A 268,187-nucleotide genomic window follows, 5' to 3' on the forward strand; every position below is an offset into this window, starting at 1 on the left:
CTGTCCTTGCCTCTGAACCCCCCTGCCCTCTTCTCCACTGACCCCCTGCCTGCAACCCCTTTCCCGTCCTACTCGCCTGTCTCCAAGATTCCTGTGACCATCCTGTGGGTAGATCTTTGAGTATGACCAGCATCAGTGACCTTTCCCAGTGGTACTTAGGGCAATGGATAGTGGCCAGAGCCTGATTCGCCATCAGCTCTCCAGGGCGGGATTTCCATCTTCCTGGGACCTTGTACCTGTGAGGGGTCCAACGCTGGCTAGGTTAGTGCCTCTGTGCACTTAAATCACGTCAGAGCTCTCCACCAGAAACAATGTGAGGCACTCATCGATTCTCCAAGGAAGGCTGGTGGATCCCCTATCGCAGCATCTAAAACCCAGCCATTCTTTCATTAAGAAGCACATCAGCATCTTTGTTTCTTATTGCAAATTTATTTCCAAACTTTCTCTTAATGAGAACATTCACAAGCAAATAACAAAACAAATAATAGATATGCCTTGGAGTTCTCGACTCCATGGTGATATTTTCCAGTCTCCCAGAAGCCTGCTTGCTTCCCGCTGGCAGGAGGTGGAACATTGTTTGCTGTTGACAGGATTATCCAGTCCTGCTGCTGTTAATGGGAATTCCCATTGATGTCACCCCCAGCAGAATCTCACCAGTGTGAACGCCTGGAGAATTCCGTCCCATCTTGACAGGAAGTTGGAATGAAATGAAAAGAGCTGGATAATAAAGAAACTGATAGGGATTTAGCTGCACTGAGGAATTGTGAGATGAGATTAGCCTAGCAATAGATACTTCATCGAGTAATATTGAGATTTGCAGTCTGGGGACCTAGATCATAATGTGGAGATGCCGGCGTTGGACTGGGGTAAACACAGTAAAAAGACTCACAACACCAGGTTAAAGTCCAACCAGTTTATTTGATAGTTCCAGAACCTTCTACATACCTGACGAAGGAACAGTGTTTCCGAAAGCTTGTGGGTTTGCTATCAAATAAACTGGTTGGACTTTAACCTTGTGTTGTGAGACTTTTGACCTAGACCATAGCCATGTCGAGTTGCAAAGCAGAATTCTCTCACAGAATCAAGCTGTTGCGCAAAAGTCTGGCTGTGTCAAACCCCATGAATTCTACTCTAAACTAGAAGAAAACTATAGGGCCTGTGTGTAATTAATTGCTGCATTTGGTGTTAAAACCTATGGGATGCTTATTATTTAAATGGTAAAAAATTGCAGCATGCTTCTGTGCAGAGGGACCTGGATGTCCTTGTGTATCAATCACAAAGAGTTGGTTCGCAGATGCAGCAGGCAATTAAGTTGGCAAATGGAATTTTGCCCTTCATGGCTAGAGGGATGGAATTTAAAAAGTGAGGTTGCATTGCAGCTGTACCGGGTGCTGGCAAGGCCACACTTGGAATACTGTGTACAGTTTTGATCTCCTTACTTGAGAAAGGATATACTGGCACTGGAGGGGGTGCAGAGGAGATTCACGAGGTTGATTCCAGAATTGAGAGGGTTGGCTTATGAGGAGAGATTGAATAGACTGGGGCTATACTCATTGGAATTCAGAAGAATGACGGGAGATCTTATAGAAACATTTAAGATTATGAAGGGATTAGATAAGATAGAAGCAAGGAAGTTATTTCCACTGTGGGTGAAATTAGAACTCGGGGTATGGCTTCAAAATAAGGGGGAGCAGATTTAGGACTGAGTTGAGGAGGAACTTCTTCACTCAAAGGGTTGTGAAACTGTGGAATTCCCTGCCCAGTGAAGCAGTTGAGGCTACCTCATTGAATGTTTTTAGCAAGGATAGATAAATTTTTGAATAGTAAAGGAATTAAGAGTTATGGTGAGCGGACGGGTGAGTAGAGCTGAGACCACAAAAAGATCATCCATGATCTTATTGAATGGCGGAGAAGGCTCGAGGGGTCTACTCCCGCTTCTACTTCTTAGTTCTTAGTTCTTATGTTGTTTTGGGGAAGGTGTATTCTCCATGTTTAGGAAAGTAGGTAGATTTGGATTGGGAGTAATTTAAATATACTGTCTGGGTAACCATCATCGCATGTTGTTCTTTACAGCTGCCTTTCTTGTTGTCTGTTTTAAAGTTTAATAAATGCTTTGTTATTTGGATAATTCACAAGATTGGCCTCTTTCTTTACCAGGTTTCACCCCTATTCTCACATCTCTTTCAAATTGGAAAAAGAACCGGCATTCCAGGTTTCCCTTCTGGGATTAGGGATGCCCTTGCATTGAACGTTAGTGGGGTTCATAACAAAACTTGGGGCTCTTTGGCTTTTATTAAAAGCTTAATTCTTTGGTCATAATGGATATTGTAACTTTAAAAGTAGCAATATTTAGGAGTGCGTTGAGCTAGGTAGGTTATTGTCAGATGAACTGTAACATGGCTCTGGCACTGGCTAAGCCTTATTTGGGAATAGATGATATAACCATGGCAGGTTTAAAAAGTGTAACTAAAGCTAAATTAAGGGAATTGGTAGATATGTTACAATTAGGATTATCTGTAGGGATTAAGAAGGCTGTTAGAATTGATAGTATAGTAGCAAAGGGATACTTAAGCAACCAAGTACTCCAAAAATTAAGCAATTGAATTGGCAAAAATTCAGTTGTAAACAAAGCAGTTAGAAATAGAAAAATGGAAATGAAAAACTTGAATTGAAGGCAAAGGAGAAAGAGAACACATTTGAAATGGAAAGAGAGAGAAAGAAGACAGGGACGGGAAGCAGAAATGGAAAAGTTATTAAAGAAATAAAAAGGAGACAGAGAATTTCAGCTTAAAATGCTGCAGTTAAAAAAGAGACACTGGAAGAAAGTGAGGAAGGACGTATTTCTAGACAAGAACCTAGTAAGAAAATGTTTAGATTTGTACATGCTCTTCTGAAATTTGATGAGAAAGGATATGGAGGCATTTTTCAATTCATTTGAATAAATGGCTAAACTTATAAAATGGCCATAGGGGATTTTGATGTTGCTTTTACAGTGTAAATTAGTAGGTGGGTCTGGTGAGGTGTATGCATTATTGTCAGAGGAGATGTCTGAGGAGTATGATACAGTGAAGAAAGCTTATGTAGGTACTTCTAAGTTCACACCGGAGGCTTATCAACAAAAGTTTTGAAATGCAAGAAAACAGTCTGGACAGACTTATATCAAACTTGAAAGGGTTAAACAGAGTAATTTTGACAGGTATTTATGAGAATTAAAAATAGAAGGAACTTATAAGGCTCTCAGAGAAGTAATTGCTTTGAAAGAAATCAACAATTCATTAGCTTCAGTGATAAAGACTCATGAGGAGGAACAAAGAGCTAAAACTGTCAGGTAGGCTATACAAACTTGCAGATCATAGAATCCTACAGTGCATTCATAAGAACATAAGAACATAAGAAATAGGAGCAGGAGTAGGCCATCTAGCCCTTCGAGCCTGCCCCGCCATTCAATAAGATCATGGCTGATCTGTCGTGGCTCAGTTCCACTTTCCCGCCCTCTCCCCATAACCCTTAATCCCTTCTCTTATCAAAAACCCATCAACCCGCTTCTTAAAAATATTTAGCGAGGCAGCCTCCACCACTTCAACGGGCAGAGAATTCCAGAGAATCACCACCCTTTGAGTGAAGAAGTTCCTCCTCAACTCCGTTCTAAACCGCCTCCCCTTTATCTTGAGGCTGTGCCCCCTAGTCCTACTGTCTTTTTTGAGCGGGAAGAGTCTCTCCACCTCTATCCTATCCATCCCATTCATCATCTTATACGTCTCAATGAGATCTCCCCTCATTCTTCTAAACTCTAACGAGTACAAGCCTAGTTTATTCAGCCTCTCCTCATAGCTCAATCCCCTCAACTCCGGTATCAGCCTAGTAAACCTCCTCTGCACTCCCTCCAGGGCCAAAATATCCTTGCGCAGGTGCGGCGCCCAAAACTGCACACAGTACTCCAGCTGCGGCCTCACCAATGCCCTATACAGCTGCAGCAAGACCTCCCTACTTTTATATTCAATCCCCCTCGCTATGAAGGCCAGCATCCCATTCGCCTTCCTGACCACCTGCTGCACCTGCAAGCATTCGGCCCATCGATTCTGCACTGACCACAATCCCACCCAGGCCGTATCCCCAAACCCCATGCTTTTACCCAAGCTAGACCCTCTGACACTAAGGAGCAATTTTAGCATGGCCAATCCACCTAACGTGCACATCTTTGGACTGTGGGAGGAAACCCATGCAGACAGGGGAAGAATGCACAAACTCCACACAGACAGTGATCCAGGTCCCTTACACTGTGAGGCAGCAGTGCTCACCACTGTGCCACCATGCCACCTATGATGACTATAAATTAATTCATAGATCAAAGCCTTTTTTCAACACCCTTTTAGGTCTGAAAGGCATAGATAATAGGTAAATGAAGAAAAAGGAAGTCAGGTGATAGTCAAAAGCTACAAAGAGATTCCACCTCAGAATAACAAAGCATGTGCTAGCAGTACAAGAGATTTGATGAAGGTTAGATGCTGTCCTTGTAATAAAGAGGGCCATACAAAGTCAGTGTGCCGGGAATTAGTGCACAAACCAGTTGGAATTGTGGGGCTTAAGAAAGGGAATATTAAGTTGGAGACTGTGGAACAAGAAAAACTAATAGGAGTTAATAATAGTAGGAGGGATTATTATTTAAAAGGCGAAAAGCTGCAGCATGCTATGGTGCAGAGGGGCCTGGGGGTCCTTGTGCACGAGTCGTAAAAACCCAGTCTGCAGATGCAGCAGGTGATCAAGAAGGCGAATGAAATGCTAGCCTTTATAGCAAGGGGGATAGAATATAAAAGCAGGGAGGTCTTGCTGCAACTTACAGGGCACTGGTGAGGCCGCAGCTGGAGTACTGTGTGCAGTTTTGGTCGCCGCACTTGCGCAAGGATATATTAGCCTCGGAGGGAGTACAGAGGAGGTTCACTAGGCTGATACCGGAGATGAGGGGGTTGGACTATGAAGAGAGACTAAATAGACTGGGTCTGTACTCGTTGAAGTTTAGAAGGATGAGGGGGGATCTTATAGAGACATATAAGATAATGAAGGGGATGGATAGGGTAGAGGTAGAGAGATTCTTCCCACTTAGAAAGGATAGCAGGACTAGAGGGCACAGCCTCAAGATAAAGGGGAGGGCAGTTTAGATCGGAGTTGAGGAGGAACTTCTTCACTCAAAGGGTGGTGAATCTCTGGAATTCTCTGCCCGTTGAAGTGGTGGAGGCTACCTCACTAAATATATTTAAGTCACGGGTAGATAGGTTTTTGATAGACAAGGGAATTAAGGGCTATGGGGAGAGAGCGGGAAAGTGGAACTGATCCACTTCAGATCAGCCATGATCTTACTGAATGGCAGGGCAGGCTTGAAGGGCTAGATGGCCTACTCCTGCTCCTATTTCTTATGTTCTTATGTTCTTATGTAGTAAGAGTTATACACAGAGTGGAAGAGATATCATGACTGGATAGAGGTGTAAAAACATGTGCACAGCTTGTTCAGGACCAGACTGAGCAGCAGGTGCCTGATGTTATTAAGGATTTTGTGCGTGAAGGAAAATATTTCCATATTTACAGACTGGGTAAAGGTACTAAAATTTTAAGAGATACTAGAGCAAGTCAATCTGTAATGTTGTGGGATAAAAATATTTACTGTCCGAAAGGGAATTTGAAGGACAGAGTTCTATTAAGTAGTATTTAAGGGGAAATTAAAAATAATTCCTCTGGCTAAAGTAAATTTGAGGAATAAGACAGGAGAAGTGGTTGTAGGTGTTATACAAACATTGTCTATTGCAGGGGTTCAACTTATCTTTGGTAATGATATATCGGGGTCATAGATGGTAGTGATTCCTAATGTAGTTTAACAGACTGTAGAAAGTCTAGCTACAGAAGGGTTGCAACTAGACCACAGTTTGAGAAAAGGTCACCTGGACTTGAAATATCAGCTCTTTTCTTTCCTGACAGATGCTGCCAGACCTGCTGAGATTTTCTAGCATTTTCTCTTTTGGTTGCAACAAGACCATCCTGGACTATTTCCTGATCGTATGGTAGTGAGATTACAGGCACATAGGCGAAGCAGGAGGAAGAGGGGAAGTCTGGAACAAAGGATGAGGGCAGCGAGATACAAATAGCTCGTTTTAGGGATATGGATGAAGATCAAAGGGAAAAAGATAAGGAAACTGATGTGTTTACTTCAAAGAAATTGACAGAGTTTTAAGTTTTAACTTTATTTATTAGTGTCACAAGTAGGCTAACATTAACACTGCAGTGAAGTTACTGTGAAAATCTCCTCATCGCCACATCCCAGTGGTGCCTGTTGCAGCGAGAACGTGAAAAGATATTTTTAAATTGTCAAACGGCATATTCAGAATTGATAGCCCAATGTATGTCTTATAGTAGAATAAATACTTTGTTATTTGGATAATTTACCACAAGACTGATCCCTTTTCACAGGGTTCCACTCCTTTTCTCACTTCTTTTTTCCAGAATTATGAACCAACATTTTAAGTTTCCCTTCTGGGATTTGGAATTCCCTTGGATTGAAAATCAGTGGAGTTCATGACTGAAAACATATATATAATTTACATATACACCTGTGAGGAAGGTGATGGCCTCGTGGTATCATCGCCAGACTATCAATCCAGAAACTCAACTAATGTTCTGGGGACACAGGTTCCAATCCCACATTGGCAGATAATGGAATTAAAATTCAATAAAAAACATCTGGAATTAAGAATCCACGGATGACCATGAAATCATTGTAAATTGTGCAAAAAACTCATCTGGTTCACTAATGTCCTTTGGGAAGGAAATCTGCTGTCCTTACCTGCTGTAGCCCACATGTGACTCCAGAGCCATAGCAACGTGATTGACTTCAACTGCCCTTGAAATGGCTGAACAAGCTATTCAAGGACAACTTGGGATGGGCAATAAATGCTGGCTAGCCAATGACGCCCATCTCCCACAAATGAATTTAAAAAAGTAGAATGCTTTTTTTTAACCTTGGTGCATATCTCTGATGCCTCTTAGTTGTACCCAGATAAGGTGCCCCAATTTCAACATAGAATCATTACAATGCAGAAGGAGGTCATTCAGCCCACTGCATCTGCACTAACTCACCCAAGCCCACCCCCTTATCTTTTGTAACCCCACATATTTACCCCACTAAATCCCCCTAACATATTGGGACACTAGGGGACAATTTTGCATGGCCAATCCACCTAACCTGGACTGCAGGAGAAAACTGGAGCACCTGAAGGAAACCCATGCAGACAAGGAGAGAATGTGCAAACTCTGCACAGACACTGTCCCAAAGCTAGAATTGAACCTGGGGCCGTGATTCTCTGAAAAATACTGAATTGGCGGGAAAAGTGCTCTAAATCTCGACTGTTCTGTCAGTTCAACTGCTCACCTGAATCTCCGCACTCTGTGCACTGCAGAGGTCCCAGTTGTGAATATCATTAAAAACCTAGAGGGGCAGTGCCAACTTGCACCAGGGTTTGACAGTTCTGGAACTGTATATGCATAGGGTCCCCAATCTGTAAGTGTTCCCATTTGCTGGCTGGCTTTGGACCACTGCAGTGCTGCCCCAAGATCGTGGCCCCCACAGCAATCCCCGGGCCAGCCCTCCCCCTCCTCCCCCCAATCCCGGAGCGCCCTGATGCGCAATTTACCCCCCAACTTCCCCCACAGCAGTGGCGATCCCTCCACCACCCTCATTCCAACAGCCCCCTCCCCCCCTGCTGACCGTCCCCTGGGCCAGACCCCCCCCCCCCCCGAGCGAGGCAGCACCCCCTCCTCCCGGTCCGCCCCAATCGCTGCCCTCCCTCCATCCCAGATTGATCGTCATGCAGAGTGCCAGAGGACACCCCATCCCCACCAATGGCTCCTAGCTCTGCCCACAATAGGCCCCCACCCTCTTGGCACTGCCCGATGCCCAATGGGCATGGGCACTTTGCCCTTTGGGCAGTGCCAAGGGGGCACAGGCTGGCACTGCCAGAGTGCCCATGCCTCGGGGGCACCATCCCCTTGCCACCCAAATCGCTGGGGGGGCCCTGATTGCCCACCCCTTCAGTACAGTGGGGCCTCCCACTATTCCCCGAATGTGGGGAACTAAGCTGAACCCTGCCAGAATGAAGTACTTCTGGCGGGGTGGGAGATTCGATCGGGACCCAAAAGTTCCCGATAATGACCTGCTAAACATCATTAAAATACATTCGAAAAACATTCAAATTACTTACCTGCCTTCCTGTCGGTTCCTAGCGTGGTCTGCTCGGCGACTGTTTGCCGGCTCTGGGAGATGCACATGCGTTCCCTGTGCATGTGCAAATTCCGGTACAAGGCCGGAGACGTGTATCTCTCACCACTTCCTGCCAGAAAAGTTACAGGTCGCAATGGGAGGATCATGGCCTGGGTTTCTTGCACTGTGACGCAGCAGTGCTGACCACTGTGTCACCATGTCACCCATGATTCCAGAGCAAATTATGATACCAGAACAGGTTCCTTTGTTATTCTCCTAACTGAGTGGGGACGAACTGGCTCCCTTTCTATATTCAACCCCCCTGACTGGTCGCAACAAGGTTCATGCAAAAAGGATCCCTTTCCTCTTGGATACTTCTTCCTAGTCCAAGTTAATGTTTGCTTTAAAAGGAGACAATTTAACCAGGATTTCTTGAGTTAAGGAAAGAGCAAGTTTATTAGTAACTAAAAAGCAATAAAAAATAAAATACAACGTAGACACAGATTAGAAATGTGAAGCAAGTCCAAAATTAAAAGTTAAAAAGATCTACAAATCAGCCGTTATCTTATCCATGAGGAATAGGTGGTGAAATGCTGCTTAAGCTGGGTGATTCCAGTCATGCTGACTTCAGCAGTTGAGTAGTTGGTTTGTAGATTTGTGGTTCTGCAGGTTAGCTGACAGGAGTTGTCCTATTTCCTTTACAACAATGGCTTTGCTGGCTTATGATTGCTTCCAGCAATTGGAGACACTTCTTTACCTGCAAGCATCAGATGTTTCCTTCACACCATACACTGGCACAATAGAACTAGAACACCATACTAGCATACAAAGACCAAGGTGCAGTTGGTTTTTTTACCTCTTTTCCTGAAGGGGAAAAACAAGCATTTTTCTCACCCAGAAACTGCTTTCTTTCAACTAATATCATGTCCACAGTCTGGGATATAACTCATAGGAAATGGCTTCTGTTGAGATGGTAATTAGTCCCCATTATCTCAGCAGCCATAGGAGATTACAGTTCAATTTTTGTGTTGCGCCTCTTCTTTAGAAGTGCCTGTGACTGAATAAGAGTGTGATATTCCACAGTGGCCAATGGTTAGCATTGCTGCCTCAGAGTGCCAGGGACCTGAGTTTGATTCCTGGCTTGGGTCACTGCATGGATAGAGTCTGCACATTCACCTCATGTCTGCATGGGTTTCCTCCAGGTTCTTTGGTTTACCCCCACAGTCCGAAAGACATGCTGGCTTGATGCATTGGTTGTGCTAAATTCTCAGTGTACCCAAACAGATACCAAAGTGTGGTGACTAGGGAATTTCATAGTAACTTCATTGCAGTGTTAATGTAAGCCTACTTGTGACACTAATATATAAACTTTAAAAAACTTTTTCTTACTGGTTAGTCAAGTATCATCCATACCAGAATTTTCCAACAACTGGCTCCTTTACAGTCTCCAACAGTTTTTGTTTGTACGTCCCTTTTAAAAACACACATTTTACTTAAAATTTCAATATATCCATCCGTTATTCTGCCATGATTTGTTGTCATGATGTCATGTTCTTCAGCTTATCCTGGCAATGTGCCAAGATGATACCTAAGGGATATGTCAGTGGTGCTTGGTTATTCAGTGGTGTCATGAAGGCCTTGAAACCAAATTAGTCTTCATCACAGGAACGTTGAACGATCTTCAGTAAAGTGTGTTGCCAATGCAGGTAGGTAGCGGAAACTTGTTCTTGACACATACATGAGCAGCCATTTGAGAGAAGTTGCTAGAAAAGGCAAGGAGAAAGCATAGTATCATGACGATGAACTCCATCTCTGCTATTAGTCCTGGAGTGGAGTACTTCCTGATTGACAGTCACTGAGAGATAGAGGGCAGATTTTTATTGGCATGTCTGCCCAAGTTTCGTACGATCCTGCCTGAGGCCAACAGAGAATGCCATTCTTCGAGCCTCACCCGCCTCCAAATCGGGGCGGGCGTGCCAGTAAAATTCCGGCCAGCAACTCAAATCGCTGATATGGCTTTTGCAATTTTGCTTTCTAAACAGTCTCATTGGACCAATGGTCAAAGCTTTAGATACACTGTCTCTTCCTGAGGTCCCTCTGTTAACGGGGCATTCTGACAATGTTCCCATTGCTATGAATAATATGAAGCATTGCCTTGTGTGAAATTATTCTGTGGCATCTTGGCACTATAAAAAGGATGTAAGCACATTGGAGAGTGCAGAAGAGTTGACAACAATGGTTCCAGGGATAAGAAATTTCAGTTTTGAGGATAGATTGGAGAAGTTGGGACTATTCTCCTTGGAGACAGAAGGCTGAGAGATTTGATAGAGATGTTCAAAATCGTGAGGGGGCTGGGCAGATTAGATAGGGAAAAATTGTTTCTGCTTGTAAAAAGATCAAGAATGAGAGGGCACAGATTTGAAGTGATTTGCAAAAGAAACTAATATGGTGTGAGAAAAAACCTTCACACAAAGCATGGTTCGGATCTGGAACGCACAGCCTGGGAATGTTGTGGAGGCAGATTCAATTGAGGCATTAGATTCAAGACAGATTAGATTCAAGGCAGACATTCAAGGCAACTTCAAGATGGCATTAGATGATTACTTGAATAGGGACAATATGCAGGGGTATGGAGAAACGGCAGGAGAATGGCATTAATCCATAATGTTTATTTGGAGAGCCGGAGCAGCCACGATGGACCAAATGGTCTCCTTCTTCTCCACAACAATCCTGTGATTGTGTGAGATTGGACTCCACTCTGACTCCTGTATTGGCTCTGATTCTCTGAGATGGTCCTCAGTGAGTTTGGTTTTCATTCAGCGTCTCTCTTTTTGGAGCAACCCCAGTGTCTGAGTCTGAGTGAGCAAGAGCTAAGACCTCGATTAAGAGTTAATTAAACAGCAATAGAAATGCCCATCTGAATACATCCAGTCAAATGGATAGTCCCAGCAGCTTTCATTTTTTTGTTGTAATCCTATAATTTTGAGTTAAAATTTCTCTGCATTTGCATGGGTGTTGATACATTATTTTGGCAATTTCTTAACATTCTCTCGGCTTTGGATACACTTCACCAAGGCAACCTGCCATTACAGAATGCTGTTACATTGTAAGAAGGTTAATTAGTGTTCACAACTGAATTCATTAATGTTTTGCTATTTGTTTTAATGTTTTAATATTTTTTGAGTGAAAACACATAATTTACTCTTTTCTTCTGACAATCCTGTTAAAATTAATTCACCGTCAACAATCTTACAAATGAAAATTTCAGCGCAACCTGGCTGCCAAGTTTATTGGTATTCGTACTGAGCAGTTGGTGTTATTTTTGAGACACATTATTACAGTCATACATTTTCACAGAGTTCCATTATTACCTGCTCTGCTGTGACTGTTACTTGCACATTCAAGTCAGTGCTTCGTAACAATTTGACATGCTGATTTAGCCACTCTCTTCTTTGGTGGGCTGAAGCCCTTCATTGAGCATACAAGCTGGTATTTTGCAGGTCATTCCAGGGGGGCGGGAGGAGGAAGGGTCAAATAATTAATTAATCTATTTCACAGAATATAAACTGCTAACTATAGATACCATTGCAAAAGTCTTTGTGCGGTTGGAAATAAGCCCACTTTCCCAGAGTATCTGTCCCGCTGGGAAACCTATTTTCTTGCTAATAAAGTGAGCATTGAAGTGTGATAATCTTGAGGGGAGCATAAAGAACTATCAAGAAAACAGTGTTAAACAACCTCATGTTGAAAGTCATTCTCGTTAAAAAATTAATTCCACTTGAATTTCATACTGTATTCTTGTTTAGGAATAATGTGCAAGGAAACGTAAATGATTAGTTTAATGAGCGTCAGTCAATGTAAAACGTAACCATTACGGTTTAAAAAGCTTGCAATAATCATTGCTTTAAAAAGAAAACCTTCTTTAACAAAAAAGCTTATACTTAAAATTGGTCCATTTATAGTTGTATAATGATGACAACGCCAGGTTCAATGGGTTCAAGCACATACTGGCAGTTTGTTTGTCTTTAGAAAGGCACACTCAGAGCTGCAGCGAGAAAGTGCTACTGCGTGTGTGGTACAAACTACTGTCAACATCTAGGCCAAACCTGGCTCATCCGACCAGATGAGAAGGCACAGAGTTCTCCACAGCTGGATCCAGAAACGAATACAAAGGTAATTGATTGCTGTAAAATTGATTTTAGCTGTCGTGCAACCACTTTTAAAATATGTTCTAAACTGTCGCACTTTATTCCAGTAGTCTTAAGAGACAAATACACTTCCAGATTTTAAAAACCAATTGATATGGTGCATCATGGAAGAGTCTTCAATGAAATGATGTGTTTTAAAGAGACATGGATAGAAAATTGGTTTAAAAGGCAACAAAACAAAAATTAATGCTGAATGGATAATTTTCAAACTGGAGCAATGTAATCTTCAGGAATCAGTGGTGCAACTGTTGATATTATTTTTATGTATGTATATATACTAAAATAAACTGATATCCTTTTGGTACACTAGGCACAATGCCAACATTTTCAGTGGATACAAAACAACAGAGAATTTTTAACTGAAATGTATTGTAAGTTACTTCAAGTAACAACTGGATTATGTCGGCTGTGGTTCAGTTGGTAACATTCTTACCTTCAAATCATAGATTCCCTACAGTGCAGAAGAGGCCATTCAGCCATCAGGTCTTCACCAATCTCTGACAGAGTATCTTACTTAGGCCCTCTCCCTGAAACCCCACACATTTCCCTTGGCTAATCCATTTAACCTAGACATCTTTGGATACAAAGGGCCAATCAGCATGGCCAATCCACCTAACCTGCGCATCTTTGCACCATGGGAGAAAACCGGAGAACAGAAGAAACCCACGCAGACATGGGGAGAAACATGCAAACTCCACACAGACATATACACAAAGCCGAACTGAACCTGGGTCTCTGGAGCTGTGAGACAGCAGTGCTAACCACTGTGCCACCCTACCCCCAAGGTTCGAAGTTCCAGCCAGGACTTTAACATAAAAATCAGGCCTGACACTCTATCCTGAGAGGGTGTCACAATATCGAGCTGTCATCGGTTGCATGAGACATTAAATCAAGGCCCCATTTGCCTTCTCAAAGAGATTTATGAGATCCCACTTTGAAGAAAAGCAGGGAGTTTTCTCCAGTGTCCTGGCCAATGTATAACTCTGAATCAAGATCAGAAAACAGATTATCTAGTCATTATCACATTGTTGATTGTGGGAGCTTGCTGTGTACAAATTGGCTGCTGCGTTTCCTACAATAGTGACTATGGGGGGAATTTTCCCATCCCGCCTACCACGGAAATCGTAGTGGGCGGAAGGCAGACCATGTAAAGGTCTATTGACCTCGGGTGGGATTTTCCGGTTTTGGGGCGAGCACAGCTGGAAATTCTCACACTGTAATTTAAAAAAATCATTGGTTTTGAAGTGCTTTGAGATAGCTAGTGATCAAGAAAAGGGCTCTCTGAATGCAGGTTTCTCTTTTCTTAATAGAGTGGGCAGATAGTTAGTAGTTTTAATTTATGTAGAGAAATATAAAGAAATACGGTTTAGGAAATAGATGAAAGAGAGAATATATGCGCCAAATGGTGAAATGTTAAAAGGGGAAAGGAAACAGAGAGCGAGGTGTTTTGATGCATAAATCTTTAAAGCATTTAAAAATAAACATCTGGGATCTAAGCTTTTAGGAAGAGATACCCCAATAGATTGCAGTAACTTTGATAGGAGAATGATGGAAATCCTAGTGGAACTGCAAACACGGTTTTCCTAGAATTTGTTAATGTGATGGTAGCAGATCAAGAGAACCCTCATGAAAATTCACAAGTTTGAGTAGAAAAAGTAAAAATGATAAAAGATAAAAAAAATTACTTTGTGCTATAAATAGAATATTGACTTAATTTGATTTGATTTGATTTATATTTGTTACATGTATCAGCATACAGTGAAAAATATTGTTTCTTGTCCGCTATACAGACAAAGCATACTGTTTATAGAGAAGGAAAGGAGAGACTGCAGAATGTGGTGTTATAGTCATAGCTAGGATGTAGAGACAAATCAACTTAATGCAAGGTAGGAACATTCAAAAGTCTGACAGCGGCAGAGAAGAAGCTGTTCTTGAGTCAGTTGGTATGTGACCTGACTTTTGTATCTTTTTCTCGATGGAAGGAGGTGGAAGAGAGAACGTGCAGGGTGCGTGAGGTCCTTAATTATGCTCGCTACTTCGCTGAGGCAGTGGGAAGTGTAGACAGAGTCAATGGGAAGCTGGTTTGCATGATGGATTGGGATACATTGTAGCTCTTTGCATTCTTGGGCAGAACAGGAGCCATACCAAGCTGTGATACAACCACAAAGAATGCTTTCTCTGGTGCATCTGTAAAAGTTGGTGGGAGTTGTAGCTGATATGCTATATTTCCTTAGTATTCTGAGAAAATAGAGGCGTTGGTGGCTTTCTTAACTATAGCGTTGGCATGGGGAATCCAGGACAGGTTGTTGGTGATCTGGAATCCTAAAAACTTGAAGCTCTCTACCCTTTCTACTTCATCCCCATTGATGTAGACAGGGACATGTTCTCCTCTATGTTTCCTGAAGTTGATGATAATCTCCTTCATTTTGTTGATATTGAGGGAGAGATTATTGTCACCACAGCAAACCACCAGATCCTCTAACTCATTCCTGACTCTGTCTTGTCGCTGTTTGAGATCCGACCCACTACAGTTTGAGGAAATTTGGCCAGACAGTCATAGGTGCATAAGGAGTGTAGTAGGGGGCTGAGGACACAGCCTTGTGGGGCACTGGTGTTGGGGATGGTCGTGGAGGAGGTGTTGTTGCCTACCCTTACTGATTGTGATCTGTGGGTTAGGAAGTTCAGGATCCAGTCGCAGAGGGAGGAGTCAAGGCCCAAGCCACGGAATTTGGAGATGAGTTTTGTAGGAATAATGATGTTGAAAGCTGAGCTGTAGTAAATAAATAACACACTTGATGATGGAGCAGTGTTCCGAAAGCTCTTGCTACCAAATAAATCTATTGGACATTAACCTAGTGTTGTGAGACTACTTACCGTAACTAAAGGAGTCTGACAAACGTGTCTTTGTTATCTAGGTGTTCCAGGTTTGGGTGCAGCGCCAGGAAGATGGAACTGTTGTGGCGGTAGGTGGACCGTAGGGGATTCAGGCAGTCCGGGAGGCTGGAATTGATTTGTGCCATGACTAACCTTTTGAAGCACTTCATAATGATGGATTTCAGAGCTAGCAAACGATAGTCATTAAGGCATGCTGCTTGGCTTTTCTTTGGTGCTAGAATGATGGTCATCTTCTTGAAGCAGATAGGGACCTCAGATTGTTGTAAAAGAGGTTGAAGGTGTCTGCAAATACCCCCAGCTGGTCTGCACAGGATCTGAGTGCTCGGATTGTGATTGTGCCCAGATTGGAAGTCCTAATTTTAGGAAGGGAGTCAAGACCCTGTAAAAACTCTCTGGATGATTTCAGTTAGCAACAGCTTTGGTTCGGAGGCAGTACAAGAAACATTTCATTCATTGGAACAAAGACAGGCAAGTGGGTGCCTGGTAAAGATTTTTTTCTGTTTTCGGAATAGTGAGAAATGTTGATTTGTTAAATTGGGGGAAAATGATTTCCATTGGTCACTAATTAGCCAGCACCTTCATTAAATCATTGAAGGGCAAAGTTAGAAGCAGTGCAGAAAACCAGGAACAATGGGACCCACAACAGTGCTTAAAAGAGAAAGGGACAAACATTTTATAAAATAAAAATTAAATGACCTTTTGGAAATGATGGAAACTTGAGAAGCTGCTTTATAGAGGCAGCATGGGTATAATGGGCCCAGTGGCCTCCCTTTGTAATATATAATTTTATAGGTATAGAAAGCAGCTTTACCAAAATTAAACTTGATATACAAAATGACCACTAAACATAACAATAACAATTAAGAGATTTATAAGGTAATTTCTGTGCAATAGGTCTTGTTAAACATAATAGAATCACAAAATAGAAATGGATCAGAAAGGCAATTCAGACCATCATATTTCAATCTGGATAAAAATTTGCATTTATATAGCATCTCTCATAGCCACCAGATCTTCCAGAGTGCTTTAGAGCCAGTGCTTTTTACAGTGTAGTCACTGTCGTAATGTACGAAATGTGGCAGTCAATTGCATTTAATAAGCTCCCCTATGGCAAAGTGATAATCACCACACAATCTGCTTTTGTTTTATTAATATTGGGTAAATATTAGTTGGTGCACTGGAGATATCTCTGCTAGTGTTCATGCCATGGGATCTTTCATGCCCACCTGGAAAGGCAGGCAGATAGACTTAATGTCTGATCTGAAAGCTGGCAGTGCCATCTGTGCAGCACTCCCTCAGCACTTCACTGGAGTGTCAGCCTAGATTGTTGTGCTGAGGTCCTGGGGCAGGACTTGAACCTATGGTCTTCTGACATCGAAGCAAGAGCGCTACCAACTGAGCCACAGCTGAAAGAACCCACATGTGTCTTCAATGGTTCCATGTTAGTTATTTCCATTACAAGTTTAACATTCTGGGCGGGATTTTCCTACCGCACTCACCCCAATTCCAAAAAATCCTGTTTGAGGTCAATGGACCTTTGCATGGTACACCCCCTGCCCCCCCCCCCCCCCCCCCCCCCCACAATGACTGCCATGGTGGGTGGAACAGCGAAATTCTGCCCTCTGTATCAAAAAGGATTCTGACATCAAGCCTAAATTTAACTAGCTTGAGCCAATTACTATATGTGCTGCTATTGTAAAAGCAACTTTACAACCAATCATTTTGTATGGTTTAACAGAAGCTTAAACCAGTTTATTTTAAATGAGTGAATTTCATTGAAAAAGGGTGAACAAAACAATCTCGTAAATAATTAAGTAATTGTAGTTCCTTATAACTGCGCTCTACAATACCATGGATCAGCCTTGTGACTCTTCTCTGCACTGTCTCCAAGGCTTGAATAGCTCCTTTGTGTCTTGGTGATCAGAACTGGACAAAAATTACTCATTAGAAATCTATTCTTTCCCTCCATGCTTTCACTGCATCAGTCATTTTAAACCAAAAATGCTAAACAAAAAATTCTCAGCTGTCTCTGGGTAAACCAAAAGCGTTAAAATAATGGTACAAAAAAAATCAATTATTTATGGTATTGCCAGTTGATTAATAAGGGGATTGGGGGTTATGGGGCAAAGGCAGGAGAATGGGAATGAGAAAAACATTAGCAATGATTGAATGGTGGCTCAGACTCAATGGGCCGAGTGACCTAATTCTGCTCCTACATCTTATGTGCATAAAATCATAGAAACCCGATAGTGCAGAAAGAGGCCATTTGACCCATTGAGTCTGGACTGACCACAGTCCCACCCCCATATCCCTACATATTTTACTCACTAATCCCTCTAACCTACACATCTCAGGATACTAAGGGGCAATTTTATCATGGCCAATCAACCTAACCTGCACATCTTTGGATTGTGGGAGGAAACCAGAACACCTGGAGGAAACCCACGCAGACACAAGGTGAATGTGCAAACTCCACACAGACAGCGACCCAAGCCAGGAATCGAACCCAGGTCCCTGGAGCTGTGAAGCAGCAGTGCTAACCACTGTGCTACTATGCTGCCCCTTTGTTGGAGCACCTGGATTTGAACCAGCAACCTCTTAATCTACAGTCAAATGCTCTATCACTGAGCCATACCCCTTCCCTTCTTGTGGCAAGTGTATTTTTTAATTGTGGGAGACATCAACAAAGCTGCATTTATTGCCCATTCTATTTGTCCTGAATTACATCTGGAGACTGATTTCAACTAGGTCAGATCACATTGGTTCCTTTTTCGGAAGGGCAGTCCTCTTGTTCCTCTGAGGTCTCTTAAGAATTTATTGATTGGTTCAATATAATATTAAATGTCATTTCTGGCCCTTGAATGGACTACCTAAATGCAGAATTCAAACTTTTTTGATTGGTGAGGAATGAAATTGCATCAGGTTCTCTACATTGATTCCAGAGATGAGGGGTTTGTTGTATGAAGTGAGGTTGAACAGTTTAGGCCTTTAGTCTCTGGAATTTAGAAGAATGAGGGGCAATCAAATTGAGGTATACGAGATGAGAAAAGGTACGGATAAAGTAGACATGGAGTGGATGTTTTGTCCTGTGGGGCATTTTAGGAAGAGAGGTCATAGTCTTAGGATAATGGGTAGCAAATTTAAAACAGAGCTGAGGAGAAACTACTTCTCACAAAGGGTTGTGAATCCATGGAATTCGCTACTTCAAAGTGTGGTGGAGGCTGGGACAGTGATGATATCTAAGGAGGAGTTGGACAGATTTTTAATTGATAATTGGTCGAAGGATTAATGGGGAGAAGACAGAAAAATGGGGATGAGGAGTATATCAGCCATGGTCAAATGGAAGAGTGAACACGATGAGCTGAATGGCCTAACTCTGCTCCTATAGCCTATGAACTTGTGAGGTGACACTGCTCCTTTTATCAAGGCTGACAAAAGCATTTGCAGTCATAGAATACTTTTGTAATGTAAGTGCAGTAGCAAATACACAAGTTCCCACAATGAATCAACAGAAAATCTGTGTTGTTGGTTAATGGAAGAATGTTTGGCGAGACACTTGGAGAGCTTACTGTTCACCTGCAAACGGTGCCTCAAGATAGTCATAGCAGCATAGAAAATAGAAGCACGAGTAGGCCATTTGACCCTTCCAGTCTGCTCCATCATTCATTTTGATCATGACTGATAATCAAATTCAATAACCTAATCCCCCCCTCCCCCCCCCCCATATTCCTTGATCCCTTTAGCCCCCAAGCATGGAAACACAGAAACCAGAATGTGCAGGCATGTGACCTCAACTTAATGTCTTAACTGGAAAGAGGTGCCTCTGAAAGTACATCTCGTCAACGTTATACTGAAGTGCCAGCCTAGATTGTGTACTCAACTCTCAGAGTTCATCTTGAACCCACCCCTTACTCCAGAGTGGGAGTGTGAACACTCAAATAAGTGGACATTAGGTGGGTTAATGCTGCTAAATAAGAAACAACATTCCTGCCCCCTTCTTCATGGCTATCTTTCAGTTCCACGGTTTTCTATTCAAAATATACTTACTAATTTTCCTTGTTTTTTTAAAAAAATCTCTGAAACACACACCAAACTCTCTGTAACAATTCTATGTTTCAGCAGCTGTCTTTCCTCTTGGTAATTTTATTTCCGTTTTCTTCTCGTCCACTGGCGAAATCGAAAGTACCTGTCCACAGTCTGTCCTCTTCCTCGCAACAGCTGGCAGTCTGACTGCCAGTTAATCTGCAGACTTCTGCAAGGCGAGTCTGGTTTTCTGAATGCTCTGATTTTGAGCTCTCTTCCTTCCTATCGGATCCTGTTATCCAATTTCACCCTGGCCCAGCTTGGTGTCAACCAAAGTTTTTAGTGTCACCAAGATTTAACAGGGATGCAATTTTTTGAATTAGTAACATTTTAAGTGGGTCTGAGGGGTGTCAGGTAACAAACGGTTCCTTCACCCCTCGCCCCACCATGCAGAATGTCCTCTTGTCTCCACCCACTGAAATGTGTTCGGGTAACCAGTTGCAATGTTTAAATAGATCCGCAAAAGGACATTCAGGATGCCTTACTGCTATACCACCATCAAGTTTGAAGGAGAGTGTTTTTTTTCTCTCCCTGTGGCATGGAATCTTTTACACGCACTAGAATATTCAGGCAGAGCTTTAGCATAATGACATCTTAAGATGCAGCCTCTCTACAATATTGCACTGAAGTGTTGGATCAGAATATGTGCTCAGATCTCACTATACATCTTGAACACACATCATCTGACCCAGGGCCAAGTGTTATATACCACTCAACCAAACTGACACTTCATTTGAGGTTAATATTAACAAAGAGGGAACAATTCCCCTGTCCGTTTATTCATTGTGATCTTTCAACTCCACCACTATCTACCCATCATCATTTCCCCTGGTCGCAGGGACAGTAGCACAGTGGTTAACGCTGCTAGCTCACAGCGCCAGGGACCTGTGTTCAATTCCTGGCTTGGGTCACTGTCTATTCAGTGCAGGTTCTTCCTGTGTCTGTGTGAGTTTCTCATGGATGTGCCTGTTTCCTCCCACAGTCTGAAAAACTGCTCATTGGGCACATTGGCCATGCTAAATTCTCCCTCAGTGTACCTGAACAGGTGCCAAAGTGTGGCTGATTTCACAGTAACTTCATTGATTTGATTTATTATTGTCACATGTGTTAGCATATAGTGAAAAGTATTGATTCTTGCATGTAAAGTATTGTTTCTTGCAATACAGACAAAGCGTACTATTCATAGAGAAGGAAGGGAGAGAGTACAGAATGTAGTGTTACTGTCATAGCTAGGGTGTAGCGAAAGATCAACTTAGCGCAAGGTAAGTCCGTTCAAAAGTCTGATGGCAGCAGGGAAGAAGTTGTTCTTGAGTTGGTTGGTATGTGATCTCAGACTTTTGTATCTTTTTCCCAATGGAAGAAGGTGGAAGAGAGATTGTCTGGGGTGTTGTGGGGTCCTTAATTTTGCTGGCTGTTTTGTCGAGACAGCAGGAAGTTTAGACAGAGTCAATGGATGGGAGCTGGTTTGCATGATGGACTGGCTTACATTCAAGACTTTTTGTAGCTTCTTGTGGCCTTGGATAGAGCAGGAGACATACCAAGCGGTGATACAACCAGAAAGAATGCTTTTATGGCGCATCTGTAAAAGTGGGTGAGAGTTGTCGCAGACATGCCAAAGATTAACATTGCAGTGTTAATGTAAGCCAACTTGTGACACTAATAAATAATTTTAAAACATGCATATTAAACTATTTACTGCATTTCTATATCCCTCTCTCAAAGCTGAAGATTAATCTTGTTTTTTTGCTTGGATGCAGTTTTTGAACATGTGGTGTGAAGCCAGTTGGTAATGATTCTCAGGGTCCTATTTTCAGATTTCCAGACATAAAGACACTGCTCTGAACCTTTAAACTATGAAACAACTGCATACTGTTTTTGGCCCCTCTGCATTTTGTTACACTATTGGAATTTTAAGCTACCCAATCATTGTGGGGGTGCTGGTGGTATTTGCAGCTGAGTGATTAATCCCTTGAAATGAAGCCTCTGGCTTCTCAAAGTAATTGCACATCAAGGCTGACAGCAGAGATGATTTCTAAAACTGCACCTTGGTCGTATAGTTTGCAAGTGCAGAACGGAATTACTGAAGAAGACAGCAACCAGATGCACTAAACTCATTCAGGCCCAAACTCAATACCTGTGGTTAGGAAAAAAAAAGCCCAGATAGGAAAGTCAAGGTGGTATGAGCCACATAGCAAGTTCAAAGTCAAACTCCATTCAGGAGAAAACAGCATTCAGTCACCTAGCTGGAAAAATCTTGGGCCTTGGAAATTCTTTCTGTTCTTTGGTTAGTTCAGGGTCATAGGGCAAATAAGCCCAATAAGGCCAATAAGCCCAAAGATGCACAGGTTGGGTGGCATGGCCATGCTAAATTGTCCCTTCGTGTCCAAAGAAGTGTAGGTTAGGGGGATTAGTGAGATAAGTAAATGTGGTTTTGGGAATAGGACCTGGGTAAGGTATTCTGCCAGAGAGTTGGTGCAGACTTGAAGGGCTGAATGGCCTCTTTCTGCACTGTAGGATTCTATGCGCCCTTACATTAGCTATGTTTGTCAGTAAAGGTTTTGGGAACGATTCTGCTGATCTTTGCAGAGCGGCACAGTAGCACAGTGGTCAGCACTGCTGATTCACAGCTCCAGGGACCTGTGTTGGATTCCTGGCTTGGATCATTGATTGTGTATGGAATTTGCACATTCTCCTCATGTCTGTGTGGGTTTCCTCCGGGTGCTCCGGTTTCCTCCCCGTCCAAACTTGTGCGGGTTAGGCTGATTGGCCATGCTAAAAATTGCCCTTAGTTTCCTGAGATGCGTAGGTCAGAAGGATTAGTGGGTAAATGTGTAGGGATATGAGGGTAAGGCCTGGGTGGGATTGTAGTCGGTGCAGACTCGAATAGCCTCTTTCTGTACTGTCGGGATTCTATGACCTGCCTGGGCTGAATGGCCAATCTTGCATCCTTCATTGATGCACATATTTTTCTCATTTGCATTTGTTGACAATATATGCCAACTGGCCAGAATATTGGAAAGTGGGAAGAAATTGAGAGAAGGCAAGAATGCACATCTTCTCGAATATTTTTCTGCACCCACACCCATGTTATATTTAATCAAAAAATTAACAGGGAAAAGCTGAACAACCTAAGCCAATGCAATTCATGTGAAGAATCACCCTTACTTAACTTCCTGATGGCATACTCTTCCTTGTGAGTCCTGCTCCAGCTGCAGTTATGAGCTATTTAGTTATCACGCCCATAGAGAGCCATAACTTTAAAAAGGGATGCGAGTTCCCCCAGTGACCAGCGCAAAGGAATTGCACAATATTTTATGTTTTACTGTAAGAACCAAACTAAAATCAGCTTCTACTAAACATAACTAAGTAGGCAAATAATACACCAAACTATGTATTTCTTATTAATTTTTTAACACAACCAAAAGCCCCAGCCATATGTTGCACTATGCACCTGCAGAAATATGATCTTGTGTTTCCTGTCTCCAAGCTCCTCCCGGCTTTAAATGGATCTCTTCTCCCTGTTCCACCAGGGTGAATCTTCAATTGTCCTTTAAGCAACGTCCTCTGCACTCAATGTTCTGAGCACAGTCAAATGAACTTCCAGTACCAAGGCACTCACTGATGACTCATTGGTCTTTAACTCTCCACAGCTTTGTTTCTTCAACCAGGAGATCAGTCCTCATCAGCATTCTGCTTGGAGGTTAACCGTTGCATTTTTCATAACGTTGGACCAGCTTCTCCATGCCCCAATATCGACAGATTTCAGGGCAGTCATGAACCATGACTCAGGAACTATTTGAAAATTGGGCGACACGGTAGCACAGTGGTTAGCACTGCTGCTTCACAGCTCCAGGGTCCTGGGTTTGATTCCGGCTTGGGTCACTATGTGGAGTTTGCACATTTTCCTTGTGTCTGCATGGGTTTCCTCCGGGTGCTCCAGTTTCCTCCCACAGTCCAAAGGTGTGTGGATTAAGTTGATTGGCCATGCTAAAAAAATTGCCCCTTCGTATGTTGGGATGCGTAGATTAGAGGGATTAGTGGGTAAAACGTGTAGGGATATGGGGGTAGGGTCTGGGTGGGATTGTGGTCGATGCAGACTCAATGGGCCAGGTGGCCTCTTTCTGCACTGTAGCGTTTCTATGATTCTATGAAAAGCAAGTTAAAAAAGTCTTATCCATGTCCTTATGCCCATCCATGCCAACTCATGCCCCCACCGACCTCCAATGACACCTGATACTCTCCATGCTCATTCATCCAGTATGTACTAGGTATAGAACGAATGAACTGATGGTAACAAAATAACGTGCGAACCTGCTTAAAAAAATGTCCATTCATAATTGTTTGAAAAGAAACTTGTGTTCTTATAACCCTACGAAATTGTCAATCAAGTACACTATTCAAGTATCAATAACAGTTTAAATCATTTCATACATCTTGTTCTTGTGCAAATAAGCACTGAGACGTTGACAAAACTGATCATATAGAAAAAACTTATTATAGTCATATAAAGATGTCAATCAAGCAAAAATCAACAGTTCTCTCCAGCTGTGTAAACAACCTCCCACTGACATAATCCCTTTATGAGTCTGGGCTCTCAGTTAAGCATGTATGCGGCTTGGAGTTCTGTTTGACATGTAAAGAGATCACAGGGTTGGTGGCAGATGCCACTTTAAGTTAAAGAGGTCATGGGAGAGTTTTAAAAATTGTAGGCTGGGGAGACTGTGGCCACTTGATTCAAGTGTTTGCTGGTTGGGAGGATCGGTCGGGGTTGAAGAAATCATGGGTCGGGGATAGCATGCTAAAATAATTTGACCAAGAGCAATCTGTTGGCATACCTCTGTCCTCCATGCTGCACCTCCCTCCCCCCACCTTTCCCCACCCCCCACCCCCAACCCATCTCACACCAATTAAGAACAAAAGTGAGAGGTTCGTCACCTGCCCATCTTTGAGGGTTAAAATTCCCCCTGCCTCTTTTGGAACCAGCTAAGAAATCGATTCTGCTCTGAAAGCTAACATGCAAACTGAAAGGTTTTGTGTGGTAATTCAATGTACAGGGTCAGATGTTGACGTTTACAGCTTGATGTGTTCACAGTGTTGCATCATTGCACCTTTGCGTTAAAAAAAGAATATTCCTTGTGCTCTCTACAAACAGTTGCACCATTCCATTTAGATGTTTGAAGTTTGAGCGGACTTTTAATCAGTTTTAATGACTAACTGAACCAGACTCTGGCAATCTTTAAATCTCTCTGTTGAAATACGATGGTATACAATGACCCATTCAAGGCTGCATCTGCTGGTCAAAAGAACTTGAAGATTTTCTGCTTATGGCGGTCTGTCTGACTGACTCCACAAATCACAATGAAAGCAAAACTATGGTGATGAAAATTCGCAGCCTGTGACCCTTGCAGTTAGACTGGGAAAGTTCCTGCTGGTGCTCTGCACACTGGCCCTATCAGAGTTCACAGGGTAAGTGCGAGGGCGCCACTCTTCAACTCTTGACTATCAGCTCCCCGGAGTATGGGCCTTTGCTCATTTTGGAAAGATGTAGTAGCTTTGACCAAGGGTCACCTGGACTCGAAACAACAGTTCTTTTCTCTCCTTATAGTTGCTGCCAGACCTGCTGAGATTTTACAGCATGTTCTCTTTTGGTTTATATTCAGTTCTTTTTGTTTAACAATGCTGTCCATTTATTTGAACAGTTTGCAAGGATGTTTGGAAGTGAGTTTGTTACAACAACTCCTGGGCCACAGATATTGCAGGAAAACCTGAGTGTGATAGGCTTGCGAGGCTCTGCTCAGGGCAGCCTAATTTCAACAAAGAGTCCTGAAACTGCATTAGGTCCCTCATTGACCTAATGCAGCGTTAGGCAGCCACCTCAGATGCCTGAAAATCATCCAATGTCAACCTGGAATTTGACATATTTTTGGCATCTTTGGGCTGCAGGGCATAATTGGTCTTTTTGCTTTTATTGGTGCAACCATCACCAATTTCTTCATTAACTTATTTCAGTGTTTTTATAGCTTAGTGCACTGTCAACGAGTTATGGAGGGGAGTTCTCTGGCCTCCCAGCCGTGTGTTTGAGATGACGCATTGTTCAATGGCAGCAGGATTCTCCAGTTCCGCTGCTGTCAATGAGATTTCCCACTGGCATCATCCCACGCCTCTGCAAAACCCACGGGAGGGAGTGTGCTGCCAGCAGGACTGGAGAATCCCACCAGCGTGACTGGCTGGAGAATCCCCCTCATCCCGGTGTTAGGCACTCAGGCTGACTGAGGCTGCAAAAACAATGACCTGAGTTTGACCTGGTCTGTATACTGTGTGGTAAATCGTCTGATCTCACCCCGCTGTGGGAATTGTCGCAGGCAGGACGAACAATTTGACTGACCGTTCATAGGACCGTTGACCTCAAGTGGGAATTTCTGGTCTTGGGCCAGGTGTGACTGGAAAATTCCACTCTGTAACTGCTCCAGTCAGGAAACCTATTGTTCAGAAATATCAGCTGCCCAGAGTTTCTTTGAGCAACTTGCGGACTTATTATTCAACTATCCAGCGTCGTTTTGATGCAGTGCTTTGAGAGTGAAAATAGTTTAGTTTTGAGTCTGCTTATTAGTGTCACAAGTAGGCTTACATTAACACTGCAATGAAGTTATTGTGAAAATCCCCCTAGTCGCCACACTCTGGTGCCTGTTCAGGTACACTGTGGGAGAATTTAGCACGGCCAATGCACCTAACCAATCTTTCGGACTGTGGGGGGAAACCAGAGCACCCAGAGGAAACCCACGCAGCCACAGGGAGAACATTCAGACTCCACACAGACAGTGACCCAAGCCAGGAATTGAACCCAGGTCCCTGATATCGTGAGGTAGCAGTGCTAACCATTGTGCCACTGTACCATCTCTGTGGAAGGTATAGTATTTGGATAAGAAAAATAATTCTCAAAATCTGCATGTAGCAGTTAAATTATTGCACTGAGAAAAGTCCTTGTTTATGCCCAATGTCTAAAAGCAGTCCCACTGAAAATAAGTGACTAGCTGCTAACAATGGATTGAATTCAACAATCGCTGTAAGCCTGCCTGTAAGCAAACATTTTCCATGGCAGTATATTATTAATCACACCTTTGAATCTCATTCCATTCAAATGGCCCCTGTCAACCATATTTTGCCCCCTATTTCCAAAGTGCCAATAAGAAACTCTGAGAAAATAGGCTCGTAATGCTGCATATTTCCTGCCCTTCTCTGTTGCATAATAAGTATCAGAGCTTCGGAATCTCCCCCTAAATTGCTACTGAACCTCTGATGAGCTTTATCTTCTTGTCTGTATTGATAGCATTGTTGTCCCCTCTACCATGTTCAGCTCAGATCCTACTGGTCGCCTCGCCTTTCAGTCTCATCACAACTTCTCTTTCATACATAGCAAGTTAACTCCTGCCTGATCCCTCTCAGCAGAATTTAAGGCAAAATAGGTTTTAGTTTCGTTTCTTCTGTACCATTCATTTTCCATAGAATGCAGAAGGAGACCGTTCAGCCCATTGAACATGCACCAGCAACAATCCCATTCAGGCCCTATCTCCATAACCCCACATATTTACCCTGCTAATCCCCCTGACACTGTGGTGCAGCTTTGCGTGGTCAATACACCTAATCAACACATCTTTGGAGCGTGGGAGGAAACTGGAACACCCGGAGGAAATCCACCCGGATATGGGGAGAATGTGCAAATTTCAGACAGGCAGTGATCTGAGGACAGAACTGAATCTAGATCTCTGGTGCTGTGAGGCAGCTGTGCTAACCACCATGCCACTGTGCAGTCCCTTCTTTTCTTTCTCAATCTTTATTGTTCTCCTATTATTCCAATTCCTTGCTTTTAATTAATTACTTATGTAAAGCATAAAATATATCCATCCATATCAAAGGCTCTTCCACACTCTTATTCTGCATGCCATTGAATTCTCTATGAGGTGGCCGCAAACTTCTAAGTTTCAGAAACTTGTACTATTAAGGATTATTCTCCACGGAACCATCAACCGAGTCAAATGAAACTGGCAGGTAGCGGAGGGAAGGGGAATGATTTGAGACAATGATAATTTTTTTTTAGTCTCAATCCTTATTCAACACACAAGGCTTGGCAGCACATGTCAGTTCTTAGAAGTTCTCGGGCAGTCCCTTCTGATGAAGCATGGACCTCTCTACAGAATCAAGAAAGAGTCAAAGAACCCCACAGTGCAGAAAGAGGCCCTTTGGCCCATCGAGCCTGCACTGAACACAATCCCACCCAGGCCTTACCCCCATATCCCGACATATTTTACCCACTAATCCCTCTAACCTATGCATCCCAGGACACTAAGGGGCAATTTTTTTCAGCATGGCCAATCAACCTAACCCGCATATCTTTGGACTGTAGGAGGAAACCGGAGTACCTGGAGGAAACCCAAGCAGACATGAGGAGAATGTGCAAACTCCACACAGACAGTGACCCAAGCTAGGAATTGAACCCAGGTCCCTGGAGCTGTGAAGCAGCAGTGCTAACCTCTATGCTACCGCGCCGCCCTAATTACAGCTAATGATCTACCAAGCTGCAGTCATCCCATTTGGCAGAGGATAAAACAGGAAGAAAGATTGGTTCAAGACTCATCTTGCAGAGATGACTCCTGTCACTGAAGCAAAAGGTACAGCACACCTGGCTTACAATCCATCTCCTAATCCTAAAGCATCCAACAATCTCACATTAACCAAGGTAATCGTGCAAAAGTCAGCAAGGTATTGTGTCAATAAGCATGCAAAGAAATACAAATTGCTAGCAACAATGGTATCTTCATGCTATGGATGACAGTATCAAAAGAGCCCACCATCAGCAAAGCTGTTGCCATCAAGATCCACAGATGAGGAAGTACTCACTGACAGGAACAAGCAAATGGCTTGCTGGATACAACACTGGTCTGAGTGCTCAAGATAGATATCTTTCTTTCTCCATTTGACGATCATCTGCAGATGCTTGTCATATATGAGCTTGATGCAAAACCCTCATTATTTGGAAGATCATTGGCATCCTACAAGATAGGAAAACACTTGGAAAGGATAGAATTCCAGCTGAATTACTCAAGTAAGGAAAGCCCCAGTTGCTGCAATGTGCCTATAACCTCTTTCCCCTCTGCTGGAGGACAGACTCTGGCCCACAGGATATGATGCAAACACCATCATGTTGTACAAGAACACAAGCAATCAAGGGGATTGCAACTACTCAGCAATCTCACTCACTTCTCATGTGTCATTGGGAAGGCCTTTGCCAGAGTCATTTAAATGAGACTCATCAACTAACTGACAGGATGTACCCAAAGGCACAATGTGGCTTCAGAACAGACAGACCCATGGTACACAAGACATTCTCCCTTCATCAGTTCCAAGAGTAGTGCAGATTGGAGCAAATATCATTCTTCCTTGCTTTTGTCAATCTCATAAAGGCATTTTCACCTTGAGCAGATGGGATTTCTATAGGATTCTAGGGAAAATCAGTTGTCCACCCAAGTCTGTTACAGTTCTTCCAGGATAACACACTTGACGTAATTCAGTTTGACGGCTCCACCTTTGATAGTTTTGAGATCAAGGATGGGGGTGACTAGGACTGTGTCTTAGCCTTGACATGGAAGGAGTGTACCTCCACAAATAATCAGGCGGGAAACTCCCCAACTGATTAAGACTGAAAGCCAAGTCAAATATGTAGCATACCCTGATCAGAAGATTTCTATGTGCTGATGATGCGGTATGGTGACACAGTGGTTAACATTGCTAGCTCACAATGTCAGGGACTCGGGTTCAAATCTCTATAGGGTCAGTGTCTGTGTAAAGTTTGCATGTTCTTCCCGTGTCTGCATGGGTTTTCTCCAGGTGCTTAGGTTTCCTCCCACAGTCTGAGAGACGTGCTGGTTAGGTGCATTGGCCACGTTAAATTCTCCCTTGGTGTACCTGAAGAGGTGCCGGAGTGTGGTGACGAAGGAACTTTCACAGTAACTTCATTGCAGTGTTAATGTAAGCCTACTCGCGACACTAATAAATAAACTTTAAAACTTAGTTACTCAGACAGAAGACCAGGCCTAACGGCTCATGGATCATCCATCCTATAATTGTGTCATGTCGTCCCTCATCATCAGTGTTCTGAAAACTGTAATGATGGAGCAAGTGCCAGTGATCAGACTCAACAACGGGAAGTAATCAGTAAATACTGCCACCCTGTATCTACGGTGAGAGACGACCTTCTTCTTGGCGAAGAGCTCAGCTCACACATTGGAATTGGCAGCCACCAACTTCGGCTGACAACAGGAAAACAAAAGACTAATCCACAGAACTAAGATGCTCATCTATAAGGCCTGTATTCTCAGCACATTGCTGTATGGCAACATGCAGCAACCTATCAAGGAAAATATCTCAATAACCTTCATCTCTGGTGTCTATGACACCGCCTTGATATCAAATCATGAACAAAGCAGTCCTTTCTAGGGCAAACGTGCTGACTAAGCTAGCGTTAATCAAGCAAAGAAAACTTTGTTGGCATGGGCATCTGCACACCATGAAAGATAGCCGCATCTCCAAAGATATGCTATATGGAAATGTGGCCCATGCCAAGAGACAAGCCAGATGCTCAAAGCTCCAATTCAAAAATACTGTCAAAAAAGACATGAAAACTCTCAAAAGTGGGAAACTCTGGCTGACGATTGCCACAAACAACAACACCAGCTATGGGGAGGAGTTTGTAGAGCAGGCCTCAGCTGAGATCATCCTGCATCACTGGCAAGAGACAAGTTCATGTGTGGCACTTGTGGCTGACTTTGCCTTTCCAGAATTGGCTTGTTCAGCCATCAAAAGCAGTGCAGCGTATAATCTCATCAGACCTTGCCAAAGTTCAGAGGCTGTATTCTCATCATCTCTCGCAGTTGGAAGATTGCTGATCAGTCTCAGTTATAACAAAAACAGCAAATGCTGGAGAAGCTCAGCAGGTCTGTCAGCATTAGAATAGCGCCAACATTTAATGGTCATCCAGACCCGAAGCGTTGGCTCTATTCTCCATAGATGCTGTCAGACCTGCTGAGTTTCTCCAGCATTTTCAGTTTTTGTTTCAGATTTTGCCTCTATCTCAATAAAAAGCCTGGAAACCGGTGAGCCAGAAAATCAGTGCTCATGACATCTCAGCATTTCTACCTACTGGTGGATTGTGGCAATGGCCCTGGCAAAGGATGTTGGCGCAGAGAGATGACCTCATTTTAATATGTCAGTCGGGTATTAGCAGCCAACAGGTGTACACCTTGAGTGTTCAGTAATCATTATTGATCACTACACTGTTTAAATTGGATATTTCATAGTACTCAATTTCATTAACAAAGATTCAAAGTTCATGTTCATTTATTTGTTAGTGTCACAAGTAGGCTTACGTTAACACTGCAATGAAGTTACCGTGAAAATCCCCTAGTTGCCACACTGTGGGCCCCGTTTGGGTACACTGAGGGAGAATTGAGTGCAGCCAATACATCTAACCAGCACATCTTTTGGACTGTGGGAAGAAACTGGAGTCATCACGTGTACCCAGTTACAGAATGCCATTCATTTATAGGAGTCATATTTATTCATTGGTAAGTCAATTATTTCCCTATTTAAAATGGTTAATTTAATAGGATAATGATAATCAAACCTATCTGTCTGTGCATAATATTCACTTTCTGCACCCTCTATTTATGTATGGAAGTTTCAGACAGCATGGAGAGTGCTGATTTTTCCAGCAGATGGATCATCTGCCTACTGATAAATCTGGAAGATAGCCAACAAATTCCAACAAGATATTGTTTCTTCATATCAGATTGCTACTAAACCCCCATTGAGCCTTACACCATCAGAAGGCCAAATCAATCACCTGGCCTCAACAATGAGTATCATTTTTAGTATTTCTCTTGGAAATGTTGTCTTAAGCATTCTGGTTAATGAGAAACTTAGATCATTACATTTCTTTCAAAATCACATTTACTTATTTTAGCTCAGCATGGTAGACTTCTTGGTAACTGTCCCCCCCCCATCCTTCCAGTAACTTACAGGAAACACTTAATTCAGAAGGCCTCCGAAATGTAATATTCAATTGGTGATACAGAACTTAAAGAGGCATATTGTCAAAGCTTTTCAACTTACACCAATCAGGACAAATGTCAAATTTCAAATGATCACAATATTTACACAACAGAAGAGAAGGATGCTAATTGGTTGGCAAGTTGATGCTGATTGGCTGAATCATTACCATGGAGACAGCAATAGGGAACTGTAAACTCCTCCAGTATATATTACGACCAATCTTGTAACACAGCTTATTTATGCTTGCTCGAAACCACATACATTCAAGGGCAGGAACCCATTTTCTGTCATCAAAAGGAAGATAGAGTCACAGAGATTTACAGCATGGAAACAGGCCCTTCGGCCCAACTTGTCTATGCCACCCTTTTTTTAATCCTAAGTTCATCCCAATTGCCCGCATTCAGCCTATATCCCTCTATAGCCATCTTATCCATGTAATTGTCTTAATCCTTTTTAAAAAATTGTCTCTCACCTCTACTACTATCTCTGGCAGCTTGTTCCAGACACTCACCACCCTCTGTGTGAAAAAATTGCCCATCTGGACACTTTTGTAACTCTCCCCTCTCATCTTAAACCTATGCCCTTGAGTTTTAGACTCCCCTACCTTTGGGAAAAAATATTGACTACCTAGCTGATCTATTCCCCTCATTAGTTTATAATTATCCATAAGATCATCCCTCAGCCTTCTACGCTCCAGAAAAAAAAGCCCCAATCTATCCAGCCCCTCCTCATAACTCAAACCATCAAGTCCCGGTAGCATCCTGATAAATATTTTCTGCACTCCTTCTAGTTTAATAATATTCTTTCTATAATAGAGTGACCAGAACTGTATACAGTATTCCAAGTGTGGCCTTACCAATGTCTTGTACAACTTCAACAAGGCATCACAACTCCTGTGTTCAGTGTTCTGACCAATGAAACCAAACATGCTGAATGCCTTCTTCACCACTCTGTCCACCTATGTCTCCACTTCCAAGAGGCTATGAACCTGTATTCCTAGATCTCTTTGCTTTATAACAACGCCCTACCATTAATTGAGTGAGTCCTGCCTTGGTTCAATCTACCAAAATACATCAGCTCACATTTATCTATACTAAACTCCATCTGCTATTTGTCAGCCCACTGGCCTAATTGATCAAGATCCTGTTGCAATTCTAGATAACCTTCTTCACTATCCAATATGCCACCACTCTTGGTGTCATCTGTAAACTTACTAACCATGCCTCCTAAATTCTCATCCAAATCATTAATATAAATGACAAATAACAGTGGAACCAGCACCGATCCCTGAGGCGCACCGCTGGCCACAGCCTCCAGTTTGAAAAACAACCCTCTACAATTACCCTCTGGCTTCTGTCACCAAGCCAATTTTGTATCCATTTAGCTACCTCACCCTGCATCCCGTGAGATTTAACCTTGTGCAACGTCCTACCATGTGGCACCTTGTCAAAGGCCTTACTAAAGTCTATATAGACAACATCAACTGCACTGCCCTCATCTACCTTCTTGGTTACCCCTTCAAAAGACTCAATCAAATTTGTGAGACATGAATATGTTCAAGCTCTGTCCCTTCTTTGACTTATCCAAGAGCTTAGGGAGCTTATAGTTCCCTGATGCTTTCTCCACGACGATACCTTGGCCAATCAGAGTCAACTTTTTGACCGATCGGTACCCTTTCTCCAGTAGTATAAATTGCTCTAGTGGTTTGAAACTTGGCATTCTTGAATGTGTCCTGATGAGTGCAAGACAAAAAGCTTTGGCAACATGTCTCTATTTTTTCAACAAAATCCAATATTCTTCTCAAATCACAAAGGGGTTTCCATACAGAACGGTCAATATGGAAATGTCATTAAATTTCCTTTTTGTACACGCCCAATTCCTTACTGTTTATATAGGAACAGACTCTTCCAAATGTTGGGTGTCCTATTCAGGTTTCCATCTTCAATGACCTCATATTTGGATTATATTTTGAGAAGGGAAAATCAACAGGGTTGCAACTATACAGGGCCTTGGTGAGACCACACCTAGAGCATTATATGCAGTTTTGGTCTCCTTTTTTGAGGAAGGCTGTTCTTCGTCTCGAGGGAGTGCAGCAACAATTTACCAGGCTGATTCTGGGGATGGTGGGACTGATGTATGAGGAAAGATTTACTAGGTTAGGATTGTTTTTGCTGGAGTTCAGATGAATAAGGGGGGATCTCACAGAGACTTATAAAATTCTAACAGGACTAGACAGGGTGGATGCAGGGAGGATGTTCCTGATGGTGGGGGAGTCCAGAACGGAGGATTCAGGGTGGATCATCTAGGACAGAGGTGAGGAGACATTCTTTCATCCAAAGAGTAGTGAGTCTGTGGAATTCATTACTACAGAAACTAGTTGATGCCAAAACATTGGATGTATTCAAGAGGCGGCTGGATGTAGCACTTGGGGCAAATGGGATCAAAGGATAAGGGGGGAAGGCGGAATCAGGCTACTGAGTTGGATGATCAGCCATGATCATAATGAATGATAGAGCAGGCTCGAAGGGCCAAATGGCTTCCTGCTGCTTCTGTCATCTATGTTTCTAAGCAACAACAGTGATGTTGCTTAGAGGGGGAAAATGGAGATTTTTGTTTTGTATTTCTCAGAACAATTAGACTTTCTGTGAAGTCTTTATGCCTGCGTGGTCCTATGTTTCTTTGAACTAGGTTTGGGAAAGTGTAGCACACATCCTGATGGGCGGCATAGAGACAGGAATCAATGGCTGATTAGGAAAATAAAAGATTTGAAATTCTGATCACCCAAAGAACAGCATCCAGTTTTACCATCAAACATCAGGAGAGTTTCTCACTGTGAATTCTATGCAACAGAATCATAAACCTCTTCTTTAGAAATAGATTCACAATTTTGTGACATACGAAGTGGAGTGAAACTCACTCATTATTTGCAGCACTTTGAACAGGAATTTTATTTCAATGGTCGGATTGTGTACTGACATTAGGTGGACGTATCAGAGTGGATGATAAGCATCCTGGACAGTTATTATATCCTTACAATAGGGCAAAATTGTCTTGACACTTATACCCTATTGAAAAGATGCTTTCCTACCTCGTCATGAAGGGTGTCACAGAATGAATTTTGATTTGATTTGATCTATTATTCTCGCGTGTATTAGTATACAGTGAAAAGCTTTGTTTCTTATGTGCTATATGGGCAAAGTGTACTGTTCATAGAGTGCATAGGGGAGGAGGAAAGAAGGGGTGCAGAATGTAGTGTTGCAGTCATAGCTAGGTTGTGGAGAATGATCAATCTAGGATAAGCTATGTCCATTCAGAAGTCTGATGGCAGTAAGGAAGAAGCTGTTCTTGAGGTCTTTGAAATAGAGCGTTGTTGGGGAGTTTATAAGAGCTAGAATACAGTTTTAAAAGCATAGAATGGGAGTCAAAGATAGAACTAGAGGGTATGCTGGAGACAGCTCGCAAGAAGTCGCCAAGCTCCAGCGCCATCTTGAATCAGGAGTGAGCTACAGACTGGAATCTGGAAATCTCTGCTAAATTTTAAATTTCTACTGGAAGAAAATAACTCGATATTATTTCAGAATCTCGGGATGTCTGAATGCATTCTACAACCAATGAAATATATTTTGAAGTGCAGCCACGTATAATGAACATGGAAGCCAATTTAGTCACTGCAGGCTCTCACCGACAGTGAAGTGATAATGATCAGATTAGCTCTTTTTTTTACTGATTCTGGTTGAGGGATACATATTGCTCAGGATACCATGGAGATCTCTTATGCTTTTCGAGTGCTGTGTTCTTACCCAAGAGGGCAGACAGGGCCTTGAGGTTTAATGCATAATAAGAATAGAAAATAATATCTTCTTTATGCTATAAAATTGATTAAGTATTAACAGTATAAGTGTGAAAAGAAGCGATTCCAGCATTTCAAAGAATCCTACAGTGCAGAAGGAGGCCATCCAGCCCATCGAGTCTGAACCAACCACAATCTCACCCAGGCCCTATCCCCATGCATTTACCCTAGCTAGTCCCCCTGACACTAAGGGGCAATTTAGCATGGCTAATGCACCTAACCCACACATTTTTGGAATGTGGGAGGAAACCGGAGCACCTGGGAAAACCCACAGAGACATGGGGAGAATGTACAAACTCCACACAAGTCAGTGACCCAAGCTGGGAATCAAACCTGGGTTCCTGGCGCTGTGAGGCAGCAGTGCTAACCATTGTGCCACTGTGTCACCCACAACTTTGTAAGGATAGATTATGTGGTTATAAAGATTTCCTTTGATTCACATTATAGTAAAATAGTAAACACAGGCTTATAATTTCACTCAAAACAGCAAACAGAAGAGATCTTCACCCAAACAGTTACAATATTGCTACGCATTCGAACGAGAGGAACTCTTGTCAACCTGTGCTGGAGTTAGTGAACATCATTAAACTCAAGGAAAGGGCTATAAAAAAATTGCTATTAGGAACAAGGGAGAATTACATGGAATCAGATAAAAAGGAAAAAACAATGTAACAACAGATACCTTATCATGAGGAATGTGGCAACCTGAAAGTTTGTTCTAAAATCTAATCTCCAGCTCACTGGAGCGAATAATGAGGAGAAAAAAAACTTCTTCAAAGAAATCATATTCATACAAAACTCACAGCTTGCTACAAGTTTTTCTGTGATTTGCAAGAGCTAATTCAATGAGCTACTGATTTGAAGATACCTAACAAGAATGACATTAGACAATTATTTAGGCTGATTTGATGAACAATTTGAAATGCAGATTGTACTTTTATACTCACCCAGTATAGATGCCTGATGAAATTTTTAGAAAATATCTTCAGCAGGAATAAAAGATGCTTCCCTTCTGGAATTCAGTCCCTTATGTTCTCTTTCTAGGAGACTGATTGTTGACTCAAAGTTCTTTGTTGATGCCCCTATTGCAGCAAACCCCTTAATATTTAACTTTTGGATATATTTATCCAGTATTCCCACATGGTAAATATTAAGTTGCTGATTATTGGAATGACTTCTGCTGCTATTACAATCATGTTTTTAGAAGAAAATTCCCCTCAACTGCTGCTCACGCAATGATTTGTGATTAAAGCAATAAGGATGCCATTTGCACATAGCCCTGAATAGCAAGCCTGAAATCAGGAGCTATTCTGTTCTAAATTGCAGCAGTTTAAACTCATTCCAATAATCAAAAGTTGAACATGGTATATTTGTTTTAACAGGGTTTTGATTAACAACAGGCTATGGGACAACACGGTGGCATAGTGGTTAGCACTGCTACCTCACAGCATCAAGAGGACCCAGGTTCGATTCCCGGCTTGGGTCGTTGTCTGTGCCTGCATGGGTTTCCTCCGGTTTCCTCTCACAGTGCAAAGACGTGCAGGTTAGGTGAATTAGCTATGTTAAGTTCTCCCTCAGTGTAGCCAAACAGGCACCAGAGTGTGGTGACTAGGGAATTTTCACAGTAACTTCATTACAGTGTTAATATAAGCCTACTTGTGACTCATAAATAAACATTAAACTTTTTGTTTTATTCTGTCATTGCAATCTCAATAGATCACAAGGATTCTATACTGTCCCCTCAGCCCAGAAAGGGGATAAAGGTGTACACTTTCAGGCCGTTGATGTAGAACCATCCCCTTTCTATCCACCAACCTGTTGGCCTAAACTATTATGAGGTTCTGCCCCTTTAATTTGGAAAGAAAACATGGTTTTGCAACTTTTGACTGACTGGAAATTTTGCAATTTGAACTCAGGCAGAGAAAACTGCTTTAAAATGCAGGGCCATATTCCAAGTTGAAGGTGAGAAATGGACAAATCACCTTCAAGAGTGTGAAGAGAAAGACATTTTCTATAATCCAGTTACCCACCAAAACCCCTAACAGTCTAAGAAAGAGGCATTGAAAGTGCAATATACTGGATATTGAAAGAATTGTTGCCACAGACAGATCCAGCCACAACCACTTGGATCTATACAATGGGTGAAGTATTTCAAGACAAGGTTGCCAGCATTGAGAGAGAGATTGCAAATGACACAGATGGTGTTATAGCATTCCTGCAGTGCAGAAAGAGGTCATTTGAACCATTGAGTCTGCACCAACTCTCCAAAGGAGCATCCCACCCAGGCCTTTCCCTTGCCGTATCATCATAACCATTTACCATAGCTAATCCACACAACCTATATCTTTAGACATGAAGAAATGGTCAAGAAAGTCTTCAGCAGAGGAACAAGCTGAGGGCTGCTCTCTCCCCTTCTCTCCCTTTTGGAATTTGCTCACCTGATGAAGGAGCAGTGCTCTGAAAGCTTGTGCTACCAAATAACCCTTTTGGACTTTAATCTGGTGTTTAAGTCAAGGGACCCTTGTTTGATTGGTTCCTTATTGCTCACAGCTTAAATAGATAAATAGCTTCCAGGCAAATAAGGACATAAGAAATAAGAAATAGGAGCAAGAGTAGGCCATCTAGCCCTTCGAGCCTGCCCCGCCATTCAATAAGATCATGGCTGATCTGTCGTGGCTCAGTTCCACATTCCCGCCCTCTCCCCATAACCCTTCATCCCCTCTCTTATCAAAAACCCATCAACCCGCGTCTTAAAAATATTTAGCAAGGTAGCCTCCACCACTTCAATGGGCAGAGAATTCCAGAGATTCACCACCCTTTGAGTGAAGAAGTTCCTCCTCAACTCCGTTCTAAACCGCCCCCCCTTTATCTTGAGGCTGTGCCCCCTAGTCCTACTATTCTTTCTGAGCGGGAAGAGTCTCTCCACCTCTATCCTATCCATCCCATTCATCATCTTATACGTCTCAATGAGATCTCCCCTCATTCTTCTAAACTCTAACGAGTACAAGCCTAGTTTATTCAGCCTCTCCTCATAGCTCAACCCCTTCAACTCCGGCATCAGCCTAGTAAACCTCCTCTGCACTCCCTCCAAGGCCAAAATATCCTTGCGTAAGTACGGCGCCCAAAACTGCACACAGTACTCCAGCTGCAGCCTCACCAATGCCCTATACAGCCGCAGCAAGACCTCCCTACTTTTATATTCAATCCCCCTCGTTATGAAGGCCAGCATCCCATTCGCCTTCCTGACCACCTGCTGCACCTGCAGGCTGGGTTTTTGCGACTCATGCACAAGGACCCCGAGGTCCCTCTGCACCATCGCCTGCTGCAGTTTTTCGCCATGTAAGTAATAATCCTGCGAGGTGCTGCATTCTGGAGGATCAAATTTAGTTATGAATTATACTGTAAATGGCCTTAGGAACATTAACATGTGGAACATAAGAACATGAGAACATAAGAAATAGGAGCAGGAGTAGGCCATCTAGCCCTTCGAGCCTGCCCCGCCATTCAATAAGATCATGGCTGATCTGTCGTGGCTCAGTTCCACATTCCCGCCCTCTCCCCATAACCCTTCATCCCCTCTCTTATCAAAAACCCATCAACCCGCGTCTTAAAAATATTTAGTGAGGCAGCCTCCACCACTTCAACGGGCAGAGAATTCCAGAGATTCACCACCCTTTGAGTGAAGAAGTTCCTCCTCAGCTCCGTTCTAAACCGCCCCCCCCTTTATCTTGAGGCTGTGCCCCCTAGTCCTACTGTCTTTTTTGAGCGGGAAGAGTCTCTCCACCTCTATCCTTTCCATCCCATTCATCATCTTATACATCTCAATGAGATCTCCCCTCATTCTTCTAAACTCTAACGAGTACAAGCCTAGTTTATTCAGCCTCTCCTCATAGCTCAACCCCCTCAACTCTGGTATCTAGGCATCTAGGCATGCAGGTCCACAGTTCCTTAATATAGATGGCCAAGGTGATTAAGAAGGCATATCACATGCTTGCCTTCATCAGCTGGGGCATTGAATACAGGAGTTGGGAAATCTAAAGCTGTATAAAACCTTGTTTAAGTCACACTACCAGAAGGGCATGGAAACTATGGAGAGAGTACCAAAAAGGTTCACCAGGATGTTGTCTGGTCTTGAGGGTGTTGGCTATGAGGAGAGGTCGAATAAACTAGGATTATTTTTACTGGAAAGCTGCAGGCTGTGGGGTGTCCTGATAAAAGTCTACAAAATTATGAGAGGCATAGACAGGGTGGATGGTCAAAGACTTTTTACAAGGGTGGAAGTGTCAAATACAAGTGGGCACAGGTTCAAGGTGAGACGGGGAAAGTTTAAGGGATAAAAGCAAATTACTGCATATGCTGGAATCTGAAACCAGAAGAGAAAATGCTGGAAAATCTCAGCAGGTCTGGCAGCATCTGTAAGGAGAAAAAGGGGCTGACGTTTTAAGTCCAGATGACTCTTTGTCAAAGCTTTGTCAAGGCAAATGAAACATCAGCTCTTTTCTCTCAAAGTTTAAGGGAGATGTGTGCGGGGCAAATTTTTCATGCAGAGAGTGGTGGGTGCCCCGATTGCACTGCTGGAGAAGGTGGTGGAAGCAGGCACATTAGCACCATTTAAGTGGCATTTGGATGGATACACGAATAAGGTGAATATAGAGAGGTATAGATCGAGTAATGGCAGAAGGTTTTTCTTTAGTTTAGTTAGGGTATTATTTTTAGCACAGGTTTGGAGGGCCAAAAGGCCTGTTTCTGTGCTGTACTCTTCTTTGTTCTTTATTCTAAAATACATTCTGATTAGAAAAAGGCATTTCATTATAAAAAAGAAAGTTAGCAACTGAGGAGCTGAATAGAGCCAGTTCACTCTTTCTCACTTAGTCAGAACAAAATTGGACTCTATACCAACCTTCAACTCTTGGTGTTTGTATATAGTGTTATGCTACTTTTTTCCTTAACCTATTGAACACCATTTTATTTTAAATGTTTTCCAAGTTGAGCTTCTCTTGAGTCTAAATCTCACCTATTATAATGGTTTATGAGATTTATTTAGTTCACTTTACCTTGATATTTTCTGGCCATTGGTACCCAGGCCATATTCCACAGAAATTGATCTCTCCATCAATTTCAGTGGGGGAAATGGATATGGGAGAGTGGTGCATCTCCATTAGAAAACGTTAATGAAACAATTGCCTGTATTTAGCACCACTCTGGGAGGATTCTTGCCTCTTCAAGAATGGCTCCATGAACAATTCCGGGTAACAACATAATTGTCAGCCAATGACCATTTACAGCAAGACAGAATTTAACTATTGCTCCTTGACATCAAACAACATTAACATTGTTGGATTTCCCCTTTCCCACCTCCTAAAACTCCACCATCCACATCCTGGAGGTTAGTTACCATTGACCAGAAACTGGAATGGACCAGTCATATAAACATTGTGGCTACAAAAGTAGGTCAAATGCTAGGAATCTTGTGGTGAGTAACTTGCCTCCTCACTCCCCAAAGTTTGCTCACCATCTACAAAGCACAAGTCAAGAGTGTGACAGAATACTCTCCACTTGTCTGGATGGGTGCAATTCCAACAACACTCAAGAAGCTCAGTGCCATTCAGGACAAAGCATCTGGCTTGATTGTTACCCCTTCAACAAACATTCAATCCCTCCACCACTGAAAAACAGTAACAGCCATGTGTACCATCTCCAAGATGCACTGCAGGAACTCACCAAGTTTCCTTAGGCAGCACTTTCCAAACCCACAACAACTACCATCTAAAAGAACACAAGCAGTGGGTACCTGGGGACAGGTACCCTTCAAGGTTCCCCTCCAAGTCACTCACCATCCTGACTTAGAAATGTATCACTATTCCTTTACTGTCACTTCATCAAAATCCTGGAATTTCTTCCTTAACAGCAGAGACTATACCACTGGGACTGAAGTGATTCTTTGAAGGCAGCTTCCAAATAAAAGCAAATTACCGTTATTGCTGGAATCTGAAACAAAAACAGAAAATACTGGAAGATCTCTGCTGATCTGACAACACCTGCGGAGAGAGAACGGAGCTAAAGTTTGAAGTCTAGATGACCCTGAAAGCTGTTCTCTGCTTTGCATCAGAACACAAAACTGAATTGATCACACACCCTAATGGCATCATCATCAAATCATGTGCTCAGCTCTTAAAGCCATCTTGCACCCTTTTAAAATATATAACATCCCTCCCCCTTCCTTGGGGCAACAAGTTACTACAGGCTTATACATAGGATCAATAATACCCTCGACACAGTTTGGTTTGGTTTGGTTTGTTATTGTCACATGTATTAACATACAGTGAAAAATATTATTTCTTGCACACTATACAGACAAAACATACCGTTCATAGAGAAGGAAATGAGAAAGTGCAGAATGTAGTGTTACAGTAATAGCTAGGGTGTAGAGAAAGATCAACTTAATGCAAGGTAGGTCCTTTCAAAAGTATGACAGCAGCAGGGAAAAAGCTGTTCATGAGTTTGTTGGCACGTGACCTGAGGGTTCTGTATCTTTTTTCCAACAGAAGAAGATGGAAGAGAGAATGCCTGGGTGTCTGGGGTCCTTAATTATGCTGGTTGCTTTGCTGAGGCAGCAGGAAGTATAGACAGAATCAATGGATGGGAGGCTGGTTTGTGTGATGGATTAGGCTACATTCATGACCTTGTAAAGTTCCTTGCAGTCTTGGGTAGAGCAGGAGCTATACAACCACAAAGAATGTTTTCTATGGTGCATCTGTAAAAGTTGGTGAGAGTCGTAGCTGACATGCTAAATTTCCTTGGTCTTTTGAGAAAGCTGAGGAATTAGTGGGTTTTCTTAACTATAGTGCCAGCATGGGGGGACCAGGACAGATTGTTGGTGATCTGGACACCTAAAAACTTGAAGCTTTCAACCTTTTCTACTTCATCCCCACTGATATAGATAGAGGCATGTTTTCCTTTATGCATCCTGAAATCGATGACAATCTCCTTCATTTTGTTGACAGTGAGGGAGAGATTATTGTTGCTGCATCAGTTCACCAGATTCTCTATCTCATTCCTATATTCTGTCTCATCATTGTTTGAGATCTGACCCACTACAGTGTGTCGCCAGCAAACTTGAAAATCGAATTGGAGGGGAATTTGGCCTCACAGTCATCGTTGTATGTGGAGCATAGCCGGGGACTGAGAACACAGCCTTGTGGGGCACCAGTGTTGAGGATGATTGCAGAGGAGGTATTGTTGCCTATCCTTACTGATTGTGGTCTATTCGTGATTAGTCATTATATACAGTCAGTAAGAAAATCAATCGATGCCTCTTTGGTTGTATACAATGTTCTGGAAGTTGGCTGTCCTTGACCCTAGAAGTACGATTTGGAACTTCAGGAGGCTCTTCTTCTCTTGGAACTAATTCTGTATCATTCTCACTCGTATATTGGAGTCAAAAAATCATCAGGCAAATCTTTTGTATTCACAACACGAGGGACTAAAGAAATTGGTACTTTTGGAGATGATTCAGAGAAATCATTTCAAGATGACAACACTTGTTCAGCATGGTGTTATTAAACTAGTTCATCTTTGGTTTGAACCATGTAAGAAATTGGACCTGTTTTTGGTAAAACTGTAGCTGATACCCCTTTCTCACTTGTTGCATAATTAGCATTAACACTCGATCTCCCTGTTGAAATGAGCATTGTTTTGCCTTCACTTCTCATCTAGCAGCTTGAGATTGTTGTTGATATTCTACGATCTCTGAAGTTTTTGGAGGTAATAATAAATTAAACATAGTTCTAACTTTCTCCTTAAGAGTAGTAATGCAGGTGGACTTTGGGTAGTCATGGAATCATAGAATCATAGAATCCTTTAGTTCAGAAGGAGGCCATTTTGCCCATTGAGTCTGCACTGACTACAATCATACCCAGACCCCATCCCCATAACCCCATGAATTCACTCTAGCTAGTTCCCCTGACACTGAGGGACAATTTAGCCTGACCAATCCACCTAACCCATACATCTTTAGACTGTGGGAGGAAACTGGAGCACACAGAGGAAACCCACACAGACATGGAGAGAATGTGCAGACTCCACACAGACAGTGAACCAAGCTAGGAACGGAACCCATGTCCCTGGTGCTGTAAGGCAGCAGTGCTAACCACTGTGCCACTCGCATGAGTAATATTTCAATAAAATATTAAAAAGCTATTCACATGATGTGATAACAAACATTGTTGTTTTGAAGTTTTAAAGAATATTCAAGGATTGTACAAACCTTCAACGAATCCATTGGTTGATTGACAATAAGGTGTGGATTTTATAAGTGGCATATCATTTACTTGGAGATAATCCTCAAACTCTTGTGAAGTAAACTAGGTGAACCATTATTGCTAATAATCTATTCTGGTTTATAAAATTGTGCAAACATTTTGTCAAGTTTTTCAATGGTTTCTTCAGGTGCAGTAGATCCCATGATAACAACTTCTGGCACTTTGATTGTGCATCAGTTATGATTAAGATCAGACCAGTAAAATCTACATGCAAACATTGCCATGGCACTTTAGGAAACTCCCAAGGCTGTAAAGAAGATAATGGTGATGCATTTCTTATTCATCCGCAGAATTGACACCGTCCCAGCTTTTCTTCAATCCACACTCAGCCACCAAAACTAACTACATGTTAATTCTTTCATTCAGACTATACTAGGATGTCCTGCATGTAGTTTTTCAAGAACTCTTCCACGTAGACTAAAAGAAATGATCACTCAGATTTCCCACAATAAACACTTATTTTGGGCGGTCAACTCAAGTTTTCTTGACACATAAGGTTTCAAATCAGGATGTGGGCAATGTGTTCCAGTTATCATTCCTTTCAATATGATACCCATCACCTTCCCCCATCATGGGATCATTTCTGGTACATCCAGCTGTAACAAGAAAATAATCTACAAGCAAAAAATAAAGAATATCAGCAAAACTATTTGCTGATATCTGCTCAATAGGTAAAGGTAAGCATGATAATGCATCAGCATCTGTATAACACCTTAATTGATGATACTTTATATCAAATGTGTGTGCAGATAGGATCAGTGACTATCTTTGCAATCAACTAGCAGCTAACAACGGTATACCTTTAAACAGCCCAAAATGGTAGTTAAGGGTTGATGATCGGTCAATGTGAAAGGACAATCATACAAATAATGATGACATTTTTGTATGCCAAAAATTATACTCAATTCTTCTTTTTGTAGCTGAACATAATCAGATTCAGCACAAGTATGTGAAGCAAAATGTATTATTTGCTCCTCTCCTGAAGGCATAATATGTGAATCAACTGCCCCTACTCCACAAGGTGAAGTGTCACAAGCAAGCAAAAATGGTAGTTTCGGATTAAGCTGAACAAATACTTCAGACTTCTACAAAGCATCTTTGCTATCCTTGTAGGCTTTCTCAGATTCTGTTGGCCAATGCAATGACTGCTTTACACATGGTAAATTATACAACGGCTTCTGAAACTAAGTTAGGAACAAATTTCCCATAAAAATTTACCTATCCTAGAAAGGACTTCAATTGCATCACATTCATTGGACATGGTGCTTCTAAAATAGCTTCCACCTTCTTAAGTGTTTTATGTAGCCTTTACTATCAATAACATGCCCCAAACATAGGACTGACACCTGGAGAAAGTCATACTTTTCTTTCCTCATATGCAAGCCATGTGCTTATAGATGCTCTAATGTTGTTTCTAAATTATCCAAGTGCTCTTATTCACTGGATGTGGTCATTAGAATTTCATCCAGGTAGCATTATACACCAGAGAGAGCAATTAAAATCTGATCCATCAACCTTTGAAATAGGGCTGGTGCGGATGTTATTCCAAAAGGCAATCTTTTATAATAAAAAGACCTTTATGAGTAATGATGGTAAGCAAGGGTTGAGATTCAGTGGCTACATGCATCAGTAAATCTGCGAGTGAAAGATCAATCTTGCTGAATTCTGTCCATCTAATAATCCAGCAAATAAGTCTTCAATTCAAGGAAGTGGATATTGATCAGCACATAACACTGAATTTATGATTGTCTTAAGATCACCACAAATATGAACTGAGCCATCTGGTCCCATGACAGGTACGATGGGAATAGTCCAGTCACTCAATATACTTGGTTCTAACATAGCAATGTGAACAAGTCATACTAATTCTTCTTTGACCTTGAGATCAACTGCATATGGCACCAGTCTTACTTCGAGATTTTTTGGTTGACTGTTGGGCTTTATTTTGAGTTTCACTTGAACTCCCTTCACTGAGCTAAGTGTCTCTTGAAAAACATTCTTGTACTTATTGAGAAGGTGCTGTGCATCTGTTTTGGCATTGACCAACTGACAGCACTTGAGCTAAACATAATCTTCTCCAACTATGATCTGCCAAATAGAGCTGGAAAATTACCACGGACCATACAGAAAGCCCACTGTTTGTCTACTCAACTCTACGTTGGCCATGATGTAATCTTTCAACAGCACAATCGTTTCTGTATATGTCCTTAAAATCACATAGGCTGTTTTTAAATAAAGATGCTTCAGCTTTTGTTGATTATGTAATCTCAGGAATCAAACCTCCAGTGGCGCCAGTCTCAACCTCCAGCTTAATCCACTTAATTTCAGAATCACCCAGAGCCTATGTGATCCACCCTGCATGGATAAAGACATTCAGTTGGACCTCTTCATCGTATTTCCACACATTCTCTTCTTCATTGTCATCATCCTTTCCTTCCATGTTGTAAATTCTTATTGTCGAATGCGACTTGTTGTTCTTTCTCTTGAAGGTACCTAGATTCTTGTACTGAATATTTTCCTCAAGGGAATCTGGTCTAGCCCAACAAGCTTTTACAATGTGACCCACTTTGCACAAGTGTTGCACTGACTATTCTTGCTCCAGCATTCACTCACTGAATAGCCCATTTTGGCACATCTGAGCAATGCTTGTTTTGCCTTCTTAATGGCAGTTGCCAATTTGTGAATCTTCATTCTTCTCCAAATAGTGCAGCTTCTTCAGCAGCCCGTTCCATCCACACTAAGATTTCTGCTGCTTCTTTAACGTCAAAGTTTGTTCAGTAAGTTATCTTCTTTGGATAGCCTCATTTTGGAGATCACAAACTAGGCAACAGTGAAGAGAATCTTCTACCAATTCACCACACTTACAATGTTGTGCCAACCTTTTTAAGTTTGCCACCATCTGAGCAATATTTTTACCTTCCACTTGATACCTTTGGTGGAACTGGAACCATTCTGTGATGATCAATGGCTTTGGAGAGGAATGTTCTTCAAGAACCTTTGTCAAGTCATCAAGTTTTAATTCCTGGCTTTGTTGGCTGAATCAAGTTCCGGAGCAAATTGAAGGTTTTACTTCTGATTGTACTGAGAAAAACTGGTACAAACAATTTGTTTGCAATGTTAGTTGTACAAAGTACTGAAAACATAGGAACTCCATCATTCACTTTCTAGAAGATATTGGCAGGGAATCTAAAGGTCTTCCATAAGTATATAAATAGTAGATGGGTGATAAGAGGAGGGATGGGCTGATTAGGAAATAAAAAGGAGAACTGCACATGGAGGCTAACAGCAGACTGAGGTAGTAAATGGGCACTTTGCATCCCTCTTGACTAAGGAAAAAAATGCTACTGAGGTCATTGTGAAAGTAAAGGTAGTTGAGATACTGTATAGACTAAAAAATTATAAAAAGAAAAGCTAGCTGTACTTAAAGTTGATAAGGCACAAGGGCTATGAGATGCATCCAAAGATACTGAGGGAAATTGCAGAGGCACAGGCTATAATCTTGCAATCTTGAGTATGGGGATAGTAGCAGAGGACTGCAGAATTGCAGATGTCACACCCTCTGAAAAAAAGGGTGTATGGATAAATACAACAATTATAGTTATTTTACCCTGGCAATGGGAAAAACTTTATAATCTGGACAAAATTAATAGTCATTTGGACAAACATGGATGAATTATGTAAAGCTCGCATGGATTTTCTTTAAAGGCAAATCATGTATAACTAACTTGATTTAGTTTGATAAAGTAACAAAGAGCATTGATGAGATTAACGTTGTTGATGTAGTATATCTGGACTTCCAAAGGATGTTTGATTCAGTGCCACGTAATAGGCTTGCCAGCAAAGTTAAAGTTAAATAGGAATGCAGCAGTATAGATATGAAGTTGGCTGAGGGACAGGAAACTGAGCAGCAGTTGTTTTACAGTGGGATTTCCCAGTGGTCAATAATAGGGCGATTACTTTTATTGATCTATATTAGTGACTCAGACCTGGGTATACAATGTGCAAGTTCAAAATTTACAGATATATACAATTGTGAACTGTGAGAAGAATAGTGATAGACATCAAGAGGACAAGAAGCTGGTAGAATGGATAGACATTGTAAGAAGTTTCACAATATCAGGTTAAAATCCACCAGGTCAATTTGGTAGCAAAAGCCACTAGCTTTCAGAGTGCTTGCTGTCCCTTTGTCAGGTGAATGGGAGTTCTATTCACAAACAGGGCATATAAAGACACAAATTCAATTTACAAAATAGTGATTGGAATGTGAGTCTTTACTGGTGTTGTGAGACTTCTTACAGTGTTTACCCCAGTCCAACGCTGGCATCTCCACAGAATGGATAGAGACAATTTAATGCAGACAAGCCTAAAGTGATACATTCTGGTAGAAAGAACAGCAGGAGCAATGTAAAGAGTATACTTCTTAAGAGGATGCAGAAATAGAGTTGCCTTGATAGTACACATACACAAACTGCCGTGGTTGGCAGGATAGGTTAAAAAGTGGTTAAAAAGGAAGAGAGAATCCTGTTATCTAAATATAGGGCTGGAGGACAAAAGCATGGAAGCTACGATAAAGCCTTGTGAAACATTAGTCTCAATCTTGTGATCTCCAGATGGTTGAAGACTGGACTTAACCCGCAAGATGTATTCCAGGACCTCTTGGACATCTGAATGGAATGACTTCATGGTGAATGCTGGGAAGCTTGAACTTCTGATGGGCAATTGCCCTGCTCCCCAGCGTCCTCTGAAAAAGTCTTCAGCTTACAGTCAGAGATTTCAAACAGTTCTGATTTAGTTACCTGAATAGTTTCCCAAGAAATACTAGATAGAGAGATCCTAGTCCAACTTCTGGGCAGCTATGCAACTGAACTCCCCAACTCTTGTCCTCAGCCCTTCTCCCCTGATTTCCCCCGACCTCCAAATTCCCCCAGACCCAACTTGAGCATTTCTCACCATTTGATTCTTTTCCACAATGCCCAGACTCCCCAGATCCAACATCACTACCCTACTGAGTTGCCACCCTATCTTTTACCCCCATTTACATCTTACCCCCATACCTGCTTATTTCACTCAGCCTACCCTCTTACCATACCTACCATAACCCCTCATCCACTCTACCACTTACTGTTCATTACCTTACCCAGCCTACCCACTTATTATAATCACCATAACCCCTTAACCACCTTATAACTCACCCATCCTACCATTTACCTTGTTACTTTACCCACCCTACTCACTTACCTCACCCACCTTAACGTCTCACTACCTTATCTAACCCAATCTAAACCTTCACCTGCCCTATCACTTACCCAGTTACCTTACCCACATCTCACACACTCTAACTCTTACTCACCTTAGCCTCTTAAGCTCATGCACCCTACTCTCATTCATACTTACCTTCTCACTGTAGCTAATCAAAGTAGTTTTGCAACATTCAAAACTGTTCAATTAATAGAATGCAGCAGCTGCTGCCATAGAAAGAAGTTTGGTGTGTCGGTGAAGAAGTTGCAATTTGGACATTCTGCATTCCTGGAGAAGTCGGGATAGGGAATGTGGAGTTCTGGTGTGGCACAGAAAAGTAGCAGCAGAGTGGTAATGCAAAGGTGAGTGCCACTCCAAGGAAGATACATGTCATTGTTTGTTCTTCGCTGGGATATTGTGTGCAATTCTGAGGACTGCACTTGAAGAAAGATGTGAAGGCCTCAGAGAAGTTATAGAAAAGAAATGGTTAGGGGAGCTGTTTTCTCAGAGAGTTGGCACAGACACAATAAACCAAAGAGTTTCCTTCTGTGCTAAAACTTTCATTGAATCCCTACAGTAGAGGAGGTCATTTGACCCATCGAGTCTGCACCAACAACTACGCCCAGGCCCTATCCTTGTAACTCTGTGTAATCTCCCGATACTAAGGGAAATCCCATCTGGACCTGTTCCTCATAACCCCAAGTATTTAGCCCACGAATCCCCCTAATCTACACACCTTGGGACATTGACATGGCCAATGCACCTAACCTGCACATCTTTGGAGTGTGGGAGGAAACCGGAGCACCCAGAGGAAACCCACACAGCCATGGGGAGAATGTGCAAACTCCACATAGACAGTGACCCGAGGCCGGAATTGAACCCGGGTCCCTGGCGCTGTGAGGCAGCAGCACTAACCACTGTGCTACCATGTCGCCCCAATTTTCTATAATTTTCTTCCCACCCCAGAGTGTAAGCAAGAAATGACATACCAGGACCTATTGGAGGAATTCTGTATACGGCAACTACACTTAACCAGAGAAGCATTTGGACACCTCTGTGAAGGACTACAAGTGATCCTGAAGCCACAGTTTACTTCCTGGAGAGCCTAATGAGGCAAATGAAGCCCTTAGTTTCTATGGCTCTAGTTCATTCCAGACATGCACTGAAAATACTTTGCTATGTCAGCCATGGATCCCAATCACTTTTGGTTGAACAAACTACATTGAGACCATTCTGATATCCTATCACTGTTGCTACTGTTGCCCAAACCTGTGTGTTTTAACCTCTGCAGCGAATAAAGGTACAAAGTCGACTTTAAATACTTAAACACTATTTCCTTTATTCTGTAGCTATTTAAACAGCAGTAAATACATGCAATGCATAAACCAAATACTCACTATCTGTTGCTTTACTTAAGGTTGATGTCCACTTGCAATTAAAACCTGGCCAGGATTTTATTGTCACATGGAATCAGTTCTTTGTTCTCTTCTCCTTCTAGACGTTGTCTCTTTTTGTGAGCATGGTCCCCAGGTTCTTCACACAGCCTTTCTGAACAAGCTCTTTGTGTTAGCAGAGTTGATTACCTTGATAATTAGCCAATGAATTAATCAGGATCCCAACTGCAATGTTCGACTTGGCCAATCGAATCCATGATGTGGATGTGCCGGCGTTGGACGGGGTAAACACAGTAAAAAGTCTGACAACACCAGGTTTTAGTCCAACCGATCTATTTGATAGTAAACTCACAAGCTTTCGAGGGGACTCCCTCATCATCAGGTGACCTGACGAAGAGGGGGTCCCCTCGAAAGCTTGTGAGTTTACTATCAAATAAATCGGTTGGACTAAAACCTGGTGTTGTCAGACTTTTTACAATCAAATCCAACCATAGTATCATTGGTCACTTCGGGCCTCATCATCTAAGTGGCATATAGTTTACGTTCCAATGCCCAGCTAAGGAATCCTGGCTCCACTGTTCACAACTCATCCCTGCCAAGGACAACCTGCTGAATCTGACACCTTCTGTCCTTTGACAAATTCTAGGCCACTGGTCACAAGGGAAATCCAGCATGGTGAAAAAAATAACTTTAACCAAAAAAATCAGGTTTGCTTGATTGAAGATCTTTCAGCATATTAAAAGTTAAAACTCCATTCAGTCACACTATCATATCCAGGCAATTTAAGAAGATTCTCGTGCTGTACTTACACAAAACATCAGGAAGTCTGGATGGTCTGGAGTTCCGATTACATGACTTTGGTTACAGGGGAGATTTTTCCTCAGGAGGACAAAGAGTTGCATTTGAGAAACATTTTCCTGCACAGGGCATTAGATTTCATTAAAAATGTCATATCTCCCAAGCACAGAGAGACAAGATCATTTAGCTCCATGAGCTTGTTGGACTTCCTGAGGGTGGAGGTGACTGCCTCCCCTCCCTTTCCATGTGGCACGGATGTCTCCACTTAAGGACCCAGTCACACTTAACCACAGGAAGTGGTGCTAATTGCTACATATGAAAATTGTCTCTGATGCCCGAAGAAGGATGCTAACTCCTTAGCATTGGTGAAGCCGCCACACCATTTTGTCCTTCGCCATCTGTGACCTACTCAGCAAGGAGGGAGGGACACAAAGCCAGCTAGATCCTGTCGGTGTCCTACAGCCATGGCTGATGACACCAAAAAATGCAGCACGGCAAATGTAGAACTGTGCACGTACAGTGACCCAACATGAGGTGGGGAGAACCATTAGGGTTTTGACAGCTCAATTCAGGAGTCTAAGCAGGTTGGGGTGGAGGTGGGGTGGTTGGTGGGGGGTGCGTGGTTTCTCCTTTCATCTCCAGTAAAGTAGCTAAGATTGTACTGGTGTACTATGCATTCGACAATGTTACTGTATAGCCTGGACTTTGTGTCTAAGAAGCTCATGCAATTGAAGAATCCAGTCATGTGTGGCCCAGACCCAGGGTGCTGGGCATTTGGAGTTAGCTCACAGTGGCCAGAGAGCAACTGGTGGAACAGTTGTTCAGTCAGTGATAGCCATCACATCTGTAATCTCCACCCTCTCCGTATCATTGCTGTCATAGGAATGACTAAAACAGATAGCAATGGGGCAATTAAGGAGCAGTTAATGCATACAAGCTGTCCCAGTACAGCTACAACATTGCAATCAACTTGTCATTGCACAAAATTGCCCAGCCAACTCCCATCTACAAAACACAACAAATTCAAATGTGGCCAATTACTGCCCTATCAGTCTACATTTGATCAGCAGGCAAGTGAGAGAACGTATCCTTGACAGTAATATCATATAGGACTTATACACATGATCTGCTCAGCGATGCTCAGTTTGGGTTCTGCCAAGACCACTTGGTTCCTGACTGGTCTAAAATGAACGAAAGAGCTGAATTCAAAAGATGAGGTGAGAGTAACAGCTCTTGACAACAAATTGTATTTAAAAGGCTTATGATCACCAGGGAGGCTGTACCTGAGGTGTTCCTCGTAACATATGTGCAAATGAAGTTAACCATCAGCAATGTACTGGTTATAACAGTAATGCTTTTGACTTTTATGCCGTAGCAGTCTTTTCAGCAACCATAGTAGGTATCTCATGTCTGCATGTTGGTTGTGAGTGCAGCTTATTGCCTTCTTAATTGAAAAAGAAGTGTGTTGCTGACTGCATAGTCAACTGGAGAGTTGCAAGATGTGTGGAACAGATGTCCTGCAACCAAAATTTAGGGAGTTAGATAGAAAATTAGCAAGCAGGACCTCAAATATAGTCACCTCTGGATTATACCCACATGCAAGTGTGAGTAATCCAGAGATGGTTATATTTGAGGTCCATTTGTGCAAGAAACAGGAGGATAATGCAGATGAATGCACGGTTGGAAAGATGGTGTGGGGGAAGGGCTTTAGATTCCTGGCACTCTGGGGCTGGCTCTGGGGGAGACAACATCTACACAAGCCAGATGGGTTGTACCTGAAACAGAGCTGGGACTGTGTTTTGCTTGTTTGTGATTTATTTTTAAAGTCATTTATGAGATGTGGATGTTGCTGTTGAGGCCAGCATTTATTGTCCTTCCTGACTTGCTCTGGAAAAGGTGCTGGTAAGCTTCCTTCTTGAATGGCTGCAGCCTCTGAGGTGTAGGTATATCCATAATGCTGTTAGGGAGGGTATTTCAGGATTCTGACCCAGTGACAGTGAAGGAACGCCGATGTTTTTCCTATTCAGGATGGTGAGTGACTGCAGGGGAAACTCCAGTTAATGGTGTTGGGAGGGCTTTAAACTAACTTGGCAGGGGAGTGGGAACCAAGAGGAAATATTAGCAAGGCATAGCAAGATGCACAAAGTACTGGGAGTGGCAGTATAGAGAACAGTAAGTTAATAAGTGAAGTTGGAGTAAGGGAGAAATCATGCCGTTGAAATCAGGGTTACTGTATATATGTGAATGCACCAAGTGTAATAAATAAGATTGGAGAGTTAAACTGGTGCAGTTTGTGTTGTGGAAATATGCTGTTGTAAAGAATGGTCAGAGAGCTGACTGAAGGAAAGGCAGGACTGGGTGGTAAATATTCCTGGGTACAAGGTGTTCAGAAAAGATAGGAAGGAAGGAAAGGAGGAGAGGCAGCTGTACTGGTTGAGAAGAACATTGTAAATGCTGGAGATAGTGGATGTTCCAGCAGATTCAAGGACAATATCAATTTGGCTAGGGCTAAGGAACAAAAATGATTGGTGTAGTTTATAGACTCATAACTAATGAGAAGAGCAGATCTGCAGGGAAATTACAGAGAGATACAAACATTATTGGGGGACTTTAATTACCAAAACATGGCCTAGGACAGTGACAGTGTAAAGGAAGAAAAAAGTTCTTAGATTGTGTTCAGGAACATTTTCCACAGCAGTGTGTCCATCCAACAAGAAAGGATGCCCTGTTGGCCCTGGTCCTTGGAAACGAGATGGGCCACGTAGATCAAGTGTCGGTGGGGGAACATTTAGGAAACAGTAATCATAGTATCGTAAGCTTAACATGATGGCAGGAAAGGAAAATAGACAATCAGAGGAAAACTAATTAACCAGGGAGAGCTAATTTCAATGGGACAAGAACAGAACTGGGCCGGTTAGACAGGAACAAAAGATTGGTGGGAAAAACTGTGAGTGAGCAATGGGCTCCTTCAAAACAGAAATGGTCCAGACATAGTCAAGATATATTCCCTGAAAAGGAAAAGGTGGGATAAACAAATCCAGAGCTCTCTGGATGAATAAAGGAGATAGGATTTAAGATACGAAAGAAAAAGTGTGCTTATACAGATATCAGGTAGAAAGTACAGTTGAGAACCAAAGGAATACAAAGGGTTGAGGGCAGAGGTGAAAAAGCACATCAGAGAAACAAAGAGGGATTATGAGAAAAAACTGGTAGCCAACATAAAGGAGAATCCCAAAGTTTTCTATAGGTATATAAATAGTTAAAGGGTGGTAAAAGGAGGATTAGAGCCAATTAGGGACCTAAAAGGGAATTTACACATGGAGGGAGGAGGTTTGGACAAGGTACTAAATGAAAACTTTGCATCCATCTTTAGCAAGAAGGTAGATGCCCAAGCTTTGGGTCTGACCCAGGTCATGGCGACGGATAAGGAAATTCTGTTCCTAGAAAGGTTTAAATTTGATAAGGAGGAAGAATTGAATAGACTATTGGTATTTAAAGTTGACAAGGTTCAGATGAGGTGCATCCGAGGATATTGAAGGAAGTGAAAATGGAACTTGCAGGAGCACTGGCCATAATCTTCCAGTCTTCTCTACACTCAGGGGATGTGCCAAAGGACTGGAGAGTTACAAATGTTACACCCTTATTCAAAAATAGTTGTAAGGATAGCCCCAGCAATTACAGACCAGACCCATTTATTCCTATTTTTTGTTTCCTTTCTGCCAATCAGTTTTCTATCCATCTCAATATACTACACCCAATCCATAATGTGATGTGATCGGCGCAACTCGTGGGCCGAAGGGCCTGTTTGTGCTGTAGTGTTCTATGTTCTATAACACTTTAATTTCACATATTAACCTCTTATGTGCGATTTTGTCGAAAGCCTTCTGTAAGTCCAAATAAACCATATTCACTGGCTCCCCCTCACCAGCTCTACTAGCTATATCCTCAAATAATTCCAATAGATTTGTCAAGCATTATTTCCCTCTCATATATTCATGTCAACTCTGTCTGATCCTACCTCCGTTTTTCAAGTGCTCTGCTATTAAATCTTTTGCAATGAACTCCAGCATTTTCCTCAATACCAACATCAGGATAACTGATCGATAATTCAGTGTTTTCTCTCTATCTCCCTTTTTAAATAGGGTTACATTAGCTACCCTCCAATCTGTAGGAATTATTCCAGAGTCCATTGGATCTTGGAAGATGACCACTAATGCATCCATTATTACTAGTGCCACTTCCTTAAGGACACTGAGATGTAAACTATCAGATCCTGCGGATTCATCGGTCTTCAATCCCATCAATTTTACCAACAATACTGATTTTCTTCAGTTTCTCCCTCTCACTAAACCCTGTGTTCTCCAACATTTCTGGTATGTAATTTGTGTCTTCCTTTGTGAAGACAGAACCAAAGAATGTATTTAGTTGGTCAGCTATTTCCTTTCTCCCCATTATAAATTCCCCTGTAAGGGACCAACATTTACCTTCACCAATTGTTTCCTCTTCACATGCCTGTAGATGTTTTTACCGTAAGTTTTTATGTTCCCAGCAATGTTACTCTTGTACTCTATTTTCCCTTTTTTAATAAACTCCTTGGTCCTCCTTTGTTGAATTCTAAACTGCTATTAATCCTCAAATCTGTTTTTTTTTCCCTAGTCAATTTTTATGGCTCTTCCTTGAGTCTAATACTGGTTGGTTTTGCCAACTTTCCAGTTTTGTTTTTTATACCAGACAGGAATTAACAATTGTTGCAGTTCACCCATGGGAACTTTGAATGTTTGCCATTCTCTACTACCATCCTCTCTTAAGTAACATTTCTAATCTATCATAGCCAATTCATGCCTCATACCATTGTAGTTTCCTTTGTTTAGATTCAGGAACCTAGTCCAGAATCATCTAATTCACTCTTCATTTTGATGAAGAATTTTATCATATTATGTTTGCTCTTTCCCAAGGGGTCTTTCACAACTAGATTGCTAATTATTTCTTTCTCATTATACAGTACCCAGTCTAGGATAGCACGTTCTCCAGTTGGTTCTTCAATATTTATCCAGAATGATGCAGGTATAAATGATCCAGAAAACCTCCTGGCTTTCCAAATACAGCAGCAGGAGCAGTTTTGAGCTCTCCTGACAAGATTTCCCTTTTAAATTAAACATTTTGGAAGACAATTGAAATCAAATAATATCAATTACTCTAGTACCCTCTTCCCTGGTCCTCGTTATACAGAATATAGCCCTTACAAACTATAGACCACAAAATAAAGACCTTACAAACTATAAGCAATAGAAGCAGTAAATAATTATCTGAACATATCACTCAATCAGCTACTTCCTTTTGCCTCACATCACTTTGGAATCCTGACGACACCTCACGAATGCCAAACTTGCACACAGATTTCTCACTGCTCTCTCACGGGTGTTCCTGTGATGTCACTCTGTTTTTTTCTACAAGAACTGACAGCAAGATAGTCTTCCGAGACTGCTTCACTCTGATGCTGACTGCAAGGGCACTCTTCCACAGAGTGGGATGCAAACAAAGTGAAGGCATTGATCATGGTCTTCTAAAATTCCCTAGATTTGGGAATGTTCCCAATGAATTGGAAGGTAGCAAATGTAAGAGTTTTACATAAGGATTCAACTTTCTTTTCATTAATGGCAGAACACTTTCACTGGAAACGCCACAGAGATCAATACAATGTGGTATATTATAGCTGCAATTTACAGCTCCGATTAGTTATTGCCTGCTTGGTCTCTTGGTAGAATAGCTTGTAATACCCTGGCAATCTCCATTCCTTTGGCTAGTCAAATCTTAGGCCCTAGCCAGCATTTCCATCCACCTACACAAGTCTGATGAACAAGTCTTCTTTTCTGCTTCTGCAACAGATAATTGGCAAACCTTTTAAGACCCAAAAGTGGCAGACTTCCCCAATCATTTGACTCCAAACATCTAATTATCTTCACCATGATTAGCTTAAATGTATCTGATTTCTTATGTCCAGTCATCTTTGTTCATATTTGGGAGAGGGTCCCCTCTTTAATATGGAAGAGTATTTTCTTATTTTTATATTTTTTAGTCATCATATCAATTCTTCACAGGCAATGGTTACCATTGATGTTGCTTATAAACTTCGCCTATTCAATAATCTCAAACACTGACCTGTTTGAATAGAGGCTTATTCAAATACATGGTTTGCATTACAAGATCACTTAAACGATTGCTTTGCGAACATCAGAATTTTCCCCAGAACAGAAAACATGGAACTCAATGATTAAAAATAAACCCATTGCACATGGGCCAATTTATAACAGCTTACACAAATTTAACATTATTTCAGAGAAGAGAGAGAAAATGGAACTGCCTAACATAAGTTGTAGTGTAGAATTACAAAAATGGAAGCACGGCCATCAGAAAATCACAATCTGATTTAAGGAGGGTTAACATGTCTTTATGAAAGGGAAACTCTTTTTGCCGAATCGCAGAGTTATCTGATGATGCAACTGGTAGGATGAATAAAGGAGAATTAATTAGTGCAGTTTATTTGGAATTTCAAAAGGCATTTAATAAGATGACGCAGCACAGGCTGTTACACAAGATAAGAGCTCATGGGGTTGAGAGTAAAATATTAGCATAGATGGGGTGCTGGTTAAAGACTGAAAATGGAGAATTGGAATAAACAGGTCATTTCCAGGTCAGCAGTCTGTAACTCATAGGATCAGTATTGGGGTGGCACGGTGATACAGTTGTTAGCAGTGCTGTCTCACAGGGTTCGATTCCTAGCTTGGGTCACTGTCTGCGTTAAGTTTGCATATTCTCCTCGTGTCTGTTCCAGGTGCTCCATTTTCCTCCCACACACCAAAGATGTGTGGGTTAGGTGGATTGGCCATGCTAAATTGCCACTTAGTGTCAGGAAGACTAGCTAGGGTAAGTGCATGGGATTTTGGAGATAGAGCCTGGGTGAGATGGTGGTCGGTGCAGACTCAATGGGCTGAATGGCCTCCTTCTGCTCTGCAGGATTCTATGATTCTATACTTACAATCTATATTAATTACTTACAAATACAAATCATCAATGTTTGCTAATATACAAAGCCGGTGAAAAGGTTAGCCATGATAAAGACACGAGGCGTCTGCAGGTTAAGTGAGTGCGCAAGAAGGTGGCAGACGGAATGTAATGTGGGCAAATGTGAAGTAGGATGAATCAAAAAATGGAATAGAATCACAGGAAGAGTTCATTCAGCCCATCATGTCATTGCCAGCTTGCAGCAAGAGCCAATCTAGCTAATCCCAGTCCTCGCCTTATGCTTTAAGCACCATTTTCTGTTACCTTCCAGAGCAATTTGTTTTTGAATCTACCTTTACCAGTCTTTTGAGCAGTGCATTCTGGAACTCACTGCATTGAAAAAAATCTCTCACGTCATCTTTGTTCAATTTGCTATTAACTATTTGCTATGTCCATTGGCGTTCAACCAATCTGCCACTGGAAAGAAAAATAAGACCATAAGACAATGAGATATAGGAGCAGAATTAGGCCATTTGGCCCATCAAGGCTGCTCCACCATTTGATCATGGCTGATAAGTTTCTCGATCCCATTCTCCTGCCTTTTCCCTGTAACCTTTGATCTCCTTACCAATCAAGAACCTATCTATCTCTGTCCTAAGTTCACTCAATGAGCCCGCCTCCGCAGCCTTCTGTGGCAATGAATTCCAGAGATTTACCATCTGCTGGCTGAAGAAGTTCTTCTTCATCTCAGCTCTAAAGGGTTGTCCCTTTATTCTGAGGCTGTGCCCTCGGGTCCTAGTCTCTCCTACTAATGGAAACATCTTCCTCATATCCACTCTCTCCAAGCCTTTCAGTATTTAGTAAGTTTCAACGAGATCCCCCTCATCCTTCTAAACTCCATCGAGTACAGTCCTCAAACACTCCTCATACATCAAGCTTTTCATTCCCAGGATCATTCTCGTAAACCTCCTCTGGACCCTGTCCAAGGCCAGCACATCCTTCTCTAGATACGGGGCCCAAAATTGCTCACAATATTCCAAATGTGGTCTGGCTAGAGTCTTATAAAGCCTTATAAATACCAATATAAAACACTGGTTTGGCCTCAACTGGCGTATGATGTCTATTTCTTATAAATACCAATATAAAACAGTGGTTTGGCCTGAATTGATGTGTGATGTCCAATTCTGGGCAAGACACTTCAAAGGATTGTGAATCTTTGGAATTGTCTGCCTGTGGTGGGAAAGTGGAGTTGAAGTTGAGGATCAGTCACAATTGTCTCCAAGGACGGAGCGTGGCTCCTGTTTCTCATTATGGTCCTTTGCTATCTGACTCTTGGGGTTGCAGTGAGAGATGTAGATGGTGAGAGCAGTGGCTCTCTCTATGGTGTCAGGTTATATATTAGTTTACTTTAGATTTGGGAAAAAATATTTTCTGGGACAGAAAGGCCTCCTTGCTCCCCATTTACCTGTTCAGAAGTTAATCAGAAACCCTCTTATTTGGAAACTAGAACTAAAGATAGACTATGTAACATTAGAGAAGAAATATGATAGCCGTTCCTTAAATGCAATAACAAATGCCGGTTGCCGTTCCTTAAGCGCAATAACAAACGAAGTCCAGCGGATTCAGACCAAAGGATTTTTACAGGTTACAAAATGATATTTTCGTTTCCATTCGAAACACCACGATCAAAAGATTAGGATCGCAGTGTTCACTATGGGCAACTGTCTTGCGGGAACTGAACGCTGGCAGTTCCAGCACTTATATCAATATTCGCGTTTGGCCACACACGGAGGGAAGCTCTTGGTGTGTGGGTGCCGTCAAACTGGGACGAACCTGTAACTTTGAAAGTCAAATCAATCATCCTATCTGTCTTGATCCGGTAGTCGAATCTTCCTTCCTTCTCTCTGACAGAGCAGCCACCCCTCCTGGCCTTCCTTATCAGTAGGGACTGTGTAACCATTAATCACCTAGAAACAGCATTTCTAACGGGACTCCCCCCCCACATTGCTCCATGTGTGTTGCCTTTGATACTACCCAGCTACATTGTTTAACAGTGACAATTGCCTCTTTCAGTTTCTCCCCTGGGGGACGACAGGGGAGGGGAGGGGTCGCTAAGTTTAACCAGACAAAAGGATGTCAAGCTGGGGAAGTGGGGTTGAATGCTTGTCGATTTTATTTTACCGCCCCCCCGCCCCGCCACATCTCCCTTCTCCAGCCTGCAACTGGGTATTACGCCATTAAATTGATACATTTCCGTACGGCGAGCGGGAGGGTTCAGCTCACACGTGGCTCGGATCCAGCAAGAACCGCAGCAGCATCTGAGAAGAGAGTGCGTTTGTTTTCTCCAAGTCAGTCTGCGAAAAGCAGGAGGCATCACCGGAGTACCAAGTGCATCTGAACTGATCCACACACACACACACACACACACAAAGCGGCTGCGGAATTTCCTCGGGAAGCACATTTAGGATTTCAGGAGAAAGAGAGCTGCATTGTTTCCCCAGGAGGCAAAGTAAACCCCCTTATCGGGTGAGCATTTGATCATCAGCTTGTCAGTTACAGCATTCATTTGCATCGTAAAGAGATGGGGCATTAATTAATTCGTCAGTGAAGACCCTCACTCCAAAGGACGGACCCCCTTCATTTCCTAATTTGATTTTGATTTAATTTAACACCGTGCGTTTTGTAGCCCGGGACAATTGAGTTGGAACATCTTCATTGACCCGCGGGGAGCAGAGGCGAGGGGGAGAGGGGGCGGGGGGGAATCAGATGTACAAAAGTGATTGGCAAATGTAGTGATCGACGAGATAAACTTTTCTTTCTGTGTTTTTTTCTCCCCCCCAGGCCCCTTCCTAAACGACATGACAGCGGAGAAAGCAATCCCTGCCATCAATGGGAAGCCGGATGATGCCATGGACATCGAAGCTTCCAATGTCAATTTAGTCCGCACCAACGACAAGAAAGTGGTAGACCGGGGCCACTGGAATAACAAGATCGAATTTGTCTTGTCCGTGGCCGGGGAGATCATTGGACTCGGGAACGTGTGGCGATTCCCTTACCTCTGTTACAAGAACGGAGGCGGTACAGTTACAAATAGGATTTCATTTCTAAATAAAGACTTAAAATCTTAACATGGGAATTTTTAACCGGGCATCTTCGTGGAGAGTGATTTCTGCTTGAAATGCACAGTATTGAGGAGAGAGTGGTGGGGCAGAGCGTGTAAATAGAAGCTGTGCTGTCAAAAAGTGAATTAAACCGGGGAGTGCTTTGAGCGGTAGCTTGGTAGTCCTAACTTAGGGTCGCTGGAAGTGGTATTAATTCTGACCCGGCTTGGAGTTTAAGCTTGTTCCTCTCGTTCCCTTCCAGGGGCCTTCCTTATCCCATACGTGATCTTTTTTATCGGTTGCGGGATCCCGGTGTTTTTCCTGGAGACTGCTCTGGGCCAGTATACCAGCGAGGGAGGGATTACGTGTTGGAGGAAAGTTTGTCCTCTTTTTGAAGGTAACTTTTTTTTAAGTGCTGTGGCGCGGATGGTACACACTTGTGGACAGCTAAGCAGAGATCAGTAAGCTTTGCCATTCATTTTGCAGGTATCGGATATGCTACCCAGGTGATAGAGGCGCATTTAAACGTCTTTTACATCATTGTCTTGGCGTGGGCCATATTTTACCTGTTCAATTGCTTCACAACTGAACTCCCCTGGGCTACCTGCGGGCATGACTGGAACACAGGTAAGGTGTGAGGACTGCCGCACCTTGCTTAGCAATAACATTGAAAAGTGCCACGAATGCGCTTCACTCATCAACAACTGCTGTCTAGTAACGGATTATTTCTTTATTTTCTTCTTGAAGAACACTGTGTAGAGTTTCAGAAGCTCAACTCCACCAATTGCAGTCGCACCGCTGGGCCAAATGCAACCTCGCCTGTCATTGAGTTCTGGGAGTAAGTATAGGAGAACCTGATTAAAGAATTAAAATGATTTTGTAATGAAAATAAATAAATAGCCTCATGTAAAATAAACAACGAGTAAACGTTTGCATGTTTATTGAAAGAAGGTATTAAACATTTCAATCAAATTTACCTTAATTTTTTTTCGATTTAATTAGAGCGCACATTCTTCTTAGAATCATAAGAGGGTTTCAGTGTAGAAAGACGCCCAATGGGCCTTTGCCAGCTCTTAGCTGGAACTACTTGTTCTTTTTTAATGGCCTTTCCATGTAGGTGCAAAGAATTTTCAAAACTCAAGTTTTGTCAGCGTCCTGTTTTCAAGTGACAATGAGTCTGGTTTTTCAATGCAGAGCTACATAAAAAAACAAAGTGCTTGGCGCAAAGTTAATTGTGGCCATTCTAAATGCTCTTCTTAAGATTTCATGTCTAATCAGGAGAAATTAGGGCATGATTACCTTTTTACATTGAGCTAATCTTTAGAAGAAGCATATTTCCGCCATCCTTGTACAGTTATTGTGCTGTGTGCGTGCTTTTTTCCTGCAAAATGTTAGTCCTTGAGATAAATAGCTAAAAACTTAGGGGAAGGAATTAGAAATGTGAAAAGTTACTATTGGAAACCCTAACGCAATAAGGGATGTTATTTGCATGTGTAAGTCATCCTTTGCCCACTTTTTATCTAGTTTCTTAGTTACAAGATACTTTCTGTAAGTGAAAAATTGCTGTTCCTGCACATTGGAATAACCTGTTAATTATCATTTTCTGGTGAAGTGGGTAAGATACTAGGGACATTTTGGTGGCATGGACATATTCTGCTCACAGAAGTCAGTGCTTTTTTAAAAACAAAAGTCTCAGAATGTATCTGCAGAGATAGTGCAGATTGTGTTCTGTTCCTTTCCAAATCAGTTAAGAAATGATACGTTCCTCTGATCTACAAAATAATTCTAAGTGAAAACAACGTAACATTTGACACTGTCCAGGATGACCTGATTAATTTGCTATTGCTGAACATAAAACAACCAGGCTTTCAGTTTATTTGCAGGAATTCACAGGGATCAAATTGTGCTTCTGAATGTATCTAAAAAAAATCACAGGGACTAGTAGTAACTTAAAGTTCCAAAACTATTATACTCTGCTCTTGTTATTCTGCTGACAATACAGCTATATTTAAATATGTTTTCATTGAATGTTTTCTGAATATTGATCTTGTTAATTGGGGCAAGTATTATCCAAAGACAGACATTGTTTTGTTACTTGAAGTTGGCAATATGGTCGTAAAAGGTCATCACAACGCAGGGTGTAAAAGTGACGAATTGTCCATCAGCCACCATTCTGGACCATTAGAGTTGAACCCAATTTTAAAATTCTGTCTTGATTAACATTTGCACTCGAGCACAGTTCATTAGGATACGCAAGATTGCATCCCTGAGAGGAATAGAAAGTTAGTGAGAATGGATTCTTTTTCATAATGTTAAAATACATCCTTTGGTGTATTAACGACCAAGTAACATTAAAGCATCCCCATCAACATGGCTGGTCTAGAATAACTAACTAATGAAGAAAATGTGGATGTTAATGGTGGGAAACTGGGAGAAGGGAAGCAAAAGCAGAAGTGCTGAAGCATTATGAGAATCCTTTAACAAGCTTGAAAAATCAAGCTCTGAATAGGACAAGAGCAAGTGAGTTATTATAGCTCTTTACACAAGTGAGCCAGCGTAAGCCGCAATTGATTGTATGGTACCTAATTTATAGTGTGAGTTTAAAAAGGATACAGAACAAGTTGCAGTGTGTAGCTCCTTACACTATTAATTAACCATAACATTTTAATGGTTGTATTTAACCACTATTTTCTCAGAAGGTAAAACTAACAATTTACTTGATATTTTTCAAAAGTTAATTATCATGTAACCTGCTTGTGGAATGATCACTTTGAAGGTAAATTAAGATACTGATGTTAGCATACATATTGATATGTATCATTTTGTAAGGGCTATATTATGGTGACGGGGGGTAGTTTAGGACCATAAGACCATAAAACATAGGAGCAGAATTAGGCCACTTGGCCCACTGAGTCTGTTCCAGTATTCAATCATGGCTGATATTTTTCTTATCCCCATTCTCCTGCCTTTTCTCCAATAACCCCTGATCCCGTTATTAATCAAGAATCTATCTATCTCTGTCTTAAAGACACTCAATGACCCTCTTATAAAGCCAAGACAGGATTTTAACTACATGAACTTAATGTTTTCCTGATAGAGACCAAATCAATTTATTTTCACTTTAGTTGGTACGAAGTTGTTGATGTGGTACACAGTGCGACTTGATCACAACTTATTCCGCATTATATTTTCTAGAGCTAATGAAAATTGAGAATTTCGCACAATTTTCCAGTTGACTCACTACTGACATTGAACACAGCCCTAGCGACATGTTAACACATCCCAGTTACATGCAGTAACCTATAGCAATAGAGATGCCCTCCTGACCACAGAATTTTAAAATTCAGTTTATGTTTATGCATTATATTTCACAGTAGACATATTCAGCATCAGCGGGAGTTCAAAGATATCACTCTTGTTTTGAGTCAGAAGGTGGTGGGGTTGAAACACCACTCCAGTGACGTGAGCATAAAATATAGGATGACACGTTGATAAAAGCAAATTACTGTGGATGCAGGAATCTGAAACAAAAACAGAAAATGCTGGAAAATCCAAGTAGGTCTGGCAGCATCTGTGGTGAGAGAATAGAGCTAATGGCCGAAATGACCCTTCGTCTGACAAGAATTTCCAGCATTTTCTGTTTTTGCTCTGTGTGTGTGTGTGTGTGTGTGTGTGTGTGTGTGTGTGTGTGTGTGTGTGTGTGTGTGCGGGTGTGTGTGCATGTGTGTATGTGTGTGTGTGTGTGCATGTGTCTGTGTGTATGTGTGTATGTCTATGTGTGTATGTGTGTGTGTGTGAGTGTGTGTGTGCATGTGTATGTGTGTGTGTGTGTGGAATGACACTCTGGTTAGAGGTTGCTGCATTGTCAGAGCTGCTGTATTCCAGATGAAACTTTAAACTGAGGCCCTGCCTTCCCCGTCGGGTGGATGTACAGGATTCCGTGGGATTATTTTAAAGAAGAGGCGATTGGACTTCTCCCTGATGTTGTGGACAATGTTTAACCCTCAACATTACTGAAACAAGTGACACAATCATTACTGTTTGTCGATCTGTGCAGCGTGCAAACAGTCTGCTCTTTGTCCCGTATTACAGCAATGATTAAACTTCAAAGATACTTAATTCGCTCTACAGCCCCTTTGGGATGTCTTGAGGTCATGAAAGGCGATGGGAAAATGCAAGTTGATTTATTTATATGATAGCATAAGGGGTGAATTTTCTTGTCAATTTTGATGCTTGGGACAAATGTGGGTGAAAGCTGTCCTCCCTACTTGTGCACTTTTAGATCACCTCTCTTGAATTGATGTTCACATTCTGATTCTTTCCATGATCCCACCACCCACAGTTTCACCAGGATGAGGGCCGATGTAGTGGCAGCTCAGTGTTTCCGCAGCATGCTTTCGAAACATAGACATAGAAACTAGAAGCAGGAGTAGACTCTGCGCCCATCGAGCTTCCTCCACCATTCATTATGATCGTGACTGATCATCCAACTCAATAGCCTGACCCTGCCTTCCCCCATATCCTTTGATCCCTTCGCCCAAGATCTAACTCCTTCTTGAAAACATACAGTATTTTGTCCTCAACTGCTTTCCATGGTAGCAAATTCAACTGGTTTACTACTCTCTGGGTAAAGAAATTTCTCTTAATTTCAGTCCTCATCTCAGTAGACAACTTAAGCTGAGCTATTGAAGCTATTTAAGCTGGCAACATGCTCAATGTAACAGGACATTTATATAGCACCTTTTTAACATAATAGAACTTCCCAGTACTCCGTGGGAGCATAATGAAACAAAACATGACACCCAACCAGATAAGGAGACATTAGGTTAGCTGAGGAAAAGCTTGGTTAGCCAAAGAGGCTCTTTTAAGAAGTATTTTAAAGGAGGAGAATGAGTTAGAGAGACGGAGAGGTGCAGCGAGAAAATTCTAGAGACCAGGGCCTCGGCAGCTGAAAATGCACCCACCAATATTGGAGGAATTAAAGTCAAGGATGCCCAAGAGGCCAGAAGTAGATGAGTGCACATATCTCGGAGGGCTAGGCAGCTGGAGGAGATGACAGAGGAAAAAGCGGGTGAGACCGTGGAAGAGTTCGAAAACAAGGATGAGAATTTTAAAACCAAGATGTTGCTTGGCCAGGAGCCAAGGTAGGTCAATGAACACAGTGTTGATAAGGGAATGGGACTTGCTGCGAGTTAAGATAAGGGAAGCAGAGTTTTGGATGACCTCAAGTTTACTGAGGGTAGAGTGTGAGAATAGTGTATTGGAATAATCAAGTCTCAAGGTCTTAAAGGCACGAATAAGGGGTTCAGCAACAGTTGCTGGGGGGAGTTGGGTGACGTTACAGATGTGGAAATAGACAGTCTTTATGATGGTGTAAATACATGGTCAGAAGCAGATTCTGTGGCGAAGTATGGCAGCAAAGTTGCAAATAGACTAGCTTTAGTCTCAAACTGTTATCAGGGAGAGAAATGAGGTCAGTAGCTCAGAACCAGAGATTGGAGCAGAGACTGAAAACAAATGCTTCAGTCTTCTCAATATTCAATTGGACGAAATTTCTGTTCATCCCTCACTGGATATCCAATAAGCAATCTGATAATTTAGCAACATTGGGGTAAGGGAGAGCTGGGTGTAATGAGCAATGCTGTGCTTTTGGATGTTGCTAAGGTGGGTGGTGCACATAGATGAGAAATAGGAGAGAGCCCAAGGGTAGATTCTTGCGGACGTGAGGGGTAACGGTGTGGAATCAGGACTAAGTGAGTAGCTAATGAACTTGAAGAGTCTGGAAACTTCTCGGAAGGATTTCTTTGGCGTGGAAGTGCTATCCGAACTTGTTTTGTTGAAATGGAAGTTTGTATTTATTCCCGAATTTGATTCTGACCACTTCTCATATGGTTGTTCCACGGGCACACCAGTGTGTGGTGTTATCATGGAAGAGCGAAAGGAGCAATACAAGATGAAAAGAAAGCAATTCAGGCAACACTTAAGGAAAATACTGCCCCTCCACCCATCCTCCTCCCAGCTTCCTCCAAAGAGAATCAGCAGCCCATTGCGGTTCATATACAAATTTCTCTCAGGAACTCAGCAAAGAAGAGATTCATTGCATCACATACAGAAAGTTTCCAATTACACCTTCATCTTTCATCATTGGAGCTCCCCTGACCTCCTCAAGGAAGGGAATCAGCTCTGATCATGACTGAGTAATCCATTGACATCATGTAAGTTGCCTGGGTGGTTCAGGGGGTGGGAAGTGCAGAATGCTCCCATTCAGGTGTCCAGAATAGAGATAGCCTGCTGTGCTTTTCATGACAGAGTCATTCTGGAAAAGCTGCTTTGTGGCATGGCTGAGGAGGAGGTCCTGAGTCAATCTAAGATTACATGGAATGAAACAACAGAATATTGTGCACTCAGAGGAATCCTCACTGACTTCATCGTGGAGCACCAGCGGACAAGCTATAGAATCATACAATCCTCACAGTGCAGAAGAAAGCCATTCAGTCCATCGAGTCTGCACTGACCGCATTCCCACCCAAGCCCTATCCCCATAACCCTATGCATTTACCCTAGCTAGACCCCCTGACACTGAGTAGCAATTAAGCATGGCCAATCCACCTAACCTGCACATTTTTGGACTGTGGAAGGAAACCGGAGCACCCAGAGAACACCCATGCAGAAATGGGAAGAATGTACAAACTCCACACAGATTGTGACTCAAGCCGGGAATCGAACCCAGGTCCCTGGTGCTGTGAAGCAGCAGTGCTAACCACCATGCCATTGTGCCACCCCAAACACAAAATGGAGAATGTGGACATCGATCCTACTATGTCTCACATGCAAAGCAAACACTTGAGCTAATTCCCCATGAAGTCTTTGTAGAAAGTTTTCCCTTCTGTCCAAATTGGTCTTTCTTGTCTCCCACTTGCAAACAAAGAGATATTCATTCACTGCACGACCTGTGGAATTACACCAATTCTCTTTGCTCCGATTATCCCAGCAATCATCACTTGAATAAGGCAGCCCCAAACAACCATTCATGATTAACAATGCACCATTTCATTTCAATATAATAATTGCAAAGTGCAGACAAAACAATCACCCAATTCTTACCTAGTTGTGTTTCCCCTGGGTTTTTATATCATCTGTTCCGGTGCTCCCTGTAAATGCCATCTGAGGGCCGGGATCACAGAACAAGCTTGATCTTTCTGTAGAGAAGAGACATAGGACAGAGGCACCCCTCATTCTGTGGCAGCTAGCTCTTGGCGTACAGTTACTGTTTCTCCTGGGTAGCCTGGTTTTGCCTCTCCTGGTCCTGGTATATTGTTCTAAAGGGCAATGCCTGATTCAAGTCAAGCTGTGTTGTTCTCAGAGACAATACTATCAACGGAGAGGACTGCAACAAACAGGATTCCAGTAGACATGGCAATCACCATGATCTTCAAGTCAAGAGACAGTCTGTGCTCCAAACTACCTCTTATTATCATCAGAGCTGCAGTCTGTGATTCTGTGGCGATGAAGGCGCTAACTGGTTGCTTCTTGCATAGGTGTTTGCTGCAGATGCACTGAAGCTGCTTTACCAGTGCCCACAGGGTAGGGAAAAGGAAAGATATTGGCACAAATAATTCTGTGGGCATCGCTGATAAGGCCAACATTTATTGCCAGTCCCTAATTGCCTTAGATAAGGTGATGGTGAGTTTCATTATTGAATCGCTATAGGCCACGTGGTAGACCCACAGAGTGTTAGGGAGAGAGTTCCAGCATTTTGACCCAGCAAGAAATATATTTCCAAGTCAGGATGGTGCGTGGCTTGGAGTGGAGCTTACAGGTGGTGGTGTTCCTGTGTATCTGCTGCCCTTGTTCTTCTAGGTGGTAGAGGTCGCAGGTTTAGAAGGTGCAGTTGACAAGAGCGTTGGTGAGTTGCAGCAGTGCATTTGTCAATGATACACATGTTTGCTACTGTGCATTGTTGGTAAAGGGAGTGGAGGCTGAAGATGGTGGTGGGGTGCCAATCAAGTGAGTTGCTTTGTACTGGATGGTGTCGAATTTCTTGAGTGTTGAAGCTGCACTCATCCATACAAGTGGAAAGTATTCTATTGCACTCATGACTTGTGCCTTGCAGATGTTGGACAGGCTTTGCTGAGTCAGGAGGTGAGTTCCTCTCCATGGAATTCCCAGTCTCAGGCCTGCTCTTGTGGCCACAGTATTTACGTGGTTGGTCCAGTTAAGATTTTGCTCAGTGGTAACTCCCAGGGCATTGATAATGCACTAAGCTTGAAGCTGATCTCAGAACTTGCACGTAGACATCTTTATTGAGTGAATTATGAGACTCTTGGTTCAGTGAAAGATGGCGAGGAATGAAGTAGCTGCAAGTGTTGATCATATCTTCCTCTTTCCCACCATCCTAATAAAGAAGAAATAGCTCCCAACTCCTCCTGCCCATTGCCATCTTCCTTCACTTGTCCTGTCCTATTATGACAGTGAATCTGCAGGAAAGAAGGGGTAGAAGATAAGAATGATTGAACTCCCGAGGATTCAGGAAACAGAAAAAGAGGTTGTGCCTCCAAAGAATTCTGAACTGCCAGTATAAATACCTAGTCACTAATCTGCATTCGCAATGTACTGCCATGACTGCTATTTCACATGACAGTAGGAATCACTGAACATCCACAAACTGCATGGGCTTGTCTGTGAAGAGTTTGAGGAATTTGGAGGGGGGGAGTTGCCCTCTCTTTTCATCTGCCTTTGGTGGGCTTTGTACACCAATATGTCTTGGAAGTACACGAGCAAGTGAGGGTAAAGCTAGATATTGAGGAATGCTCGGGGAAGGGTTCACTTATGGGATGTGGATGTCATTGGCTAGGCCAGCATTTGTTACCCGTACTTAATTGCCCTGGAGAAGGTGGTGCTGAGGCAGCTTCTTGAACCACTCCAGCACATGTGGTGTAAGTACATCCACTTATTGTTAGGGAATCAATTCCATTGCTCATCAGCAATGAAGGAACGTTGGGTGATATGCTTCCAGTTTGGGATGGTGTGTGGCTTGGTGGGGAACTCGCAGGTTTTGGTGTTTCCATGTAACTGCTGCCTTTGTTATTCTGGCCACTTGGCCTGGAAGATGCAATTGAAGGATTCTTGGTAAGTTGCCGTGGTGCATCTTGTACATGGCACATATTGCAGCTACAACGCATGGGTGTTTAGAGAGTGAATATTTTAAGTTCGTGACTGGGGTGTTGCTCAAACAGGGCTGCTTTTGTCTGGATGGCATCGAGTTTCCTGAGTGTTGCTGGAGGTGTAGTCTTTCCGGCAAGTCAAGTGTGGTCCGCGTAAGAAATTGCTTAGAAGGTGGTTGGGTGACCATAGCACATGCCAGCAGATCAGAGTAACTTTTCACCAGAGTATAGTGTGAAGGGTTAATTATGGACATGCTGCTTCAAATTATGAAGAATGTTGGTGCCCGGGATGAGCAAGGAAGGAAATGGAAGTGCAATACCTTGCCAGGTGAGGTGGCGGAACTCTTTGTGGCATTAGTCTGCAGTGCCAGGAATGAGAGAATTAATACTCACTGCAAGTCCCTCCAGACAACACTTCTTTGGTTGCACCCACACTGAGGATTCTGTGCTTCCTTGACGAAGTCTTGGAGTTTTGAATCACTGAATTTCTGGGTTCTTCCTCACTGACTTGCTGCTATGTTCTTGCTGCCTTCTGGGTCCAGATGGGGTCCATCAAGGTAAAGTCTAAACGAAACAAAGATTCTGTAAGCACAAGCTGTGAAGGTAGTTGAGAGTGAAGTGAATGAATCAGACACTTCTCCTTTCTTACCCATTTGACCCTCAGTCTACTGATGAAGGACTCAGGCTGCTTAAAGGACTTTGAAGCGCACACAAAAATTTCCACTTGGTTTAGCTGTCTTACATGGGTTTCGCATCCTTGCCTTACCAACATGAACACCCTGGAGGCCACCAACAGACGCAATATTTTGAATGGGGCAGCAGCTGTTTAACTCATTTCGAGGGAATACGAGGCCACAGTTTTGGCAGCTGCATCTCAAGCTGTCCTGGTGTGGAGTTTTATTAATGACATACAGCATGTCTGGAAGGATGAACATAGAGAGGGACTAGGCATGCAGTGAAACTGCTGGAAGAGAGCAAGGGAGTAAGAAAGATTTTCAGCAAGGGTCCACATCCTCTCAGGGTATCCATGAAGCAATTCTCCGACCTGAACCTCACTAAGAAATAATGTAAGAGACATTTCTCTTCACTAAGTCTACCCTCAATGTAACGTGTCACCTGCTATAGCCAACTGCAACTTCAGAGTAAGAACAAGATTGCCAGCAAAGGTGCCTGTGGGCATGAACCTTTATGCTTTGGACTCCACCCACATTGGAACCAGAAAGACTTGCAACATCTCACATCTGCTGTTGGATAAGGGCACTGTCGTTCTCTATTCAAGAAGGGTTGATGACCTTTCAGTCTATCTTGCCAGGCAGATTGAGCAGGCTTTACAGTGAGTGTAGGCCTCTTCAAGCTGCAGGGCGTTATTGACTGCACGCAAGTCAATCTGCAAGCATCTGATGGGAACTCTGGGATGGACCACATCCAAAATAGATCCCACTGCCTCAATGTCCAGCTGCTCTGTGACCATAGGCAACAAATCCAATATGCTGGCAGCAGTCACAATGCCGTTACACTGCGGCAGTCTGCTGCTGTACCTGCATTGAGTTACCTTGACAAGCCAAAGGGTGACTCTTGGATGTTAAATTCTGACCACATGGTTGATGTGACAGAGCAGAATATTGATGTTTTGAAGCAATGCTTCCACTGCCTCACCCACTTTGAAGGAGCCCCACAGTATTCAGTAGAGCAAGTGTCCAAGCTTCACAGTGGTCTGCTGTCCAACCTCACCATTATGAGGACATAGTCCTTTTCACCAGATTTACATTGAGCAGCTGAAGAGGAGGAAGAGAGAGGGAAGGGTAATCTAGCCCCTTTCAGGCTTGCTGTCTGTGAACCAAATTATCTATCCGCGATACCAATAAACGCAACCCCATTTCCCCATTTACCAACAGTCCCGCGTGTTACGTCCCCTTTGTCCACTTGGCCACAATATAAAATTAAAAGCCATTCCAAACTAAATATATGAATCAAATCAGGCCATATTCCATACGAAAGCCAACTAATTGCTCCTGTGCATTCCCTTACTGTCTATCACCCTTATGTCTTTGGGTGTTGTACTACTTTTGCACTGTGTCATCCCAGTGCTACAACATGGCTGGTGGAACTGCTGCTAACTTTCAGTGCAGGAGATTGTAGTGACATTGGAGGATAGCCTCCAGCAGCCCTGTTTCTCGAAGGCCTCTCTTTTTCTTGCCTGCACAATCCTGGCATGGGTTGCAGCATTCTGGGTAGGCCGGCTGACAAGCATTAGCAAGGACATTGGCAAAATGACGCTGGCAGGAAGGCAAATGGTGCCTTAATGAAATAGACAACAGGTCGGTGCTCTAGAGCACTACCTCAGCAATCCTAGTTATCTATTGGACGATAGATTGTGAGGTTGCTGTGAGACCCAGCAAATCTCTTTGAACATTGGTATTTGGGGCCATGATAGCAACAGTCTGAGCTGGCATGACTTCAGCTAGAACATCCACTGTAGCAGCCTGACGTCGCCTGGTTTCTGCTTATGGTGCTTTGGATGCTGAAACATTGACCGTCAGATACTGCGTCATGATTGAGTCATGTTGGAGTTGTTCAGCACTTGCATGCTGGAGAGGATGGGCTCTGAGATTTACATAAAGCCATGTAGAGAATTGATGCCAGATTCCTGTCTGCATTTGAGTATTGCATGCAAGCTACAGTGGTGGCAATGGTGATGTACTGAGAATGTCACTGGATTTGTAATTCAGAAAACCCTAGCTAATGCACTGGGGACATGGGTTCAAATCTCACCATGGCAGTTGGTGGAATTTAAATTCAATTCATAAAATTGGGAATTAAATGCTTGTCAAGGCAGGATTTGATTTATTATAGTCACTTGTATTACTTATTATACAGTGAAACGTATTGTTTCTTGCGCTATGCAGATAGAGCATACCATTCATAGAGAAGGAAACGAGAGAGTGCAGAATGTAGTATTACAATTACAGCTAGGTTGTAGAGAAAGATCAACTTAATGCAAGGTAGGTCCATTCAAAAGTCTGACGGCAGCAGGGAAGAAGCTATTCTTGAGTCGGTTGGTACATGACCATGAAGCTAAATTCTTTGTTCTTTCAGACTGAGTAGGGGTGGAAGTTTTTTTTAGTTTAGGGCATCATGATCGGCATGGGCTTGGAAGGCCAACGGGCCTATTCTCATGTAGTCCTTTGTTCTTTGTACCAGCTAAGCCAGTGCACCAAGCATTTCAATGTACATGCTATCACATCCTTCCTGTAACCTGTCCCATTGAAGTACTCATTGAGTTCTTTCCTGCAGAGTTCATGTGTGACTTCACCCTCCTGGGAGTTGGCACACGTGCTACTCTTGAGCCTGTCCTGGCTGCAGGAAATTTGTGTACTGTATCTCATTGATGTGGTTCTGGTGGGTGCCTGTGATGTTGAGTGATGGTGTTTCTTCTTCACTGTCTTCATGCTCTGCTACTTATTCTTCCTGCACCACTGCCTGTCCAGGTTCGCCATTCTTGGTTATCTTGAAAGCTAAACTTTCAGGTGCAGAGTTGTGGTGAGATGGGGTGAGAGGAATCAGGAGCGATTGGGGAATGAAATAGAATTTGGATATGAGAAAGAGAGTGAGATATCATAATACTGCCATCTTTTATTGGCTCAGCCTAACCGCTGGCCAAGTTCTCAGCAATGGCAAGCTCATTGATAGTGAGCATGCTTCCTCTTTGGGATTTGTGTCTATTCCCTGCTGGTAAGCCTCCAGTAATGAGCCACTGTTTCCCATGAGAGAGAGGGAAGTGCATAAGGAGTTTGGTGCTATCTCTTTGGATGATGCAGCTGCTGGACAGTATGGTGGCACAGTGGTTAGCACTGCTGCCTCGCAGTGCCAGGGACTTGGGTTCAATTCCTACCTTGGGTCACTGTCTGTGTGGAGTTTGCACATTTTCCTTGTGTCTGCATAGGTTTCCTCTGGGTGCTCTGGTTTCTCCCACAGTCCAAAAGATGTGCTGGTTAGGTGCATTGGCCGTGCAAAATTCTCCCTCAGTGTACCCGAACGTGCAGCGACTAGGGGATTTTTACTCTAACTTCATTGCTGTGTGAATGTAAGCCTACTTGTGACTAATAAGTAAACTTTAACTTTAATGATTGAATAGCTGACAGTGGGTGCAGGCTGTGAAGTGTGAGTGTGAAGTTAATAATAATAATCCGATCCTGGAGATTGCTACCCTGCGCTGTGCGATATTTTCCCAGGAGAGAATCTGTTCTGAAGTAACTTCCAGCAACTGTTCCAGCCTCAATTCAGCTTTTTAAAGGGTTGGATTTGTGTAGTGCAGGCTAACTTGAACTGATGTTAGTCTCTGTTGTTTTTGGATTACTGCTGAGACATCCAGTTACTCAGCAACATGGTTAACTCTGGCTATTTGCTGCTATCCCGTAAGTGGGCAGTGAAATCAACCAGAACAAGTTACTCTCACATTTTGATCCCCGTGCCCATTTCTGTGGTCCTACTGAATTTAGTCTCCCTCCCCAGTCAAATCGTTCTTTAGTGTATGTTTTGTGGAAAGCTTTTAAGGTAGTTTTTATTCCTACCACGGTTTTATTCCACCAAATGGTGCTCATGAGAGTTAAACTACACTCTAAGACTTAAGAATAAGAATGGAGCAAACTACATTTCCAATGAAAAGTTCTCTTTTGTAGATGAGCGGCATGGTGGTGCAGTAGTTAGCACTGTTGCCCCACAGCGCTAGCAGGGACCCGGGTTCAATACCAGCCTCGGGTGTCTGTCTTTATGGAGTTTGCACATTCTCCCCGTGTCTGTGTGGGTTTCCTCAGGGTGCTCCGGCTTCCTCCCACATTCCAAAAATGTGCAGGTTGGGTGGATTGGCCATGCTAAGTTGCTCCTTTGTGTCCAAGGATTGGGGGGATTAACCATGGTAAATGCACGGGATAGGTTGGTGGGGGAGAGGCCTGACTGAGATACTCCTTCGAAGGGTCAGGGAAGACTCAATGCCTCATTCTGCAATGTAGGGATTCAATCAATAAGGATTACATAGTGTGCTCTCTTAGAACTGTACTTTCAAAACAAACTTTGCTCCTCCCCTTGTTAGGCAGTCTTTCAACAGAACATCAGTACAGATTTTATAACATGATTGCTGAACCTAGGAGAGCCAGTTAGTGAGTGCACCACTGATATTTTTATCTGTCCCTGCACACTAATTCCTACTGCAGATCTTTTCTACTGTGGCAGTTAATAATTCAACAAAATGACCTCTCCATATTCATCTTTACCTTACATTATCCACCTTTATTCTTCTTATCTCTAATCATGAGAATTTCCCAACGCCTAGCCCACACACTTTCCATGGATGGATGGCATGGTTTCCCAGTGGTTCACACTGCTGCCTTGCAGTGCCAGGGACTCAGAATCAATTCCCACCATGGGTCACTGTCTATGCAGAGTCTCTGTGTATCTGTTTGGCTTCCCTCCGGGTGCTCCAGTTTCCTCCCACAGTCCGAAAGACGTGCTGGTTAGGTGCATTGGCCATGCTAAATGCTCCTGCAGTGTACCCAAACATCTCTGGAGTGTGGTGACTAGGGGATTTTCACAATCACTTAATTGCAGTGTGAGTGTAAGCCTACTTGTGATACTAATAAATAAAGTTAAAACTTGTACAGTTAATTGAAGTAAGTAAAGAAATCACCATCCCTTAATACAATGTAAATTTTGCATTAACAGTCTAAAATCTGAAATGTTTACCTTACAAAAGCATAGTGGAGATTTTAGATTTGGAACAAGCTAATTAATTGGCAATATCTTAGAATTTCAGAAAGACAGTTTATGTAGGTTTGTGATTTATGGTGACTTCATCAAAATATGAAATGCAATTTTAAATGTATCTATATCAGGCTAATCATTTGGTACACTTGTTTCTACATTGTCCCGACTATGTTTCCTACATTACAACTCTAACTATACTTCAGAAGTATTTCATTGTCTGTAAAACACTTTAAGATGTACAGTGATCATAGAAAGCACTATATATAGATGCAAGACTTTCTTTTCACATTTATTTCCAACTACTTAAAAAGTTTTGCCAAAAAAGTGGAAATCTAGTAAAACATGTCCTATTTACCTGATGCATATTTTGTACCACGTTATTAAAAAAGTTTGTTTCAAAGGGTTTTTAATGCAATATTTTCATGATTATCAGACGGAGAGTGCTTGGATTATCGAGTGGAATTGACCACATCGGAAATGTACGATGGGAACTGGCTCTATGTCTTCTTGCCGCTTGGATTATCTGTTATTTCTGCATTTGGAAAGGACCAAAGTCCACTGGAAAGGTGAGTTTATAGATACCTACTTTGTATATTTAATACTTGAAGCTAGAGAAATATAGGTAACATCTGAACACTTTTTATGTATGCTGAATGGAAGAATCCAATTTCCTCAATATATGCTACCTCCTAAGCATTTAACAGTCACTTTGTGGCACAAAACCTGAGAATTGGAAAAAAAAGAAGAGACATATTGCTAGTCAACCCAATATGAGCAAACAAAATGGTCTTATAAAAGTGCTGGTTAGCTCTTGACATCGCATGTAAAGTAGTTCTGACGGGCATAGAAATAACAGCGTTGGCTTTATGTTTAGGACCCTTCAACATTTACATTGCTGCATCACTGTTACTTTTATATCTGCAGAAAGCCAATCTGTGCTGCATAATGAATTTGTGCACAGATTTCTCCTGAATAGCTTCTTCCTCATACTTAGATGTTGCTACAGTATTTGATAAATCACTCACTCTTATATCACACTGCTATGCCCGTTCTGTTCTTCCTTACTTCTCAACAGAGTCACATTTACTTTGCTGCTTACATTGTTGACTATTTCGAGGGAAGGTGATGGCCTAGAGGTAGTCTCACTAAACTACTAATCCAGAAACTCAGCTAATATTTTGGAGACCCGGATTTGAATTCTGCCACGGCAGCTGACTGAGCAAGTCACTCAGTTCAAGGGAAGCTAGGGATGGGTAATGAAATGCCCATGCCTCACAAATGAATAAGAAGAAAATTCTTTACCATGTCCTTGTTTTTTCCCCCAGAGTTGGTGAGGGCATTATTCCCCTGAATCCCCAAGTACTTCCAATTACTAAGGATCATCTCTGAGTGCAAAAGATCAGTTCCACAACCTTGACTAGCTATAAGATCATACAATATAGGAATAAAATTAGGCCATTCAGCCCACTGAGTCTGCTCCACCATTCAATCATGGCTGATATGATTGTCATCCCCATTCTCCTGCCTCTCCCTGTAATCCTTGATCCCCTTACTGATCATAGAACATAGAACATTACAGCGCAGAACAGGCCCTTCGGCCCACGATGTTGCGCCGACCAGTTAAAAAACAATGACCCTCTAACCTAAACCAATCCCTTTTCATCCATAAACCTATCCACGGATCTCTTAAACGCCCCCAAACTAGGCGCATTTACAACTGCAGCAGGCAGGGCATTCCAATCCCTCACCACCCTCTGGGTAAAGAACCTACCCCTGACATCCGTCCTATAACTACCTCCCCTTAATTTAAAGCCATGCCCCCTCGTGCTAGCTTTCTCCATCCGAGGAAAAAGGCTATCACTATCCACCCTATCTAAACCTCTAATCATCTTATATGTTTCAATAAGATCCCCTCTTAGCCGCCTTCTTTCTAGCGAAAACAACCCCAAATCCCTCAGTCTCTCCTCATTGGACCTCCCCTCCATACCAGGCAACATCCTGGTAAACCTCCTCTGCACCCTGTCCAAAGCCTCCACATCCTTCCTATAATGTGGGGACCAGAACTGCACACAATACTTATCAAGAACTTATCTATCTCTGTCATAAAGCTACTCAGTGACCTGGCCTCCAAAACCCTCTGTGGCAATGAGTTCCACAGATTCACCCCCTCTGGCTGAAGAAATTCCTCCTCATCTCAGTTTGGAAGGAGCGCTCCTTCATTCTGAGCTTGTGCCCTCGAGTTCTACTCTCTCCCACTAGTGGAAACATCCTCTCCATGTGCATTCTATCTAGGCCTCTCAGTATTCTGTAAGTTTCAATTAGATCCCTGCTCGTCCTTCTAAACTCCATTGAGTATAGACCCAGACTCCTCAACCACTCCTCATATGATAAACCTTTCATTTCTGGGATCATTCTTGTGAACCTCCTCTGGACCCTCTCCAAACACATCTCTCATTAGGTATTGGGTCTATTACTGCTCACAATGTTCCAATTGGGGTCTGACCAGAGCCTTATACAGCTTCAGAAGTACACCCCTGTTCTTGCATTCTAGCCCTCTAGAAGTGAATGTTAACATTGAATTTGCCTTCCTAACTGCTAACTGAACCTGCATGTTAACCTTAAGCCACAGTGGCTGTCAAGTGTTCTTCAATACCCCTATAGGGCAGGATCATGTGATTCTAGTGCTTAAGATCTCCGATCTATATTCGTTAATGGGGAACGTTTTTCTCGAGTACAACATTGATCATTCCAAATTAAACTATTTGAAGTCAGATCAGCAGTGATTGGTTATGGAACTCCATAAATGCTGAATCGATGTCAATTCTTCATGGTAGGACAATCTTGTACAAAAGATTGTCAGAAATATGCATTTGTTCACTCCTCCTCTTGCCCCAAAAAGGAGCATTCCATTGCCGCAAGCGGCTCCCTCTAGTGGCCCAGCCAATTGCAGGGAAACCTTGCGCAGGCCAATGAGAATACAAGACAAAGTTGAAATGTTGGCCAGGATTCTCCAGCTGGTCATGCCGGCGAGATCTTCCGCACCCCCGTCGTGGATTTCCCGGCAGGATGGGGTGCAGTCAATGGAACAACCCATTGATGACGGTGGTAGGCCGCTGCCAGTGAACAGTGCAGCACCTTCCAGCGTGGGGAACCCGCTCCGGGGAGGCCAGAGAATCCCACAAGTTATCTCCTCTCCGTGGCATCTCTGCCTTTTAATTTCCAAATTTAAATTGGAAAACAGGCTTACCCATTTGATTAGAAACCATGCCATAATGAATATATTGTAAAAAGTAAGAGTTACAAATGACAGTGACATTTAATATGAATTTACAGCCAATAACTTAATTGATACAGAAAGATGGACCAGTGTTGTGATGAGGATCTTTTACAATACTTGTGGTGAAACCGTGAACTATAATGATGCAATTTCTAATAATAAAAGTTTATAACTATACTTTTCCTATTTAGTTGAGATATCTTCAACTAGTAAGCGCAGTGGTTAGCACTGCTGCTACACAGCGCCAGTGACCCGGCTTCAATTCCAGCTTTGAGTCACTGTGTGGAGTTTACACATTTGCCCCATGGGTTTCCTCCAGGTGCTCCGGTTTCTTCCCACAGACCAAAGATGTGTGAGTTAGGTGGATTGGCCATGCTAAATTGTCCCTTGGTGTCCCAAGTTGTCTAGATAAGGTGGAATAGATGTTACAGAGATTGGATGGGTACAGGTAGGGGTGGGGGTTGGTGCTGAGCTGTGTAAGAAGTTGAGTCATAGAATCATAGAATCCTTACAGAAGGCCATTCAGCCCATCAAGCCTATACCAGCAGCAATCCCATCCAGGCCCTATCCCCGTAACCTCACATATTTATCCTGCTAATCCCCTGACATTAGGGTCAATTTAGCATAGCCAACCACCCTAACTTGCACACCTTTGGAGGAAACCAGAGCACCCGGACAAAACCCATGCAGACACAGGGAGAATGTGTAAACTCCACACAGTCAGCCAAGGCTGGAATTGAACCCTGTTCCCTGGCACTGTGAGGCAGCAGTGCTAACCACTGTGCCACTGCGCTACCTGAGTGCAGACTCAAGAGACTGAATGGCCCCCTTCTGCTCTGTAGTGATTCTATGATTTTAACTTGACGGCAGTACAAATGCAACAAGTCGTACGTATATGGAGGAGAGCAGGATTTATCCCCAGTCTCCTTAGTGTTTGCAACCACAGCTTTATACGTGGTTCATGTTTGTACCACAGCAGTTTATTTAGTTACAGTAAAGAGAGCAGATTGATCTGTTTGAGTTTCCACAACAGGCGTGAGTGAATTCTGTAACAGGATCAACATCAAACTGATATTTGTGGTAAGATTGTGACAGAACTGATCTGTAGGCTGGTGCTGCCTTTGCTAACATGAAGCAGCCATATCAGAGATCAGAAACTGACACAGCGCTGTGTGCCATCACTTGTTGTGTTCCCTGCAATTCAAGAAACTTCAAATATCCCAATTTCAAATATTCCTTCCTTCCTTATGCCAGATAAGGTTTGGCCGTGGTTTGTACTATGTATTCAAATTAGCTGGACTTTTCATTTATGGTATTACCTTTATTTCAGAAAGCAAAAGGAAATTGTCTGTTATGTGGACGTATAATGGTTCGGAACACTGTTTTAGTGGACATTCAAAGCTGTTAAAAATATACTAGTTATACCTATCAGTGCCCCAAATACAACTGTGCCACAATCCTGGAAACCTTACCTAGAAATGTTTAATGGATCACTGTTAAAAATAAAAATAAGCTGTTGTGAGCCAGGCTGAAAAATAAACCCAAGCCGCGGACTCCTTCTACCTTTGCACTTTGCCCAATTTCCCTCACATCAGAAGAAGCCTTGCTTACCCCGATGCCAGCAGCTTAGATTCTGTCATTGGCTGCGCTCAGAAGGGTTTTGAAAAGCACACTATAACGAGCCTAATGGATTCATTGAGGCATAAAGGAACACTGAAGAAAGGGAAAGAGATGTGTGAAAAAAATGAGCTACATTGTGATGACCTAGGAAAAGGAGCTAGGCAGCAATAATTGTATCTCCTGAAGTATCTTTTGTTTCAGACTGCAGTAATAGCAAAGAATGGCCCTTCAGGGAGAGGCATTAATAGTAGGGCAAAGATTGATCTCTGTATTCACAGGGGGGGAAGAAGAATGTTCATGAGATGCATGCAGAGTTTCTGCTCTCCAACCTCCCCTGTGTGAGGAATTAAAACAGCTAATGAAAGATTTTTTTTTCTCTCTCTGTTGCGATCTAAGCATTCAAGTTGGTCTCCAGGCTATTTGTTGCACGCCTTTGTATTTGCAGTTGGAAGGTTTTTTTCACATATTCCGCAGCTCAGGAGTAACAGTAAACCGGCAATCTGTGTCGAAAGGTTCAGCCTGTTAATGCAATCTCAATAATCTCAAATTGATCTAAGCTGGAATAATCTGGCAAAACAATCACATGGGCAGGCTCATAAAAAAGATTCCTCAAACTAATTATGTCCTAACTTGCAGAAATGAAGTTGTAGGAGCCAAAACAAGGCGAAGATCGAGTGTCAGATCAAGTCTAAGATGGGGCGCAATGCCTCATCTTGTCAGCTTGGACCTTGTTTGTCTGTCTAGAGGGAACCTTGAGTTGGATTCGAGAGTGGATTCAATTGGCATTTGAATTTGGTTTTTAGAGCGAGCAAGGAATGGATTTGGGTTTGCCCAGTCCATTCTGAGCATTGGTTTTGTAACTTTAAGGATGGAGTAAACAAAACATATATATACTTGGAGGGCTATGGGGAAAGAGTAGGGGCATGGGATTAATTATATGACCAGTACAGGAAAGGTGGCTGAATGGCCTCCTTCTAAACAATATAATTCCATGTTGTTTCTATCAAATATGGAGACTTTTTTTTCATTTTTGGTACTGTATTGAAGTTAAAATAAATTTCATTTATTAGTGTCGCCAGTAGGCTTAATTAATACTGCAATGAAGTTATTGTGAAAATCCCCAAGTCACCACACTCCAGTGCCTCTTCAGGTACACTGAGGGAGAATTTAGCATGGCCAATGCACCTAACCAAACATCATTCAGATTTTGGGAGGAAATCAGAGCACCCGGACGAAACCCATGCAATGCGGGGAGAATGTGCAGAGTCTGTACAGACAGTGACCCAAGGCCAGAATCGAACTGCAGTTCCACTGGCAGTGCTAACCACTGTGCCACCCACTAGGATTAAACTGTGAAGCTCCGACAGCAAAGAAGGAGTAAGTCAGGCATCAAAGCACAGCTAATGTTACACTACACCAGATAATGACATTATACTAACACAAACATTCATCCCAAGGGGACACTTGGAAACAAACTCAAACTACATATACTGCACAGCATTCAGATTGATGGAACGTTGACATTTTAGCGTAGGTCAGAGGAGGTGTTATATTATGTTGTCACATCAGCCCATTTAGTGAACTAAATGAACTAAAACACATTTCTTCCTAAATCCCATAAACGTGTACGAAAACGATAAAGTTATCCGATTGATATAATTGAACACTTATCACGCACAGACAGTAATTAACGAGTAACATTTTCTGAAGAAAGCATCAGGGCTTTTTACATTAATTAAAGAAGATGCAAGAGTAGAAAATTGAGGAAAGGTTTTATTATGCCAAGCTTTTGAAGGTTGAATTTTTTAGGCATTGTAATCTTTGAAAATGTCAGAGCTTTTTTGCTGGTGAAAATATCTGGTTGTGATTGATTAGAATGATTCAATATTTTAGTGCTGTAAGAATCAATTTATAACAAAGAAAAGCAGGGCACGTCAGGGAGCACATTAAATCTTGTCTGTGAGGGTTTAGTGTAAAATCTTCATTCACCAAACCCCAGCAAGTATGTAGCCATGAAGCTTAGCAGGAAACTAGCCACCACCATTCATACAGTCACAGAGTCATAGAGATTTACAACATGGAAAAAGGCCCTTCAGTCCAACTTGTCTGTGCCACCCTTTTTTTAAACCCCTAAGCTGATCCCAATTGCCCACATTTGGCCCACATTTCACTATACCCACCCTATCCATGTAACTATCTAAATGCTTTTTAAAAGACAAAATTGTACCCACCTCTACTACTACATCTGGCAGCTTGTTCCAGACACTCACCACCCTCTGTGTGAAGAAATTGCCCCTCTGGACACTTTTGTATCTCTCCCCTCTCACCTTAAACCTATGTCCTCTAGTTTTAGACTCCCTTACCTTTGGGAAAATATATTGACTATCTAGCTGATCTGTGCCCCTCATTATTTTATAGACCTCTATAAGATCATCCCTCAGCCTCCTACGCTCCAAAGAAAAAAGTCCCAGTCTATCCAGCCTCTCCTTATAACTCAAATCATCAAGTCCCGGTAGCATCCTAGTAAATCTTTTCTGCATTCTTTCTAGTTTAATAATATCCTTTCTATAATAGGGTGACCAGAACTGCACACAAGTGTGGCCTTACCAATGTCTTATACAATTTGAACAAGATGTCCCAATTCCTGCATTCAGTGTTCTGACCGATGAAACTAAGCATGCTGAATGCCTTCTTCACCATTCTGTCCACCTGTGACTCCACTTTCAAGGAGCTACGAACCTGTACTCCTAGATCTCTTTGTTCTGTAACTCTCCCCAAAGCTCTCCCATTACCTGAGTAACTCCTATCCTGGTTCAGTCTACCAAAATGCATCACCTCGCATTTGTCTAAATGAAATTCCATCTGCCATTCATCAGCCCACTGGCCCAATTGATCAAGATACTGATGCAATTGGAGATAACTTTCTTCACTGTCCACTGTACCACCAATCTTGGTCTCATCTGCAAACTTACTAACCATGCCTCCTATATTCTCATCCAAATCTTTAATATAAGTGACAAATAAGAGAGGACACAGCACTGGTCCCTGAGGCACACTGCTGGTCACAGGCCTCCAGTTTGAAAAACAATTCTCAACAACAGCCCTCTGGCTTCTGTCAAGAAGCCCATTTTGTGTCCATTTAGATACCTCACCCTGGATTCTGTGAGATTTAACCTTATGCAACAAACTACCATGTGGTACCTTGTCAAAGTCCATGTAGACAATATCAACTGCACTGCCCTCATCTATCTTCTTGGTTACCCCTTCAAAAAACTCAATCAAATTTGTGGGACATGATTTTCCACTCACAAGGCCATGCTGATTGTCCCTAATCCGTCCTTGCGTCTTTAAATGCCTGTAGATCCTGTCTTTCAAAATACCTTCCAACTTGCTAATGTACAGTTTTGATGCATTGTTTGAACACAAAGTTGATATGCAGTTCCATTCTTTAGGACTGAAAGCTATTTGTGTTAGATGTTGTGAGGTTGGACAGGTTGCAGTGAGTGGTTTCACTGTTGAGATCAATGCATCATTTCCTATCTCTGAGTCTTTGGTGTAGCCATCAGTCTCCTGCTTTAAATAAAGCTTTGCTGAAACTAGTGTTCACTCATTTAATTAAAGGTCAAGTACAATTTGTCAATAGTGTGTCTTCTTCTAAACCAAAGATTACACATAAACCACAGTTAAAAGGTCGCATTTTTGATTGATATTAAACCTAGGGGCAGGATTTTCCACATAGTGTGGTGGTTGAGGTGGCCTGCTATTGACTGGCCGTGGGATTTTCCGGTCCCACCGTGTCAATGGCTTTTTCCATTGCTCGCACCTTCTGCCACCAGGGAACCCTCGCCATCGGCGGAACTAGAAGATCCTGCAGGCAGGAAGGGCTGGAAAATTTCAGCCAATGTTTGGAATAGTTGCACATCAAAATGTGATTATCATTGAAGAGGAAGAATTATGTATAGAATCCCTACAGGGCAGAAGGAGGCCATTTGGCCCATCAAGCCTGCACCCAGAACAATCGCATCCAGGCTGTATCCCTGTAGCCCCACATATTTATCCTGTTAGTCCCTCTAAGGGGCAATATAGCATGGCCAATCAAACCAACTCACATAACTTTAGAGTGTGGGAAGAAACTGGAGCAAACCCACGCAGACGTGGGGAAAGCTTGCAAACTCCACTCAGACCCAAGGCCAGAATTGAACCCTGGTCCCTGGAGGTGTGGGGCAGCAGTGCTAACCACTGTGCCACCCACTTGCAGCATAAAGTATTATCGTCATCACATTATTGTATTTCTAGGCTGCAAATGATGGCTGAGATACAAATATTGCACAGTCTAAGTCATTGAATTTTGAAGTTTGCATTTAATGAATATTACATTGTCCTACATAGTTGCTATCTGTAGTGAAATCCAAATTCAAAATGGTTAGATGTGGCAGTGATTCCTCCCGTGTATTTGCGGAGCGTGTATGTTAACGGACCTCGTAATCATTTGTTTTAATTGTTGCCTATTTAATTGAAGCATTATTCTCACTCCATATAAAGCAAAGAGGACTTCCTGTTATTTGCAGAAAGTGTTCATTTCTGCTGCATTTTGTTTCCTGAAACTGTCCTCGGAATTATGCCACAATGGGTTATTGGGATAGGCCAATCAACAGTCTAAAGCTTGTTTAGCATGTAGATAAGTGCCACACTCTTATATTATATAAGCCTCAATAGGGTGATTAGGAATACATTACCATTAGACAGCTCAGCAAACCACTGGCATGTATGATCCATTTCAATCCATATTAAAAATATTTAAAGCAGCATCCCAAAACCTTGAAAACTTGGAAATCTGAAATGAAAGTAGGTGAGTTGGAAATACTCAGCAAGTCTGGCACCATTTGTGGAGGAACAGATTTAACACCATTTCAGATCATTGGCCATGCCCCAGAGCTTGGGTGGCACAATGGTTAGCCCTGCTGCCTCACAGCGCTATGGATCTGGGTTCAATTCCCGGCTTAGGTGAGTTGCAGAGCCTTCACATTCTCCCCATGTCTGCGTGGGTTTCCCCCGGGTGCTCTGGCTTCCTCCCACTGTGTGCAAAACATGCTGATTAGGAGCATTGGCCATGCCAAATTCTCCATCAGTGTACCTGAACAGGTGCCGGAGTGTGGCGACTAGGGGATTTTCACAGTAACGGTATTGCAGTATTAACGTAAGCCTACTTATGGCACTAATAAATAAACATAGAATTTTTGGTAAGATGTTTCAAGCAAGTGCAGGGACAGGAGAAGGTGCAGGAGGGAAGGGAAGGAAAAAGGGAAGATCCATTCATAGGAAGGAAGGCAGAAGAGGGGAAATAATAAAAGGGTGGTCGCTGCAAAATGAGAGGCAAAATCGGTATGATCATCAGAAACGGTGCATGCCCAAGATCATGGGATATTGGAACATGTCCCAGAGCGGAGTTGTCTTATGTGTGGAAGAGTAGTCTGTATCTTAATTGGTGTTGCATATGACTTGTTAATCCTACACCCGCCTTTGTTGCCATCCCACATTCCATCCTCTGGAAGCTTCAGGTCATCCAACATTTAGCTGCCCCCATCCTGTCTTGCACCAAGTTCGATTCACTCATCACCACTGTGCTTTCTGACCAACGTTGGGTCCCAGTTCAGCAATGCCTCACATTTAAAATTCTCATCCTCACTTTCAAATCCCCCCGTGATCTCAGCCCCCCCTACCTCTGTCATCTTCTCCAGCCCCACAACCCTCCAAGATATCTGCATTCCTCAAATTTGGATCTCTCAGGCAGTCTCCATTGTAATTGTTTCATCATTGGTGACCATGCCTACAGCAACCAAGTTCCTAAGATCTGGCATTTCCTCTCTAAACCTACCTGTCTCTTCACTTACACTTACTCCTTTCAAACTCTCCTATAAATCTGCTTCCTTGATCAACATTTGGTCATCCTAAACTAATGTCCCTTTATCGGTCCGATTTTATGATATAACTCTGCTCTGATGTGCCTTAGGATATTTTCTTATGTTAAAGGGGCTATATACATTCAGGTTGCTGTTTGTGCAGTTATGTGGGCAGAATGGCCACAGGTTGTGGTTGGTTCAGTATTGATGCGCCGAATGGCCTCCTTCTGCACTGTAAGGATTCTAAGTAGAATATGTGGCATGGTGGCACAGTGGTTGGCTCTGCTGCCTCACACCTCCAGGAACCTGGGTTCGATTCCTGGCTTGGATCATTGTCTGCACGGAGTCTGCACATTCTATCTGTGCGTTTCCACTGGGTTCTCCGGTTTTCTTCCACAGTATGAAAGATGTGCTGGTTAGGCGCATTGTCCACGCTAAATTCTCCCTCAGTGTAACCAAACAGGTGCCGGAGTGTGGCGACTAGGGGATTATCAAGTTAAAAAGGGAATGTGTTCGGACAATGCCAGCAGGCAAGCAGTTAAAGGTATCGGAGAGTCAAAGAGGAGTGATTTTAATTCAAAGTACTTGCTCATTTCATATTGAGAAAAACATGTGCTCATAAAATATTTGTTGACCTTTCACTAAATGTTTACCTCCAAGGAGCCAGTTGGTGGAATTTGCATTTCTTCCCAGCTTTTGTTGGTGCAGGCAGAGATTAATACAAGAAAACCATTTCCCCAGTCAGCTTAGTGGGTGTTCTTAAGCAATGTGTTTCTCTAATTGAATAGTTTATGATTTGTTTTCCTGTTTTCTTTGGTTAAGCTCCTTACTCACAAGCTTGGACAGTGGCCAGAGCTGGCCCATAGAGCAGAGCTTTCATCCTCCCTCACTTGCTTTGTCAATAGGAGAGCTTTACTCCTTTTTATGGGGTGTCTCTCTTTTACCCCCCACTTGCGGTTTACCTACAGATTAGCATTGCTCATTAAGGTAGGGCTCGGAAAGAAAGACCTCCCCTCAGATACTAGCTCAATCAGGAAGGTAGATTTATTCCCTCGGAACAGCGCAGTTTCTCATCATGACAACTGAAGACAGGAAGTCCATTCTGCTCTCTTCAACCTCTGTTTTTTCTGACAGCGTATTCAATTGAATACCGATCCATCCAATCAATCAGGGGACTTTTCTGTTTATAGCAGCGCCTTTCTCATGGGGGATTCAGCGGGCAGTTTTAGCGGCACTGCCATCTACCTGGCACATGGTGTAGTTTGCACTAGCCGGAGCAACCTGCCAGGATAAACCGATCCACTGACCGCACGGATGTGCCATTTGGGCCAGAAATAGAGCCACAACTAACGATAAAAATAGGCCTAGAATCCCCGTTCAAGCAGTTAATGGAGATTGAGTTACATCAATGGATTTTTTTTTGTGCTGGAAACCGTCTGCAAAGTTTATTTTAAATACTTGAGTAAGTACGGGGCCCAGCTATGCCACCGACTTGACAGGCCTTCGAAAATGCTGACCAGTGCCAAAGTGAAGTTGATCTCCTGTTTGTAGAGTGGAACATTAGGATGTGGACTTTTTTTTTCCCGTTTAGTTTGTGTAGGCAGCATTGTCTGTAAGCAATTGCCACCACTCAGGCAGCAAGTGCACTTTTAGTTATATCAGCATCAGGTAAAAATAAACCATAAATCATGTGATACACTTAAATATCATAAGGAACAGGCGTGAGGGACTGAATGGTCCACCCGTATACCTATTTCTTATGTTTCATCTAACAAACATCTAGACCAGTCTGTTCAGCTAAAGCTGTTTCATTTCTTTGAAGTTTATTTATTAGTGTCACAAGTAGGCTTAAATTAACACTGTGATGAAGGTACTGTGAAAATCCCCATTTCGTGAAAATATTGGATCGCTTCAGCCAAAACAAAGCTTGTGAAGAGATGCCTCTTGCTATTCTGAGCTGTTGATTTTACAGTTCTGATCTCTTTGAAAAAACTGAAGGGAGAAGGTTTCTCTTTTCAAGACAGGATGAGTTACCCGATCCAATCATTATCTAATGAAAGACTTACTGGCAGCTTCTCTGAGGAAAGATATCCTGACATTGGAGGCAGTCCAGAGAAGGGTGATCAAGGGTGTGGAGGGATTTTCTTATGAGGAGAGGTTGAGTAGATGGCCTGTACTCAATGGTATTTCAAAAAATGAGAGAGGATGTTATTGAGACATGTAGGATTCTCAGGATAAAAGCAAAATACTGTCGATGCTGGAATCTGGAACCAAAAGAGAAACCATTAGTAAATCTCAGCAGGTCTGGCAGCGTCTGTAAGGAGAGAAAAGAGCTGACGTTTCGAGTCCAGATGACCCTTTGTCAAAGCTGCAAAGGGATTTTCCAGCGTTTTCTCTTTTGGTTATAGGTGCTTAACAAGGTAGATTCTGAGGGGTTGTTTCCCCTTGTTGAGAAGTCTAGGACCAGAGGCTCGAATCTCAGAGTAAAGGGTCACCCATTTAAGACAGAGATGAGGAAGAACTTCTCCTTTCAGTGGGTAGTGACTCTGTGGAAATCTTTACTGTGGGGGGCTGAAAAGGTTGGGTTGTTAAGTATGTTCAGTGCTGGAATCGATAAATTTTTAGTCAGTAAGTGAATCAAGGGTTATGGGGATAAGGCAGGAAAGTGGAGTTGAGGATTATCACATCAGATCAGTCATGATTTTATTGAATGGCAGAGCAGAGTAGATGGGCTGAATGGCCTACTTCTGCTCCTATGTCGTATGGTCGGAAAAGGATAACATGATTCCCACCAGTTGGAAGAACTGGGCTGGACCTAACAAGATCTTGGCCACTTTTTAAGACCTATAACATGAGGTCGAAGACAATAGCAGATTTTGTTCTTATTGTTTGAAAGTTTCTTAGTTTTCTGAGTGCTGATTTCACCCTAGGATATTGGTCCCAGCGATGGTGTTTCTGTCACTCTTATCTCACTCAAAAAGTGATGCATGTGAAGGTTTTATTAAATTTACGAACAGTTTTTTGCAATGATTTTTTTAATAAAACCATGTTCGTAAGAATTCATTTCAAAGCCGTTTCAAACATTATTCTGAACAAGACTTGGCTGCCTAGCAACCACAAAGAAATCACGTGGGGTTTGAGATTTTACTGTCTTGTGTCATCACTGTGTCAGTTATATATCCCTCGCATGAACGCTCCGGTGTGGCAATATTTCTTAATATTTGCTGCATTATCTACGACTTTCTTCAAGCTCCACCATCCATTTAAAGCAAATGCGTTTGGATTGCACAAAATCACAGTGTAATTACAGAGAGGGAGCCATTGTGAGAACCTGCAAGTGAATTTGCAGGTGGAAGTAAAACCTTTGCAGTGAAAGTTGTTCTAATTAAGTCCTGCAATACAAAAGAAAATTGTACAGGGATTGGAATTAACTAAAAAATATCCATGCACCTAGTTTACAAGTGCTGTGAGGAGTGGAGCTAACAAGAGCAATGTCAAATTCTGCATGGGACCAAATAACATCAATTGCATATATAGCATCAATAGATTGATACATTTCGTAGAATTGTAGAATCCCCACAGTGCAGAAGGATGGCATTCGGCCCATCGAGACTGCACCAACAACAATCCCACCCAGGTCCTATCCCCGTAGGTCCACATTTTTATTTATTAGTGTCACAAGTAGAACTTACAATGAAGTTACCGTGAAAATCCCCAAGCTGCCATACTCAGGCACCTGTTTGGGTGCACAAAGGGAGAATTTAGCATGGCCAATGCACCTAACCAGCACGTCTTCCGGACTGTGGGAGAAAACCGGAGCACTTGGAGGAAACCCACACAGACACAGGGAAAATGTGCAGTTTCCACCCAGGTAGTCACTCAAGGCCAAAATTGAACCCTGCTCTCTGGCGCTGTGGGGCAGCTAATCACTGTGCCACACTGGCCGCCCCATATGTTTGACCTGATCCGAAGCTGGTCCAAAGCATTGAGTACACGTGTGTGCGACCACTCAATTTTGCATTTGCACGAACCATTAGCAGTGCACTGTTAACCAACAGATGCTTGTGAAATAGAAGATATTTATCAAATGGAAAGTAAGACAGTTCCCCTACCTGATTCTCCCAGCCTGAAGGATCATCAGACTTGCCTGCTGCCTTATGCAAAAATCAGCTCTCTGCAGCATTTTGGAAATAGTGTTAATTATATTTTTTGAGGTTAATCTCCTCCAGCCAGTGTCAGAATGTATTGAAAGTTCAGTTTCCTTGATTTTTTTTGCTCATTGCAATAGCTACAATTTGCTGAATGTTGATCAGGTTGTTTCACCGTTGAGACAGCATAGAATTGCTATCAGTATTCAGGATTCACTATGTAATGGACACTTAAAAATCCAGGGCTTTATGAGGGGGTGATACATGAGTAGCAGATGGGATTCTTTGGCTGTGCTCGCCTGAAAACTAGAGATTCCTGCACGACTTCACTGGACCTTTACATGGTCCGCCCCCACCCGCTAGAATTCCAGGCGGGATGGGATAATTCCGGCCAGAACCTTAACTGAATGGACCACAGTGACAGGCCTGAATTTTAGATCAATCAGATCTTTGTTTCCTCTACCTCTGATATCCTAAATACCTTTACCTACCAAAAATCTACTCATCTCAGTCGCAAAACTTTAATAGTAGCATTCACAGATTCGCAGCTTTGGGTGGGTGGGGAAGGTGGTGAATTTATTGCCTTTCTCACAACTGCTGGATGTCTCAAAGCACCTTACAGCCACTGACGGCTGGAATTTTCCAATCTGGCAATGCCAGTGTGCACCAAACTGTGGCCGGGGGCTAATGCCAAGTTGGGCCTTCTGGGGAGACCAATTGACAGGGAGGGGGTTCCCATTATGTGGAGTGGAGGGAAAGTTGGGGGGGGGGGGGTGCGTTGTGAAAGGGCAAATACCATTGATGGGTGGGAGGGAACTTGCCAGTGAAGCGAGAGAGTGCCCATGAAGGTGGGGGCTGGGGGGGGGGGGGGTGGTGGTGGGGAAGGGAGGAAAAAACCCTCAATACCACTTTGGAGGGGGGAGAGCCCCAGGGCATGAGGAAGAGGGGGCTCTTCCATGTCCATGGGAGGGGATGGTGGGGGGAGGGGGGGGGCGGTGTGATAACCCCCATGAGTTCCATGTGGCTCATTGAATATGAGTTCCCATGGTAACAGGCAATTGCCTGCCCAAGTAGAACTCATCACCTGAGCTCATTGAGGAGATGAATTAGAGATTCCCCATGGAACTCATGGGGTTATCACAGGGGAGTTAAACTTTAGCGCTGTTCAGGGTGTTCTTTAAGGCTGACATCCTGATCTCCATGAAGACAATCTCACTGACTCTACCAGCCCCCTCACTGCCAGACTGACAGCATAAACCACACCCCCCCTCCCCCACCTGACCCCTTTCTGTCAAAGTGGCTGAACAGCTGGTCTAAAAACTCAGTACTGCATCTAGAAAGACGCAGATCGGTTTCTAGTCAGAGTCCGACGCTCAGACAAAATTCCGCCCTCCGGTACGGGACCGCACTTGAGGTAAGTCTTGGGAATCCCAGGAGCCGTAGATGCCCTGGCGGGGAGGATGAGGTTGAGGTTGAAGGGGGGGAGGTCGATCTCAGCGTCAAATGATAGGCCATGGGAGAGGGAGGACCGTAACTCCCAGGTCACGGAGAGGAGGGTACCCCAGAATCTGAAAGGGCCCTCAGACCAAGGCACCCCCGCAACACTTCCTGCCTGAGTTGAAGATTCATCCATATCTCAGTTTCCCATCCTACTCCGCCTGCCATGCTAAAAATTGAGGCTGAGTGGGGAAAAGCCCTTAATTGTGTGGCCACACACTTGAGGGCTTTAATAGGGGAAAGGGTGGGTTCTTGCCTGAGGCCATGCGCACCCCACCAGGAAATTGCATCTGGGTTGGAGAGGGTGAGATTCCAGAGGGAACCCCATCCATGCAATTTTATGCTCACCCCTCCCCCTCACTTCAGAACTCACCTGGAAGCAAGCATAAAATTCTGCCCCATGGGTTCATTGTTGATCTGTGCTGAGGTCGCAGATGTCTGTTAAGTTTGGGGAGGTGGGAAGGGGGAGAGGTTGGGATTCAGGGGACTCGTAGAATTTGCTAGCCTTCCAGCCCCAGTTTGCAATCCTGCGGGAAATTATGGATGTGTGATTTCACACACAGCCAATGATCTGACCTCTGCTCAGCCTCCCACACTATCAAGTAGTCATGAGGGGAGCGGGGGGGGGGGGGGGGGGGGGGGGGATGGCCTACTGGTATTATTATTAGGCTATCAATCCAGGAAACTAAAGTTCTGGGAACCCACAGTAGATGGTGGAATTTGAATTCAATAAAAAATATCTGGAATCAAGAATTTACTGATCACCACGAAACCATTGTCAATTGAGTGGCATAGCAGTTAGCACTGCTGCCTCACAGCGCCAGAGATCTGGGTTCGATTCCCAGCTTCTGTCACTATCTGTGTGGAGTTTGAACATTCTCTCCATGTCTGCATGGGTTTCTTCCGGGAGCTCTGGTTTCCTCCCACAGGCCAAAGATTTGCAGGTTCGGTGCATTGGTCATGCTAAATTGCCCTTTAGTATCAGGGGGACTAGCTAGGTAAATGGGCCGAAGGGCATCCTGCTGCACTGTGGGATTCTGTGATTGTCGGAAAAACCCATCTGGTTCACTAATGTCCTTTAGGGAAGGAAATCTGCCATGCTTACCTAGTCTGGCCGACATATGACTCCAGATCCACAGCAATGTGGTTAACTCTCAGTTGCCCTCTGAAATGGCCTAGCAAGCCACTCAGTTTCAAGGGCAACTAGGGATGGGCAATAACTGCTGGCCAGCCAACAATGCCCATGTCCCACGAATGAATTTAAAAAATGAACAGTTCTTCCCATCCAGGCACTGAATGGTCAGTCAGGATTTTCCAATCTTTCTGAGGACAGAAGTATGTGAAGGGAATGTACAAGACAAAATCAATGCGGGAGTGGAGATTTGTTTATCTGAATCAAAACTAAATCATGTGGTCAGGGCGATTAAGTGATTAGCTGATAATTAATAGTTTTACAGTCTTTAGGAACAATTATCACTTTTCACTTTGCAAAAAAAATCGCTTGCACACAAATGTTTATTGCTTTAACCATTCCCTGGTTTAGTTCTGCAGCGTGTGCTTTCTGTTTTTAATCAAAGTTTCCTCAATTAATTGCATGCAATTATGAGATTTTATTGACTTAGTCCAACTGGACCAATGAAGTCAAGCGATGTGCAGTGTGTTGTTGATATATAATTGATCATAACAGGCGAGTTTTGAACGGAACATTCAGTGCTAATACATAATGAAATACGATGAAGTCAGAATTGCGGAGAGTCTAATTTGCCAGAAGCTCAAAATAAAAACTGTCGCTTGAAAAAATGAACAATCATTTAACCATCAGGTTGCTTTTCGTCACTAACTCGTTTCTCTGGCAAGACCTCAGCTTTTGATTTGTGTATTGAAGAATGTTTACATTGTTTGGACCTCTCGATGATTATGTTTCTTTCATTCATTCGTGGGACATGAGCATCGCTGGTTGGTCAGCATTTATTGCCCATCCCTAATTATAGAGTCATAGAAGTTTACAGCATGGAAGCAGGCCCTTCGGCCCAACGTGTCCACACCGCCCTTTTTCTCAACCACGAAGCTAGTCCTAATTGCCTGCATTTGGTCCATATCCCTCTATACCCATCTTGACCATATAATTGTCTAAATGCTTTTTAAAAGACAAAATTATATGTGTAGTTGCCCTTGAAAGAGTGGCTTGCTAGGCCATTTCGGAGGGTAGTTGAGAGTCACATGTAGGCTAGACCAGGTAAGGACAGCAGATTTCCTTCCCTAAAGAGCATTAGTGAACTGGATGGATTTTTCTTGACAATCCGACAATGGTTTCATGGTCATCAGTATATTCTTAATTCCAGATTTTTTTTTACTGAATTCAGGTTCCACCATCAGCCATAGCGGGAGTTGAACCAGGGCCCCCAGAACTTTAGCTGAGTTTCTGGTTTAATAGTCCAGTGATAATGTCACTAGGCCATTACCTCCCCTGATTCTTATGTCCTGTTGTCTTGAATTCAGTTAAAAGCCTGGTGAAATCAGTTGTTAAACAGCGGTTATGTTCAGTTTTGGGCACTTTGCTTTAGGAGAGGGATGTCAGAGGCTGGAGACAGTTCATAAGAGATTTACCAACTGGCAATGGGAAAGAAAGGCGTTAGTTAGGAGGAGAAAGTGGAGCAGCTGGCGGCTGGATTTTCAGTTGTTTTAACTTTTATTAGTGTCACAAGTAGACTTACATTAAAACTGCAATGAAGTTACTGTGAAAATCCCTTAGCTGCCACACTCCGGCACCTGTTCGGGTACATGAGGGAGAATTTAGCATGGGCAATGCACCTAACTAGCATGTCTTTTGGACTGTGGGAGGAAACCAGAGCCCCCCAGAGGGAACCCATGCAGACACAGGGAGAATGTGCAGACTCAGCACAGACAGTAATCAAGCTGGGAATTGAACCCAGGTCCCTAGTACTGTGAGGCAGCAGTGCTAACCACTGTGCCACCATGGTCAGGGTCAGATCACTTCGAAATACATTTCTGCTGCTTCCATAATGCACATTGAATTCCAAAGGGAGAGAGCGGGAGGGGAGGGACAGGGAATCTGCTTGCCTCTAACCCATTGAACTTGAGATTGTTAAAGAACCAGACAGGGCGAGAGTGTCATTTTCAGGAAACGTTGTGATCTGGGCAAATCTTGCTTTGGATCGGGCAGGCACTTTCTTAAGCTTTTATACTGAATGACCATCCGAGGTGCTGTTTGTTGTCATCGGCAAAGCAGCAGCAGACTCCATCATGGCTGCCATCTTGCTTTGCTGCTCATGCTCTGCAGGCAGTTCCTGTTTCCTGGAAAAGCTCAGCCCCGCTGATTGTGTACCAAGCTCACCTCCTCCCCAGTGAGAGCATTTACTTCACAAAATAGCCTCAGCAGAATCCATATTAAAAGGATATGATTCAATATTTGAAAAGAAAATTGAATGAGGAGGGAGGAAGAGATGGCAAATGGATGCTTGTGGCTTGATCTTTTAGAGAACTGGAAGGGTGGGTTGGGGTGGCGCGTATTTGCGCTGAGTGGTGCTGTTTTTTCCTGAAGATTCAATGAAAATGAAATCCAACATTGACAGGGATACAGAATGTTTGGTAGTCAACCATGGTGCATGTTCTTCACGATCCAAGTACGTCAAGGAGAAAATACGGTATATTTCCTTTTTAAAAAAAAGTCTGGTTTAGATAACTATTATGGTGGCTGTCTAGAAACTGGGCTTTCTCATTTTACTTGCGTCCTTCTCTCAATTTAAAAGTGGGATTGAATAATTACTGGGCCAGAACAAGACAAATGTGACATCTTATGTGAAACTTACCTCTTAGCATCTGCCAAAAGTGATTTTCTATCACCTTCCCATTGCTGTCATATTAACAGCATTAAGTCACCAGACACAAACTTGCACAGTCTATCAGGCGTATTCTGTATGGCTGATGCGGACTGATAGTTGATAGAAGGCAGTTTATGCAGGTCTTTTGCCCTTGTTGTCTTGACCCAATTAATTTGAGAGTTTTGCCAGAAATATTCAGCCCTCTCTTTCTCTGAAATGGATAAATTCTATTCTCTAAAACGATGCAACAATGAAGAGAAGTATCTTGGATATATCCGCGTCTTATAGTTATAAAGACAAACAGCTGTTGTTCTATCTCGTGCAGTTCATGATCACAACTATGATTTTTTTAAAAAAATCTCATGCTTTCAACAGGAAAAGTCAGGGATGGATAGTGATTCCACTGAACCACAAATCAATTAACATGAAACACAAGAAAAACAATTGGGATAGGCCTGTTTGGTGGAATGTGGGTCTTTTAGCATTGACTTTAATTAACAATTAAGATAACAATGTGTTCCTGGCAAAAAAATCATGATGAAAAGTTATGATCTCCAGCAGGTTGAGTTGGCAGTTGGGAAGGCAAATGCAATGTTATCATTCATGTCAAGGAGGGCTAGAATACAAGAGCAGGGATGTATTTCTGAGGCTGTATAAGGCTCTGGTCAGACCCCATTTGGAGTATTGTGAGCAGTTTTGGGCTCCATATCTAAGGAAGGATGTGCTGGCCTTGGAAAGAGTCCAGAGGAGGTTCAGAAGAATGATCCCTGGAATGAAGAGCTTGTCGTATGAGGAACGGTTGAGGACTTTGGGTCTGTAATTGTTAGAGTTTAGAAGAATGGGGGGGATCTTATTGAAAATTACAGGATACTGAGAGGCCTGGATAGAGTGGACATGGAAAGGATGTTTCCACTAGTAGGAAAAACTAGAACCAGAGGGCACAACCTCAGACTAAAGGGACGATCCTTTAAAACAGAGATGAGGAGGAATTTCTTCAGCCAGAGAGTGGTGAATCTGTGAAACTCTTTGCCACAGAAGGCTGTGGAGGCCAGGTCATTGAGTGTCTTTAAGACAAAGATAGATATGCTCTTGATTAATAAGAGGATCGGGGTAATGGGAAAAACGCAGGAGACTGCAGATGAGAAAAATATCAGCCATGATTGAATAGTGGAGCAAACTCGATGGGCCTAATTCTGCTCCTGTATCTTATGGTCTCCTTCTGTTGTAAATGCACAAACTATGGTTTTCGGCAGGTACCCAATGCTATGTTTCTGTCTGGCTTTGGTTACCCTGAGAGTTCACTTTCCCTTCCTAATGCTGACTCTGCCCTTCGAGTTCCAGTTATGGCGTATCACAAAAATAAACCCCAGTGAGATGAACGAGCAGAATGTTGAACATTATCTTCTTCTAACAACCTTTGTTAAAAATCACTCAGGACTGATTTTTTTCCTGCCCACTGGAGTAAGGTTGAGGAGTAAGAGAGCTATCGGTACGATGGGGTGCAGGAATTGAGAATGCAGGGGCGGGGGGGTTGGCGTGGGGGGGGGGGATGGTGGGTGGAGGAGTGGGGGTTGGTATTGGTGGTGGTGGGGGATAGGTGACCAACATCTTTTCTCCATTGTAATATTTTGCCAGTGGTGGGCACGATGACACAATAGTTAACATTGTTGCTCACAGCGCCATGGACTCAGGTTCGATTCCTAGCTTGGGTCACTGTCTGTGCGGAGTCTGCACCTTCTCCCCTTGTCTGCGTGTGTTTCCTCCAAGTGCTCCAGTTTCCTCCCACAGTCCAAAAAATGTGCTGGTTAGGTGCATTGACCATGCTAAATTCTCCCTTAGTGTACCCAAACAGACGCCAGAGTGTGGAGACTGGGGGATTTTCTCAGTAACTTCATTTCAGTGCAAATGTAAGCCTACTTGTGACTATCAAGTAAACTTTTCCAGTGTGGGGCACCCAATCGGTGAACAATTGAGCCACTCAAGAGCGACTTCCACTTCCAGCAGCACTTTTTGCACATGGGGAGGGGGGAGGGGGGCTGGGGGTGAGTGGCGGTGGCTGCCACATGGAAAGATTACCAGGTAAACCCTGATGGCTTCACAGTGGGGTTCAGGATGGAAGGCCCTTTGTCATGGCCCATGGACGGGAGACCAGTGGCTCCGCAGTGACAGCATTGCCAGTATTACACGACCCCTCTGACCCCCACATCCCATTAACCATGATTCCAGGGTCCAATTGACCCTGGCTTCACCCAACCAAACTCCCAACTCTTTGAGGTTGCCTGGCCATTGAGGTACCCTGATCCTGGAGCTGCAGTTGTAGCGCTGGCCACTGATAGAAATGGTGCTGCTGAGTTGCCAGCCCTCTGACTGGGCTGGCCTTTCTTTGTGGGGGGGGGGGGGGGCGGGCAGCCTCTCTCAGTTGTACAACAGCCTCACCAGCAGCCTGTTAATTCCCAAGTGCTGGAATATGGTTCCACCACCTGCCAAAATGGGGTCAACCTTTGGTCCCGGTGGTGGGGCTTCAACCTGGAGAAAATTCACCTCCTAGAGACTCCAGAATGTATTTTGTGAGTGATTTTATTATGCCACTGTGGTATAGTATTAACAATTAATGTGTCATGCTTGCAAAGAGCTGGAACAGGGTCAGTGATGGAATGTGGGATTCATTATATTGTGGAAGCTTCATTTGTAGTTTTTATGCTGGTTCCTTGAAATTGTACAATTGACTATAAAACACTGAAGATCCACAAAGGATAGATAAGACTGGAAATCACCTTCATGAACTCATTCAACTTTGAGTAGTTCATGTGCTGTTTTCATGAAATAGAGAGGGAACTTATTGTTCTGCCCACATATATCTATTGATAACTACAGCATGCACTATTATACCTTCAGTATTACAGGAGGAGGAGAAAAGTATTGGTGAGCAACTAAAATAAGAAAAAGTACTTGCATATTTGAAGAGTGTAGTGTTATGTATGTTGGGGCATAGTCCCTTTAAGGGAACGTGTCATGTGACCTGCGTTGTGCAGTTAGCTGATTGGGGACCACCCTGAGTGGGCAGTCAACATTTGGAGTGTGGGGTGAGTAAGCTGAATAAAGATCCATGTGCCCTGATGCCTGTATGTGGAGTAATTCTTGAGTAGACACCTCAGTACTCAGAGACTGAACATGTAGTAATATTTACTAACTTGTTTTCAAGAAGTGTGTATTATAGCATTGCTTAAAAACTAGTTGCATTGTCTTTCGTTGGCTGGACGTTGCTGCATCAATGCCATAAACAGTCTGGGAGTCACCACTAACCAGGGGTTCAACTGGGCCATCCAGAAAAATGTTGGTCAGGATTCCCAAAAAGATTCCGACTCCCCAGCATGTGGGAAGATGGGAGTAAATCCTGCTGGTTTTTTCAGCCTGATTCAGATTGAGTCTCCGACATTCTGTGCATCACAGAGTGCCTGAGTGTGATTCACTCTGGAAATCCGGGGGCAGGGCCTATTCCCGCTGGAGAGGCCAGCAGCATAATGCTGTCTAAGCCACTGCGCATGTGCTGATCTGTCAGCACGGAGATCGGTGCATGTGCAGTGGCTCCCTGCCCCCTAATGACAGCCTCCAGATTGCTGGCCAGTCCCATAACTCCCACTGCTAGACTTGCCAACCCCCCTCAACCCCTGGTTGCTGGACTCCTGAACTTCCCCGGGCCAGCACCGATGCCCCCCTCTGCCATCATCCCACCCTTGGCCAGCTCCAACCTCCCTGATCCCACTCTTGGCCAGCCCAGATCTCCCGATTTCCAGCCCCCTGGACAGTCTCGACCTTCCAACCCCTCAGACATTCCTGCCTCCCTGCGACAGCCCCAATTCCTCCCCCCCACCCCAACAGTCCCAACCTCCCTTCCCCCCACCCGAATGGCCAGCCTTGATCACCTCCTCCCTCCCTCTCCCAGTCATCCCAAGTGCAGAGTGGCAGCAGCTCCTCCCACCAACCACCCCCCAATAGGCCCCACTCTAGCCCCGCCCCCTTGGCACTGCCCAATGCCTGGTGGGCAGTGCCAAGATCCCCCTTGGACAGTGCCAATGTGCCCCTTGGACAGTGCCAGGATGCCAGGCGGGCACTACCCAAGGGGCACCCCCTAACCCCCGACCTCTTGGGGGGGCCTCAATGGCATCTCTTCCCTTAAGTGAGGTCAGGTCCCCTATTCCCAGGTTGTAGGGAGCAGGAGTAAACCCCACTAGAGTAAACCACTCCTGGCAGGATGGGGGGAGAGACAGTAGCAGGCGTGGAGACTTCAGTTCCTGATTTCTGGCGTGCAGCTGATTATCCTGGAAATCTTTGTCTTGGAGACTTGTGGTGGCTGTGGTTCTCAGCAGAAGTTCGCAAAACAGCCTTTCTGAGCAGCGGGCTGGGAGTATCACCCCTGTTTGTCTACTGGAACTGGTCAGGTGATGAGTGTTGTACGGCAATTGCCTGCTCAAAGCCACCAACAAGGCACAAGTCAGGACTGTAATGGAATATTCTCCATATGTCTGGATGGGTACAACTGCAGTTACATCATAGAAGTTTGACTCCACCTGAGTCAATGCAATCTGTGGTTCAAGAACGCTCACAACTACCTTCTCAAGGCCAATTAAGGACAGACAATAGATACTAGCCTTGTTAGCAATGCTCATATCCCCAGATTGGATAACAAAACAATGAAAGGCAGCAGTTTGCAGGGCTGTGAGTCTCATGCTTCATCCCCTCACTGAGGAACGGGTCTTTTCAACATGCTGCATGCTGAGCCCATGGACTGCACCATCTTGATGGCACCATTCTGTCTCGTGGGATAATGGTTTGCGCCGTTGTGGTCAATTCTGTATTAACCATCTATAACGTGGCACAGGACCCCAGTATGGCATGTCAATCCCTGCCACATTTTTTGCAAAGGAAGACCATGGGCTGACAAGGTGAATGATTTGCAGACCTCTGTTTCCTCCGGACCCTCCTCTTGGTCAGTGGAGCATCCCATTCATGTTCATCTCTTCCAATGCCCTTCAAAGTAAAGGACCTCCAAAGTTGATGGTCACCAGTGAGTGTCTCCTATTTATCAGTGTCAGTGCGTGTCATCTTCAAATCCCGTGTCCTTGTAGCGGTGGGATGAACATCAGGGGATTGTGACCCAGGAACCAGTTCACAGTACGGAAGGTTTTTGGGCATACAGCCATCATCCAGTTGATGAATGTGGTTGAACCAGTGTAGCTGGCATTGGCCTTTTGATGAGTGTAAGCTGATGGAATTCGCATGCTTCAGGACCTCAGAGCCAACCTTATCCTATCAAAAGATGCTGATTATGTCTGAGAGAATGAAAATGTTCAGCCTTTTTGCCTGCCAAGCTTATGTTAGACTTGAACTGGGGTAATAAGAACGTAAAGAACATAAGAAATAGGAGCAGGAGTAGGCCATCTAGCCACCTTCGGCAGCAAATGGGTAATCACAGGAAAAAGTCTCACAACACAGGTGAAAGTCCAACAGGTTTATTTGGCAGCACAGGCTTTCAGAGTCTTCAGGTGTGTGAGGAGTTGTGTTCACAAACAGGGACAAATTCAATATACAAGATAATGGTTGGAATGCGAATCTCAACAGGTAATCAAGTCTTAAAGGTACAGACAATGTGAGTGGGAGAGGGCCAAGCACAGGTTAAAGAGACGTGTATTGTCTCCAGCCAGGACAGTTAGTGAGATTTTGCAAGCCCAGGTGAGCCGTGAGGATTACAGATAGTGTGATATGAACCCAGGATCCCAGTTGAGGCCTTTGTGATGCGTGTACATATCTCAGCATCCAGTGACAGATTGCAGGCACTTTTAAAACTTGGTTATCTGGGGCTATCAACAACTCCCAGTGTCACATTGTCCATGCTGATAGACGAAGACATGGCAACATCCTGGAAGACATTATAGAATGGTGGTGATGAAACCAAACTGGTACGAGGGACTCTCCATTTGCTGCCGAAGGTGTTGTTGGGTATAGAACGCTACCCCAACATCCTTAGTGTAGAGCAACTTGGCATACTTTATCTTGGAGCTCAGGAGGACAGGACTGAACAGCTTTGTATCAGTTCTGCTTTTTGTGGCTGTATTTGTCAACACATTTAGTAGAGGGGCCAAATATGGCATAAGCAGGAAGCAGTAGCCTTGGATGGGGAAGTTCTCTGTCTGAATCCTTCCTGTTTCCCTTGATGTTGGCCATGCCAAATTAAGTCTATAAACATATGGATTAGAAGCAGGCATTAGTCACCTAACCCCTCAGGCCTGCTCTGCCATTCAATATGATCAGGGCACATCTGATTTAAACCTCAACTTGACCTTTCTGCTTACCACATTTCACCCCCTTGAGTACCAAGAATCTATCTACCTCTGCCTTAAAGATATTCAAAGAATCTGCTTCAACCACCTTTTCAGGAGATGAGTTCCAAAGCCTCTGAGAGAAAAAAATCCTCACCTTTATCCAAAATGAGCAACCCTTATTTTGAACCAGTTCTAGATTGTCCAGCAAGAGGAAACATCCTTTCAACGTCCATCCTGTCAAGTCCCCTCAGAATCTTTACATGTTTCAATCAAGTCTAATATGACTTCTTCCAGTAGATTCCAAGATATGTATTTTCTGGGTCCCCACGGCAGCTAAGTTCTGTTCCCTTCCAACATCGCTCCTGCTCTGATGAAGACCGCAAGAAAGTACAAAGGGTTGTGAACCTAATCCCATCCATCACACAAACCAGCCTCCCATCTATTGACTCTGTCTACATTTCCCGCTGCCTCAGAAAAGCAGCCAGCATAATCAAGGACCCCATGCACTCTGGACTGTCTTCAATCTTCTTCTGCTAGGAAAAAGATAAAAAAGTCTGAGATCATGTGCCAACCGACTCAAGACTCAAGAACCTACTTCTTCTCTCTTGCCATCAGACTTTTGAATGGACCTACCCTGTGTTAAGTTGATCTTTCTCTACACCCTATTGTAACACTATATTCTGCACCTTCTCTTTTCCTTCTCTTCAATGTACTCTATGAAGGGTATGTTTTGTCTGTACAGCATGCAAGTACATGGGACAAGAATGAAACAAATCAAATTGAAACAAGCTGCAACATCTCGTCCTTTAAATGGCAAATTCATCCTCAGAAGCTGCATGCTTAGGACAGTGACATATATTTATGTCACATATATCTATATATATCATATTGTAGCTCACCTGTCTGACAGAATATAATAATGTCCCATGTTTACCAAGATTTATTCCATCAAACCCTTTCAAAATTTTAGCATGGCAATGTTTAAGTTCTGTATTGCATCTTGTAACAGTATTAAGCTGCAGCTTGGCCATGTTTGATGGACCTTTTGATTAATCTGTATGGTCTACATCCCTCATGGCTGTTAAGAGTAGCTAACCTTGTTACACTTAGGATGTAGCAGCAATAAGTAAGTTACAGATCATTAGCAACATTAAGGACTTATATACGAAGAGTTATAGACCGCCTCTCCCATGCCTGTAACTTCTCCCTGAGAATAAGTATCAAGAAAACCATGGTGAGAGGACAAAGTGTTGCATCTCCACCCCGATCACACCAAATAACACCCCTCTCGTCAGTGATGACAGAAAATCGGGGTGGGCTTTTCCAGCCAAGCTCGCCCCAAGGCCAGAAAATCCCACCCAAGGTCAACGGACCTTTGCATGGTTTGTCTCCCGCCTGCCACAGAAATCGTAGCTATGGTTCCTGTGGCAGGCAGGATGGGAAATTTCCACCCTCTATCTCTAATGTTTATTTACTAGTCACAAGTAAGACCTACATTAACACTGCAATGAAGTTACTGTGAAAATCCCTAATCATCCACTCCGGTGCCTGTTCGGGTACACTGAGGAGAATTTAGCATGGCCAATGTACCTAACCAGCACGTCTCTCAAACTGTGGGAGGAAATCCATGCAGACACGGGAGAACGTGTAAACTCCACACAGATAGTGACCCAAGCCGGGAATCAAACCGGGGTTCCTGGCGCTGTGAGGCAGCAGTGCTAACTACTGCGCCATCGTGCCGCCCCATCTCTTGATGTACAGCTTGATGCACACGTAGGGAAAGCAGCTACTGCCTTTGGCCAGTACACAAAACCTACAAAATGATACAGAAAACATCAAGCTGACCCTTAGGTTAATGAAGCCTCTGAATACCTTGCTGTCTGGATGTCAAACATGGTCCGCTTACGACTTCCAATAAGAAATTACCGACCGGTGAGTCTGACCTCAGTGGTTGGTAAGCTGATGGAGAGGCTTCTGAGGGACAAGATTTACGAACATTTGGAGAGGTTTGACATGATCAGGAATAGTCAGCATGGATTTGTCAAGGGCAGGTCGTGCCTTACAAGCCTAGTTGAGTTCTTCGATAATGTGACTGAACACATTGACGAAGGAAGTGCCGTGGACGTAGTGTACATGGACTTCAGCAAGGCGTTTGATAAGGTCCCCCATGCAAGACTTCTTGAGAAGGTGAGAGGGCATGGGATCCAAGGGCCTTTGGCCTTGTGGATCCAGAACTGGCTTGCCTGCAGAAGGCAGAGAGTGGTTGTGGATGGGGCTTTTTCTGAATGGAGGTCAGTCACCAGCGGAGTGCCTCAAGGATCTGTTCTGGGACCCTTGTTGTTTGTCATTTTCATAAATGACCTGGATGAGGAAGTGGAGGGATGGGTAAGTAAGTTCGCTGATGACACGAAGGTCGGTGGTGTTGTGGATGATCTGGAAGGATGGCAAAAGTTGCAGCAGGACATAGATAGGATGCAGGACTGGGCGGAGAAGTGGCAGATGGACTTCAACGCGGATAAATGTGTAGTCGTCCATTTTGGCAGAACCAACGGGATGAACGAGTACACTATCAAGGGCAGAAGTCTGAGTAGTGTTGAGGAGCAGAAGGATCTTGGGGTCCGGGTCCACAGGACTCTTAAATCGGCCTCGCAGGTGGAGGAGGTGGTCAAGAAGGCGTATGGTGTACTGGCCTTCATTAATCGAGGGATTGAGTTTAGGAGTCGGGAGGTAATGCTGGAACTTTATAAGACCCTTGTCAGGCCTCATTTGGAGTATTGTGCGCAGTTCTGGTCGCCTCACTATAGGAAGGATGTAGAAGCTATTGAAAGGGTGCAGAGGAGATTTACAAGGATGTTGCCTGGACTGGGAGGCATGCCTTATGAAGTTAGGTTGAGGGAGCTGGGACTCTTTTCCCTGGAGAGACGAAGGTTGAGAGGCGACCTGATAGAAGTTTACAAAATGTTGAGAGGAATAGATAGGGTGGACTCTCAGAGGCTATTTCCCCGGTTTGAAATGGTCGCTACGAGAGGACACAGATTTAAGGTGCGGGGAGGGAGGTTCAGAAGTGATGTTAGGGGTAAGTTTTTCACTCAGAGGGTGGTGAGTGAATGGAATCGGCTGCCGTCAGTGGTGGTGGAGGCGAACTCGCTGGGGTCTTTTAAAAGACTTCTGGATGAGTATATGGAGTTTAATGAGATTGAGGGTTATAGATAGGTCTGTAGGTTGGTAGGTGATGATGTGATCGGCGCAACTTGTGGGCCGAAGGGCCTGTTTGTGCTGTAGTGTTCTATGTTCTATGTTCTATGAAACTGAACAGCTTCCATCTTTGCTGGCTGTGGCACTTTATGGGGCATATCCTGGCTGGAGATGATCTGATGTGGGTATGCCGGCGTTGGACTGGCATAAACACAGTAAAAAGTCTGACAACACCAGGTTTTAGTCCAACCGATTTATTTGATAATAGACTCACAAGCTTTCGGGGTTAGTCCCATTCACCTGACGAAGGGACTAACCCCGAAAGCTTGTGAGTCTATTATCAAATAAATCGGTTGGACTAAAACCTGGTGTTGTCAGACTTTTTACGGAGATGATCTTGCCCGTGGCAGTGCTCTCAAAGGCGGAGTGTTTGTTAGCGTTCAACAAACTCAGGCAGCTTCACTGGATCAAGCAGGTTGGAAGATGGTCGCATTCTTTTTTGTATGGTGATTTAACCGGAGTCAGACACCCAGTCGGATGCGCAGAGTTCCACTTCAAGAATACTTACAAGAGTGACACGAGGTCCCTGGATTATTGCAAGCTGGAAGCCACCCGCTTGAGACGGATGCTATCCAGCTTGGAAGCAGACATCACCTCATTGGTGTCTCAACAAAAGCAGCGCTATTCTTCCCATTAATTCTGATGAGTTTATTTCCAGTGGCAAGTGCAAGTAAGTGGGCTGGTTACTACGTTCCGACAACCAAGGATCTAAAATTCATTTACATAGAATTCAAAGAGTTGTTACAGTGCAGAAGGAAGCCATTTGGCTCATCAAGCCTGCACTGACAACAATTCCACCCAGGCCTTATCCCTGTAACCCCACATGATTACCCTGCTAATCCCACTAAGGGGAAATTTATCATGGCCTAACCCGCACATCTTTGGACTGTGGGAGGAAACCTGAGCACCCAGAGGAAATCCACGCAGACCTGGGGAGAACATGCAAACTCCATATAGACAGTGACCCAAGGCCAAGAATCAAACCTAGGTCCAAAACACTGTGAGGCAACAGTACTGACCACTGTGCCACTGTGCTGTCTTTGATTAGCTGGAATTTCACTGCACAAGTTGTGCCCCACTCTGCTCTGTAAACATTTCAGAACTTCAAGCAGCCTGGAGCAGGGCTTAACAGGGAAATATGTCTATTTCCCCAATCCCTGCCCAATCAAGGTTCACAAAATCACAGAAACCCTACAGTGCAGAAAGAGGCCATTTGGCCCATCGAGTCTGCACCACCACAATCCCACCTTGGCCCTACCCCCATAATCCTACACATTTATCTGCTAATCCCTCTAATCTGCGCATCTCAGGGGCAAATTTAGCACAGGCAATCAACCTGACCTGCACATCTTTGGACTGTGGGAGGAAACTGGAGCACCTGGAGGAAACCCACGCAGACACGGGGAGAATGTGCAAACTCCACACAGATAGTGACCCAAGCCGGGAATCAAACTCAGGTCCCTGGAGCTGTGAAGCAGCAGTGCTAAGCACTGTGCTCCTGTGCTGCCCAAGGTTATATTTCACAAACTCAAAGGTACATTAGTTGATTATCAAAATGAAAATGATATGATTCAAATCAAAGTAATCAAAAGTGCAGTGGAGAAATAATGTGCTTGACACATCTGTGGCTTGTCTTTGCAAATTCAATTGAAACTATCTATCGTAGTCACATTCCTCTGAAACCTTTTCTGTTGTTCCTTTTAAAATGCTTAAAATAATTCCCTTTTAAAGCATATTAAACTCTCCATAGCCTAACAGCCAAACATGGCACAATGTTCCTACTCATACATTTTATTTAATGTTCCTGAATTTCATCCCGTCTCCCATGAAGGAGGTAGGACTCACTGGCCTGTAATTGCCCCTTTCTTGAATATTTTCCACTCTGCGCGTTCATTTGCAAAATGTTCATATCCGAATGTTCTAGGATCATAGAATGATACAGCGCAAAAAGAGGCCATTCAACCCATCATGTCTGTGCAGGCTCTATGGTAGAGCAACCCAATTAATCATAGAATCCTACAGTTCAGAAGGAGACCATTTGGCCCATTGAATCTGCACCAACAACAATCCCACCCATGCCCTATCCCCATAACCTCACAAATCAAATCTGGGTTCCTGCCGCTGTGAGGCAGTTGCGCTATTTACTGTGCCGCCATGCGGCCCGGTGTCTGCTGTTGCCCCACAGGCCTGTAATTATTTTTTCCCTTCAATTATTTTTAAGAACATAAGAAATAGAAGCAGGAATAGGCCATCTAGCCCTTTGAGCCTGCCCCGCCATTCAGTAAGATCATGGCTGATCTGAAGTGGCTCAGTTCCACTTTCCCGCTTTCTCCCCATAACCCTTAATCCCCTTGCCTACCAAAAACCTATCCACCCGTGTCTTAAATATATTTAGCAGGTACCGTCTACCACATCAACAGGCAGAGAATTCCAGAGATTCACCACCCTTTGAGTGAAGAAGTTCCTCCTCAACTCCATTCTAAGCTGTCCCCCCCTTATCTTGAGGCTGTGCCCTCTAGTCCTGCTGTCCTTTCTGAGCAGAAAGAATCTCTCTACCTCTACCCTATCCATCCCCTTCATTATCTTGTACGCCCCTATAAGATCCCCCCTCATCCTTCTAAAGTCCAACGAGTACAAACCCAGTCTATTCAGCCTCTCTTCATAGTTCAACCCCCTCATCTCTGGCATCAGCCTAGTAAACCTCCTCTGCACTCCCTCCAAGGCCAAAATATCCTTGCGCAAGTGCGGCGACCAAAACTGCACACAGTACTCCAGCTGCGGCCTCACCAGTGCCCTGTACAGCTGCAGCAAGACCTCCCTACTTTTATATTCAATCCCCCTCGCAATTTTTCCAATTCTTTGTTGGAATGTTACCATTGAATTAACTGTCCCCATCCTTCCAGCCAGTGAATAAAAACAACCTACTGTGTAAAAAGGTATTTCCTTTTGTCACTTCTGGTTCTTTTGCCAGTCATTTTAAATTTTCGGTTACCAAATTCTCTACCACGAAGCAGTCTCTCCTGGCTTACTCCACCTAAATAATTTTGAACACCTGCCAAATTTCCTCTTAGTCTTCTTTACTTCAAAAAGACAACCCTAGCTTCTTCAGTCCGTTCCTGTAACATAAAGACCCTCAACACTGGCAACATTCCAATCAATTTCTTCTGCACTCTCTCCAAGGCCTTGATATCCTTTCTCAAGTGTGGTGCCCTGCTCCAGCTGAACTTAACTTCTTTCCACGGGAGGGCCATTGCTTAGGGTGATACCATAGCAGTGTTTAGCACTACTGCCTCACCGGGTCAGGGACCCAGGTTTGATTCCAGGCTTTGAAGACTGTCTGTGCAGAGTCTGGATGTTCTCCCTGTGCCTGTGTGGGTTTTCTCAGGGTGCTCCATGGTCTGAAAGGTATACTGGTTAGGTACATTGTCCATGCTAAATTCTCCATCAGTGTGCCGGAATGGAGCCAATGGAGGATTGTCGTAATGCCTTCAGTGCAGTGTTAATGTAAGCCTACTTATGACACCTACATATAAACTTCTGAAGGTTCAATGTAACCTCCTCGCGTTTCTATACTCTATTTGTCTTTTAGTTAAGCCAACAATTCCTGAATAAAAGCCTCCAATAAAAGCCTTCTCAAGTGCCTTTGGGGAGGTGATGGCCTAATGGTATTAGACTATTAATCCAGAAACTCAGATAATGTTCTAGGGGCCTGGGATCAAATCCTGCCACAGCAGATGGTGGAATTTGAATTCAATAAAAAAAACTGGAATTAAAAATCTACTGATGACCATGAAACCATTGTCAATTGTCATAAAATACCCATCTGGTTCACTAATGTCCTTCAGGGAAGGAAATCTGCCATACTTACGCAGTCTGGCCCACATGTGACTCCAGACCCACAGCAATGTGATTGACTCCCAACGGCCCATGGGCAAGTAGGAATAGACAATAAATGCTGGCCAGAGCCAGTGATGCTTATGTTCCATGAATGAATTAAAAAAAATACATTCCAGGTCTCATTTCAGTATGCTGGAAGGCATACAATCTGGAGCATTTTTCAAACTGCACTTCACGTTCAGAATTTAAAAGGCTGAGAGCAACAGGAAATAGTTACCCAGATTTATGCCAATTATTCAGTCTTTGAACGACTTGGACTTGAATAAGACTGCCGGTATTCAAGTGAAAATATAACTTCTCAGGCCCAGATTACTTACAGCCTTGTAAACCTTTCAACAGTTGAAACATTTACAAGCGAGCTTGTCAATGAGAAGGTATATTTTCTCAAATTGGAGACGATGTGATGCAGACAGAATATTTTGCACAAGAGGAAGGCAGGGACCACAATGAACTTCATGAATGTTGAAAAATGTTTAAAGGTATCATTAGTGCACAGGCATTTGGTGATAGAAAGACATGCAAAGATGCATGTGCATGCAAAGATCTTGCCTGACCTAATGACTGAAATGTGTTTTATTTTGAACAATATAACGGTAATGATTACTTTTTAAAACATTAAAATTATGAAGTATAATTCACAGAACTTAGTAAGATAATTCTATAATTTATGGTATTTCATAAAAAATGTGAATTCTGACTTTAATTGCAGAAACTGTCTTTAAGGTTTAAAGGAACAAATTTATCAATAATATCCGTGACAAATGGATTCACTAGAATGGGTTCACTAGATTGATTTTAGAGATGAGGGGTTTGTCGTATGAAGAGAGATGGAACAGTTTAGGCCGATACTCTCTGGAATTTAGAAGAATGAGGGGAGATCAAATTGAAGTGAACAAGATGATAGAAGGTCTGGATAAAGTAGACGTGAAGCGGATGCTTCCTCCTGTGGGGTGTCCTAGGACGAGAGGTCATAGTCTTAGGATAAGGGGTAGCAAATTTAAAACAGAGTTGAGAAGAAACGATCTCTCCCAAAGGGTTGTGAATTTGTGGAATTCGCTACCCCAAAGTGTGGTGGATGTTGGGACCGTGAGTAAATTTAGGGAGGAGTTAGACAAATTTTTAATTGATAATGGGTTGAAGGGTAATGGGGAGGAGGCAGGAAAGTGGGAATGAGGAGCATATCAGCCATGATCGAATGTTGGGGCATGTTTGATGGGCCGACTAGCTTATTTCTGCTGTCATATCTTATGAACTTATGAAATGCCTGATACAATCAATCTTGCTACAGTCTGTTACCAAGGATTTCGTAACTCAGTATCTGGAAAGCAATGGTATAATCAGACAAAGTCAGCGTGGATTTACATAGGGGAAATCATGCTTGATGAATTTATTGGAATTCTTTGAGGATGTACCTCAGAGAGTTGATCAAGGAGAACCAGTGGATGTGGTTTATTTAGACTTTCAGAAGGCTTTTGACAGGAGAGGCTTATGTAAAGTTAAATATATGGGATTGCAAGTAATGTCTTGAGATTGATAGAAAGCTGGTTAGCAGGTAGGAAGCAAAGTAAATATAATCGGGTACTTTTCTGATTGACAGGCAGTGACGAGTGGTGTATCATAGGGATCTGTACTAGGACCCCAACTGTTCACATTACACATTAATGATTTGGAAGAGGGAACTAAATATATTATCTGCAAATTTGCAGATGATACAAATTTGGGTGGGTGAGTGAGCTGTGAGGAGAATGCAGAGATGCTTGAGTTGGACACGCTGAGTGTGTGTGGACATGTGCATGGCAGATGCAGTATAATGTGAATAAATGTGAGGTTATCCACTTTGATAGCAATTATAGGAAGACAGATTAATATTCGAATGGGTGTAAATGTAAATTGCTGAGTGGGTCCTCGGCAAAACGTTGTTGTCTTTGTACATCAGTCACTGAAAGTAAGCACACAGGTCGAATAGGCAATAAAGAAGGCAAATGGCATTTTGGCCTTCGTATGAGAGAATTTGCATGTTAGCATAGGGATGTTTTGCTACAACTGTATAAATTGTTGGTGATGCCGCACATGGAGCATTGTGTGTAATTTTGGTGTTGTTATCTGTGGAATGATGTCCTTGCCATAGAGGGAGTGTAACAAAGGTTTACCAGGGCTGATTCCTGGGATCAAGTAGGTCTGTCATTTGACTAAGTTAGGATTATATTCATTGGAGTTTGGAAGAGTGAGAGGGGATCTCATGGAAACTCATAAAATTCTAACAGAATTAAGCATGGTAGATTCAGAAAAAATATTCCTGATAGTGGGGGAGTCCAGAACTAGGGTTCATAGTTTAAAGATAAGGGGTAAACCTTTTAAGACTGTGAGGAGAAATTTCTTTACACAGTGGATGGTAAATCTGTGGAATTCACTACCACAGGAAGTAGTTGAGGCCAAAACATTGTGTGATTTAAAGAAGAAATTAGATATAGCCCTTGGAACCAAAGGGATTAAGGGATATATGGGGGGAAAGGGGGATTAGGATATTGAATTTGATGATCAGCCATGACCAACATGAATGGCAGAGCAGGCCCAAAAGGCCGAATGATTTTATCCTGCTTCTATTCTCTGTGTTTCATAGAAACTGAGAATCATAGAATCCCTGCAGTGCAAAAGAAGGGCATTCGGCCCATCGAGTCTGCACCAACAACAATCCCACCCAGACCCTATCCCCATAATCCCTCATATTTACCTTGCTAATACCTCTAACCGATGCATATGAGGACACTAAGGGGCAATTTAGCACGGCCAATCCACCTAACCCACACATCTTCAGATTGTGGGAGGAAACCGGAGCACCCGGAGGAACCCCACGCAGACACAGGGAGAATGTGCAAACTCCACACAGACAGCGACCCAAGCCGGGAGTTAAACCCAGGTCCCTGGAGCTGTGAGGCAGCAGTGCTAATCGCCGTGCCCCTATTTCCATGTTTCTATGATGTAAGTTAGAAAAATGCAAGTTGCGTTTGTAAATATAATTTGTTGTTTTCCCACTTTGTATTATTTATTACGTTCAATTTTTTTTCTCCTTTTATAAGCAGTGTGTCTTGACTTCGTGTTGACATTCCTGCCTCTGAGTCAGAAGGTAATGGGCTCCAGCCCACACCAGACAACGCTGGGGAGAGGAGGCTAGAATGTAAGGGGTGAAAAATTGGTTTTACCCACTGCACAGTTTGACGTGAGTCACAACTGAGAAACCCCAAGTAACAAGCCAAACGGATCATACTTCCGCACTAATTTGCACTTAAATCATCAGTTTCTCGCAAAGAGGTTCTAAACATGTATGGTGTAAAAATTCAAAATGAGCTAGATTTTGCTGGAGTATGTCCCGATTGGATTCGTTCTTACACATTTAGGCTTGAAAATATCCTGTGAACACAAAATTGCTGGAGGTGCCAGTTTTTAAACAGTGTAATGAGGGCCACAGGGCGTATGGAATCTTGATATACAATGGGACTGACGATGTGCCTCCTTAAACCACAAGATTTAACAATTGAGAAATCAACAGAGGAATGATTGAGAAGGATGGAGAACTAAAAGGGGTGAATTCAATATCAAACTAGGTACAGAAAGAGAAAGAAAGATAAAAAGAAATATTGAATTCAGAGAGATAGAGAAATGGCATTGCCCTGACGAGCCAAATGGTTGTGATGATTCCAATGAAATGGAGAAATGAGAAGACAGAAACAAAATACAACATAAAAATTAACATTTGACATTTTTCAAATCACCTAAATCCATTTACAACTTTAAAAGAATGAGGCTTCAGGTTGCTTTAAGTGGCTTCAGGTTGCTTTGATAGCCGATCCCATGAATTGAAGGTGGTCTCATTAGGTTGTTGCAGAGGCTTCTGTTTTGCTTTCAATTTGTACTCTGTACTGGCAAGAGGTCCAAGAATCAATCTGTTGTTTCAATCTACGCGAGCAAACCATGGCTGGAATTCTCCAGCCATTCATGCCCCACTGCTGCTGCCAGCGCGGATGGAAAATTTGGTGCTCAGCTAAGTCTGCATTCACTGCAGCGGAACGAAAGAAACTCGGAGAGAATCTAGCCACATATCTTTCCTTTTGGTTAAAACCACAACTGCTAACATAGAACATGATGTGGAGATGCCGATATTGGACTGAGGTGGGCACAGTAAGAAATCTCACAACAACAGGTTAAAGTCCAACAGGTTTATTTGGAATCACGAGCTTACGGAGCGCTGCTCCTTCATCAGGTGAGTGGAGAGTTGGGTTCACAAGCAGTGCCTATATAGACACAGACTCAATTATGAGGTAATGGTTGGAATGCGAGTCTTATAATTAAGTCTTTGTAGTTGCAGACAATGCGAGTGGAGTGAGGGTTAGTCACAGGTTAAAGAGGTGTGAATTGTCTCAAGCCAGGACAGTTAGGAAGATTTTGTAAGCCCAGGCAAAGCATGGGGGGAGGATTACAGGTAGTGTGACATGAACCCAAGGTCCCAGTTGAGGCCATCCTCGTGTATGTGGAACTTGGCTATCAGTTTCTGCCTGGCAATTCTGCATTGTCATGTGTCTTGAAGGCAGCCTTGGAGAATGCTTACCGGAAGATCAGAGGCTGAATGCCCATGATTGCTGAAGTGTTCTCCTACAGGAAGGAACCACTCCTGCCTGGTGATTGTTGACCAATGTCCATTCATCCGTTGTCGTAGCATCTGCACGGTCTCGCCAATGTACCATGCCTCAGGATACCCTTTCCTGCAGCTTATCAGGTAGACAATATTGGTCGAGTCGCATGAGTATGTACCGTGTACCTGGTGGATGATGTTCTCATGTGAGATGATGACATCCATGTCAATGATCTGGCACATTTTGCAGAGGTTGCTGTGGCATGGTTGTGTCATCGTGGCTGTTCACCCCTTCACTACACAGGACCTTCAATCGACGTTATACACTAGATACGTCAATGACATTTTTTTTCCTTTGGGCTCACTGCGAAGAATCATTGAAACAACTACATGGTGATATCAAAAAGTTCCATCCCACCATCACCATGGCCTACTCTCCAGAATCAGTTGCATTCTTGGACACATGCATCTCTATAAAGGACAGTCATCTCAGCACTGCACTGTACCGCAAGCCCACAGATAACCTCATGATGCTCCATTTCTCCAGCTTCCAACCTAAACACGTTAAAGAAACCATTCCCTATGAACAAGCCCTCTGTATACACAGGATCTGCTCAGATAAGCAGGAACGCAACAGACACTTACAGATGCTGAAAGACACCCTTGTTATTAGCTCTGACTGTTGTTAAAAATGATGCTTATGCTGTTAGTTACTGGACTTGACTTTCTAGGATGGGTTTACAGAGCACTTAATGTACAAAAACAACAACCTCCTGCAAAGAGCCAGGATGTTGAAGTTTTTATTTTATTCATTTGGTGAAGGAAGCAGTTATAGTTTGTTGTTGAGGCTAACGATACATACTGTGGCCTTAGCTGACTGTGTGAATGGTTGGGGTGCCAACAGGATTGGATCTCTCAGGACAGGAGTTCAGTGTATGAGGGTGATGGTCTGACTTGGATGGCCACAATTACAATTTGAACTGTTCCTCATGTTGCACTGCTACAGCAAATGGCCACCTCTTCCCTGCTGTGTCCTCAGGCGGTAGAGAGTTCTCCAGATCTTTTGTGGAAGGTTAAAACTGCAACTTCACCACTTGGATTAGTTAGCAGATTCTAATCGGTGATGATTGCAGTCAGCCAGGAGGTGTGTTATCGAGAGGTGGGTCTGTCAGATGCTTGTAAGGTGTGGAACATTTTCCAGTAAGGACTATGCCATTTTAGTCAAGTGCATGTGTTTGTGAAGTCCTGTATCATTGAAACATAGAAAATAGGAGCAATAGAGGGCCCTTCAAACCTGCATATGATCATGGCTGATCATGCACTTTCAGTATCCCACTCCTGCTTTCTCTCCATACCCCATGATCCCTTTAGCCACATGGGCCACATCCAGCTCCCTCTTGAACATGTCAATGAACTGGCCCCAACAGCTTTCTGTGGTAAAGAATTCCATAGGTTCACAACTCTGAGTGAAGAAGTTCTTCCTCATCTCAGTCCTGAATGGCTTACTCCTTGTTCTTAGATTGTGATCCCCTAGTTCTGGACTTTCCCAATATCAGGAACATTTCCAACATCAGGAACGTTAGCCATTCGCTGGTGAGGTTCTTCGAGGAGGATGCTTTCCTTGTGGACATCAGGAGGTTCGCTATGTGCTAGTGCAGGAAGTATCTCGAGCTGTGTTGGTCTCAATGTACTAGAACTAATTCTCATGGCTTCCTGGAGAATATTTGCCATATTAGTGTGCTGCCTCCCAGGCCAGGTTGAGCAACAGTATTCTGCTGTTGCTTAGACCAGAGTGAGTGATGCAGCGTGTGGTATATTGTACTGTTGCCCTAGGAGGTACCCGCAAATTTCCATATGAGATTCACTTTCTTCTTGATCTTAGCTTCGATAACCTTCAGGTGCTGCCAGTAGGCCAGTGTACGGTTAAGAGGATACCGAGATATTTTAGCATTGGGTGATGGGTGAGTAGTCGGCCATGGAACTGGACACACAGAGTTCTTTCCTAGCCTTCAGGTTGTTCGGGTGGAAGACTGAAACAACAGTTTTAGCAATGTCTGATTGAAGGCCTCAATTCAAAGTCAGTTATCAGAGAAGCTAGATCTTCAGTGACTGTTTTCTCAATGTCCGGAAATTCTTCAGCCTGTAAAGCTAGAGCGAAAACATCGGCACACGTGAAGAGCTTGCACTTTGTGGGAGGGACACATTGGTAAACGTGTTAAAGAGAGCCACTGTGAGGACTGATTACGGTGGGAGCTCATTGTCGATTATGCATGGGCAGTTGATTTGATTTCCAAGGTGCACACAGAGCTATTCGCTGCTGATCATGGAGTTGATTTTTTTTATTCATTCATGGGACATGGGTATCATTGGCTGGCCAGCATTTATTGCCCATCCCTAGTTACCTTTAACTGAGTGGCTTGCTAGGGCATTTCAGAGGGCAGGTAAGAGTCAATCACATTGCTGTGGCTCTGGAGTCACATGTGGGCCAGAGCTGTAAGGACAGCAGATTCCCTACCTAAAAGGAGCCAGATGGGTTTTTCCAACAATCAGCAATGTTTTCATGCTCATCAGTAGATTCTTCATTCCAGAGTTTTTTAAATTGAATTCAAATTCCACTATGGCAGGATTCGAACCTGGGGTCCCCAGAACATTAGCTGAGTTTCTGGTTAAATAGTCTAGCGATAATACCACTAGGCTATAGCCTCCCCTCAACTAGTTGTCAGGTTTGAGTGCAGCAGATGATTTTGGAGAGTTTCAGCAGCATGCCTGAGTGCCACACTGTGCCATAAAAAGTTCATAGAATCCGTACAGTGAAGAAGGAGGCCATTCAGCCCGTTGAGACTGTACCGACCACAATCCCCCCCAGACACTTACACACATTTACTCTGCTAATCCCCCTGGCATTCAGGCAATTTAGCATGGCGAATCCACCTAATCCACATATCTTTGGACTGTGGGAGGAAACCCACACAGATACGGGAAGAATGTGCAAACTCCTCACAGACAGTGACCCCAGCTGGGAATCGAACCTGGGTCCCTGGTGCTGTGAGGCAGCAGTGCTAACCACTGTGCCGCCCACATAGGCGCAGGTTAAGTCAACAAAGATGATTCCTGTCTTTAGGCCTTTCTGGAAACCGGTGTGAATATGTGAGGACAGTGTCAGGACCCGTTTGGAGCAGTTGCGACCTGTGCAAAACACATCTGTTTGGAGGGGTTGTGCTGCTTTTAGGGTGGGACACAGGTTATGTAGAGGGAGGCATTCCACGACCTTACATATTACTGAGAACAGTGTGGTGGAGTGGCAGTATGTGGGTCATTGTGGCTTGGCAATGCCCACTATCTTGGATTGGCACCAGATGTTGAAAATGGTGCCTGTACTGAGAATCTTGGTAATCTTTGCTAGCCACTTCCTTCCCTGTGATCCAATTTTCTTCAACGGGGAGATACCAAACTTAACATGATCCTCCCGTTAAAGTAAATCTTCCAACCTGATAACCAGCAAACTAATACTGTTAAGAAGATGAAGGAGATGCCATGCCACCAACCTTCCAGTGCCACCAGCAAAAATCACTGGAAAATGGATTCTGTCAGGAATAAATATCGATATGCATTGTTATTCTGCTATCATCACTTTGTTATAGTCTCTACATTGACACCATCATAGCATTAGAGCTGAGTACTTATTCAATACTGGTTTAGCCGTTGCCATTATTTGCAGGTTTGCTCATATGTAGTGTTTCCACAATGTTTAGCTTCTAGGGGCATTTCAATGAATGTGTGGGAATTTCACAGTAACTTCACTGCAATCTTAATGTAAGTCTCACTTGTGACTAATAAAATAAACAACTTAATCCGGGATCTTTGCCCGTGTTTATTGGATCGCTGGTAACGTGCTGCCCACAAAGTTCTACTTGTAATGATTGTAAAGCGTCAGCAACATGTACTTGCAACCTATTGTTAAACATAGCCCTGAGTGATGCTCCCCACCAATGGCACGCTCTTGTAGAACGCAAACCTATTCGGGCCGAATTTAACTTCTGGACAGTTAGTTGGCAGTGATAGGCACATGCCAGCCGTCACCCTCATTTAAATTCAGTGCTGCCAGCAAAGCAGGTCGGAAGGGGAAATGGGGAATGGTGGGAGGTGGGTGTGATCATTAAAGGTGGAGGTGCCGGGATGGCAGTGAATGGGATTACCTTTAAGCCCCAGGCAGAATTTCAGCATTTCCTCATTATGGGCTTCTTTAGTTCTGTCGCCTGGGAAAATTGGTCACCAGCTCTGACCAAAGATGGCAATCTGCCTTAACGAATGTAAAAGATTTCCATATTAAACAGGGCATGTTGTCTGAAACAAGTGGGTTGCTTTAAACACTGAGTAATAGGCTGCTTTCTCAGAGGAGGCAGTAATGTGACGCCAGACCCACAGTCACCCTCAGAGATGGGCAATAAATGCTGGCCCAGCCAGCGATGTCCGCATGCCATGAACGAATAAAAAAACATTTGAAGCCAGACAATTTGTTCGTGTTCACAGGCTCTCAACATTATTTCAGACATTAACGTGCCATTAGTGCCCGACAGAGTCAGTGAAAATAAAGCCCTGTTGTGTACAGTCTTTTTAATAAGATAACAACATGTACACCATCGCTATCTTCTGGGTGAAGTCACACTGTGCGATACTTGCATGCCAATATCATAACATCGTTGTAAGTAATTCCTTTCAGTATCAACCCAACAGCTTTGGAAAAATTAGCACCATTGTTAAAACGTGACCGCAGGAATTTCAAATTGGTGACCTTAACAAATTTGTAGCAGACAGTGTGTTCTCACCCATCTTGTATGTTATGTCATTTCCTATTCATGGAACCAGAGTTGTTATCACATGGCCATTTGCCTCGTCACATCTGTGCCAGCTATTACTTAGAGTCGTTCAAAACTAAATCCCTTCATCTGCTCCCTCCCTCAACTTTTTAATTCCCTCTCAGTATTCCATGAGGTGTATAAAATGGTTTGGTTCCAAAGCCCTTGGGTAGGATTTTCCGGTCTCGTCCACCCCAAGATCGGAAATACCTGCCCATGGTCAATGGACTTTTAAATGGTCCATCAAATTTTCCATCCCACTGCAACAATTCCCACAGCGAGCACAAGAATACACTAAGACATTTTTACAACTAATAACCCTTTTCATCAAAAAAGAAAAACAAATGATGCCATCATTTGCAGTTACAAGTTACCCACACACATGATCTATCAGGAAAGTCATCATGAGAGAATGGAAAATTGTTCATTCGAGTCTGTCACACAATTCTCTGTCTCGGCACATGTCTTGCACACATAGGGCTGGATTTTCACCTTCAATGTGGGAGTGAGAGTTGGGAAAATTCCCACCGATGACTACCCATCTCAGGAAAAAGTGCCAGAAAAGATGGGATTTTCATTGGGGGTGGAGGGAGTGGCAGGTGTGGGCTGCAGTAACTCTTTAGGCCTCATCCCTCACACGCACACACACTCTCCATACCAAACCAGAGAGACTAAGTAGACTGGATCTGTACTCGTTGGAGTTTAGAAGGATGAGGGGGAATCTTATAGAGACGTATAAGATAATGAAAGGGATGGATAGGGTAGAGGTAGAGAGATTCTTCCCACTTAGAAAGGATAGCAGGACTAGAGGGCACAGCCTCAGATAAGGGGGGGGCAGTTTAGATTGGAGTTGAGGAGGAACTTCTTCACTCAAAGGGTGGTGAATCTCCGGAATTCTCTGCCCGTTGAAGTGGTGGAGGCTACCTCGCTAAATATATTTAAGTCACGGGTAGATAGGTTTTTGACAGACAAGGGAATTAAGGGTTATGGGGAGAGAGCGGGAAAGTGGAACTGATCTACTTCAGATCAGCCATGATCTTATTGAATGGCGGGGCAGTCTCGAGGGGCTAGATGGCCTACTCCTGCTCCTATTTCTTATGTTCTTGAACCTTAATACGTATTCTCCGTTGAGAGGCCAGAAATGTAATAACTTGTTGAAATACCTGAGCCCCAGGAAAAGAAATTGCATAATTGACATCTCTGGCTCACTGACCTATGCTATCAATTTCACAATGTTTATTTACAAAAGATAAAGGTTTCACGTGTTTGAAATTTCACTTTTGATACTTTAAAAGGCTTGGATGCTTAACACTTTTATTAGCCCATAGTAAAAAGAATATTTTCGCAAAGTGAAAAGTTATAATGGAATTTTTTTTTCTTAAAAGCTTTTCTCACACATTCTGTTCTCCCTCAGGGGTCATTGGTTCTACATTGTGTACAGTAGGTGAATGCCTTGTGGATGTATCATAGCTTGAGCATGTGAAGCATGAGCGCCATAGGGGCTGGTTGGGGTGGCCATTCTTGACATGGTGAAGGACATGAGGGGGACCTTTTGAACTTAACTTCAAAAAGGTCCCTCACACAGAATATGGTTCCCAACGCAGCTGAGGTGCTGTGAACCACCACTCATTAATAACTTGCTCCAATTTCAGGATTATTGCAGCGGACTAGGACATGGCTATGCTCGCGACTGAGCCATGTTGGGAGTGTTTCGTTGAGAGTTCTTTGTTGGGAGTGGTTCATTGGTCTTGCTATGTGAACCAGCTCACACCCTTAAAAGGCAATCTGGAAACCACCCAGAATGGGGTCAGCAATCCTGGAATCAGGTCCCATCACTATTTTTACCGCTCCACAATGTCTCCTCTAGTCTATGAGAATCAAGCCCATATCTTTTAAAAGTTTATTTTTAAAGTTTATCTATTAGTCACGAGTCAGGCTTACGTTAACACTGCAATGAAGTCGTTTAGAATGTGGGAAGAAACCAGAGCACCCGGAGGAAGCCCACGCAGACACGGGGAGAACATGCAGATTTCACACAGGCAGTAACCCAAGCCGGGAATCGAACCTGGGTCCCTGGTGATGTGAAGTTGCAGTGCTAACCACTGTGCCGCCCCGAGCACTCAGATGTTTTGCTTTGTGCACATACGGGCTGTTATTGGTTGTTCTCCTGGTGCCTGCTGGCTCCTGGGATGATATTGCCTCTCTGGGGGAGTGTCAGTGCTGCAGCGATTGTTGCTGATGATCCATTGCATTTGTTGGGGAATGGTTGACCCCTGGGACTGTTGGTCATTCAACTCCTTGTTCAGTTGGTGAAATCAAACCTTCCTCATTGATTATGAGTTGTGAGGGTGTAATGTGACTGCAGTTGCGACAATGTGTCTGGTCATTCACTTCCACCGGGTGATGACTGGGTTACAGTTTCCAGGTTGCCAGGTGGGCTGATCTTTGCTCTGTGCATTGAATGTTTGAATTCTGACCAGTTCTGCCAACTCTGGCACTGATTGGGCAGTTTTATCATTGTGAAATTTGGCTTTCTGTCATTTCACTTTAACTTGGCACTTATTCCTGCTACTAATTTTAGATTTACTAAGTTTTAGCAACTGGAAGAATAGTTGAGTGCAGTGTGACATTAGTTGCTGGACTGAACCATTTTTCTCTACTTTAAGATTGCTGTGCTGATCTACTCGCCTTTTTGATTATCCCTTTGGTAATTTCCACCACTTTCCATTTGAATGGAGCTCGAGATAATGTGGAGATGATGCGTATTGAATTTCTCAACCACATTCATGAAGTGCCTATATTCTTCATGCGATGACTTCAGCAAGATCCATGAGTGGACCTGCTGGAATGTGAGCTTACTAATTGAGACCTGTTCAGGCTGCCCAATCAGGGAACTCTGTAGAGACATATATTGTAGAGTGTCTGAGTCACCGGCGCCAGTCACCAGTCACAGGTACATCTGGTAAACTCTCTCTGGTGGTCTCACTAGATTCTGATCATAGTCTATGATGGCTTGTTCCATCATCATATGATGGAAGAAGGTCCAAAGATATGCTGGTTGGATGGATTGGCCAGGCTAAATTACCCATTAGTATTAGGGGGACTAGCTGGGGTAAATGCAGGGGTTACAGGGATAGGGTCTGGGTGGGATTGTAGTCAGTGCAGACTCGATAGTGTGAATGGCCTTCTTCTGCACTGTAAGATTCTATGATTCTATACATTTGGGTAGATGTTGTGTTGTTGTACTTCCACTTTAAGAGTCTGGTCAAGAAGGCGTATGGTGTACTGGCCTTCATTAATCGAGGGATTGAGTTTAGGAGTCGGGAGGTAATGCTGCAACTTTATAAGACCCTTGTCAGGCCTCATTTAGAGTATTGTGCGCAGTTCTGGTCGCCTCACTATAGGAAAGATGTAGAAGCTATTGAGAGGGTACAGAGGAGATTTACAAGGATGTTGCCTGGACTGGGAGGCATGCCTTATGAAGTTAGGTTGAGGGAGCTGGGACTCTTTTCCCTGGAGAGACGAAGGTTGAGAGGCGACCTGATAGAGGTTTACAAAATGTTGAGAGGAATAGATAGGGTGGACTCTCAGAGGCTATTTCCCCGGGTTGAAATGGTTGCTACGAGAGGACACAGATTTAAGGTGCAAGGAGGGAAGTTCAGAAGTGATGTTAGGGGTAAGTTTTTCACTCAGAGGGTGGTGAGTGAATGGAATCGGCTGCCATCAGTGGTGGTGGAGGCGAACTCGCTGGGGTCTTTTAAAAGACTCCTGGATGAGTATATGGGGTTTAATGAGATTGAGGGTTATAGATAGGTCTGTAGGTTGGTAGGTGTTGATGTGATCGGCGCAACTCGTGGGCCGAAGGGCCTGTTTGTGCTGTAGTGTTCTATGTTCTATGGTCACGTGTTTAAGCTGTGACAGCATTGGCTGCCACTCCATGTTGTCTGAGGAAGTTTTAAAGGGCTGCAGGGAAAAAGCCTCCAGTTTGAAAAACAACCCAAGCCTTGTACAAAAACAACCTCAACCCGTACAAAAGCCCAAACCTTTGTATAGTGAACAATGCCTCAGTAAACCTGTCTTGTTGACTGCAACCAATCAATGTGCCGCGACTCCACTTCCTTTTATCCTCACAAGTGCAACAAGTACAAGAATCTCCACAGGTGAGCGGATCACCCTGACCACTTCCACTCCTGGTACATTATCCACTATCTCATGCTGTTGGAGCAGTAGAAATGCCAAATGGCATGTGCAACCATTCAACCATCAGTTCTTGCCAAATTGTATTGAGAAAATAACATCCAATTTCACTTGCCAGTGTCCATCCTTCACCTATGAGGTGATAAAGATCTTTGCCTTGACAAGTTGTGGCAGACTTTCTTCGATGCTTAGCGTGGGGTCATGAGACCTTTTCAAAGCTTTACTGAGATCCTTTGGATCTATACACACTGTCCGTGTTCCAGGTTTTTCCACTGACACTGTTTTCCGCTGCTAATCCAGCCTGTGAGGATCATAGAATTTCTACAGTGCAGAAAAGGCCATTTGGTCCATTGAGTCTGCACTGACTCTCTGATACAATATCTTACCCAGGCCCTCTTCCCCACCCTATCCCTATAATACCAAACCTTTCCCATGGCTATTCTATCTAACCTAAGGGTTAGGCCAAGGGTTAGCATGGCCAACCCACCTAACTTGCACATGTTTGGAATGTGGGAGGAAATTGGAGCACCCAAAGGAAACCCACACATGCACAGGGAGAACATGCAAACTCCACACACACACAGTCTCCAAAGGCCAGAATTGTACCCAAGTCCCTGGAGTGAAGAGGCATCAGCGCTAACCACTGTACCAGTGTGCCACCCTCACTTTCTTGATTACTCCCATCTTTTCAAGCTCCTCTGTCTTGTATGTCAGGCTGGATTTGAGAGTAGCTGGAACTGTCCTCAGAGCATGTTGAGTTAGTCTCAGACCTTCACCTACTTCATGAGGATATTCATCAAGAAGACATCCAGTGCTTGCAAAAAATATCTTTGTAATTTGGCAGGACCTATTCAGCAGTCAATGGTTTGATGTACATGAAACATTGCGAACCTTCTCTGGTACATAGGGGGTTACCAGTGCAAACCTTTGACTTGTTTCAGCTGAGATGAGGGGATTTTGCTTTGTGCTTGCTATCTGGAGCTGCAGATCCTCTTTTCTCCCATTGCCTTGGCTTTGAGCTTAGTTTGTCCTCTTGGGGATGAGCATTGTTCCATCACCTTGCCTCAACTTTATCATTGACAGCTTCATTTCCAGGTTATCATCTTGGGGGTGCACACAGGGCTGCAAAGTAGCATCAGTATGTATCTGATACTTCATATTAACTTCATAGTAACTGCATTGCTCTCCCACAGCAGTCATCATTTCGACAATCACAAACCATGCTTTACCTTGAGACATAATGGTGCCGACCTGTTCTAGAATGTAGAGCGATTCATCCGAAGCAATATCTAACATCTCTCCAGCAACCATCTTTCCAGATTTGCTTTTCTTCTTTCCAGCAAAGCACTTGCGTGCAAAGTGATTCAGCTTCCTGCAGTTAGAGCTCTGCTTTCCCCATGTGGGACATGCTTTTTCCCTTTTGTGTAATGGCCTTCATTTACATCCAGTATTCTGATCAATCTGTTGGCCCATTTGTAAATAGTTGTTCCTTTTTTTCATTGTCTTATGCATGGAAAGCATGGATGATCTCTTTGCAGAATTAAAGTTTAAAGTTTATTTATTAGTGTCACAAGTAGGCTTACATTAACACTGCAATGAAGCTACTGTGAAAATCCCCTAGTCGCTACACTCTGGCGCCTGTTTGGGTACACTGAGGGAGAATTTAGCATGGCCAATGCACCTAACCAGCACATCTTTCGGACAGTGGGAGGAAATCAGAGCACCCTGAGGAAACCCACATAGATACAGGGAGAATGTGTAGACTTCGCACAAATTGTGACCTAAGCCGGGAATCGAACCTGGGTCCCTGGTGCCGGGAGACAGCAGTGCTAACCACTGTGCCACCGTGCAACCCCTAGTTAACAGCTTCATCAGTTCTCCCATCAATACTCTTCAGCTGATAATTGTTAATAGCTTTTTGAGAGTCAGTTTCTCTTCTCAGTAAATATGCTCTCATGGCTGGATCTCTTATTCCTTAGGTGACCCTGGATTTTCCAACCTCGCCCTCAGGTGGGATTCTCCGGTCCCACTGCAGTGAATGGAGATTTGGCTGGGCGCCAACTTCTGTGTTCTTGCTGACAGTGCTTGCAGGGCATGAAAGGCTGGAGAATTTCAGCCCCTATCTCTCAGAACATCATCCTTCAGTTGGTCAAACTCACAAGGTTCAGTTAGACATCTCAGTGTAATCCCGCACTGATCAATATTCTTCCCCTCTTCTTAAACTGTCATGTTGTTTAGAAATAACATTGGTTAAGGGTTAATGTTGAGACTTAAAAGCCTCCAAAATTTCATCAGACAGGCTTTTCTGCACTTCAGTGAGGTCAAGGGTGCAATACAGCTTGTACTAATCTTTCCCCAGCACTCAAGCTGGAGTTGCTACTTTTATAGTTCAGGTTTCTTGTTAAACTGTTTGGCAATTTTATAATTCTGTCATTGAGACTTGAAGAATTTCCAATTTATTCTGAGATCCGCCTTCATATTTACAGGAGCAGGTACTGCAATATTCAAAGTCATGCTGACTCACCCAGCAGCCAGTGTCACGTCCAAAGTTGCAGACTGAAGTTTTAATTACTCCCTGCAATAGCTGGCACTCTTACAGCTGTCAAAATCCACTCAATTTCAGCGACACACTCCTAAAACCACTCAACTTCAAATTTTTAACCCTCTTGCCCTGAGCAAATCATGCCGGGGTCTTCATTTCAACTCCTTCGTAGAGTCATAAAGTCATACAGGTTTACAGCATTGAAACAGGCCCTTTGGCCCAACTTGTCCAAGCCGCCCTTCTTTTTTAAATCCCTAAGCTAATCCCAATTGCCCACATTTGGCCTATATCCTTCTAGACCCATCTTACCCATGTAACTATCTAAATGCTTTTTAAAAGACAAAATTGTACTCACGTCTACTATTACCTCTGGCAGCTTGTTCCACCCTCTGTGTGAAAAAATCGCCCCTCTGGACACTTTTGTACCTCTCCCCTCTCTTCCTGTGACAAAGCATTCCAAACAGTTGCCTGTGGAAAGATGATTGTTCTAATTCACTCTTCAGGGTTAAAAAAATCCTGTTCATAAAAAATTGGTGAACGAGAAATGGGTATTCCTTACGAACCATTCAAAATAATTCCTCAGAGGCTGATGTCTGTTCACCAAGTTCCCAATATTTACAACTTTATCCGCACCCCTAAGAGTGCTTCAGGTACAAAGTCAGAATCTGGAGTGTCAGTAGCCCTGATGAGACTCGCTGATTAGGCAGGCAAGCATTACCTCAATCAGGGAGCTCATACTCTAAGAGGTCAACACCATGGGCTTCATTGAGGCCATTACACTATTGTTCCAATTGTGGGCAAGACTTTGAAAATGCTGTTTCTGAGAATATGATTGTAGAAGTAGCCTCTTGAATACGCATGATTTAGAAACTCTAACTTTTACCTGAAAGAAGAATCTCATTTTGAAAAATGTGCACACTAGCTTTATAATTGTCATTTATTCATCATTTTTGTGCATATATGAATGACAATGTAATTACATCAGACAAATGATGCAATCATGCATTTCGTTACCCTGTTTCTCAATTGTTAATGTATGAATTGTGAAAACTGAAATTCTGAACAATGCAAAAAAAATTGATTTGCATATTAACTGCAGATAATTCTTGGTGTATGTAGTCAGCTGGCAATACGAAATGTTATCTTTCTGTTGGAGAATAGTACAAAGGGAGATCTAATGGTTTGCACCTTGTTTTCAGGTGGTATATGTAACAGCAACGTTCCCCTACCTGATGTTGCTGGTTTTATTGATTCGAGGAGTGACTCTTCCTGGAGCTGGAGAAGGAATAAAGTTTTACCTTTACCCGGATATCTCCCGTTTGTCAGATCCTCAGGTAGGAACACTAAGTACAATTATTAAATATCGATCTTTATCTTCAGTTGACGGATGTATGGAGTGATAAGCTGGTCACATTTAATTAAAGTCCATATTAAAGACATAATTACTGTGAATAATGTTCACATTATGCATGATGATAACAAACCATTTTGCAAAATAATCACTGATTTGTCAAAGTAAATATATTGGATTGAGTGTTGGAGCCAGTAGTCAATATATATAGAAGAGGCATTTGTACGGCATAGTGGTTAGCACTGCTACCTCACAGTGCCAAGGACCTGGGTTCAATTCCTGCCTCGGGTGACCTGTCTATGTGGAGTTTTCACATTCTTCCCCTGTCTGCGTGGGTTTCCTCCGGGTGCTCCGGTTTCCTCCCACACTCCAAAGATGTGCGTGTTCAGTTGAATCGCCATGCTTAATTGATCCTTACGTCGGAATTCTACCACCCCACCCAACACGGGAATCAGAGTGGGCGAAGGGCGGACAGTGGGAGGGTCCGTTGATCTCAGGCAGGATTTTCCTATCCTGGATGAAGCGAGACTATAAGATCCTGCTTTAGTGTTGGGGGATTAGCAAGGTAAATAGGTAGGGTTATTGGGATAGGGCCTGGGCAAGATTGTTGTTGGTGCAGGTTAGATGGGCCAAATAGCCTCCTTCTGCACTGTAGGGATTCAAAATAATTTCTGTAATTTGAAGTAGTTTAGTATTTTCAATAAGGTAGTCTTATGGTGCAGTGGGTAGCGGCTCTGCCTCTAGGAAAAGATGCAGGTTTGAGTACCAGCCCAGGACATGATGGCCAAGGAAAGGGGCATATATAACACAGTCAAACAGATTGACCTACAGACCCATCTGACACACATCAATGTGACTGACAGCAAGATGGGAGAGATACCTGCAACAGAAAAAAGTTGGAGCCTCAACCTTCACTATACATAGCTCCAGACTATAACATGCATATAATATTGCAGGTTGCCACAGCAACTGGGATTCCCTGAGTATTCGGTAACACATATCATCATCACTGCTTCAAGTTCACGAAGATTCTTTTCACGATTAGTTACAAGCAAGTGGATACACTGTTTACCAACGTGCATTTGACGTCAGATTAGAAAGGAAGAATTTTCTGTCATGGGATTTCTTCTGTACTTTTGACAGTGATAAAAATATTCTTATAGTGTTTCAAAATGTAAATGTTTTGTGCTGTCGGTAGTTTTAATTGAGTCAAATCTGGTAATTAATTAAATAAAAGAATCAAAGGGACATTGGCAGCAAAACTGACCTCTGAATGGGAAGGATATCTGCAACTTTCCCCACCCAGGACTTAATTGAGGAAAGCTGAGAAGATTTTGGGCTCCCAGCCCCATACCTTCCCGTCTGATCATACTCCCAGCCCACCTCCAAGCCCATTCCCAAAGTCAAGTTCCACCCATTATAAAACTCTCCCATTGAGTGGAGCTCTGTGCCAGGGGCACTAGCTCATATAAGTTACTTCAAAGACTATGGCCCGAGCTCTCCCACCTCGCCCGACCCGGAATCGGCATGGGTGAGGGTCCGACAATGGAAATCTCTGTTGACCTGAGGCAGGAATCTCCCGAGCAAGGCTGTAAAATCCCGCCCTCTATGTTAACTTGGGAACAATGAGCATTTGCCCATTGGGGTCCAGTGTAATAGGGTGAGCAGAAGAAATTTCAGGAGAAGACACTCGGAATAATGATACTTAAACTTATCTGTGTGAAATGTGATTAGAACCACAGGCAATGAATAATGTTTGAGGTGCAGTAACTCTTATTATGTAGGCAAATGCATTTTACAGTTTCACACACTGCCATGTGGTGTTTTAATACTAAAAATAACACATCTTGATACAGGATATTATACTCAATACCAATTCATTCTGCTGGAATCTATTGCATTAGGTGCACTCCTGAAAGAGATGTTGACTAATGAGAATGCTGAGCACCATCATTCACAGTGTCTAAAAGAAATGGTAAAGTAATCCAGTGAAAAAGTATAACTGTTTGAACATTGCCAAATTTTCCAAAGAAACGCTGGTTCCCCTGAGAGGAATGTGGACTCATACATATGGATTAAAACACTGACAAAATGCTTGGAGGTTTTCAGCCTGTCCATTCCAACAAACAGGGTGCCCCTCACTTATGTTCAATGAATATGTTGGCTTATGCTTATGATACTCGCAATTGGAAGATGGGCCCCTATAAACACTAAGTTAGTTTATATGTTAACACACAGGAGTGATTGAAGTAAGAATAATGAGTCCTGTCTGCTAGCTGGAAGGCCAGCGAGTGACCCACTGTACCTCCTTATGCGAAGGCTGCCAAATTACATAGCAATCAGATAGTTAGAGGTGAGTGGGGGCACACTGGGGGAGCCTTCCTTTGAGACCAAGAAAGCCCCAGGGTGGTAATCCCGCTCAGTGAGCGCTTCCAGCCAATCAGTTTTTGCGCTTAGCAGCAAAAATTAAATGAGCCAATAGGGTAAATGTGTGGTGTTACGGGGATAGGGCCTGGGTGGGATTGTGGTCAATGGCCAAATGGCCTCCTCCTGCACTATAGGGATTCTAAGGCCTAAGCACCACTGAGGAGGCCATGTCTGCTGCTGGGGGAGTTACAGGGTCATGGGGGAGCACCCCGGCTACATGTACGTATGTTGAGGGTGGTGGGTGGGGGGGAAACGAGGGGGAGCTGGAGGAGAGGGTGGATAGGTGTGGTGGTTTCATGGGGTGGGGATCATGAGAAAATGGTGGTAGGAATCAAATGGTAGGGTGGTAGCTTTTAGCAGTCCTCCCCCTTACCAATGTCTAGGCCCTGGATCAGATCAGGTACTGAGTGCTTTTGGACCACGGGACTGCCCCCACCTCCTCCCACCTCTCTTGGTGATAAATGACCAGTGCAGGTTCATCTGTCACGCACACCGTATGGTTAAACCCAGAGCTGCAGGATGGGGCCTTTAGATGATCAATGATTGACATCGGCTGGAAAGGTGATGTCCACAGATCATCCCATCCAGAATGCAATTCTGATGGAGGCCGAACGGCAGGAGAGTTTGGGTATGTCACCATCCCATCCAAGTAAATGCCCTTCCTGCCTCCAAACCCGCCAGCAGCAGGAACAGAAGTTTCTGCCCAGTGTCTCTCACCCTGAGCAACACATCACTTCTCTCATAAACCAAGAGGAAAAAGGAAGTGTACGTAAAGATGAAAAAACAAGGTTCAGTTGGGTCACTTGAGGGTTACAAGGTAGCAAGGAATGAGTTAAAAAAAGGGCTAAGGAGAGCTAGGATGGGGCATGAGAAGTCCATGGCGGTTTGGATAAAGGAAAACCCCAAAACATTTTACTCTTATGTGAGAAATAAAAGAATGACCAGGGTGAGGTTAGGGCCGGTCAAGGATAGTAATAGGAATTTGTGCATGGAGTCAGAAGAGATAGGTTCGGCAATGAATGAATAGTTTTCTTCAGTGTTTACCAAGGAGAGGGGCAATGTTTTTGAGGAAGAGAGTGTGATACAGGCTGATAGGCTGGAGGAGGTAGATGTTCTGTGGGAAGATGTATTAGCAATTTTGAAAAACCTGAGGGTCGATAAGCCCCGTGGGCCAGATGGGATATATCCTAGGACTCTTTGGGAGGCAAGGGATGAGATTGCAGAGCCTTTGGCTTTGATCTTTGGGTCCTTACTGTACACAGGGATAGTGCCAGAGGACTGGAGAGTGGCAAATGTTGTTTCTCTGTTCAAGAAAGGATATAGGAATGACCCTGGTTATTATAGGCTGGTTAGTCTTACTTTGGTGGTCAGGAAGTTAATGGAAAGTGTCCTGAGAGATAGGATTTATGACCATTTGGAAAGATGCACCTCAACCTGGGATAGTCAGCATGGATTCGTGAAGGGTAAATCTTGCCTCACAAATTTGATTGAATTCTTTGAGGAGGTAACTAAGTATGTATATGAAGGTAGAGCAGTTGATGTTGTATACATGGATTTTAGTAAGGCGTTTGATAAGGTTCCCCATGGTAGGCTCATGAAGAAAGTAAGGAGGTGCGGGATAGAAGGAAATTTGGCCAATTGGATAAATATCTCATAGAAGACAGAGGGTGGTGGTTGATGGAAAATTTTCAGACTGGAGACCAGTTACCACAGGGATTAGTGCTGAGTCCTCTGCTATTTGTGATTTTGATCAATAACTTGGAGGAGGGGGCTGAAGGGTGGGTTAGTAAATTTGCTGATGACATCAAGATTGGTGGAGTAGTGGATGAGGTGGAGGGCTGGTGTAAGGTGCAAAGAGACTTTGATAGGATGCAGAGCTGGGCTGAGAAGTGGCAGATGGAGTTTAACCCTGATAAGTGCGAGGTGATTCATTTTGGTAGGATAAATTTGAATGTGGATTACAAGGCCAACGGCAGGGTTCTGAGGAATGTGGAGGAAGAGAGAGATCTTGGGGTTCATATCCACAGATCTCTGAAGGTTGCCACTCAAATGGATAGAGCCATGAAGAAAGCCTATAGTGTGTTAGCGTTTATTAGCAGGGGGTTTGAGTTTAAGAGCCGTGGGCTATGCTGCAACTGTACAGGACCTTAGTGAGACCACATTTGGAATATTGTGTGCAGTTCTGATCACCTCACTATAAGAAAGATGTGGAAGCATTGGAGAAAGTGCAGAGGAGATTTACCAGGGTGCTGCCTGGTTTGGAGGGTAATTCTTATGAGGAAAGGTTGAAGGAGCTGAGGCTTTTCTCTTTAGAGCGGAGGAGGATGAGAGGTGACTTAATAGAGGTTTATAAGGTGATGACGGGGATAGAGTGGACTTGCAGAAACTATTTCCTCAGATGGATGTAGCTGTTACTAGCGAGCATAAATATAAAGTTCGTGGTGGGAGATATAGGTGGGATGTCCGAGGTAGCTTCTTTACTCAGAGAGTGGTTGGGGTGTGGAATGCACTGCCTGCTGTGATATTGGAGTCGGACACTTTAGGAATTTTCAAGCGGTTATTGGATAGGCACACGGAGCGCACCAGAATGATAGGGAGTGGGATAGCTTGATCTTGTTTTCGGACAAAGCTCGGCACAACATCGAGGGCCGAAGGGCCTGTACTGTGCTGTACTGTTCTATGTTCTATAGTATTCTGCATGCTATCAATGTGCAAGATGACAGCTATAATTTTTATAAACCTCTTCACTTTCTGCTTCAAAGAACTTTCAACTAGCTGGCTATTGTATTCCATGGAGCAGGGAACTTCCGGATGTTAATTAAACAGAATCCAGATGTGAAAAAGTCAAAATAAATAAAGGAAATGTTCAGTTGAAAACAGCTCTTGGGGGGGTGATCGCACAGGCAGACCTGATGTAATTGATGTAGATGCAAAGATACAAAACAATTTTAAGGAGTAAAAAGATCATGTTTCATAACAACCATCTCAACTTCAGAAAAATAAGTTGCTGTAACTGGAGTGCAGTGTGATAAATGAAGGCCCTCACTGATGCTAATGAACACTAAAATACTTTACTTTTGTGGCTGAACCTAAGTTTAAAAAAAAATGAGTCTACAGACTGCATTGGATTCCGTTTACTATGATGAGGTTAGCAAGCTACCCACGTCATTAAAACAAATGCAGAACAGCTAATGAAAGATAATCCAGAATGTTTTTGCAAATACTATTGTCCAACTGAAATGAGATACAGCACAGTGTCAGACACAATAGGCAAGGCACATGTTAAAGGCAATAAAAATGTAGAGAAAATTATCTCCACAAACTAACCAGAAAAACCTCAACTCAGAGAATGCTGCAACTTTGCACATTTTTGCTGATTCCAGGAATGGCAAGATTGATGTATGAGGAGAGATTGATTAGGTTAGGATTATTTTTGCTGGAGTTCAGACGAATGAGGGGGGAATCTCATAGAGATTTATAAAATTCTAACAGGTCTAGACAGGATAGATGCAGGGAAGATGTTTCCAATGGTGTGGGAATCCAGAAGCAGGGATCACTATCTGCGGATTCGGGGTAGAGCGTTTAAGACAGAGGTGAGGAGATATTTCTTCATCCAAAGACTGGTGAGCCTATGGAATTCATTACCACTGGACGTAGTTGATGTCAAAACATTGAATGTATTCAAGAGGCAGCTAGATATAGCACTTGGGGAAAATGGGATCAAAGGTTATGGGGAAAAAGTAGGATTAGGCTATTGAGTTGCATGATCTAAATGAATGGCGGCACAGGCTCAAAGGGCCAAATGGCCTCTTCCTGCTCCTATCTTCTGTGTTTCTAAGTTTGGTGGAAAAGGTGCAAAATGTTGATTGTGAATGGGGACATAGATTTAAAGTGATTTGGAGAAAGATTAAAGGGAACAATGGGAAAACCAAGAGGGTTGTAAGGGTTTGGAACTCACTGCTTGAAAGGGTGGCAAAGACAGAAACCCTCAACTCATTTAGAAAATGTCTGGACATTTACCTTCAAAGCCGTAACTTGATGTTTGAAAGCTGGATCAGGCCGGGTGGTTCGCTTTTTGGCTGGTGCAGACACAATGGACCAAGTGCCCGCTTTCTGTGCTGTAAACCCTGTATGCTTCCATGGTTTGACTATCTGATGTACAAAATACATTTGTTTTACTTTTCAGCGTAAGGTTAACCATCTGGTTTCGTTCCAGACTTTCATTAAGTTTATTCAGTGTTTTTATAGCCTCAGGTCAGTAACTGAGATTGAAACAATCTGCGCAGTGCATTGGACCGTGTCAGAGATAAACTTGTACGAAATTGGAAACTGGAGAGGTCTCAGGTGTGAGGATTTAAAATATTCCTCTTGAATATTTTCTTTGATTTTGTGAAAGACATAAGCAAACTTTACTGGATTATCTTTATTTTCAAGAATCCGTAAAGAATATTTAAGGCAGTAAGTTGGAATTCAGTGATGGTTTCACTTTTCATTCACTATTGATTCTTCATCAATTAACTGAGGAAGAAATAAAGGTAGTTTGTTTCAGCGGCCTTGTTACACTGCACAGCCAGCTTTAACTCATTGCAACCTCTGACCTTTGTGCAGAGTCAGTGGAGGTGGCTTTGAGGCCATAGATGAAGGGAAGTGGAGCAGTTCAGCACTTAAGATGAGGGAGGGGAAGTTCGAAGGAGATGTGAGGGGCAAGACTTTTTACATAGGGGGTGGGATTTTCCTGCTGCACTCGCTCTGAAACAGGAAAATCCTGCTGAGGTCAACAGACCTTTTCATGGCCCACCCCTCACCCTCTATGATTTCCATGGTCGGCGGGACAGGAAAATTTGCTCCAGAGAGAGATAGGTGTCTGGAACGCGCTGCCAGGGGTGACAGAGGAGTCAGGTACGATCGGGTTTGGTAAGGAGCTTTTAGATAAGCATGTGACAGAATATGCAAGGAGTAGAGGGATGTGGACCAAGGGCAGGCAGAAGGGATCAGTTCAATTTGGTGTCATGTTCGACACAACATTGTGGGCCGAAGGGCCTGTTCCTGTGCTATATACTGTGCCATGTTCTAACATAACCCTACTTCATTAAAACTAATGACTTAATTCATCTGCTCAGAGCTTGCATTGCCTGTAAATAATGCTGGGTGGGCTTGCTTTAATGAACCCTGTTACATCTCTGTTTCCACCCTTGTCCAACAATGTGTGGCATCACAGAGATGGCATTGTGGAAGCCAATGTAGCATGGGGCCATATTTCAGGAGTATGTTCTTAACTGCAAGTCATTCAGAGCCTGAGAAGGGACTAAAATTTCTGAAATCTTTCTACTTTTTAAACAATTAGAAGTATTTCAGAAATTTAAAGTGGATACTGAAAAGAATTCTGAAATTTGTGGGAAAACATGGATTTCCTTTTCCCCAAAGTTGCGGATGGGCCATCTGATTGCACTGGTTTCACTCAATCTCAGATGGGAACACAGTTGGAGAAGCAACCACATTCATAGTGCCAGCATCTGCCAGGCACATCGATAGCAGCTTCCCGAGCATACGGTAATCAATCTTAGTAATTCACCGGAGGCCCAAGTAGCGCAAAGAATTGAAAAATAAATCTTTTTGGCCCCATTTTGGAGGTATTCTGACTGGAAAAGCAAGTTTATTCCCTTGGAAAGTGATCATCTTATTCTAATAATGGTTTATGACCTTCAGAATACCTCAAAGAGAGGCATCAGCTGGTTTAAGTTCCACTCAATCCGTCCAAGGATCTAAAGGGAGGACTTGGCATTAGAAGGCTAGGAGCCGCTTTGAACTAGCCCCCTTTGATATTAGTATCGGAAGAGGTAATAGTACATCGGAGTACTGCCACACCTGGAGTACTGTGTACAGTTTTTGTCTTCCTACTTGAGAAAGGACATACTGGCACTGGAGGGGGTGCAGAGGAGATTCACTAGGTTGATTCCGGAGTTGAGAGGGTTGGGTTATGCGGAGAGACTGAGTAGACTGGGTCTATACTCATTGGAATTCAGAAGAACGAGGGGAGATCTTATAGAAACATATAAGATTATGAAGGGAAGAGATAACATAGAAGCAGGGAAGTTGTTTCCACTGGCGGGTGAAAGTAGAACTAGGAGGCATAGCCTCAGAATAAGGGGAGGCAGATTTAGGACTGAGCTGAGGAGGAACTTATTTACACAAAGGGTTGTGAATCTATGGAATTCCCTGCCCAGTGAAGCAGTTGAGGCTACCTCATTGAATGTTTTAAGACAAGGATAGATAACCTTTTGAACAGTAAAGGAACTAAGGGCTGTGGTGAGTGGATGGGTAAGTGGAGCTGAGTCCACAAAATGATCAGCCACAATCTCATTGAATAGCGGAGCAGGGTCAAGGGGCCAGATTGCCTACTCCTGCTCCTAGTTCTTATGTCCTTATGATCCCCTTGCTCACTGCCCACTCTACCCATCATAATCAGAATCAATAGGTCCAAAGGATGCAGCATCCATCTGAGTCAGGATCTAGCCCATATTCTGACCCATACCCTCTGGAGTTTCAGAGCCTAAATGTATCCATTCATTTCTGAGAGGTAGAATATGGCAATATGAGCTCCCACTCCTAAAATGAGGTAAAATCATTTTTGTTGTCACTGAATTCTTACAGGAAATTGATACTCAATTGGTTTACCATAATCAGTCCTTCAACAGCCCTGTGACAAAATGCAACTCCAAACAGGATGTGTTACACGATCAATAAAAAGCCATGAAGAATGAGTGAGGTATTCCTGGACAATGTTTCTAACCTACCAAATGTCTCGGTACATGGTTGAGATGCTGTAACTTCTTACACAGAGGAAGAAAACAATTGCTGTTGAATGGGAAATTCGAATAATGGCAAAGCGGAGAAAATATCAGTCATTGTGTGTGGTATCGCTGAATTCCACGAATGTCGCCATGACTGTCACATCACATATGAAGTAGATAAATGCAAAATGGATGAGGGTTTTGGTATTTGTCATGGCCACACTAGAACATTTTTTGTAGTTTTGGGTTCTCCTTTATAGAGAAGGTGTTGGAGCAAAGAAAAAGGCGCAGAGTTGGGGATTGGGATTGAGGCAGGGTGATGGCTTAATGGTATTACTGCTAGACTAGTAATCCCAAAAGTCAGCTAATATCCTGGGGACCTGGGTTCGAATCCTGCGACGGCAGATAGTGAAATTTGAATTCAATAATAAAAAAATGTCTGGAATTAAGAATTTACTCATGACCATGAAACCATTATCAATTGTTGGAAAAACCCACCTGGTTTATGAATTTCCTCCCTGGAAAGATGGAAGAGCGACACAGGGTATAGATAGGGTAAACAGTTGGAAGCTTTTTCCCAGGGCAGAAATAACAATTACAAGCAGGCACAAGTTCAAGATAAAGGGGGAAAGTACAGTGGAGATATATGGGGGATGTTTTTTTACACAGAGAGTGGTGGGGGTGTGGAAGGCACTGCCAAGTGAAATGGTTGAGACAGACACATTAGCGATATTTGAGACTTATTTGGATAGACACATGAACAGGGATACAGGTGGTTGGCCTAGATAGGACAACGTGATTGGCACAGGCTTGGATGGCCGAAGGGCCTGTTCCTGCGCTGTACTGTTCTTTGTTCTTGTTTTTAAATGTCCTCGAGAGAAGGAAATCTGCCGTCCTTACCCGGTCTGGCCTATATGTGATTCCAGAGCAATATCTCAACTGCCCTTGGGCAACTGGGGATGGGCAATAAATGCTGGCGAGAGAGTGATACCCATGTCTCATGAATGAATTGAAAAACTGTTGATTTAGGAAGACCACAAGTAAGAAAACCGTTTTGATACATTGGGATAGAAAATATTGAAGGAGGATCTTATAGAAATATTTGAAGTTTTGAAAGGGCCTAACAGGATAAACAGTGAAAGATTATTTCCTGAATTGTATCAGGGAGTGGGTGGGGGGTTAGCTAATCAGCCAGACCAGATTAACATCAACAGCCCAGGGATCAATGCACATTCCAGCTGATGTGGACTTGGGGCCTTTTCTTTGCCATAGCCCTAGTGAAAACCACAGCATTTTGTCATGGTTCGGCAAATAATTACCAAGGACCTGCCTTCGACCAGAGAACTCAGGGAGAGTGAATCAGCACAGAAAAGCATTATATTTGGGATCGGTACAAGGCAAAGGTTAAAAATATTTGTTTTTTCCATGTCACCAGAATATGGAAGATATTACTGTAACTGATTACTGCAGCTGAGTAAATCAAAGCATTTCAAAGAGAATCATTAAACACTGGAAGAATGATATTGTGAAGTGCAGGAAAAAGCAGAGCAATGGACTGCAATGTGGAGCTATCTACGCCAGGGGAAGAATCATGTTTATCTCATGATGTGCCAGGAGTAAGCATAACATCTTCATAAAAGCTTACAACAGATGTCAGGTTGCTAACATAATGGAGAACCAAGCTCAATATAGAAGATCCAGAGGAGAGGTGAAAAAGCAAGGAACAGAAGCAAAAAAGGAGCATGAAAAGAGGCTGGCACCTAACATAAAAAGGACTCCCAAAATCTTCGCTAGGTATATAAATAGTACGAGTGGCGGTAAAAGGAAGATTAAGGCTGATTAAGGGTCTAAAAGTTGAGTTGAACATGAAGGTATTAAATGAATGCAATGCATCTGTCTTTACCATTGGAAGAAGGTGCTATCTAGAGGGGTGCATGGTGGCAGTAAGTTAGCACTGCTGCCTCACAGTGTCAGAGACCCAAGTTTGATTCACAGCTTGGGTCACTGCCTGTGTGGAATCTGCATGTTTTCCCCGTTTCTGCATGGGTTTCCTCCAGGTGCTCCAGTTTCTTCCCACAGTTCGAAAGATGTGCTGGTTAGGTGCATTGGCCATGCTAAATGCGCCTTCAGTTTACCCAAACAGGCACTGGAGTGTGCCGACTAGGGATTTTCACAGTAACTTCATTGTAATGTTCATGTAAGCCTACTTGTGACATTAATAAATAGACTTTAAAAGACCATTGTGAAAGAGGAGGTAATTGATACATTCAAAGAATTTAAAATTAATAAGCAGGAGGTACTTGATAGCCTCTCTTTAAAGAACCAGGACTGGCTGAGATGCAGTGAGAGAAGTGAGAACGGCAGTTGTGAACGCATTGGCATCCAGTTTTCCTTAGATTTATGGGTGTTCCCAGAAGACTGGAGAATTGCAAACATTAAACCCTTGTTCAAGACAAGGTGCAAAAATAGGCCCAGCAATTACAGACCAGTTAATTGAACCTTGGGGAAATTTCTGGAAAAAATAATTCAGAACAAAATTATTGGTCAAATGTGGGTTGATTAAGGAATGCCAGCATGGATTTGTTAAGACAAAATTCTGTTTAACTAGCTTGCTGAAATTTATTTGAAGAGAATACAGAGGGGGTTGATGAGGGCAGTGCGGTTGGTGTGATGCACACAGCCTTGCAAAAGGAATTTGATACAGTGCTGCACACTAGAGTTGTGAGCAAAGTTATAGCTCGTGGAATTAAAGGGCAGGTGGCAATGTGAATACAAAGTTGACTGAGGGACAGAAAGCAGAGCACAACAGTCAATGGATGTTTTTTAGGCTAGAGGAAGGTTTGTAGTGCAGGTCCCAAAGTTCTGTGTTGGGACCCTTGCTCTTCCTGATAAATATTAATAACCGAGACGTGGTATACAGGGCAAAGTTGCAAAATTTGTGGATAACACAAAACTTGGAATCATTGTGAACTGTGTAGGGGGTAGTGTAGAACTTCAAAGGAGAATAGGCAAGTTGGTGGAATGGGTTGATAGGTGGCATAGTGGTTAGCATTGCTGCCTTACAGCGCCAGGGACCCTGATTCAATTCCGGCTTTGGGTGGCTGTCTGTGCGGAGTCTGCACATTCTCCCTGAGTCTGCATGGTCTGGATACTCCAGTTTCCTCCTACAGTCCAAAGATGTGCCAGTTAGCTGGATTGGCCATGCTAAATTGCCCCATAGTGTCAGGGTAAATATGTGGGGTTACGGGGATAGGACCTGGGTGGGATTGTTGTCGATGCAGACTCGATGGGCTGAATGGCCTCCTTCTGCACTGTAGGGATTTGAAGATGAAATTCAATGAGGAAAAATGTGAAGTGATTCATTTTGGTTGGAACAATGTGGAGAGAGTTCAAAATGAAGGATATAACCCTGAAGGGGGGCAGTGCAGAGGGACCTGGGTGTCTGTGTGCAGAGGTCATTGAAGGTACTCCGGCGAGTTGAGAGCTCATTAAAAGCACACATTATCCTAGGTTGTATTAATTGGGCATGGAATACAACAGCGAAGAGATTATATTGAACTTGTGTAAGACACTCTCGTGAACTTGTATAAGTTCAGCCTCAGGTGGAGTATTGCATCCAGTTCTGGGCACCTGTTTAGAAACCTTAGTTTAAAGTTTGGAGGTCAGGAGCGGCAGTTCCTGATGAACCTTAGGTCTCCTTTGCATGTGTTGCCTGTGAAATGGCTGCACAAGCTCAGTTTGGGATTTTTACCCTCTTCAGGCCAATGACCAGCCCCCTTACACCTGCACAGAAGGGAAAAGAGAAAACAGCATGAAGAGACAGGTTCGTTGACCTAATACAGAATACCAGTATAGTCAGCGTTCCAGGGAGTAGAAGACGGGAATGGGATGGAGGTAAGTTCCCAAATCAGGGGGTGGAGGGGGCAGGGAAATGTCTCAAAAGAAAGTTCCAGGTAAGGGATGAAGACACGGGATAGGAACGGGTCCCTTTAAACTATGAGAAAGGAGTAGAATAATCGGCTCCAAAGTAAAGAAAGAGCTGTAGGGAGAGACTTTAAATGAATTGGGCATGAGAGAAGCCCTGAGGATCCAAGAGGGCATCTGTAGGTTGGTGACTCCATGCTGCGGATTGTTGGGGCAGTGCTGTTCAGCTTCAAATGGCCAAAGATCTCAGATTGTGTTTGGAAGGTGAAGCTTTAGTGTTCCCTGAAATCAGGGGGAAAAGAAGCTCAGAAGGTGACATTGAAATCCTGGAGGTAGGTCATTGATGAAGACATCTGAGAGGGAATGACTTTTGAAGAGAATTCCAAGGTAAGATCTTCAGATGTGGAGATTGGAAATCCTCATGAAGATGCCAAAGTTTCAGTGGAATTGGTTGGCTCATAATGTGACAAATGTCTAGGTGGATTGTTAAGAAATCCATGGAATCTGTTTTGGTCACAACTGTCATCCATTGCTTTGTAGCATGGTATGTTTAACCATGTTCACCTGTTAATTCATAAGTACCTGATATTTACCCTAAACATTAGAGTATAAAATAGATATTGTAAGTTGTTTTATCTTCCTGAACCTGTGTAGTAAAGTTTATTTTCGATTGTTCATAATCCTTGGAATCTTGTGGACTTTATTCACTAAGTAAGTGTCTTGAATCTCAAACATTATCTACTCTGACAACAAATTATTGGCCCCTAACTGGGCATCCCCCATGACTCAAAGTCTGGCCAAGGATCATAACAGTGCCACACTTTACGAAAGATGTGAAGGCATTGGAGAGAGAGTGAAATAAATATTTAAAAATGGTTTCAGAGATGAGGAACTTCATCTTTGAAGATGGATTGAAAAAGTTGGTCTACTTTCCTAGAAGAAGAGACGACTGAGAGGAGATTTGATAGAGGTACTCAAAATCATGAGAGGTTGTGATAGATTAGATAGGGGGTAACTGTTCACACTCATTAAAAGATTGAGAACCAGAGTGCACAAATTTAAAGTAATTGGCAAAAGAAGCAAAAGCGATATGAGGAATAACAGTGAGTGGTTACGGTCTGGAATGCTCTGCCTGAGAGTGTGGTGAAGGCTGGTTCAGTCTAAGCATTCAAAATGGAACTAGACTGTTATCTGAAAAGGAAGAATGTGCAGGGTTACAGGAAGAAGGCAGGGGAATGGTATAAGGCGAGCTGGTGCAGATATGAGGACTAAAACGAAGAGAAATTTCTTCACCCAGAGAGTGATAGGCTTGAGCAATTCACTACCACAGAAAGCAGTTGAGGCAAAAACATTGGGCCGGATTCTCTGACTTCCTTCATAGCCAGGATTCTCGCGTCCCACCGCAGTATCAGAGATTTGGCTGAGCGCGATGTGCCAGGAGTAAGCATAATATCTTCATTAAAGCTTATGACAAATGTCAGATTAGTGACATGATGGAGAACCAAGCTGAACATAGAAGGTTCGGAAGAGAGGTGAAAAACCAAGGGGAGGGAGCAAAGAAAAAGTGTGAAACGAGACAGGCAGCGGCAACGGGCATGAACAAGAATTCCTGCCCTTGTATGTTTTCAAGAAGGATGTGAGGGGATGGTGGGATCAGGCTATTGAGTTGGATGATCAGTATGAATAGTGCAGTAATCCAAAGGGCAATCCCCCACCCTACTATGTTCATGCTTCTACGTTTATTTGTACAAAATTCAAGCTCCAATCAACTTGTACAAAATTTCTTTTTGTAGGTGATCTGATAGTGAAAAACAATTTGTTGCAGTTGTAACTAGGGGTGGCGCAGTGGCACAGTGGTTAGCACTGCTGCCTCACAGCACCAGGGACCTGGGTTGATTCCCACCTTGGGTCACTGTCTGTGTGGAATCTGCATGTTCTCCCCATGTCTAATTTGATTTGATTTGACTTATTATTGTCACATATAACACAAGTATTGTTTCTTGAGCGTTGTACAGACAAAGCATATTGTTCATAGAGAAGGAAACAAGAGTGTAGAATGTAGTGTTACAGTCATAGCTAAGGTGTAGGGAAAGATTAACTTAATGCAAGGTAATTAATCTATTCAAAAGTCTGACAGCAGCAGAGAAGAAGCTGCTCTTGAATCGGTTGGTTCGTGACCTCAGACTTTCATATCTTTTTCCCAATGGAGGAAGGTGGAAGAGAGAATGTCCGGGATGCATGGAGTCCTTAATTATGCTTGGCTATGAGGCAGCATGAAGTGTAGACAGAGTCAATGGATGGGAGGTGGTTTGCGAGATGGATTGGGCTACATCCACGACCTTTGGTAGTTCCAATTATGATACAACCAGAAAGAATGCTTTCTATGGTGCATCTGTAAAAGTGGGTGAGAGTCGTAGCTGACATTCCAAATTTCCTTAATCTTCTGAGAAAGTAGAGGCCTTGGTGGGCTTTCTTAACTATAGTGTTGGCATGGGGGGTTGTTGGTGACCTAGACACCTAAAATCTTGAAGCTCGCGACCCTTTCTACTTTGTCCCTGTTGATTAGATAGGGGCATGTTCTCCTTTTCTCTTCCTGAAGTCGATGACAATCTCCTTCATTTTGTTGACATTGAGGGAGAAATTATTGCTATCGCACCAGTTCACCAGATTCTCTATCTCACTCCTGTACTCTGTCTCATCATTGTTTGAGATCTGACCTAGCTGGTGCTGTCAGCAGACTTGAAAATTGAATTGGAGGGGAATTTGGCCTCACAGTCATAGGTGTAAAAGGAGTATACACACATTGTTCAGGGTGATCGTGAAGGAGGTGTTGTTGCCTATCCTTACTGATTGTGGTCTGTGAGTTTGGAAATTCAGGGTTCAGTCATGGAGAGAGGTGCCGAGGCCCAGGCTTCGGAGTTTGGAGACGAGTTTCATGGGAATAATCGTGTTGAAGGCTGAGCTGTAGTCAATAAATGAATAGGAGTCTGACGTAAGTGTCCTTGTTATCTGGGTGTTCCAGGGTTGTGTGCAGGGCCAGGGAGATGGCATCCGCAGTGGACCTGTTGCAGCGGTAGGCAAACTGTAGTGGATCCTGGTAGTCCGGGAGGCTGGAATTGATTTGTGCCATGACTAACCTTTCAAAGCACTTCATAATGGTGGGTGTGAGAGCCACCAACCAATAGTCATTAAGGCATGCTGCTTGGTTTTTCTTAGGTACCGGGATGATGGTCGTCTTCATAAAGCAGATAGGGACCTCAGATTGTTATAAAGAGAGGTTGAAGATGTCTCTGAATACCTCTGCTAGCTAATTTGCGCAGGATCTGAGTGCATGTCCGGGTACCCCATCCAGGCCAGTCGCTTTCCGCGGGTTGACCTTCAAGAAGGCTGCTCTGACATCTGCAATGGTGACCCCAGATACAGGTTCACCCACAGCTTCCTGGATGGAGGGCATGCTCTCGCTGACCTCTTGCTCAAAACGGGCATAGAATGCATTGAGCTCATCAGGGAGGGGTGCGTTGGAGCCGGTGATTTTACATGCCTTCATCCTGTAGCCTGTTATACGTGGGTAGTCTGCATGTGTTTCCTCTGGGTGCTCTGATTTCCTCCCACAATCCAAAAGATGTGCTGGTTAGGTGCATTGGCTGTGCTAACTTGTCCCTCAGTGTATCTAAACAGGCACAGGAGTGTGACAACTGGGGGACTTTCACAGTAACTTCATTGCAGTGTTAATGTAAACCTACTTATGGCACTAATAAATAAACAAACATAAAACTAAAATGTCCCCAAACTGTGAGAAGTAGTAAAACATATCAGGATTCATTGAACAGACTCTGGGCATAAAGTTTCATTTATAAAGCATGCAATCAAGCCAATTAGGCCAATAGGCCTCAGGTTATACTGTCCAACAGTGTAAATTTGTAAAGTTTCCCCTGTCAGGACTGTTTGGCCAAATGCTGTACGGAGAATGATGATCTGGTATCACACTTTGCACTGATTACGAGAACCATCATTCCTGTATGATTGAGCACTATGATGATAATTTGTGAAAATTCCTGTGGCACTGCAGCCAGGGTTGCTATCAGAGTTACGCCAGCCACATTCCTGGCATGGTTAAACTAGAAACATTAGCCGCAAGCTACTCTTGGAGGTCTCGACTGGATGATATGGGACCCCATGTAAACAGCTGCAAAATAGATCGATCACACAGAAATACTCCTGCTGTTGCTGAGTCCTAAACTTAGAAGTAGGCACGTGAACCGTAACAGGGTTCAAGTCGGTTAATGGTGCTCATTTAACATGACCAGATGTATTCACCATGTTCTCCACTTTCATTAAATCTACAGCCATCTGAAATTCTACAAAAAAAGTGCCGTGAATACAGTGGACTTTCCCAATTCTTGTTGACATAATTTGCCAGCCAGGGAATTCTGATTGTTAAGCCGATTGGTTGCTTAAATTATCTCACGGAAGTTGATTCAGCCTGACTTCGTTTCCGAGGAATTTTACATCGCTTATTCTGAGTGGTACAAAGCAGTTTAAAGTTGTTTCGTGTTATCCTGTCTTGGGTGGACAGTTTGTTCAGGTGCTAAATTGAAACCAGCAACTGTGAATGTTTGCAGTAATTTTTAAAGTAAAATTTATTCATTAGTCACAAGTAAGGCTTACATTAACACTGCAATGAAGTTACTGTGAAAATCCACGTGTTGCCATATTCCAGCGCCTGTTCAGGTCAATGCAGCTAACCAGCACATCTTTCAGACTGTGGGAGGAAACTGGAGCACCCAGAGGAAACCCACGCAGACATGGGGAGAAGATGCAAACTCTGCACAGGCAGTGACCTAAGCTGGGAATCGAACCTATGTCCCTGGTGCTGTGAGGCAGCAGTGCTAACCGCTGTGTCACCGTGCCGCCCATTTTTGCAATGAACTAGCCAGGATCAGAATGAACGTATGCAAAACTTATACACAATCTTCAGCCAGAAATGCCGAGTGGATGATTCATCCTGGCCTCACTCCCACAAAGTCCTCAGCATCACAGATGCCAGTCTTCAGCCAATTTGATTAATTCCATGTGACAGCAAGAAATGGCTGAAGCCACTTGAGTGGCACAGTGGTCAGCATTGCTTCCTCACAGCACCAGGGACCCAGGTTCGATTCCTGACTTGGACCACTGATTGTGCGGAATCTGCATGTTCTCCCAGTGTCTGCGTGGGTTTCCTCAGGGTGCTCCAGTTTCCTCCCACAATTCGAAAGACGTGCTGGTTAGGTGCATTGGTCATGCTAACTTCTCCCTAAGTGTACCTGAACAGGTGCTGGAGTGTGGTGACTGGGGGATTTTCACAGTAACTTCATTAATGTAAGCCTACTTGTGAAACGAATCAAAATAAATTAACAAAAACAGATCAAACACTCACATTGTAACCGTTGTTGAATCTCCCACTATCAACATGCTGAGCGTTTACCATTGCTCAGAAACGTAACTGAACCAGTCTAAAGATGTGTGGGTTAGGTGCATTGGCCATGTTAAATTGCTCCTTGGGTATCCTGGGATGTGTAGGTTAGATGCATTAGTGGGGTAAATATCTGGGTTTATGGAATAGGGCCTAGGTGGGATTGTTGTCAATGCAGACTCGTTGGGCCAAATGATCTCCTTCTGCACTGTAGGGATTCGATAATTCTATGCACCAGTCAAATAAATGCTGAAGCAAGAACAATTCGGAGGCTGGGAATTTTACAGAGAACAACCTCCTGACTCTCCAAAGACTCTCTATCATCTACAGAGTTCAGATCAGGACTGTGATAGAATGCTTTCTACTTGCCTGGGTGAATGCAACTCCAACACTCAAGAGGCTTGACACTATCCATGATAAAGCAGCCTGCTTGATTGACATTTCATCCAACACCTTCAACATCCACTCCATCCACCAGTAACGCACATTGATAGCAGTATGTACCATCGACAAGATAAACTGCAGGAACTCACCAAGGTTCCTTTGCCAGCACCTCCCAGACCTTTGACCACTACTGTCCTGAAGGACAAGGGCAACAGCATGGGAATATCACCACTTCGAGGTTGCTCTCCAAGTCACTCACCATCCTGACTTGGAACTATATCATAAGAACATAAGAACATAAGAAATAGGAGCAGGAGTAGGCCATCTGGCCCTTCGAGCCTGCCCCGCCATTCAATAAGATCATGGCTGATCTGTCGTGGCTCAGTTCCACTTTCCGGCCCTCTCCCCATAACCCTTAATCCCCTCTCTTATCAAAAACCCATCAACCCGCTTCTTGAAAATATTTAGCGAGGCAGCCTCCACCACTTCAATGGGTAGAGAATTCCAGAGATTCACCACCCTTTGAGTGAAGAAGTTCCTCCTCAACTCCGTTTTAAAACGCCCCCCCTTTATCTTGAGGCCTATCACCATTCCTTCACAGGGTAAGAGTCCTGGAAATCTGTCCCTAACATCACAGTGGGTGTGCCTACACCACATGGACTGCAGCGGTCCAACAAGGCAGCTCACTACAACATTCTCGAGGGCAATTAGGGATGGGCAAAAAAGGTCGGCCGAGCCAGTGGCACCCACATAACGTAAAGTAATATAAAAAGTGGATTGTTTTGCAGCAAGGTGGAAGTATGGATGAGAAACTGGACAGTTAGAGGAGGTGATTGTCCCTAAAGATCAAGAAAACCTATGGGAGAGTAGATTTGTGATATTATTTAAGAAGTTGCTTCATCGGTTGCAGCTTTATAGAACCTTAGTTAAGCTGCACTTGGAATGTAATGTTCAATTCTGGTCGCCACACTACCAGAAGAATGTGGAGGCTTTGGAGAAGGTACAGAAAAGATTTACCAGGATGTTGCCTGGTATGGAGGGCATTAGTGATGAGGAGAGGTTAGAGAAACGTGTTTTATTCACACTTGAACAATGGGAGCTGAGGGCCAACCTGAAAGAAGTCCACAAGATTATGAGAGGCATGGACAGAGTGGATAGTCAGAAGCTTTTTCCCAGATGGAAGAGTCAATAGCTAGGGGCATAAGTTTAAGATGCGAGGGGCAAGGTCTAAAGGAGATGTACGAGGCAAGTTTTATACCCAGAGGGTGGTGGGTACCTGGAACTTGCTGCTGGAGGAGGTAATAGAAGCGGATACACTAATAACATTTAAGGGGCGTCTTGACAAATACATGAATAGGATGGGAATAGAGGGATATGGTTCCCGGAAGGATAGGGGGTTCTAGTTCAGTCGGGCAGCATGGTCAGTGCAGGCTTGGAGGGCTGAAGGGCCTGTTCGGGTGCTGTAATTTTCTTTGTTCTTTTTCTTTGGTCAGTTAAAAGAACTTTTCTTCATTTCTGTGGAGATTATGTGGTGTAATACTGCAGGGAATGAAATAACAATTTAAGGAGCAATATTGTGTAACTGTTATGCAGGCATTTTGATGTTTCTTGTATGTAATTGGACATGTGATTGACCAGACACTTCTGTGAAAGTGAATCAGGTGAAAACAGAGGCTAAAATGATGTGTGTGTGCATACTGAACAATAGCTGGAGCAGATCCGCACAGAACTGGAGAACCTCTGCTGTTTGTATACTGACTTTTCTTGCAAAAAGTGGAGAACTGTTTTGTTTGCAAGAATATGTTTTCAATGAAGAACATTTTTGTTCAGTAAGCAAGACGGAGCTGACCATGTCAGTAGGCATCGGAGAGGAGGCAGTTACGTGTCTTAATGCTGGAGTTAAAATGGAAAGTTGAGAAATTATCACAGAATCCCTACAGTACAGAAGGAGGCCATTTGGCCCATCAAGTCCACACTGACCACTATCCCACCCAGGCCCTATTCCTGTAACACACATATTTATCCTGCCTATCCCTTGACACTAGGGTCAAGTTAGTATGGCCAAACAGCTTAACCTGCACATTTTTGGACAGTGGGAGGAAACTGGAGCACCCAGAGGAAACCCACACAGACACAGGGAGAACGTGCAGACTCCGCACAGAGTGTGACCCAAGGTGGGAGTTGAACCCAGATCCCTGGCACTGTGAGGCAGCAATGCTAACCACTGTGCCACCGTCCCACCCAATTGGGGGTTCAAACTGCAGTCTGAGTTGCTTATATTTCTATAAGGAATTAGATATATGATTGAGAGGGAGAACATTATTTGCAGGACCACACTGAAAGAGCCAGAACGGACTCCCACCTTTTACACTGCAAGATTACATAATATGACACCTGTCACTGCATTTCAAAGTAATTTGTTATATACGATGATGGAAACGCCGTGTCGGATTAAGCCACAATGTAAGTGCAAGTGTAAAATTAGGAAAGGAAGGCGAGGCATTCACAAAAGGCTACAGATTTACAGAACCACATTACATTTCATTGCTACAATTAGATGGGGGGTGGGTGGTGATGCAGGATGAAGTAATGGGTTGTGTGTGGGGGATGGGTGGCACTTACAGGGAACTCAGTTTGAGGGATAAGGAGTCTGGGGCTGTGATATTCCATCCATTAGTTTGGATGGATGAAAATCACAGGCCGTTGTGTATCCGTATATTATCATGCTTAGTGCAGGTAAAACAATTTAATTCATAGCAGTCATCCTAAATCGTTTAAAAAACAGGTCTGGTCAGAAAAGCTGAACAATGGACTAACTGTGAATGTTGTATCTACTACCCAAAAGAATTCTAATAACGCTATACTACACGGGGAGGCAGTGGCATAGTGGTACTGTCACAGTACTAGTACTCCAGAAACCCAGGGTAATGCTCTGGGGACTCCCCTTCGAATTCTACCACCACAGATATTGTAATTTGAATCCAATAAAAAAATCTGGAATTAAAAGTCTAACGATGACCGTGAAACCATTATTGATTGTCATAAAAAGCCATCTGGTTCACTGATGTCCCTAAGGGAAGGAAATCTGTTGTCCTTACCTGGTCTGCCTACATTTGACTCCAGAGCCACAGCAATGTGGTTGACACTGAAATGACCCAACAAACTATTCAGTTGAAGGGTAATTAGAAATGGGTAACAAATGTTAACCTTGCCAGAAATGCCCATATCCCATGAAAGAATAGAAAAGAATCATACAGTGCAGAAAGAGGCCATATAGCCCATCATGTCTACACTGACCATAATCGCACCCAAGCCCCATCCCCATAACCTCATGCATTTACCCTACTAATCACCCTCACACTAAGGGGCAATTTAGTACAGCCAATCCACCTAATCTGCACATCTTTAGACTGTGGGAGGAAACCCATGCAGACACAGTGAGAATGTGCAAACTGCACACAGGTAGTGATTGAGCCAGGGTCCCTGGTACTATGAGGCAGCAGTGCTAACCACAGTGCCACCGTGCCATCCTCAGCTGAACACCGGACTAATTGTGAATGTTGCATCTACTACCCAGAAGAATAATATCATGGCTTATCGTAGTTACATGACTCCATGCGTAAATTCTGATTGCCAAATGCTTACATGACAGAGTGCATATTATGCACCTGGATAATAATAATTGTGCAGTGAGCCCACTGCTTTCGACTTTGTAAAGTTTCCTAATGAAAGACACAATGTGAATTTTGCATCAGAGTGTTGATAAGCAACATGCATGTCTCCAAATTACTGTTTTCATAAAACTTTAGTAGCAGGAAGCTTATTAATATTTAACTATTGAAATAATAACAGCATTTAGCAGCACATCATTGACATTGCTTGGCTACATGACAATAATGGGATGAATCACTTTGTCATAATTAAAGTGTCAGGGACTAGACGTAGGTTGGATATAACATTGTTAATAATTGTTTTGGATGAATTCAGCCACTCTAATTACATTTTCGCTAATTGAACTGTTTGTATCTGGCCAATTTTCTTTTATGTGTATTATTGGCTGCGCCCTGGATGACAGATGTAGTTTGGTCTGAGGTTCAATTCAAATTTGTATTCATTTAGTTTTCCTCAGTTGGCACAGCTGGAGATGTTACTGCTTGCTCCATGCTAGTTTCCTGGCTTTAAGGGGGAGAAATGAAATCAGCTTGTGATCTAGCGATTTTTTTTGAAGTTTATTTTATCAGTGTCGCAAGTAGGCTTACATTAACGCTGCAATGAAGTTGCTGTGAAAATCCTCTAGTTGCCACACTCTGATGCCTGTTTGGGTACACTGAGGGAAAATTTAGCATGGTCAGTGCAACTAACCAGCACATTTTTCAGACTGTGGAAGGAAATCTTCCCCGACATGAAGAGAATGCGGAGACTCCGCACAGACAATGAACCAAGCTGGGAATCGAACCCCCCGATCCCTGGCACTGTGAGGCAGCAGTGTTAACCAATGTACCACCGTGCAGTCAGAGTCCAACAAGAAAGGATGCACAGTTGGACCTGATTCTTGGAAATGTGGTGGGCCAAGTAGGTCAACTGTCAGTGGGAGAACATTTAGTTCCCAACCTTTATTTACATCATGGTACACCTTTGTACGATAAAACTTTCTGAGACACACCTCTTATTTTCTCCACTGAACTGCCCTCTCACAAAAGCCTTTTATTTCTAAAACTTCCTAAAAACATTTCACGCCACTATTTAACACAATTTTATTTAAGAGGTTTAAGAGATTTACAATGAAAGCTTTATCACCATTCGCATGTCAAATACAATACTGGAGCCTGTTTCTCATTTCCTTTATTGGTTCTTGTTTCTTATCTCTATCTTCCTCCCTTACAGGGAACTTTTGATTTTTATAAATACTCCGTTTTCTTGCCTTTCTTTTTAAATCTCTCCTTGTTGCCCTTGCTCCTCCTAGGCTTTTGTGCCCTTGTTGTGTTTTTGCACAGACGCAAGAGGCCTTTGTCTTCAACTGCGTGGTCAGAATTTCCAATTCCCAAAGAGCCTGGGATCTCCTGTGCTTGCACTAGCCAGGAAAAGCTTGTGAATGTGCAGTTTGGAATGTTTTCTGTTGGTAATGTGACCCATGCATGTGCTGGCTGGTAAAAGGCCATGCATGCGCAATTCTGATTTTGTACATTGGTTAGGCCCACGCGCCTATGCATGACCAATGTAAAAAATCCGAAACATGCATGTGCAGCCATTCCCAGCAACATGTGCAAAGAAGGCCCAAGATTCATTGTGTCTTGGAGATGCCAGCCACGAAGTTGGAAACTAAGATTAAATTTACTTTATTTACATTAACGTTTAATCAAGTTTAATCTTATTTTGTGGTACACTCATGGGGACTTGACAGCAAGACTCATTATGATTCACTGTTCCATTGGGCAGCCAGACTGAGAGTGAAACTCAATGCCAGTGGCGAGGGATTCTTGGAGATGGAAATAGTAGAGGGAGAGTGATAGTTGGGCAGGATTTTGCGGACTCGCTCATCCTGAAACTGTAAAATCCCACCTGAGGTCAACGGACCTCCCCATCGTCCGCCCCTCGCCCATTCCAATTTCCGTGGTGGGAAAAGCGGAAAAATTCCGGCCAAAGAGAGTGGGAGGGGCTATGATTTTGTGGAGGAATGGAGGTTGGCGAGCAGTAGTGAGGACGTTCAGGAGAGGAGAATTCAAAGACCTCTTTATGAGATCTGAGGAGAAGCACTCTTGTTCCTTCTGACCCACAAGGAAAGTTGGAAACGATATTTAACTTGTGAAGTTGGCAACCTCTGCCTCCCTTTCGCTTCTTCGTTTCCCTAGCCCAGAGCAATCCTATGTGGCAGCAGTTGAGTTTCAAACTGGGGCTCCTAATTGCCTTGTAGAGCCCCATTATCAATACATTAGTCAAAGCTGACTCTGTTCTGCAGTAACATATTCAGATGCCACGATATGGATGGAGCATTTGAGCTATGGTTGGATAGACTCAGGTTGTTTTCTTTGGAGCAGAGAACGCTGAGTGGGGGAGGGGAGTGGGGAGGGGAAGCTGATTGAGGTATATAAGATTATGAAGAGTACGGACAGGATGGATAGGAAGCAGCTGTTCCGTTCAGTTGAAGGGTCAATAGCTAGGAGGCATAATTTTGAGGTGAGGGGTTGGTGGTTTAGAGAGGATCTGAGGACTTTTTTTCTCCAGATGGTAGTGGGGGAGGGGGGGGTGGTGGCTTGGAGTGTGCTGCTTGGGAGTAGAGGTGGGAAATCTAATAACCTAACAACATGGATGAGTACTTGGAATATTATAACATTCAAGGCTATGGGCCAAGTGCTGGGAAGTGGGATTGTGGTAGATTCCATGTGGTTTGGTGGTACAGACTCAGTGGGCCAAAGAGCCTCTTCTGTACTGGATGACTCAGTGATTCCCCCACCATGAAAATTGTGCTCCTCATAATGAAGTCTTTAAAGTCCGTCGTGGTGATTTAACAGTGAAACCCCAGTCTATTGAGAAGTTCATTCCCGGCGACTTTTCCAATTTTGTTACTGCTGCATGTTCCCTTCATGATGAAATCAGTTTGATTTGACTCGGGTTACCTAGCCTTCCTGAAGGGCTGGGATTCTGCCAGATTTGCCATCAATCTGCTGGAGGCTGTTAAAAGTAATCCAGGAGATTTTAAAATGATTTATTGAGCAAACAATGGTCGTAATTCGCACTGAAGCTATAGCCAGTCATCATTCAGTGAAAACGATCATAGAATCAACAGTGCAGAAGGAGGCCATCCGGCCTATCAAGCCTTCACTGACAACAATCCCACCCAGGCCTATCCCCATAACGCCATATATTTACTCTCCTAATATTCTGACACAAAGGGTTAATTTAGCCTGACCAATCAACCTAACCCACACATCTTTGGACTGTGGGAGGAAACCAGAGCACCCAGAGAAAACCCACACATACACGAGGAGAATGTGCAAGCTCTGCACATTTACCTGAGGTCAGAATTGGACCCAGGTCCTTGGCGCTGTGAGGCAACAGTGCTAACCACTGTGCCACCCAATGATGATCGGACTACGTTCTCAGTGTCATGACTTTTAACGTAAACTGACTCACACATGTACTGCCCTTACAAATGTCGGTGCCCTGTTTTCCCACCAAGGAGAGAAGGAGAATTTTGGCGCGTGCGCTGATGCAGGGGCAACTGAAGTTTCAATTGTCTGAAAAATTAACACCGTACCATTAAACCGACCAAGAAAACTCTTTACTTGCTGAGAGTCCCAAGACTTGAGGCAGGGGAGCGTTGCTGCCGGCTGCTGAGCTAGAAAATTTACATTAAAGACTAAAAGCCTTGAAATTTAGAAAGATTTCTTTGAGCAGAAAGTCATTTGGTAAAAGGAATGCTGCTGCTTATACTATAGCTGGAAGAAAGCTAGCCTAATAGTATCGGTAAGTGCCTGATAGAGGAATCAGCCATGCGCCTTGACATTAACAGTGAGAGAAAATACCCAAAACGTTAAAGTTTAAAGTTTAAGTTTTATTTATTAATCACAAGTAAGGCTTACATTAACACTGCAATGAAGCCACTGTGAAATTCCCCCGGTCGCTACACTCCGGCACCTGTTCGGGTCAGTGCACCTAACCAGCATGTCTTTCAGACCATGAGAGGAAACAGGAGCACTGGGAGAAAACCCATGCAGATAAGGGGAGAAGGTGCAACCATACGAACAAGGAGCAGGAGGCCATTCAGCCACTCACACTTGTTCCACCAGTTAATAAGAACGTAACTGATTTGGTAACCCCAAATTTTCATCCTGCCTAACCACCAAGAACCTATCACCCTCTTGCTTATCAAGAATCTACCATCTCTGCCTTAAAAAGATTCAAGACTCTGCTTCCATTGACTATTCAGGTAGTGAGTTCCAAAGACCTACTGAGAGGAAATGTTTGCCTCATTTTAAACGGGCGACCCCTTATTTCTAAACAGTGATGCCTAATTCTAGATCCTCTCCACATTCACCCTGTCATCAATCAAGTCACCTCTTACTCTTCTAAACTCCAACAAGTATAATCTTTCCTCATAAAACAACCCATTCCAGATATTAGTCTGGTAAACCTTCTCTGAACTGCTTCCAAAACATTTACATCCTTCCTTAAATAAGGCGACTAATACAATACATAGCATTCAGGATGTAATCCTTGCTAGTGCCCTGTACAATCGAAGCATTAGCTTCCTACCTTTGTATTTGGTTCCCCCTTATAATAAATGATAACATTCTATTGGCTTTCCTAATTGTATATTGTACCTGCACTTTAGAAGTTTGTTAAACTGGACTCACTGATTTAGGGCGACATGGTGGCACAGTGACTAGCACTGCTGTCTCGCAGCACCAGAGACACATGTTCAATTCCAGCCTTGGGTCACTGTCTGTGTGGAGTTTGCACATTCTCCCCGTGTCTGTGTGAGTTTCCTCCATTTGCTGCGGTTTCCTCCCATAGTCCCAAGATGTGTAGGTTAGATGAATTAGCCATGGTAAAAGTTGTGGGGTTACAGGGTAGGGTGGGAGAGAGGACCTGGGAATATAACATTCTCTGTCAGAGAGTTGATTTTGACGAGCTGGGCTGAATGGCCTCTTCTGCATTGTAGGGATTTCTATGAGGGAAGTTTACTGCCCATCCCTAATTACCCTTGAGAAGATGCTACCGAACTGCTTTCTTGAAACCCTGCACTTCATGAGGTGGAGGTACCCCACAGTGCTGCTAGGGAATGAATTCCAGAATTTTGACCCAAAGTCAGTGAAAGGACAGTGATATCTTTCCAAGTCAGGAGGATACGTGGCTTGAAGGAGAACCTCTAGGTGGTGTTGTTCCCAGGTATCTGCTGCTTCTGCCCTTTTAGATAGCGGTGGTGATAGGTTTGGAAGGTGCTGTCTAAGGAACCTTAATGAGTTCTTGCAGTTCATCTTGTGCATGGTACATGTTGACTGCCACTGTTCATCAGTGGTGGAGGGAGTGAATGTTTGTAGAAGGGGCATACTTTGTCCTGGATGGTGTCGAGCTTCTTGAGTGTTGTATTCTCAACTGTGCCCTGTATACATGGGATATATTTCCCACTCTGGGCAATCAGGGAAGTTCACAATAGGAGGGTGGGATTCTCCGACCTTGCTCGCCTGAAAACCAGAGATACCTGCCCGACTTTAATGGACCTCTATATGGTCCGCCCCCCCCCCCCCCCCCCCCCCCCCACCCCCGCCCATGAGAATTCCAGTGGCAGGCAGGATAGGAGAACTCCAGCCAGAGTCTTTGCTCCAGGAATTTGTTTTCATCTCTGGCACTCCCTTAGAGCCCATTCACACGACCCCACTGGCATTCCATGGCATCATTTAACATAAGAACATAAGAAATAGGAGCAGGAGTAGGCCATCTAGCCCTTCGAGCCTGCCCCGCCGTTCAATAAGATCATGGCTGATCTGTCGTGGCTCAGTTCCACTTTCCCGCCCTCTCCCCATAACCCTTAATCCCCTCGCTTATCAAAAACCCATCAACCCGCGTCTTAAAAATATTTAGTGAGGCAGCCTCCACCACCTCAACGGGCAGAGAATTCCAGAGATTCACCACCCTTTGAGTGAAGAAGTTCCTTCTCAACTCCGTGGTGATGTTTCCCGGAATATGTCCAGCCAGAGTTGGCAACCCCTCATTCTGAGTCAGATTTGAGAAGCAGTTTTGTTAACTTTCGCGCTGTCTGGTTACCTGTGCTGCAGCCAGCCATCTGTGGGGATTGGGGATCGGGGATTATTGCTGTTAATAATTGTTCAGTTCTGTCATGTCACCAAATCTCCATGACCCACTTACCGGAAAATTAACCCGACAGCAAGGAATTTGTGTGGAAATTTGAAGCAATGACATATTTGGGTGATTAATCTCCCCACACTATATTCAGTTCCATTGAAGTCAATGGAATTTCATCCCCAATGTTATTTGGAGGTGTCTTAAAATTGCAATTGATCGCAACCATCAACACTTACACTGAAAAAACTCCTTTCAGAAGTATAATGAACTTGCCACTTAACTGTTGGATAATATAATATCACTTACATTCAGGAATATTGAGCCTAGTTAATATAGGAGATAAAATAGGAGCAGAAATAGGCCATTCGGCCCTTCGAGCCTGCCCCACTATTCATTATGATCATGGCTGATCATCCAGCTCAGTAACCTGTTCCCACGTTCCCCCCTTTGATCCCTTTAGTTCCAAGAGCTGTATCTAATTCCTTCGTGAGAACAAACAGTGTTTTGGCCTCAACTGCTTTCTGTGGTAGAGAATTCCATAGGCTGACCACTCTCTGAGCGAAGAGATTTCTCCTCATTTCAGACCTAAATGGTTTGGACTCCAACCTCTGGACTCCCCCACCAGAGGAGAACATCCTTCTTGCATCTACCCTGTCTAGTCATTCTAACCCTGTTAGAATTCTATAGGTTTCTATGAGATCCCCCCTCTTCTAAACTCCAGCGAAAATAATACAACTGACTCAATCTCTCCTCATGTGTCAGTCCTGCTGTCCAAGGAACCAGTCTGGTAAACTTTCGCTCCACTCCCTCTTGTGCAAGGACATCCTCCCTCAGATGAGGAGACCAAAACTGCACACAATATTCCAGGTGTGGCCTCACCAAGGTCCTGTATAACTGAAGCAAGTTCCTGTACTCAAATCCTCTCACTATGAAGGCCAATATATCACTTGTCTCCTTCATCACCTGATGCAGCTGCATGCATACTTTCAGAGACTCGTGTACGAGGATGCCCTGGTCTCATTGCACATTTCCCCTCTTTCAACTACAGCCATTCAGATGAAAATCTGCCTTCCTGTTTTTGCAACCAAAGTGGATAATGTCACATTTATCTGCATTATACTGCATTGGCCATGCATTTGCCCGTTCACCAACTTGTCTAAATCACACTGAAGCATCCTCATTATGATAGAAAGGAGAAAATGCCATTTATTCTACCAATGCTCAGATCAGTGGCAAAAAAAAGACATTGAATATAGGAGGAAATTTATTCTGAGGGGTGCAAATTAAAGTGAATGCCAGAAGAAGGAAAGATTGCACAGTGTCGATCAAAACATTTTGCATACTGACATATGGAAACAAAAAAGAGCTCAAGATAGTTGGCCATAATTTCCTGTCAAAATAATAGTGAGGTTCATGACTTTTGCCATTTTTCACGTGTGAATACTGCAGCAACTCTAGGCAAGTTCAGATCTGTGGTTAAAGGCGGCATGGTGGTATCGTGGTCAGTGTCTCGGAGTTCGATTCCCAGCTTGGGTGACTGTGTGGACTCTGCACATTTTCCCCATGTCTGCATGGGTTTCCTCCGAGTGCTCCGGATTCCTCCCACAGTCTGAAAGACGTTCTGGTTAGGTGCATTGACCATGTTAAATGCTCCCTCAGTGTACCCGATCAGGTGCCGGAGTGTGGCAACTAAGGGATTTTCACAGTAACTTAATTGCAGTGTTAATGTAAGCCTATTTCTGACACTAAGAAGGTAAAAAATAAATGAAGCTATTCAGAACTTGTGGTCTGAGGTGCGATTTTCCACTATTAGGTTCACAAAAACATCATCCCGTTGACAGGCTGACTATTGAGTTGCGTGTGAAGTTGATGTATTTGTGTGGTGGGCCAGAACTGAACTTGTGACTGAAAGATTAATCACGTACTTTACCATCTACTCTTGTTTCATTAATTACTGGAAAACCATATCTATTTGTAACAAACAATGTGGAATCACATTCCTTTAATTTTGTTGTTGAAGATTTAAAAAAATGTACAAATGAAAGTAAATTTTTTTTTAAACTTTCCTGTCCGTATTCTTTCTCGCTTCATTCAATGCAACTTTCACTCTCTCTATTTTTTTACATTTGGAGTTCACTTCACCCATTTGAATCTGCACTTTTTTCACGGTCCTTGCTTCTTTCCCTCTCCTTCAATCTGATCGGGTAAGGAGATACTGAGCCACTGGTCCTGTTTACTGCCCAGTTCCCCCCCACCGCCCCCCCACTGTGATTTTATTAGCTTGCACTTGCTGCAAACTGCAATGTGATAGATCAGCATGATTAGACCAGCAAGGCTAAGTAACCCTGACTAATGGCAGATGCACAGTCTGAAAGACATGCTGGTTAGGCGCATTGACCTGAACAGGCGCCGGATTGTGGCGACTAGGAGAATTTCACAGTAACTTCACTGCAGTGTTAATGTAAGCCTTACTTGTGACTAATGAATAAACTTTAACATTACAGTAAATTAAGCCCAATGTGTTGGTATGACTTCCCATTTAAATAAATGATCAGTTGTCTAAATTTTGAAGTAATTAACATCCATTTATTCGATCAGAATGAAAATGACGAGAACAGCACTTAGTTCCAAATAGATGAGACTCACCAGCCGGGGTTTGTGAATGTGTTGTTCTGTCTATGACAAGTCAGTGGTATTTTGGAAACAGGATTTTGCATCTGCCAAGACTGACTGTCATTCCCTTTTCAACATCAAATGATTTCCCAAGTAACGAAAGGTTGAAATGTTTGCTTTACAATTGCTTATTCCTAAAATGTGCCTTTGTGCAGTAGCTTATGGTATTGTATCTCTAAAACCTCAACGTAATTCACAAAAATTGCAATCTGTTGCTATGTAAATGACTGAGTTTCTTCAGAGTTAAATGGCTGCAGACATCGATTTAAGTCAGAAACTCTCACCAAAGATTGTGTGACGATCATAAGTAATTTGATCTAAATATTTCTACTATCAGTCGCCTTAAGCTGTTTGCCCATTTATCAGAAAGTCAAATTCTGATTAATTTGATTGTATGTCTGGGGACCTGGGTTCGGATCTCGCCATGGCAGCTGGTGGAATTTGAAATCAATAAAAAAAATCAGAAATTTAGAATCTACTGCTGAACTTGAAACCATTGTCGAAAAAATCCATGTGCTTTACTAATGTCCTTTAGGGAAGGAAGTCTGCCTTCCTTACCTGGTCTGGCCTACATGTGACTCCAGAGCCAAAGTAATGTGTTTGATTCCCAACTGCCCTTTGAATGAGGATGTCTAGGGATGGGCAATAAATGCCTGTCAGCTAGCAATGCTCATGTCCCACAAATGAATAAAAGAAAAGGACAACTAAGTTAAGGAGAATAACCTGGTTATTTTGCACAACTCTTCATTGCATCATATTTAATAAAAGTTTATTTATTAGTCACAAGTAAGTCTTACATTAACACTGTAATGAAGTTACTGTGAAATTCCCCTATTTGCCACAGCCCAGCGCCCGCTCAGCTCCTAACCAGCACATCTTTCACACTGTGGGAGGAAACCAGAGCAACTGGAGGAAACAAATGCAGACATGGGGAGAATGTGCAAACTCCACACAGACAGTGACCCAAGCCAGGGATCGAACCCAGGTCCCTGGCGCTATGAAACAGCAGTGCTAACCACTGTGCCACCATGCCAACCCATATTTCAGGGACATAATGCAGAATGTTAGTAGACATGGACCAGTTAAATTGGCTGCCCACCCCCTTTGTGTTTCTTATACATTACCAAGGGCATCAACAGTTAGGAACAGGATTTAAATCGGGTGTGAATGAAATGATGCCACAATAATTTCCTGGTTTTCTGACCTAACAGATGGTCAAAAATTCTCATCCATTGAATGCCAACCTTAGAGGTTGGGGGTCAGCCCCCTGGAGATTGGGGAACTGATAAAGACTGCCAGAGGCTGCTTCAACTTCCAGGTCATTGAATTTTCCTTTGCTGCAACCGGCGAGCTGCAGGTTACATCCATCTGGCTGTGGTTTTATAGCAACCAGAAGACCCCAAACTGATATTAGCAATGCCAGGTTTTCTTCTTTGACCTGGCAAATTCCTGGCTCAATTCTGTCTTTGAGTATAGGTTAAGCAAAGGAGCCGATTCAAGAAACTCATTGGGCTGCAGACGTGCTTGTTTTTTGAGTGCAGTGCAGTTATTGTGTATACTCATGTGAAAGTCGAGCCTCTTAGACCAAATGTTCAGTCAAGAAAGAGTAGGGGATTGGCATACATGAGTAATATACCAGAGGGGTTGCAATCTACTCTCTCCCATTGTTATAAAAACAAACTACTGAGGTTGCTGGAATCTGAAACAAAAACAGAAAAATGCTGGAAAATCTCAGCAGCTCTGACAGTATCTGTGGAGAGAGAATAGACAAAGAGTCATCTAGACTTGAAACATTGGTTCCCCACAGATGCTGTCAGATCTGCTGAGATTTTCCAGAATTTTTCTGTTTTTGTCTCTCCCGTCATTACGCTACCTAACTTACGTGAGTCGATCACAGAGTTGCCAGACTGGGGGCTGTTCCCATCAACCCTGCCCCCAAAGCTAGCGCAAAAAGAGCCAAGAAGTATTTTCATTATTCTGTGCAGTTCCCAGGAACTGAACAGCTGCCATTGAATGAGTAGGTTTGTATCAGGGTGAGTCTGGCTTCAGTGGCAAGCCGGTGCTAAGTAGAAGGAGTTTGGATCTTTTTGGCCATAAATCGGGGATTGACGTGCACACAAGATCGACTGTTGCTGGAGTATATATGGTACTCACACTGAAGCAGAGGGTGCTGAGTAAAGTCAGCATTAGACACTGTCACATCCTCAGTTGTGAAATATTGAAATGAAGGGTTTTCCCTCATACTTTACTAACCCCTGTTCCCTTTCAAACCAAACGCTCTGCAAATTGGAGGTAAAAGACTCAGAAAACCTGTCCATTTTCTTCCCAGGTTGTGAGTTAAGACTGTGCTAAGTCCTCACATAACCACTTGCGGTGCTTAAATGTATTGCTAAAAAACTAACATTGAGCTCAACTTGTTACAATTAAAATACATCCCAGATGAATGAGTTGACCTCGAACCTTGGTATTCGGGTCATGACAGGAGGAGGAAGATTTCTATTTCTCATTGATCATATAAAGATGACCAGCCGAAGTGACAATTCTGCTGGAGGCTGGAATCTGCGATATAGTATTTCCTGACCTTTAAAACTATTGGCCAAGCTTTAAAATAGTCCACAGTAAGGTTAATACGAAGCATAAAGGAGAGAAAAAGTGCAGTATCGAGTGGTAAAAACCTCAATGCAAAGTAGACACATTGACCAATAAAGATTACACTACCAGAGCTATCAATGAATGGCAAGACTCCCTGAAGCTTTTAATCCATTTTGAAGGCAAAACAACAATCATAGTTCTGAAATAACTGGCACTGTAATTCCAAATTTTGTGGTTAGACATTGTTAAATTTGTGCCAGGCGTGTATCATGTCAGTGCCATTTTGGTGAAGGTATTGGCATGGGCACAGGGTCATACACCAGGAGCATGTAGAGTAGATTGTGACATTAATCAGTGTGACCTTCCCCACCACCCCACAACCCCACCCTCCACCTGCTCTATTTAAAGTGTAAGTAGGTCACAGAATAACTGCAGAGAGATTTCTATTGGTTTTTGCTTTAATTCATATCATAGAATCATAGATTCCCGACAGTGCAGAAGAGGCCATTCGGGCCATCAAGTCTGCACCAACTGTCTGACACAGTGGCCGGAATTTTATCAGAATGCCTGACCTGATTCCGGGGACGGGCGAGGCTTGGAGAATAGCATTCTCCTTCGGCCTTGGGCGGGATCGTACGAACCTCAGGCAGAAGTGCCGGTAAAATTCCACCCCATATCTTACCCAGGCTCTCACCCCTGCCCCATCCCCATAACCTCACACATTTCCCATGGCCAATCCACCGAATCTGCACATCCCTGGACTGTGAGTGGAAATGATGTGGAGATGCCGGCGTTGGAGTGGGGTGAACACAGTAAGAAGTCTGACAACACCAGGTTTAAGTCCAACCAAATTGGTCCAAATTGGACCATGTTTAATTGCTACTTTAAATATGCTAATCTGATCCGCACCAAAAAAAGGCACGAATCCAGCTCATGCCATTAGGTAGAGGCTGGGAGAATTGCAAACTGTTTTCAGTAGCGCTGGGCTCAGCCATGTGTTCAGCCAGTATATCAACATTAGAGAGGGAGGTTGATCTCATTTGCTTGCTGCAATTTAGCTGTCTAGCTAGTTATTCGCATGAACTCCCTGCTCTCTCCTTCATGCCTGCACTATTCACGTAGATGTTCATGTATTCTTACAGTGGTGAAAATTAATGTTGATTCATGAATCTATTCACTTTACACTGAAGGAAGCCATCTTTTTGGTAAAGACTTTTGCTTCTTAAGTATGTTAATAGAGTTCAGTTCATCTACTAAGATTCCTGCTTCAGGAGTGGGATATGCTATGCGTGCCCGAATCCCTCCCTCTATATTTGAACCCATCTTTAATCACTAAAATATAATTAATTGTCTATTCCCTGCGTGTCAGTCAAAATGATGCCCTCTGAGCTAAATGGGGACTCTGTACATTATTCAGTAGTGTATCAATTTTTAATTAAACATGGGGGTGAGTAATCTCTCTCCAGTGGTGCAGCTTTGCAAAAGCAGCTTTTCCTAAACCAATGCACTGTAGCGCCGAAGTGGCACAGAATGGGGCAACTCCTCTTCACTCCAGTGTCAGCAAGGGCCCTAACTCCAGAATCAATACACTGTGAATGCAACATCAATATATAGTGAAATTGCTTCACATGGACATCACAGCGAGCGAGTGCTGTAAACGCTGTAACACATGGCAATCAAGATTACTGTCAGTTCTTTGAAGCAAATATCTGTCTCTTCCAAAATAACTGCTCAGTAAAATATTTTACTGCCTTGGCTCATCTTGACATCAGTCAACTTCTGTCTTTTTGCCATATTGGTGACTTACAGAAAAGCTCAAAAAGTGGCCAATTTTTTTGCAGCAAACATTTATCACAGTGAATTCTGGCAAAGGAACAATTAGATCCCTTGGCCAATTCCGACTCCAACAATTCTTGGAGTTACTATTCCAGTAGGCACACTGTTACATTCCCTCAACGAGCACAGAATACAAAACAATAGTGTGTTCCCAATTCAACAGATTACATTTTCATTTCCTCTTAGCAAGCTTCAAGTGCAGAAAATTAATGAGAGCTGATTCTACTCCTTTAAAAAAAATCACACTGGCAGACCTATATGTTCCACAGGGCAGTTTTGCTGATTTGAGTTGGATCACCACTAACTTAAATTTTTTAAAGACATTTTTGGACTGCTATTTGTAGAACTAATGCATCTAATTACAACACTGAGCTACTTGTAAGCTATGGATTTAACAAACTCAACATCTGCAGAGGCTGGGTAATTCTCCAACGTGTTCTGAAGAAGGCCGAGACTGCTTTTTGTTCCAATTGAGTAAGTGTAGTAAGCTGAGTAAACCATGTATTAGCTTGTGTTTATTCTGGCAGATGTCTATGTTGAAGTAACTAGTTGTGGCTGCCCTGCACGATCCATTTTTCACATGTCTTATGATCAGCTGCAATATGCACAGTCATTGATTTCCAGGTCAGTCATTTATCAAAACTGAGAGGTTGCAACTTTATAGATGTGTAGTCTGGAAACTCAGTATTGCCAGATCTGTGTCATCTTTCACAAAATACATGTTTCTACTAAATTTTAAGACTGGACCAATGTTCTTGAAACAACTGAGAGCTTCAATTAATTAAAATACTTTTAAATTAAGCACTGCGCAATTTTCTGTCCATGTAATAGCACCCTCTTGTGGTAATTTGTATATGTACGTATATAAGTCAAACCAGCATAAATCTGTTTTAGTTGTTGGGTATTTGACTATACGTGTGGCACACTGTTTCTTTTCCATCTAGAAAAGATATAACAATGTGGCAATGGGGTAAGATTTTGAATTCTCTAGCCAAGTAAATTTGGTTAGAGATGCTTCCAGCACAACAGTAGAAAAGCCGTTCATGGGCTGTGGACATCAGTGGCAAGGCCGGCATTTGTTGCCCCTCCCTAATTGCCTTTGAGAAGTTGATAATGAGCAACCTTCTAGAATGGCTGCAGTCCATGCCATGTAGTTTGGGCACACCAACAACGCTGTTAGGGAGGGAGTTCCAAGATTTTGACCTACCCTCAGTGCCAGTGATAGAACATAAAGCACTGTCTTCGATTTTGGGAGTAAGAAGATTTCATGAATGGTCATAAATACAGTCTTGGTTTCATGATCAAAACTGGTTGTAAGCCACCAATGTCTATTTTGAATCCAGAGTCTCTAGTCTCCACTTTAGCTACAGCCTGAATGCAAAGATGGACTTTGATTTTGTCTATTTATCAGTACAACATTAAGTAAGTATAGATGATCAGAGGATTGTTGCAATGCCAGTGAGATGTCTAGATCACTACCCATCTCAGACGTACAGACAAGATGTGGATGAGTTGCTAGTCACAGCAGGTACCATTGATAGAACTCAGAGGGACCCTTCACTGGAATGGGTATATGACAGTATAGGGGAGACAGTGGCATATAGTGGTAATTTCACTGGGCTCATAATCCAGAGGCCCAGGTTAAAGCTCTGGGGACACGGAGGGCAGTGATAAAATGCTGGACTAGTAATCCAGAGGCCTAGGATGATGCTCCGGGGACCAAGATTCGAATCCCACCATGGCAGATAGTGAAATTTGAATTCAATAAAAATCTGGAATTAAAAGTCCAATGATGACTATTAAACCAGTATTAACAGTAGTAAAATCCCATCTGGTTCGCTAATGGGGGTCTGATTGGAGGAGGGAGCCTGAGTGGAGATTCTCAGAGGAGGGACTGAGGAGGGTCAGGTTGGGTCACTCTCATGCTTTCATGATGTGGAGGGTGGTGGGGGTTTGGGGGGGAGAATGCCCCTCTTTTCCGAGGGGCTGGCAGTGCTCCCCTGGACCTTTAGGGTCCAGCACACCATTTCGCCTCATGAAATCATCACTGATTGTTGTAAAAATCCATCTGATTCACTAACGTCCCTTAAAGGAAGGAAATCTGCTGTCCTTATCTGGTTTGGCCGACCTGTGACTCCAGACCCACAGCAATATGGTTGATTCTCAACTGCCCCCTGAATTTACATGGCAGGCCATTAAGTTAAAGGGCTATTCGGTACGGGAACAAATGCTGCCAATGTTGCCCACACCCCATGAAATAAGTTTTTAAAAGTATCGCAAATAGTTGGCCAACACACACACTGAATTTAGAAATCAGGCTATTTAGTGAGTTGTCACTTGATAAATAGTGTTATGTGGGCATCTACAGTAGTAATTCCTGAAAAGTACAGCTCGCAGTTTGCTATGTGATTGCATGATCAACACTTAGGGATGAGCTTAGAGTCTGGCACTGAGTCATTGTGAGAGATAACCATTCAAAGTGTGTTGAGAGGTTTCCAATAAATCAAAAGCAAAACTCAAGATATTTTGCATAGTTTGCTGCTTCTGGGTTCCCAGGGGAAACTGTGTCTGATAACAGACCTCAGTTTTGTTCAAAAGGGTTTCCAAATTTCCTGAGGATGAACAAGGATATAACACACGAGTTCCACAACTTCCTGTGTCAAATAGAGCAGCAGTGCGCATATTACTGAAGAGTGAACTTACTCTTATTAAAGATCTGCTGGTACAAATTCGAAGAAACATCAGGTTCCATTGAGTCACAAGCTTTCTTTGTTTACTTATCATAACCCACCTCACACTATCCCTGGCAGATAGCAGCTGGATTGATTCTGAGGAGACAGCCTCGAATAAGATTTTGATTGCTGAAACCACATTTAACACAGGCAGTGAAGAGAGACAAACCAGACAGAAACAGTCAGGAGTAGGGTGAAAGAAAAATGTCTGACGTTCAACCAAAAGGTTAAGATGGAAGATCATAGAATCTCTACAGTGCAGAAGGAGGCTATTTGGCCCTTTGAGTCTGCACTGACCACAATCCCACCCAGGCCCTTCTCCTGTAACCCCATATATTTACCCTGCTAATCTCCCTGACACTAATGGACAATTTAGCATGGCCAGTCAACCTAACCTAATCTTTGGGCCGTGGGAGGAAACCGGAGTACCCAGAGGAAATCCACATAGACACAGCGAGAATGTGCAAACCCCACACAGACAGTGCCCAAGGCCGGAATTAAACCCAGGTCCCTGGTGCCGAGGCAGCAGTGTTAACCACTGTGCCACCGTCCACCTATTATCATAAATGTGCAAAAGGGTTACCAAGAAGTGTTGTGAAAATATGTGGTCTTTGTCTACATTTGGTCAATGTGCTTCATCGTAGAATGGTTAGGTTTGCATATATGAATCACGTTTTATCTTCAGAGGTTCAAGAAGAAGAAGAGAGTTGTAAAGTTTAAAATGAGCCAGATGAATTGAATGGTTGGGATATGAGTAGAGTACCAATAGTCACTCAAATCCAAGTTGTACCTGAGATCAGTTGAGATCTAAGTCAGACATGAAGTGGAAAATTGAAATAAAGATCAAGATCAACATCAGTCCTTGATGGAGAAAATGTTTCCTCAGATTCAGGGCCAGTTGGGTCAAAGTCCCTTTCTAAGTTCTGAATGTTTGGGCCAAGCAAGGAGGTATCCTCTTAGGAATAGGAAACCAGTGGTTAAGTTTCATTTATATTTAAATCACAAACAAGAAATGCGTGTAAGTTATATAGAATATGAACTTCTGTGTACCATTTTCATTAATGAGGTAAGAGTGTAATAGTACCATCTTGTGGACATTTGTATATGTGTGGATATAAATTCAAATCAGAGTAAACCATTTTAGTTGTCAGATAGTTGAATTTGCATGTGGCACACAGTCACCTCTCTGTCCAGCAAAGCCATCACTTAGGACAGGATTTTGTTGTTCTCTGTGCCTGGGTTGGCCCTAAGGGCAAGTATTGTTGCGGGCTTGGGGACCCTGCTGTCGGGAAGAAGTGGTACATGCTGACAGCAGAACTGGCTCCGTAAGAAGTGGTCTCCAAAATGGCCGCCTCCGAGCTTGCTGCCAAGCTAACGATAGCCCAATCAGAGGTCTGGCAGTTTGGCAGCTCCACAGGAAGAGACAGGCACTGCTGAGTCAGGTTGGGAATCAAGTGGACACCTCAACATGTTCACCTCAGAGAAGATGGCCTGCCCATGATCCCACTTTTGGAATGACGCTTCAAGTCCAGTGGAACCGCCCCACCCAGTTGGCCACTGGTGACCTTCTCCATAGAGCTGGCCTCCACTCCAGTGCTGGTAAAATGCCAGCAGGCCTGGAGATTAGACTCTTAAAGCTTTATTAAATATCCAAATTGGTTGTCTGTCTATTTGATGGGCAGATGCTCCACGTTCAGTCCTGACACTGAAAAACTCCTTCACCGTAGGATGGTACTGAGGAGATATCTTACGTAAGGAGTCTCACAACACCAGGTTAAAGTCCAACAGGTTTATTTGGTAGCAAAAGCCACTAGCTTCCGGAGCACTTGCTGCTCCTTCATCGGGTAAGTGGGAGTTCTGTTCATAAACAGGGCATATAAAGACCCAAACTCAATTCACAAAATAATGCAAGTCTTTACAGATAATCAAGTCTTAAAGGTACAGACAATGTGAGTGGAGGGAGGGTTAAGCACAAGTTAAAGAGATGTGTATTGTCTCCAGACAGGACAGTTAGTGAGATTTTGCAAGCCCAGGCAAGTCATTGGGGGTTACAGATAGTGTGACATGAACCCAAGATCCTGGTTGAGGCCGTCCTCATGTGTGCGGAACTTGGCTATTAGTTTCTGCTCAGCGACTGTGCGCTGTCGTGTGTCGTGAAGGCCACCTTGGAGAATGCTTACCCAAAGATCAGAGGCCGAATGCCCGTGACCACTGAAGTGTTCCCCAACAGGAAGAGAGCACTCTTGCCTGGTGATTGTTGAGCAATGTTCATTCATCCGCTGTCGTAGTGTCTGCATGGTCTCCCCAACGTACCATGCCTCAGGACATCCTTTCCTGCTTTGTATCATACAGACAATGTTGGCCAAGTTGGAAAAGTATGTATCGTGTATATAGTGGATAGTGTTCTCACGTGAGATAATGGCATCCGTGTCGATGATCTGGCATGTCTTGCAGAGGTTGCTGCGGCAGGATTGTGTGGATTGTTACCCATCTGTACGGTCACTGTTCTCCTGAAGGCTGGGTAGTTTGCTACGGACAATGGTCTGTTTGAGGTTGTGCAGTTGTTTGAAGGCAAGAAGTGGGGGTTGGGGGACGACCTTGGCGAGATGTTCATCTTCATCAATGATATGTTGAAGGCTCCAGAGCAGATGTCGTAGCTTCTCCGCCCTGGGGAAGTACTGGACGATGAAGGGTACTCTGTCCACTGTGTCCCATGTTTGTCTTCTGAGGAGGTCAGTGCAGTTTTTCGCTGGGGTGCATTGGAAGTGTCGATCGATGAGTCGAGCACCATATCCAGTTTTTATGAGGGCATCTTTCAGCGTCTGGAAGTGTCTGTTGTGATCCTCCTCATCTGAGCAGATCCTGTGTATACGGAGGGTTTGTCCATAGGGGATGGCTTCTTTAACTTGTTTAGGGTGGAAGCTGGAGAAGTGGAGCATCATGAGGTTATCGTGGGCTTGTGGTACAGTGAGGTGCTGAGATGACTGTCCTTGATGGAGATGCATGTGTCCAAGAATGCAGCCGATTCCGGAGAGTAATCTATGGTGAGTCTGATGGTGGGCTGGAACTTGTTGATACCATCCTATAGTTGTTTCAATGATTATTCACCATGAGTCCAAAGGAAGAAAATATCATCAAAGTATCTAGTGTATAGCATTGGTTGAAGGTCCTGTGCAGTGAAGAGGTCTTCTTCGAACCTGTGCATGAAGATGTTGGCATATTGAGGTACAAATTTGGTCCCCATAGCTGTTCCGTGTGTCTGGATGAAGAACTGGTTGTTGAAGGTGAAGACATTGTGGTCCAGGATGAAGCAGATGAGTTGTAAAATTGCATCTGGAGACTGGCAGTTGTTGAGTACTGAGGCAGTTGCAGCAATGCCATCGTCGTGGGGGTTGCTGGTGTAGAGTGCCGAGACATCTACTGTGACAAGGAGTGCTCCTGGATCTACTGCTGAGTTTCTGTAGGAAGTTCATAATGTCACAACAAAAGCTGGGGGTTCTTTGTACAATGGGTTTTAGGATGCCCTCAACGGAGCCGGAGAGATTCTTGCACAGGGTCCCATTGCCCGATACAATGGGAAGGCTGGGTGTGTTTGCCTTGTGTATCCACGGGAGGCAGTAGAGATCTCCAACACGGGGAGTACGTGGGATGAGAGCACAGAGGGATTCTCCTGTCCCACTAGCAGTGCAACCCCGCCTATGAGTTTCCATAATACCATAAGATAGAGGAGCAGAATTAGAACATTCAGCTCATTGAACGGTGGAGCAGGCTCAATCATGGCTGATATCGTGCTCATTCTCATTCTCCTGCCTTCTCCCCATAACCCTTGATCCCCTTATTGATCAAGAACCCGCCTCCACCCACTGGCATGGGGTGACATCAGTGGGAATTCTCATTGACAGCGATGGGACCAGAGAAGCTCACCACTAGCAAATGACATGCCACCTCCTGCCGGCAGGAAACATGGGAGCCTGGGGAATGTCGCCCCAAATGTTTGAATGTCACAGCAACAAGGCAATACTATATCACATACTGATTGCCAAATGGTATTTTGTTAATATCACAAGTAAGCTTACATTAACAATGCAATGAAGTTAGTGTGAAAATCCCCTAGTTGCCATACTCCAGCGCCTGTTCAGTTACACTGAGGGAGAATTTAGCATGGCCAATGCACCTAACCAGCATGTCTTTCAGACTGTGGGAGGAAACCAGAGCACCCAGAGGGAACCCACGCAGACACAGGGAGAACGTGCAAGCTCTGCACAGATAGTGACCCAAACTGGGAATCGAACCCAGGTCCCTGGTGCTGTGAGGCAGCATTGCTATCCACTGGAACCACTGTGCCACCGTACCACCCAATCTGTGCAGCCGAAGACCTTCTCATAATCAATAAAAGAAACTCTTCGTTTGTAACAATCATCAAGGTTGGCCGTTTGCTTTACGGTGGTCAATAACAGTGCGAACATTCTACCGCAAACACGCAGTTTCCTGAAAATTGGCATTGCATCCACGTTTTTATCACATTGATTACATTCCCCATTTTCAGTTGAATGTCACTACAGAAATCATTTGAGCTCTTTATCTGAATCATGCTTTCAGGATTTGACCTTTTCTTAATAGCATCTTTTTGTACAGTGATTTGAATAAACACAATCACAATCTTTTAAGAAATGAAATGCAACTAACAAGGCTGTAATCACAAGACCGCACTTACTAATCGCATTAGCACTAGCGTTTTCGAATGAAATGCATAAACTGGATTCCAAATTGATGGTATCTAGAACAAGCAAAGTTTATGTAAGTACTCAAGGACCAAAGTTCCTCAAATGATGCAGGAATTCCTGATGGAATTAGATCTCCTTTCCATCCGAAGGAGATCCCTTGATACACTCCAATCAGGATTTCGCTGCAGAGGGCAAGTTAACAGATGAATCATCCCTTGTGTTTAGATGAGGATTTACAGCATAACTTGAGGCACTCTTCAGAGCTCCCAACTGCTGTGCCCTCCTGAAATTCAGTGGAAGTCATTCTTCTGGGAACATTCAATAGCACGGCCGGAATTTTACTGGCATGTTCGTCCAAGGTTTGTACGGTCCTGCCTCAAGCCAACAGAGAATGCCATTCTCTGAGCCTCACCCACCCCCAGAATCGTGGCAGGCGTGCTGCTAAAATTCCAGCCCATACCTTCTCAAGGCTCCAAATACTTTATAGGTTATACCTTTTGGTACCAACTTCAGACTTAATTATTACATTCACTCTATGCTTTGGATATTGGATGTGGCAATCATTGCTCCCACTGTGCAGTCATTAGTCCCACATTACTGCAGTTCTGGCAGTGGAATAGGAACGCAGTATTTTGGGCCCTGAATATTTAGCCCACAACTCATGATCAAATGTTAAAGCGATGATAGGAATTATTGTATTTGTCATATATCGGTTACAAAAATGTCTAGTTGTTGTGCTCTGAATCCATTTGTTGGTTATTCCCTTTCATTAATGTTAAGACATAAACAGGTACAAAGTTCTTAAGTTGGAGAAACATGAGAGCTTAAAGGTTTTTGCCTTTTTTGTTCAAATTACATTGTTCAGGAAATTCAGAGCAATCAATATGCATGCACAAAGTAGAGAAAATTTGTAAAGTTAATTTGAGGTGCAGTGTGCCATAGATCTCATCTGAATCACACTATTTTCAACTGAAGAGAAATATAATACAACCTCCTTTATAAACTTATGCCATCCGTACTCTGCACACTACTCAATTTTCTGTTTCAGCTATCAGACAACTGGTTCTGAGGCCTCTCCTAATACTGAAGGCTAGGCGGCCCTCTTCTGACTCATATTCCTTTTCTATGTTTGTCCATTTTGAAATTTATATACCTTGGAGGTTTCTTCCTATTCTTGGTGCCGTATGAAGTAGACGAAGTAATGGTGTTTACATCTGTTTCTGGATTTTCCTGGACCAGGTTTACTAGTCTGTCACCAGAGGCTCTTGTCTTGGCACATTGCATGGATTTACAAATTGCTAATCAGTCTATTTGGCCATGTTAAGAACAACCTTCTTGTGGCCATCTTATCCTGGCGTGGAGCTGGAACTTGGAGCTTCTCACTCAGAGGCAGGGATATTACCCACTGTGCCTCAAGACCTCCATGGATGTTTAGAGGGGTATTTGTTCTTGAAATTGATGCTGTTAAGATTATTGGCCGTTTAGTCAATGGGCTTGACAGGGTAGATGCTGAGAGGTTGTTTCCCTTTGTGCAGAGCCTAGAGGGCATGATCTCAGATTAAGGGGGTCACCCATTTCAGACAGAGATGAGGAGGAATTTCGTCTTTCAGAGGTTAGTGAGGGATGTAGAGGCTGGGTCATTAAGTATGTTCAAGGCTGAGATAGACAGAGTTTTTAATCAGTAAAGCAATCAAGGGTATGAGGATAAGACAGGGAAGTAGTTGAGGATTACCATACCAGATCTGGCATGGTCCCACTGAGGCTGTTGTGCCTCACGCTGCCTGATACAGATGAACTGGTTACATCCCTGGACCTGCCTATTTGTACTTCAAAATTGCAATTGTTACAACAGTCCTCTGTTTGCATGTTTGGGTACGGCCTGTGCCTATTTAAAGGTACAAATGGGTAATGTTCATTTCGTCAGGCAAATTTTGTTCACTTTGGAATATTTACCTTTATATATCGTGTGCCAATAACATCAGGAGTAGTAGTTTTGGGTGAGTTCACTGAGTCATGCTGACCACAGTGTACTGGATTATTGACAGCATTTCTACTGATGTTAGTCCAACTCCCTTGCACTGTCAGATATTTATTGATCCATTGCCAGTTATTCACTGTTGACCAAACCTTTAACAGAACTCTTCCCTTTTACTTTGATAAGATACTAGTAGGTCTGACAATAGAGATAAGATAAAAGGCAGAATCCTAAAGGCATTGGAGCCCTGGGCCCCACATAGGTGGCACCATGTGGAAAGTAGGTGAAAATTCAAACTGGGACCCTGACAGGTGCAATGTGCTTTGCCTGTTTCAAAGGTCAGTTAGTGTTTACTCACACAATTGGATTGTGTTTATTCTCTTGATAACTGAGACAAATCCCATCTTGGAGAGGGGAGGGTGAGTGTTTTTTGCTAGCAACGGCCCATTTTCTACCTGATAAAAGAGTAGCTGGCAGGGAATAATGTTGGCAAAGTGGAACCTCAGTCACCTCATGACTAAACAAGGGCCACCTGGTGTAATTTTCAGTTCTGGTGGAATTTGGCCGCGGTGGAGGCCGATGCTGTTGATTTGATTTGATTTATTATTGCCGCATACAATTAAAGGTGTTGTTTCTTGCACACTGTACAGGCACAGCATACCATTCATAGAGTACATAGGGGAAAGGAGAGGGTGCAGGCAGTTTTAAAAACATAGAACGACAGTCGAAGATATAATGAGAGGGCATGCTGCGGACAGCTTGCAAGAAGCCACTATGCTCCAGCGCCACCTTGGATCTGTTGAGGGAGCCCAACATGGTCCATAAAGTGCCCAATCAGGTGTCCCACTGTCAAGCCTGTAGGGGGGCCACCAGCGGTGGAAAGAAATCCTTAACTGGCCTATAGCTGGCCACTTGGAGCCTTTCTGCCACTCGGTTGTAGCCTTGTGCTCCAGGTCTTCCTGCCTGACAGGCATGCAGTCAGCCTTAGATTGGTATTGAAGGGCAAGTCTGAAGAAAATACTTCAGCTGGATACCTATGAACCCTTACTTCTAAGTTCCCCATCCAGAAATCCTCCATTCCCTCAGCCAGCCCTGCTTCCTTCATGGCCAAGTGTAAATACTAGGACAGTTGTCTGCTGCCTTATTAAACAGTGGAGAAAAGCGCTAGTCAATTTATAATAAGGATCGCCTGACTTACATTCTGGAAATGCCTAAAGGCAAATAAACTATCCAGACAAGAATGCAGTTTTAAAGTGTGTCACAGATTAGTTGAAAATTGGCTTTGGCCAGCTTTAACCAACATCATGTTGAATTTCTACTGATGTTACTGCAAGAAATATCCTTTGCAAATCGTCCCTGGAACGATATAGTAGAAATGATGAATGAGAGAGCAGTCGTATAACTTAAAAGGGAATCAATTGAATATTCTTAAATAAAAGGTACAAGTAAATATAGGAAAATTGATTGATGTAGATAGCTCCAGTGAAAGATTTGCTTTGGTTTGATAGACTAAATTGTCTCCATGACCACTGTAGTTTAATTGATGCGAACCTCACCAAAGGACTGCGCTTAAATACACAGATATTTCACATGTTAAAATAAGGAAGGAATTCCCAACGGAGAGGGAAATCCACACACTGTTTCTTTGTTTACATTCGAGCCTATCTGTGACCTCAGACCAAGTCCTTCTTAGAAAACAAACGTTGGAAAATGTCTCCCTTTCAACTACTCAGTCACGGGTCAAGGAAAATTTGACAAGAGGAAATTGAGATCAGCTGACCTGTTGTAAACACTCTGTGACTGCAGGCCAGAGGGCCGAATGCAGCAAATTTGAATAAATAGCAGGTCCAGGAAAATCCCAGGGAGACTAACCTGTAACGTACATGGCTAGAAATTGGAAGATATGGTTAGGGAGAAGCGCTTTAGGACTGCAGCTAGCTATTCAATGGGAAGTCAGAGATAGAGCAAAAGGAGTGATATTGACTACAATGGTACACCTTCTATAAATACTTAATCAGTTCTATTTTAATTATATAATCTTAGTCTCATTAGCTAATTGTGCTAGAGCGTTCCACAGTACGGTTTCTCTGGAAGCTCACATCATAACTTTAGCAATAATGCTGCCTTTGATGGTGGAGGAGTCTGATCCTATTTGGGCTTTCCACAGAAGTTTAGCTACAAGCTTTTTAGGGGGTTTCTCTCTCAGCCAGGGTAGCCACACTGGGCTCTTACATTTGCCTGCAAATGAGGAGGATATTGGCCAGTATCAGAAAAAAGGTGAAAATAGATGTGCATGTTCCTTTCAAGTACATTTTTAATTAAATCCATCAAGCACAGAGCAAACCTAAGTTGAGAATTCCTGCACCTTCTGGACCTGCTGGCTCAGTAGCACAGTGGTTAGCACTGATTCCCGGCTTGGGTCGCTGTCTGTGTGGAGTCTGTGTGGGTTTCCTCCAGGTGCTCCAGTTTCCTCCCTCAGTCCAAAGACATGCTGATTAGGTGCATTGGCATTGCTAAATTCTCCCTCAGTATACCCAAACAGGCGCCGGAGTTGGTGACTCAGGCATTTTCACAGTAACTTCATTGCAGTGTTAATGTCAGCCTACTTGTGACTAATAAATAAACTTTAACTTTGGACAGTACCATTTCAAGCATTTTGCACCTCATTGACTTGTGTGTATGCACTCTTTCCTTCACCAAAGCTGTCAGGTATTCTTGTCACAGTAATAACTATTCAGGCTACCAGGCCAAACCTTCCTGTGCTCAAGGGGGTCCGCTGAGATGGATCCAGAAGTTAGTCTTGATCTTCCTCACAATGACTTTTCTCCTTCCAAATATACAGACATTTTGTTTGGTGTTTGGCATCAAAGCTGCCTCCTACCTTACTGCTTGGGAATACATAATGATTCTCCTGGGACCTTTTATTTTCTGAATGTTAAGTTTTCCTTTGCGTGGAGGCCAAAGGGTCGATGTAAAGACCCCTGCTTCTGAAAACTGCAACTTGCAGCACCCTGTACCAGGGCAAGCCGACCACAAGATTATTTATCCCATCCAACAGACGTCTTCATTCTATGGGAAATATGTTGAGGAACTGCACTCAACTTGCTTTCCTTTGCTTCTTTATTGCCAGATCCAGATACAATTTTTCATTTCTTTATCCTTTGGTATTCCTGCAGTGTTTGTGATTTGCTTGAGTAAGGTGGGCACTGTGGACTACCTGATGTGGCATATGTTCTTGAAGTGAAACATTATTACTTTGGGAAGAACCTCCCTTTTCCAGATATCCACAGGTCACCCTGCAGCAGTTGGTGGAGCTATGTGACAGCGCACCTTGTGAAGCCACCTCTCACATGCCAAGGTAACTGTTGAGGGGACTTATCCTAATGTATATTTGCACTTAAATGTGTTGATTCCACATGAACTACTGTCCTTTAGGGACGAGAATCTGCCATCCTTACCTGGCCTGACTTACATGTGACTCCAGAGCCACAGCAATGTGGTCGACTTTTAACTGCTCTCTGAAATGGCTGAGCCATTTGGGCAATTGGATATGAGCAGTAAATGCTGGCCCAGCTAGTGACACCCACATCTCATGAATGATTTTTTTTAAAAACCCTCCTACTTATGTGAAATAGTGGATATGTCTGGAATCCAGCAAGAAATTTCCATGTGTAACACTTTATAGGTTTACATCGGAAATACAACACAGATACTGATCTTTTGGCCCAACCAGTCCATGTTGGTGTTTATGCTCCATTCCACCTTTCTACTGTCGCTTTTCATTTAAATCTACCATTGTAACCATTTATTCCCATCTCTTTCATATACTTGTCTAACTTCCTCTTAAACTCATCTCTTCTGTTCACTTCAGCCACTTCCTGTAGTAACAATTTTCACATTCTCACCACTTTTTGGGCAAATAACTTCCTTCTGAATTTTCTATTGGATTTCTTTGTGACTATCTTATATAGATGGCCCTTAGCGATGCTCTTTCCCAAAAGAGGAAACGTTCTTTCTGTATCCACCCTATCAGAGCTGTTTAAAATTTTAAATACCTCAATTAGGTCACTCCTTAGACATCTTTTTTTCAAAAGAAAAAAGACACATTCCTTTCCTGATATAAATACGCATGCATCCCTGGCATTATCCTTGTAAATCTTCCCTGCACCTTCCCCAGTGCCTCTATACCTGTGTTAGAATATGGCAACCAGAACTGCGCTTAATCTTCTAATTGTATTCTAACCAAGGTTTGACACAAGTGTGGCATAACTTCACTATTTTTTAATCTGTCAGTGGCTAGTATTGCTGCCTCAGCGCCAGAGATGCTGGTTTGATTCAGTTTGCATCACTGTCTGTGTGGAGTCTGCATGTTCTCCCCATGTCTGCGTGGGTTTCCTCCAGGTGCTCCAGTTACCTCCCACAGTCTAAAAGGCAATTAGGTGCATTGCCCATGCTAAATTCTCCCTCAGTGTACCTGAACAGGCACCTGAGTGTGGCGACTAGGGGATTTTCACAGTAACCTCATTGCATGTTTAATGTTAGCCTACTTGTGACACTTATAAGTGAACTTAAACTAGAAATAAAGCCTAGTGTTTGGTTTGCTTTTTTAATGGCCTTGCTAACCATATCACAATAATTAGTGATGGGTATATTTGTACTCTGAGATCCCTTTGTTTTTCTACCCACCTAGAGTTGTATCTCCAAAGTAATAAATGATCTCCCTATTCTTCCTATCCAGATGTGCTACCTCATGTTTATCTACCTCATGCCAATTCTACCACATCATTCAACTTATATGCCAGAAGGGAACAGGAAGACACAAGATTAAAACCTAAATTGAAAAAGAAAAACTCTCAGCAAAAGAAACAAGTGTACAGAGGGAGGGTAGTATTCAATGCTGGCAATAGGGTTCTAGCCCACTAGCTGGAGACTCAACCAGAGACCCCATGTTCCTCCTTTTCAAGATGTTCACTGAATTAGTTTTCCCTCAGGCTCATAACTGAGCAGTGGTGGCCCTTTTCCAATCAAGGACCACTGGGGGAAGTCCCGCCTGCTGAGAGCTGCTGACCAATGAGAGACCAACATCTCTTCATTGCTCAATTGCCATGTTATTGTTCTGATATAAAGACACCAGTTGCTCCTAAGGGTTTGGGTAAATATATTGTGGGTTCATTTATTGAGACTAGGCACATGAGAACATTCATGTAAGGATGGATAGCTTGAAGACATCAGCAGCAGAACTGTGTGTACCGTGTTCTGCTCACATGCCAAAGTGAAACTGAGACTGAATCACATGACACATTGTCCGTCAAGTGATGTCATGCTGCTATCTGCTATGCCTTAAAGATACCTTGCAGCATCGCCATTTTTTAAAGGTGCTTTTCTCCTTTCAGTGAGGCATATTTAAAATACATGTCCATGTTTAGTTACCATTACATGATTGTATTGAACTGATGAATCTATGAGTCTCTAAAGTGTAAAGGTAATCTCCTAATATGTGCTGATCTTTCAATGGTAACCTTGTCTGGAGCTATTTCTAATGGCTCAAAATGATCTGTGGGATTGTTGTTCTTGGGTGTCGTTCCTGGTTGTATTTGGGATCTTGTCCTAGATGCAATAAGTCTGTATGGTGTTTGAGGAGCTGGAATGGATCTGGTTTGTCCTTGGTTATGTCTCACTGTTGTGCCTTTTGTGTAGAATAACTTCATAACATCTTGGTTCCAAACAAATTCTTGTCACCTCGATTCGTTGACGTGTATCTTCTATGGAATCCTGAATGTAAATTTGTTTTTCCAGCTCTGAACTCTGAATTCTGTAACTGCATTTTATCCTGCATGTTGGTCATTTTCTCTTGCAATGTTAAGTTACTCTCCAGTTTCTGAGAGAGTAGAATGAGGGAGAATAAATAACTTGGTACACACTGCTGTGCTAAACATGAGCTCTGCTGGTGATGGAATATATATATTTAAAAGTGTTGCTCTCAAATGTAACATTCCAATGTGTAGATCTTGTTTGTTCTATCTACATTTGGGATATAGCGATTTCACCATGTGAATCATTCATTCAGCTAGGCTGTTAGATCCAGGATAATGACAAGAAGAAGTGGTGTGATTAATATTCCACTTCTCACATATTCTGAAATGGCTTACCAATACATTGTGGACTGTTATCTGTAATGATCACTCCAGGTGCATGAAGTAATCTTAAAATAGCACTTAAAAAATGTGTACAACAGTTGTGCTTGATGTATTGTCAAATAATGGGGTACTTGGTAAAGTAGTTAACGGTGATGATGAAGTCCGTGCTGCTTACATAAAAGAGATTGGATGTGACCTAGGACCAATGATGTGTAGGAACATCATGCAGAATCAGTAGTTCTTTGCCCTGACTTGGCATATGCTCTTGACACACCTTACACTTTTCGATGATGATTTCAATGTCATTGTTCAGAGCTAGACAATATATTGTCTCTTGTGATTCTTCTCACCTGCTCTATGCCCATGTATTAAAGTGATGAAGTTGTTAAAAACATCAGTTCTCAAAAATTCCAGAAAGGATGACATGTCAGCCAATGAAAATGACTCCCCAGTAAATGCCAAGTTCATCCTCAGAAGGCCAAAGTGGTCTCATATGTTCATGGACATGCTGAATTGAATCAGGCCATTCATCAGTGATGGTTTTCCACAGTTTCCGTGGTGTTGAATCTTTTGCCATTCTTGTAGCTACTGGCATCTGCATTGTGCAAAATGAGCCAGATCAATTGACAGATCTCCTACAAGTATAACAGTGCGGATCCCTTGAAACTGACAATTTTGTCAAAACATTCCGGGTATTTTGATGTTAAGTTGTGAACTGAGATGACAGAAGTAGCTTCTAAGGTTCATCTGCCACATAAGGTCTGACTGATTCCATGGATGGTCACTAATACGCAGTCACAATATGCCAGTAGACTTACAATCACTGAGTCTTTAGTCTCCATGATGTGGAATATCTGTGATGCCCAGGAGGATTGACTGTACTCACACTTCAGGATAGAATCCCTACAGTGCAGAAGGAGATCCATTCAACACTCCCCCCGCCCCACCCCACCCACCTCACAATGATTTCTTGCCGATTATCTTTGGCTTCAAGGGGACTTTTGGTGCAGCACTTCTTAATTTCTCAAGGGAGACATGGTGACACAGTGGTTCGCACTGCTGCCTCACAGCACCAGGGACCCAGGTTCAATTCCCAGCTTGGGCCATTGTTTATGTGGAGTTTACACATTCTCCCTGTGTCTGCATGGGTTTCCTTTGAGTGCTCCAATTTCCTCCCACAGTCCAAAGATGTGCAGGTTAGATAGATTGGCCATGCTAAATTTGCACCTTAGTGTCAGGGGGACTAACTAGGGTAAATGCATGGGGTTGTGGGATAGGGCCTGTATAGGATTGTGGTCAAGGCAGATGCAATGGGCTGAATGGCCTCTGTCTGCCTGTAGAGATCCTATGATTTTTGTGTTTGCACTTAGCCCCACACCACTGTTCTTTTAATTCATTCACAGGATGTGGACTTCACTGGCTAGAGGAGCATTTATTGCCCATCCGTAATTGCCCTAGAGAATGTGGTGGAGTGAGTTGTCTTCTTGAACCATTGTAGTCTATGTGGTGTAGGTACATTTACAGTGCTGTTAGGGAGGGAGTTCCATGATTTTGACCCAGTGACAATGAAGACACAGCAATATTTTTCCAACTCAGGATGATGTGTAGCTTGGAGGGGAACTTCCAGATAATGGTGTCCCCATGTGTCTCCTGCTCTTGCCCTTCTAGAAGGCAATGGTCGTGCTTAGAACATAGAACATAGAACATTACAGCACAGAACAGGCCCTTCGGCCCACGATGTTGCACCGACCAGTTAAAAAGCAATGATCCTCTAACCTAAACCAAACCCTTTCCATCCATAAACCTATCCACGGATCTCTTAAACGCCCCCAAACTAGGCGCATTTACAACTGCAGCAGGCAGGGCATTCCAATCCCTCACCACCCTCTGGGTAAAGAACATACCCCGACATCCGTCCTATAACTACCACCCCTTAGTTTAAAGCTATGCCCCGTCGTGCTAGCTTTCTCCATCCGAGGAAAAAGGCTATCACTGTCCACCCTATCGAAACCTCTAATCATCTTATATGTTTCAATAAGGTCCCCTCTTAGCCGCCTTCTTTCTAACGAAAACAACCTCAAATCCCTCAGTCTCTCCTCATAGGACCTCCCCTCCATACCAGGCAACATCCTGGTAAACCTCCTCTGCACCCTGTCCAAAGCCTCCACATCCTTCCTATAATGTGGGGACCAGAACTGCACACAATACTCCAAGTGCAGCCGCACCAGAGTTTTGTACAGTTGCAACATGACACTGTGGCTCCTAAATTCAATCCCCCTACCAATAAACGCCAAGACACCGTCTTGACACAATCCAACATCTTTGGAAGATGTTGTCCAAAGTGCATTGATGAGTTGCTGCAAAACACTTTGGAGGTGATGCACACAGCAGTCACTGTACGTCAGTGCTGGAGAGAGTGAATATTTGTGGATGGGGTGCCAATCAAGCAGGCTGCTTTACCCTAGTTGGTGTTGAGCTTTTTGAGTGTTGTTGGAGCTGCACTCATCCAGGCAAGGATGAGTCAGAAGTCACATTCCTGACTTGTGCCTTGTAGATGATGCAGTGGCTCTGGGGAATCAAGAAGTGAGTTACTCACACAGGATTCCTAGCCTCTCCTAGCTAGCTCCCAATTCGGCGTGGAATTTCACAATAACTTCATTGCAGAGTTAATGTGAGCCTTACTTGCTACTAATAAATAAACTTTACTTGACTTGTCTTTCTGATGGCACATTTATAAACAATCAACAACTCCCAAATACACTCTACACGGTCATTTATCTCTGGTGATACTTCTGTGTGGCCAAATTGGCAGTTACATCTGCTTACTTAACAGCATTTAGCAGTTCATTACTGGCATTCCAAGAATATGGTAAGCGATCTCGCTCTCTGCTCTTTGTGGTTATGGCGCTGTCTCAGAATCTACACACCCTCTACATAACCCTGATGCAGAAGGCTGTATGTGACCCATGAACACGATTTGGAAAAAATGGAAATCTTATAAATAAGTTAGGAATTTAAACAGAGACAACTAGCTGAGCGAGAGCTTGAGGGGAACACACTGTATTCACCACCTTGCATGGGTTACTGAAATTTCCTGAAGGAATACAGGAGAGGGAGGGTGAAGAACATAAGAACATGATTGCTGTTGCAATTATACAGGACCTTGGTGAGTCACACCTAGAATATTGTCTGAAGTTTGGTCTTCTTTTCTGAGGAAGGATTTTCTTGCTCCTGAGGGAGTGCAGCAAAAGTTTACCATGCTGATTCTAGGGATGGCCTAAAAACATTCAATGAGGTAGCCTCAACTGCTTCACTGGGCAGGAAATTCCACAGATTCACAACCCTTTATGTAAAAAAAGTTCCTCCTCAACTCAGTCCTAAACCTGTTCCCCTTATTTTGAGGCTATCCCCCTAGTTCTAGTTTCACCCCCCTCCCCCGTAGAAACAACTTCCCTGCTTCTATCTTGTCTATTCCCTTCATAGTCTTACCTGTTTCTGTAAGACCTCCCCTCATTCTTCTGAATTCCAATGAGTATAGCCCCAGTCTAGTCAGTCTTTCGTCGTAAGCCAACCCTCTCAACTAGTGAATCTCCTCTGCATCCCCTCCAGTGCCAGTATCTCCTTTCTCAAATAAGGAGACCAAAACTGTACACAGTACTCCAGGTGTGGCCCCACCAGCACCCTATACAGCTGTAACATAACCTCGCTGTTTTTAAACTCCATCCCTCTAGCAATGAAGGAAACCAGCATCTGTTCAGAGCCAGTGATCCCGAATGTATGATACACACCATATTTGTCAGGACAAGAAACAAGCTAAGGAACCTATGTAAAACTTATGCAGTACAGTGGCTAGCGCTGCTGCCTTACTGCGCAGGGTTCAATTCCGACTTTGGGTGACTGTTGGGCGGAGTTTACACGTTCTCCCCATGTCTGCCTGGGTTTCATCCAGGTGCTCCGGTTTCCTCCCACAATCCAAAGATGTGCGGGTTAAGATGATTAGAAATACTAAATTGACCCTTAGGCCACAGTTTTACCGGCACACTCGCCCCAATCCTGGGGGCGGGCGAGGCTTGGAGAACAGCATTTTCCGTTGGCTTTGGGTGAGATTGTACAAACCTCAGGTGGACGTGCTGGTAAAATTCCACCCTTAGAGTCTGGGGAATTAGCAGGGTAAATACGTGGGGTTACGAGGATGGGGGCTGGATGGAATTGTTGTCAGTGTAGGCTGACTGGCCTCCTTCTGCATCGTAGGGATTCTTTGATTCCACGAAATTATGACAAACATGCCAATTACAATCTGAAATGACCTCAACTGAAACAAACACTGATTTTTCGTGACTCAAGGTAAAGAGAAAGAATCAACTTATTTGAAAGAATGGGGAATAATCATCTATTTTTAATTTTGTGACAGGGCAATACTTGTGTTCTATCTTGTGGAAACTAAAGAATAATATTGACAGAGGTTATTAGAAGCTCCAGATATATTACTTTAGTATTCCCAAAGCACTGCTGCTTGTGACTCGATAATAACTTGAAATTTTGGCCTCTCTCCAAGTCATTACCCTCACAATTCTCTTTCTATTATTTGGGTGAGCAGAAAGTCAGAGGGATCATGAATTGAATTCCAGATATATGTTCTTGTTACAAACAGCTCTGCACTGGACATGCTAAAGACAATCACCTACCCTTATATTGAGCTAATCTTTGAATATATCAGCAAAGAAATATAAGGAGTCGAGTTACCAGGCACCATGGTCCCTGTGCCCTCTAATGCTTGCTACCCCCTAGCCCCCACCCCACCTTGGCTGAAAGTTTGGAGAGGAATCCCCACCCCACTCTGGGTGGCTGCCCTACAGCCAGTCAATGCTGGGAAAGTATTAATTGGCCAGAGGTGAGCTTGGTGCGGGGGGATGGGGGGGGGGGGGGGGGCGCAGCGAGGGGGATGGGATTGTGGGGGCCAAGCTGGCAGGCCTCAATGAGGTGTGTGAGGGGGGGAAAGTGGCCAGAACATTGGGGGAGGGTAATGAGAATGTGGATGACTTTGAGGAGAGTCCCGAAGTATCCCGATGGTTCCAAGGAGGCTATTACCTGGCATCAGCTCGCACAATTAAGGTGGTCAGGCCTCACACTGGGCTTTCCTCCCCAGTGGGCACACTCCTGGAGGGATGAAGCTCTTAAACAACTGTTAATTGGCCATTTGAGGACCTCAATTGACCCAGCAGTGGCCAGGCCACCTGAAGGCTCCCCTGCTGCAAGTATAGTTGTGCCAGGGGCAGGAGCAGGCAGGTAAGCAATGGGGGCACACTGGATTTTAGGGTTGACCGGAGTGTAAAATTCATCTGAATGTTAACCTACATAATCAGTGCAATAAACCAGAACGCACAACAGAATATTATCACCCAGATAACTTACATGGAAATTCTTGCATTGCACTATCACAATTTTTAGTTTACTTTTAGTTTTATTAATTAGTGCCACAAATAGGCTTACATCAACACTGCAATGAAGTTACTGTAAAAATCTCTTAGTCACCACACTCTGACGCCTATTTGGGTACTCCGAGAGAATTTAGCATGGCCAATCTACCTAACCAGCATGTCTTTCGGACTGTGGGAGGAAACAGGAGCACCTGGTGGAAACCCAAGCAGATATGGTGAGAATGTGCAGAGTCCGCACAGACAGTGACCCAAGCTGGAAATCAAATGCGGGTCCCTGGCACTGTGAGGCAGCAATGCTAACCACTGTGCCACTGTGCTGCCCTATGGTTACTGTGAAATTCCCATTGTCACCACATTCTGGCGCCCGTTTGGGTACACTGAGGGGGAATTTAGCATGCTCAGTGTATGTCTTTCAAAATAAGTCTTTATATTTCAGTTTTACAAAGCTTTGTTAGGTCTGCACCAGGCATATGATATCCACTTTTGACCCCTGCAACTGGTAGTGGACATTGCGGCAGTGAAGAGGATATAGAGGACAACACACAGTTACAAGAGTAAAATTAGAGAGTAAAGTGCTGATTGAAGGTCGATCTTAGAAATTTGTGGTAGAAAGAAATATCAGGAAAACTGGAATTGCCAATAGAAATATCAATAAAACGTCAGAGTGGCAGAGGGCATTTCTTCCTTCAGCAGACTGACTCCAAATAGAACGGGTGAATGTGGTAAGTATGAGTACAGTTTGGATCTTTAAGAAGGTACTTAGCATGTTCATGCATCAGAAGCACAATGTAGCCCATTGTAATGCGGAGAGGAATGACAGCCATTCAGCCACAGTACACGGCAGAGACTGGAAACTGTAAAACACTTGAGCTCCACGTTTGGCATGTAATGAACTTTATATGCAGTGACTGCAATTAAGTTTATTTATTCGTGTCACAAATAGGCGTATGCTAACACTACAATGAAGTTATGTTATGTTCTGTTATGCTCTTATGTTCTTATGTTCAAATGGAATGTTGGTCTTTACTTCAAAGAGAACAGAGTATAAGAATAGGGAAATTTTACCAACACTATACAAAGCATTAGTTAGAGCACACCTCAAATACTGCAAACAGTTTTGGTCCCTGTCTCTTAGGAAAGATATAATTGCTTTGGAGGTCTTTCTGGAAATCCAGAAAGGTTCACGAGGTTGATTCTGGATATAGAGGGACTTTATGAGGAGTGGTTGAGTAAGTTGAGCTTGTACTCCTTGCAGGCAACCTCATTGAGACATATAGGATTCTCAGGACACTCGACAGGGTAGATGCCAAGAAGCTGGTTCTCCTTGTGGGAGAGACTGGGACCAGAGGGCATACTCTCAGAGTAAGAGGTCACTCATTTAAGACAGAGACGAGGAGGAATTTCTTCTCTTTGAGGGTAGTGAATCTGTGGAATTCTTTACCTGTAAAGGCTGGGTCATTAAGTGTATTCAAGGCTGAGATAAAGATTTTTAATCAATAAGGGAATCAAAGGTTATGGGGATAAGCAAGGAAAATGGAGTTGAGGATTATCATATCAGATCAGTCAAGATCTCATTGAATGTGGGAGCAGACTTGATGGACTGAATGGCCTACTTTTACTCCTCCTCTTATGATCTTATGGGCTTATTGCAAACCACTGTATTAGTTTGCCAAGCGTAATCATGGACCAATTCAATATAAGTCCATGCTTGCCAGTGCCCTGGTAGGGCATGGTACCTGGATGAGATGGCAAGAAAAGGCAGCTCACGAGGCTGCAATAGCTAGTGATCAGGGTAATCACTGATGGGTGTGCAGCCATCCCTCTGTTTATCTGTATGATGCAGTAACTCCCTAGACCTCTGCTTTCAATTAGAAAATCAAAGCATGTGTAAGTTATCAAGTATCTGTTGTGTGAATTCACTGGAATATTTTATGCTAGAATTATGGTAAACACAGCTATAATAGTACACAGTGTAAATAGCTTATCTTACGTGTTAATTGAGCTTCAAGTAACACTTTTTATTTGGCTAACATGCTGTGGGAGGTCAAAGGTCCAAGTGTGCAATTACATAGATCATTATTTATAGCAGAGTCATATAATCCCTACGCTGCAGGAGGAGGCCATTCAGCCCATCAACAATCCATCCAGGCCCTATCCCCGCAAGCCCACTTATTTACCCTGCTAATTTCTCTGACACTGAGGGGCAATTTAGCATGGCCAATCAATCTAACCCGCCCATTTTTGGAGTGGGGGAGGAAACCAGAGCACTCAGAGGAAACCATACACCAGGAAGAACGTGCAAAGTCCACACAGTCACCCTGAATTGAAGTCAGGTCTCTGGAGTCCTGAAACTGTGAGGCAGCGGTGCTAACCACTGGACCATCTTGCTGCCCTTATGTTATTTTGATCCCAGAATGGTATTATGGACAGGTTGGGAGCAACAGCCTGTTTCTGTGCAGTCAGATGTGTTTTTTTATATTTTGCAATTAGTATAATTGCGTGAAACATTAAAATGATAGGGTTCATTGAATGAACCTATGCCCCCACTGGAATACATGGAACCAGAGATCAACCACTCAGACTGAGAATAGACAAGATTGCTGAATTTAGCCTTGCAGTTTGTTTTTGTATGTGATTCCTAAAAAGCTCACTTTTTTTTACAAAACTAAGAATTAAGCGAACACAGACTGGAAGAAATAAGATGGTTACTAATAGCAACAATTATTTTTCCTGGCAATTAACCAGGCACAGAAATAACTTTTCACAGATGGCACTGCGCTGTTGATAAATTCAGCTGGGAAGAAGGGGTGAAGGCATGTTAGTCCCTTTCATCTTTCTCAACGAGCCCCATTTCGGATTGGACTCTTGACAAAAAGGTCAACTTTCACAACAGTTTGCCCAGAGTATCTTGGGTATTTTGCCACAAATCCAGGTTGTGTGCATGGTCGAGGAAAAAACTCTGAGGGAGATTTGAGTTGAAAAATTGCATGGGGGAATACTACGACCTGTTACTGAGTATACTGGACACAAGGGTCAGCCCTATTGCAGGCACATCTGTTTATGGTGACCTTTAACGTACACATCCGGATGAAGCAGCTGGGGATGTGACTGTCTGCTATAGGATACAAGCCTGGACATTCAGAACATTAATGTGACTGATTCTTGGCAATCAGTCCTATTTAGATCCTTCAGCCATGTTCAAGGCAGATGTGCATTGTTAACTAAATTTAGACTTTGACCAAGACCTTGTAGCTTTTAAGAAATACATGTCCAGAGCTTGCTCTTGATGTTTCATTTTGCGGGGGGAGGGGGCTGTATTGGATGACATGACGTATTCTGGAAGGGATGCAAGTTGTACTTGTAGTAGGAGTTTTGGGATAAATGTGACCATCAGCAGCATTCCTGCATTCTCTCCCCACAAACAGTCTGGCTTCACCCGCATCTCATCCCAACCACACAGAGCAGGAGCGGGAGGCGGGAAAACCAGTGAAATAAGGTGGAGCGGCATTGGGACAACATCACCCATGGGTGTCACGGCGGTGCAGTGGTTAGCACTGCTGCCTCAGAGTGCCAGGGACCCAGGTTCGATTCCTGGCTTGGGTCATCATCTGTGCAGAGTTTACATGTTCTCCTCATTTCTGTGTGGGTTTTCTCTGGATGTTCCAGTTTTCTCCCACTGTCTGAAAGACGTGCTGGTTAGGTGCATTGGCCATGCTAAATCCTCCCTCAGTGTACCCGAACAGATGCCGGAGTGTGGCGACGAGGGGATTTTCACAGTATCTTCATGGCAGTGTTAATAAAAACCTACTTTGAGTCTAATAAATAAATCAATAATATTTTGCTGGGAAGAAAGTCAGCTCCGACAAGGAAAGCAGCCAATTACACTTATGAATGGCCTAATTAGGTGATGGGAACTTCACAATGCCAAAGTGTCAAAGAAAAATATTCTGCCAGCTATGTGGTGGGAGCACCCTGGCAGCAGGACAGGGGAATATCCAGGGCCAGAAGCTCCATACCCCATGAAATTGCAACCCGGATGGGGTAGCACAGTGGTTGGCACTGCTGCCTCACAGCACCTGAGACCCAGGTTCAATTCCGGCCTTGGGTGACTCTATTTGGAGTTTGCATGTTCTCCCTGTGTCTTCATGGGTTTCCTCCGGGTGCTCTGGTTTCCTCCCAGAGTCCAAAGATGTGCAAGTTACGGGAACTGGCCATGGTAAATTGTCCCTTAGTGCCTCAAAATGTGTAGGTTAGTGGATTAGCAGGGTAAATATGTTGGGTTATGGTGAAAGTGCCTGGGTAAGATGCCTTGTCGAAGAATTGGTGCTGACTCAATGGGTTGAATGATCTCCTTCTGCACTGTAGGGATTCTATTCTATGAAGACAAACAGCCATTCCATTGTAGGCCTTTTCAATCAAACATCTGCCAGAAAGTGTTAGCCCCCATGCTGATGTGCTCTTACATTCACTCTCCTGCCTCTGCAGTGCCATCCTTCTCCTGGTGGGGCTGCCGGGCTGACATTACTGTGGACCCTCTGGGCTTGCCAGGCCTTTGGTCCAGCCACCATCAGTAATTGGATGAGGTTCCAGCAGACGGCTTTTTAATTGGCTGCAGCCAGGAAGATCATGACTACAGTCCCACCATGATCAACCTGAAACTGGAGCCAACTTTGGGATCATGATATAACTGGCATAGTCCGGCCCGCCATATCCAATACTCTTTTGCTACCTCAATGTCCTTTCCCACCCTGACATAATCCATTGTTTCTTTTTATCTCTCATATCCTAACTTTTTTTCTGTTTCAATTCCCCTAACTTCATTCACTTCCTGAAGTTTAGAGAATACAAACATCTGCATCAAATGTAGACCATAAGGCCATAAGATGAGAGCAGAATTAATGTTAAAGGGTATTTTCACAGTAACGTCATTGCAATGTTAATGTAAGCCCACTTGTGACTAATAAATAAACTTTAAGATATAGGAGCAGAATTAGGCCATTCGGCCCATCGAATCTGCTGTGTCATTCAATCATGGCTGATAAGTTTCTCTACACTATTCCGAAGTTTTTTTCCCTTAACCTTTGATCCCCTTACCAATCAAGAACCTATCTGTTGTAAATACACTCAATGAGCTGGCCTACACAGCCTTCTGTGACAATGAATTCCACAGATGCACCACCCTCTGGCTGAAGAAATTCCTCCTCATCTCGGTCCTACAATTACATTATTTTTTTCTCACTTTTTCTTTCACAGAGAGACACAAACCCATAACACCTCCCTCCACTCAAAGACTCAATGCAAATATTAACTCAAGATATTGCCAAAACCTTGCTGCTGGTGGGATCTTATGGTCCTACCAATGGCACCCTCCTGCTGCATTGATGATCTCACTGCATTGACAGTGAGGTCAACAGATCCCGCCACTAGTCAGTGGGGGCCTGCCTCTCACCGCTGCAAAATACGCTGTGGAGAGAAAGGAAAATCCCTCCCATAGTCTTTGAAGCGTGTCCATACCTTCAAAAGCAATTTGAAGGAAAGCTGCTGGACAAAAAACTGTAAGAAGCTAAGGCAAAATATCCAAAACAGCCACCTTAATAGTACTGATGTCTTCTGGGAAAATATGTGCACTGCACATGCTCAGACTGCTCAATATGAATTTAACCTACATCATTGTACCTCGAAGCAACAATGTCAAGTCTAACCCCTGGGCATTAGAGAGAGGTCGAAGATGTTCAGGTAATTATGGCATTAAGAGGCATAAAAGGGAATTCATTAGGTGAATGTAAACATGTTATTGTGAATGTGTATTTTTAAATTCCGTTTAAAATTACTATAGTGCCCCTACAGTGCAGAAGGAAGGCATTTGGCCCATCAAGTCCGCTCTGACCACAATCCCATCCAGGCCTTATCCCCTTAACCCTATGCATTAACCCTGCTCGTCCCCCTGACACTAAGGGGCAATTTACCATGGCCAGTCAACCTAACCGTATGTCTTTGGAGTGTGGGAGAAAACCGGAGCACTCGGAGAAGCCCACGCAGACACAAGGAGAAAATTCAGTCTCCGCACAGACAGCCACGCAAGGCCGGAATTGAACCCAGATCCCTGGCACTGTGAAGCAGCAGTGCTAACCACTGTGCCACCGTACTGCCCTTCATTTGAACATTCGGCATTTTAATTTCTGTAAAACAAACTGGTCATGTTTTGAGAAATTATTTTGAATGATTTGTAAGAAACAGTGAAGTGTGACAGAAGATGTGTTAACTGTTACATTGGAAATAATATTTAAATATTCTCGGCAAGCAGACTTCAGGAAAATGCAGACACTTTTATAATGTGAGTTGATGTTCAATTTGGTATTGAATATCAACATTCGTTAACATAACCAACTCAACAGTTCAGAGGTAATGGAACACTGGAGGACTAATTGTAAAAGTTTCCCCCTAAGTCTCATTCTTGGATCATCTGCATTTTCTGTGCTAGCCAGGGAAAGGGTTAAATATCATTGTGACGTACACACACACATCTGGGCGGCACACTGGTTAGCACTGCTGCCTCACAGCACCAGGGACCTGAGTTCAATTCCAGCCTCGGCTCACTGCTGCGTGGAGTTTGCACATTCTCCCTGTGTCTACGTAGGTTTCCTCCAGATGCTCTGGTTTCCTCCCACAGTCCAAAGATGTGCAGGTTAGGTTGATTGGCCATGCTAAATTGACCCTCAGTGTCAACGGGGCTAACAGGATAAATACGTGGAATTACGGGATAGGACAAAGAAAATTATAGCACAGGAACAGACCCTTCGGCCGCTCCAAGCCTGCATTGACCATGCTGCCCATATAAACTAAAACCCTGTACCCTTCCAAGGACCACATCCCTCTATTCCCATCTTAATCATGTATTTGTCAAGACGTCCTGGGTGGGATTGTTGTTGGTGCAGGCTAGATGGGCTGAATGGCCTCCTTCTGACCTGTAGGGATACTATCATGACATGACCAAAATATTTTAGCTGACCACAATTTTATCAATGAACACTTTAATGGTATTACAAGTAACAAGTGGTTACCGTTCGCTGCTTACAAACATGACAATTAGCATAACGGTACAATAAAACATGGCCTATTTAAGTGGCATTTCACTAATGAGAGGATTCAATGAATGGTTGTTTAGGCATCTGTTCATTTTTATATACCTGTGATTTTGTTAAATTGGCATGACATGGTGAATGGAAATATATGCTCCTCATCAGAATGCTTCCATTAAGAGGCTTCGACAGGATTAGAATCAACTCAAACCGAAAGATATGTTGCATTATACGGCATTGAGAATTATGGTAATAAGAGCCGTTTGTTTCTCTGAATGACAGCGCCACTTCCTGTCCTTTGTCAAAACAAACCCTTTTCTTTTCTCATGACCTTTGGTGTGTACTGTTTGCCGGCGAGTTAGACACATGCTTGAATAAGTGTGTCACTCAAAGCCTCCCTGCAGACAACAGTGCTGTTCACCCATCTATGGTACTGCAGTGACTGAACTGACAACATCAAGTCGAGCTAAATTACTACTGCAAGTAGCACCAGAATTTTATACCTACTTTTGTCCTGGAAACCTGGATATCTTAGTGGGATTCAGGACATGCTCCTTTGAGAAAGCTAGTGCCCAAACATAATAATGAGTGTATGAAGCTTACTGAAAAAATCATATATAGTTTTGCAAAATTAGAAAATGCAAAATGTTGATTTTTTAGACATACTATATACATTAAATAAGACCATAAGATGCAAGAGCAGAATTAGGCTGTTTGGCCCATCGAGCCTGCTCCGCCATTCCGTTATGGCTGATATGTTTCTCAATCCCATTCCTAGAATAGAATCCCTACAGTACAGAAGGAGGCCATTTGACCCATTGAATCTGCACCGACCACAATTATACCAAGGCCCTATCCCGATAGTCTCCCTGACATTAAGAGGCAATTTACCATGGCCAGTTCTCCCACCTTTACCCCGTAACCTTTGATCCCCTTACCAATTTTTGTCTTAAATACACTCAGTGGCTTGGCTTCCACAGCCTTCAGAGGCAATGAATTCCATAAATTCATTACCCTCTGGCTGAAGCAATTCCTCCACATCTCGGTTACTCTGAGGCTGTGCCCTTGGATCCTAGTCTCTCCTACCAGTGGAAACATCTTACCTACATCAACTCTATCCAGGCCTTTCAGTATTCTGGAAGTTTTGATGTGATCCCCCCTCATCCTTCTAAGCTCCATCGAGTACAGACCCAGAGAGTGTGATAAGCAATATTATCATTGTGTTTCGTTGCCTTATGTGTTCACATGTCTACATAAACGTGAGCTATAGAGCAAAAAGTCAATCCAAGCCCTCACAATTCCCATCAGGTTCTTATTTATAGTGAGTCAGCTAGTCAGCTGACCATCACATCATCCTGTAATTGGTTTTATGGTTTACTGGATCAGCTGTCTCTTACAGCTTGTTACCATTAGTCACATTATATCCGATACAAAGTTGTCACCGGTTACGTTCTAACATTAAGGATCCTGCACGTAATAACACTTGCATCTATTTCGCTCTTGTTAGTGAAGGGAGAAGAATATATCCTTATCTTGTAACGATCTTTGATAATCAGGACATACATGTTTCTGCAAACTCTTTATGTAGAAGAGGCAAAATGGCTTTAGAACATTATTCTGGGCAAAAGAATATTAGGCTCGAAAGCATTTCAATCCTGAAAACTTGGCCCATTACTGCATCTATCACATTGTGATTCAAACAAATAAAAGTGTTTTCTTGCAGCTATTTAATTATGATATAATGAATGTTAGAAAACACACAGAGCTAAACATGAATCTGATTTCTGAGATATCACACATGATATAGTCGGCTGGTGCAACCATAGAGAAAGGTGCTGATATGACTGTGATTTGTAATTAATTCTTGTCCTCTGCCGCAGTCTGAGATTTCAACATCTGTAGCTGCAGCTGTCTCTTCTCCCTGCACAGCACACATGTTAATGGCTTGACAACTGGATATAACCCATGTTACATAACACCAAAGCTCTGCATCTGGCCTTTGGCATTCTTGACAATTACCAAGCTGCCATCATCTCCCTTGGGATTCTCTCCTCAAGTTGTGCCTAAAAGTCTCAAACTCCATCTGCTCATTCTTTATGGCCTGATGCCTATTTTCAGACAAAAAAAATGTGATTGACAGCCAATACTCATATCTCTACCTTGAAAACACTCGACCTCAATTTTCCAACTGTACATTACATTCATGATTGACAGTTTGCACCACAGACTGTTAGCTGAAAAATATTATGATTTCTTGGACGAGTTAGTCGCCAGTACCATTTGGGTAAATTATGAAACTCCTGGGCCTCCAAGGTTACTCAGTTGGTTAAGCTTGGGCTGTGCACTGCATTCACCTCAGAGTTAAGGGAGGGTTGAAAGTGCACACATGAGAGGCATTAATCTCACTTGAGTCTTTATAAATTAAGGTTGAACAATTTCTCAACTGAGCTGATCGATGTTGCATAAACGCAGATTGATAAGCATGTTCAGTTATCAATAATCAAAATGAAGAATGTTTTAGTTACTGAATAACATTTAGCCTTAGAGGCAATATCATACATCATTTATTCTTTATTCATTCATGGAAAATGGGTGTCACTGGCTGGCCAGTATTTATTGCCTATCCCTAGTTGCCCTTGTTCAGAGGGCAGTTGAGAGTTAACCACATTGCTGTGGCTTTGGAGTCACATGTTGGCCAGACCGGATAAGGACAGTAGTTTTCCATCCCTGAAGGACATTAATGAACCAAATGTGTTTTTCCAACAATCAACAATAGTCTCATGGTTATCAAAGACTCTTAATTCCAGATTTTTTAAAATTGAATTCAAATTCCACCATCTGCCGTGGTGTGATCTGAACCTGGGTTCCCAGAGCATTAGCTGAGTTTCTGGATTAATAGTCTAGCGATAATACCACTAGGCCATTGTCCCTCATGACTAATATCATTAATCTGCTTCGTCAGGAGACTAATTAATACAATCAATGATTATTATCCAGCGGTTATAGATTATTAGAGTATTCAGAATATATTTGCTTTGTATGTTATGGAATATTTCAATTGGTATACTTGGAGTATGCTTCAATGTGTTCACTTAGATTTTAATATATCTGGAATGTAGCATACTGAGATTACAATATATCTGGATTCAAGTACTTGGTTTAGAAAATTCTTGGATTTGTCAACATTCATTGTAGGATTTGTATATTTAGTTTGTAATATGCATAGTTATAATATGCTGGGCTCATAAAGGGTTAAATCCTGCCCCAATATTCTGTGATCTACTGGGTGATGGGTTTCCAGCCTCAACATGTGAAGAATTGGTGGGGAATGCATTCCTGCTGATGTGTTGCAGCCATTTAATGTTCAGTGGAGCATTAATTGGTTGGAGGCAGAACCTCCATCCCTCACTCACTGGGGGGGGTCTCATCTCGCACTGCGATGACCACATACTGTCTGAGTTCTATAAGTGGTGGAGCCCACAAGACCATGTAAATCGAGGGTCTGGTGGCAGGAAAGGGAGGGGAGGTGATGGGGCAGAGTGGGGGGAGGGGTACAGGTGGAAAGGCCAGGCAGGAAGGGAGCACCTCAGAGGAGAGCAGACCTTGCAGGGCCTGTGATAGAAGTGGCCCCGATCATCTCACCTGCCCGAGGCCTGAGCAGGGCTCCAAGATTTTGACCCAGACACAGTGAAGGAACAGCAGTATATTTCCAAGTCAGGATGATGTGTGGCTTAGAAGGGAACTTTCAGGTGGTGGTGTTCCCATGTATCTGCTGTCTTTGTCCTTCTAGGTAGTAGAGGTTATTCAGAAGGTGCTTTTAACAGCCTTGGTGAGTTGCTGATGTGCATATTGTGTAGGGTACACATTGCTGCCACTGTGGGTCATTGGTCGAGGGAGCAAATGTTTAGGATGGTAGATGGGATGCTAATTCAGCCAGCTGCTTTGTCCTGGATGATGCTGAGCTTACCGAGTGTTGCTGGAACTCCTTTCATTCAAGGCAGGAGGACAGTATTCAGTCACAGAAGCACAGCATTGTCACAGTGCAGAGGAAACTGTTTAGGCCACTACGCCTTGTAAATTATAGTTGGATTTGGGGAGTCAGTCAGGATGTGAGTACCTCACCGCAGAACTCCCAGGTTCTCAGCTGCTCTTGTAGCTATAGCATTTACATGGCTGGTCCAGTTCCATTTTTGGTCATTGGTAATCCCCAGGATGTTGTTAGTGGGGGTTTCAGTAATGGCAATGCCATTGAATGTCATGGGAAAATGGTTAGAATCTCTTGTTAGAGATGGTTATTGCGTGGCATTTGCATGGCACAAACGTTACTTGCGGCTTGTCAGCCCAAATCTGGATATTGTACAAATCTTGCTGCAGTTGGGCACAGCATGCCTCAGTACCAGATGAGTCAGAAACAGTGCTGAACATGGTGCAATCATCAATAAACTGTCCTTATGATGGAGGAAGGTCACGGATGAAGCAGCTGGAGATAATTGGGCCTAGGACACTCCCCTGAGGTTTGCTGTGAAGTCCTGGAATTGGGGTAATTAATGGCAAGAAAGATAAATTGTACCTCACAGAGATCATTAAATATTCACACACAGCTTTCTATGTGATAAATTGTCACTTTGCAGTTGATTGCAAAATGTGGGCTGTTAAATGTGTCCAGCCCTGTCTGTGACAGGGACTGTGACTGATGGAATCGTGTCAGAATATGTTCTCCTCAAACTATTGAAAAATTATATAAGACAAGACGGTTTTCACGAGTTTTCAACTCTGAAGTTTCAAGTTTATTTATTAGTCACAAGTAAGCTTGCATTAACACTGCAATGAAGTTACTGTGAAAATTCCCTAGTCACCATACTCCGGCACCTGTTTGGGTCACACTGAGGGAGAATATAGCATGGCCAATGAACCTTAACCAGCAGGACTTTCAGTCTGTGGGAGGAAACCGGAGCACCTGGAGGAGACCCTCACAGACACGGGGAGAACGTGCAGACAGTGGCCCAAGCCGGGAATACACACGATGGGTCGTACTGGGGCTGCTCTTGGTTGTTCGAGATTGGCCTAGTGCTTCATGTCGTAGTGTGTGCCTAAACTGGACCAGATACTGGGCAAGACGACAGCTCAGTGACTATCGCTGATTGCTGTGCAGACACATGGATTTGGGCCGCTGTCTGTGGGAATTTGCGCATTCTCCCCGTGCTTGCGTGGGTTTTCTCCGGGTGCTCCGGTTTCCTCTCACACCCCAAAGATGTGCTGTTAGGCTGATTGGCAGGAATAAATTGTCCCTAAATCAGTTTCCCTCAATCTGGATGGCCATGAAACATTAGACAGGAGTCGTGGGTGGAGAGGGGGACTGGTGGTGTTGAGATGGCAGCGCGGGCTCGTTGGGCCGAAGGGCCTGTTTCCCAGGCTGTTTTTGTTCTTTGTTCTTTGAATTAAACCTGGGCCTTTGGCACTGTGAGGCAGCATTGCTAACCACTGTGGCTCCGTGCCACCCCTCGTGCATTTCCCTCGTCAAGGCAGTCAATTTATCAGTAAACAAGTGTCAGGAATGACAATGGTATTCACACAGCTGTCATTAAATGTGTCCTCACCTGAAGTCCCTACATGCACCCTACCAGCAGCGGTTATTGGATAAAAACCAGGAGCAAGGACCATGACTGAATTTTCTCTTCCAAACTAACAATAAGCAGAAGCTCGAAGAAATAATAAAATATTATAAGCTTATTTTAAATTTAGTAACTGTGGTAATTGTCCCTTTAAGGATCAATCTGTAGGGGGTCACATGACCCAGGGAATCAATCGTGGAGCAGGATGGGGGAGGGGAAATCACCCTGATAAGTGCAGGCTTCTGAACTCAGAGTCATTTCGGGAGCTGATTGGAGCCATGAGGCTGCAAGCCTCTGTATAGTTTTAACCTGTAAATAAACAAGTAGTGTTTTCCATAAGTTGGTAACCTTTGCAGTGACATATTGATAATATGGAAGCTTAGCGATCCCAGTAAATTGTAAATAAGGATGAACTGGCTTCCAGTTAAGCAGCACGTAAATTTTAAATTTTTCAACCTTGTTTTTCAATCCATTGGCGATCTCACCCCACCCTCCCAATCCTTGTAATCTCCTCCAGCCCTGACAGCACTTGAAGATATCTGCACTCCTCAATTTTAATCATTCAACCGCTGGTGGATATGTCTTAAGCTGGGGCGGCACGGTGGCAGAGTGGTTAGCACTGCTGCCTCACAGCGCCAGGGACCCGGGTTCAGTTCTGGCCCCAGCTCACTGTGTGGAGTTTGCACATTCTCCCTGTGTCTGTATGTGTTTCCTCTGGGTGCTCCGGTTTTCTCCCACAGGTTAGGTGAATTGGCCATGCTAAATTGACCCCAGTGTCAGGGATTAGCAGAGTAAGTGTGTGGGATTACGGGGATAGGGTCTGGGTGGAATTGTGGTCGGTGCAGATTTGATGGGCCAAATGGCCTCCTTCTGCACTGTAGGGATTCTGTGAAAACACTGGGGTCTGTAATTCCCTCCCTAACCCCTCTGCCTTGTGCCCAAACTGCCAGCTACTTTGATGCTCCTTATGTGGCTTGGCATCAAATCCTGTTTGACGGTATTTCTCCTTTGAGGCATATTGGGACATTTTACACTGTTAAAGATGCTCCATAATTACAAGAAGTTGCTATTAGGATCATAACCATAATCAGTCTCCCCAATATTGAATTCAACAGCCAATATAATATTTAAGAATCAGATATCACAGAGCGGTGTGTGCCTCTCAATTTTGCAGTCATTGCAATCAATACTTTGAAGTAATGCCAATATTATATCATAGAATATTACAAACACCATGGCCACATATGTAAATATGTAAACTGGCAATCACTACTTCTTCAACTTGTTACTTTACATCCAGTGGCTTTATTATTGTTCAGAAAGTCATGTGGAAATGTTGGCCGTGATTTTAATCTGGACAGATGGGAGAGAGGTTTGGTGGAAGCTGCGCTGCATCAGAAATGGCGCCAAGACTATTTTAACTCTGAGGCTTCATTCAGATATTGTCATCTGAGCTCCTAGATGAAACAGGAGGGAGGCAGCAGAAGATCACGCAGCCTGGAGGCTTCTCCCCAACGGAGGTTGATGATGGGAATGAGTTCCAGCACCTCCTCATGGGGATGTTGCATATGGGGCAGGGTGCGGGGGTGGGGGAGCAGTTGAAGATAGAGGAGATCGAAACTTTCACTGTGGGATCCACAGCAACTGAAAGCCAACATACCCTGTTGCATTAATATACAAGCAAAGTACTGCGGATGCTCGAATCTGAAACAAAAACAGAAAATGCTGGAAAATCTCAGCCAGTCTGACAGCATCTGTGGGGAAATAATAGAGCAACCATTTCAAGTCTTGCCATTTTCGAATCATAGGATACTGACAGTGCAGAAGGAGGCCATTCGGCCCATCGGGTCTGCACCAACAATTTCACCTAGGCCTTATCCCTGTAATCCCACTTTATTTAGTCCGCTAATCCTTCTAACCTACGCATCCGAGGACACAGAGGGGCAATTTACCAAGGCCAGTGCACCTAACCTACACATCTTTGGACTGTGGGAGGAAAGTAGAGAACCCGGAAGAAACCCACGCAGACACGGGGAGAACATGCAAACTCCACATGGACAGTCACCCAAGCCGAGAATCAAACCCAGGTCCCTGAAGCTGTGAGGCAGCAATGCTAACCAGACGAAGGGTCACCAAAACTTGAAACACTGGCTCTATTCTTTCTCTACAGATGCTGTCAGACCTGCTGAGATTTTCCAGCATTTTCTGTCTCTGTTGCATTAATATTTTGGTAATCTTGCAGACGACGGCTTTATTTGATTATTTTCCTTTTAAATTTGTCATATTGAAAAATTTTGACACGTCGTCTATCTGATTTATTTGCAGGTCTGGCTGGATGCCGGTACCCAGATTTTCTTCTCGTACGCAATTTGCCTCGGATGCTTGACTGCCTTAGGAAGCTATAATCCCTATCATAACAACTGCTACAGGTAAAAGGGTCATTTGTTAAAGTGGAGTTGTGAACTCGCAAGGTACAGCAGGCTAGATTTCAGCAATTGTTATCCTCGATGTTCTGTTTAAAGCCAGGCAGTTTGTAAAGTGCTCACTGCCACAAATCAGCATTCTTTTATCAGCTGGAGACACTAAAGTTCTGTCACGTTGTTCTCCTCAACAATACAATGGTTGATTTAAATAGTCGAATCCTTCGACCCTTTAGTATTTTCACTGTGAATGACACCCTAGACATTATATGTTATGCAAAAGCATTTTAAATACCATTTCATAAATTATCCAGTTGTTTCTTCAATCACATATTCTTTACATGGCTACTTTATCAAAACTTAACGCTGTTTTTATCACCCTTACATGAATGGAATAATAATTCATGCCAATTTATTTCTGATTGCTGTTCCTGATGACTTAATGAGCAAGTCTGCAGTCTTTGTGACGCACTGATGAAGACATTTCCATGTTTGATTCCTAGTCTATAGCAGATATGGAGGCCTCAATATCCCTGAAGGGGAACTCAGCTCTTGATTGCTGTAATGTGATCCCAGTTGGATGTCAGATGAGATAAGAACTAACTTGAGCAAAGATGCGCCCCACGGTTGAGCTTCACTGATTCTCGCCAGTTAGACCAGCAGAAGAAGGAGAATGGGGATTGAGTGAAGCATTGTGCTCCATCCCCCAGGTGATGAGGGGTGAGGAGAAAGTCAGAAAGAAAAAAAACACTGTGTAGCATGCTTGTTAATATGTTATTGCTGTCAACTGCCACTTACAAAGCGTTCTATCTGCGTACTGAAGTACTAGGAATACATTTCCGATACAAGTGCAACAGGCAAAATGTTGCTGAAAATTCAGCAGGCACTTAGTCCCTCTTTAATTACAAATAAGAGTCTTGTCAATCTTTGGATGACTTTTGCCTGTCTGGTCTGAAAATAATTTTGTTATAACTTTTAATAATAATAATTTTTAATAAAGTTGATTTTTGGGCAGCACAGTGGTTAGCAGTGCTGTCTCACCGCGCAAGGGACCTGGGTTCAATTCTGGCCTTGGGTGACTGCCTGTCTGTGGAATTTGTACATTCTCCCCATGTCTGCCTGGGTTTCCTCCAGTGCTCTGGTTTCCTCACACAGTCCAAAGATGTGCGGGTTAGATTGATTGGCCATGCTAAGTTGCGCCTTAGTGTCAGGAAGATTAGCAGGATAAATATGTGTGATTATGGAGATAGGGCCTGGCTGGGATTGTTGTCAGTGCAGAGTTGAGGAGGTGAACAAGCTCCTTCTGCGCTGTAGGGATTCTATGGATATATTAGGACATGGCTACAAAGTTAAATTTAGTTCCTGAGATTCATTAGTTGGGTACCAGACAAAGTAATTAACCAAGTTGTGTACATTGCTAGTATTACTCTAACAGTGCCAGATATTAGGGTATTGTTAACACATTCCAGAGAGATTCATACCTATAAAATTGGATTGGTTCCAATCACTGAACACTTCAAGATGCTTAGCTAAAAAGGCATTGGAGCAGATTTGGTTCACTCATTCAGGAAGGGGAGTGCTTTCAATTAAGGTGGTGGTCTTGATTGACAGCTCAGCGAGACAATCTTCACAGCTGAGGAGGTAGCAATTAAACAGTTTTTTACTTTCACTTTGGGTGAAAAATCAAAACTGCGTGAGGTTTTGTGTGGCAGAAGCTTGGTGGCCTCTGACTTTCAGCTCCGGAGACAGGTTAAAATGCAAACACTGCATACAGGAACTGTATCTGTCTCCAATGCCAAAGCTTCCAATTTTAATGGATGCAGGGATGCTGGCAACCAGTCCACTGATGGGAGTCGGATCAGTATTGTAAATATTATAATGAGGCTGCGTGCCTTCAAAATGGGACAGATTCAGCACAGCTCAGAATAGGGCATCCATCAGGCATTGTGCGTCTTCAGCAGCAGAGTGGTATTCAACCACAATCCATAACCTCATGCCCCAGAATATATCATACTCCACCACTACCACTGAGCCAAAGCATGAATTCTGATTCACTGAAGAGTAGAGGAGGGAATGTCAGGAGCATCACTCTGTATAGCCAAAAATGAGGTGTCGACCTGGTGAAGCTACAACAGAAGACTGACTACCTGCAGGCCAACAGCAGCAGCATGTGATAGACAGAGCTAAGTGATCCCACTGCAGTGTTGCAGCATCTTGCTATCAATGATGGTGCACAATTAAACAACTAACAGAAGGAGGAGGCTCCAAAATACCTGTATCCACATCCTCAGTGATGAGGCGGCCCTGCACATCAGTGCAAGACACAAAATTGAAGCTTCTGCAATCATTTACATCCAGAAATATTGAGTGATTCTATAGAATCCCTACAATGCAGAACGAGGCCATTTGGCCCATTGAGTCTGCACCAACAACAATTCCATCCAGGCCCTATTCCCATAACCCCGCATATTAACCCTGTTAATCCCCTGACACAGGGTCAATTTATATGGTCAATCAACCTACCTGCACATCTTTGGACTGGAGAAGGAAACCATTGCACCTGGAAGAAACCTACGCAGACATGGAGAGAATGTGCAAACTCCACATGACCCTAGGCCAGAATTGAACCCTGGTCCCTGCTGCTGTGAAGCAACAGTGCTAACCACTGTACCACCATGCCACCCCAATGATCCACTTTGGCTTCCTCCTGAGGTCTCCAGCATCACAGAAGCCAATCTCCCATCATGATTCACTCCACATGATATCAAGAAATGGTTGAAGGAACTGGACACTGCAAAGACTGAGAGCTGTCAGAACATCTCACAATGATATTGAGAACTTGTGCTCCAGAACTAGCCATGTCCCTAGCCAATCTATTCCAGTACAACTACAACACTGTATCTAGTTGACAGTGTGGAGATGGACAAGGTTGTCTGTACACACTAATCCAACTTTGCCAATTATCGCACCATCAATCTATTCTTGATCATCAGTAACGTGATGGAAGGAGTTGCTAACTCAGCAAGAACCTATCCGCTGATTCTCAGCATGAGTTCCGCCAAGGCAACTCAGCTCCTGATCTTATTACAGCCCTGGGATAAAAGTTGACTAAAGAGCTGAATTCTAGAGGTAAGGGGAGAATGACTCACCTTGACATCAAGGCAGAAGGTGCGGCATCAAGGAGACCTGGCAGAATTGAAATCACTGGGGGAGAACTCCCCACTGGTTGGAGCCATATATAGCGTAAAGGCAGATGGCTTTGGTTGTTGGAGACGAATCATCTCGGTTCCAGGACATCAGTGCAGGAGTCCCACAGGGTGGTGTCCTGTGGCATAACCATATGCTGCTGTGCTATCAATCCTTCCTTCCATCATTAGGGCAAAAGTGGGGGTATTTGCTGATGATTGCACAATATTCACAACTATTGAAACAGCCCATACCAATATACAGCAAGACTGGGACAACATGCAAGCATGGGCTGATAATCAGCAAGCAACATTCGTGCCAGACAAATGCCAGGCAAAGACCATTTCCAAGAAGAGAAAAATTCCTGTTGGCATTCAAAGGCAATGCCTTCACTGAATCTCTCACAGTGGCAGCAATCTGTATGATATACAAGATGCACTGCAGCGCCTCAAACCTTCAACAGCACCTTCCAAACCTGGGAACTCCACTTCCTAGAAGGACAAGGAGAACAGATATGTAGGAACACCTGCAAGTTCCCCTCCAACCCATGCACTATCCTGACTTGGAATTATATCACCATCCCTTTAATGTCACTGGGGCAAAATCTTGGAATTCTCTTCTGTAAGTTTACCCAGATCAGAAGCACTACAACTGTTCAAGAACATGGGCACAGTGAGAAGTCTCACAACACAGGTTAAAGTCCAACAGGTTTATTTGGAATCACAAGCTTTCAGAGCGCTGCTCCTCATTAATGGTTCCAACCATTATCTTGCAATTGTGTCTTGGCCTATATATGCCATGTTTGTGAAACCTACCTCACTCACTCTCTCTCTGGTGCTTGTTCAGGTCAATGCACTGAACCAGCACGTGTTTCGGACAGTGGAAGGAAATCGGAGCACCCGGAGGAAACCCACACAGACTCGGGGAGACGTGCAAACTCCACACAGACAATGACCCAAGCTGGGAATTGAACCCAGGTCCCTGGCACTGTGAGGCAGCAGTGCTAAACACAGTGCCACTGTGCCTTCCCATATTTAGGGATGAGCAAAAATGCTCGCCTTGCATCCCATGCAATAATTTTTCGAGACCCTTTTCGTACTGCTTGTGGGTCAGAAGGAGCAGGAGTGCTTCTTCCAGGCACAACAAGTTGTCCAATAAACCCTGCTTCTGCAAAGCACATCCTTCAATGTTTCCTGACCTCAACATACCCACACAAAATGAATTTGTGACCTGAAATCCAGGTCTCTGAGAACATGCCAGTCAATTCAGTAATTCTAAAGTAGAACAGGTCCACTTCTAGGATATAATTTATACTCTTCATTGTCTTTGACATAGGTAAGTTTCACTTTAAAATTGGTTTTTGATGCAATTTATCCACATACGAATAGCATATTTGGACAGCTGTGGACATTTAGGCCCTGACATTTCCACTGAGGTGCAGTCTTATAATGGTAAAAAGAAAATCAAACCCAAAATCCTGAGCAGCCTGCTGGAAGTGCAGCAGAGCAGCAAAAAAATGCCTTATCCGCAAATCTTTTCTTTCTTCATCCCCAGAGAAAGGCAAGACTTGTCTTCTGAAAGCAACTGACTCTATTCTAGAATTATTTACCTTCTGTCAGCATGTTGGAAGACTTTCAGAAACCCTGTGCAGAACTCACAGCTCTCTGTGGAGCTAAAGATGTTATAATGGATGGAGATCCCAGGACCACCCCCAGATATACCCCTATGCTTTCTATTGATGTGTGTGAAGTGGGAGCAGCTAGAAAACATCTTTCCATTCACTGATTGGATTTCCCAGAAAAATAGTGCAAAAATCCAGCAAATCTAGGTTCTAACCCACGCTCTCCCTACACCTTTCCACCTCTCTACCTCACTTTCCTCCTTTAAGACACTCCTCAAAACCTACCTCTCTGCCCGAGCTTTTGGTCATCTGACCGACCATCTCTTTAAATGGCTTGGCACACCTTTTCAGAATGCTCTCATGAAGCGCTTTGGAATGTTTCATAGCATTAAAGATGCTACTGATGTATACATTGTTGGCCCAAATGGCCTTTTGGCTCAGATCAGATGTAGTTTTGTTGTCCTATATTTGATTGAAGTCATGAGGTTACACTGAGGCTTCATTTGACGCAATTTTTTAAAGCGACATTGATGGCTTTTGGCTAAGTTGCAAATGAGATCAAACTTTGGAGGAGGTGCAATGCCTGCTCCAATCAGCTTGGATCATGTAGATCAAGCCCAAGACAGGAAGTTGTGAGCTGTGTCTTGTCAGCTTGGATCAGGAATGTCTTACTTGTTGAGACTTTGAATTGGACTTTGATTGGATTGAATTAGATATTAATTTTTTTAAAGTTGTTGGCCCAAATGGGAGGTGGGAATGCAGAGCTTTTCTTCCCTTCCTACACCCTGGAATTTTGTGTCAGCAAACAAGATCTCCACGTAGAAATTACCAGTTTCCAGCCGATTCTGCAACTGATGCCTTACCCACTCCGGTATGAGTGGTTCATCTCTGAATTCCAAACCATACTCAACATGAAACATCAATCCAGATTCCCATAGTTTGATTAGTCAAAATAAATAATACCATTCAGAAGAGGTCTGGTGGAATATTTATTGAGTTCTTCTTGCTGACAACTGTTCAGATAGAGTGAGTGTTGACGGCTGTTAAATGAATATCAAGCTGCAGAGTGTACATGTTCTGTTTTTCGAAAGCACTTCCTTGTGCCTGTTGAACGAGAGGTTTGGGATCCTATTATTTTTGAGTGCCATTAGTGTTAATTCTGTCTTACATGTGTGTTGGTCATTCTGATCTATATTCAAAGGAATTTGGAGGTAGATGTTTGGAAGTCTTCCACCAAGCTGGGAGTAAAATGAAGGATAGAAACATAGAAGCTAGGAGCAGCAGGAGGCCATTTGGCCCTTGGAGCCTGCTCCACCATTCATCACGATCATGACTAATCATCCAACTCAATAGCCTAATCCTGCTTTCTCCCCATAACTTTTGATCCCATTCGCCCCAAGTGCTATATGCAACCACCTCTTGAGTACATCCAATGTTTCGGCATCAATTACTTTCTGTGGTTATGAATTCCACAGGCTCACCACTCTTTGGTGAAGAAATGTCTCCTCATCTCTGTCCTAAATGGTCTATCCCGAATCGTCAGGCTGTGACCCCTGATTCTAGATTCCCCCACCATCGGGAACATCCTCCCTGCATCTACCCTATCTAGTCCTGTTAGAATTTTATAAATCTCTGAGACCTCCCCTCCCCCTCATTCATCCAAACATCATGGAAAACAATCCTATTCTAGTCAATCTGTCCTCATACATCAAAGAGAACTTTCACTTACGCATCATCTTTATGACTTTAAGGAATCCAAAAGCATTTTATTGCCAATGTAAGTCTGAAGCTGTCAGATGTAAAGGCTAATCAGATTCTCGACAGTGCTTTAACAATCAGCTTGTGTTGAGAGCAGACATAACAGAGGCATTTTCACTATTTTTGACATTTCAGGAGATCATTCAGTTTTGTTGTTACTGTTTGTAATTGTAACCTGCTCCATTTCAATAAAGCAACCTTGTAGTTTCCAATCCAAATCATACTTTGCGAGAGTATTTATTAATTCTTCCATTTGCCATAGTCCGGGAGATCCTGTGGTCTATATGACACATTCCAGTAAGTCAGAAGACAGTAACAAGTGTTTATTGTTTGAACCTGGGTTTTGCAACATTCCCCTAGGCATTGAATTGGTAAAGGGTTATTTTGTTCACAGGGGATGCAGCATGCACTTAGAGTTGTAATGTTGAAACCATGCAATATATCATGTAAATAAACAGCATAACAGAAGGTAACAATGTTGAATGGAAACAATACTCTAGACTGCTTTTATTGTTTTGTAGCCTTTTCTTATCAATATCATTGACATTTTTTTAATAAAGGACAACAGAGCATGTGTACCCTGTTTCTGGGTCCCTTTAAGATTAGAAAATTCTGTAAAACTGAGAAAGTGGAAAATTGCCTTTGGAGTCAGTGGGTGGGTTTTCTGATTGTGCTCAATAAACAGGTGTAAATGATGCAAGAAACGTGGGTCACAATTGGTTATGTTCGATCTCTGTTTACCTGGCTGTTTGTTTTTTATGTAGGGTTTTCAGATGACTGCAGAAACACCCATTGGTTTGATAGGATACAAATTTAAATGAGGATCTTACATAACCATTTGGATATTTATGCAATTTCCTGGAAGTTGTGCAAAATGATTAAAAATTGTGGAATTCTGCAACACTGCAATATGATCAGTGACAGAGTGTAGCCAAGGATTGTGGAATAGAATCATAGAATCTCTACGGTGCAGAAGGAGGCCATTTGGCCCATCAAGCCTTCACTGACAACAATCCCACCCAGGCCCTATTCCTGTAACCCCACATATTTACCCTGCCAGTCCCCCTAACACTAAGGGGCAATTTAGCATAGCCAGTATACCTAACCTGCACATCTTTGGAAGGAGTGACTATTTGTAGAAGGATAATAATTAAATGGCTGCATTGTCCTGGATGGCATCAAACTTCTTGAGTGTTGATAGTGGGGAATTCAGTGATGGTAATGCCATTGAATGTCAAGGTGTGATGGTTAAATCCTCTTTTGTTGGAAATATTTATTGTCTGGCACTTGTGTGGCACAAATGTTACTTGCCACCTGTCAGCTGGAGCCTGGATATTGTCCAGGTCCTTCTGCATTTGGACATGGACTGCTTCAGTATCTGAGGAGTTGCAAGTAGTGCTGAACATTGTGCAATCATCAGTGAACATCCACATTTCTGATCTTATGATGGAAAACAAAATACTGCTGATGCTGGAATCTGTAACAAAAACAGAAAAATGCTGGAAAATATCATCAGGTCTGACAACATCTGTGGAGAGAGAATAGAGCCAGTGTTTCAAGTCTGGATGACCCTTCGTCAGAGCTGCACTGACTCCGGTTTTGCTAGTGTTCCTTGATGCCAGATTCGGTCAAATGTTGCCTTGATGTCAAGGGCAGTCACTCTCAATTCACATTCAGTTCTTTTGTCCATGTTTGAACCAAGACTGTAATGAAGTCAGGAGCTGATTGACAGAACCCAAACTGAGCATTGGTGAGCAGATTATTGTTGAGTAAGTGCTGCATGATTGTACTGTTGATGACCTCTTCCATCACTTTACTGATGATCGAGTAGACTGATGGGCTGATAATTATTCAGGTTGGATTTGTCCTGGTATACAGGACATATTTGGGCTATTTTCCACATTGCCAGGTAGATACCAGTATTGTAGCTGTACTGGAACAGCTTGGCTAGGAGTGCAGCAAGTTCTGGAGCACAAGTCTTCATAAAAATGGGTGGAATGAGGTCGTAAGATCACCCTCATAGCCTTTGCAGTGCCTTCAACTGTTTCTTGATATCACGTGGAGTGAATCAAATCAGCTGAAGACTGGCATCTGTGATGCTGGGGATCTCCGGAGGAGACACAGATGGATCACCTGTTTGGCACTACTGGCTGAAGATTGTTGCAAATGCTGTAGCCTTATCTTGTCCACTGATGTGCTGGGCTCTCCCATCATTGAGGATGGGAATATTTGTGAAACCTCCACTTCCAGTGAGCTGTTTAATTGTCATGACTAGATGCGGCAGGACTGCAGAGCTTAAAACTGATCCGTTGGTCAAGAATTGCTGAGCTTTGTCAATTACTTGCTGATTATGCTGTTCAGCATACAAATAGTTTGATGTTTCAGCGTTACCTGGTTGACATCTCATTTTAAAGTAAGCCTGGTGTTGCTCCTGGCATGTTCTCCTGCACTCTTCATTAAACCAGGGTTGATCCCCTGGCTTGGTGTTAAGGGTAGAATGGGACATATACTGGGTCATGAGGTTACAGATTGCTGATTGCCCACACCACCTCATAGATGCCCAGTCTTGAGTTGCTAGATCTGTTCGAAGTCTGTCCTATTTAGCATGGTGATGGTGCCACACAACACAATGGAGGATATCCTCAATACAGAGGTGGGACATTGTCTCCATAAGGAGTGTGTGGTGACCACTTCTGCTGATACTGTCATGGACAGATGCATCTGCAGCTGGCAGGTGTTGCAAATTTTACTGATGCACCATACAAAGCTGATTGTATCACAGCTTGGTATGGCTCCTGTTCAGTGTAGCTCATTCCATCACGCAAACCAGCACCCCACCCATTAACTCTACACTTCCCACTGCACGGCAAAGTAGCCAGCAGGATTAAGGACCCCACATACCCCGGACATCCTCTCTTCCACCTTCTTCTGTCGGGAAAAAGGTACAAAAATCAGAGGTCACATACCAACCGACTCAAGAACGGCTTCTTCCCTGCTGCAATCAAACCTTTGAATGGACTTACCTTGCACTAAGTTGATCTTTCGCTACACCCTAGCTATAACTGTAAAACTACATTCTGCACTCTCTCCTTTCCCTCTCTATGAACGGTATGCTTTTCTGTATAGCGTGCAAAAAACAATACTTTTCACTGTATGTTAATAAATGTGACAATAATAAATCAAATCAAAATCAAAAGGATGAGGTCAAGTATGTTTATCTCCCTTGTTGGTTCCCTCACTGCTTGCCGCAGATCCAGTCTAGCCGCTGGTTGTACAGCTGAAGCAGATTACAATGCTACACTCCTTATCTACACTCTGGCACTAATCATATTGCAGTGTTCTGTTTATTGAGTCATAATTAAATACAATCACATTTTACCTCTCAGAATGGCTGCTAAAAGGCAGAGAACTGTCTACACTTACTTGGTGCAACAATCCTACCTTGTATCCTGTGCGTCTCCCTCATGCTAGAAATTTGGTTAGTGCATAGCAAATGAGCGTTAGTCCTTTAAAAGCTACTGATGCTTGACATTGATGACATGCCCAGGGAACCAGAAAATTGTGAAAATGATCTTGCCTCACGTTATCAAGTAAGCTCAGTTGTGCAAGCAGGCAAAAATAGTGTTTGGCTAACATTTTGGGTTATTTGTATGAAGTGTTTTGGGAGTTTATCAGAATACAGATGATTAGATTAATGTTTCCTGATTTTCAACGCGACGGAAACAATACTTCCTTTCTTACCAATGAGCCACTTTGAAGTTAGAGCTGATATCCATCTGTTTAAAGATGCATTCAACGTGGTGATCACAATGAATATTAACCAAACTGTTCTCTAGATAATAGACATGTGTTCTTTGAAGACAGGAGGTGTTTTGAGCATTAAGTAAATGTTCTTACTGTTTTGCAGGGATTGCATAATGCTGTGCTGCCTGAACAGTGGCACCAGCTTCATCGCTGGCTTTGCTATTTTCTCCGTGTTAGGATTCATGGCTTTTGAACAAGGAGTCCCGATAGCGGAAGTAGCTGAATCAGGTGGGTTGCAAGCAAAACCAGGTGTACTGGAACTTTGATCCAAGCTTGACAAACCAAATAATGTTAAAGGAAAATTTAGGTCCACAAATGATTCCTGCTCAGCGTCAATTCCTAAATACCAACAAGACCATAAGATATAGGAGCAGAATTAGTCCATTTGGCCCATCGAGTCTGCTCCACCATTCAGTTATCGCTGATACATTTTTCAACCCAATTCTCCCACCTTTTCCCCATAACCTTTGATCCCCTTACCAATCAAGAAATTATCTGTCTCTGCCTTAAATACACTCAATGACCTGGCCTCCACAGCCTTCTGTGGCAATGAATTGCAGAGATTCATTACCCTCTGGCTGAAAAGATTCTTCCTCATCTTGGTTCCAGTCCTTTGCTTTGAGGCTGTGCCCTCCTGTCCTACTCTCCCCTACTAATGCCCAGTCTATCCAGGCCTTTCAATATTCTGTAAGTGTCAATGAGATTCCCCCGCCATCCTTCTAAACTCCATCGAGTAGAGACACAGAGATCTCAAACGCTACTCATACACCAAGCTTTTAATCCTGGGATCATTCTCGTGAACCTAATCCCATCTCTTGGGGAGTAAAAGGTTGGCGTTCGTCTTCAGTGAACATGGGCATTCCCGAATCGGCCACTCCACACTACATTTAGATCCATTGACTTCAATGCAATCGATTATCAGGTTTGGCCTACGGTTGGTAATTCACTGCAAAGTTCCTCATTTTGCACTACTGGTCAAGACGAACTGCTCCCTCATTGTCTCTATATTTACATTTCCTTCTTTGCTCCACTTAGAATCCTACAATTTAGAAGGACGCCATTTGGCCCCTCAAGTCTGCATCAACCACAATCCCACCCAGGCCCTATCCCCATAACCCCATGCATTAGCTCTAGCTAGTCCCCAATACATGGCCAATTCACCTAACCCTCACATCTTTGGATTGTGGGAGGAAACCAGAGCATCTGGGGGAAACCCACTCAGGACGTGGAGAGAACGTGCAAACTCCACACAGACAGTGACCTAAGACTGGAATTGAACCCAGCTCCCTGACGCTATGAGGCAGCAGTGCTAACCATTGTCCCACTGTGCTGCCCATTTGGAGAGAAGGAGAAGTTTTGCCTTTGTTTTTGGGCCCCAAGAGACAACTTGTCACACAGACTGAGTCAGAAACAGGGGATTAATAACAGACAATGCTGAAAATGTGCAGTACATCAGGCAGCCTCTGTGGGGAGAGGAACAGAATGAATGTTTCAGATGGGTGACCTTCCATCAGAACTCATCTGTTATTCACTCACATTTCCAACATTTTGCAGCATTTTGCTTTTGTTTTAGAAACTGGAGAAATATGTTGGGGAACACTCACGGGTTCCCATATGACACTTAAAGCTGAAGTTATAAACTTGTCTCTAGTTCTCATCGGCTCTCTTTCGGAGCTTCCTGATTTAGCTTCTGTGTACACTAACTTTAAACCTCTCAAAAGATGGCAGGACAGTAATTCATCCCTGGTTACCCTGACATCATCAGTAAGAATATCCCATCACCTGAACTTACATTTAGGAAAAATGATGCTGATCACAACAGATTCTGCACTTGTGCTCATCATGCTGAGGTTTTGGAGAATGAAATAGAGTTCCTACTTACACAGCATCAGCAACAAGTTTACCAGTATCCCAGATTTGGTATAGGGAGAAGCATGTCCACATAAAGCCCAACAATGTATCCTAACTTCAAACACCCACTAGAGCATCATCCCAAATCACACATTCAATAAAAACCATGAAACCATTTCCGATTGTCGGAAAAACCCATCTGGTTCACTGATGTCCTTTAGGGAAGGAAATCTGCCGTTCTTACTTGGTCTGGCAGACAGAGCCACAGCAATGTGGTTGACCCTTAAATGCTCTAGGGGATGGGCAATAAATGCTGGCCCAGCCAGCAATGCCTGCATCCCACAAACGAATTAAAAAAAAACACAGGCTATTATTTTGGATTTTCTGAGAAAAATTTACTTTGTTAATTTGAAAACCTTCCAATTATTTTTTCTCTTATTTCTTTTGTTCATGCCTTCTTTAAGTTTCCTGTAATCTCTTGCTTTTCTTAAAAAATAAAACTGTTCCAGGTGTTAGAGCATTAAGATCAGCACAGGCTTAGAGGGCTGAAGGGCCAGTTTCTGTGCTATACTTGTCTTTTTATATTTACTTTTTTGAAATGAAATCCTTTTCTCTTTTGCTGTTCTTAAATACACATTTTTTTCTGTTCTTTTTTTTCCCTCTTTTGGTTGTGTCTTGGCTCATTCTGCAAGGCAACAAGAAGCTGCAGAAAGAGTAAAGTTTTCTTATTAGTGTCACAAGTAGGCCTACTTTTACACTGCAATGAAGTTACTGTGAAAATCCCCCAGTTGCCACACTCCAGTGCCTGTTCGGGTCCACTGAGGGAAAATTTAGCATGCACCCTAACCCGCACATCTTTGGACTGTGGGAGGAAACCGGAGCACCCAGAGGAAACCCACACAGACACGGGGAGAACGTGCAAACTCCACACAGACAGTGACCCAAGTCAGAAATTGAACCCGGGTCCTTGGTGCTATGAGGCAGCAGTGCTGACCACAGTGCCACCTTGCCAACTGGAACGATTGAGGGTGGAGGGAATAGAACAGAGAGAGGCTGAGACTCTGTAATGCCAGGGAGGAATAACAAACAGCAGAGAGAAGCCAAGAGATGATCACAATGATAAACCTGGGTTTTAGTTCATTTAAATTGAGAAAATAACACAGCCCTGTGCAACTGGGGAATGGCATGTTCTGTTGAGCAGTTAAAGCATTTTGTCAGCTACGTATTTACATTTTTACCAGTCAAAACATTGCGCCAGTAAGTGGCAGGACCGAGAATTGCACTGGATTTACAATCAGGATGCAAGCTCGTAAAGAAGAAAAAGATGAGGTTACCATGGAAACCACAAATAAGATTTTACCGCTTGCCTGTTAAGAGATGAGACGAAACTGGAAAGGAAAGAATGAAACAGCTCAATTCTCCTTGCTTTATTTGGAAATGCCAACTAAATCATTTTCACCGTTGTCTATTATGGAAAAGGAAGTATGCAGCACTAAATCCTGCCAAAATACATATCTGAGGTTGATGAATTTAGATATAACTGAGCATTCTAACATTGACGCAATAAGAATCCATATTTTTCTGTGCGTGTAAATTTTGATAAGAGAGCCTGTTCTGAATAAATAGGCAGGCTTCAGCAGAATAATGCAGCTACAACAACATTGGTATCTCAAGTGGCATCTCTGTAGCGCATTTCACAAAAAAGCACAAAACTGGAGTGTTATGAGGCAAAATTTAACACTGATTTATTCAAGACAATAGATGACCAGATGAGCAAAATCTCAGTTCAAGAGGTAGGTTCCAGGAACGTCTTAAAGGAGGAAAGAGAGGTAGAGAAGCAGAAAAGGCTTCATAGAATCTCAGCTATGTAGAAGGAGGCCATTTGGCCCATCCGGTCTGCACCAACTCTCCAACAGAGCATCTTACCCAGGCCCACTCTATCCCCATAACCCCTTAATACCCCTGAACTAAACGAAGGGGACATGTAGCGTGGCCAGTCCACCTCACCTGAACATCTTTGGACTGTGGGAAGAAACTGGAGCACTCGGAGGAAACCCACTCAAACACGGGGAGAACATATAAACGCTATATAGACAACCACCCAAGGCTGAAATGGAACTGGAGTCCCTGGCACTGTGAGGCAGCAGTGTTAACCACTAGGGAGCAAATTCAGAGCTTAGGGTCTGGGTAGCTGAGGGCAAGTCCACCGATGATGGAAGAATTAAAATCTGGAATGTTCCACAGGCCGGAACGAGAGAGTACAGACATCTTAGTTTAAGTTTATTTATTAATGTCACAAGTAGGCTTACATGAACACTGCTATGAAGTTATTGTGAAAATCCCCTAGTCGCCACACTCCGGCACCTGTTCGGGTACACCGAAGGAGAATTTAGAACAGCCAAAGAACCTAACCAGCACATCTTTTGGACTGTGAGAGGAAACTGGAGCACCCAGAGGAAACCCACACAGACATGGAGAGAACATGCAGACTCCACATAGACAGTGACCCAAGCTGAGAAGCAAACCCAGGTCCCTGATGGTGTGAGACAGCAGTACTAACCACTGTGCCACCAGGCTGCCATAAAGTCTGAACTTTCATTGTCACTGGGAGGTGACTGACAGTGCTGGGGGACAGTATTAATCAATCTGGGGCACCCCACAGGATCTAAACTTTATCATGCACTGTTGTCCCCTGTTTGACCACTGTCTAAGGTCGTTTATCCAACAAGTGACCCAAGCCAGGAATCGAAATTGGGTCCCTGGCATGTGAGGCAGCTGTGCAGAGGATTGTGAGGGTAGAAGTAAATTACAGAGACAGGAGCGAGATGGATTTAAAAACAAGGATGAGAATTTTTAAATGACAGCATTGCTTGATGAGGAACTAATGTAGGTCAGGATGATGGGTGGGTGGACTTGGTGCTTGTAAGGATACAGCAGAAGAGCCTTGGCTAACCTCAAGCTTATGGGGGCCGGGGGAGGTGGGGGCTGGTAGAACATGGAAGGCAGGCAGAGGTGTACTGGAGTAGTGAGCTATAAAGGTTAACAAAGGCATGGATGAGTTTCAGCTGTACATGAGCTGAAAACATGGTGTAGTTGGATAAAGTGGTCTGAGTGACAATGCTGTTATGTGATGTCTTCATTGGTTCTCTGGCTACAATTAAATAGGTAAGAAAGGATCCCAACAGTGCCATCCCACTTAGCTGGGCAGTGGAAAGGAGGCACTGGAGCAGGACTATCCTCAAGCTCCTCAGAACAGTTGACACCAGTACAAATGACCTCTGATGTATTGCAATGTAGAGTTGCTTGTGGGTCACCCAGCATAGCCAATCAAGGATCCTTCTTTTGTTCATGACTCCAGTGAAAGGATGTTTATGGATTTGCGGTTCAGTCAGTTGTACAAAGTTCTGTACACTCCAGAACTCGATTCATAAACTTTTCATCACTAATACTAATTGAATAGTCTTTGAGCTGTTTCAAAGTAGTGAGGGTTCATGATAGTAACATAGAAACTAGAAGCAGGAGTAGGCCATTCAGCCCTTCAAGCCTGCCCTGCCAATCATTTTGATCATAGCTGCTCATCAAATTCAATATCCTGATTCCCACCACCCCCATATCCTTTGATCCCTTTAGCCCTAAAAGCTGTTCCTAAGTTCTTCTTGAAATCAGACAATGCTTTGGCCTCAACTACATTCTGCACTAGTGAATTCCACACATTCACCACCCTCTGGCTGAAGAAATTTCTCCTCACCTCAGCTCTAAAAGGTTTATCCCTTATCCTCAAACTATGATTCTAGTTCTGGACTCCCCCACCATCAGGAACGTTCTTTCTGAATCTACCCTGTCTAACCTTGTTAGGATTTTATAAGTTTCTATGAGGTCCCCTCTCATTCTTCCAAACTCCAGTGAATATAATCCTAACCGACTTGGTCTCATGTTGATACCTCAAAGGAGGGCCAGTTTTCTGTTGTCCTCCAACAAAGTTGTATTCCGTAGGACTGCACCCACCCATCAATTTGCTTTAAAATCAACCGGAAAATAACCTTTTCACGTTCTTGTTGATAAAAGTGGAAAATATGGAACACAGAAGAAAAATCTGGCAATCAGGTTGGCATACGTCAAACAATTCAATTGCTTCCTGTACACCTTAGGTGGTAAAGATAAAACTCTACTCCAAAATTTCATTTCCACAGAAGCATTTTGTTCTGGGTACAAGTGAAAGATATCTTTATTTTATATACTACCGTGATTCAAGTGAAATGAATTTAGCAGAATCGAAGAGTTATTCCCTATCGCAAAGGCAGAATCTCAGAATACTGGAAATCCCAATTGAAAACAGAAAATATTCAGTAGGTTAAGCGACATCCATGGGGAGAGAAAAACAGTTAATGGATGAGATTTTAAATCACTCAAAACCCATTTGTTGCACAGAGCTAGATAAATGAGAAGCACAGTGGTTAGCACTGCTGCCTCACAGAGCCAGGGTCCCAGGTTCAATTCCCAGCTTGGGTCAGTGTCTGTGTGGAGACTGCACATTTTCCCCATGTCTGTGTGGGTTTCCTCCCACAGTCTGAAAGACGCACTGCTTAGGTGCATTGGCCATGCTAAATTCTCCCTCAGTATAGCCAAACAGGTGCAGGAGTGTGGCGACTGGGGGATTTTCACAGTAACTTCATTGCAGTGTTAATGCAAACCTACTTGTAACACAAATAAACTTTAACTTTAAACTTGAATAGTCATTCCCTATCGCAAAGGCAAAATCTTAGGATGCTGGAAATCCCAATTAAAAACAGAATATATTCAGCAGGTTAAGCGACATCTATAGGGAGAGAAAAAAAACAATTAATAGATGAGATTTTAAATCACTAACTTGTGTGCACAGAGTTAGATACACATGGCCTTTCATTAGTACTGCAAAAAGTTAGAAGATGTAACAGGCTTTAAGTGGGTATGGAGGTATGGAAAGGAACAGACATGGGTAGAAAGAACAAAAAGGGAAGGATCAAAAATGAAATGGAAGCAATAGAAAAGTTCAAAATCAGAGTAGACCATTTAACCCCTCAAGCTTGCTCCACCATTCAGTAAGGTATCATAGCTGCAGTCATCTTAACTCCACTTTCCTGTCTGTCCCCATAACCTTTGACTCCCAAGTTAAGAATCTGCCTAACTCATCCTTGAATATAATTAATGGCCCAGCCTCTCTGGAGTAGGGAATTCCAAAGATGAACATCACTTTGGGAGAAGGAATTCCTCATTTCCATTTGAAATGAGGAAACTCTTACTTTGAAACTATGCCTCCTAATTTTAAATTCTCTCAAGAAGGAGGAACATCCTCTCAGCATTGACCTTGTCAAGCCCCCTTAGAATTTTATACATTTCAATAAAAGCATCCCTTATTCTTCTAAACTCCAAGAATTGATAGGTCCTACTTGCTGCACCTTTCTTGTACAACAACTGAAACAGAAAGCAAAGACTGCAAACAAGCCGTGTCTTATCTTTTGATTGTCTGTTTAAATCCTGTGAGCTTAACTCAACTGTGAAATAACTCCTCAGAGGCCAGTATCCCTTCATCAGATTCATAGAATCCCTACAGTGCAGAAGGAGGCCATTTGGCCCATTGAGTCTGTACTGCCCACAATCCTACCCAGGCCCAGGCCCTATTCCTGTCACACATTCATCCTGTTAGACCCCTGACACTAGGGTCAATTTAGCACGGCCAATCCACCTAACCTACATATCTTTGGACTGTGGGAAGAAACCAGGAGAGCCACGCAGACACAGGGTGAACGTACAAACTCTACACAGAGTGACCCAAGGCCAGAATTGAACTCAGGTCCATGGTGCTGTGAGACAACAGTGCTAACCACCATGCCACCCAGAGTGCGTAGATAAATTCCCTTTATTAACAAACCTCTTTCCACTCCTAAGACTGCTTCAAGCACAAAGTCAGAATCCAGAGTGTAAGTAGAACTGATACTCTATACAGGTGAAACTCTCTGATTGGGCAAGCATTCATTACCAATCTTTTTAGCCAATCAAATAAAGTAAACTAAATTAACAAGGGGACAAATTAAAAAGGGGCAGCTCCCAAAAGGAAGGAAACTGCCCGAAACAAAGGACAAAGTGGAAAGGAAACTTAAAACAGCAAATCAAAATGTGATTGTCGGGGTCTGTAATGCATCCCAGCCCCTGCGGTGCCCAACGGGCACAGAAGCAATTATGATCTCGATCAGGGAGGTCATATTTCAAGAGGCCCACCTCATGGACCTCGTTGGGATCATTACACACCAGCATTTCAAAATTAAAGAGATTGAAAGATGGATGGCTGCCTTGAGCTTTGCCTCAGTATGGGGAATATGTGAGATCATTAATAACATCTTTGTGTTTATTTTTAGGTCCTGGGTTGACATTCATTGCTTACCCAAAGGCTGTCACTATGATGCCTCTTGCACCGTTATGGGCTGTTCTATTCTTCCTGATGCTCATTTTCCTGGGACTGGACAGTCAGGTAAAATAAACATGAAAACACTTTCACACAAAGGAACGTACACGTGTTTTGACAAACTGGTGTAATCAAATCAGAATGAGTGCTGTGTTACTGTCAGATTTTGCAACCTGTCATCATTCATACAATTTGACAGTGTGGTTGGCAGCATAGCTTACTTGTGGCTCCATGAATCTTCAGACGTAGGCCAGAATTCTCCATTTGCATACGCACCCCCCACTATTGCTGCCAGCGAGAATGGAGAATTTGGCACTCAGCCAAATCTCTGTTCACATCAGCGGGACTGGAGGCTGTGGGCCTGGTCAGAGAATCCAGCCTGTAATTTCAGACTGAATTTGTTTGTGGCATAATAACTTAAAATCTACTTTTAACTTGGGAATTACCATATCATTAAAATGGAATAGGTTTGCGGAATAGGTTTTAATAACAAAGTATGACAATAACTGTTCTCAGACACCCCATTTTCTATCAAAACTGATTTTGTAAAATAGACATCTCTCAGTGTTTGTAATTTTGACCAATGATTACACAATGAGCTTCATGTATCAATAAGTGGCCAAAGATTAAAACTAAGTTGATGGCCTTCTGTTTGTTTTCGACAAGACATCAATCTCGACACAGTTTGTCAACTGAAGCAGTATTGACTATTCCAGAATTGAGAATTGGGCCATTTCTGTTGTTGACCAGAAGCTTAGTGGGTGGAATTTTCAAGCAGAATGTTCCTCCAGTCCCATCCAAGTACCCCGCTGGCAGGATGGACAAGCCATGTATAATGCAATAGGCCTCGGCAGGACCGGAAATTTCCACTGGCAGCCAATGGTGAGCCACCCCCCGCTGCAGGAAAACCTGTCCCGGTGTGGGGAGGGGGATAGCTGGATTATTCCCTGTATTTCTGCTCAGTGATCGCCTTCAAGTTTTTCCTTGTCCCTCGTTTTATCTATCCACTCTTCCACGCAGGATTCTGCAGAGATATTGTCAGGCACAGTTAGCTGGAGAAGTGTAGCATTCACAGCTTCACTTAGCTCCTTTGTACGTTGAGAAATGACTGAGTCCTGTGACATTCCGTGTGTGTGTGTGTGTGTGTGTGTGTCTGGAAGAGTCTGTGACATTTCAAAGCTAAAGTTTAAAGTTCATTTTATTAGTGTCACAAGTGGGCTTACATTAACACTGCAATGAAGTTACTGTGAAAATTCCCCAGTCGCCACACTTTGGCGCCTGTTTGGGTGCAATAAGGAAGAATTTAGCATGGCCAATGCATTAATCAGCACATCTTTAGGACTGTGGGAAGAAACCGGAGCACCCGGAGGAAACCCACAGGGACAATGTGCAGACTCCGCACAGACAGTGACCCAAGCCAGGAATCGAAACCAGGTCCCTGGCGCTGTGAGGAAGCAGTGCTAACCACTGGGCCACCCATAAAGTCTAGGTTTAGGGTGACTTTCATTGTCACTGGGAGTGTAATGAAAGTAACTGACAGTAACTGACAGTGCTGGGGGACAGTGTTAATCAATCTGGTGCACCCTGCAGGAACTAAGCTTTATCATGCACTGTTATTCCGTTTGATCCACTGTCTGAGGTAGTTAATCCTACAGGTGATGTATCTCCCGTAATTTCCATGTTCCCAAGCTACCCTGTCCTTCTGCCTGCGCTAGGGATTACATCCTATTGGAGTGGCTTGTATGAATTACTTGGTTTAGCTCAGTTGCCTGGATAGCTGATTAGTGATGCAGAACAACACCAACAACATGGGTTCAATTCCTGTAATAGCTGAGGTTATTCATGAAGGCCCCGCCTTCTCAACCTTGCCCCTTGCCTGAGGTGTGGTGATCCTCAGGTTAAATCACCACCTGGCAACCCTCCCCTTCAAAAGGTCATCTGGGACTATGGTGAATTTACCTGTGAACTCAAAAGATCCTATGGTGCCATTGGTATAGCCCCTGCTAGAACAATGTACTACTAGTCTCACAACACCAGGTTAGAGTCCAACCAGTTTATTTGATAGTAATCTTACAAGCTTTCGGAAACGGTGTTCCTTCGTCAGGTGTTGTGAGACTTCTTACTGTGTTTACCCCAGTCCAATGCTGGCATCTCTACATCATGAGAACAATGTAAACCAGCTATGTCGAAGGATAGAAGCCAAATCAGGTGTGTTGTACTCATTTTGTATGGTGAGCATGATCCTGTATTCTGGCACTCGGCTGGAGCCACATTAGGTAAAAGATCATAGAATCGCTACAATGCAGAAAGAGGCCATTCGGCCCATCGATTCTGCACCGATCACAATCCCACCCAGGCCTTATTCCTCTAAACCCACATATTTACCCTGCTCATCCCCTAACACTAGGGTCAATTTAGCGTGACCAATCAACCTAACCTGCATACCTTTGGACTGTGGGAAGAAACTGAAGCACCTGGAGCAAACCCACACAGACACGGGGAGAATGTGATCGACTCAGCATGGCCAATGACCAGAGGCTAGAATTGAACCCGAGTCTCTGGTGCTGTGTGGTAGAAGTGCTAGCCACTCTAATGTAGGTAAAGATATTAGGTTCTCCAAAATAATCCTTCATTAGTTTATATTTTTCATTCATCTTCAATATTCCATTCAGTTGTATTTTACAAATGTAACCAACTTGAATGTTTTTTGATTATGTATTTATATAGTCTGTTTTTTATTATCTCCTATTCCATGTCTGTTTTTCCATTTTAGAGCTTTCTATCCCTTACATTTATTACTTTGGAGCACATTTTTTTCCACATTTATTATTAAATTAGAAGACTATAAATTTAACCAATAAATCATCATGAAGCTGCTGGGTGAACTTAAGAACAAAGTTAATGAATTGCTGACTGGATTTACTGAGTGATTGATATGCCGACTTATGTTGTTAGCTGTTTGCTAGACTGACAGCTTTGTTTTCAAATTGCAGAGGTGACGGTCTGAATTTAAAGAATGCCTTTTCAGAAGTACATAATGAGCTGTTCACAAATTAATTGATAGTGCAATAGTTGGTCCGATTTATTAATTTGCTTTGTTTATACTAACCCATGGAAAATCACCCACCAATCACAATACTGCAGTGCAGAAAGAGGCCATTCGGCCCATCGAGTCTGCACCGACAACAATCCCCCCCTGCCCTATCACCGTAACCCATGTATTTACCCTAGCTGGTCCCCCTGACACACTGACAGACAATTTAACATGGCCAATCCACCTACCTTTGGACTGTGGGAGGAATCCAGAGCACCCGGAGGAAACCCATGCAGACACAGGGAGAGTGTGCAAACTCGACACAGGTAGTGACCCAAAGCTAGAATTGAACCCGGGTCCTTGGTGCTGTGAGACAGCAGTTCTAATCACCATATCACTGTGCCACCCCATTCATCAATCCATAATTTTCCATAGCAGGCTAATTATATAGCTCCTTGACTTTCCAAACTGAAGCACGAATGACTCAGGATTGTGATTGTTCGATACAAGGTTCGTTAGGACTTCCACTGATCGTGATTATCTTTTGATAAGTATACATACCAAATTTGGCCATATATTTTCAACAATGTTACTCTTTTCCTTGCAGTTTGTCTGTATGGAAAGTCTAGTGACAGCTGTAATAGACATGTATCCAAAGGTATTCCGTACAGGATACAGAAGAGAACAATTAATTTGCATTATCGCAATTGCATCTTATTTGATTGGATTAATAATGGTAACAGAGGTAAGCTAATTAACTTGGAGTTTTTTGTTCTTTTTTTGGATTTATATGAGACTGAATGGATATGTTAAGGAGAATGACCTTTGAATTATTTACAGGTCATATTAATTAAAGTAACAATTTTCATTATTGGATAAAAGCAGAAATGGTTCACAAAAGCATAAATCTGAAATCAACGGGCATTGAGCTAAGGAAGGCATTATTAGAAGGGGTAATTGGCAGCTCAGTAAGAGAGGTAGGTTTTAAGAAGAGTCTTAAAAGAGAACATGGAGGTGGAAAAGCTGAGGAGTCTATATAGAGAAATTTGGAGAACCAGTGCTGAAGACATGGCCGCCAAAGATGTGAAACAGATATGGCTAAGAGATGCCCATGCATAGGACAGTTTATATAATGGACAAAGGTTCAGGAGGACAAGATAGTGAATTCAGAGGACAATGGGCTCTGAGATACTACCTCAGAAGATGAAAAGTCACTCAGTGCTGAGGTTACAAGGTTGAATCTTGGAAGGATAGCTCAGTGAGAAACTTGGGGAAGGGACATCAGTGTAGTGGTAGAACTTCACAGGAGAGGCAAGAAGGATGAACATGATAGAGTGTTCAAAGAAGGTGAAGACACAATAGGAGTAGAGCAAGCGGTTCCGTTATGATTTAGTGAATGGGGTCAAATCGCCACCCCAACACTTTTGGCAGGGCAGGTGGTGAGAAGTATAGCCAGATGAAGATGTTTCTATATGGGACAAGTTGTCACCATCTGTGAAGTAATTTTCAGAAGAAACCAGAAAGTTACTAATTCAGAAGCAATGATGGTATGTCAGTGGGGCCTATGGAGAATGCCAGGAAGGTGAATATAGATTTATTGAAGGAGTGGGCAGATGAGCAAGAAGTCAGAGAAGTAGTAATGGTTTGAGGCATGGATTTTAGGGAACAAAGTTCCTGAGAGGAGAGAAATGAATGGTGGAATGGCAGGGTGGCAGAAAGGATAAGCAAGAATGATGGGCCCAAGGAAAAGGAAAGCTAAAGAAAGATAGAAAAGCTAGAAATGTCCAACACACCAGCAAATGGATGTCAAGGATTTGAGATTACATTTTCATGATAAAGGTTAGGAGAGAGGTAACTTTGTTGTAAACAGAGAACAGGGAGGAGACAATCCAAAGTTGTGTAAGTGAAACTCCAGTCAGGAACGCAGTGGATCAGGGAGGGTGGGTAGTGGCAGAGATGAGGATTGAGAGAACAGAGACTAGAGTCAACAGAGGTTGTGTGTGCGCATGCGCATGTGTGCATATGTGGAGAAGAGTGGTGACTGGCAGCAGACTACGTGATTGAATATAAAGCTTGGTAGAACACTACTGCTCCTCCCAGCTCCACATTCAGGTAAGTATATTCTAAATACTTGTTACTCGTCACAGATCTTCTAAGGGCTGTCTATTAGGTAGGGCCAAGACTTCCTTGAAAGCAGCCAGGATAATATCAACTGCATTCAGGACTACCCAGTATTAGAGAGGAGTTTACAACTTTGTTATAGGCCCCATATTTCAATAGACAATGAGCTTAGCACTTGCTTCAGGCATTTCTGTGAACACCAAATATTTTCCCTACACCTGCACAGGGGATGGTGCGCTGCTGGCTCATAATGAGTGTGCGCTTCCTGTCTGCCATATTGGACACAGAAGGGAAAAAACAGTATCACAGGGCAATGAGAATACTGGTCTGAACTGTTCTTGCTGACTTTAAAATGGAACAATGGTAAAACAGAGAAAGAAGAATACTTGTCCAAACTGTTTTTTATTCCTTCTGGGATTGCTTTTGAAGCTGAAAAACAGACACTACGAGGCCTATATGTTTTCAGAGTGACCTTGTCATACAGAAGTATGTGTCTCTATCCTGTGTTCTGCAATAGAGTCCCAGTGGAGATAGCCTATCCTGCTTGCCAATGTAGCCTATTCCACTTAACCTCATGTGCCTATGAGTGGATACTCTTGTTCCAGATGATATTCTCAAATCTAAAGTTTATTTCCATTATCTTCTGTTCCTCTGGGTTAATAACACAGGAAATAATGTTGCTTCTGGCCAGACTCCCATTGAACTGTCCAAAAGTAAGTGTTTCGCACAGCCTCTTCCACAGTTAAATTAATTGAAATTAAGAGGAGTAGGCTGCATGAGCAAGCTATAATTACTTTAGTCATATTCTAAGTTATTCTTCAAGGAATCCAAAAAATATTCACCTATTCTAAAGAAATTACTTTTTCTACTACAGAATACATTATACTCTACTCCTCTTAAATAGATTCTCCCTGGAAGGGCTGCCACAGGAGGAAAAAGGTAATGCTTTGTCAGTGACATTGGATGCATGTCTCTTGGGCTGCATCTTATTCCAAGGGTCACCGTAGGATTTGGAAACTACAGAGGTGTTTGTTTCCTCCATGAATTGGTACGTGGACATGGCAGGGGACAGGAGACGTTTAAAAGAAAAAACAAGCTAACTCGATGAAGTGACCAGCCTTAAAAACAAATTCCCTAAATTGCTGAGTGCCACACACATCTGATAATTGTCCCATTCTCCAGTCTGAGCAGAGAGTCACTGAGCAGGAGAGACCAATCTTGGTCTCATTCTTGCCCCTTGTGTTGTTGGGATTTTGGGAGATGACAGCCTAATGTTCTGCCCACCACAATTTTAGAGCTGGCCAGATAATAGGAGTGCAGCCTCCACCCATACCCAGAATAGGCGGGAAATCTCATGAATTAACATACCTCAGGAGCCTTGGTCACACACAGGATGTGCTAATGATGGGCTGGCCCAGCTCATGCCTGGTGGAGCACAGCACGGAGTGCTCTCACCACTGGTCTCTAAAGGGACTGCTGGAAGCTACACCCAAGCTCCAGGTAAATTCATCAAACAGTTGTCTTCTGGGGGCAGGAGGAACGCACATGCGCTGACAGCTCAGCGTTCTCATCTAAATAAAGCCTGAGCAGCAAAACTGATTGGGACTCCCACTAACATGGACCCACCTCGCCCAATCTGAGATAAATATAGACCTGACCCCCCTCCAGCTCTTCCAATTAAAATAACTCAGATATTGTGTAATCAGGAGGGCTGTAAGTTAGAGAATGATTTCCTGAACACTGGTTAATTTTTCTGTTCTGCAGAAGTTCTGTCTGACGGTTATTGTATTGATTTGCACTTGTTGATTTGCAGTTGACTGCCACTCTTTAAAGTGTTGTTTGTTTAGATGACAATCGATGTCAAATATTTTCAGTGAGACAATTATGTGTGGTAGAGCGGTTAACAGAGGCAACACTGAGTGAACATTTTCTGACAATGTAACATTAAACTGTTTTTCTTTATATTGAAAGGGAGGAATGTACGTCTTCCAGCTCTTCGATGCATATGCTTCGAGTGGCATGTGTCTGCTCTTCGTCGCCATTTTCGAGTGTATTTGTATAGGCTGGGCCTATGGTATGTCATTCACAACACACCGCTTACTTGTTTCTTTGATGTGGAGATGCCAGCTTTGGACTGGGGTGGGCAGGGTAAGAAGTCTCACAACATCAGGTTAAAGGTTTATTTGGAATCACGAGCTTTTGAGGCGCTGTTCCTGCATCAGGTGAGTCACGTGATTCCATATAAACTTATTGGACCTTAACCTGGTGTTGTGAGACTACTTACTATTTGTTCTTTGCCAGTGAGTTAGTGATTAACCCATGAATTGTTTAGAACTGAGGCAATTTAAGATTAAACTGATCAGATCTTTTTTGTTTTATTCATTCATGGGACATGGGCATCGCTGGCTGGCCAGCATTTATTGCCCATCCTTATAAAATCATAGAATCCCTACAGAATAGAAGGAGGCCATTCAGCCCATCAAGTCTGTACTGACCACAATCGCACCCAGGCCCTATTTCCATAACCCCACACATTTACCCTGTTAATCCCCCAACAATAGGCTCAATTTTAGCATGGCCAATCAATCTAACCCGCACACCTTAGTTGCCTGAGGGCAGATGAGAGTCAACCACATTGCTGTGGCTCTGGAGTCACATGTAGGCCAGACCGGGTAAGGACAGCAGATTTCCTTCCCTCAAAGACATTAGTAAACCAGATGGGTTTTTTTGACAATCGACAGTGGTTTCATGGTCATCAGTAGATTCTTAATTCCAGCTATTTTTTGTTGAATTCAAGTTCCACCAACTACCCATGGCAGGATTCAAACCCGGGTCCACAGAACATTAGCTGAGTTTCTGGCAATGAGAAGCAATAGTATTAATTTGGTATTTATGTCTGCCCTACACCAGTGGACAAGTAGGCAGTCCCATAAATGGGTAGACGGGTCAGCGTTGAATAATATAGATATTGCATTCAGACATACGCCTTTCGTAGAAGACGGTAGAATGGAATTTTTCATAGAAATTCATAGAAACCCTACAGTACAGAAAGAGGCCATTCAGCCCATCAAGTCTGCACCAACCACAATCTCACCCAGGCTCTGCCCCCGTATCCGTTCATATTTTACCCATTAATCCTCTAACCTATGCATCTACGGTCAATTTAGTACGGCCAATCAACCTAACCCGCACATCTCTGGACTGTGGCAGGAAACTGGAACACCTGGAGAAAACCCAAGCAGACACGAGGAGAACATGCAATTTCAGAATGGAGATCTGTATATTAGTGGTGTTCCACAGGGATCAGTGCTTGGACCTGTGTTGTTTGTAGTGTATATAAATTATCTGGAGGGAAATGTGAGTGGTCTGATTAGTAAGTTTGCAAATGACACAAAGATTGGTGGAGTTGCTGATGGTGCTGGGGATTGTCAGAGGATACAACAGGATACAGATAGATTGGAGACTTGGTCACAGAAATGACAGATGGAGTTTAATCCAGACAAATGCAAGGTGATGCATTTTGGAGGATCAAATATGGGTGTGAAATACACTGTATTTGGCAGAACCCTTAGGAGCATCAACATACAGAGGATTTGGACATATAGGCCCACAGTTCTCTAAAAGTGGCAACACAGGTGGCCAAGGTGATAAGTAACACATATGGCATGCTTGTCTTCATCAGTTGGTAAATCATATTGCAGCTATATAAAACCTTGGTTGGACCACACTTGGAGTATTGCATGCAGTTCTGGTAACCACACAACTGAAAGGATGTGGAAGCTTTGGAGAGAGTACAAAGGAGGTTCACTGGAATATTGCTGGTCCCGAGACATTGATTATGAGGAGAGGTTGAATAAACTAGGATTGTTTTCACTGGAAAGACAGAGGCTGAGGGGAGACCTGATAGAGGTCTACAAAATTTTGAGAGGCATAGGCAGAGTGGATAGTCATAGAGGCTTTTTCCCAGGGTGGAAGTGTCAATTGCAATGGGGCACAGGTTCAAAGTGAGAAGGGGAAAGTTTAAGGGAGATGTGCGAGGGAAGTTTTTTATGCAGAGAGTGGTGGGTGCCTGGAACGCGCTGCCAGACAAGGTGGTGGAAGCAGGCACATTAGCAACATTTAAGAGGCATCTGGATGGGTACATAAAAAGGGAGGGAATAAAGGGATATGATCCAAGTATGAGCAGAGGTTTTTTTTAGTTAGGGCATCATGATTGGCATAGGCACAGAGGGTTGAAGGGCCTGTTTCTGTGCTGCACTTCACTTTGTTCTTTGTTTCCAAAGCTTAGCAGGTTACTTTAAAAATAATAATGTACCTGTAATGACTCAGGTAACCCGACCAGAAAGGAACATCATTTATTATAGAATGCAAAGTAAAACCACAACTGTGGTGTACCCACACTAATCCCTGCCTGGGACTATAGTTCAGCAAAGCCCAGTCCTGTTACCAAGGGAACCCATACTCAGTGAGCCCCATAGGGAGATCATTCAGTGATTCCCCATGGACCTAAGGGTGATTACAGTACCATAGAAACTCTACAGTGCAGAAAGAGGCCATATAGCCCATTTAGTCTACCCCGACTCCCTGAAAGTGCACCCCCCCCCAAGTTCCTCCCCTTCTCTATAACCCTACACATTTATCATGGTCAGTTCACCTAATCTACACATCTTGGGGCATGGAGGGACAAATTAGCATGGCTAATCCACCTAACCCACACATCTTTGGACTGTGGTAGGAAATCAGAGTATCTGGAGGAAACCCACGGGGAGAATGTGCAAACTCCACAGTCACCCTAGGCCAGAATGGAACCAAGGTCCCTAACACTGTGAAGCAACAGGGCTGATTGTGCCACTGTGCCACCCAGTGTAGTTGGTAGTAAATAACTTCAGAAACAATGAAATCCTTCTGGGATGATTAGTTCCCTCAACTTGATCTAAGACTTGTTAGGAATGAGTTCCTTACAACCTTTTGAATAACACGTCATTCATATTTTCAGACAAAAATACATAAAGATTTTTTTAGTTATGGGTTGGAAGATGGAGAGGATTGGTACTAGCAAAGCTTTTGTAAAACCAAAGGGCACAATTTGATGGGTGGCAGAGTTTTTCACCCGGTCACCCAAAGAGTTGGCGGGGCTCATATCCCCAATGATGCCCGCTGCCCCGTTACAACCAGTGGCTGTAGAGGAGATTTCTACCCCTCAATCAGGAGGAAGTCCCACATCCAAGAGCTGCCAGCTGACTGAAATTGGCTGACAGCTTTTATAATCCCAGAGGTGCCACCATTGCCACCCAGATTCTAAATGCCAGTGCCCACAAAATCGAGTTGTTACGGGGTCTTATGGCAGTGATGGGAAGAGATGCCCTCATAGTGCTGAGAAGTAGAGGGCTGGGTCTTGATGGAGATGCCAGGGATCTGGGTGTGACTTTAGGTGGCTGGGTGGGGGAAGAGGGGGAGACACGGTTTAGGAAGAGGATCAGTGATACAAGTAACCTCTTTCCTGTCTGAGCTCCAAGCAAGGTGATCTTTTGGGCTTCCCTCTCCCCCTCACAATCTGCCATCTCCCAGTCACTGATCTCCTCCAGCCAGCTGAGGAACCAGGGGAGGAAGGTAAGTGACCCTTAAGCGAGCAATCAAAGACCACTACAGGCTTCAATTGGGGCGAAGATGGGCTGGGGTGTTCTAGGCCTTGCCCGCATGTGTAAAATTATGACATCAGGGGCAGAAAGGCTACCCAGGGAATTTTACTGAACACTGCCAGCAAACCCCCTGGTAATAATCCAATCATTCCTCTAATTCTGGTATAGTTCCATGTTTTCTTCAAGCTGGAAGGGAAGATGTTTTTTACGAGTGAGTGATGGAGACTGTCCTGTGAGTGAAACAGCAGATGGCACTGTTGTAAAGGAACCAACACTGCCCTCTTTATGTACGTGATGTGGAGATGCCAGCGTTGGACTGGGGTAAACATGGTAAGAAGCCTCACACCAGGTTAAAGTACAATAGGTTAACTTGGTAGCAAACGCCATTAGTTTGACTCACTTGATGAAAGCTAGTGGCGTTTGCTACCAAATAAACCTATTGGACTTTAACCTGGTGTTGTGAGACTTCTTAACTCTCTTTATGTACACCAGAGACAAGAAGGATGTCTTTTCGAATAATGGCCTGGAATTCATGGTTGTAATGATGGCAAATGTGCAAGTATTTCCCATCATTACTCTGTGAAAATGAATGCAGTTTCTGACATCCACACATCAAACGCAAGAATCCAAACACTCTGCTCCTCCATGGTGTGCACTGTTTACTCACACGTAGAAATCAATTAGAAATCAATTAATTGACCTGAACTGCCCCATTTTCACTATTAATCTCACTGTGAAAATCCTTGTAAAAGTTAGGCCTTGTCGAATGAGGTGCAGCCATGTTTATAACAGTATCAAAGTCATAATTATTCCTCAACAACCTGCTGAACCTGAAAAAAACTGATTTTATATTTATGGAACATCAAGTTTCTCCATCCCACTGTTTTAAAAGATCCGTAAGTGTTTGAAAAATCAGAAATGTGAAGTTTATTTTTGATATTTTGGCTTCTAACATAATCCAATGTGTAGTACAAATCATCATTGAATCTCAACAGTGCAGAAGGAGGCCATTCAGCCCATCGAGTCTGCACCGACAACAATCCCACCCAAGCCCTATCCCCGTAACCCCACATATTTATCTTGCTAATTCCTCTAACCTAAGCATCCCGTGACACTAAGGGGCAGTTTAGCATGGCCAATCAACTTAACCCACACATCTTTGGACTATGGGAGGAAACCAGATCCCCTGGAGGAAACCCTCACAGACACGAGAAGTGCAGTTTTGTGCAGTTTTGGTCACCGCACTTACGCAAGGATATTTTGGCCTTGGAGGGAGTGCAGAGGAGGTTTACTAGGCTGATACCGGAGTTGAGGGGGTTGAACTATGAGGAGAGGCTGAATAAACTAGGCTTGTACTCGTTAGAGTTTAGAAGAATGAGGGGAGATCTCATTGAGACATATAAGATGATGAATGGGATGGATAGGATAGAGGTGGAGAGGCTCTTCCCGCTCAGAAAGGACAGTAGGACTAGAGGGCACAGCCTCAGGATAAAGGGGGGGCAGTTTAGAACGGAGTTGAGGAGGAACTTCTTCACTCAAAGGGTGGTGAATCTCTGGAATTCTCTGCCCGTTGAAGTGGTGGAGGCTGCCTCGCTAAATATTTTTAAGACGCGGGTTGATAGGTTTTTGATAGGCAAGGGGATTAAGGGTTATGGGGAGAGGGCGGGGATGTGGAACTGCGACACGACAGATCAGCCATGATCTTATTGAATGGTGGGGCAGGCTCGAGGGGCTAGATGGCCTACTCCTGCTCCTATTTCTTATGTTCTTATGAGAATGTGCAAACTTCATACAGACAATGACCCTCGCTGGGAATCGAACCCAGGTCTCTGAAGCTGTGAGGCAGCAGTGCTAGCCTCTTTAGTTTGCTTTTTGTAAAATGTTACTTTTTACAAAACGTGAAAGAAAAAATCTACTTTTTTCTTCCTGGTTTGCTGTCTGTGGGAATTGTTCAAACTAATTGCTTGACCTGCTAGATGATACCAGTGTCGCAGTCTCCTAGCCTCAAAATAAGATTCATATTTCTGGGTAGCTTTCTTCAAGAGGGCAATGCCAATGCTGACTAAATCTGAGCCATCGAGTCTATAATATGGACAGAACTGAAGTCGCGCACCTAAATCTTTGATTTTTTTAATAAATCGTTCCGCAAAATAGCAGATGTTCCTGCTCTAAGAAAATCAGCGTTTCCCAGAGGCACATAGGGCTGACCATTTTAGTCGTTAAGGCTACTCACAGCCTCACTGTAAGATACCATTGTTATTTTCTGTAGTGAACCTCTCCTGATGGCTGGCAAATGATGAATTCATGAGTAAGTTACAGCTGGCCAGCAACACAATGGAGATAAGATGACAAAAGAAAAAGTATTTCAAGGGGAAGATATCGAATATTTTGTGCTTCTGACTTGCTCTGTTCTTCTGGGTTTTGTATATATCTCTCTGTAAAGTTTCTAGGGATCTGTGAGGCTAAATGAGGAAAGCAAAAAAAAAGACTTATTAATCCATTGTAATTGAGCAATATCCATAGTTACCTCTGTGCAAAATGTCTCTTGAGCTCTACACAATGAAGTGGTGTAAAAACCTTATCTCCATTTCCGTGGAATGAAATATTTCCGCTGTACACCAGCCCGTGCATGTGCAAGAAAAGTTCTAGACCAAATACATTACCCTATCAGATCAGATAATAATTATTGTAAAATACTGTGATAATACTAAACCATTACACTGTCTGTCTTCTGTATGCTGTGATATTTGACATTCTCCTCATCTCCCTCACGTTCACAGGAAGCAATCGGTTCTATGACAATATTGAAGACATGATTGGGTACAGGCCATTTATTCTAATTAAATGGTGCTGGAATTTCATCACTCCGGGTATATGTTCAGTAAGTTCTTCAGTTGTTACTGCACCTTTCGCCAATAGTTTTCACTTAGCATTCAGTTAAGAGAAGTATTAACCATATAAATTGTTCTCAATATTAAGTAATATTTTAAAATATCACTTTACAGCCACTAATTATTTGGAATAATTTACATATTTTGAGTCAAGGAATCATCCAGCACAGAAAGAGGCCCTTTGGCCCATCCTGTCAGCAACCACCTATCTAGATCAGCTGGATAGTCAATATCTTTTCCCAAAGGTAGGGAAGTCTAAAACTAGAGGGCATAGGTTTAAAGTGAGGGGGAGAGATACAAAGGGGTCTAGAGGGGCAATCTTTTCACACAGAGAGTGGTGAGGGTCTGGAACAAGCTGCTAGAAGTGATAGTAGAGGCAGGTACAATTTTGACTTCTGAAAAGCATTTAGACAGTTACATGGGTAAGATGGGTATGGAGGGATATGGGCCATATGCAGGCAAAAAAAAAGCAGCGTGGACAAGTTGGCCGATGGGCCTGTTTCCATGCTCTAAACCTCTATGACTCTATTCTAATTCCATTTTCCAGCACTTGGTTCAAAGCCTTGTATGTTATGGCTTTTCAAGTGATCATCCAAATGCTTCTTAAATGTTGTAAGGATTCCCAACTAATGGCTTTTAATTTCTTCTGTAATGTGTAGTTTGCATTCTGCAGTTTACTTTCGCACCCAATGCAGTTATGCCTCTTTTATGATCCATTTTTGTTCCTCAGAGTATTCACAGCTGCGTGTCTATAAGTTTAAAATTAAGTACTTATCCCTTAACAACATAAATGTTATATTTTTATTGAAACATACGTCCAGCAAACTTTATTTTTTTTGAAAGGGGCAGGGGCAAGTTGTGCAAACTGGTGCAAAGACACAATGCTTTGGATGTTGGAAATGTGTAACAAAAAAAAGCAGAAAACACCAAAAAAAGTACTCAACAGATCAGGTCGCATCTGTGGAGAGAGGAACTGAGATAATGAGCTGAGGTTTACCAGGCCCACAGAGTTGGCTTTGAGGTTGAGGAGTAGTGGCGGAGGAAGTTTGGTAAAAAATAAAAGCAAATTACTGCAGGTGTTGGAATCTGAAACCAAAAGAGAAAGTGCTGGAAAATCTCAACAGGTCTGGCAGCATCTGTAAGGAGAGAAAAGAGCTGACGTTTTGAGTCCAGTTGACCCTTTGTCAAAGCTAAAAGGCATAGAAAGTGGGAGGTATTTATATTGCACGGTGAGGGAATGAAAGATGAGACAGAGCCACAAAAACAAGGGGAAAGGCTGCTAATGGAAGTCAGTAGAATAGAAGGTGTGAATGGCCAAATGGCAAAGAAGCTGAAATTAGAGGGTGAACTGTGACAGATCACTCTCATCCTCCAGTATAAACATCTCCCATTTTCTGTGCCTTTCAGCTTTGACAAAGGGTCATCCGGACTTGAAACGTCAGCTCTTTTCACTCTTTACAGATGCTGCCAGACCTGCTGAGATTTTCCAGCATTTTCTCCTTTGGGAGGAAGTTTAGTAAGATGTGTGTCGGGTCAATGTTGCACTGCACCCCAGCCATTGCCTGCTTTTCTGGCTAATGGGTTCAACAGCAAGCCATGCAGCGGTGGCAAGAACGCAGTGAAAGATGTTGATAGGCCACTTTGCCTTCAAGTTTCCAGGCTGCAAGTGAGTTTCCCAGTTGAGCACAAACCTCCATCCCCTACCCTCCAACTCCCACCACAGGCTCAGCAGCTTAGAAGTAGATTGGAGGCGACATCACAGCCAGTGGTCTGAACTGCGCTTCATTTAAAGGTTTACAATTAGTTGCTGGCAGCAGTTCACAAATGGGACTGACCTGATCGTAACAGGCATGGCCATGCAGATACTTTGTGAAGAACAGTGACTCTACTGATGCCTGCCCTGCCACAATAGCAGCTGCTGCCCCCCCACCCCACCTCCATTGCATTGCTGATGCCAGGCACCACCCACAAAACAATGGAGGCTGACGACCTTATCCTTGGTAGCACTGATTGGGCCTCCCAACACTGAAACCAAGCCGCTAGACAGGGCTGCCAGAGGTAGCTTTCCCTCTCGGGGAACATTGTGTCCGTCAAACTGCTACATCCCTTTCCCTGTACCCCAACTTAGAGTTCAGCTCGAGGTCAGGATCACAGCTCACCTGGGAAAGCCAGGCCATTGCTTCCAGTTGGTGTGACATGAGACCAGTCAGGGCAGAATGCGGCTCATAGCCAGCCTCGACAAAATGAAGATTGAGAATCTGGAGAACAGAGTGCTTATGCAGTGATCCACTCGTGTGTCACTTTTGAATACCCACATTCTCAAATTATTGAAATACCTGCTTCATAAGCCTTGTGTGACACTGAAGTCACACTACAGGTGGTGACAGGCCTAAGCTTTGGGCATTAGCCTTTCCAAGGGTGTCCAACATTGTCACATAGAATCATAGAAACCTGACAGTGGAGAAAGAGGCCATCTGGTCCATCGAGTCTGCACCAATTACAATCCCACCCAGGTCCTACCCCCATATCCCTACACATTTACCCTCTAATCCCTCTAACCTACACATCTCAGAACACTAAGGGGCAATTTTAGCATGGCCAATCAACCTAACCTGCACATCTTTGGACTGTGGGAGAAGACCAGAGCAGCCAGAGAAAACCCACGCAGACACGAGGAGAATGTACAAACTCCACATAGGCAGTGACCCAACCCAGGAATCGAACCCAAGTCCCTGGAGCTGTGAAGCAGCAATGCTAACCACTGTGCTACCATGCTGCATGTGGAGTCAGATCAGCATCAGACTCAGAGTTACACTTCGGCTACACCATCACAGCTTGGTATGGCTCCTGCTCTGACCAAGACTGCAAGTAACAACGAAGGGTCAGAAGAGAGGTTCCCAATTGTAGCCCATTCCATGACGCAAACCAGCCTCCTATACTTTGACTTTGTCTACACTTCCCACTGCCTTGAAAAAGCAGCCAGCATAACCAAGGACCCCACACACCCCATATATACTCTGTTCCATCTTCTTCCATTGGGAAAAAGATACAAACGCCTGAGATCACATATCAACTGACTCAAGAACAGCTTCTTCCCTCCTGCCATCAGATTTTTTAATAGACCTACCTTATGTTAAGTTGATCTATCTTTACATCCTATCCATAAATGCAGCACTATATTCTGCAGCCTCTCATTTCCTTTCCCCTATGTACTTTATGAACAATATTCTTTGTATCATGCTGAAGAAATAATACTTTTTACTGCATCCCAATGCATGTGACAATAATAAATCAAGTCAAATAAAAAAAATTGCAGAATTCAGAAAACACTGGAAATACTCAGCAGAAGAGTAGAGTGGGTGTCTCTTTGTCATGAAGGATCATTGACCTGAAGCATTATACTGTTAACTTTTGCAAAACTGTTTTCCAGTGGTGCAGGATAGATGTGAAATATTTGGGAAGCAAATTTAATATTTAGCATGAGCGCATGTGAATCTTTGGAGCAAATATTTCTCTTAAATGTTGCTTAATCTCTTTCTTTGCAGGCAATTTTCATTTTCTTCATTGTGAGATATAAACCACTCAAGTATAACAATACGTATACCTATCCCAACTGGGGTTATGCGCTAGGGTGGGCCCTGGCTCTTTCTTCTATGATTTGCATACCTCTGGGATTTATCTTCAAAGTATGGAATACTGAAGGAACCCTCCTAGAGGTAATTACAATCAGACATGGCAACATTCTCATTAATGTTCGTTACGAACTGTCTCCTTGCCAAGGAGTCAACCAGTTTCTTTGGTATTTAGTTATCGCTTTTATGAATTTTGTTTTAAGTTAACAGTTGAGAATGTCACACCTGAATTATTCATGTTCACAGTCCAAAAGGAACCTCAAGGTGGGAATAAAGGATCTGGTTTGTCAGCTGGAAAATATGGGGCGAGATTCTCTGGCCTCTCAGCTGCGTGTTTCCCGCCAGCAGGAGGTGGCATGTTGATTGCTTGTGGCAAGATTCTTCAATGGGAATTCCCATTGACGTCACCCCATGCCAACGAAAAATCCGTGGGCAGAGATGCGCCGCCGGTAGGACTGGAGAATCCCGTCGGTATGATCAGCCTGATAAATCCAGCCATTAAGTTCGAATGTACAAGCAAGTTAAACCTGATAATCTGCTGGTTCCACAGCCATTTGCCATGATTGCTATAATGTAGTATTACGGTGACATTTATTCCTCTTTATAAAATAATGATAATTTTTGTTAATGGCTTTGGTGCAATTGTTCCACCTTTCAAAGAGTAAGTTAGCTGTGTGGCACCATGCATGGATGTCAGAAATGATTTTGCTTCCACCAGGCTCGCATTCTCGTGTATACAGACATTAAATGAGTATAATGATTCCAGTACACAATACAGTTAAATCTCCCATGTCCATTAAGGCAACACGATGGCACAGTGGTTAGCACTACTTGCCTCACAGCGTCAGGGATCTAGATTCAATCTCAGCCTTGGGTGACTGTGTGGAGTTTGTACATTCTCCCATGTCTGCATGGGTTTCCTTTGGGTACTCCGGTTTCCTCCCACACTCCAAAGATATGTAGGTTAGGTGCATTGGCCATGATCAATGTGAGAGGTTGCAGAGCTAGGGCGAAGGAGTGGACCTAGGTTGAGTGCTCTTTCAGAGGGTTGGTGCAGACTCGCCGGGCTGAATGGCCTCCTTCTAGACTCAAGGCATTCTATGGATGTGAAACTAGAACTCTCCTCATTAGTGTCTAGAACATGAGCTTAAATAGTCTACCAACTGTTGGTGTCAAATCCCATACATCCCTGGTCATTTCATTATAGTTAGTTGGAATCATGCAGTAATGTCAATCCTCACCTTCAAAAAATGGAGAAAATAATCAGAATTCCTACAGTGCAGGAGGTGGTCATTCGGGCCATTGAACCTGCACAGATAACAATCCCACCCAGGCCCTATCCCCATAACTCCAAGTATTTACCCTGACACTAAGGAGCAATTTAACCCGCACATCTTAGGACTGTGGATGGAAACTGGAACACCCGGAGGAAACATATGCAGATACAAGGAAAACATACAAACTCCACACAGACAGTGACCCAAGGCTGGAATTGAATCGGGGTCCCCGGCGCTGTGAGGTGGCAGTGCTAACCGCTGTGCCACCCTATAACTAGCCCGATACTAAATTGCGTTCTTTAAAATCCTTGTTCTGGTTACAATTTCAGAGAATTAAAAAGCTTACAACACCGAGTCCGGACTTGCGACGAAGAGGAATCGGATCACCCAATGCGGAGACCTGCTGCAGCATAATTAATGACTGTGATGGTAAACTTAAAGGCGATGGACGCATTCCTACCATCACGGAAAAAGAGACGCACTTCTGAGCAATTCCCCGGTCTCTCTTTATATAAAAAAAAGCAAAATGACATCACTTAATTATAGAGGCCTGCTTGTTTTGCACAAACTTTATTAACATGTTAATTCAAAATTTAAGCATTATATACTTGTTTAAAAAGTGACTTTTTAATGATTGTATAAGTAACTGATTATATATAGTACTTGATATTAGTGAGCTCATGTAATAAATGTGACACTGGTAAATGTTTTATAGAAATTCTAGTGTGGAATCGATGTATAATGTGTTGTCAAACTTTTCTACTTGGAGCTCTTTTTCATTATGGAAGGTAGGGACATCCCTGCTCATCTGTAAGTCTGAAGAAGGCCACTCCAAGTCACACTGCATGTTTGTGAGGTCATTATATTTGAGGTTCCTACCTATATTCATGTAGGTAGGTGCAACAAAGGTCTCCGATGTTACGGAGACAAATTAAATACGATACCTTCAGTTGTCACTTATGAATCATTTTTGATGGAATTTGTTATTTAAAAAGCTTTTAAATTTACAATATTTCTATAGATACGACTTTCATCACTTGTATATTTTCCCTAACCAAAGTCCCATAAGCATAAGCGTACCTATTTCATTTGGCGTGGTCCAAAATATTATATTACTAAAGTGCTCTGCTTGTAAATGTCTGCTATTGATACCGAATAACCCACTACTGATATTTTTTACAGTTTTTCAACTTTCCTACTGGTATTTGTTATTTCCTCAGACAAATATTCAAGGAATTGTGGGTGGGTGGGTGGGTGGGGAAGGGGCGGGGATGGGAATTGGTTCTTTTTAGTTTCTGTAAAGGTTTTTGGTACATAGTAAGGCTAAATAATCTTCCCTTTTTAAAAGAATTTGCAGTATTAGGTGTGGTGCCAAGTTTCGCACGCTGGAGAGTTCTGTGGCACAAGATTTTGTTGTCTGCTTACTCATCATTTTTAAAGATAAATAAAGTTATCAGTTTACCTCACTGCTGCTCAGTTTATTTTGGAACTAATATATATGTTATATATATACTATAGCATGCAGTGATGGAACGGAACTGTATCACTGTGTGTATTGCTGCAATTAATGTTTCATAGGAGATCCCAACTTACAGAACTAGGGATTGCTGTAAGATCTGTGTAAGTGGGTGCAAGCTGCTTGAAGGTGCAGAGATCGGAGCACAACCTTTAAATAGACAATTACACCCCTACCCCACTTCAGTAGCCACTGTGTGTGAGCCAATCGGCCTTGGCCAGCGCAGTGCCTGGTTCACTCGCCGGCTTCTTCCAATAATTTCACCACGTCTCCTGTCTTTTTCACTTACATCGTAAAAAAATGTCTAAAGTGGGACCTTATGAAGCAAGTCCCCAGACTGGGCAGGACAACGCAAACATTCCTGATGCAAACCTCCAGGCCAACCTTGAAGAAATTGAAATTAAAGGGACATGGGACCTTGATGCCCATTGCAGTCAGCAGCCTCAGATAGCTACTCAACACACCCAGTGAGGGAGGAGGCGCTTATTATAAATGTTAACCATCTTCCTCATCCATCCTGCACACTTTCAAAGCAACACTTGTAACTGAGGGGGCGATTGTCCCATTCCACCGTGCTAATTAGCACGGCAGCCCGGGAGAACTGTGTGTGGGTCGATTCGTGCATCCGTTCCCACTGTGCGCACACCTCCGATCACCGGATATCCAGCGCGGTACCAGTGGCAACGGCAGGTAAGTGATTTAAATCTTGTTGTAATGTTATTTAAATGTGATTAGTGGACCTGGGATTGAAGTCTCTGGGTTTGCTAGCACCCTCCTCCCCGCCAGTATAATTTCGCTCCAGTGACGTTCAGACTAGCTCTCCACTTTCGGACAAGTAGCAGGAACTCCGCTGGAATGAAGTGGCGGGGGGGGGGGGCGGGCAGTCAGATCCCCCGGGGGTCGGGTGTCGGGGGAGGAATGTCACTGCTGGGGCGGGGGGGCTAATGATTGGGAAGCTCCGGAGCGGGGGGAATTCGGAGTTGGCCCGCAAATGGATGGAGGGACGATAAAGCCCGGGGGGCTGGGCTGGAGGGGCAGCACTGCGGGAGTCCGGGGCTGATCAACGATCGAGATGGCCAGCAAACTGCAGGCCGACAGTTCGGGGTCACTGCACATGCGCAGAGTTTTGAAACCGGTCCCGACTCCCCCCCAGCTTTTAATAAGAGTCACGATTATGGCCTCTTCATTGCACAGAGTGTGGGAAATTCAAATCTGAACTCCCACTGAAAAAACAATCGTGAATTATACCATTCTTCCTGCCAATTCAGCACTTAGAAACTTTTGGGAGAATCACCGAGTCTTCACACTGTATGTTGATGGTGCAATGTGGCTGAGGGTGGGGTTTGAGCTGTGCTGTACTCAGCATGGTACAACTATCCAGCTATCCTAATGATAGTTATGTACACAATACAAAAACCCTTCCTTCCACTTAAACTGGCTGACACCCCTACAGCTCTTCCTTTCAGCTCTCTCATGCCACTTGTTAGGAAGTTCCCAAATGTCATCCTTCCCTTGATTTACTCTTATCCCCTTGCTGGAGAAATGAAGACACAAAGCCTGTCAGGGATAGATCATTTCAGGAGATATCCCTGACTTTGAACCCGTCAAGAGGACCACATGAAGACAATAAATCACATTCATGGCACCACTTTGTTCTTAACATGACAGGTGGCAATGAGGGTGGCACATTGGCAATTTCAGGATAGTAAGATAATACCCACATCATCACTGATATCACTGTAAACAGAGACTTTACCACCTGATCAACAAAGATGGTAGACTGAAATCGACCCAAGGATCCTTGCAAAGATCTCCTGCTCCTTGTTCCACTGTTACAGATCCCCCTCTCACCAACTCAGCCTGTATGGCTTGCTTCTTTACTGCCAAGAACCAGTTCTTTCAGGTGTAATGCAATAGTGTTTTTGAGGATGTGATACTGGTTGATTCACAGTGTACGTTGGAAGTAAAGGATTGGGAAATGTATGAAGATGTGCCACCTTCCTCGTGGAGGCTGAGGAAAAGGCAATTTACAGCCACGAAGTGGAGGGATCCAGATCTCATTGGTCTTCATCTGAAAGGAAGAACATTCCAGAAGCATCAAACCAATGCTCAGGCTTTGGCGTCAGTCACCAAGATGTGTGTGACACTCTAAGCTGTAAACTATCTTTGGCAGTAACTTCAGGGAAACAGTTTTTCATTGCAGGAACCAATGAAGTGTGTAGAAATTTGATTGGAGACTGTTGAAGAATTGTATGTTGGACATTTTTGGAGTTAAGGATCAACAGTAAAATTTCTTTATACTATAGAGCAACAGACTTTCCAAAATAAACAGAATATTGTCACAGGTCAGATTGGAAGAATAACACTCAAAGCCACAGATTTAACTGCAAGAACAATATTTACTCTGCCGTACTGGCTGACTTCTCAACATGTGCCACCTGACCTTCCACACACAGGTCATGTGAGCCCATTTTTAGCACAGAATGTATCTAAGAGAATCTGATCTGAATAATGAATATTATCTCAGACTCAAGTCAACACATAACCAGCTGTCATCATGACAGCCCCCACTCCTTTCAGAACAAAACATGCCCATGATTTTTCTACTTGGTATCTGTCGCTAAGACTCCATCCCTTAATGAAAATACTACAATACGTTTTTCAAACAATGATTTTTGCAAACAAGTTTTTATTTTCTGAACTCACTGAGTAAATTAATTTCTTCAAATATGAATGGGAGGTAAGTTCAGTACATCAAAGTGCAATATAGTTTGCCTTTTAATTCAGTATTTGACTTTCTGCATCTGCTGTTTGAAATGTTCTGTTGCCAAATCACACAAAATCTTTGTTTCGGTGGTCTCCTCTCACACTGTGATCTACCTGCTGACTCAGAAACTCTGGTCATATAATCCTTAGAATCACTACAGTGCAAAAGGGGGCCATTTGGCTCATTGAGTCTGCACTGACCACAATCCCACCTGGACACCACTCCCATAACCCCATATATTTTCTCCACTAATCCCCTGACACTCGGGGCAATTTGGCATGGCCATCAACCTAACCTGCACATATTCGGACTGCGGGAAGAAACTGGAGCACCCGGAGGAAATCTGTGCAGATACAGGAAGAATGTGCAAACTCCACACAGACAGTGACCCGAGGCCGGAATTGAACCCGGATCCCTAACACTGTGAGGCAGCATTGCTAACAATGTGCCACCTTCTCGCTCCAAAGTGGCCATCACATCAGGATGAGGATCTTTCATTGTATCCTCTGCAACTGCTGATTTTCCCTCTGGACCCCGAGCTATCCAGCTGCCATCAGCATCTCTGGTTCGGATTTCTGGATTGTTGGATATCAGCTTCTCCTCCACCCCGTCATCGGTGTCACCTGCTACTGTGTCTTTGTCATCACTTGAAGAATTTCTATCATACAGTACTTGTCCTGGTGACTGCACATTTACACTGTTTCACTTCTTAGCAATGGCAGTGTAAAACCTGGTGTTAAATGATACAGCCATTCACTCGGACCCACCTGTCCAAGCAGTACGTTATCTCCGGACATCCCAGCGGACTCTCTCGTACCCCATCTGTGGTCTGCATTAAACATTGCAGCACCCTTTTTCTCAGTATCATGATCTCAAATCTCCTGTTCAACACTGATGTTCCTCAGCCCTGGCATCCTGGTGCGTACTTTAAATCGAAATAGCAGCTCAGCCAGGCTCTTTCCCATTGTAGTGTGTGGAACTGCTCTATATGGCTACAGATTACAGCAATGCCTCCTTCCAATCTTTGCCTTCAGCCTGAGCAATCCTCATCCATTTCTCTAAAGATTGGTTTTGTCGTTTCACTTCCCCAGTTGCCCGAGGCCATTTTGGTGATGGTGAATGCTTGTGTCTTGTATGTAATCTGTAAAGGTCTGTGAAGTAGATTGTGGCCCATTGTCTGAATACAGAGAGGCTAATAGAGTGCTGGTATAAAATGGTTGACATTACTGGAGAGACGAACACCTCTGACCTACTGTTGCGGCCATTGAGGAAGAGTCAAACACACAGGTCATAGAGTCATCGAGGTCTATAGCACAGAAGAAGGCCCTTTGGCCTATTAAGTCTGCGTGGATAAAGATAAACCACCCCAACTATTCTAATCCTCACTAGAGATGAAAATATTTCAGCCAATGCAGACACCACTTTCTCTACTGCTGTAGATGTCATCACAATGTAATCATAATAACAGCTGTCATAGCCAATCACCATTATTATGGACTCTCCTGATGATAGTCAACTGCTACGTCCTCCAGTTGGTAGCAGTATACTACATACTGACTCTGATGATTGGACCCATTGACAACTTGACATCCATCACATGTTTTGAGAAATTGCTTCACACGTTTCTCCCTCTCTGGCCACCAGACTTTGGTTTGTAAGCTTTGCTTAGTGCCAATCAATCTCATCCCCATCATGAATTAGCCTAAGTGATTGTGGCACTACAAAGTCTGCTGCCTTTGAGGACACACTTCCCAACTGTGCAAAATTGTGCTGTATAGAAATGTGCGCCCTGACTGGACAACTCTCCCAGTTTCTAGCTTGGACTCTCCAATGTCACCCAATTCTGGATCTTTGACTCTATTTCAATCTCTCTCATTGTCGCTGCCCTAGGTGTAACGTGACACAATCTGAGCAAACAATTCAGTTTTCATCTCTAGAGAGTATTAGAATGGTTGGGTGGTTTGTCTTTGGCCCACTCAGACTTAATAGGCCAAAGGGTCTTTTTCTGTGCTGTAGACCTCTATGACTCTATGACCTGCACTTTGACCTTTCTCAGTGGTCGCGACAGTAGGTCAGAGGTGTTCATCTCTCCAGCAATGTCAACCATTTTGCATTTGTACTGTACTGTTGGAGTCTCAAAACCCATCTTTCAATTTTGGCACATGGATTGGATCAGGGAGAATAAATCATTTGTAATGGTTTGTGATCTGATTCAAACTCAGTGATAAACAAGTATTCATGGGTTACATAAGAAATAGGAGCAGGAGTAGGCCATCTAGCCCTTCGAGCCTGCCCCGCCATTCAATAAGATCATGGCTGATCTGTCGTGGCTCAGTTCCACATTCCCGCCCTCTCCCCATAACCCTTAATCCCCTCTCTTATCAAAAACCCATCAACCCGCGTCTTAAAAATATTTAGCGAAGTAGCCTCCACCACTTCAACGGGCAGAGAATTCCAGAGATTCACCACTCTTTGAGTGAAGAAGTTCTTCCTCAACTCCGTTCTAAACCGCCCCCCTTTTATCTTGAGGCTGTGCCCCCTAGTCCTACTGTCCTTTCTGAGCGGGAAGAGTCTCTCCACCTCTATCCTATCCACCCCATTCATCATCTTATACGTCTCAATGAGATCTCCCCTCATTCTTCTAAACTCTAACGAGTACAAGCCTAGTTTATTCAGCCTCTCCTCATAGCTCAACCCCCTCAACTCCGGCATCAGCCTCGTAAACCTCCTTTGCACTCCCTCCAAGGCCAAAATATCCTTGCGTAAGTACGGCGCCCAAAACTGCACACAGTACTCCAGCTGCGGCCTCACCAATGCCCTATACAGCCGCAGCAAGACCTCCCTACTTTTATAATCAATCCCCCTCGCTACGAAGGCCAGCATCCCATTCGCCTTCCTGACCACCTGCTGCACCTGCAGGCTGGGTTTTTGCGACTCATGCACAAGGACCCCGAGGTCCCTCTGCACCATCGCCTGCTGCAGTTTTTCGCTCTTTCACACCAATCCTACAGCCTCTTTCTCCAAGTGAGAATACCTTCTCTCCACATCTGTCAGGGATCTTCTCACAAAGGCAATGATTCTAAGGTCCTCAGCAAGTATTTGCACCAGCTCGACTATACAAGAACGGTCTCCTTATTTAAGGAAAGATGAAAATGCATTAGAAATAATTCAGAGTAAGTTTATTTGACTAATATCTGGGATGGCCATGTTATGAGGAAAGGTTGGAGAGGTTTGTACCTACTGGAGTTCAGAAGAGAAGAGGTGATTAATTGAAACCTTTAAGATCCTGAGGAGTATTGATAGGGTGGATGTGGAGGGAATATTTGCTCTTGTGAGAGAATCTAGAATGAGGGGTCACTGTTTAAAAATAAAGGGTCACTCATTTAAGAGGGGAAAACCATTCCTCTCAGAGAGTGGTAAGTCTTTGGAACTCTCTTCCTCAAAAGACTGTGGTCTTTGAATATTTTTATTGCAGGGCTAGATAGATTCTTGATTAACAAGGGGGTGAAAGGGTATTTGGGGGGGGGTAGGTAGGAATGTGGTCAGGAATATTACTGCCCCACCCACCTGAGGCTCGTAAGATTCCACCCAAGGCCAACGGAGAATGCGAGCCTCGCCCATACCAAATCCGGGCCGGCGTGCTGGTAAAATTCCAGCAGCGCTGTTGAGATTACAATCAGATCAGCCATGGTCTCTTTGAATGGTGGAGCAGGCTTGAGGGGCCAAGTGGCCTACTCCTCCTAATTCATCTGTTTGTATATGATGACTTCCATTCGTGCATTTGTATCATAGTATCCCAGGGTTTGAGCACTTGTCAATCTATCTTTCGAAACTTTGAGGGCAATGTGCTGGAGGACTTTGTGAGTACAATGAACGATGTGAACAATATGCTCGCTGCTCACTGACAAGCTCAGGGTGGGTGCCCCACTGTAGTACAATGGGTTACTGGAGTGAGAGTCTGAGTCCATGTTGTTTTGACAGCCGGGGTACATTCAGGGTGTTGTTGTCCACCCTCGGCTACGTTTCCACCTTCTCTCAAATGCGCCTTCCCACTAACGGACTACAGGAGTCAAGATGGTGGGAAGGGTCGGAAAGGTCAAGAGGTGCCACAGTTGCAACAACAACATGACCCGGAGCAACATGGATTGCCGAGAGGAAGTGTGACTTGCCACCTTAACAACCTCCTCAGCAAGAAAATCTCCAAACTTCTTGGTCCCAGGGACGGGTGAATAAGTGTGGGTTGTGAACACTGTAGCAGGACAGAGAATATGTGGTTTGGAACACCCTCAAGTAGAAAGTGTATCAAAGTAATGGGAAGGGGGTATTGTATGTTCACAAGGGTATTATGAGGGGCAAGGTAAAGTAAGGATTTATTTAAGTTTATTTATTAGTCACAAGTGGACTTACTGCAATGAAGTTACTGTGAAAATCCCTCAGTCGCCACACCTGTCACTGGAGTGAGGAAGTTAGGAGGAGAAAGTCTGGGCTTTTTCACTGAAACTGCAAAGAGAGACTGAAAATGTGGATTTGGAATGTGGTATTTGACATTGCCATATCGTTTTCACCGTGTGTTCATAATCTGTCTTTTCTCCCATGTCAGAAAAAATCCCCCTCACTGGAGCACTCGCATAGAACAACATCAAGGCCCTTCACTGTGTTTTCTGTACCACTGTCACCCTGTCCAAAAAGAGATCCCGAATCTTGGCATAGACTTCAAAACCATCCAGCCATCTGGCGGGCACTGGCATCACCCGTCACATTAAACAGCTCAATTCCTCGGACTGCAGACATACCAGCTCCAGCCGGCACTACGACCGAATCCTAAATACCTCTGTACTCATCCTCATCGCCACATCTCAGGCTGAAAAAACATCACTCAAAGTCAACAGGTTTAACTGCAGGATGTGCATCATTTAACCTGCCATGCTGGCCCACTTTCTAACTTGTGGTTTCTGTCCTTTAATCTACAGGGCAGGTGACTCTACGGGCAGGATTTTCTGACCTCTCTCATCCCAAAACCAGAAAATCTGAGGTCAACGGACCTCTCCATGGTCCGCCCCTTGCCTGCTCTGATTCCCATGGCGGGTGGGATGGTAAGATTTGCCCCTATATGTGGTACAGAGTGCACCTTACTGTACCTTATCCAAGTGCCGTATAGTAGCTAATAAGTCCACTTACAATCAGCTATTATCTCAACAGATGGTTTTGAAAGTTATACCTCAACATTCCTGACTGATGTCATTTCTTAGATACAGAAATGGTTGGGCAGGACAACAAAGTGACAAGAAAATGGTTAATAAAGTCTGTCCTTCAAAGGGGTTAAGAACAGTTGTGACAGGAAGCTTCGCTTGAGAAAAGTAGTTTAAGCAACTACAACTGTTTACAGGAATAGACTACCTTTGAGGGATTTGGGAATTAATACATCCTGAAGTCTTAGCTGTGACATGTATCTTTGATGTAGACAGAAGATGATGTGTAAAGGAACAGGGATTTCAACAGTTTTCAGTGAGTTTGAAGGATGCAGTGACTGAAAAGCTGCTCTCTCTGCATACAGTCAGGGTCTGCTGTATAACAATAACCTCTGCTCCATATATCCTACATCATAAGTTTTAAGTTTATTTATTAGTATCACAAGTAGCTTACATTAACCCTGCAATAAAGTCATTGTGAAAATCCCTCAGTCGCCACACTCCTGCGCCTGTCCGGGTACACTGAGGGAGAATTTAGCATGGCCAATGCATCTAACCAGCATGAAGAAACCGGAGCACCCAGAGAAAACCCATGCAGATACAGAGAGAACATGCAGACTCTACACAGACAATGACCCAAGCAGGAATCAAACCCGGCTCCCTGGTGCTGCCATCGTGTGTCTGATGCTTATTTAAAACAAGTTATTGTGAACCAGAGGAAGGAGATTGGATGTGATGATACAAGCCCACCTAAAAAGCAGTCAGGGATGAGTTGGTGCCTCAACTTCCACGTACCTGTACGAATATTTCAACTGATTAGAACAGAATGCAACTGACATTGCGCTAGTGAGGACTGAAAGGATTTCCATTTGTTGGAAAGTAGTGGAGGAGGGGGTCAGATGAACTGTGTTCTGCAGAAGACTTGAGTGATGAGATACAGTGGGTGGTACGGTGGCATAATGGTTAGCATTGCTGCCTCACAGCACCAGGGACCTGGGTTCGATTCCCAGTTTGGGCCACTGTCTGTGGGGAGTCTGCACATTCCCCCCATGTCTGTGTGGGTCTCCTCTGGGTGCTCCAGTTTCCTCCCACAGTCTGAAAAACGTGCTGGTTAGGTGCATTGGCCATGCTAAATTCTCCCTCAGTATGCCCAAACTGGCGCCAAAGTGTGGCGACTAGGGGATTTTCGCAGTAATTTCATTGCAATGTTAACATAAGCCTACTTGTGACTAATAAATGAATTTTACTCCACTTTTACTTTACTTAAACTCTGATGCCTCTTGCTGCATTAACTGAGGAATCTTCGGAGTGATGGCTGTCATGATGCTCTCTTCCGTGTAGTTCTGGTTCAAACAGAACCAGGATTTCCTCATCAGTAACATCAATGTCCAGCCATTTGTGAATGGTGAAGTTGTGAACAGCACAGGAAGTTATAACTATTGGTGACACATCTTTGAGCCTATGGCATAACCTTCACTAACCTGCCAGGCAGCAGAAGCCTCCCTAAAGACTCCAGTGGCCCTCTTATCGGCCCAACTTGTCGTAACATGTGACTTATCGTAGTGCTCTCGCTATTGTTTTGACCAGTCTGACTGGCATCATCATCCATGGGACAGAAGTACAAGATTCATCATTAAAAAGCCATCGGCTGATGTGATTTCCTCTCTAAAGAGGTCAGGGAGGACCACATTGTGACAACTTCAAGTTTCAGGAGAATTTATCTCTTAAAAGCTGCACATTGATGAATGCTGATTGATGGGTTAGAGTCATGGGTCATTGAGGTTTACAGCATGGAAACAGGCCCTTCGGCCCAACTTGTCCATGCCACCCTTTTTTTTAAAATCCCTAAACTAATCCCAATTGCCTGCATTTGGCCATATCTCTCGATACCCACTGTACCCATGTAACGATCTAAATGCTTTTTAAAAGATAAAATTGTACCCATCTCTACTACTACCTCTGGCAGCTTATTCCAGATACTCACCACCCTCTGTGTGAAAAAATAGCCCCTTTGGACACTTTTGTATCTCTCCCCTCTCACCTTAAACTGCCTTCTAGTTCTAGACTCCCCTACGTTTGAGAAAAGATATTGACTATCTACCTTGTCTCTGCCTCTCATTATTTTATAGACTTTTATAAGGTCACCCCTCAGCATCCTACACTCCAGAGAAAAAAGTCCCAGTCGAGTCAGCGTCTCCTTATAACTCTATGATATTCTGTGAGATGACACTACTCAACTTGGGTGACATAGATTACACCCTAGGCTTTGAAAATATATATAAAAAAGGAAATGAGTAAGGCCATGTGGCCCCTCACACCTGCTCTGTTATTCATTTAATATATGGTTGATTTGTGCCTCTACTCTCTTCATCTACCATTGCTCCATGTTGCTTGAATCCACTGACACTCTCGTCTTCAGACACCCAGGCAAACCAATTTCATAGAAGGCTCCTGTGAAGCATAGGACCTTTATTTAGTTACCATAATGAGTTTCTAAATTGTTCAAATGCCCTGATGTCGAAGGAGGAACCTAGTCCAGTATGACAGGTGCTGCACATCAGATGGGGGTTACATGCCTGATGTGCTGGTCCTTTAGACTTACTCCTGACAAATGGACACAGCACAATTGAATTTGTGACGATGTGTGTATGAGTATGTGTGTGTGGGTATGTGGGTATGTGTGCGTGGGCATGTGTGGGTGATATGTGTGTGTGGGTGTGTGTGTGTGTCAGCATGTGTGGGGGTATGTGTGTGTGAGTATGTATGGGTATGTGTTTGTGGGTATGTGTGGGTATATGTGTGTGGGTCTGTGTGTGGGTATGTGCGTGGGTATGTATGTGGACATGTGTGGGGGTATGTGTGTGGATAAGTGTGGGCATGTGTGTGTGAGGTATGTGTGCTGGGTATCTATGTGTGTGTGGGGTATGTGTGAGTGGGTATGTATGTGTGGATACGTGTGTGTGGGTATTTGTGGGTATGTGTGCAGGTATGTTTGTGTGGGTATGTGTGTGGATATGTGTGTGGGTATGTGTGTGTATGTGTGTGGGTATGTGTGTGTGGGTATGTGCCTGTGGGTATATTTGTGGGTATGTGTGTGTGGCTATGTTTGTGTGGGTATGTGTATGGGTATGTGCCTGTGGGTATGTTTGTGGGCATGTGTGTGGGAAGGTGTGTGTGGGTATGTGCATGGGTATGTGTGTGTTGGTATGTGTGTGTGGGTATGTGTGTTGGGTATGTGTGTGGGTATGTGCGTGTGGGTATGTGTGTAGGTATGTGTGTGTGGATATGTATGTGTGAATATGTATGTGTGAATATGTGTGTGTGGGTATATGTGTGTGGATATGTGTGTGTGGATCTGTATGTGTGAATATGTGTGTGTGGGTATGTGTGTGTGGATGTGTATGTGTGAATGTGTGTGTGTGGGTATGTGTGTGTGGATGTGTATGTGTGAATGTGTGTGTGTGGGTATGTGTGTGTGGATGTGTATGTGTGAATGTGTGTGTGTGGGTATGTGTGTGTGGATCTGTATGTGTGAATATGTGTGTGTGGGTATGTGTGTGTGGATGTGTATGTGTGAATGTGTGTGTGTGGGTATGTGTGTGTGGATGTGTATGTGTGAATGTGTGTGTGTGGGTATGTGTGTGTGGATGTGTATGTGTGAATGTGTGTGTGTGGGTATGTGTGTGTGGATATGTATGTGTGAATGTGTGTGTGTGGGTATGTGTGTGTGAATATGTATGTGTGAATGTGTGTGTGTGTGTGGGTATATGTGTGTGGACCCAAATGAATGATGAATGTGATTTTTTTTTAAGCTTGCGAGATAGTTTCCATGAATTTAACCTGTTCGTTGTTTAAACTTAGAAAGCCTGTCTGATTAGTTCTTTACAGCTTAAAAGCGTAAGTAGTGGGACTCTCACAGAATTGGCAAAACACATTCTCTCTAAATTCACAAAAACCTCTGACCTAAATAGGGAAGTCATTTCATTCCTCTTGGACGTGGTCAGTAGTCAATTCCATGATAGCGTGAGAGAAATGAACGCAAAAAAACCTGAAAATACTTGTAGATAATATGTGCCAAGAATACTAAACAGTGCAGCAGCTAAATGTGCAAAGGACGGTGAAAAAACAAGAATGTTGTCATGACAATGTCAATTGTAATGTTGCACAATGTCAGTCCTGACATTCTGGAAATCTGTGTATGTTTGTATTAACAATATTTGGCTCTGGAACTTTTGGAGAACATCACCTTTTGAAGGTATTCTTTTAGGGCAATTACCATATCCCGGAGGATTGAAGGCTATTGGTTTCTCCACATGCATCCCCAAGCAGTTCAGCTCTCTCTCTCTCTACGAAATCTGCTCAGCCAGCTGTGCCCAGCTCAGTTACATCATATAATGCAATCTGACTCTATCAGTGCGCACCAGATTGCACTCTGGCATGCACAATGACTTGTTCAGCAGATGAGTACCACAAGGCTCATGGATGGTGTGGAGAGCACAGCTTAAAGGCCAAGGTCTGCTTCATTAGGCTAATACATCCCACATCTACTGCGGTCAAAAGCACAGTGATGCATCTCTCTCCCTTCAACCTCTGTGATAGACCCAGTGAAAAGTCTTTATGCTATTCAGCAGCCTTCTGCCAAGTGCCCTCTTAAGAGGGCTATTGTGTGCCAGCTGCCACATGACAGAACCCTTTATTCGGTTGCCATGCTACAGCTTGGCAGCTATCTAATAGAAGGATGTACTGGAGGTAGATGAAACAAACTGAGCAAACACAAGGAGGAAGTTACGCAATTTAAGAACGTACGTGAAATGGAAATGGTAAAAAGGTTGCTCCAAGTCAGGAATAATCCTCCCTAACTTCACACTTCTCTTCCAAGACCAATGATCTTTTTACTTCCGCACAAACCGAAAGCCAGAACAAATGTAAGTGCACGGGGAGCAAATCCTTCGTTTGGATGATGGCCAGATAACATTGCAAATCACCGGAAGGTGCTTATATGTGAGGCTTTTGTTTATGGTGGGGTTTCCCGGGAGAAGGTCAGAACTGGAGAACAGAGAGGAAAGGTGGCAGTAAGAGTTAATCTTGCCTTCCTGACCACCCCAATCCCTGAAACAATGGCTTCATGCTCACCAAGACTGCCTCTATTTTAAATTCCAGTTTTATTAATGGAATTCAAATCCCAATGCACTGGAATGTCAGCCTTCATCAGCCCTTCTCATCTTGCTTCTAACCCACCTCCCATGTTATAAAATTCAAGGGCCCCCTGTAGAACAGGTATTATTTACTGTGTAAAAACGAGTTGTACAATTCAACACTGATCTATTACATGTCCCACTGAAAGTGGGTGGAGGAAATGTTTTAGCCCATCTGTTTATCTGCAAGCAATGTATCTCATAAATTAAGATCGGTTTCAACAAAACATGATAAAGGATAAATTATGGGCCAAGGAGGAACTGATCAGGTTTTGGCAAAGATGCACATCTGGATCCAAATGCTGGAGTGTTATTAAAGGATCTTTTAAAATTGGGAATTGACATAGAATCATAGAATCCCTACAGTGTAGAAGGAGGCCATTCAGCACATTGAGTCTGACAAATCATCTTACCCAGGCCCACTCCCTGTAGCCCCACACATTTACCATGACAAATCCACCAGGCGGCATGGTGGCACAGTGGTTAGCACTGTTGCCTCACAGCACCAGGGACCTGGGTTCAATTCCTGGCTTGGGTCCCGTCTGTGTGGAGTCTGCACGTTCTCCCTGTCTCTGCATGGGTTTCCTTTGGGTGCTCCGGTTTCCTCCCACCGTACAAAGATGTGCTGGTTAGGTGCATTGACCATGCTAAATTCTCCCTCAGTGTACCCAAACAGGTGCCGGAAGGTGGCGACTACTGGATTTTCACAGTAACTTCATTGCAGTGTTAATGTAAGCATACTTGTGACATTAATAAATAAACTTTAAACTTTTTACCCACACATCTTTGGATAGTAAGGGGAAATTTAGCATGGCCAATCCACCTACTCTGCAGATCTTTTGACTGTGGGAGGAAACCGTAGCACCCGGAGGAAACGCACGCAGAGAACATGCAAACTCCACACAGAGGGTTACTCAAGGCTGGAATCAAACTAAGGTCTCTGGCACTGTGAGACAGCAATGCTAACCACTGAGCTACCATGGTGCCCACATGGTGGAATTTGAACCCATGTCCCCAGACCATTAGCCTGCTCCTCCGGATTACTAGTTGGTGACATTGCTCCTACACCACCACCTCTCTGAATGGAAGCCCGCTCCTGGGAGTTAAGCGCCTGACATTTAATTCCATTGGGACCTCCAGGTATGGTCACAACAGGGATTCAACCAGATGTCCAGCCAATGGACTGGGTCACTGCCACAACCATTAAGTTCAGCTACAGGTGTGCGTCTTGAGATGTCACATCTAGAATAACCTCCTCCAGACAGTCCCAGAAGCCACACTGGAACATGGAATACAGAGGGAGAACTGACCTCGAGCTTAAATTCCCGACCCTGTTTCCAAGCTGTTTGAATAGTTAGATTCAAGAATTCATCGACACCTTGCGATAAATCTCTGGTACAAGCGTATGAGTTTATTAGGAGTTCCTTCTCTCTATCTCTTACACGATGTTCACAGACTGCTCTACTGATCTCTCTCCTACAAGTGTGACACTAGTGTACCTTTAAGGAAGGTTTTTCTGGAACTCTCACAGCTTCAGTGTTTCTCACTGTTGCCAAGCTGTCCATTTATTGCTCCTTAAGTGGCTTAAATGGGGCCTCAGGTACTTTCTGAGATTAGTTTTATGACCCTGTATTGTTAAGAGGAAAACTGGTTGGCAGGTCAGGTGGCAGGAGCTCTTTAATTTTCAGTTCTGAGCTGTAGGGTTTTTTTTAGAAGAGACAGCAAGCTGAAAAGAAGTGTTTCCCTCTCTCTCCCAGTTTTATTTAAAAATTCTGCTGGTTATCTGAAAACAAAGCCTTGCCTTTCTGAAGGAGAGAATCTTCTGTTGGTGGCTTAACCAGAGTCTACCTGGGATTCTAGGAAGCTGCTCTGACTTCAAACTGTCTTGGGTGTGTCAAGAGGACTACTAGCACTTACAAGACTGAGTTTTGAATTCTCCAACCAAAGGGCTCAATTCTACTATCGTGAACATTAGACTTTGCTGTGTTGAACCTATTTGAAGGGTTTGTCTATGGAAGGTTTTGGTTTGGTCGGAATATTTTAGATATATTTGTTAAGGGTTACACATCGTGGTTGTTTCGTTTTTGTTTGTAATTGATAACTGCTATTGCTAATTTTCTTTCCATACATGTTAACTATATTTTTAATTAAACTCTGTTTGATAAAAGCTCCCTAGTGGTCATTTGAATCATACCTGAAGTGAAACATAGCATGCTTATCCTAGCCAAATTCAACTTAAGATTCAGGCAGGCTTCATAAAACACTTTGAAGTTTCTAACCTGTACTGTAACACAGATATTCTACATTACTGTAGAGAACACCCATTCACATCCATTGGTTAATTAAACACATCTGCAGAGGTGGTTTACACTAATCGGTTCTGACCTCTGATCATGCTCTGTTCACGAGATAGTGGTCTTTGCTGAGAGTTAGCTGCTCACGAGATGGGAATGTACGCGACACATCTCAGCATGTGGTAACCTTGTGACATGCTCCAGCACAAATGAAATCTGAAACCTCAGCATGATTTACTCAGCAGAATTTATCCCGTGAGAATGCGTTAGTACAAAGTAGAAAATGTTGTAAAAATTATAAAGGAAAATAAAGCAGTTGGAATAAAGCAGTTGGCTTCCCACACAATTCAGGAAGTTTGCAGCGTGATCTCCTGCTTCTTGCGGACAGTGCTTGGTGGTAATTAAAACCATATTTCTCACTACTTTGTGTATACCATTGGGAATGAGTTATCAATAAACGTTCAAAGGTTGAAATTCATGTGGGACTTCTCTTGCCCGTCTGTTACAGCTTCAACAGAAGCCACAAAAGAATGCTGCAAAATGGACAAACATAGTTTCTGACATGTTTCTGGGCTTGTGTAGCTCCGCCCACAGTAATGATGGGCATTTGAGAAATTTACAGTAATGTGACCCCATAGGCTGTTTCTCGCCTGAAAAGTAACAGAATCATATTGGGGGGGAGACCTTTTCATGACTTATCTTCTGTGCATTGTACAAAATATCTCCTGATACACCTTCCGTTTCTTTCATCCTCATCTCCAATTGTATTGTCTGCAGCTAGACGTGATCCGTTTCACTAGAAACATAGGAAAATAGAGCAGGAGTAGACTATATGGTCCTTTGAGCCTCCTGTACCATTCAATGTGTATGGCTGATCCTCTGCCACAGCACTCTCCCCGTACCCCATCCAGGGTACCTTGAATGTCTAAAAATCTATTTCCTTCTTAAATATATTCAGTGATATGGCCTCCACAGACTTCTGTTGTAGCAATTTGGACAGATTCACCACCTTCTAAATAAAGAAATTTCTCATCATCTCAGTCTAAATGGCCTAACCCTTATCTTAAGGTTGTGACCCATTGTTCTAGACCCTCCAGCCGAGGAAGCAACATCCCTGTGTCTTGTCAATCCAGCCCTGTCCGAATTGCACACATTTCAATTCGATCACCTCTCATTCTTCTAAATTCCAGTGAATACAAGTCTAGTCAACCAAAGCTCTCCTCAACAATCTTGCCATCCCAGGAATCAGTCTGGTGAACCTTTGCTGCGCTCCCTACTATGGCAAGTATTTACTTTCTAAGATACAGTCAGAAGTCTCACAACACCGGGTTAAAGTGCAACAGGTCTATTTGGAATATCCTGTTGGACTTCAATCCAGTGTTGTGAGACTTCTTAATGTGCCCATCCCAGTCCAATGCTGGCATCTCCACATTATGGCTTCCTTAAACAAGGAGACCAAAACTGTGCCCTCAAGCTATTCAAAGGACAACAACAATGAACAACAAAGAACAACACAGCACGGGAAACAGGTCTTTTGGCCCAATGAGCCCGCGCCGCCATTTTAACATTGTGAGTTCCCTCTTCCACCCGTGACCCTTGTCTACGCTTATGGCACTCCACATTGGAAACCAGATTGAGGGGAGACTAATTTAGGGACAATTTGTTACACCAATCAGCCTAAGAGCATATCTTTGGGGTGTGGGAGGAAACCGGAGCACCTGGAGAAAATCCACGCAAGCACGGGGAGAATGCGCAAACTCCCACAGATACTGGCCCAAATCCATGTATCTGCACAGCAAACAGTGATAGTCACTGAGCTGTCGTGTTGCCCATCAGCTGGTCCAGTTTAAGCATACACAAACGACGTGAAGTACTAGGCTACTCTCGAAACATCCAAGAGCAGCCCTCGCACGACCCACCGTGTGTATGCCCCTCATTAGATAACAAGGCGAACCGAAGCCCCTATGGATTAAAAGAGAAAAACATCAATAACATGCACATCTTAAGCAAACATTCAAGGGAATCCCCAGAAGCTCAAAAGTAAAACAGAAAATATGTTGGATGGTCCATAGGAATTAATTGATTTCCAGAACGTCCCAAGGCCCTTGTTCCTTATTTAAAACAATCTCCTACATCCGTCCATCTCTATTTCGCTCATGTGCCTATCTAAGTATCCTTTAAACAACTCCAGCGTGCCTGCCTCCACCACCTTACTTGGCAGTGCATTCCATAACCCCACTACCCTCTGTGTGGAAAAACCTCCCTCTGGCATCCGAATTATACCCCGCCCCCCTCACCCTAAGCCCATGGCCCCTCGTGATATTTGTTTCCAATCTAGGAAAAAGCTTACCACTGTTTACTCTATCGATACCCTCCATAATCTTATACACCTCTATTAGATCCCCCCTCATTCTCAGTCTTTCTAAGGAAAACAGCCCCAATTTACCCAATCTTTCCTCATAACACAGTCTTTCCATACCAGGCAGCATCCTGGTAAACCTCCTCTGCACTCTCTCCAGGGTCTCCACATCCTTCCGGTAGTAAGGTGACCAAAACTGGACGCTGTACTCCAAATGTGGTTTAACCAATGTTCTATACAACTGCAACATTAGACGCCAGCTCTTGTACTGTATACCCCTTCCTATAAAGGCTAGCATGCCATAAGCTTTCTTCGCAACCTTCTCCACCTGTGCTGCCACCTTCAAAGACTTGTGCACTTGCACCCTCAGGTCCTTCTGCGTTTCTATACTCTTAATAGGTCTACCCTTTATCATATAACTCCCCCCTACATTATTTCTTCCAAAATGCATCACCTCGCATTTATCAGGATTAAATTCCATCTGCCATTTATCTGCCCAATATACCAGCCTATCTATATCCCGCTATACTGCCTGACACTGCTCCTCACTGTCCGCAAGTCCAGCCATCTTCGTGTCATCTGCAAACTTGCTGATCACACCATGTACTCCCTCTTCCAAGTCATTTATGTATATTACAAATAGAAGAGGTCTCAGTACTGATCCCTGCAGCACACCACTAGTGACAGACCTCCAGCTAGAAAAAGACCCTTCCACTGGTCCTTATCTGGTTGCTAAAAAAAAACACCTTGGACAGAATACCTGTCCTGTTTTAGTTCATAAACATTTCCACAGCAGGAGAGAGCGAAAGGGACGTGCACACAAATAAAATGCAAATCGGCTGAATATAGAACTTGCCTGATTTTTTTTTTCTCTTGCAAACTGATTTTTCATTGTTCACTTAAATGCAGCAAGAATTGTTCATGTGCAGTCCTGCGCATGTATCTGTAATTTATATGCAAATGGCAAGTTACTAGTTACTGTTAATCACTGTCTAAAGCTTTTAAATGAAAGTGAAAGCATCGCTCCTATTGTGTTGGTGCAATGGGGTATGAATATTGATGTAATCAAACCAGCATGGCTTCCTCCCTGCTGTATACTTGCTACAAGATTCCAATTTCTATTACATCAACTTTTGTTTTTCAATTTAGCAGTGAAGAGTCAAGTTATTTAGTATTTGCTTCAACCTCCTCATATGTGCTGTTTTGCATTACAATCCCAAAATGAATAAATCTTTTTCAGAGCATCTCTCGTGGCTTTCGTCCTACATTTCCCAACCCTTTATGTTCTGCGATGTTGCTAAGAGACCTCCATACTCGACTAATTCAGTCATTCCTTTCATATTCATCGCAAATCATATGGATGGTTGATAATAAATTAGGAATAACTGTAGGCAAAAGAAGAGGAGACCTAATAACTGTTTAGTGATCTGGAGTGGACTGAATTTCTCCTTTCAATTGAGGGCTGATGTGACAAGTGGTCCTCCCCAGGGATCTGTTCTGGGTCCTCAACTTTTCACTTTCTTTATTAATGACTGGGTTGAAGGAATAGAATACTAAATGCCCAAGATTTCCCATTATATTGAGTTGGAAGGATCCCAGTAAGTAGTACAGACAAAAGCAGGAGATTGCAAAGGGAAATAGATCAAGTGGAGAAAGCTGGCAAATGGGAAGAAGAGCAGGAAAGACAAATTGAAATATTTCCTAAATTTTGAGAGACCAGGAGCTATTGAAAGAGTAAAGAGACCTGGGAATCTCTGTACCATCAATAAAAATTTGGCGAGACCGTGCAGGCGCTGCGACAACAGATTAATAGTCACCACGCAACAATCGCCAGGCAAGAGTGTTCCCTTCCAGTTGGGGAACACTTCAGCAGTTATGGGCATTCAACCTCCCATCTTAGGGTAAGCGTTTTCGAAGAAAGCCTTCAAGACACATGACAATGCAAAATTGCCGAGCAGAAACTGAAAGCCAAGTTCTGAGTGCAAGATGGTGACCTCAACCAGGATCTTGGGTTCATGTCACACTACATGCAACCTCCACCATTTGGCCTAGGCTTGCAAAATCCTACTAACTGTCCTGGCTTGAGACAATTCACACCTCTTTAAGCTGTGATTATCCCTCTCTCCACTCGCGCTGTCTGTAAAGACTTGATTATCTGTAAAGACTTGCATTCCAACCATTATCTTGCAATTGTGCCTCTGTCTATATATGCCGTGTTAGTGAAACCTATCTTTCCACTCACCCGATGAATGAGCACTGCGCTGAAACCTCATGATTCCAAATAAACCTGTTGGACTTTAACCTGGTGTTGTGAGACTTCTTCCCATGCCCACCCCAGTTCAATGCCGGTATCACCACACCATCATTAAAAACTAATAGATAGAAAACAGTCAAAATCTCACACTTTTTGAAAGTACAGATTTAGCCCACGCTAGACCACTTTTCAGTTATCAACTGGTACTTTCTCCTCCATTTTAAACCCCTCTCTTTTTTATATCCCATACATTTATTGTCTCAATGCACAAACGCTCCCTCCGCCCTCTGCTCCAACCCATCTGTTCTTAACTTTGCTACAACCTTGTTGCAAACTCTCCCTGCTGCAGTTTAATATTCAACACATTTTCTCTCTCTTTAGTTCTGATGAAGTCAGATGGACACAAAATGTTAACTCTGTTTCTCTCCCGGCAGATGCTGTGGGACTTTCTCAGAATTCTCTGTTTTTGAGTCAAAAGGGTTAATGAAATGTTGACCTTTCTATCCACGAGGGCTTGGATACAAAGGAAAGCAAAATATGCTTCAGGCATATCGAAATGACAGTGATGGGGTCAGATCCCATTTAGTATTTATACTGTGTTCAGCTTCGAATGTTGTGAGTGATATTTAATGGAGGTGACGGGGATCTCAGCCACTGGTTAAATAACTGGCAAGAGGCTCGCATTGTCTCCTCTGGGAAAGACCTGCTGTACTAAGTGCCTCGGAAGGACTTAACTGGGAAGTGGCAAACCTTCCAGCCAAACAAAGGCCAGCAGCTGTATTGAACGACAGTGCGGAAGTGACGACACTCACTCAAGGCCGAGTATTGTCAATGGATCCCTGGCCACAGGTGCATTATGATGGGAGGGAAATTGTGGGGTGGGGAGTGAGTGATGAGGGAGGATCAGCAGCAAGGACATGGGGCTGGCTGTCAGCAGCCATCCCCTTCCTGAAAGTCTTTTGTCAGCTTCCTCAATCAGTAACTTTGAACTTTGGGGCGACCTTCTCCTGCCATCCTGAGCATCAGGAACTTCCAGCTTGCTGTTACACCCTGGACAAGGGCACACAGGCTGTCATCTGAGAGGCAGGGGTTGTAATCCCACCGGAGCTCTCCTGCCACCTCCTGTGGCTGCCAGATGCTGAGGCCATCAGCATAAAATGTCCAGATCCAGTGCTCAATTGTTAAAGCTCCCTTAGGTTCCCAGGTTCAGGTTATGGAGCTACCTCTGCACTTTTTAAACCCACCCACTAGGTGCCCATTGGACCTGGCTGCTGATGGGTTCCTGTCCACGCTGGCACAGAGACGCAACTGAGAATGTGGTCTCATCTGCTCAGGCCTTCATTGACCACCCAGTGTAACAATTCATTGAAAATATGATCTCGGGAGGAAGCAGGTTTCTCCTTCCAGCTGTGCCAACCAAGGGAAAAATTCAGACCCTGGTGTCTAAATGGCCCCCTGCGCCCTCCCTCCAACAGGGCGGCACAAGTGTAAGGATTTTGAAAAACCAAAATGGGAGCAAAATAGATTTGAAATGTAAACAAAAATCTGACAAAATATACTCAGGTGATTACACTCACTCCTGATGTGATAAGTGGAAAGATGGCTGAGGACACTTTCATAAGAAATGCTTATATTAATGTCCTGGATTGGCTTCTAAGAATTACAACCATCATCCTCTGTGTCAGATATAACCCAAGCCACTGCACACTTTTCCCTTCAATTCACACTGACCTCAGCGTTGTCAGGTCTCCTTGATACCACGCATGTTTGAATGCTGCCTTGGTGTCAAGAGCTGTTACTCTCGCCTCTCCTCTAATGCTTACGTCTGGATCAAGGCTGTGATGAGAACTGGAGAGAAGTGCTTCTTAGAATCATAAAATCCCTATAGGAGGCCATTCAGCCCATTGAGCCTGTGCCAACAATAATCCCATTCAAACCCTACCCCTGTAACTCCAAGTACTTAACCTGTTAGTCTCCCTCATACTAAGGGGCAATTTACAATGCTCAATCGACCTAACCCACACACCAGACAGCACAGCAGCACAGTGGTTAGCACTGTTGCCTCACAGCGCCAGGGACCCGGGTTCGATTCTCTGCTTGTGTCACTGTGGGTAGAGTTTGCACGTCCTCCCCGTGTCTGTGTGGGTTTCTTCCGGGTGCTCCAGTTTCCTCCAATGGTCCAAAAATGGGGAAAGGTAGGTGGATTGGCCATGATAAATTGCCCATTAATGTTAGGGGGATTAGCAAGGTAAATATATGGGGCTACAGGGATAGGGCCTGGGTGGGATGGTTGTCAGTGCAGGCTCGCTGGCTAAATGACCTACTTCTGCACTGTAGAGATTTTATGATGATTCTATGATCTTTGGAGTGTGGGATGAAATGGGAGCACCTGAAGGAATCTCACGGGAACACAGTGACCCGAGACCGGAATTGAACCCGGGTTCCTGGCTCTGTGAGGCAGCAGTGCTAACCACTGTGCCACTGTGCCGCTACCCAGTGCTCATCGAACACAAACTGAATACTGGTGAATAGGTTACCAGTGATTCCCTTGGTGATGGCATCATTGTAGTTGTTCCCAAACAATGTGCCGTGGCACACTGGTGTGCTGTGAAAACCCCCAAGTGTGCTACAAAAAAAGGCTTGAAATGATTAAAAATGTCCTGTGGTCAGCATCTCCAAAATCTGACAAACCTCAAATCTCCTGTGCATGGCATATGCTGTTCTGAAGACCACAATCATAGAATCCTACAGTGCAAAAAGAGGCCCTTTGGCCCATCAAGTCTGCACCGAACACAATCCCACCCAGGCCCTACCTCCATATCCCTACATATTTTACCCACTAATCTTTCTAACCTACATATCCCTGGACACTAAGGGGCAATTTCTTAGCATGGCTAATCAACCTAACCCACACATCTTTGGACTGTGGGAGGAAACCAGAGTACCCAGCAGAAACCCACACAGACACAAGGAGAATGTGCAAACTCCACACAGACAGTGACCTGAGCTGGGAATCGAACCCAGGACCCTGGAGCTGTGAAACAGCAGCATTAACCACTGTGCTACCGTGTCGCTCAATGCCACACAATGTTGAAACCATGCCAATAACTATCTATAGTTATGTTTCACTAATGCCTAGATATGAGATTAGCATTCCGCTGAGACTTCCATCCTGCACTTCAGCTTTCTCCTCTTTCTTTATTAATTATGTTACTGCTCTTTTCTCATTTTCCTATTACTGGTGATTTCTTGAATCACTTTACTGATGATGGGGAGCAGGCTGATAATTATCAGGTTAAATTTACATTAATAACAATGTGGAATGTTTGTATTCTGATGATTCCAGTATTCAAAACTATTCACCAGGGACCCAGGTTCGATTCCCTGCTTGTGTCACTGTGGGTAGAGTTTGCACATCCTCCCCGTGTCTGTGTGGGTTTTTCCGGGCGCTCTAGTTTCCTCCAATGGTCCAAAAATGCGCAAGGCAGGTGGATTGGCCATGATAAATTGCCCATTAATGTTAGGGGGATTAGCAGGGTAAATATGTGGGGCTACAGGGATAGGGCCTGGGTGGGATGGTTGTTGTTGCAGGCTCGATGGGCCAAATGACCTACTTCTGCACTGTAGAGATTCTATGATCTTTGGAGTGTGGGAGAAATGGGAGCCCCTGAAGGAATCTCACGCAGACACGGGCACACAGTTCCTTATTGACAAGGAAGCAGCCTATCTCAGCCTACAGTCGGACTCGGATAACAGCCAGCTTCAGTTGACAAATATACATTCATACAATATAAATGCCAGGCAGCAGCCATCACCCCCTGACATGACCAGGTCAAATACCTCTACCTCAATAATTATTGGGGAGTAACATCTGACCAAACACTTGTACAGTGTGATTTAACAACAGATCCAAGACCTGAGCCGAATGAATCATAGAACCCTACAGCGCTGAAGGAAGCTATCGAGTCTGCATTGACCATAATCCCACCCAGGCCCTATCCCCATAACCCCAGGAATTCACCCTAGCTAGTCCCCCTAGGCGCAATTTAGCATGGCCAATCCACCTAACCCGCACATCTTCAGACTGTGGGAAGAAACTGGAGCAGTCCTGCATTAAAAACACATTTGTCCTGCGAAGGGAAGTAGGCCCTTACATTGACCATTATCGTGTGAAGAATTGTCACGCATTACAGTACTTGTTCTCCATGCCCCAATGGCATTAGAAATGTGCAAAACATTCATGTTAGCCTCTGCTGTCATGTCTGTTGGTGTAATTTAAACCAACCGACAACTCTGGCTATTAAGAAACCTTGCTTTTGAAAGTTGAAAAAATTAATTGCATTCGCCACATTTCTGCTCTCCCCCATTCTCCCATTGATTAAATCGAACAACCTTCTGTTCTGTCAGTTTCAGACAGTGGGAATGGAAGAAGTCATTATGACCACTGTAGCTATTGGCTAGGTTTCAAAAGCTCATAATAGCTTCTGCAATGTAGGTGGGTTATTGATCTAAGAATGATTGAAACTTTTAACAGAATGTAATAGCAGAATGTGCCTTTTATGTAGTTTCTTGCTTGTTTACAAACCTGATAGGAAATGAAAGGATTATTGTTCTTTTCACGCTAGTGTGCTTTTTTCCAATACCAATGAATGTTTGAATTCAAGGTTTTATGAGATTATTAAAGTTTTACTTTATTCCAATGATTTCAAAGTAATTCCCCTTGCTGCTGTATGGTTCCTGAGGACAGTACATAGCGCACATTCAGTGAGTGGGTATGGAGGGTACGTGCAGGGCATGAAGTGGCACTGAGAGTGGATGAGGGTGAGGGGGAAGGGGGTAGCATGGGTGGTCTGAGGAGGCTCGGGTTCGGGAGTGGGTGAGGGGGCGTAGAGTGTTATGGGAAATCTAAGGGGGCAGAGGTGAGATTGCAGGTCGATGGAGATGAGGGTCAGGTACCTGCAAATGATGTTGGAATCTGGGTTGCTCTGTCAGGGAACAAAGGTGGACACTCTGACCAGTCCTCCTCCACACTCATACTCCTCGCACCCTCTATGGCAGCTCACAAACAGTGCTGCAAACCTGACCCCAGTGTGAAAGACAATGATCATGGGCAAATCCACACATGGTCTGGTGTGTATGCATTTCAGAAGGAGCAAAAATGCGCAGATTTGGCATTCCTGGGCCCACAAAAAAATCCAAGTCATTGTCTAGAATATTTTCAAGTTCAAGATGCAAAGCAGAAAAATAATAATGTGAACAGTGCTCTCACTCTCTCTATACTCCAGTGCTGAAATGTAATTCTACTGTCACCAACCCCCAGATCAATTGGTCTCTAATTTTCTATACTTTATAAGTACATTCCCCAGAACACTCTATTTTAGACAGTTTTAAATCATTACTGTTTGGCTTTGCTGGTTTTCCAAGCAATTCAGTGAATTCATGCACTGCGGATGTCAATACCAATAAGTCTACAAAGGAAAGATATTCTTTGCTTTTTAGACTACATCAATAGCTGGTTGTCCTTTAATTAGCCATCCTTTTTTCCTGTCATAGACTTCTTGTGTCATTGCCAGGAGACTCGTGCCTCCTGCTGTGATTTTGATGCCCAAATTTATGAAGTTGATTCAATTTATCTCTGTCATGTGATTTCCAACTAATTCTTTGTTTTAGGTCAAGCTTATCCAGCCTGTGGCCAGCCTGTACCCACCTCTATGACTGCCTCTGGCTGCTTGTTCCAGACACTCACCACCCTCTGTGTGAAAAAATTGCCCCTCTGGACACTTTTGTATCTCTTCACTTTCACCTTAAACCCAGGCCCTCTGGCTTTAGACTCCCCTACCTTTGGGAAAAGATATTGATAATCTAGCTAATCTATGCCCCTCATTATTTAATGGACCTTTATAAGATCATCCCATAGCCTTCTGCGTTCCAGTGAAAAAAGTTCCAGTCTATCCAGTCTCTCCTTGTAACTCAAACCATCAAGTCCCTGTAGCATCCTAGTAAATCTTTTCTGCACTCTTTCTAGTTTAATAATATCCTTTCAATAATAAGGTGACTAGAACTGTACACAGTATTCCAATGTGGCCGTACCAATGTCTTGTACAACTTCAACAAGACGTCCCAACTCCTGTATTCAATGTTCTGTCCAATGAAACTAAGCATGCTGAACGCCTTCTTCATCATTCTGTCTACCTGTGACTCTGCTTTCAAGGAGCTATGCCACTGGACTTTAGATCTCTTTGTTCTACAACTCTGCCCATCACCCTGCCATTAACTCCTGCCCCCATTCAATCTACTAAAATTCTATCTCACATTTATCTGAATTAAACTCCATCTGCCGTTCATCGGCCCACTAGCCCAATTGATCAAGATCCTTTTGCAATCCTGGATAACCTTGTTATAAGAAGCAAACCTGGAAGATAAATGCTCCGTGGTTGGAGGTGCAGCAAATATTGGCAGATGTAAATATGTGAAAATGGAGACAGAGGCGCTGGAATGTGCCAGCTCTCTGCTCACCACACTTCCTTGTGGCTCCACCCACCTTTCAGTAGCTCCCAATTCTCTGACCTGGCCCCCACTGTTTATCCCAGCATCCCCACATCTTCCCACATTTCCTCACTTTCCCCACAATCTCCCCAGTCTCCCCATCTCCCACATTCTCCCACATTCCCTACAATCCCCCAATCTCCCCACATTCCCCCGCCTCTCCCCACATTCTCCCACATTCCCCACTATCCCCACAATCCGCCCATCTCCCCACATTCTCCCCCCATCTCCCACAATCCCCCAATCTCCCCACATTCCCCCGCCTCTCCCCACATTCTCCCACATTCCCACTATCCCCACAATCCGCCCATCTCCCCACATTCTCCCACCTCTCCCCACATTCTCCCACATTCCCCACTATCCCCACAATCCGCCCATCTCCCCACATTCTCCCCCCATCTCCCCACAATCCCCCAATCTCCCCACATTCCCCCGTCTCTCCCCACATTCTCCCACATTCCCCACTATCCCCACAATCCGCCCATCTCCCCACATTCTCCCACCTCTCCCCACATTCTCCCACATTCCCCACTATCCCCACAATCCGCCCATCTCCCCACATTCTCCCCCCATCTCCCCACAATCCCCCAATCTCCCCACATTCCCCCACCTCTCCCCACATTCTCCCACATTCCCCGCTATCCCCACAATCCGCCCATCTCCCCACATTCTCCCCCCATCTCCCCACAATCCCCCAATCTCCCCACATTCCCCCGTCTCTCCCCACATTCTCCCACATTCCCCACTATCCCCACAATCCGCCCATCTCCCACATTCTCCCACCTCTCCCCACATTCTCCCACATTCCCCACTATCCCCACAATCCGCCCATCTCCCCACATTCTCCCCCCATCTCCCCACAATCCCCCAATCTCCCCACATTCCCCACCTCTCCCACATTCTCCCACATTCCCCACTATCCCCACAATCCGCCCATCTCCCCACATTCTCCCCCCATCTCCCCACAATCCCCCAATCTCCCCACATTCCCCCGCCTCTCCCCACATTCTCCCACATTCCCCACTATCCCCACAATCCGCCCATCTCCCCACATTCTCCCACATCTCCCCACATTTCCACACTTCTCCCCATATTCTCCCACATCTCCTCACAATACCCCCATCTCCCCACATTCTCCCACAACTCCTTAAAATCTCCCCATCTTTCCACATTCTCCCATATTCCCCCACAATCCTCCCATCTCTCCACATTCCCCCACTTCTCCCCACATTCCCCACTTCTCCCCACATTCCCCCACTTCTCCCCACATTCCCCACTTCTCCCCACATTCCCCACTTCTCCCACATTCCCCACTTCTCCCCACATTCCCACACTTCTCCCCACATTCCCCACTTCTCCCCACATTCCCCCACTTCTCCCCACATTCCCCACTTCTCCCCACATTCCCCACTTCTCCTCACATTCCCACACTTCTCCCCACATCTTTCCCCACATTCCCCACTTCTCCCCACATTCCCCCACTTCTCCCCACATTCCCACACTTCTCCCCACATTCCCCACTTCTCCCCACATTCCCCCACTTCTCCCCACATTCCCCACTTCTCCCCACATTCCCCACTTCTCCCCACATTCCCCCACTTCTCCCCACATTCCCCACTTCTCCCCACATTCCCCCACTTCTCCCCACATTCCCCACATTCCAAAACTTCTCCCCACATTCCCCACTCCCCACATTCCCCACTTCTCCCCACATTCCCCACTTCTCCCCACATTCCCCACTTCTCCCCACATTCCCCCACTTCTCCCCACATTCCCCACATTCCCACACTTCTCCCCACATTCCCCCACTTCTCCCCACATTCCCCACTTCTCCCCACATTCCCCACTTCTCCCCACATTCCCCCACTTCTCCCCACATTCCCCCACTTCTCCCCACATTCCCCCACTTCTCCCCACATTCCCCACTTCTCCCCACATTCCCCCACTTCTCCCCACATCCCCACTTCTCCCCACATTCCCCACTTCTCCCCACATTCCCCACTTCTCCCCACATTCCCCACTTCTCCCCACATTCCCCACTTCTCCCCACATTCCCCACTTCTCCCCACATTCCCCACTTCTCCCCACATTCCCCCACTTCTCCCCACATTCCCCCCACTTCTCCCCACATTCCCCCCACTTCTCCCCACATTCCCCACTTCTCCCCACATTCCCCACTTCTCCCCACATTCCCCCACTTCTCCCCACATTCCCCACTTCTCCCCACATTCCCCCACTTCTCCCCACATTCCCCCACTTCTCCCCACATTCCCCCACTTCTCCCCACATTCCCCCACTTCTCCCCACATTCCCCCACTTCTCCCCACATTCCCCACTTCTCCCCACATTCCCCCACTTCTCCCCACATTCCCCCACTTCTCCCCACATTCCCCACTTCTCCCCACATTCCCCACTTCTCCCCACATTCCCCCACTTCTCCCCACATTCCCCCACTTCTCCCCACATTCCCCACTTCTCCCCACATTCCCCCACTTCTCCCCACATTCCCCACTTCTCCCCACATTCCCCACTTCTCCCCACATTCCCCACTTCTCCCCACATTCCCCACATTCCCCCACTTCTCCCCACATTCCCCCACTTCTCCCCACATTCCCCCACTTCTCCCCACATTCCCCCACTTCTCTCCACATTCCCCACTTCTCCCCACATTCTCAGACTTCTCCCCACATTCCCCACTTCTCCCCACATTCCCCACTTTCCCCACATTCCCCCACTTCTCCCCACATTCCCCACTTCTCTCCACATTCCCCACTTCTCCCCACATTCTCAGACTTCTCCCCACATTCCCCACTTCTCCCCACATTCCCCACTTCTCCCCACATTCCCCACTTCTCCCCACATTCCCCACTTCTCTCCACATTCCCCCACTTCTCCCACTCCCACATTCCCCACATTCCCCACATCCCCCACTTCTCCCCACATTCCCCCACTTCTCCCACATTCCCCACTTCTCCCCACATTCCCCACTTCTCCCCACATTCCCCACTTCTCCCCACATTCCCCCACTTCTCCCCACATTCCCCACTTCTCCCCACATTTCCCCACTTCTCCCCACATTCTCACACTTCTCCCCACATTCCCCACTTCTCCCCACATTCCCCACTTCTCCCCACATTCCCCACTTCTCCCCACATTCCCCCACTTCTCCCCACATTCCCCACTTCTCCCCACATTCCCCACTTCTCCCCACATTCCCCACTTCTCCCCCACATTCCCCCACTTCTCCCCACATTCCCCACTTCTCCCCACATTCCCCACTTCTCCCCACATTCCCCACTTCTCCCCACATTCCCCACTTCTCCC

The 268,187-nt window shown here is 43.6% G+C and overlaps 1 protein-coding gene across 1 annotated transcript; it reads left to right on the forward strand.

The window, feature by feature from the left end:
* Positions 1 to 60,369: 60,369 nt before the first annotated feature.
* On the forward strand, positions 60,370 to 237,979 carry slc6a11b (solute carrier family 6 member 11b). Its single transcript, XM_080181925.1, has 15 exons — positions 60,370 to 60,662; positions 60,978 to 61,214; positions 61,500 to 61,634; positions 61,724 to 61,864; positions 61,985 to 62,075; positions 76,595 to 76,727; positions 127,339 to 127,473; positions 199,396 to 199,499; positions 209,963 to 210,087; positions 218,103 to 218,215; positions 221,791 to 221,928; positions 225,276 to 225,378; positions 231,724 to 231,824; positions 235,380 to 235,550; positions 237,073 to 237,979. Exons 2-15 carry the CDS (start codon positions 60,995 to 60,997, stop codon positions 237,229 to 237,231), a joined length of 1,869 nt encoding a protein of 622 aa, XP_080038051.1. The 5' UTR covers positions 60,370 to 60,662; positions 60,978 to 60,994; the 3' UTR covers positions 237,232 to 237,979.
* The last annotated feature ends 30,208 nt before the right edge of the window (positions 237,980 to 268,187 follow it).

The sequence above is a fragment of the Carcharhinus amblyrhynchos genome, chromosome 3 (assembly GCF_965287045.1).
Source record: "Carcharhinus amblyrhynchos chromosome 3, sCarAmb.v2.hapA, whole genome shotgun sequence".
NCBI lineage: Eukaryota > Metazoa > Chordata > Chondrichthyes > Carcharhiniformes > Carcharhinidae > Carcharhinus > Carcharhinus amblyrhynchos.

Bases quoted from the DNA above. Each gene is read 5' to 3' on its own strand.
- slc6a11b (XM_080181925.1), top strand. From the start codon at position 60,995: ATGACAGCGGAGAAAGCAATCCCTGCCATCAATGGGAAGCCGGATGAT. The intron at 210,088-218,102 runs GTGGGTTGCAAG...GTTTATTTTTAG, and splicing joins AGCGGAAGTAGCTGAATCAG to GTCCTGGGTTGACATTCATT. The intron at 225,379-231,723 runs GTATGTCATTCA...TCACGTTCACAG, and splicing joins TTGTATAGGCTGGGCCTATG to GAAGCAATCGGTTCTATGAC.